Source organism: Vipera berus (genome assembly GCF_964194415.1).
Source record: "Vipera berus genome assembly, chromosome: 2".
Classification (NCBI taxonomy): Eukaryota; Metazoa; Chordata; class Lepidosauria; order Squamata; family Viperidae; genus Vipera; species Vipera berus.
The window spans coordinates 31778254-32006342 of NC_138203.1; the positions used below are offsets into that span (position 1 = coordinate 31778254).

At 38.5% G+C, this 228089-nt stretch overlaps 5 protein-coding genes across 11 annotated transcripts in view; 2 read left to right on the forward strand and 3 right to left on the reverse strand.

Annotated features, from left to right (window-relative positions):
• Positions 1 to 3609: 3609 nt before the first annotated feature.
• Positions 3610 to 41931, reverse strand: TENT2 (terminal nucleotidyltransferase 2). 6 transcript variants are annotated; one of them, XM_081316500.1, is made up of 17 exons: positions 41637 to 41931; positions 41144 to 41259; positions 38411 to 38575; positions 37409 to 37525; positions 34249 to 34498; positions 33328 to 33442; positions 33135 to 33226; positions 31684 to 31750; positions 29871 to 29940; positions 24956 to 25032; positions 23693 to 23821; positions 19727 to 19770; positions 16819 to 16899; positions 10390 to 10526; positions 7057 to 7148; positions 5573 to 5652; positions 3610 to 3932 (listed from the first exon to the last, which is right to left on the reverse strand). In XM_081316500.1, the coding sequence occupies exons 3-17, from the start codon at positions 38536 to 38538 to the stop codon at positions 3858 to 3860; spliced, it is 1554 nt and encodes a 517-aa protein (XP_081172626.1). In that variant the 5' UTR covers positions 38539 to 38575; positions 41144 to 41259; positions 41637 to 41931; the 3' UTR covers positions 3610 to 3857. The 6 variants fall into 6 exon arrangements, 5 of the variants coding, with proteins under 5 accessions (XP_081172626.1, XP_081172628.1, XP_081172627.1 ...); XM_081316502.1 differs by having other exon boundaries at positions 38411 to 38596; XM_081316501.1 differs by lacking the exon at positions 41144 to 41259.
• A 17876-nt stretch (positions 41932 to 59807) lies between these two features.
• Positions 59808 to 129732, forward strand: HOMER1 (homer scaffold protein 1; the record flags this gene model as incomplete). Of its 2 annotated transcripts, XM_081316225.1 has the most annotated exons (9): positions 59808 to 60049; positions 81046 to 81202; positions 84599 to 84730; positions 95202 to 95294; positions 98864 to 99003; positions 113973 to 114129; positions 117943 to 118053; positions 124091 to 124171; positions 126860 to 129732. In XM_081316225.1, the coding sequence occupies 9 exons, from the start codon at positions 60045 to 60047 to the stop codon at positions 127046 to 127048; spliced, it is 1065 nt and encodes a 354-aa protein (XP_081172351.1). In that variant the 3' UTR covers positions 127049 to 129732. The 2 variants fall into 2 exon arrangements, with proteins under 2 accessions (XP_081172351.1, XP_081172350.1); XM_081316224.1 differs by lacking the exon at positions 59808 to 60049 and having other exon boundaries at positions 80936 to 81202.
• A 1682-nt stretch (positions 129733 to 131414) lies between these two features.
• Positions 131415 to 179754, reverse strand: JMY (junction mediating and regulatory protein, p53 cofactor). Its single transcript, XM_081317504.1, has 11 exons — positions 178447 to 179754; positions 167535 to 167708; positions 164452 to 164602; positions 163513 to 163682; positions 161194 to 161359; positions 160336 to 160523; positions 156422 to 156502; positions 153278 to 153373; positions 150428 to 150962; positions 148548 to 148857; positions 131415 to 138227 (listed from the first exon to the last, which is right to left on the reverse strand). The coding sequence occupies exons 1-10, from the start codon at positions 179428 to 179430 to the stop codon at positions 148550 to 148552; spliced, it is 2853 nt and encodes a 950-aa protein (XP_081173630.1). The 5' UTR covers positions 179431 to 179754; the 3' UTR covers positions 131415 to 138227; positions 148548 to 148549.
• A 26929-nt stretch (positions 179755 to 206683) lies between these two features.
• On the reverse strand, positions 206684 to 226136 carry LOC308662504 (betaine--homocysteine S-methyltransferase 1). Its single transcript, XM_081318393.1, has 8 exons — positions 225995 to 226136; positions 221980 to 222112; positions 220441 to 220559; positions 218437 to 218628; positions 217282 to 217429; positions 215692 to 215874; positions 213061 to 213289; positions 206684 to 208046 (listed from the first exon to the last, which is right to left on the reverse strand). Exons 1-8 carry the CDS (start codon positions 226028 to 226030, stop codon positions 207860 to 207862), a joined length of 1227 nt encoding a protein of 408 aa, XP_081174519.1. The 5' UTR covers positions 226031 to 226136; the 3' UTR covers positions 206684 to 207859.
• Positions 226137 to 227240: 1104 nt separating this feature from the next.
• DMGDH (dimethylglycine dehydrogenase) overlaps positions 227241 to 228089 on the forward strand; it is a gene marked incomplete at its 3' end in the record, with an annotated part of 43812 nt that continues 42963 nt past the window's right edge. Inside the window, exon 1 of the mRNA XM_081319740.1 lies at positions 227241 to 227348. Coding sequence (XP_081175866.1) covers positions 227242 to 227348 — 107 coding nt within the window. The 5' untranslated portion in view covers position 227241. The remainder of the gene's footprint in view (positions 227349 to 228089) is intronic.

Sequence of the window (228089 nt, forward strand, 5' to 3'; positions counted from 1 at the left end):
TCAACAACCTACTGAAACTGGCCACTCTTCATAGGTGCTTGCTAGCTGTTTCACATTTTCCCATGTCCTATTTGGTTGTAGCTAAGCAATATGAAAGTCACTTGAAGCTGCTGTTAATGATGGTGAAATTCTGCATTATTGAGGAAAAGCCTTGTTATTGATCACCTTCTTCAGTTAGGAAGCTAATGGTGTTCTTTCCTCAGGTGAGGTACATTTGGGTATTCAACTGAAAATTATTTATTCTTTCTTCCTAGGTTTCTCTCTGGTTCTTTAAACATGAATCAATACGGAATCTGGGAGTTTCAAGTTGGTTGTTCCTTCTAGCTTATATCCAGCTAAAACATCCCATCATTTTGATGGCTAAAGCTACTGCTGAATGTTCCCATCTCTTATTCCTTCTGGAAAACGAAAAGATGCAGAAATAGAACAGTAAATAATGAACTGCAACAAAGTCTGCCCATCCAAGTCTAGCTTTGTTAATTAGGTAATCAACCAGGTTAAACATTAAGGACCATCATATGTCTTACTATCTGAATTTACTGCTTCATTGAGGAATTGTACATAACACATGAAATGGCAACAATTTCCAACTTTCCACCAGGCATGAGCATGACGCTATACAATGAAAAGAGAGTGGGACACAAAGATCCAGTGTCTCCACAACCTTGTGTACAGCTTCTCGAGTCCTTCAAAAAAAGCTACCAATATATTTTTATGTGACAGAAGGGAGAGGAATTACTCATATGGGGGAATAACTGGATTCACTATATTTATATATTTTAATCATTGGTCCTGAAGGTGTGGGGGTGTGGTGGGGGTTGGTGAATATGTCATTTGATACACTAAGTATCATTTGTGGGGGGGAAATTAAAAAAACTGCATTTTTTTAAAAAAATTCACAAATGATACTGAGTAGTGTATCAAATGACATATTGGTGTAGAGTCTGTTCCAAAACAGATCACCAATCAGGGTGGACACTTAGGTTGCAATTCTTTCCCTAAGATCGGTCCAAAAAACTACTTGTTTTTAAGAGAATGTTTTTTAGGCTCTTGGTTTTTGAAGTAGGTTGGTGGAGCCCAGGTCATGTGATCAATTTAAATACACAATCAATATTTTCCCTTTGCATATATCTTCTATCTAAAACAAACTGCATGTTGTAATTCAAATTGTCTTTCCAAATCATTAACTATAAAAGTTGTTTCTGGGCTGAGCCCAAGCCTATGACTACATTATGAAAGGCACTCTTTGCTTCTTACTCTTGGAAATGTATTTTTTCTGCAAAACTGAGAGACTGAATAGGTAGCGCAATGTTGTATAAATTCAGCAACCTTTCTTACTGGTTTGTAAGGACATAAGTCTGAAATTAAAAAATCCCTTACTTGCAGAAAATGGTAACTCTTACAAGAGAACACTCTGGCAGGTCTTTTTTTTCCTAGATACAAATATCCAGATGTACTGGACTATAAGGAAAGTCGGCTTCTATGCATTATGGCTTATCAGTGATTGCTAATCTAGAAAACTGACAATATTGGATCTAAATTCACTAGTATAACAAATGTTAATTGGATTTCCAAGCATCAACCGTGCAATTTGCCTGGACCATTTGGCAATAGTACTACCTCTGTTGCCTCTTTCACACAAATTCCTTTACTTTCAGCAGCTAGATGCCCTCAGAGAGAAACTAGTATGCTCTGTGTGACTGATGAATCCAGAACCTAAAATGAGGCAGGAAATAGAGAGCCAAATTCAAAAGTGGAGCCATAATATGGAAGGAGAGAAACATAGCTCTTTTTCTTCCAAGAAGTAGGCTACCAGGGAAATCACTCTTGGCAGAGCTCTAAACCAATTTGCCCAGAGTTATGGAATTGCTCTAAGGGTTTGTGAAATTAGCTAAAGCTGCAGGTTGCTTATCCTACATTCACAATACAAAGTGGAACTTCAGTACCAAGATGTTGCACTTAGGTTGTGCATTAAGGCCGTGTAGCACTTTGGATGCAGAAGGATGTAAATTTAACATCTGTGTGCAACTCCTTAAAACCATCACCCAAAACTGAGAGAAAGTCACAACTGCTTTTGCATAGAGGTAGTAAGTTTGTGCCATTGGGCACACTAAACTCCAAGGACTGCACAAATCTAAAGTGTAATGTTCTAATATAATAAGGTCAAAAATGGCAAAATTGTGCAAGGCTAAATACAAATATTTTAGTAGCTTAACTAGGGAAAGAAAAGGAAAAAGAAATTAAACAGCTGACTGAAAGAAAACAAGCGCATATAACAAAACTACTTTATTTTCAACAGAAACTTTATTCCACTTAACACAATAAAACGTTTAAACTTAAAGAGAAAAAATGCAAGGTTGACACCAATGAAAAGTAATTTTTAACATATTACTTGGTCTGCAATAAATATAAGAGGCACAAATTGTGCTACAGCAGATCTAAAAGAAGTCCTAAACTTTTTAGAAAAAAAGTTAAAATTTAAGATTTGTTTTAAATCCCAAATTATATAGGGGTTCTAATATTTACATCGAAACAAAAAATTTTTAAAAAAATGTTAGTGTAGCAGTTACGATTAGCAATCATCAGTACATTATTGATACAGAAAGAAAATGTTGAGAACCTGACTCAGGGCAGATCCACATCCTGGAGCAAAGCATGAGGAAGTGCAGAGTACACTTCTTACATTTATTGTGATGCAAGGATTTTATATAGCTAGGATGTACAGGCAGCAGTACAACCTTTGCAGGTTTTCATTTTTAAATATTATATCAAAAGTGCAATTAAGGGGACCATCACTTTTGATTGTGCTTGCTTTCCATCTGCTTCATAATAGTTTAAAGCTATCACCGGTCTGAAAGGAGTATCAAACTCTTGCTGCTTCATTTTGTAAAAAGAAAAGGAAAGGACAAAAAATTCAGATCTGCAGTACCTAGACTTGTTTTATTTTTACTCCCTCAGGAAGGCACTACTGTACATGATCACTAGAATATAGTAATCTCACACTACAGCCTAAATATTAGCAAACTCCTAGTTATAAAATTTCAACTAAGGTTCCATAGACAGAAATTCTTCAAAAAGGCAATAATTGCACATTTGGGATGTACTAATTCAGACATCAGCTAGGGCCTCCTGTTACTCAATGTTACCTGTGATAAAATTCTGCATATCTGGGAAATATCAAATCAAATCAAAATAATATATATATATTTCTCAATATTTACATTTCTTTGTGAAGATTTTCATTCTTGTACACAGCAACATCTAATCAAATAGATTCTTGTATGCAATTATCATAGGCCAGATACAAGTCATGACTTCAATGAGAATCAGCCTGGATCAATAGGAATAAAGACTAAGTTGTTAATATTGCTTAAAAGCTGGTGTTTATTACTATGGTATTAAAACTGGAATGAGCTAAAGTGCATATTATAATTAGTTGTAAAGCAGGGCGTACTTACTCTTATGGAAAAGTACATCATTATATTTTTTATTATCACTGCTGGCTGTCATACATTCATCTTTCTGTTTCAGTATTTAGTGTGGATGCATAAACTACTACAATACATAATAACAGGAAATCAAACTGCAACAGATTTTGCAAAATTCGTATTACAGCAGTAGTTTCTTTATTGGTCACTGATTGAATAACTCCAGAAGCCAGTGTTCAAATTGATTTAATGTTATAAAGGTTGCAATCTTCTTTGAATTCTTACAAAAAATTTTCCTACCAAAAACCTGAAAGAAAAATCTCTTCTTAAAAAAAGTGCAGCAGGGAAGGGAGAAAAATCACATCCCGGGCATTTCGTGTATTTATATGCTGTATTTCAGAAAAGTCCAGTTAATGAGACGGAGGCCAATCATCTTTTTTGTATAATTCCTCTTACAGGCAATATACAGTTCAAATCCTTCCTGTCTCTCAGCCTCTGCCATGACTACGGGATAGAGAACAGATCATACAATTACTTTAGTATAGCATAGCCATACTTTTAAAATCATACAACATCCTCAAAAGAATATTAGTAGTCATAACAATAACAAAGACATATAAAACTGCATTAAATGTTTCCATTAATAAAAACTCTTATGGTTCCTGAGCAGCAGAACTTCATTATATATTAAAATACTTTTAGAAGGGGGAGGAAAGGAATTTTTAATATATTATAGCCTTTACCTGTCCTAATCTTCCCAAAATGGATTAGAAGTCAATCAAAAAGATACAAAATGTAATTTTGTACCTGTGTTTCCCTGAAAACAAGACCCAGTCTTTTTTTTTTTTTGTTCCAGGTCTTATTTTCAGGGGATGTCTTATTCACCTCCGGCACTGACAGCCCTGCTCAGCAGGTCCACTTCTTCTGGGGCCGAAGGAGAAGCTTCATTCTTCAGGGGCATTCCGACCTGCATTTTGCAGTCAGGCCTTTCTGGAAGGCCTCTGCCTTCCAGAATTCTCAGCTGCAGAGGTCTTGCAGAACCGAGTTATGGACTGAATCCATAGCTCGGTTCTTGGCTACACAGGCCTTTTGGAAAGGTTTGTGACTGCGAAATGCAGGCCTGGCTGCAGAAGAAGCCGCAGAAGAAATGGGCCGGTGAGGAGAGGGCTGGCTGCAAGGTAAATGGGTGCGTGACACATGGGATAAGTCCACATCTCCACCCCCGCCCTAGCTTGATTTTTAAGTCTGTGCCTCGCCCCAAAACTAGGGCTTATTTTGGGGGTTGGCCTTATATTAGGCCCATCCCCAAAAATCAAGCTAGGGCTTATTTTCGGGGTAGGCCTTACTTTCAGGGAAACACGGTAATTAAATTGTAACTGTAATGCAATTCAAAAACAAAGAACTTTTCAGTTCTATGGATTCAGAACTGCACAGTAAAATTACTTCAATTTAGAAATTCAGATTTTAAGGGGTGATATCACTTATTTCCCAACCCTAACCCTGGCATTAGGAAGATTCAGCTTCAAGTTCAAACGTAAGGTGTCTTGGGTGAGTTGAGCCAGTCATTTTTTCTCAGCCCAATGAACACAGGAGAAAAGAGGGACATGAACAAAAGGCAAGATTTTGACTGACTAAATGATTACTGACAGAATGAATTCCTCATTGTCAACCCTTCACACATTTCTTTGCTTTGTAAATAAAAATCAATCTATGGTCAAACAAGATACCATAATAATTACTTAAGCAATTCTTAAGAGTCAATCTAAGGAAAAACAAGCATTTTAAAGAAGAATTTACTGTGACATGCCTATAACTGAAATAATGATGCCACAATCCAGAGAATTTGGGGCTACTTTTGGCTTGATTGTCATGATTTTTTTTGTCCTCTGAAGAGAACTGTTTATCATAAAACTACCATATTGAAAGAAAATTGCAACACTGAAAGGCATTTGTCAGGTATATTGGAGTAACTGTTTGGGAAATGGAAGTTGTGTCATTGTCAGCAACATACAGAAAAGCAGTCTTAAAAATTGAAGAGAATAGATATATACATTGTGTCTATTACAGACAAATCTTTTTCTGGAACAATTGTTACATGCAATTAACTTAAATAAAATGTTTTATTAGATTGTATATACGTTTACCTTTTGAAATTCATCTATGATAACTTCAAACTTCTGTTTTTCATGAACTGCTCTAGCAGTATTTGTTCTATCAAAAGGTTCTGGAAAAATTGAATTATGTATAATTTTACTCATATTTACATAACAATTTATCTATCTTATCTATGTGTATGTTCTCTAACTATACACTTATGAAAAATTGTTGGAATCATTGACACTATTTGAAACTATTTTCATAATGCTGTTTTTAAATTATATCCCTTGATTACATCTACTGTATCCCTAAAGACAGATTTTTAATTAATATTTAGAATGTTTTAAATTTTTTTGCTAGTTTATTATTAAAAAGACATTTCTAGCAAAAAAACAACAACCCCACTTCAACAGTTGAAAGTAGAACAAAAATGTAACCATATTTAAAGAGTGTTGTACATATATAGTGGCCACCCATAAGGCCTTCTATAAATAGGTGAAAACATGACTTTCCAGGAAGGTCTTCAGAAATTATTTATAACCAGCAGTGCCATTCAATTTAATATCCCTTGGGATAATGCTGAACCTCTTCCTATTCTGTGTTTTCTGGGAATGGCTTGGTGTGATTTCAAGAAGTAAATCCTATGAAGTCGGAACAATTCAGGGTGTTCTGAACCTGCCTCTGATTTGGACGATTAACTTCCACCCCTGGAACTGCAAGTTGATTCAATATTGTCCGGAGGAAAGGGGGGCATTCCAAAGTTTTCCAGAATGTTCTCTGGAACATTAAAATTCGGCATGTGATATATATATTGCTTCTAACTTTCTTCAGTGGAGTGCTGTTTTTATTTTGGATAAATACATTATTATTATCATTTAAAACAAATTAACAGAGAGGAATATAGTTAGCCTGTTTAATGAAAGGGTAAACAGCGGTTTCCACAAATCAAAATATTAAATTGCTAACCACACAGAGGGAAAGAATATATAAGCCTGAGGTTCCTCTTACCCTGTCCATGTAATATAGAAGTAGGCAGCCTAGGGCCTATATATTACTCTCAGCACCTGTCTCCAAACATCGCCAATTTTTCCTATTTTGGGCAGTTTAAATCAAGCAAATTAAAGTACAACAAAGGTACAAAGGAGCCAGTTGGTCTGGAGATAAAGGCATCAGGCTAGAAATTGGGAGTCTGTGAGTTCTAATCCTGCCTTAAGCATAAAACCAGCTGCGGCCCGTCACTCTATCTTAGTCCTAGGAAGGAGGCAATGGCAAACCACTTTTGAAATAAAACCATGCCAAGAAAACTTTAAGGACTAGTCCAGGCAGTTGCCTACAATCAAAACTGACTTGAAGGGACCAAAAAGAAAAAAAGAACTCTTGATGTAATGCCCATGAGTCCGAGAGCTACACTCACCCAGAAGCAAAAATAAAAATTCTAAAAAAATTAAATAAAAACTAAAAACTTACTTTATATCAGCAGACAATTTACAATTCTAGAAAACATAAATTATGACAAGGATGTAGAATTTACCTTCTATGCAAATGAATTTGTTTCTCCATTCAATACCATCCGGTCTTGGAATAGCTTTGCCTTCACGAACTGAAATCATCTGATTGTTCCAACTAGCAAACAGAAAGGGAAAACAGTTGTCTAAAATTTTTGAATAAAATGTAATAAGTTGTCATGTCAAAGCCATTGGGAAATTATTTTTAAATATCAGAGTGGACTACCATCCTAGAAAAGTTAAGACTTTAACACAAGTTCCTATCTATGTCCCTTAGAAATAGAAATACAATTGCTGCATCCAGAAAGAAGAAATAAATCGTTTAAAAGGCTGCTGAATTCAAATTACATTGGACTATGAGGAGGGGAGAACTGTCCCTTAATCCTGAATATAAATTTCTCAGAAGGAAAATGAGATATTTTGAGATTCCCTTTTTTCTAAGTACAGTCCACAGCTTATGATTGAATCAAAGTCCTCTATATAATCAATTAAGCATGCTATTTTCTTTAACTGAAGTGGTCAGTGGGTCACACTGAGGTGGCTGGACTGGATGACCTGGTTGCAGGTACAACAGTTTCGGAATGTGACAAGTTGTCCCTCAAGAAGTCCTCTAATGGTAGGCAGATAAAAATTTCTTCCCACTAACATACAGAAGATCTCTAGAGCATTCCCTCCCATTCTAATCTAAGCCCACAAGTTCGAAATAAAAACAACATTTGTATATGCAAGCCTCTATTATCTTTGCTAAACAAGTTTAGAGATGTTTAGAAAATAGAAAAAAAAATATGCCCATGCCTGTTTGTACAAGGCACAGGACAATACTTTTGTTTTAAAAATAAAAAATATAAACCCCAAAGGTAGATGTCCAGAGGTCTTAGAAACCCTCTGAATCTTCACATGGGAAACCTGTTTCGGAGTAGTGCAACATGGCAGATCCTGCTGCCATCATGTAACTTCCAACAAGTACCCCACCAGACATCTACTCCCTTATCCTGGTGTGTTAACTAGATTGGGCTCTGACATCATTCTGGTAAATGAATGGTGAAAATGAAGCAAAGAAAAGAAACGTTTCCAATAATGCAACTTCCTGTCCATATAAAATTGAGTATAAAAAGTGCTTCGGCCCTTCCTTGGGAGATGGCCCAATTTCATAAGAGGTACAATGCTCCAAGCAGAGCACAATCTGATGTATTACAAATTAAAAACTAATTTAAAAAAAATAGAGTGAAATTTCAAATTATTATTTTAAAATCACAAAAGGTACCTATTTCCTCAAGCACAACCCAAGATGTCTATAATATATCGAAATATACATGACTGGTATACTTGCAGACAGAAATGAAACACCAATATCTAATACAAATTCCTCCCTAAACTTGTTATGAATTCCTTTAAAAGCATTTGTTCTAGTTTTTATGAGTTAAGTGTTTTCCTGGAAATTCCAGATTTTAATCCATGGGTCTGAAAGTTATTGCCAGTTTCCTGTTTTCTTTCTGGATCAGTTTTAAAAGGATGAAAACTTTGCTATCCCACTAACACAGGGAGGGTTTGGGGTATCGCTTTGTGTACAAGGTACAGAAGCATTTTCTCCTGTAAAGATGTGGCATCAGTAACTGTCCTGTCTGGGCTGTAGGCTGGCTAGCCGTCAGGCCTGAAGTGGCCAAGCATGTCTGCTAATTTTACCAGCAGCTAACACAAAGTAATGAGCTTGGCTCTGCTCTCATCCCAACTCTGAAAAATGTACCGTCGGGGCCTGGGCACTTTCTGTTAGCCTCATGTAGCACATGCTCTACCCTCCTGACTTCTCCAGAAACTTGAGCAGTGCAAAGACTGTGTTTTCCTGCCTATACTTCAACATATCTGTCTCCCTCAAATCTGATCAAAATCCTTGTAGAGGACAGAACTCATAGTTTTCCTGTCACCTATGCAAAGCACAGATGAATGTTGCAAATTCCAAGGAGTTTATAAACTTAAAACTAGCTCTGAAAATTCTGGTCACTTCCCACACTATTCTCCAGAATTTATTTACAGGCAATAAAAGAATGGCAGTGAACTAGAAACATTTTTTGTTCCAGACACCCACATGTAACTCAGCAGAAACAGAGCTCGTGTAACTTGATTCGAATGCAACAAGAGAGCAAAATTAAATCATCATGCTTCAATGTTTTACTTTGTATTTAACGGATGCCACTGTACAATTAATTCCAGTTCTGCTATGATGTTATTTTTAATCCTGCCAAACAGTTCAGGCTTACATACTGCAAACTTAACGAAAAGGCCAAATCACCATGAAGAAATCACAATTAACTAAATGCATAGCAACATCAGGCAGCAACTTCATTCTGAAACAGCATTGCTTAATCTAAGTCAGACATGTCAAACACAAGGCCCGGGGGCCAGATCCGGCCCGCGAAGTGGTTTCATGCGGCCCGCGAAGCCATCCTGGAAACAGTGAGGGAATGGCCCCCACTGCCTTGTCCCACTCCTGCCCAGGCCCCCATAGGCACCCTTGATGCAAACGATGTAGAGCTGGCCACACCCACCCAGTAGGCCATACGCACTCTAGCCACGCCCACCCAGCAGGCCACGCCCACCCAGGCCACACCCATCCGGCCCCCTGAGGGCAACCGCAATGCTGATGTGGCCCTCCGTGAAATTGAGTTTGACACCCCTGATCTAAGTGCTCTCAACATGTATGAACTATCTCCTGGGATTCTTAACAATGGCCATACTGACCAGGGAATCTTGGGAGCTGAAATCCACATATATAGTGGAGAAGACTCCTATGAATCCTTTCACTGAAACCTGCCTTGTGAATTAAGAAACGGCACTTGGTGCTGAATAGCAGTGAAAAGCACAGAGCACCAAAACAAAATAAGGTACCCTTAAAGGAACAAACAAACAAACTCCAGCATCACAGTGCCAGAGAGAATGATCCGGATCAGAATGAGTCCATCTTAAACTCTTCAAGAGAAGATATAGTACCTCTCTAGATATAGAAAAGCAAGATAAAATAGCAATGCAGATAATACCAAATAATTGTGTCACCATCATTACCATCTGCCTGAATAGGTGTTGATGTGTAACAGAGCTCCTTTAAATATGGCTTGTACCCATTTGAACAACTGTGAACTAGATTCAACTAGTAGATTATGTCATACATTTTAAGCCTGTCTCTACATGTAAGCATTTAACTTATCTCTATCCAGCTTTCTTTTTCCATTACAAACAAGCTACTAAAAAGGAATCCTTTGCTCCTTAAATGATAACAGAGAAGAATTGGAACACATCTATAAACTGCAACCAGAGCAGAACAAAGCAACCAGAGAAGTTGTTAAAATGAAAAGTTGATCACTCACTCGAATTCTGTAGCATAGTATTTCAGGAAACCTAGCAATAGCTCTCCAAGTGTAGATTGGTTTTTTGAAACGTAAGGAGGGATGGTGCATGGTGCTCGATGTACAAGATGTAGCTGCATAGTAGGATCAAAAGATTCCTGTAAAGACAAAGAAACAAAAACAGAGGTTAAAGTCCTATTTATGGACCAGAATGTGATGCTGTATATAACCTGTTCAGCTACTTTCAAAAGTAAATACTCATCTGACAGACAGACAGGTTCTTTTCACATATAGAACTCCTACTTTAACTAAAAATTCAATGTGCAAGCCTCTCGTCTACAAAATAAGTAATATTAATAGTGCTGAGCAGGTTATTGCCTGCTTCTTTTCAAATCTTCATATTACACAACACTGTAGAAAAAAGTACGAAGTCTATGCAAGAGAGAAGTTGAAAAATTTCTGAAAGCTTTGGTATATCAGCTTTTAGTTGGTTTGGCTTATCATTCTACCATTCATAAATTTCCTAAATCTTCAGGCATTTGACCATTATCTGCCAACCTAAATTACTTCTTTTTTTAATGCAAAGAAAATTGTACACATTTAATCTGATTCTTTTGCTGATTTATAGCAAGTAAGGAAAAGGTTTGTCATGCTGCCAGATAATTAAAAATGTCCCGTAAAATGGAACAGGAGAACAAAGGGCTGGAATACAACCAGCCTCCCGAAAAAGAAATCTTCATATATGCGCATCTGAGTTTCTCTGCAGAGCAGTAGGATACAAGCGATATATATTTATAGAAAGTGATGATGGCTTGTTTATTGGTTTTGCTTCAGTTAATTCTTTTTGACAAACTGCATTAAAATCAAAACTTTAATATCCTGTTTTCTGATTTGAATAAAACTAAATAACATGCTTAAAACATGGATAAGAAAAATAGAGGAAAGGGATAGTTTAAGAATCTCTTGCAATATTTAGTTTCTGTATTGGGTAGCTAAAGCTTCAATATTTATTTGAAACATTTATGTAGCCGCCCATCTTATATCAAACTCTGGGTGGCTCCCAATCAATAATTAAAACAACATCAATAATAAAAACAAATTATATGTATGAAAACAATACACATTAAAAATCTAGCACCAAAGTTAAGCTTCCACTTGCAATTCCTTGTTAAATCCCCTCTTCTGCTTCACCCTATTCCAGCGCTTGGGGAAAAAGTAAAATCTTAAGTGCTTTTTGGAAGGCTTGGAAGGAAGAGGCCTGCCAAACTTCAGGGGGAATGATGTTCCACAGGGCAGGGACTGCCATGGAAAAGGGCTACTTCCCATAAGATGACAATGTTTAAAGGAAGGAGTAGGATCATGATCTTCCTATCTGATCTGGTAGGACAGGTAGGTGTTCTTATAGAGACGTGGTCCTGCTCAGAGTCTCTTGGTTGAGTTGGGTGGCTATAGAAATTAAATACATAAACAAAATAAAATAAATAAAAACCTGGTCCTGTGCCATATAGTTACCCGTATAGTTATCCCAGGCAATAAATGCATTTTTATTTTCATTGAGCAATCTAATATTTCTTACACATATAAGCTTTTCTGAAAAAGGTAGTGACAGGAAGGATCAATTCTACACTTTTACCATTCTAGTCCATTTGCATGTAACAAATCAAAGTTGTTATCAAATGTTCATAACAATTGTTCCAGCTGAACTGAAAAATTAAGCAATTACTTGAATAATGTTATTAATCAATTACACAGCATTCTAGATGTAAAGCCTTTACATCTTCTGACACCTCTGAAAGATTCTTCACTAGTCTCAATGTACTACAGCAAAGAGTGACAAAGCCAAGACCAACAAAGAAAGAAGGTAACTAAATCTGAAAACAGATTTTTTGCTTTCATATAAACATCTTTGCTCTACTTTAGAGCTATACCTTTCACTATGCCATTCCATTCTGAGGTAAGAATACAACACCAAATTGTTGACCTTGTGATGATCCATAAGTTATTAGTTCCCACTTGGCAATTAACATAAAATTATCTATAATATGGTAGCTTAACAACTGATCATTTTGGCATCAGCCATTTATTTATGTTATTCTGCCAAGTGGTGAAAAGATATACCAGGTCACCAATTACTGTTTTATGAACCCATAAATTTAAAAAATCATAGTTCTGGTCAATCACTTTAGAAAAAACATCATGAACTTCAGAAAGATACAATGAAGAAAAATATATAAGGCAAAGTATCCAAGCAATTTCAATAGGAGAAATGGACATTAATATCTGTCTGATGTACAGAATGCATGGGTTTATTTTTCTCTCTCAAGAAGGAAGTACACATGATGCTAAATGCATCTCAATATATATGTTTTAAACAATGGAAACAGCAGTTGTTCTTGAAGCTGATAATTATCAAGATAAGTAAAGCTGAACAGTTTCTTCTACTGTACTGGAAAAATAAATTTCCTTTAATACATATAGGAAATCTCTACATATATACAGGAAACCTCCATGAGTCTCCTAACATTTTGTGCCAGTTTGCATTCTAAAAAAATGCAAATAATCCCATTTCTAAGTTTCCACACAAAATAGTGTAACTGAGGTCCCTCAGGGAAAACTGATAGAACAGTGTATAAAAAACTCCCTATTCACTTAGATTATGTAAGTCAGAGACACAGATTCTGTCAGTTTCAGAAGGATTAAGACCATTTTGTGAATCTCGAAATATATAAACGATCCAGGTTGCTATGTGGTAGTGCAGACATGTCAAACACAAGGCCCGGGGGCCGGATGCAGCCTGCGAAGTGGTTTCATGCGGCCTGCAAAGCCATCCTGGAAACAGTGAGGGAACGGCCCCCACTGCTTTGGCCCTGGCCCAGAGACCCTCCTTCTGCCAGAGATCCTCAGATATGTCCCACTCCTGCCCAGGCCCCCATAGGCACCCATGATGCGAACGATGTAGAGCTGGCCATGCCCACCCAGTAGGCCATACGCACTCTAGCCATTCCCACCCAGTAGGCCACGCCCACCCTGGCCATACCCACCCGGCCCCCTGAGGGCAACCACAATGCTGATGCGGCCCTCAATGAAATTGAGTTTGACACCCCTGTGGTAGTGAGAGGGATATTTTCATTTAAACACTTCTGATGGGATTCAGAAGGATTTACCTCGCCATTTTTAGAAATGGGCGTTCTTTAGATGCTGAAGGTTGTTAGAAAATACAAATCAAGAAAGGGGTGGGGAAATTGTAAATTTTTTGCATTATATTGCACTGTATCTCTTCAAAACCTAAGGCTTGTATAAATGCAGCTACCACCTTTTATCTCTATAATAAAACAATAAAATGGGCTCCACAGAGGGAATTACTACCCAAACCCACCTTGTGAGTTCTGACATAGCACTAATCATGACAGCAATTAGCCATGCCAGAATGCAAATTTGCCTTCATTTGTAAATTTCTAAAACGCAAATGCATTTAGTTAAATGTCTATCCAAAGGAGGCATACAATACAGTCAAATTAAGAACATTTCAGCTGATAAGGTTGGGGGTGGGGGCGGTAGTTATAACATAAAGCCCTAGCCTCAATGGAGTCATAATTTTTGTTAACTGCTAAAAATGCACTTGTGCAAAACAGGGGAAGAGATAATTTGTGTGACAATTCATAGAACCTAATCAGAAAATTCATGTGATAGAAATAGCTCATGTTTTACACTCAGATCTGCAATTCATTTTTCTCCAGATTTAACACAACAAAACAAATCTGATCCAATACAAATCTAGGAGTCCCAGAAGTTTACAAATAAGTATATATGCATGTCCGGTTAACTAGTACTTGAGATAAACCCACGATTACTATAAAAACCTGGTCTCTCTTGGATCCAATCCCCAATATATGAAACCTGGAATTGGACGAGGGGTTAGATGGGGAACTCATCAAATTTGCAGACGACACCAAGCTGGCAGGAACAGCCAATACTCCAGAAGATAGGCTTAAGATACAGGAGTCCTAGTGGGCAATCACTTAAATATGAGCCAGCAGTGTGCTGCAGCTGCCAAAAAAGCCAACACAGTGTTAAGCTGTATTAACAGAGGGATAGAATCAAGATCACGTGAAGTATTAATACCACTTTACAATGACTTGGTAAGGCCACACTTGGAATACTGCATCCAGTTTTGGTCACCACGATGTAAAAAAGATGTTGAGAGTAGAAAGAGTACAGAGAAGAGCAACAAAGATGATTAGGGGACCGGAGGCTAAAACATATAAGGAACAGTTGCTGGAATTGGGTATGTCTAGTTTAACGAAGAGAAGGGTGAGGGGTGACATGATAGCAATGTTCCAATATCTCAGGAGCTGCCACAAAGAAGAGGGAGTCAAGCTATTCTCCAAAGAACCTGAAGGCAGGACAAGAAGCAACGGATGGAAACTAGTCAAGGAAAGAAGCAACCTAGAACTAAGGAGAAACTTCCTGACAGTTAGAACAATTAACCAGTGGAACAACCTGCCTCCAGAAGCGGTGAATACTTCAACACTGGAAGTTTTTAAGAAGAGACTGGACAGCCATTGGCTTGAAATGGTATAGGGTTTCCTGCCTGAGCAGGGGGTTGGACTAGATGACCTCCAAGGTCCCTTCCAATTTTATTATTATTATTATCCAGCAGTAACAGGTAAGAGAACTCCAAACCCAGTCTTGGCATCCAGTCCAGAGCCTAGGAAGCTATCCCAGATAGCAAGGTAATCAGCATAACAGCATAATCCCTAGACTGTCCCATTGCCTAAATCAGGGGTGTCAAACTGCCGGCCCATGGGCCGAATGCATCATAGCGAAACTGCGCCCACCCCATTGCCAGCAATGGAAAAAAAGTCACGATATGCCACGACACGTCATGTGACGTTGCAAACTTGACACCCCTGGCCTAAATTAACATATATGCATCCTAAATTAAATCTAAATTAACATATAGACTAACCCTATATAGCTCAGTTTAGCTATATGTAGATAAAGTAAATTAAAATAAAAATAAACTAAACCCTAAATTACCGGTAACATAAAGTCATGGCTAAATTAAACATATATGTCTACTATTTCAGCAGAGGAGTCCCTAGCTACAAATGTCTTTGAAGGTCAACCACAGCATCTCCACTTCCCAGCCTGGTACTGAAATTGCTATTAATCTGAAATCCAGGAGGGCAGTTCTTAACAATATTAGCTGTCCAAATCATGTCCTGGTAACACAAACCAGGTCCACCTACTCATCCCCTCCAAGTCATAGCTAAACATGGACTTGTCCATATAAATTTGGTGTTTACCAACAGTTTAGCCAAGATTCCCCAGACCAAAAGTTGAAACTAACACTAGCAACCTTTTCCCTGAAATAGCCCGCCCAGTATCCTGACATTTCTTTATCCTAGTGCAGTAAATATAATCTAATTAAATGTATCTAAATCCCTCCTCCTTAAACCATCTTACCCTTATACTAAAGCACTGCACTTGTTCATCAAACTGCATCAAACAGAAATTCATCCTGAAGACACCAGAAACCAGAAATATGTAGCTCTATTCAGTTTTCAGGTGACTGACTTCCATGTGAGCAAGAACCATAACACAAGCCTGCCCTCTGCTTAAGAAACCTATCTTATGTACTGTATGCAGATGGAAAGTTAATGTAATTTGAGTAATATTGATGTGGGGAAGGGAAGAGGTATTCCTGGGAATACTCATAGGGAAATCTCATTTTGAATGCCCAAATTGAGCATATCCAAACAAATACCTTCAAGTTGGTTGAATGGATCATTTCAATCTTGCTTGCAGTACCTAACTGTTTTTAAAAGACCCTTGTAGTACATAACAGCACAGTAGCCAAAAAAACCCTCTCCAAATTGCTATTATGCCTATGTAATTCTGAGTATGTAAAAATGCCATTTTGTTAAAAAAAAAAAGCAATATCCATCCCTTGGCAGAAAGATAATTTCTGCTTTTTGTTGCTGAAAACACCAGATATTCTAAACTAGTTATGTTGACTAACATAGGAGCATACAGTGAGTATGACAGAGACAACAGGAATTTCTATACTTATTAATGCAAAATGGTTGTCAAATTTTATTTATTTATTCTTTAATTTATTGGCCACCCATCTTACCACAGGGTAACTCTGGGCGGCTTACAATGTTAAAGCTTAAAAAAAAAACACCCTGTATTTTTTGTCCTCAAAAATGGAGCAATAGGAAAACTATCCGAGGAAATGCCAATGACCACATTAAGGAGAAAACATAAATGAAGAAAGCATATACAAGGCCAAATCATTTAAATAAACACTGATTATTCAGTAATCTTGCCAGATTATGGACAAAACTAAATTATCCAATGGGTTAAAGTATCCCAGTCTTTACCTAATCTGGCATTTGCAATTCCCAGTGTCCCACATAGCATCTGATGCAGCAAGTCCCTTACCTTTGATTCTGCTTCCTCTGTGGTTTGCTCCCAAGTGCTCTGGCATCTGGTCATTTCCAGGCACCTTGCAACAAAAAAGTCCTTGGGAACATTTGCTTACTTCAAGGTGCTATCATGATTTCTGCAACTAAGCAATATTTTCACACTACTTTACCCCTTGATAAATATACAAAATATACTGGATGTTAAGCTCCTTTACTTCTACCTGGGTCAACTTGTTGTACATTTTACTCCAAAAGGGCTGTTCTTCTGAATTTTAAAATGTACTTCTCAGCAGATGTGTATAATATTACAGTCACAAATTGCTTCTCAAATAGAGCTATACTAGCAATTGCTGCTTAATTTCTGGTTAAACATGCCTATGGAAGTAGTTTTCAAGAAGTGCTCCTTCCTGAGATTTTGAACAGAATTCTAAACTCAGTTCTAAGTAGACCTAAATGCTGATTTAAACACAATGGTGCATTAGCAATTAATGCCTCTGAGATATTTTCTTGAGGCCATACACTATTTGGATTTTATCCAACATTGAAAAATGCCCAGTAGGATAGCATCCAATTTTAACTGGTGTTTGTACTGAAAAAAACTCTCCGTCCTTTGGGTAGAATTAATTTTGGGTAGAATTAAGTCCTATTCTATCAGCAGACTGATCCAAGTTAAATATCCAAAATAAACTATATTTAAAGCAGTCCAGTTATTACGGCTGTGCAGTGCTTTGGCTGTGCAATGCTTTGGTTCAAAACCATGGAAACACAAACCCAACATCGTATGAAGGCAGCCACATTTGATTTCTGTAATGTGCAGCTTCTGCAGCAGCTATGTAAGTCTGGAAAATGACATGGTTGTTTTAGTAATTCAAAGGTGCCATTTTCATACTTCTGCATGATCCAAAGAATCTATTCTGAACTATATCCAAAGCCCTGTAATCCTTACATATTAATAAGCAGTGTTAATTGATAAACAGGTGACATAATACCATTTCAAATATATTGCAATATGAAAATATTTATATAGAAAGACATGTATAACTGCAAATTGCAATTGTTAAATCAAATAATGTTTTATTGACCTTAAATATTACTTTTAAGACTTGGTATTCTCACATCTCAGCTAAAACTACTTGTTTAAAATGCTGCTATGTCAAAAAATTATCCACTGATCTTTAGTCTTTTAATAATGTGCAGTTACTTGTTTTAGATACATAACTGTGCATGTCCAGCATTTTAAAAAGCATTTTTTCCACTGAGATTATAAACATATATAGTGTGGATCTTTTAATGATTCAACATAATTGAAAACAGAAATATTCCAATAGGATGAACCTTAATAATTAAGTATTTAAATATCAAAAGCCTTTATACTACACATTAATTTCAATGAAAAATTTTGTTCAACTTTTTACTTCAATAACCATTTTATAAAATAAAATTGAGTGACCTTACTATGTTACTTTACCAAGCATGATCCTGAAATCAGGAACTTTTAATTAGTTATTTTGATATATGAGGAGCAGTGTTAGTTTTAAATTGCTTCTACATTTTCTATGCAACTGCCATACCGTAATCACCCCCTTTGTTCTTAGTGTCCTGCAAGCTACGGTAGTTTATGTCTTTCTATTATGTCAATGTTTTGATGTATTTTGGCATCAAAATGTATCATTACCATCAGTCACAAGAATGTTTAAAAAACAGTTGGGCAGAAGCAAAGAATCATTATGTAAATAAGTTCAAAGTGAATATATTACAGGTAGTACTCAACCTACGACTACAATTGAGCCCAATTTTTTGGTGAAATATTTGTTAAGTGAATTTTGCCTTATTTTACGACATTTTGTGCCACAGTTGTTAAGTGAATGACTGGAGTTGTTAAGTTAATGACATAGTTGTTAAGTGAATCTGGCTTTCCCATTGACTTTGCTTGTAAGAAGGTCACAAAAGATGATCATCTGACCCTAGGACATTGCAACCATCATAAATATAAGTCAGTTGCCAAGCATCTTAATTCTGATCAAGTGACCATGGGGATACTGCAACAGTTGTAAGTGTGAAAAATGGTCATAAGTCACTTTATCCCTTTGTCTGAACGGTCACTAAACAAACTGTTGTAAGTCAAGGCCTACCTGTAAAACATTAAAAGGTAGATTACCATCAGGACAAGGTGAGATAACACAGTATTGCCATGCAGAATGGATCTTCTCTATGTGTATTTACCCATGTAGTAGGCTGTAGTATTATTATTTATCTTTCTTATTATCTTCTTTACTTCCCCCCCTTATTGGTATTATTATAATTATCATTATTCTGTTGCCTTGCACGTATACTGAGAGCATCTGCACTGTAGACAAATTCCTTGTGTGTCTAATAAAGTATTCAATTCAAAATTCATGAGATAATATGCTGCAGTTCTAAACACAAAATACAATCCAGATTCATGGGTTTACATCCAATTCCTCTTCTCCCAACATATGCCTCCCAAATCTTCTCATGGAGATTCCCCAAACCTCTGGAACAGATCTAATTCTGCATAAGACATTGAAGGAAGAGAAACTGTAGGTTCTGCCTTTTCCACAGCTAACAAAAAAAGGCATGCACACAACTTATAGAAATAAATGTTGTTAGTTGCGAAGTCGTGTCTGACCCATCACCCCATTTATAGAAATAAATACTGTAATTCTTATTTCTCAGCCAAATGTGATAATCAGAATTGGCTTTTGAAATTTTATTTGTATTTAAAAAGGATGAATGAGTCAGTCTGCAGGAGAACTTTCCATACACATGTTGGAGCATTGTGGAGTTCTAACAAACATGGTCTAAGGCATATTTTGTCATTATCCCAAGGTAACAGCAACATTCATGTGGAAGGTAATCATTTTAATAAACATATTATGTAGTAATTTATAAGAAGCACTTACTGGGTAATTTTTTTGGAGGGTTGGAAGGATAGGTTCAGGTAGGGCTATAAAAAAAAAGTTTAAAGTCACTGTGATTCATATATTTCACAGAAAACAACATACCAGCTACACTAGTATTGTGAACTGAAAGTTTAGGATCAAATGCTTATCCCAAAACTCAAATTTCTAGCTTTTTAAATTAAACATATTACCTACATAAATATGTGAGAAAACTGATTAAACATTAGAGAATATGACACTCATTTAAGCCAAAGTTGCAATATAAATTTATCCAGGGACATGTGAAATTTTCAACACTGAAGACATTTTATTTAATTATAAACATTATTTTTTTAGTTTTTGCAGATTATGTAATTCTAATTTATCAACATTGGATTAAGGTATAAAATTACGTTCTCAATAGTATCTGGAATAATATCTAGCTTTCAATGAATGGAAAATGTAATTTATTTAAAAATAGCCACTATCAATATTAACAATGAATAAAAAACTTGTGTTCTAATTATTGACAGGCATTCTTCAACTCATAACTATAATTGAGCCTGTCCATTAAAGTTGCAAATTGTGGTTGTCACTAAGCAAAGTGACCATATGATCACATCATTTAACATTCTTCACCCCAATTCTCTGTGATACGGTCATTAGATCACCACACAAGTTGTAAGGCAGGGAACCGGGTACCACTAGGGAGAGGTCCTATGAAGCATAGTATAGGCCAGGGGTGGGCATCTTCGGCTCTTTTATGACTCGTGGACTTCAACTCCCAGCATAGCTGACTCAGGAATTCTGGGAGTTGAAGTCCACGAGTCATAAAAGAGCCGAGGTTGCCTACCCCTGGTATAGGCCAAACCCACCTGCACTGGGCCTCCCAGGGCCTCCTCTCCCCTCCGAGACACATGTTCCTCCCTCTCAGGACCCCACAGACCAGGGGCCTATTTCTCACCCACTGGACCCTATATCCTTTTTTCCACCCGGCCCCCACCCCCCCACCCATCACCCATTATGCACTTAGCTTTTGAGGATCTCTGGAGCTCCAGAGCTTGCATTGGGGACAGGGAGGGGGGAAACAGGGCACTCTGTTCTCAGGGTCCCTGGGACAAATGCTTCATCCCAGAAGCAGATGCCATTTGTGGAGCAGCCCAATGAATTGTTCCAGAGCTTGTGTTAGAGAAGGAGGGGTGCATGGCTTCATCACAGAAGCAACTGCAATGAATTCTGGCCACTCTGAAAATGGCAGCCCCTTTTGGAACCACACTACATGGGTCAGGGACACCAAGGGATGCAGCAGCTTGCCTTCCTTCCCCAACATGAGTCCTGGAGCCTCAGAGATCTTTGAAAGGTTACCTGTACATCTTTTTTTAAAAATAAAATCATGAGGGCATGCAATGGGCAGCATTTCCTTACTCCCAAGTTGAAAATGCTCATGAAAGAATTTTATATGCAATTTTACAACTCTTTGACTAAAAGGCCAATCTGTCCAAATTGTTCCTCTTCTAGAATGTATCCGTGAATCTTTCTCTCTCTCTCTCTCTCTCATCTGCAAAACTCTTGAGTGAACTATATAATTCCACTAGGTCAGAGAATTTATGATTTGGAGCATCAACATATTTAATTGGTCTCAAAGGAAAATGAACAAAGTATGTCTATAGAAGGCTCAGTTTCCCATCAATGTCTTACTTCAATGCGCAAATTTATACTTAAAGAAAAAACATAATTAATTAGATTAAAGGTGGAAAATTGTGATATATTATGGTAGCAAAAACTCAGGAGTGTTATAGTAATCTTTTCTGGTTAATGATTTAATTACAAGGCAAAGACTTTTGTGAACTTCATCAGATAGATGAATTGGCTGGACTGATACCTGTATGATAACAAATACATGCTTTATAATTACTATATCACAGATAGTTCTCAAGCTATGGCTATAATGGAGCCTGCCCATTACAGTCACAAGTGCTGATGGCCATTAAGTGAGATAGTATCACTCAATGACCCCATTCCTTCCTCTCCCTGACACAACCGTTAACAAATGTGCAGGTTAAGCAGAGCACAGAGTGCTTTAGGAGTGCAGGAGCCCCAGTTCTACTTAGAACGGGGCCCCAGGTCCGTCTGCTCCAGACATCCCCCATCCCTGAGACACCCCATACTCTTGTTTCCTATTGGCCCCTGCAGGCCTTTCCCTCTCCCACCAGGTTTCTGCAGGCCTTCCTCTTTCACACTGGGTCTCTGACGCCTTTTCACCCTTTCACCAGTTCCCTGCAGACCTTAGGCCTGATTCCCACCCCACTGGGCCGCACACTTTCTCCCTAATTTACCTTTTGAAAATCTCCAGAGTCATTTGGGAATGCAGGGCAGGCCACACATCCCTGGCTGTGTGGCTGCCTTCTTGGAAGCAACCATAATTTTCAGCGCACCCACAATTCCTTGCGGGTGTGCCCAAACGGCATCCACTTCTGGGTCACTGCCGTGTAGGTGAGGGCCAGGTAATTGCGGAGATGCGGAAAATGACTGAGAGGTGGCCACATGGTCCAGGTAGAGTCTAGGTCAACTCGCCATGGCTGATTTGCCCCAGCCATCTTGACCTGGCCAATTAGCCCTGGCTGACTCACCACAGCTGACTCACTGTGGGACAACTCATTGCGGAACAATTCAACATAGGATAACTCAAGAAAGGGACAATTACAGTGGGTCTTGTCTTGCTTTAGGGTTTGAACCTTCTCAAGTTAAAAGTATTCAAGGCTGGGGTGAGTTGCAATTCTACTTGGCCTTCTCTTGAGTTATCCCACATTGAATTGTCGTGGGGCAAGTTGTCCTCCAGTCCTGTGGCAAACCAGATGTAGAGAGTCAGCCATGGTGAGACAGCTGAGGCAAATCAGCCCCATTCTGCCCAGGAATGAGTGGCCTGACCTCCTTCCCCATCATGAAGTCTGGAGATCTTCAAAAGGTAAATGTGCATTGGCTAACAGGCTTGTGGGGAATAGGCCCAAGGCCTGCAGGGACCCAGCAGTGTGGGATGGGAGAGGGAAGACGGGGGTGCTACACATCCCTGTAGTCAATTGTAAGGGTGACTGTAGGGACACTGCAGCAGCCGTAACTTCAAAGCAGAATTGTAGGTAGCTTTTGGAGGATTTGTTATAATTTTAAACAGCCGTTAAGTGACCATTCATTATCTTGAGGACTACTTGTATACTATTATAAAGTATGGCTTAAAGTTAATGGTAATAACTTACCACATTATAATCTCTAAGAGAAGTTTCTACAGTAATATAAATACAGCTTTTTAAAAAAGAATCCCCATTTTTATTTCCCTAATGCCTAATTATAATTATCATCGCTAAAAGACACAACAACAAACAGAATCTGAGAATGATTAGCATAATTTCATCTTATCCCTTTTTGCAATGAGCTCAGGATCTGTGCACATATATCTCTCTTGAAATAATTTACACATAAGATCAAGCTTTTCTTGTCTGTAATAAACGTTTAATGATGGTTATACTGTATATCCTCATGCATTCAGTTTTTGTTCATCATAGAATTCCTGATAAACAAAGCTTGAAACAGAAAATTACAATAATTTGTGGCAGCAATTGTTTTTTAAATATTCAAGTCCATTTAAAATATAATCAGAAGAACGTTAAAATAGTTCATGTTAATGTTTAACAGTTAACATTGTTAGCAGCTAATAAAACAATGTTAATGACTGATTTTTTACATTTGTTTTCTACTGTATTTAAGAAACAGCAAGAACTCTAGTAATTATATTACATACTGTTTCAGTATTTTTCATAAATATGCATGTTTCCCAGAGAACTTTCATACATCAAAAACATGGCACAAGTGAAGGAACTAAAAGCAAAAGAAAGTATTTTATCTAGAGACATTGCTAGCAGTTTCTTAAGAAGAGAATTTGACAAGTGTTATATTCAGGGCAAAAGTCATTCGAAAAGTTCACCAAGTACTTACTTTGTAAATAGTGCAAAACCATCAACACAAGACTATAGCTGTTTAAAGTGCCTCGGCTGGCATCATTTATACCATGAAAGCTTGCCCATTTTTTTACAACCAGCGCTAATGGACGTACTCGGTTCTCAACTATAAACAAGACATAAAATGTTGACAGACAGAACACATACATGGTTATTCAATGGACATATACAGTGTAATTCAAGACTGACATCTCAACTAGAGCACATATTCATGTATCATTACTAGGGTTATATACTAATATACTAATAGATATTTTGCTTTTAAAATAGTTTTGCCCTTCTTTATTTTATTACACTTGAAATTCTTCCTATTTATGAGAATCTATTCTTTTTACCATTAACATTTTTCATAGCTTCACTCTAAATATTCCTTAATTAAAGTGTTAGTTGTTGTTCCGTCACTATCATGTCCGACTCTTTGCAACCTCATGGACCATAGCATGCCAGACCCCTCCCCGTCTTCCACTGCCTCCCCAAGTCTGCTCAAACTCATGCCCCCATCTAATCATCTCATTGTCTGCTGTCCCCTTCTCCTTTTGCCTTCAATCTTTCCCAACATCAGTGTCTTTTCCAATGAATCCTCTCTTCTCATTTGGCGGCCAAAGTATTTGAGCTTCTTAAGTAAAGTAAATACAGCTAAAACCCCAAATCTCTCTCAGGCAATTTTACTTATCCAGAAACAAACCATTCTCTTTTTGACATCCCAATACTACTTAAATTTAGGAATTATGAGCATTTTGGGACAAATTTTTTTTTATTATATTACCTGCCACATTCTGCTATTCTAGTCCTTACAACCATTCATTTAGCAACCGTTCAGTTACAATGGTAGTGAAAAGTGACATACAACAGTCTCACACTTATGATTGCCACAGCGTCCCTACAGTTACATGATCAAAATTTGGGCACTTGGTAATTGCCATGTATTTATGAGGGGTGCAACTTCCTGGGGTCATGTGATCACCATTTGTGATCTTCCTGGGGGAATTCCAACAAGCAAAGTCAATGGGAGAAGTCATGATTTACTAAACGAATGGTTGTAAGTTTGAGGACTTCCTGTATCAGAATTCTGACATGGTCTTTACAACCACCACGTTTGCTTGGTTTTTCAGTAGAATGGTTTCTGTCAAGTTTGCATGTATGGCCCCCAACATCTTAGGTACTGAGTATCCTCAGTTTTCAAAGAAAGTAAGGATACCAAAAGGAACCCAATCCATGATACAATGAGTAAACTACTTACTGTATGCATAGGTTCTCAGAAGGAATGTATTTCTTATTCCTGCAACATTGTTTACATTCAAGTCAAAATCTACACAGCTAGGAGAAAAATCAAATTTAATTTGCACCAGTACTTATACAAACAATCCAAATTATATCGCCTTAAAAACATTGATGGGAAAAACCTCATTTTCAAGGTAATTCTCTGTAGTAGAATAACAATACCTTTTGTGTGTGTGTACATATACACAAAATAGATAGTCTTTTCAACATTTGGCAACCCTAAAACCCTCTAATTTTTGGCAATGCTCCCTGTACTGCCTATTTGGAGTTAGGCAACAACTTCCATATATTTATTAGGATGATAGATTTTCCCACTTCACTAGGAATGAAGTTTTCTTTCAAGCACTTGGACAGGGAGTGCCCCCATGTTGGAAAAAGCATAGTATTAGAAAGCCTGGCATTCCAAAGGCAAATTTTTAAAAAATCAGTGTTTTGTCCACTTAAGTGTATCTTTGCATTCCCTTTTTGGTCAACATCATTGTTTGATTATGTACATTTATTTATTTATTTATTTAATACTATTTCTATACCGCCCTTCTCCCGAAGGACTCAGGGCGGTGAACAGGGCAAGAATAAAAATACAAATTACAAAAGTTAAAACAAGATTAAATAGATGCCCACATACTAAAATACATCTTTAAAACCTAATAAAATAACAATAGCAGACCCCCCCCCATCCCCTCATCAGGCCAGGCCAGCTTGTTCAAAAAAGTATGTTTTTAGCTCGCGGCGAAAGGAGCGAAGGTCGGGCGCCGTCCGGAGCTCAACCGGTAGCTGGTTCCATAGCTCCGGGGCGCCCACAGAGAAGGATCTCCCCCTGGGGGCCACCAGTCGACATTCTCTGACCGGTGGCACCCTGAGGAGGCCCTCTCTGTGGGAACGCACAGGGCGGAGGGAAGTCGATGCCTGCAGCAGGTGTTCCCTCAGGTACTCCGGACCCCTGCCATGTAGGGCTTTGAATACCATTACTAGTACCTTGAATCTCACCCGGAAGGCAACCGGTAACCAATGCAGCTCACGGAGCAGAGGTGTAACGTGGGAGTATCGGGAGACTCCCAACACAACTCTCGCGGCTGCATTCTGTACCAGTTGGAGCTTCCGGGTGGTCCTCAAGGGCAGCCCCATGTAGAGAGCGTTGCAGTAGTCTAGTCGAGAGGTCACGAGCGCATGAGTGACCGTGCATAGATCATCCCGGCTTAGATAGGGCCGCAACTGGCGCACCAGGCGAACCTGGGCGAAAGCCACCCTAGTCACAGCTCCTATATGATCTTCCAGGGTGAGCCGTGAATCTAGGAGGACTCCCAAGTTGCGAGCCCTATCTACGGGGGGTAATAGTTCACCCCCCATAGCGAGAGGTGGAATGTCCGAATAAACCCGGGATGAAGGTATGCAAAGCCACTCGGTCTTGTCGGGGTTGAGTTGAAGTCTGTTCCTCCCCATCCAGACCCGAACCGCCTCCAGGCAACGGGACATCACGTTGAGGGCATCACTGGGGTGGTTTGGGGTCGAAAGGAAAAGCTGGGTATCATCAGCATACTGATGATACCCAACTCCAAAACCATGAATGATCTCACCCAGCGGTTTCATATAGATGTTGAACAGGAGAGGCGAGAGGACCGACCCCTGAGGAACTCCACAAATGAGAGACCTCGCGGTCGACCTCTGCCCTCCTGCCAACACCGACTGCGAACGTCCCTGGAGATAGGAGGAGAACCACTGTAAAACCGTGCCTCCCACTCCCAATCCCCTGAGACGCCACAGCAAGATACCATGGTCGATGGTATCGAAAGCCGCTGAGAGGTCTAATAGGACCAGAACAGAGGAATGCCCCCTGTCCCGAGCCCTCCAGAGATCATTCACCAGCGCGACCAATGCCGTCTCCATGCTGTACCCGGGCCTGAAACCCGATTGGTACGGGTCTAGATAATCCGCTTCATCCAGGACCAGAGGGAGCTGATGTGCCACCACACTCTCAACAACCTTCGCAAGAAAGCGAAGGTTGGAGACAGGACGAAAGTTGTTCAATACAGCTGGGTCCAGGGCAGGCTTCTTGAGGAGAGGCCTCACCACCGCCTCTTTCAAGACGGTGGGGAAGCTACCCTCGCTCAGAGAAGCCGATATAACTGCCTGGAACCAGCTGCGTGTCCTCTCCCGGGCTGCATAGACCAGCCAGGAAGGGCACGGGTCCAATAAACATGTGGTGGTGCTCAGCCTCCCCATGATCCTGTCCACTTCCTCCGGAGTCACAGAATCAAACTCCTCCCAGGTGATATCGACAAGACCGCCCGCGTCCTGCTCGACAGACTCTGCCCAGTCAGAGTCCAGACCGGTCCGAATCCGAGCGATTTTATCCGACAGATGCTGGTTAAACTCCTCGGCACGACCCTGCAAGGGTTCCTCCCTCACCTCCTGATTCAGGAGGGAGCGAGTCACCCTAAACAGGGCGGCCGGGCGATTGTCTGCGGACGCGATAAGGGTGGCGAAGTGGTTAGACCTCGCCTCCCTTATCGCAGCGAGATAAGACCTAGTATAGGTTCTTAGTCGCAATCGGTCGGATTCGGATCGGCTGGATCTCCAACCGCTCTCTAGGCCCCGTCTCCGACGCTTCATCTCCCGGAGCTCCGCGGAGAACCATGGAGCTCGACGGGATCTGCACCGGGTCAGGGGCCGCAGGGGTACAACTCGGTCAAGAGCCTCAGTGGCTGCCCTTTCCCAGGCTTCCACTAAGGCGTCTGCCGAGCTGTGAGCAAGGATCTGGGGATCCATTAAGCGTCTGGGGCGGTACCATTTAATTGGTTCCACACACCCACGGCGGGGGGTGGCAAAATGGAAGACCAGCCGCAGGAGATGATGATCGGTCCATGACAGGGGCATAACAATTGGGGAGCCCCCACCAAGATCATCCAACCACCGTCCAGATAAGAAAACTAAGTCAAGAGTGTGGCCTCCCTCATGAGTCGGTCCCAAAATTACTTGCGTCAGGTCCATGGCCGTCATGGAAGCCATGAACTCCCGAGCCAACTCAGATGATCCTCCCAGCGATGGTAGATTGAAGTCCCTCAAAACTATAAGTTTCGGGAACTCAATCACCAACCCAGAGAGGACATCGAGAAGCTCAGGCAGGGCTGCTGCTATGTGACTAGGCGAAAGGTACACCAGCAGCAAGCCCAACTGCGCACCAGGGCCGCATCTCAAGAAGATCATAATGGAGAAAAAATATATCGTGAAGTCCTCCATTCATGTTCAGTTGCAAAACACTGCATTTTAGGTACTGAAGTGAGTGACTATTTCTGTAAGCACATGGGGTCTATAGTAAAATTAGCATGTGTAGCAGCTTACCTTAGACACTCTTTGTTCTGCTTATGAATTTTAGACTGCACAATTGGACCATTGATACTGAGTGGTAAACAAAATGCACTTGGCTTTTGCTCAAAGGCACTACAGCTTTAAATGTGCTACTGCTGAGAACAGGCAACAATTAAGTGTTGCTCCTTAAGAAGCCATTTATTTAAGCAGACACACCATTTATCAAGGTCTTGGGAAAACAGATTCTAATGAATTGTAGAGGAGCTTGAACAACTGAATATAATTAAAGTGAGTGCAATGCATTGATCGTAGTTACTAACCAAACCTTTAGAGAAATAGCAAGTTATAAGAAAGATACAAAATCTGCTAGTGAGACACTCAGGAAATCCTGCAAACTCTGAACGCTCAGTGTATTGTTCTGCTGATAATTTGGCCAAGCCTGTAAACTCCTGAGCCTTGGTGGAGCAGTGGGCTAATGCCTCCTTAAGTAACACCAGCTGCCTGAAATTAGTGCAGGTGCGAGTCCCACCAGGCTCAAGGTTGACTCAGCCTTCCATCCTTCCGAGGTAGGTAAAATGAGGACCCAGATTGTTGGGGGCAATTAAGCTGATTTTGTAAAAATGCTGCTTGGGGGGGGGGTGAAAGCCCTAATAAGCAGGCATATACATAGAATGAAGGCTATTGCTAAGCACATTGATTTGTGCTTCTTAGATTGTAAGCCGCCCTGAGTCTTCGGAGAAGGGTGGGATATAAATGGGATTTTTAAAAAAAAAAACAGCAGGAAAAACATTTAATTGGTAAAATGATCATAGACACAGATATACTGGGGAATAGGTGTGGTAGCGCAATCTCTTCTTTATTCACACAAGCAGCCAGGACTCACCAAATATAAATATATGTTATTAAAATAATTGATAATGGAAAGACATATACCAATCCTTTGCTTTCCAAAACCGAAATGGTGACCTTTCAAGTCATTTTCTATAGTCCCACATCAATACTCCACTACCCAGAAGACCAAGGCGCTGACTGCCACATACAGGCTGAGATACAGAAAAGAGCAGCCTAGCAACAATGGTCTCATCTCAGGGACTGGCTGACCAGGTTATGCATCCAGCACCCTAAAGCTTTCTTCCTACATAGTTCCCCTCTCTAGTCTGCTCTCACTGTACAGGACAGCGTGTTTCTGGGCTTGATACTCAGCTAGTGGGAGTTAGTAGTAGGTGGAAGGCCACAAGTTCCCCCTTTTTTCTTTTGAATTCTGTTAAAATAGTAAATGGAATTAGCTTTATGGTTTGAACCGGATCAATCCTTACAACTTTAGCCACTTCTCTACTAATAAAAGCATGCAGAGACAAAATATCAGAAAAAAAGTATATTTAAACTTCACTGAAATAATGGAAGAGTGCTATTCACTATAATATTTGCAACTGTCGCCATTACTGTGCCAATGATAAAACAAATGGCAGATGGATAAGAAAACTCTAAGAAACATGTCCCATACTAGTAAGCCCACCCTGTCTAAATGGTAATATATGAAAAAAATAATGGTAATTGCAGTTACTTGCCTGACTTTATCCCTGAACTTTACTATTGGCACTTTTGCTCGGATCAGTTGAGGTCTCTCAATGTAGCTTGCTGTAAAGAAAACAAAAAACTCCTGTAATATCTAATATAAATGCTATTTAGCAGCAGGAAATTCATCAGAACATATTTCCTATACAGTTTCATGTTGCTCAGATGTAATTAAATAAATAGATAAAATCTAATTAGTGATTTTATTGTACAGAACTTCTTAGGCTGTGCTTCATCATTTCTGGCAGGATTTTTATTCAATTTGTAGAGATTTTTTATATGAACAGATGACCCCCCCTTTCAGCTGACATTCGGTTTGATTGCTGGATTATGTGTCATCAAATCACTGAATCTCAGTGACCAAATAGATATTTTTCATGACTGAGTATCAAAAGGAAACTTGAAATTATATTCTGTTGCTAGACCTTTGTATCTTTAGGTATTTGTGGGTTGCTGCTATTGTATTTTACTGACTAGTGTTCTTAACTTAATCATTATTGTAATTGTTATAATTGTATGCTTTTTGATTATCAAAGTATATATCATTGAAGCAGGATAGAAATATCAATAAATAAATACAACAAATAAACTTTGCAGAATTGGATTGCACATATTTTGAAAATTATTCAGAAGTGCTTCAGACTATCCATCCACCATCCATCTAATTTAGAAACTTCCAATTTCCCTCAGAGACTCTGTACAGTGTACAAATGTGTGTGTGTGTGTGTGTGTGTGTGTGTGTGTGTGCACGCACAGACACAAATAACTTAGTGAGAGCTCAGTGCATTCCTGCTATTCATAAAAACATGATTTTGTACAGGGTTCTGCCTTAAGAGTGTGTAAACACATGTTGCTTTAATGACTCAATTCATTAAGACAGCATCACCTTCTCTCTGGAACTGACATAAAAAGAGATTGTCTGCTTTAATGAACAGAAAAAAGGTGGTGAAATTATGTAAGCTCCAAAACATATTTTTGGGATTTTATCTGAAATGTGCAGAGTTTAAAAACTTGTTTTAGCTTGAAATTTCATTTACTAAAATGCCAGAAAATTTATCTGCATAACATCCCATCATAATATCTACCACTTACTTTGGCTGTAAGGCATTGTATTTTACTTCCCTAGAAATATAACATACAAGATGTTGAGACTCTGGAAAGAGTACAGAGAAAAGCAACAAAGATGATTAGAGGTCTGGAGGCTAAAACATATAAGGAACGGCTGCTGGAATTGGATATGTCTAGTTTAATGAAGAGAAGGACTAGGAGTGACACGATAGCAGTGTTCCAATATCTCAGGGGCTGCCACAAAGAAGAGGGAGTCAAGCTATTCTCCAAAGCGCCCAAAGGCAGGACAAGAAGCAACGGATGGAAACTAGTCAAGGAGAGAAGCAACCTAGAACTAAGGAGAAACTTCCTGACAGTTAGAACAATTAACCGGTGGAACAACCTTCCTCCAGAAGCTGTGAATGCTCCAACACTGGAAGCTTTTAAGAAGAGACTGGACAGCCATTTGTCTGAAATGGTATAGGGTTTCCTGCCTGAGCAAGGGGTTGGACTAGATGACCTTTCCAACTTTACTATTATGATTATGAAATCTTCATCAAAAATGTTTTCTTGAAATGTTCTAAAATGGTAAAATACATGCTACTGTCAACATACACACACACACACACACAAAAGAAATATATTTCGAATTCAAATAAGGCTCATTAACTCAAGAATGCATTGAGTGTGTATTTCTGTTAGTGAAAACTATAAACAAATTAACAATATTCATTTCACTAAACATAGTCTAGAACTTACAAAGCTTCCTACAGAAGTGTTTTTGGAGTACGCTGAGTATGTGTCTTGCTTCAGTCTTCTGATTCATCTGAAATAAATTAATCACTAACGTTTTAATGATGTTTAATAATGTTTGAAGATGGAAATATTTGGATATGTATAGACCACTCTGAAGTGGAAACATTTTATCAAATGAATGCATAAAAGGAGAAAGAAAAGGAGTAAACCCACAAGAAGAAAGCCCTTTGTTCATTACAGGATAGCAGGAACAAGCTCAGATGTCCAACGCTTGTAGCAGCCCACGTGCTAAAGCTCAACTACTATAGCAGAGGTATTTCTTCTATCACGTGAAGTCCCAAGGAAATTTAGAACTATGGGCAATACATTTAGAATTCCCAACACACACACACTATAATTTCATTTATCAAAATATAGGAGCTTGTAAAAGTGAGTCATTCAAGAAAGGTAATTTCTGCCACATTCAATTGTATTGGGATTATAGCAATTGTTTGGAGCAATAGTAAATAGAGAATAGGGCTCAATTCCTCCTGATCTCTTTTACAACTATCAAAGAATTTCATTTTGTTAATAATAGTATCAATGTGTCCGTAAAAATAAGGCTAATGACTATATAAATCATTTAAGTGGTATTTCATGGTCTCCTCCCAAATTTGCTTCAAGCTATTTGTCACACTCACGTGCTATTTCAAAAATCCAAACAACAAAACAGACAAATGGAATTAAATCAGAACCAGTAGTTAGGCAGTAGTTCTCAGCATATAAACTGAATTCTCTATATGATGTGTATTTGCATAATTATTGTTTCAGAAGTCACTTATTAGTGGCTTTTACTACTGATGTTAATGCCTTCTAAAAATGTTATTAAAACTAATGTAGCATGTAATGCTGCAAGCCACCCTTGTAACTTAAAGTGATTCAAATTATCTGGTGGGGTTTTATTTTCCATTTTTGCAAGGACACAGCTTCTTTAAAATTGCAGAGCTCACCCCACTAATTGTCTTATTTTTGTTACAGAAAAAGCAGCATGAAGGATGTGTCCTTGTGATCTTAAAAAAGTTGTGGCTGCAATAGGAAGTTCTCTATTTTTCTTAGATGGAAAAGTATTTCCATTATGTAAACAAGAACATTTATACAAATCATGCAACCATCGCTATGGAGAATTCTTATACTGTATATCCAACAAAGACAGGGTAATACATTACATTATACTATATTAACATTGCTTTTATTTTTCTAATTTATTGCCTGAAATGTTACATGGAAATCATTAGAATATTCTTTTGAATGAATAGCTATTTTCAATGAATAATTTATACATGCTCAACCTGCACCTTACTGCTAAATTTGATTTTTTAAAAACTAGTTTTACTTGTTGTTCTATATTTATCTCCCTTTCAGTACTCTCTTAAAAAAATATGGATATTGAGATTTAATATTTTTCCTATACTTACTGGCTCCTCTTTAACCACTAGGCACAAATCACCATCACTGCTACGAGTACCAAATCCATTCAGTGAAGATCCAACCAAAAATAGCCTACTATCTGCAAGGCAAAAATAATTTAAAAATTGTGTTCTTCTTTGAAAGAACTCAAATACCAAAAGTCTAAATATTGAAAAATAAATATACAGAATTATAACATACTTGGAAAGATCTGCTGAATTTCCCTTTGGAGTTGAGTACGGCAAAGCTCTTTTTTGTTCAAGTCATAGGCTTGTTGTTGACATGCTTGAAATAACTCCAGTACTTGCTGACTTAACTTTATGAATAAAAAATATAAAACGTATATTTAATATACAAATATTAATCCACTCTTTTAATTCTTACTGAACGTAGACCTTTTTAGGATAAACAGTCATCAATCCTACATTGTTCTTTATCTAGTTCATACTAGATCTGTCTGCAAATAACAAATTATCTAGATCCTGATGAGTAAGATTGATTATTTCAGGTCTATGAAGTTAAGCAGCACATCAATCACAAGACCAAGAAACAATTATTCTTGGAAGTTGAAGACAATCAAAAACAAATTGGGTTTTGTTTTAACTGAATACTCATTTTGGATAATCTGGTAGATTTACCTTTAAAATTGCTGCTATATTATTGACCAACTCAGCCACCACATTGCTTTTCAAATATTTAAAAGTAAAACTAGAAAATCAATAAAATTTTCTTTAAAAAAATAAAAATAAAATTGCTGTTATACAGCAATAAGTAGTGAAAAACCTTTCCTACTGTAATAGTTCTTAGGCTGAATGACAAGATTAATGCAGCATGAAATACAGCCTCCTTCCACCCACTTTGATAAGGACTGGAGGCAGTGTTTAATCTACTGCAGGGGACAAAAAGCTTTTGTAGGAAGGGAATATATATATATATATTATTTAAGTTTCTAATTTAAAGAAAATGTAATTCTTTATCTGTATTTTCTCTTCTACATCTATAGAAATATGGAGTTTCTATAAACTGATTCATAATTGTAAGAAGTACATCGAGCCAAACTGAGACTTTGTGCTTCTAACACTTATTTTGTAATATTATAAACAATATACTTTTCAATCTTACCTTATCTTTGGCTACAGGAAGTGTAGCTTCTATAGCATTATTAAAGGAAGGTTCTCGTAATGGTGGCACACATCCTGTTAAATCTGAGATGTAATGTGCTTGAAATAACGGCGAAGAAATTGATCCAGGGAATGAATATCTATGATCTTCTATTAAAGGCACTAGGTGGTTAGCTGAAGTTAATTCACGATGAGGTGAATGAAATCTCTGACGCTTTACTTCATAAGGAACATCCTCTTCTTTCAACCTCCTAAAAACATAAAAGATTTGATTATTCCAGTTTTTCACTTAAAATATGCAACACAAACCTCAATTGTAAATACTTCTGATTAACGTGAATATTCCAACAAAACTGTGCATTATGCTTTATAAGGATTTGCCAAATTCTTTTAAACAAAAAACCCAATTGTGCCCCACAGAAAACAGTGCTAGATTAAATACATAAAAGTTTAATCCGATGAAAACAATCTTACACAAACCAAACTGTTTTTGAAATAATCCCTATCCAAGAGAATAAGTTCACATTCTATAAAGTGTACTTTAGTGAGAAATTGTGTCCAATGTGTACCCAGTGATAAGGCTGATAAGAAGGATAGAACAGATGGAAAAACTTACCACAACAGCCATTCAAAATGTAGAAAGTGTCTGTGTAGGTTTAGATTGTACAGACAGTAAAGTGTTTGATCTGGGCAAAAAAGAACCTCTATTTCATTTCACAATATTTATATATGAAAGCAACAATTGTGTATTACAAAACACCTTGCTTTCAACAGCCTCAGTAAGCTTGACATGATTTTATTATTTTTAGACTACAATATTCACAATAAACAACACACTTGTTTAATACTAATCAAGCAAGTATCTTGTTAATTATGAATGCTGTGGTCTGAAAATAAAGATTCACACACTTTCAATTCCAGAAATACTGAGAAATGTTCTTGCCACTCATACAGGATAACTTGCCATTACTTTTTAAACAAAGCGGCAGTCACCGCATACAAGATAAATTTTATGCCCATACAAAGATTTCAGTAGTCCACAAATAAATCATAATAACCATTAGGCCTCTAGTGAGATTACAAGGATTACTTATCAGAAAAAGTGAAAATGCACCAACATTATGTAAAAGGAATACTCCCCTGAAAATAGATGATCAGTAACTTAAGGTGATCTTTAGTGAAATTTCAGAGCAAGAATATTATGGATCATATCTATTTAGTAGCAGATAAAAATGCTAGTGCTCTACAATCCCTGATACAAATCAAAGAACAGATATGCAGCCAAGTGAATTTTCAGGCATTTGGCTTTCTTGGCATTCAAATGGCCAATTAAAAGCTAAACGAATTCTTGGGAAAAATATTCTGGATATCTAAGTGGTAAAAATCAATTCAGTTACTTAAGCTGAACACCATGTACATGTAGCTAATAATGTAACAGATAAAGCACAAGCATTTGAGAAACATAAAGATACTTTTTAAACACTGTGGCAAGAATAATATTTATTTTTAATTAGCTACATTTTGAATACAAGCTGATAAATCTAAGCCAGCTTTCTTTTCTCAGCTTTTTGATGAAAGTATCAAGTTCAGATACAAACTGCACTTTAAACTACATTATGTTCTAAATCCCGAGTGCCGCATAACAGAGTGAGCGCCTGTTACTCGTCCCAGCTTCTGCCAACCTAGCAGTTTGAAAGCACGTAAAAAATGCAAGTAGAAAAATAGGGACCACAACGGTGGGAAGGTAACAGCGTTCCGTGCGCCTTTGGCGTCTAGTCATGCTGGCCACATGACCATGGAGACGTCCTCAGACAAGCGCTGGCTCTTCGGCTTTGAAACGGAGATGAGCACCGGCCCCTAGAGTTGGAAACGACTAGCACGCATGTGCGGGGGAACCTTTACCTTTATGTTCTAAATATTTCCATTGGCTATTACCATCATCCAAATTATACAAAATATAGGCTGTATTATATAATTTGAAGCTGTTATCTTTTGACACAGTTTGGCTGATATATTTCTCACGGCATAATAAGTGATAAACCACTTTTGACTTGTGTTTCTGGGAAGTTGATACTCTTTTCCTGACATTTTTGATATTGTAAGTAGAAAGACAAGAAACACAAAGCAAGCCACACATATGCAGCCATTTGAAAAATAAATCCTATTCAGACGGAGGCATATAACAATAAGAACATATCCAAATTTTGAATATGAGAGACCTCCATTATCCAGTAAGGTAAGCACAAAGTTAAAAATAAAGTGTTTGTTTTCTAAAAATGGAAGGGCTTTCTATTCGGAAATAGCCCCGGAGCTATCAAAACTTTCTCACAAATGGAATGGAAAAATGTTTAATCAATTTACCACCACTCTTCCCTGTAACTAACTTAGATTCCCTATGTGCTTTAAATATCTGAGAACACATTCAGAACAGTGAGGATGTAAGTTCCACGGAATGCAGGGGAAGAAAAAAATTCTCACTGCAGAATCTTTCTGAATAAACTCCATTTACACTGGATCTAGTTCAGTAACATCATATCTAAGTCCCAGTATGCGCTGAGCCTCTAAACTTTCCTAAACTTTTTTCTGAACTCTTTTTAGCTCAGTAGTGGACAATTCAGAAAATTTCCATTGCTATTTGTATTCAAACATTTTAAAATTTAGGACAGGAACAGAATAAAGCTAGAACTAAATTTGTTCTCATTTCAAAGTAACTCATATTTAATGTTTCCCTTCTGTTGTATTAAAAATGATAATTCAGTGGCAATTTTTGGAAAGAGATTGGGATGGGTAGCCTCCAATCTTTGGAGATGGTGGAAACTCTGCAGCTTCAGGTTGTTCAACTTTAACCTAGTGTCACATGAAATGTGTGGCTCATCTTATGATATCTGCTAGTTTCAAACTTACTGGGCAATATTAATTATTTGTTCATTTCATATGACACACGCTATCATTAATCTAACTGGAAACTTAAAATTGTCAAACTCATCACTGCCCAGCACATTTTCATACATTAAGCTGTTGATCTGATTTCCAAAAGGGATCTATGCAAACAATACGAATACAATAATTTAAGTTAAAAGCAAGTATAGAACAAGCCATTGGTTCCACAACTTCTATAAATATAATAAATTCTTCCTGTCACATTTATATATCTTACTTACTTTCTGCGCCGGAATAACAAAGGTGTAGGTGATCCATGCGATGGATTACCATTTTGACAGGCAAAGTGTGGCGGTGAAACAGGTGGGATGGTTGAAAGAGTATCATTCACTAGAGTTCTAAGGATATTAAAGTGCAATATTACTGCTTATGAAACTTACCAAGGTCTTAACACCAGAACTGTATTAAAGTTGCTCTAATAATTTCTTTTAATTTATTCAGTTTTATTATGCTTCTAAATCTCTAATCTATTTATTTCATGCTTTTTCTTCTTCTTCTTTTGCTTTCTTTTCCATTATAGGTAGTCCTCAGCTTATGACCAGTTGCTTATTGATCATTCACATTTACAATAGCCACAGAACAGGTGCATTACAGCCCATGAAGCACTCCCTGCTGTTGATTATGGTCACGCTACCCTCCCCCCATGATCACATGATTTCATGTGTGGTACTTGGCAACTGGTTACCTTTATGACCAATTGTGGCATTACACAATCATGTGACCACGATTCACAATGGTTTTTTGCCAGCAAAAAATACCCTTTTAAAAAGATTTGCACTTATGACTGCAATGTTCACTTAATGGCCACCGCAAAAAAGATCATAATATCACTTCCAGTGATGTGGACACCTCGACTTACAACTCTAGTGACTTACAACTGGATTTCCCTACTTGTAAAATGCTTGCTAGATAGACAAACATTATTTGCACACACACATTCAGTGAAACTGTTATTTAAATAATTAACGCATCAGTATCTACCCTAGAATTACAAGTATTAACTATTTTATAAAAGAATCATAAACTATTTAAACTGATTACCGGTACACAACTTTATCTTCTAATGCAGTCTTATAATACATACAAATATACACATATATATATATATAATTACTTCTCTATAATGATTTGCATTTTCAACATTTCAAGATTTGCTACCCCACATGATTTGTTCTGAAAATGTACATCTGATAAACTTTATATTAAAATGATACCAAACTTACGCTGTACTCCGAAGTGGCTGAGGAAAGACAACCGGAGGTACATTTACTGGAAGATTAATGAAGAGATTATATCGTTGGTGTTCTAGTGGAAAAGGTGGACGACTCAAAGTGGAAGAAGTTGGGAACATGCTCTTCTGTGCTATAAGTGAACATGTATTCTTCTACCTATATAAATTTTAAATGAAACTGAAGTAAAAAAAAACCTATTCACAATTACTATAAAGTGATGATTTTTGACAAATATATTCTCAAAACATTTACATTAATATTTAGCAAGAAAAGTGTACATATTTAGCATTTTTGGTATTAATACTTTTATTAACATGTTTGGTATAATATTGTATTAAATAATTATACAGTTATATAATATCACATAATATTTTATAATGTATTAATATTGATATACTTTTTGTATTATATTTGTATGGTCAAAGCAGACCTTTATTATAGTTTATATACAATCCCTTCAGTTATGATATCCCTTTAGTAAGCTGTATTTCCACTACTCCATTCTATTTTTCATAGAAATCCAGAATAATAATACCAAAAATAGAAGTACTACTTAAAGAGCTGCAACTATAGTAGTTTCTAATTGATTACAAAATACACATCAAAATACTATAGGAATTGAAAAAATAGCATATGGTAACCAATATGATCAAGCAAGATCTTAAATGTATTTTCATTCTGCTCTTTAGCACATGCATGTATCAGAAACACAATCAAAACATAATCTGCTCTGCATACAAAAGAAATCTGTAATGAAGTTGATATTATTTATTTATTCTACCAATTTATATGGCCGTCCATTTACTATATAGCTCAGGGCAGCTGCCAAAAAATTAAAAACAAGCAATAAACCAGTTAAAATATACTGCATTGAAGAAAGTTCATATAAACAATATATGTCACCCAGAACTTTGTTTTAATAGACTACAGGTAATCTTCGATGTAGCACAACTGGGATCAGAATTTCTGTTGCTAAGAAAGGTAGTTTTATGTGAATTGTTCCCAATTTTATGATCTTTTTTGCCACAGTTAAATGAAGCACTGCAATTGTTAAGCAAATTCAGCTCTCCCCCCTTCGTTATCAGACATCGGTTGGGAAGGTTGCAAATGATAACCATATGACCCAAGGATGCTGCAACCATTGTAAATACATGCTGGTTGCCAAGCATCTGAATTTTGGTTACGTGACGATGGAGACGCTGCGACAATCATCAAATACATGACTGTGGGGATGCTGTGAACAGCCATAAGTCACTTTTTTCAGTGTCAATATAACTTTATAAAACTAATATTTGAAAGTCAAGGACTGCTCACAAAAACTCAAACGTGGCAGAGAAGCAAGAGCCTTTCCTATTGCTTGTCTTCCAGCAGCCTGGCAATTTCAGCATTGCATTGAAGAACCATTAACAGGACTGCCTTCATGGATCTGTCTTGTTCTGAGATACAACTCCCAACAGCCTAATCTAGCATGGCCAATAGCAGGGATACCAGGTGTAAAACAAGATGGCCATATGCTATATGTCATTGATTTAATCTCTTTGAACTTTTAACAGCTGATTATAATTTCTACCATGATGAGGGAAAGGAGATATGTATTTATTTTCACTACCTTTTGTGGAACTTGTACTGCTAACAGCTTTGCAAATAATTTGCATTTGCATGCTTGCTGACCCAGTCACCGTACACAAACGGTTAAATGAAGTAATACTTCCCTTTCTAACTGTTCTCATTTGATTCATCTTCAATAAAGCTTATTCTAAGAAAGGGGTGTCAAACTGCCAACCCATGGGCCGGTTGCATAATGCGGAGGCCTTGCCCACCCAGCTCTAGCAATGCAAAAAAAAAATAATGTACATCGCGACACATCACGTGACGTTGCAAGTTTGACACCCGTGTTCAAAGATGATGGACATTAAGGCCATTAGTTTGGCAATTTGCTAGCTCAAGAAAGGTTAGAAATGACTTCCAATATATTTCTGATCATAGCATCTCAAAATAATCAAAATTATCAAGGGGTTGCAGCAATTATGCAGGAACTTCAATTATTTTGTAAGTTTAAAAATGGCAAAGGAAATGTGATGAGATTTATATATTTGTATATACTAGTGTTATCCAACCCATGTTCTCAAGGTGTCCTGACTTCAATTTCCATAATCCCAGATTAGCACAACAAATAGTCAAACTGTTAGGGAATTACAGGAACTGAATCCCCTGAAGTTTGCTACTTTGATGGACAATGGAGAGCATATTTTTCTCCTCTTTTATAGTATTTGAAGTTTATCAATTGTCAGACAAAAAGAAATATTTAGTTACATAACACATACTGAAATTATTGAATTTGTTATAAATTTGTTTATAGTTAACAGTTCAGAAAACTTTAAAATCAAATTTTATAAACTGATAGGAGATGCACTATGGAGAAGTTCATAAGCGTAAAGCCTTCTTATGCAGTTGCGTACAGCTGAGGTTAAAAACAATAAATACACTAATACTCTTCTTTACCAGATATCACTATTGTAAATTACTCTTCCTAAATCACTTTGATTTCATTTTACTGACACTTACTGTCGGGATATATCAACAGTATTTTTTAAAATTTTCTTAAGTAAAAATTGCTTATATTTTCTTATAGATTTCCATTAACATCCAGAAGAACCAAATCTTTCCAAATGAGACATCCCCACAAATAAACAAACCAAAAAGGCAGGAGAAGCTAGTAGATACCCTTTTTGCACTAATTCATCAAAGATGCGGCACACCAACTTTCAGGAGTTTCCAATTATTGGCTTGGCAAAGCATTCACCTTCACCTTCCAATCTTTCTTGGATTAAAGAATCAATCTGCAAAGTTAGAAAGAGTTTCTTCAGGTGAGGTTGAAATATACCTCCATCCCCTTTTAAGACAATTCAGAAGTAATTGCCAAACTGTAAAGACGACATAACCTACGTATAGGATACTGTACCTGAAAGGAAAGTATCGTTTATACCCAAACCACCATGAATTGACGCGTGACTTGTTATTTCTAATAATAACAATAAGTGGTGTAGGGCACCGAGAATTGCCAAGGCATCATAACCCTCGACTCTCGTGAAGATCCCCGCTTCTGAGGCTGGTTTTCTCCAGATTTCTGTCTTCCCAGATGCCCCGCCGAAAGCTACTCGCCTTGCCAGGGACCCTAGGGCATCCTAACCAACGGCCCAGAAACAAGCTCTCTTGCCTTCTCTCAAAAGCCCTCCAGGCCCAAGAGTCCGCTCGCTTGAAAAGGAAGACTCCGCAGGATCCCCGCTCGGCCAAGAAGAAGCCCAAGAGGCGCTCTCTTCATCTCTTCCGCTCCGGGCTACAACCTGCGCGAAGGTTGTTTTCACTTACTCCGGCGAGGGCGTAAAATTCAGGAGGGCGAAAGGAGCGGCTGAGGGTCGAGGCCCACCGCTTTCCAAGGCCAGCCGCCTATTCTGTTTTCTTTCCTTCCTTTCTGGAGAGAAAGAGAAAGGCAGGTAGAATTCTCCGGAAGTAAACCGGAAATTTCTTCAACGGGACCATCTCTATGGCTGAGTTTTTGGTTTAACCCGGATCCAAAGCGGTCCGACCGGAAGCGCTCCAAGGGCCCCCACGCTTATGCTCAGCTTCGATAACCTCCCTCCCCGCTCTTCGCAACTCCTTGACATCCCATTCTACGCATGCGCCTTTGGTCGCTTGTTTCAAGCACTGGGATCGGACTGCTGGGGAGGTTGTGTGCTTCTGGTTCTTGGGGGATGATTTCTTTTGACTGGTCTTACAAAAGATTAGCATGAGTTTCCATATAAATAACTATCGTTTGGGGGCGATATAAAGGCCCACTACTTTGATAGAATAAACTAATTCTTGAAGATACAGATTACAATTGTCATTGGGCAGAAAATTCCACTCATTTCAAAATGGCATGATTGCTGAACTTCAGTCCAATTTTAGGCAAACGTTATTCAGAAATAGGTTCCACGTGTTCGGAGATCTGATAACGTCTACAACGATTGATATATTTTTTTTCTGATATCTGTTTCATCAACTGTTTTGAAATGTGTCACATGGTTAAGTAAGTAAGTGAATGATGAGTAGGAACACTATAAAGCTGTTCAGAAAGTGCCAATATCCTGTTGAAAGAAAAATCTTCATCAGGGTCCAGTCCAAGCCGGGAATAAACAAAATGGAGACTGCTTTAGAAAGAAGGTTGGAGTTTATTGAAGAGCAAAGCCAGACAAAAGCGTAGCTCTGGGAAAGCTGACCACGCGTAGCTGGGAGTGGTGGATTTTTGTACCCTCTTGGGTTTTTGAAGTGATTCCTGTTTCTCTTTGAGGCTTTGTATTTCCTGTGTCGTGTACTTTGACCTGAGTCTGAGTGTGCCCTTTTGGTATTGGTGGATTAATAATCCTATTGTGTCCTCAAAGGTCATGTCTTTAAGAGTTTGGGTGGGGTATGTAGATTTTAGGGGTCTTTGTCTTCCTAATATCATTAGCTTCTAGCTTCCTGGCTCCAACCTTCTTGAATGGATTATTACATCTGCATTTCTAAAAGCTGGTTTCTGCTGAGTTTTCTGGCTGGGGGAAAGGGGAGGTTTCTGCCTTTTTAAAGATCTTCTCCATTATTCCTTTGGAGAAATATATTTTGCCTTTTTAATATTTCCCAAAATATTTCTTTCTCTGGATTCTTCCCACAATCCCTTGGCAACATTTCTATTCTGTGTCCCTGTTGCTTTGCCTTCATCTTAGCCCCAATATGAGAGGGCCTTGAATCACCTTCTACTAATGTTGAAATAATGTATTTCCCATAAATTACAGTAATTAGCAACACTTTTAACTTAAGTTAAATATGTTGGCACCCTTGGCAAACGACAACAAACTACCATAGCTAAATGCATTTACGATGAACAACAGGAGTAATGAGCGACTTAGAAATAAACATGTTAAGATCAAATCATACAGTATTGTAAATTCTAAGATACCGTTACTGAATACAGTAGTTGTCTTAGTGGGATGAAATAAATAGGAAGTAGTTTAACAGAAAGAAATATTGAATCAATGTTATCTTGGGGGAATCCAAGAAGCATGTTTTCTCTGTCACAGTGCCTGTAGTCTAGAATGATACTCCCTGGAGAATTGGATGGCCCAAACTGATGTTCAGGAAGCTAGTGAAAGCTTTGGGACAGGATGAAGGTTGTGCCCCTGATGGATGGGTGGAGTTATATGTTGAAATACTGTGTTCTGAGCATCAGTTCAAAACTGATGGAGCAAGAGGAGGTTCAGAGCAGGTCTATCAAGATGGTGAAGGGCCTGGAAATCAAGTCCTGTGAGGAACAATTAAAAGAACCTATTATGTTTAGCCTTCAGGGAAAAAAGGGGAGATACAATAGCAGTTTTAAATATCTGAAGGTGTCACACAGAAGATGGAAAATATCCAAACCAGTGATGGTAAAACTACATGCTAGGTATAGGGAAGTGCTTCCTATATAATGTGAACTGATAGTGGATTGAGTTCTTGGCTAGAACTTTTCAAACAGATGGAGGTCGTTTGCTAGAGATGCTCTAGTACCGGGATAGGCAATCTGGCTCTTTTATGACTCATGGACTTCAACTCCCAGAATTCCTGAGTTGAAGTCCATGAGTCATAAAAGAGCCGAGGTTGCCTACCCCTGCTCTAGTAGAACCTTAACTGATAAACAGCATTAGACCCAATGACATTTAAGATCTCTTCCAATTCTATAATTCCAAAACACTCTTTTGCCTTTTGGTTTACTGAAGATCAGCAAACAGGGAGAGGTTGTTCAGGAACAATCTTCTAAGGAGCTATTGTGAATCATTTATTTCAGAGGTCAGCTAAGCACTCTACAGAATCACCCATAAACACTCCAGGAATTTCCCTTTGGAAATTCTTTTAATCCATTAAGTCCCTGGGATGGATAGATTGAATAGGTCTCTCCTCCTTGCATAGGAAAATTCTATAAAAACTGGACAATGATGTAACCATGAAAAAAGGATTTCTATTACTAAGCAAAAAATTAACCCAGACAACACATTGTTCATTAAGCGCTAATGAATTGTAATGACAGAAAACTAATAAAGTACTTTAAAAAAAAGACTGATGCTAATAACCTCCACTTTCAGATTTCATTTCAACTGCTTTAAGGCAGGAATGATGGATAATCCCCTTAAAACAAGTTCCTTAAAGCAAGTGCCCAAGAATAAATATTTATTTATTTATTTATTTATTTATTTATTTATTTATTTATTTATTTATTTATTTATTTATTTATTTAAATTTCTACACAGCCCTATTCCCGAAGGACTCAGGGCGGTTTACAGGGCAGCATAAAATACAATATAAAAGATAATATAAAATAAAATAAATTAATTAAGCCCAACAATTAAAACAATGTTTAAAAAGCTAAAACCCCTTCAGTCCAGGCCAGATAGATCGAAAAGCCAGGTTTTCAGGTCCCAGTGAAATGAACACAGATCGGGGGCGGTCCAGAGTTCCGCAGGTAAATCATTCCAAAGGGCAGGCGCGCCCACAGAGAACGCTCTTCCCCTGGGAATAACCCACCGGCATTCCTTAACCGGCGGTATCCTGAGAAGGCCCTCCCTGTGGGAGCGCACGGGATGAAGGGAGCTTGATGCCAGCAGCAGGTGTTCCCTCAGATAACCCGGACCCAAGCCATTAAGGGCTTTATAGGTCATCACCAGCACCTTGAATCTCACCCGAAGGGCAACCGGAAGCCAATGCAGCTCGCGGAGTAGAGGTGTTACATGGGAGTATCGGGAAGCCCCCATCACAACTCGCGCGGCCACGTGATGTGTTCTTCCTAGGAAAGATAAGTTGAACTCCCCAAGCAACAAAAGACTGGGACACCCAACATCACCTTTCCAATGAGGCCCAGCAATTTATTTTATTTTAATCTCACCTTTATTATTTCTCCATAACTCAAGGTGGCAAACATATACAACATAACTTCATCTTCCTATTTTTCCCACAGCAGCAACCCTGTGAGGTGAGCTAAGAAACAGTGACTGACCCAAAGCCATCCCACTGGCTTTCATGGTTAAGGGAGGGCTTGAATTTGAGTTTGGATAGTGATGCCACTGTGCAACAGGGAAACTAGTACAGCAACAGCAACCCCAGCTTTTATTCTTTCCTAGACTGAACAGTCACACTACTGTAATCTAAGATGAAACTAGTCTGATGTTGATTTTGCAAATAAAAAAGCAGACAGAATGTATTTGCATATACACTTCAGGGGAAACACAGGGAAGACAAGATCTTGTATGGTAGCTAGGGTACAGTGCTCATAGAGCCAATATAGGTTAAAGCTAAGAGTACAAGAATCCAAAGCCAAGAGTCCAAAGACCCCAGTCCAGTCCTGTAGGTATAATTGACAAGAGGCAGGGTTAGGATGTGGAAAACAAATGGTGTGTAGGTTCAGAAAAATGGGGCAAGATAAAGAAAGAAGAGAAACAGAGAAACAGGTAGTTTTATTTCAATTCAGGATTCAACACTAGAAAGTTCCAAAGTTAGTCTGAGTTGTAGAGCCTAGACTCCACAAGTAAAGCAAGGATAAGTAATACAGGGCTAATGCTTGAGAATTTTTTCCAATAGAGAATCAGGTCTTGGCAATTCCTTCTATGTAGCCACATCTGCGAGCACAGCTCATTTACAAGCATCGCCATTGCTTTTGTAGTTAGCTAAGCCAATCACCATCACTCTGTTCTTTGAAGCTGCAAGATGTCTTAGGGCCAAGCACCCTGCAAGGAACTGGCCTTTCACCATCTAACTCTGCCTTCACCTACTCATGCCCATTGTGTGCTCACTCTACCTGAGTTGAGTGACTGCCTGTCAGCATTTGAAGCTGACAACTTATTTCACCAGTCCCCTCGGTAACCGTAAAAACTGAACCTCACAAATAAGGCCTCACAGCCAGCATCTGACTACCTGCAGAGTTTCTTGCATGATTTTCCCTATTTCTTTTCTCCTGCTTTGGGGTCATTCTAGTGCAAAACCTAAAATCCAAATCGGCACATCTCCATAAAAGGCACACACACATTCCTTTCCCACCGAGATCATATGTACCAGGTTTGCTTCTTGTTCTTATTCAAATTGTGAATGAAGAAAGATTTATTATGGGCAGATCTGACATTTAGAAACACCAGCTGGAGCCCAGGGCTTTCCGTGCTCTCGTATCTGGCACACAAGAAGACAACAGAAGGCTAGACGTGAGGACTAGTTTGAAAGGTTTATTTAGTCTCATTTAGCATATTGGGTGTTCTTAGCCTTCTGCTTTCTCACCTAATCAATTACGGCTCATTACGTTACATAAACTCATATGCTATGCTGTAAACTACGATTTACAAGCACAATGACTGGATATAGATAAATAAAGGCATCCACTTTAATTCTTACAACCAAAGAATGATGAAACAAATATCATAATACCACAATGCAAACACCAGCTCTTTGTATTTGCATCCTGATGTCACAATACGTGTTCTGTCACTTGCCTTGGCTATAAGCCAAAATCAAGCAAACCACATTATGATTTAGTATGTATGAACCTGTATGAACATAGTCATCTCTTGGCATTTGTTGTAATATTTTCAGCACAATCATAAACATGCATATTCAGAAACACTTCCATCTGTTGTTCTATGTAGTGTATTTACCTATAGCCTTTGATTAGTGATTAATGAGTTTTAGGAATTGCAGCCATGCAGCCAAGTCGTATGCGTATATAATAAGGAACGTACTGGACCTTCCACTCCAGAATTTGTGTAGGTCCCATTCTGTTACATCTGTCTTTTTAGTTTGCCAGAAAACATATTTGCAAATAGCTTTATAGATTAATTCATTTACTGATCAGCTGGGAGAGAAAAATATTTAAAATTATATTTAGAAGTTGGACTTCGAAGACGCATGATTGAAAGACTGTTGACCCTTCTGAACTTTGATATTGGGGAAAAATCCTGAAAATACCATGGACAAGCAAGACAAAAAATGAAACACTGAACAAATCAATCCAGAATTCTCACTTGAGGCACAAATGACAAGGTTCAACGTATAGTACTAGGAGAGCATTAGGCAAAGATTTAGCTCCCTGGGAGAGGTTGAAAGAAAGAGAAGAAGAGGATGATCAGCAGCAAGGTGGGTAGTTTCAGTTACAGTAGCAATAGGTGCATAGTTAATAGATTGAAGGACCATATTAGTGGCAATTTATCATGGAGAAAGATCTATGTGGTTGTTAAGAGTCAACATCAACTTGATGCACATAATAAATTTTAAAAAATACTTTGAACTATGGAATGGACTCCAAAAGATCAGTTTAGCTTTAAACAAAACATTATTTAAAAAGCAGGAAACTTTTCTGTAATAATATAATGCAAACCATCATTCTATAATTAATTTTAAGAGGTTAGGAACAGAACTTTACATGAAAAAATGAAAGCTATGAAAGGCAGTCTAATGTTAGAACATTTCTAAGAGGTAGAGGCTGAAACAATAATTGTAATATCTAATTGTATATTGCACAAAATATAGGATCAGATTAAAATATTTCAGAATAACTAAAAAAGACAAACCGGAATATTCCTTTACGAAAAAAAATACAGGAATGCAGGTAGTCCTTGGCTTATCACCACAATTGAGCCCAAACTTTCTCTTGCTAAGTGAGACAGTTGTTAAGTGAGTTTTGCCCCATTTCACCATCTTTCTTGCCACAGTTGTTAAGTGAATCACTGCAGTTGTTAAATTAGTAACGCAGTTGTTAAGTGAATCTGGCTTCCCCATTGCTTTTCTTGTAAGAAGGTCGTAAAAGGTGATCACATGACTCTGGGACACAACAACCGTCAGAAATATGAGTCAGTTGCCAAGTGTCTGAATTTTGAACACCTAACCATGGGGATGCTGCAGCAGGCGTAAGCGTGAAAAAAAGGTCATAAATCACTTTTCAGTATCATAGTAACTTTGAACAGTCACTAAATGAAGTATTGTAAATCAAGGACTACCTGTTTCCAAGTTTGTCTGTGTTTGACTGATCTGGGATTATGCTGTAACTGCAGACAAAGAAACTGATTGAACCACAATGATAGCACGACAAGGCTAGATTGTGCCAAAAATGTTCCTTATAAAATAAGAAAGACATGGTATTCTGGTGACTATATAGGACTCTTTAACAGCAATCTAAGTATGTGAACTCAGAAGTAAATGCCAGTGTGCTTATTGGGTATCCTCAATAGGAAGTATGCTTTTTCTTCTATTTCCTGGGTGGTCACTAGTGCCAGATAACAGTAATAACTTTAGAGGTTATAATATAATCATAATAATCATAATAGTAAAGTTGGAAGGGACCTTGGAGGTCATCTAGCCCAACCCCCTGCTCAGGCAGGAAACCCTATACCATTTCAGACAAATGGATGGAAGGGGTTTCTGTGGGAACGAACATTTTAAAAGGCACAATGGCAGTCACAATTATGCAATCAAAGCCCCGTCCTTTTGTATAAGTGCTGAGACCATACTAAAATCAAGAGCTCCACTTAAAACTTATCTGGCCACCTCTTATGGCTAGCAAAACCTGAACCTTCTTATCTTCAGATTCAGTTTTGGATATCGATTTAGAGTAGACAGATCCCACACTATACGTCATCCTTCTTGCATAATGATCCTTATGCAAATTCCTCTTTGAAAGTTTTAAGCCATTTTGGAACCCGTACCTCATTAGCTGCCTGAGACTCACCAATTTCTCCTTAGTTTACTAACTGTTCTTTCTCTCCCTCAGTACACTACTTCACATCATTTTTGTTTAACCTCTTCAACTTCCCACCTCCCTGCTTTAGAGTCTCTTTGTGTATGAAAACTGTTATCTGATTCATTTCCTTAAAAGGCTATCATCCACGAGTACAGTTTATATGTCAAAGAGCTCATATCATAGGATAGCAGGGCGTGTTAACCTTTTCCATTCTGTCATGAGTGTCTGGCTAATTACAATATGCTAGGCTAAACTGTGGTTCTTGTAAGAAAAGGTATGGCAGAACCTGAGGGTGGAGTGAAAAGGGGCTTGAGCCTAGAATCCCTATGTAGCCACAAGAGGACTAAGTCCAACCCTCTTGTTTGCCATTGACTTTTATCTAATTCTAAGCAAGTGCCAACTGTTGAGAAGTTTCCTTTATTGGAAAGTGTTTGTGCATTTACTGGAGTTATAGTCCATTATGGTGCATTAATTTTCTGCTTTATTTCTATCTCTATTTATTTTAAGCTTATACACTTCCTCCATAAAGTTGCAGATGGATATGAAGGAAGAACCTTCTTGAAGTTGGTGTGACAGAAAGCTTAAAGTGGCTACCATCTTAAAGATACATCATCTTGGGCATTTTATTTGAGGATTAATATTTCTATTTTTTAAAATTTGCAGTGTTGCTGGGGAGATTAATTATAGCATTATCCACATCAGAAATGTCAAGCTCCTAAATACTCCTTTGTTGGCAAAAACAATACCAGTGCAAAAAAAATGTTAAGGAGTGCTAAATTTTAAACGAGAAAACAGAAGATGACTTAAAATCAAAGTTTCTATAGCAACAACATAACAATATTGTATGGTTTATAATAATTCTTGGGTAATAAATTTAATTACTCAAGAAACTTACAATCAATAAAGAGTAATTACATTAACTAAATAGTCTGTTAATTTTGAAGTTGGTACCTTGTTCCATTACTTTCTTAGGGGAGATGGTGTCATCCTCCAAACATGGTTATTTTTCATCATTGACCATGCTGACTATACTCTACACTGGCAGCCTGATAGAGCCTTAAAAAGGAGAACACAACAGTATCTTTTAGTGTGTTGCTTCTTGATGGTCAATTGCAGGAAATTGCACCAGAAGGCTTTTGGTTTATTGGATACTGCAGAGTCCCATCCTCTTTCCAATTTCATTAATGTCTATATGAAGCTACGGAAAGAAGTCATCGAGAGAATTTGGCTCACAGCTTTAACATCTGACTTCAATATTATACCTAGGCTTTCTTCTCAAGCCAATTCTAAGGTAAAATTCTTGAGATGTCATATTTCATTTTGGGATAGTTTGGGAAGCAAACTGCTTATCAAGCAGGCCTAAGAGCCATGTTTTGATATCTTTTTGGAAGAACAGGAAAGGGGCCCTGCCTCAACTCCATAGGGCAGGGCCAACGGCCAAGAAGGCTCTCTTCCTAGACCCAGAGAGTCAGAGTTCTTTAACTGATGGGAGTTTGCAACATACCTCCCCTGCCTGACCAGGTGAGATAGGCCAATGTAATAGGATGAAGATAGTTCTGAAGCTAGTTTTATATATACATTACTGCCTAAATTTATAGTAATGGTTCCACTGTACTTTTGAAAGAAATTCTGAAAGAAATTCTGCCTAAGCCTCTTTCATCTTTGTTTTGATATTTTGTGATAGTTCTGCTATTATCTATTAAAATGTTTATTGAAAGACTGTAAACTATTAAGATGGACTTTTAGCAGAATTTTACATATGAATAGATTTCTTGATAGCATAAAGCTGAGATCTTTAAAATGTACTAGAACTAGAATTCTCAACAATGCCAAACCCTATGACTAACAATAATAGAGGAAGTTAGGGATTGCATTTCAAGAAAGTTGGAATTTCACAGGTGGACATTCACCTTTGAAACTTTGGCTGCAACATTCATATTTTAATAATGTGAAAGACAGTTTTGATTTCTGTAATGACAGAATATTAAAATTATCACTCACCGAGTGGTAATATAAGGTACCATTCCTTCAATTTCAGAACAATTTTAACCAGCACTGTTGCAGACATGCAAATATTATATAACTTCTGCTGGTATAAGTAACACATTTTGTTAAAAATCTACACAAGCATTTGTTTGATGTACAGAATTTGGGTTACTATGTATGCTGGACTTACTCTCTTGGATTAATTGTTTAGATGAGTTGCTAAAGCACGTTGCAGTGCATGTAGTAACATCAAGTTCACCTCTCAATGCATTTAAATTCTTAGTAACTAAATAGACATGGACACATAATTTTCTTGGAATGAGACAGGTATTATTGATAAGTGCCTGGGAATTTTTTTGAACCTGTCAATCTAGCCAACAGCTTTAAATATCCAAGATAGCTTCCATTCAACTATTAATCTGGATCAGCTCTGCTTAGCTTTTTAAATAGCTATGGTCTATTACAACATGGCTGAATTACAACTTCCAACAGCTATCTTAGTCAATCCAGTGAGGGATGCTGAATGTTGTAGTTCAGCTTCCCTGGAAAACCACAAGATCTGCCACTGATGTAAGGAGTGAAGGAATGTGCTATGAACCATGGTAGAAGAGGACAATAAAAAGCAAAAGCAAAAATCACAGAGAATGTTTTCTTGCATCATATCTAAGAAATCAGCTTAAATATAAATAATAAAATATATAATGTCTAAACATATGACAGTGCTGCCAGTGCTGCTTTTTAAGTGGGATAGGACATACAGGTAGCCCTCGATTTACAATACTTTGTTTAGTGAATGTTTGAAGTTACAACAGCAGTGAAAAAAGTGACTTATGACCATTTTTCATATGACCATTGCAGCATCCCCATGGTTACCTGATCAAAATTCAGCTTGGCAACTGGAATGTACTTATGACTGTCATAGAGTCCTGGGGTCATGTGATCACTTTTTGCAACCTTCTGACAAGCAAAACTAATGGGGAAGTCAGATTCACTTAACAACCTTATGGGAGCACCTACTGCCGGCGTCAACTTCCCTTCGTCCAGTGCGCTCCCACAGAGAGGGCCTCCGCAGGGTGCCGTCGGTCAGAGAGTGTCGGCTTGCGGCCCCCAGGGGGAGGGCGTTCTCTGTGGGCGCGCCAGACCTTTGGAACCGTTTACCGGTTGAGCTCCGGATGGCTCCTGACCTTCGCTCTTTCCGCCATGACCTGAAAACTCACCTATTTGAACAAGCCGGCCTGGTCTAATGGGTTTGGGATATTTTAATTTGTAATTTGTAATTAATTATTTATTGTAATGGGCTAGTCTATTTAATCTCATTTCTAACTTTTGTATATTGTACTTTTATTGCATTTTATTGCCCTGTACACCTCCCTGAGTCCCTCGGGAGAAGGGCGGTATAGAAATTAAATTAATAATAAATAAATAAATAAATAAACCCATGCTTCTAATTTAACATCTGCAGTGATTCCCTTAAAACTGTGGCAAGAAAGGTCATAAATGGGTAAAGATCACTTAAAACTGTCTTGCTTTAGCAATGGAAATTTGGGGCTCAGTTGTCATAAGAGAAGGATGACTGTATCTATGAAATCTTTAACGAATTTTTCCCCCAAGAATTTTGTAACAGTCACTATCATTTTATTATTTTTATTATTTTTCCTTAAGAATGTTTAATATTTGTTTGTAGCTTTACCAGTATTTTATTATGCTAATTTATAACATAATATCCAAATAGGCTTTGAGTCTTGAGTGACAAAGATTTTAAAACAATTTTCCAAGCAATATGCATATGACAGTAAGGATCTGCAGATCAGACTTGGAGAGTTAGAAGAGGCACAATTTCTTAATGGGCATGTCCCAAACAGGAATAAACCTGCAAAAGATGGAGTCTCAACTTGGCTGTAAAATAAAAAGGAGTGGAAGGAGCTTTTAGCTATGTGAGAGATCAACTGCAGAGGTTTCAAAAGAGATCAGTCATAGAGACTGCAGATAACATGTTTACTAACTTAAGAAGTAATAATCATCAATATTTATCTGCTACAATTTTTATAACTTCTCCTAAAGATTTTTCTTTCCTGGCCTCACTTGGATGAAATACAACAAATTGCAACATAAATTATCAGTAAAGAGAAAGAGTAAAACCTACAGTATTTAACATCAGAAATAATACTGTGTAATAGTAATTTGTTTTATGATTAAAATTAATATTTGTTTCTACCTGTGTTACAAGTATTGGACTACACTTATTCAACGTGGTTGCTTGAAATACGACCTCAGCATATTTTTGGTTATGTAAGTGAGATCCAGACACTTTTTTGGATTTGAATGCCTAATGAAAGTCAAGAAGCATATATCACCTGCAATTCAATGGCATCATTAAATCAAATTGTGCTGAAACTTAAAAGCTAAATTCCCACTTTATTGTTTTTGAAACACTTCAGAGAATGAAGGTTTAAAAATAGTGATGTAAATGACTCCTACGAGATGTGGTTTTGAGAAGTAATCAGAATTTTAAAAAGAATAACCTGAATTCTACTTCCCATTTGGATGGATGGCATTTATAAGAATAATGTAGCCTTTTCCCTACCACATCAGGAATGTGTGGTTCTTAAATCTGAAATAACATGAGTTCTGGATATTGCTGAAAAGATTTCCATTGAATAGCCTTGAGACTGACTATTGAATTTTCAAGAAATCTGAAGAAAGAATAAATTCCACATTATTATGCTGTTATAGCAGTGTGTGAATTCTTGATGAACAACAATAACAATTTATTTTTAGATGTATAGTTCTTTGGAATAATAAGACAAATAAAACATTAGATGTAGGAATACTGCATCATCACCATTAATGTCTAAAGATGAAGAAAAATGAAAGCAATTCCTATCTATACAGTAGACCTAAGATAAAGAGCACAAGCATCTTTAGACATTGTCTCAGAAATGTTAAACGACGTACTAGAATATCCACTAAAGAAAACATTTTTGGAGAAAGAAAAGGGGGGAAAAAGGCAGTAGACAAAGAAAGCCTATCAATTCCTCTGTTGGAATCAGATAGAACAACTAGTTACAAATAACTAGTTACTAGTTATTTTTGGAACAAAAGGGCATTTGGCTCCATGCAAATTAATGGGTGGACCTTGATAATAATCCACAGGGCAATAATTTTATGCCATTTATTTGGAGTTTAAATAATTTCAGAATTGCCTGAATATCACCTGCCATTGTTTCAGAGTAGAACTGCCATTGCCTGAGGGATAGATCATAATTGTTAAAATGGACACACAGGATTCCAAGTTTAAGACTTACGTAGGCTGAACAGTTCAACTTTTCCTGAAGGTCTTCACTCTTCTGGAAAGCAAAGTACAATCACAGTACAAAGTACAAATAGGTGTATTGGCTGTTCTCAAAGTAGGTAAAAAAACAGAAATAGAAAGCAGCTCCAACTGAGAATGTGGAGGAAGGAGGAGGAAGGTTAGAATGATCAAGATTCTAAAATAATATGAAATATAAAATTAACTAACTACATAGGGTCTAAATTCTAATAAAAAGTAAATGACATAACTGTCAAAGGAAAGCACTTGGGATTTTGCAAAATAGCTTATTTTGGCTTCTTTATCAGAGGCTCAGAGACAAAGAAGATTATGCAAGGAAAGGCATGTATCTAGAAACTGGGCAAATTCCAGGATTTTTGCTATTGTCCTTATTGTTGTTTGTGCTTTCAAGTCAGGGTTGACTTGTCTCAGAAATGTTAAACCCGACATACTAGAATATGCACTAAAGAAAACATGTTTGGAGAAAGAAAAGGGGAAAAAAAGGCAGTAGACAAAGAAAGCCTATCAATTCCTCTGCTGGAATCAGATAGAACAACTAGTTACAAATAACTAGTTACTAGTTATTTTTGGAACAAAAGGGCATTTGGCTCCATGCAAATTAATGGGTAGACCTTGATAATAATCCACAGGGCAATAATTTTATGTCATTTATTTGGAGTTTAAATAACTTCAGAATTGCCTGAATATCACTAGTCCCTGCAGTATGTTGCCACTGTATCCTTCCAAAAGCTGCCAGAGAGTGACTGTCCTAAGGTCACCCTGTATGGAAGACTAGAAGTCAAAGTCTCCTAATTTCTAACTTGATGCCTTGACACTACACCAAACTGGCTCTCTTCTGGTTAAAGACTGGAAATTCAAACTCATTTCTCAGTAGCCCAATACAGTCTGTTCTTCTGCCCTACAGATAATTCTTCGTAAGAATGAAAAGTATGGCAGAGAAGAAACAGTCTTAAATATGTAGTAATACATATTTTAAATAAGGCTTTTTCCACAATGAAGTCTCAAGCTTCTGACTCCTGCATGTAAATCTGCTGGAAAGGAAGCCAATTCTCCCCAAATTTCAAACCCTTCCTTTGCTTCGTACCCCATGGTGGCCTGATGTTCTGCCAGGGCTGCATTTTTCCCACAGCTGCTGGTTGGCGAATTCACCTTCTTTAACCCTCCTGGGATATACCCTGGAATAGATACCGATACATAGGTATCTATTCCTGGATTAGTAAATCAAGAAAAGAAAGGAAACATACCTGGTTCATCTTTTTCCTGTCACCTGAGTAGAATGAGAAAAGGGCAGAACTGTTGCCAATTTCATCTAACTTGTTTTTTAAAAAACAAAACAAAACACTCAGCTTTTCATTATTTTACAAGTGAAGTTCTACAAAAAAAATTGCCATGGAGGGCAGGGTCCAGTAGCAGAGGAGAGCAAACGTCTTGCAACATTATATAGGAGCCAAGCAGAATGCAAACATTTTGCCTACTATAAAATGTAGTGAAGCAACACTTGAGCTGCCAAGGCAGAAAAAACAACTTTTAGTGGGTGATGTTGCCTTCCAAAGTGGGCTATGGTGGATACAGGACAATGCCAAGCACTCCACACTTACGAAATGGTCAGTAGAGCAGTTGTATCAAAGTGTTCATGTGGATAAGCTATAACTATAGATGTCTGGTCATTTATGAGTTACTTCTGAAGTAGAGTAACTGGTTTCTAATATTTCATTAAGCTGTGTATGGTGAAGTCAAAATCAATCAGACCATATTTGGGCTTATTGCAATGTGCAGAAGATGAAGGGCAGAAAGTTGAGTTAGTCAAATATTTTCTCAGTAGAAAAGTTCTATAACTATTTCTATTATATTACTCAAAACCTACAGCTGGCACAAATCACAGCCGCCTACTTGGTGCTGGGCCTTAATGGGTTTACAAAAATAACATCTGTTCTTCAGGAATTGCATTGGTATCAGACCTACGAGGTAGACTAGAACTCTGTAGGAAGACTTTATTAATTGAGAAAGACTATAGTAACACAATCTTGCAAATTTATTCCACGATGAATCAGAGAGGAATCAGTCTGAGTCACTTCTTAATGCGATCTACTTTGCCAGGATTTAAGGAATGCTTCTGACCCCAGTCGAGTGTTGTTCTATAGGCCACACAGTATTCTACAGTATTAACTCTAATCCTTTTCAGATATTTTAGAATATATTTTCCCTTTATAATAATTAATTGCAACTCTTGTGTTTTATTTGCTGGTCTAGGAACAAAGATTGATTTGATTTGATTTGAATGCTTCTGTCCTTTTTGTTTACCATGCATGATAGCTTCTGAATATTTACCTCATGGCCATCTCTGTGACTTTCTACAATGGTGGCCAAGAAGTTTTGGGGTCCGATACAAGGTGCTGGTGATCACCTATAATGTCCTGTATAGCTTGGGTTCTTGTCTTTGGGACAGTCTTCTTCATGTAAGACCTATCTAAGCTATACAATGTAGTTGGAAAAGGATACTCCAGGTACCCATCCTGAAAGCAATCAGACAATGGATTTTCTTAGGTTTTCTGGAAGAGTTCAAGACCACAACAGTGGTTTACCCTAACCAAAATATTGGTGAAGCTCTATCATCCCACCTTTCTCTGAAAGGATACTTGTATGTGGTGGGCTGTGAAAGGATACTTGCAGGGCTTTTTTTGTCATAGAACGCTCAGAACGGAGTTCCAGCACCTTTTTGGGATGGAACCTTGTAGGGTAGGCAAGGTGGGTTGTGTGACATGTGTGAGTTCCAGCACCTTTTTCTTTTACAAAAAAAGCACTGGATACTTGTATGTGGTGAGCTCAAACCACTGGCTTCCATAGACTGGATTCACACACTGCAGTGAGCCCTAATGTACCGTATTTTCCGGCGTATAAGACGACTGGGCGTATAAGACGACCCCCTACATTTCCTGTTAAATTATAGGGTTTGGGCTATTTTCAGCACCCGGCGTATAAGACGACCCCTGACTTTTGAGAAGATTTTTATGGGTTAAAAAGTAGTCTTATACGCCAGAAAATACAGTAGTTTGTTTAGTTCTGAATGTTGAACCACTGTAGTTTGTATTTCTACTCAATATACGAACTGATGGAATTAGAGTACAGCAGAATAAGAGAACTAAAACCAAGAGATTTGAGAGATATGTACAGTGCTCCAACCCAAAAACAAATTTCAAAATGAGTCAGTGTTGACTCCTGACAACTACCTGGATGAGTTTTCTTGGAAAAAAAATCTTAACTACAAAGACTTAAATGGATTGATATTTTTACTTTAAATATTTGTTTGTTACAAGTATCAGTGTCATTGATAATGTATTTCTAAATTACTTTTAATTGTGATTTCACATTTTCTCCTCCAGACTCACTGAATCTCCTTACTCTTCAGTTATTCTCATTGAATGACTTAAAATTTCTCATGTTAACTATATATGAATTAATTTTCTTTCAAATTTGCAAAGTGGCATAAAACGGTTAAGATTTCAATAGTGGGTTTCACAGTGGGTATACCAGTAAGCATCTAAGTTGATAGAGCTCGAGTTTAGCTTACTTCTAGCAATTGCTCTCTTTTTTTTGTATATTTTCGGGAATTTTACATAAAAAACAAAATAAGTCTCATCGTTCTTAGCACACACAGTTTTTAAGGACAGTTACGGAAGTGGCAGACGGACGAATTGCAGGAGCTTATCCAATTCCTGGAGGTGTGTTGTAGAACACGGACCAAACCCCTCTGTTTTGGCTCCCCGCATTCTTCTTTTCTATTCCTTATTATAGAAGCGCTTCCGGCGGCGTGTAGCATTCTGACATCACCCCCCCCCGCACCCCAATGACGTCAGCCCCGGGAGCAGTGTGTGTGACGACAGTGCGTAGGGGAACGTGGTGACGTATCCTATTTAAAGGTCCCGAAGTAGAGGATGGAGGCAGAATCAGCAAATGCTGCTACCGCGTGGGGGTCCGTGGCTGCGGAGTAGCAGAGGGAGACTGCACCGTGCACCCTCGCCGGGAGTCCTGGGCCTGAGTGGGGCAATAAGCGGAGATCGTTCGCTCCATTCTCCCTCCTTTCTCCCTCCCGTTCGTCCCCTTTTTTGGTGGCTGCGGGGGCCGGTGGGAGGGTCGGAGTGAGGCAAAGCGAGAGCGGGCGCCTTCCGCTCCGCCTTCCGCTCCTCCTGCCCTCTCAGGCCCCGAGCGTGGGGGGAGTAGGACGCGCTCTCCTCAGTGCCCTGCGCAGGGAGCCTGGAAAGGGAGCGAGCGGCCGCTTAGCCGAGCGCGGTGGCTTGTGCGCGGGCACGGGGAGGAGGTGTGAGGAGGAGCAGGAGAACCTGAGCCGCCTGGTGCGCCTCGGCCCTGGACTGGGAAGCTCCGCGTCGGAGGTGCTGGAGAAGCAACCCCCTCCTCCTCCTCTCCTCCTCCTCCTCCTCCTCCTGCCGCTGCAGCCCGCGCTTTGGCCCCGCTGCTGCAGCGAGGGGCTAGAGGGGCGCTGCTGCTGTCGGCGCCAACGCCGCTGCTGCCACTCCTCCCGCTTGGCTGCTGCTGAGCATGATTGATCTGCCGGACACGAGACGGAGGAAGAGGCTGCCCCGCTGCAGAAGCGGGCGGGATTGATTGAAGGGGGACCTGCCCTGCCTTGCCGTGGGAAGGACCGCGGCTCTTTGGCCGCCTCCCGCCTTGTATCCGCTGCCTTCCCGTTTCGTCTTCTGCCCGCATCCGCTCCCGCCCTTAAAAGGGGATGCGTGGCCCGTGCCCTGCCTCAGCTGCCGGTCTACCGGAGCCCGATGTCAGCGCCGGCAAGGGGGCTTCTGCCGGCTGCTGCTACCGCTTGGAAAAATGAAGCGACGCCCCCCGTGCTCTCGCTGCTGCTGCTGCTGCTGCCGCCGCCGCTGCTGCTACCGACCGGGGTGTTAGAAGGAAGGGCGCCGCGGAGCGCTGCGCACACCGCGAGCCTGCTCTGTACCTGAGGCGGACCGTGGTTCTCGGGCATTTCAATAAACTGCTTAGGCATCCGCGCTGCTGTGGATTTTTTTTTTTAAATCCTGCTAGAGGCGGGCGAGTGCCTCCCCTTCTCCCCGCAGAAGGAGGATTGGCTTGGTGCTGCCTCTGCTGCTACTACCTCCTTCTTGTCCGCCTCCTCCTGACAGGGAGCTGGAGCTCTCCCTGGCCCCCCTTCGTGCAGGGGGCTCGGTGAAGAAGACGGGCTCTTGGAGGCTACCGGGAGGGTCTCTTCATGTTGATGCCCTAGGTCGATTCTCCTCCTCCCCCTCGAAAGGGTTGCGATTTTCCCCTCCTCCCGCCCGCCCCTCGATCTCTTCTTCTACATTCCCAAATGCCTGCAGACTTCTGTGTTTAAAATCCGGCCGAAGAAGGCACGTTAAGATCACCCTGGAAAGGCAGAAAATTGGCTGGAGAGACCTGCCAGGATTAATCCTGTAACTGGTCGGGGTGCGCTCGCAGCGTAGGAAACGGGGGGGGGAAAATCCTTTTTAAGAATTGATCTGCTAAGCAACGCGCCCGGCACGTCTTCATCGGTCATCATGGGGTAAGGATTTCATACTAAATCGTGGAACTGTTAACAGGAAAATCGAGTATTCGGTTTCTAGGGGTTGTTTTTTTTTAAAATCTTTAAGAGGCAGAGCAAAAGCATCGTCTGGGAGAGTGCTAGAATTAAAAACTCAACTTCTGAATGGCAGTTAGGTAGCTTGCTTGGTCAGCAGCCCTGTGAATTGTCCATTCAATGATCTATTCAGATCTGAATGTAGGGAACCTAACGTTTTCCTGGGTCTTTTAGCCAGGAACCAGAAAACGTGTTCCTCTGATTTTTGTCATGAAGGTAGGACGCACTGTTGATTGGAGAGAGTGCTTGTTCTAGGTATAGGACTCACTACCTACAAGCTCTGAGATCCTCTGCTGAAAGCAAACTTAGAAGGCTGGTTCTTGGCCGCCATGGGGGGTGATTTTCAAAACTGAAGGAAATTGTGAATTGGGTGAACAGCTTCTGCAGTTCTCTTAACTATATCCTCTACTGTTATTGTCATTTTTGAAATCTCAAACAGTTCTCTGACCTCAGCTCTGAACTTCAGAATCTGCAGTCTTTATTTTTTGTTGCAACATTTTAAATAATTTGTTATTGTTTTAAAAATAGGATTTTTTTGGAAAAAGCATTGGGTAAGAAAGATGTTTTTCTTTCTGTATGAATATGGGTAATGATGAAGTTTCTTTGTGAATTGCTACTCTTAGGTAGCAAAAGGCAATAACAGATCTGTTACTGCATGACTCTTCTACTCATTAACTTGTTCTCCTAGAGGAGTGCTTCTCAGAGCTGTTGAAGTGTAGAGAATCAGCAGGTTGAACTGCCCTGCTTACAAGTTCTTTTTTGACAAATATAACTTACCGGTATACTTTGTTTCTTGGATTTAGGCTAGGGATAATAGGTAGTATTTTGAAGACATGAACCTTCAGTTAGAGGTTCCAGAATTAATGGATCCTCCTCCTTTGTACTTAAAGAACTTGCATGCTACATCTACTAAACCTGATTGTAGCCAATGGCAACTGTCGTACATGTCATTTGTAGGCTACTGAATAATTTACACATTGTTTATAATGTTTCAGTAATTGTATTGGCTTGCAGGTTGCCCAGGATGAGATAGGCCTCATTAGAGAACTAAACACAAAGGAGATAAATGTGTTTCATCTGCTTCTTCTGGGATTCAAATTCTAAGATGCTATTAGATACCCTCTTCTGTCCTAACCAGAAAAGGAATCCAAGTACTGTAGAAGAAGAAAAAATACAAGAGGACAGTCCTAATTTTTCAACCATGAATAGAGGGAAGTGTAGGTGAAATACAGGATAGTCAGGGATCCAACAAAAACTGCTCAGAGAGTGGATGATAATTTGGTGTAGTGATTAAGGCAAGAAGCTAGAAGTCAGGAGACTGTGAATTCTAGTTCTGCTTTAGGCATGAAAGGCAGCTGATGACTTGAGCCAATCCATCTCTCTCAGCTCAACCCACTTCATAGGATTAGTGTTGTGGGACAAATGAGAGGAGGAAGGAGTATTATGTATGTTTGCCACCTTGAGTTACTTATAAAGTAATAAAGGTGGGATAAAAATCTAATAAACAACTAGGGAGCTAGGACTTAGAAATAAATACCAGAATTATCATGGGCAGCAGGGCTGGTATTTAAAACATCTAGTTCTACAGATCTTGGAGTTTTCAGCGATAGTTCCATTTTTGGTGTTGCATTTATCCTATCAATTCCAAGCATATGAGCTTATGGTTATTGTGAAAATGAACATTATTACTAATTGCAAGATGTTTCATGGCTCAGTTAAATTATACTTTACAGAAATGCAGGACTCTCATTTTTGCATCAAATACAGAAGTTGAATGAAAATTGTTTTGGGGAAATTGCTACTTTTCCTAAAGTGATTTATCTCTTCATAATTTTAAATGTGCAAATTTTTCAATTTTGAGCTTGAAATTTCAAGAAATTATGTGCTCCAAACACAAAACTGCTATAACTATATCTCAAGGCCATGATGGGTCACTTAGAACTTAACAACCATTTGTCTTGAGTTCAGAACACACCAATGTGGTCAGAACAATGCTATTTCACAACATTTGGGACTCAAATGGTTCAAAATTACATATTTTGCATACTTCAAATATAAAACTGTTTATGATATACTGTGCTATCCAATATTTCCTACATAGTAAAAGCCTTAGAGGTGATTATCTCAATGGTGGGAGTCTGATTTCAAACATAACCTTTCTCTGGCATTCCATAGAAATCTCTACCAATAAAGACATTGTTGGGCTGTGCTTAAATCTTGGCTATATCACTTCCCTAGTCATGTCTCAGCCAGATATCAAAGCTGAAAGAAGAGTATTGAAGAGGGACACAAAAATGAGAGTTTGGCAGATTCCCTGGACCATCCTTTTTGCTCTTTAAATCCTTTCCCCCTTTATTGTATTTACTCTGCTTACACATGAAGAAGTAGCATCCTCACATACTTCCCGACTTGGCAGATTTTCACAAGTTGAGGCCCAGGCTTTTAAAACATAAGATGTATTCTCGAGGACCTCTTTAAAAATTGTTACGGAATTGAAATTTTAACTGAAGTTTAAAATTGTTAAGTATATGGGAGTGTGTTTAATTCAGTGAACTTTAAATCAGAGTTCATGCAGCATTTGCTCTGATATCAACCCTTCTTTGTTTCAGCCCAACTGATCTTTTAAAGAGTGTTTCTCAACATTAACTATTTTAAGATGTGTGGAGTTCCACTCCCAGAATACCCCAGTGAGCATTCTGGGTGTTTAAGGCCATACATTTTAAAATGAATAAAAATAAGAAACACTGTTCTAGAGAGTGGTTCCTGACATGTCACTCAGAACTAATTATGACCTTTCTCTTTTAAAAAGCTGCCCATGATGTTAGAAATATACATTTAGAACCATAGAATTATAGGGCTGGAGGGGACCTTGGAGGTATTCTAGGGCAGGAGTCCCCAACCTCTGGTCTGTGGACCAGTACTGGGCCGCGGCATGCCAACAACCGGGCCCTGCAGACAAGCAAAGCCCCATCCGTGGGTTGCAGGCACACACAAAACCACGCACTCTCCAGTCCGCAGAAAAACCTTTCTCCACGGAACCAGTCCCTGATGTCCAAAAGGTTGGGGACCTCTGTTCTAGGGAACAGTCCTTATATCATCCTGGACAAAATGTCCAATCTTTTCTTGAAAAGCTCCAGCGAGGGAGTACCCAAAAGCTGTTCCATTGGGTAATTGCTATCACTGTCAGGAAATATCTCCTTAGTTCCAGGTAGGATCTCTCTTTAAAGAGCTTCCATGCATTGCTTCTTGTCCTTCCTTCAAGTGTTTTGGAGGATAAGTCAACCCTGTCATCTCTGTGACTACCCTCAAGTACTGGAGGACAGCTATCATATCATCTCTAATCCTTTTCTTCATTAGGCTACATACTTATTTCCCTTAACTTTCATCTTATGATTTAGTCTCCATATCTCTTATTATGTTTGTTGCTCTTTTCTATTCTCTTTCTAGGAATTCAGCATCATTTTTGTATTGTGGTGATAAGAACTGGGCACAGTATTTCAAACATGGCCTCACTAGTGCAGTATAGACTGGTACTATCACTTCCTGTGGTCTTGATGCAATCTCTCAGTTGATGCAGCCTAGAACCGCATTGGCTTTTTTGTCAATTGCAGCACTCTCATACTTGTAATGGTTCACTAGGACACCTAGATCCTTCTCACAGTTATTAATATTGAGCCAGGTACTGCTTATTCTATACCTGTGCATTTAGTTTTTCCTGCCTCAGTGCAGGACCTTATTTTTCTCACCACTGAACTGCATCTTATTTCTCTAGTCTGTCAAGATCCTTCTGAATCTTGAATCTTTTTTCCAAAGTGTTAGCAATTCCCCCCAGCTTGGTACAGTTTACAAATTTGATGAGCTCCCTTCTATCCCCTCATCTAGTTCATTTATGAAGATGTTGAAGAGTGCTGGACCCAAGACAGAACCTTGAGGCTCCCCACTGCATGCTTCTCTGCATGTATATGTAGTTCTGTGGAACACTACATGTTGAGTCTATCCCACATTGTTTCAATAGAATGTGATCTATTTTGTCAAATGCCTTACTGAAGCCCAAGTATACCATATCCAGAGTATTTCCTTGAACCACTGATTTAGTCACTTTATCAAAGAAGGCAATGATTTGTTTGGTACAATCTGTTTTTAAGAAACCCATGTTAGCTCTATTAATCACCTTGTTCATTTCTAGGTGCTCACAAATCCCCTGCTTGATGACCTTTTCAAGGATTTCTCCAAATATTGATGTCAAGCTGATTGGCTTATAGTTTCCTGGTTTCACTTTTTTCCCTTTTTTGAAAATTGGAACCATATCAACTCCTTTCCAGTCGTCTGGCACTTCCCCTGTGGTCCAGGAGTTCTGAAACATTTTGTTCAGTGGTTTTGAGATTACATCTGCCAACTTTTTCAGTATTCTGGGATGTAAACCATCTGGTCCTGGCGATTTGAATTCATTTAAAATGGAAAGGAGTTTTCTTACTATCTTTTTGCCTATTTTGACCTGCTTTCCTGTTCTGTTTCCCACAGTGCTGTTTTTGATAGGTTGGACTATTTTTTTCTTTTTGTGTGAAAATAGATGCAAAGAAGAAATTAAACAGTTCTGCTTTTTCCTGCTGGCCCATCATTGTCTTGCCATCTTCTTTCATTAGTGGATCTATAAATATCTTTGACTTTGTTAGTATTCCCTATATATTGGAAGAAATTTTTTTTGTTAATTTTGGCATTTGTTGCAAGTCTTAGTTCATCCTGAACCTTAGCTTTTCTGACTCCATCCTTGGCAGATTCGAGCTATTTGCTGGTTTTCTGTCCTCATTATAAAGCCCTCTTTCCATCTTTTATACTTGTCCTTTTTAGCCTTCAGTTTGTCATAGAGCTATTTATGCAACCATGTTTGCTTTGTCTGGGTTCTCTTTTCTTTCTTTCACTGTGGTATTGTGTTTGATTGGGCTTTAATATCTTGTTTTTCACAGTTTCCCAAGCATCTTGAGTGATTTGGTGAACTGTCCTAATTCAGGAAATGTTGAAAAAAAATCCTCCTGAATGTCATTTTTAAAAATACTCCCATTCACATTACATTAAGAACAGATTCAGTGCCACTTTAAAAACATAATATTTTATTGCAAATTTTAATGAGCTATCTTCTGTTCAACCAGATGACCGGTCTCAGATTTTTATCATAGTACTTCATAAAATGCTGACATTTTAAATTATTTGATTATCATACTACAAAATAATTTGTTGGCAAGCAATTTTACTGCTTTTACTGAAAAATAAAGTTTAATCATCATGTTTTCTAGAGAAGTCTTTATAGAGTCTTGGTTAAATGTGCTAGACACACATACACATACACTGTCTGTATAAATTAATTTGTTTTCTGCAACAAATTATGGTTTGTGTTTTGGTTGTTTTTCTTTGTGTGTATGTGTGTCATCTGGCTGGATTCCCATCTGTCATTGGGTTGCTCTAATTTTGACTTAGGTACACATGATAGCCAGCTGCTTCTGATGTCACTTGTAGCTAAAGTTTCATGTTGTACAGGATAGACAGATCAAACATATTATCAAACAGGCCAAAATACTTATGATGATCATTCCGTACAGTTAAAATACAAGCTAATAGTATGGTCAGATTGAAATAAGGTAGTTTGTAAATGGCTAGTTTTAAAAAATAATAATAAAATAAAATTGTGATTATTTGATGAATGTATACAGATGAAGTAAGATCTTCATGTGCTCCCTATTTATCTTCTGCAGTAGCTCTTCTCCAGTTACAACAGTTGGAAATGGCACACTATTAGACAAAAATATTTTACCATGAGCATCTGGAATCTTGCCTAGATGGTTCTATTTGCTATTAAAATTCTTTGGTGCATCTGTAGCAGTTTTGTGTCACTATCATAACAAGCTTAGCCTCTTGCAATATGAGGACAAAAATATATACCTAAGAGAATGGGGTTGTCTACATTTCTTTGTGGTAAAATTGTTTTCTTTCCTCCATTCATCACTGAGAAGTTAATTGGTAAGATAAATGACAATGAAATTATAGTTTATATATGGCTTCCCAATCTTTATGTAATTTATGCAGAAATAAACCTCTTAAAAATATTTCTCCTGACATATGCATATCACATTAGCAGCAAAGAATATAACTAACTTTCTTGCATATATTTTCCGTGATCTGTACATTTATTTACTTTCAATACCATTTCAAAGTAAATAAATGTACAGATCATGTAGCAATTTTGCAATTTTATAGAAACTTGAAAAATAAAAAAAAATCATGCACAGAGAAGGTAGAAGATTTTCTTAAAGCAAACATGACCCCCTTCCTTTTGCAACGTTTCATATTCTAAATAGGTGGGTACAGTTTGTTTCTATTTGTGCCTTTAAAATTCGTAAACATTCTTTCCCCAATTATAATGCAACATTTGACAATTTTGTTGGTGCAATTTTGGGTGTAACTTCAGACTTTTTTCAGGATTTAGGGGGAGAGGTTAAAAATGATGGGTGGAATATGTTGTAACCCAGCAATCTCCTTTTCCTTTTCATCCTTGAAAAACTCCCATAACTGGGTAAAATTAGCGACTACCATATTACTAGAAAGCCTTCTGCAGCCTTGCAGAGTTCCCAACCCATCAGAAGTCTTCTGACAAAGTCTTCATTTGTCAGAAGCTTCCTCTTTTTATTATTCTGTCTGTCAGTGCATATCTTTATGTTACCAGTTATCCAGCTGGCACTCCATGGATGCAGAACCTTTGCCAATAGTATTTTCTTTTACCTGGCTCTCACTTTCAAATTTATTTGCCCATCTCACATACATGATTCTGGATAACTTCCCACTTTCTGTGTTGGTTATGGTCTAACAAACAAACTCACTAGGTGGGCAGAGGGGAGACAACCAGAGCCATGAGAGGGTTGAAAAGTTTAGCAAATGCAGTGGCAGGAACCTGAGTCTTTCTTGAAGCTGTAGAGCAGTGGTGGTGAACCTATGACATGTGTATCAAAGCTGACATGCCACAACATCTTGGGTGACATACCAGTGTTTACAGAGGCTGCAGAAGCCAAGTGGGAATGAGGTATGCTCTCATACAACTCCTGGAGTTTGTGAAAATTGTGCAAGAACAGGGTGTATTTTTGCATGGCTTGCAGAAGCCATAGAAGAGCATTCTCCAAAGCCTCTTCAAGAACAAAGTTCTCAGATGATCTGGAACAGCTTTGGGTAAGCCTGTTAGTAGTATGGGCCTATAGACAGAAAAAACGCCAACTGAAGGTAAATGGTCCATGGCAGATCCTGAGGATCATTGTGCCTCTGGGACAATTGTGCTGTTCCCTAAAGCTTGTGCATCTTGGCAATGACCCAAGATGGCCTTTTTGAGTGGCAGTGGTGGCCTTAGGGCTGAAATTAAAGCCCAGGCCTCTACTTCAGGCCCTGCCTCACTGCTGCCCCCTAACACCACAGTTCAGGGTGGAATTATAGAAATAATAATAATAATAATAATAATAATAATAATAATAATAATAATAATAATAATAATAATAATAATAATAATAATAATAATAATATCTGCAAGAAATATCATTTGCCAGTAAGCAAGAACTGGTGGGATCATAAAATAGAGAAAGTCATAGAAAATGATAAAGTTAAACTGCTGTGGGACTTCAGAATTCAAACAGACAAGCACCTGCAACATAACACCCCGGACTTAACAATTGTCGATAAGAAAGACAAAAAAGTCTGGATAGTGGATGTGGCAGTGCCTGGAGACAGCAGAATAGACGAGCAAGAACTGGAGAAGATAACAAAATACAAAGACCTACAAATAGAAATAGAAAGACTGTGGCAAAGGCAAGCAAGGGTAGTACCAATAGTAATAGGCGCGTTGGGTGCAATCCCAAAACAACTGGAGCACCACTTGAACACCATTGGCATTGACAAATTCGCCATTAGTCAATTGCAAAAGGCGGCCTTACTAGGAACTGCTTCCATCCTGCGACGATATCTGTAATACCATCCAACATCCACATCTGCCTATCCCAGGTACTTGGTAAGGACTCGATAGGTAGACAAAAATGCCAAATCCAGTCTGAACGTCTGGCTGACTGTGCGATGATCAAATAACAACAACAACAACAACAACAATAATAATTTCTTTTTTATTTGTGTGTCAGAGAGATATTGACACATGCAGCTCAAGTTAGGCATTTTCCAAATTTTTCACAGACCAAGTCCTAAAATGTTCGTCGTCACTGATCTAGAGTAAGCTTTGGCTTCATGGAATAAGTGGCTTAAAGGATGCGGCACAAATGTCTATGGATGGAATTCTGGACACAAACAAACAGCTACAAGAGTGCTGGAGTTTCTTGAGAAGAATCTTTTCCAAATTCCTGCTCGGCTCTAAAGTTCTTTGGCCAATATTGGAACGGTCCTGGTCTGCAGTTGACAGAACTATAAATTGCTGTGAAAATTAAGTGGGATAATTCTAGTATACATTATCCTGAAATCATTGAACAGAAGGAACACTATCCACTTGTTAACAACAATAATAGGAAAATATGAGAGCAGAAAGTATAACCCAATTTAAGGTGAAAGGTATATTTTTTACAACAAAGTTAAAACAATGGTTTTAAATCAGATTTCATTTGCTTCATATAGCAAGCATTTTGGTTCAGAAATAATTGATCAATATAACACTACAATATAATGGTAATTTAGAGCCTTTTGTTATTTGATTTTATTGTGCCTTTGAGTAAGGCTTGATTTCTGTTGACAGCCTGGACATGTCCCTGTGGTTTTTATTTCAGATTTCAGAAGTGATGCGCCTTTGTCTTTCAACTAGGGCTGATAAAGAATAACTAGCCAAAGTTACACAGCTGCCTTTGTGCCTAAGGCTGTACTAGAACTCACAATCTCCCTGTTTCTAGCCCGATGCCTTAACCACTACACTACACTGGTGCCTAGAGTCCTAGACTATATTTTAAATAAGTGTAGTAAACTGCTTGGATTGATACCAAACTGTGATGATGAATTGCTTATTATCCATTGTTGTGTCCAGTTACATTAGAAAAGTGTTTCTCAATCTCAGCATGCTGATTTGGGAATTTTGGAAGTTGAAGTCCATTTTAAAGTTGCCAAGTTTGAAAAATATTGACCTATCTTATGCCTTCCCTTCCTGATATGGTTGAATTCATTACTTAACTTAAAAGTCCAGATATTTAGCTTTTTCTGAAAGGAAAAGTTCTCTATTCCTTGGTTACTTGGTCTTTTTTTTTCTTCACCCATATTTCTTGATATGCTTTTTTATATATACAAAAGGACCAAAACCTTACACAACCTTATGCATGTAACCTGTAATACAGAATTATTTATTTGTCAATTTATCTAACCATTCTTAAAAACTGCTAACTTCAAAAGACCTCTGACAGTTCACAACATTTCTGTTGAAACAATAGGCCAGTATATAAACCCAAAATGAATGAAATCCATTAATATAAATCTTGCTCTGTTATTTATTTAATAACCACTAGCATTTGGCTCTTTTCATAGTGGCTGTACATTGAGTTGGTATTTTCATGGAGTTTTTTTTTTAATCACGGTTCCTTTTTATTACATTCCTGACTATTCCTCTAAAAACTTGCCCCAGTGTTGGTCGCTTTATATCTACTCTGTTTGAATTGTGAATATTCCCAGTAATCAGAGATATCATTATTAACATGACTAGCTTATTGCTGACACCTGGCTGGGTAGTTTATGAGAAATGAAATAGGGCCAATTTAATAATTTCTTGCTTCCCTAAACTGGGGAGAAATTGTAGTTTATTTCCATCAGTGGCTGGTTGATTGCTAACTAACGATTGATTGCTAATTTTATGAAGAAACATCTTTTGATCTGTTTTTTCCTGGGCCTTTAAAAATCCCCTGCAGCATGACTGCTAGAAAGTTGCTTTAGAATGGGTGGTTCAGCATCTGGAAGGAGCTTTTGGAAAGACTTGATTTATTTACCCTGTTAAAGAACTTCAAAAGTTGGTAAGAAGAAATCCTTTTGATAGAAGCTATATACCTAAAAATCACTATCCTTCCACCCTACTGTTACGATATTAAACTGGCAATATATAGACAAGTATGTGGAACAAAGTATGCTATGGCACCATTTATCTCAGACTCTTTTGTTTGCCATTTACTAACTGCTGCTGTGGTATTAAGGAGATGATGGACTGGAAAATATTCCACTTGGCAAGGTAGAATGAAGAGGAAGAAAGGGATTATAACAGGAAATATGGATTGGCGGGATCTAAGAGATTACTGGAACACTCTTGGAAGAATTATCAGTAATTTTTGATGGAACAAACCAAGGCAGCTAGCATTTGCCATGCAGTTGTCAAGTGTCAAAATTAAATCTGTGACACCAAACTGCCTTAGTTAAAAGTTATTCGAATGGAAATTAAACTGGAAGAAAGAAGCAAAAGATAATTTTAGATAAAATTCCTGTTACATTGGTGCCTTGTCTTAATCACATTTTAGAAGAAGTGCATGCCCGTGTTTTCTCATCATGGGTAGAGTTTCTGTCTTACCAAATAAAATCCTAGTTTCCCAGTGTCTCCAAATGGTTAGTGTAGGAGTACCTATTTTGTATTACTACAGAAATTCACATACTGTTGCACAGCATTTCTTAGCCTCAGCATCTTTAAAATGTATGGAGTTCAGCTCCCAGAATTCCCCAGAAGTCCACGCATCCCGAGGTTGCTGCAATTAAGAAATAATGATATAGAGTAAGGTTGTCACACTGGTTTAATTCAGGGAGGCAAAGCATGTAATATTATTACCATTGCTACCATGAAGTAATTTAGTTTGGATGTTTAGTAAATTTGACATTCTTCATTAAATACTATTATAAGTGCCACGAAAGGCCATGTGCTGATAAAGTATATCAGATGGATGTACCTATGCAGACAGAGAAAAACAGGATAGTAAAAGAAAGGCTGTTGAAGCAAGGAGAGCATTTTAATTCAATCGTAACAAGACTTTATTGTACATCTTACCTGAAATAAACATTTGCATGCATCAAGGCCACCATTGGCTTATCAAATGGCTTCTCATTTACTCAATTTTGTTGTGCAACTCAGCCAAGATATCCAGTTGGCAATGGCAATTGCTGGGCATTATTGCAGTATTAGTTGCCAGGTTCCATGACACTTCACTCCTGATTTAAAATGTATTAGTTCTATTAAGGGCTTCCTTCTGCTCATAATAAATATAGTACAATTATTAAATGCAGCAATGGTGTATTTAAAAGGAGAAAGTTACTGTCAGGCATCCTTAAATATACATCTACACTAATTCTAGCTAATTGTTTATATATGAGGGGATTCTCTTTATATGCATTCATTTATGTAGGACTCTACTTTGTACACTCAAAGAGGTTTCATTTTTTTTCTTTATGGAGAGTTCATGAATGTTGAATTCATGGAATTGTGAACAATTAGATAAATGAGTAGGGTATGTGTTGCATTTAAATATTTGCAACTTAGAAATAAAATAAGAATACTTAGGTCAATATTATGATTGTTTGCATTTTGACTGCTTAAACCTTTATGGGCAGTTCAGACAAGTATTTTTCTATCTGTTATTTTCCATTGCTATTTTTAGATTTCTTTTTCTTTCTGGGAAAAATAGATTTAAGAGAGAAGTATATTCCAAAATTTGGGTTCTCTAATCTATGGAATTAAATCTTAATTTGATCTATTGTATAAGCTTCAAGATTGATCTAATGTATTGTTTACTATATTGTTTTACTACTACTTTATTATTACTAATGCTACCACTATTGTTTACTAAAATGATTTGTACAGTACTGTATTAACCAAGTATGTTCAATTTAAAATTCTGTGAGTATCATTATCTGTATGAGAGCCTGTTTAGCTAGTGATTGAAATAACAGACTAAAAACCAGGACACTATGATTTCTAATGGCCAATCACTCTGTCAGGCTAGTGGAGAAGTCATTGACAAATCTGGCTCAAAAACTGCAGGTTCTATATAATTCAGGCAGTCACCAGGAAGCAACAGTGACTCTGTTAGATCGCAGGTCGCAGGAAGAACGAAGGCAGCCGGGTTTGTGTAGCAGACCTTTATTAAGCTTGGTGGTGTTTCGGCTTGGGGAAAGGGTTTACCTGGCGTGTTTATATACCTGCCCAGGTGAATGCCAGCCAATGGATTCAAACTTGAGCTTCCTGCCACTGCAGGTAACCAATCACTTTAAACCTCGGCTTCCCGCCGGTACAGTTATAGCCTGGAGCTGTCAAACCTCTTTGAACCAGGGTTTCCCGCCAATTGCGGTTATAGCCTGGAGCTGTCCAGCTCCGAGCCTCCTGCTGTGCTGACAGCTCGTGTATGCTAGCTGCATACACTACACCCCTTCCCCCCTAGGTGAGGATGCTACTATTTTTCCCTTTCCCCCCCTTGTAACTATATACATTTATTTACACATTTTTATTTCTCTCCCCCTGCCTTCCCTCTCAAGACTGCACGTAGTCTGAGAGGTAAGCTGGGGCCTTGTGTGTCCTGTTGGATCTCCTCAGGTTTGCCCCTTCAGTTGGAGTGATGCTGGGGCTTAAGTCCATTCTGTTGTCATCAGTCCTCTTATGCTGGTTTGGGGGGTGCTGCATGTAGATACTGGTGATTCAGTCTCAGGGGAGCTTAAAGGTCCGTCAATGCGGGGCCGGCTGAGTTGTGGGCTTACTGGTGTTATTGGGTCAGCAGTTGCCCTGATTCCACTGTCCTGTCCCAGCCTAAGCCAGGCTTGAACCGGTGACCCCACATTGTCACTTCTGCTTTTTTGAGTTGGCCCCTGTTCTCCTGACTCCTCCTGATTCTTATCACCCAGAATTCTCTCCGGTGCCCTTGGCCTCAGCTGGTCTAGATGTCTTCTCCACTGGAGCCCCCCCTCTACCCTTACGACGTAAGAGAGAGGCCCAGTTTTGTCCACCACCTCTCCAGGTACCCATGGGTGGCCTGTGCTGTAGTTCCTTGCCCATATGGCATCCCCCAGGTTGAAACTTCTGTTAATAGTTGGGGTTCCTACGTCTGCTGCCACTCTATCTGGGTGCAGTCTGTCCAGAGTGGTGATGAGATCCCTCCCCCAATGCAGTTCGGCTGGGCTCTTGCCGGTTGTGGTACAAGGTGTGGAGTGTTGATGGAACAGGAATGTGGCCAGCCGTTGCTTCCAGTCCCCCTGGATGTTGCATTTGAGGGCGTCCTTCGTGGTGCGCACAAAACGTTCTGCCAACCCATTACTGGCCGGGTGAAATGGAGCAGAAGTGACATGCCTAATCCCCAAGGTCCTCAGGAACACCTGGAAATCCGATGAGGTAAATTGTGTCCCGTTATCGGATACTATTACATCAGGGAGACCATGAGTTGCAAAAAGCCCTCTTAGCACCTGGATGGTCCCCGTCATTGTCATGTTCCCCACAGGCACCACCTCTAGCCATTTAGAGTGACTATCTACCACCACTAGAAATGAATAGCCCTGGAAAGGTCCGGCATAGTCAATATGCACTCTGGACCAGGGTGTATGTGTCTCTTCCCATTTGTGGACTGGAGCGTGGGGTTGCTCAGGTCGTGACCTCTGGCAAGTGTAGCACCCTGCCACTAACCCTTCTATTTCTTTATCTAGGCCTGGCCATCATAGATAGCTCCTGGCCAGAGCCTTCATCCTTACGATCCCTGGGTGGCCCTCATGCAGGGAGTCCAAAACCTTTTCCCTTAACCCCTGGGGTATGATTACGCGTGCCCCCCACAATAGGCAGCCACAATAGACAGTTCATGTCTTCTAGTGAAATATGCTGAGAACTCTTGACCAAGTGATTTGTCCTGCCACCCCGTGCTTACCCATGAGTGGACCCGGCTCAGTACCTTGTCTTTGGGTGTCTCTGCTGCCACGTCCCTGGCACTGAGGGGACATTCTGGCAGCCCGTTTCCTTGCCTGGCCTATGCACTAATTTGCAAGAGTATGCTGCTAGGAAAATGGACCAACGCAGCATTCTGGGTGACAGAATGCTTGTCAGTGGTGAACAGACCAAGCAATGGCTTGTGGTCTGTGAAAATCGTGAAATCCCTTCCATATAGATAGTCATGGAATTTCTTAACTCCCACGACTATTGCCAGAGCCTCCTTGTCTATTTGTGCATAGTTCCTTTCAGCTGCTGACAAGGTTCTGGAGTAGTATGCAATGGGGGCTTGAGTTCCATCCTTTTCTAGGTGACTAAGCACAGCCCCTACTCCATATGGGGATGCATTGCACGCAGTGCAGACAGGCTTGGTCTCCACAAAATGTGTGATTGTGGCATTGCTAGCCAATAGGTCCTTCAGTGCCTTGAACACAGTTGTATGAGCCTGCGTCCAGTTCCATGTTGCCTGTTTGTCTAATAGTCTATGTAGAGGCTCAGCAATTGATGCCTTATTGGGCAAGAAGGCATGATAGAAGTTGAGCAGACCCAGGAAAGCCTGCAATTCTTCCTTATTTTGGGGAGGTGGAGCTTCCTTAATTGCTCTTACCTTGGATGCCGCTGGGTGCACCCCTTTAGCATCAATTTTGAACCCCAGGAATTCAGTTTCAGTCACCCCAATTCTGCATTTGTCCTGCTTTAATTTTAACCCAGCAGCCCTGAACCTGCCTAGGACAGCCTGCAGCCGATCTGCCAGAACGTCCTCAGAGTCTCCTGCGATGAGGATGTCGTTGAAATATGGGCAAACCCCTGGTATACCCTTAAGGGTTCGCTCCATCACCTCATGGAAAATCCCAGGAGCCACACTAATGCCAAATTGCAGCCTTGTGAGTAACAATGGTTTGTGCCTCTGCGGTCTGTGGGTCGACTGGTAGTTGCTGATAAGCCTGAGCTAAATCCAACTTCACGAATACAGAGCTGCCCTGCAGGGAGGCGAGGATGCTGCTGACTGTGGGTACCGGGTAAGTGTGTGCGCTTAATGCTTTATTGATGGTCCCCTTATAGTCCGCACAGATCCTGACTTCCCCATTAGCCTTGAGGGGTGTGACAATGGGGGTTTCCCACCGGCCTCCCTCCACCGGGGCTAATACCCCCTGGTCTACCAGCTTGTCCAGTTCCCATTCTATTTTATGTTTAAGTGCGAACGGGACCCGCCGGGGTTTGATTCGAATGGGTTGCACCTGAGGATCCAGCTTAAAGATTATGGGAGGCCCCGTGCACCTACCTAGCTTCCTATCAAAAACATCTACGAACTCCTCACAAACTGCTAATTTTCGGCCAACCTGGGTTTGATGTATCCCGACGATTTGAATGCCCAGTGCCTTGAACCAGCCTAGCCCCAGGAGGCTGGTGCATTGCCCCTCTACCACCAGGACATCCAGAAACCCCCAGAACCCCTTGTACTGCACCTCTACTGTGGCTTCCCCCCGGATGTTTATTGGTGTGTTCTGGAAATCCGTGAGGGTCAGTCTGGATGCCCTCAAGAGAACCCGCCAGCCGCTCCAACTGCAAACCGCTTTGAACGTTTCGCTGGAGATAATGGATACGGCTGAGCCGGAGTCCAGTTCCATTCTACACGGAACTCCTTGCAACCTCACCAACAGCTTTATTTTGGGTGTGATGGCTTGCTGACCCCTCGTTTGGCAGATGACTGCCCTGCCCTCTGTGTGGCTGATGGAAATTGCTCGGTGTGGTCCCACAGTACCTGTTGCTGCCTGGAACTCCGCCTCCACCTCGTGTAGGTTGTCCCAGTTCTTGTTCCGGCAAATGGACGCGATGTGTCCAGTCTTGCCACACGCCCGGCACTTAGCTGACTTGAAACAGCAGGTAGACCGGGGGTGATGTCCTCCACAGCTCATGCACTGGGTAGACCAGGGGTTGCTGGCTCTGCAGCCGGAATACTGGGTAGACCGGGATGACTGGATCCGCAGCCGCCGTGCTGGGTAGACCGGGGTGGGTTGGCTCTGCAGCCGGAATACTGGGTAGACCAGGGGTTGCTGGCTCCGCACCTGCAGTCCGGGCATCTTTGCTCCACCATTGTCGGCCGATGGCCCCTCGGGGTGCCTTGCTTAGCGTTAGCTGGCATCACTCTGCAGTGGATCGCGTTGACCTCCATCGCTGCTCCCTCGTCCCCGCTGTAACCGCTCATCTGGTGCAGGGCTCCATTTGGGCTGCTGCTGCTGTGAGTCTCCGTCTGCTCCTGCCCTTCTGCGATGTCCCAGGCTAGGAACTCTTCCTGGACCTCCCGTAACGTTAGCTTTGTTCTGGCAAACAGCTTTTGCCGCAGCTTCTTGTCTCGCAGCTCACAAACGATGCGGTCCCTCAGCCTCACCTCAAGGTTCTCAAAATTGCACTGGCGAGCTGCCTGCCGGAGTGCCACTATGTACCTTTTGGCTGACTCGCCCGGTCGCTGGTCCCTTTTTTTGAATTTGTACCGCCACGCGATCTTTGATATGTTCGATCGGAAGTGTTGATTTAGGGTGTCCAGCAGGTCTTTGTAGGAGACAGACTCGATGTCCTCCAGTGAACACAACCCGACTGCCAGCTGGTAAGTGTCCCTACCGCAGCTACATAGCAGCGCTGCCGCTTTCTGGCTGTTGTCCCCAACCTTGTTTGCCCGTAAGTAGAATTCTAGCTGCCCCACGAACGCTTCCCAATCTTCTGGTTGCTCGCTGTCGAACCGGGGAAGCTGGCCGAGCTGAGCCATGCTGGGTCCTGGGTGGTCCTGCTCCGATGCCAATGAATTTCGGTGCACGTGGCTGATCGCGGATTCTTCCGATGCCCTTTGTCTCTCGGATCAGGATCCCACCCTTGTCGCCAGTGTTAGATCGCAGGTCGCAGGAAGAACGAAGGCAGCCGGGTTTGTGTAGCAGACCTTTATTAAGCTTGGTGGTGTTTCGGCTTGGGGAAAGGGTTTACCTGGCGTGTTTATATACCTGCCCAGGTGAATGCCAGCCAATGGATTCAAACCTGAGCTTCCCGCCACTGCAGGTAACCAATCACTTTAAACCTCGGCTTCCCGCCGGTACGGTTATAGCCCGGAGCTGTCAAACCTGTTTGAACCAGGCTTTCCCGCCAATTGCAGTTATAGCCTGGAGCTGTCCAGCTCCGAGCCTCCTGCTGTGCTGACAGCTCGTGTATGCTAGCTACATGACTCAAAGACACAAAAATATAGGTATAATTATCTATATATCAGTTTATAGTTTTTATATCTTTTCTTATGTGTTTAACATTTTTCTTTCTTATATCAATTTCATTCGTACACTTAAAAAAATAAAAATATTATTTTAAAGAGAATGAAGGAATAGCTGCCATATATCAGTTGGTAGTGCTAACAGCCATTATCTGTTCACATAGTACATTTTTCCTACAATTAGGTTGCATGGCTTATATGTGAATAAAGCAATTCAGTACTCCTACAGAAACTCCTACCTTAGTTTTTGTACTTGGCAAATTAAATGTATTGAAAGATCTTAGTATCTAGCTGCTGGTTTCTTAACAAAAGTGTCAATCTTTGGGTTTTAGACCACTTCAAATGAATTAAAAGTAGGAAGTAAAGTTCTAGGACCTTTATTTTGACATTAAAAAAACTGATCCTTAGCTCAGATGTTTTCAGTATCAAGAATTGACAAGAGTCTATGTTGTAGTTTCAACATGCCTGTACTCTTCTGACAGACAGTATTAAGCAATCTTGCCAACATATCTAGAATACTTTGCCTTTGTGCAGACATTGACAGACAACAATTCCTGATCACACTGAGGACAAAATAATAGAGTATCATGGTCACATTGGAAGCACAGCTCTTTTATCCTTGCATCCAGTGCTTTTTTTGTAAAAGAAAATGGTGCCGGAACTCACACATGTCATACAATCTGCCTTGCCTACAAGGTTCCATCCAAAAAAGGTGCTGGAACTCCGTTCTGAGCGTTCTATGAGAAAAAAAGCCCTGCTTGCATCACATAATTGCATGCAACTATGCAAAGGAATAAATTTGCATGATGACATGTTTTCCTCATCTACCCTGCAGATACTTATGTATACTGAGTTAATCTATTTGACTGCCTTTAGTCAAGAGCACAGTGGCTGTGGCGCTGTTCCTCTATGGTCTGGATCAGGGATCTTCAAACCTGGCCCTTTTATGACTTGTGGACTTCAACTCCTAGAATTCCTCAGCCAGGCACACGTCATAAAAGGGCCATGTTTGAAGACTCCTGGTCTGGATGGAGCTCTGCTTTATTAGGAATACAATGGATCTGAGACTTTTATGCAATTCAAGTATATCATTTACCACTTAGCCAGAGACTTCCTAGGCTTTTATCAAATAATTAATATTAAAGCTGTGCATTTTGCCTTTTGGCTCCAAATTATCCTGTACAATAAACTAAAAGTAGTTCTCAAGATGGGTGCACATATCCAGATAGGTTCTGAAATTTTCTTGGCTTGTCATCTGTGAATAGGCTAACTTCAGTAATTTATTTAGCAGTCCTAAAGAAGTAGAAGAACAGAGATATATGGCTTTGTTAATTGTAACTATGAAATTCATCAAAGACTGGTGTAAAATTAGTTGAATGAAATCAAATGGCTTCCCCCATGACTTCAATTATAGTAACATCTAAGTTAACAATATGTCATCTTATAATACACCATCTAATAATCTTTATCTAGGGCCCCTTTATACCCAAATTTTTACTAATGCGCGCACACACACACACACACACACACACATATCACCCAGTTTCAAGCACGCTGTAAACTGTTGTGCTGGTTAGTGCCTTTGGACTTCGGCTGCAAGTAGCTTGGGCTGGTCAACAAAGTGTGACCAACCTTTCTCCTGTCGGGTTAGAAGGCTTTCCTCAAATTGACGAAATGACTGCTGTCATTCCAGAATTGTTGGGGCACTCTTCGTTTCTTCACCACCTCTCCAGGGTGACTTAGACATATTTAGAGTCCCCTGGCAGGGCGAAACTAGCCACGGGGTGTGGAGGTCTGTGATCCCGCAACCAGGCAGTACGGTGCAAAACTGGAGGTCTCCTCAAAATTATTTCTTATAAGCTAGAACAGAAGTGTCAAACTGCCGGCCTGCAGGCCGAATGCGTCATGGCAAAACTGTGCCCACCCCATTGCCGGCAATGGAAAAAAAGTTGTGATATGTTGCAACACATCACGTGACGTTGCAAGTTTGACACCCCTGAGCTAGAACATCTGAAAGGCAATAGTTTGCCTGTTTTGTTTTAAAATAAGCATCTGTGTTGAGGTGCAGATCTACTTTATATTTTGCTGAACTCCTGGCAATTTCATGGACATGTGTATGCCACAATAAAAAGTGGCTTGATATTGGGTTTTTTTTCCCCAAGGTATCTTTTTTTCCTTCTAAGTCTAGCTTACAGAGCTGATATTCTCTCATTGTCCCCATCCAAGGATTATTGGGCCTAATCTACTTCATTTCCAAGGATGGCTATCTGCTATCTCATGAAGCTCTAAAAGAATGTAGTAACTCTCTAAGTTAATTTAATGGATCTTTGTTGTAATTCATAATTGGTTACCACTTAATAAACCACCAGCTTTGAAATCTCTGTGCACAAATTCAATACCAAAGTGATTAAGTTAGATGAAAGCAAATATGCAGTTGGTCATTAGCTACACTTTGTATTTGGATCAAACTGTGAGTATTAATGAAGATTGTCCCTTTGTAAAAAAGAGCTCTTTAGCTTTGTATGGTCTAGCTCACAGGTCTGCAACCCGCGCCTCCGGAGCCGCATGCGGCTCTTTCAGCCGTCTCCTGTGGCTCCCAGTCCTCTGCTATGTGTAGTCCAAAAAAAAGTGGGACTAAAAAAGTTCAACCAGTCAATTCAAATATGCAGGGTAGGTGCATATCTCGCCTTGGCTCCAGTCTTCAGTCAAACCCTGTTCTGCGCATTTTTTGCGGCTCCCAGTTTTTCCTTTTGTGAGGGAACCGGTTCCGAGTGGCTCTTTCACTGTTTCAGGTTGCTGACCTCTGGTCTAGCTACTCCTACAGGTTCTCCAGATCTTTAAGCCAGTAAGTTCAGAAATAAGCCTGAGAAGGATAGCATGAACTAAGGAGAGATGTCAATGGACTACTGGCCATCCTACACTCCATGCTGCAGTAGGAGAAGCTATAGGCCAAGCCCTTTTAGTTTTCCTAAACATATTTGGGGTTTTAAATTCATTCTGCTCTGATCTGTGTATTTCTTCATTTGTGTTTCTGTTTTCTGTTGATGGCGTTTCCAGCTTTTATTGCTGAAATCATATTTTTGATATTTGAAAATGGATTAGTGTGAAAATATTGAAGGGTTCTTTATCAGACGTCATTCAGATACTTTTAAAAATTCCCCAACTCTCTGGGTGACCCCAAATCTTTACAACACAGGGAGCATAGCAAAGGGAATGTGTTCTATTAACAGATCAGGAATTGATATTATTGGATTCTTTCCCCCCACTATCAGCATGATCAGTCCTTGTAAGCATATTTCACCAATAAGATTGATAATGATCAGAAATAGCATATTATTTTTAATAATAATAAATTAAATAAACCAGAATAAGTCATATAATTAGGTGACCTTTAATTGAAAAAAACTTGCAATATTGACAGCCCATATTTAAAGAAGCTGACAGATGGAGGAGGGTAGAGGAGGAGGTGGTATACCAGTAATGCCTCTATATTTAGATACGTCTCCTTTATTTGACTGTACAGCTGGCCACTCAATTTATTTTAATGGACTTGCAGTTCTCTGAATACTTTTCATGTGCTACACTGAAATCATATAGACTTAGGAAGGCAAGTTTATTACTGATGCAAAGTGAAGTCATTAGTAGGATCCAATGGATGAAATATTCCAATGACCCATGTACAGTCATACTACGTCCAAACCAGATCCATCACTTTTACTTTCTGCCCTACAGGGAGCAGCCCATCTACAGCACCCGAGCTCATGTCTTCCAAATTGACCCAAATACAAAGAAGAACTGGGTTCCCACCAGCAAGCATGCTGTTACTGTGTCCTATTTCTATGACAGCACAAGAAACGTCTATAGGATTATCAGCTTGGATGGCTCAAAGGTAAGCTCCTTGATTTTTTAAGCCAAAATAAACTAGAATTGCATTAACTTTGAAGCATAGATGCCTTCCTTTCAACATACTTCAAGGTATTTCACTGATATGTGATCCAGAATGATGCAACAATTGTTGGAAGTTGGCTTACAAAATCATAATTTATTAAAAATGCTTCTATCTGTGCCGATAAACCATTGACAGATGTTCAAAAAGGCGTGGCTTGCTTGTTTTTTTGTACGAGTTCAGCTTAAAAAGAGAAGAAGCTAAAAGCTGCTGTTTGAAATGATAATGTATATCTGTATCCAAGTAGTCATATTTTTGTTCACTTAATTCTTAACGTAAAATAATTTATAACAATAGCCAAACGTTTCTGATAGGAACTTGGAAATGTGATATTACACCATATGGAGAGAGATATAATTTGTAGCTTCATTATACAAATGTGTGTAAATGTTTAGTTGTAATTAGAGGTGTGGTCCCTTGCAGGAAAAGAAGACTTGTATTTTAAAAAAGGCATTTATGAAAAAAGTAACAATTTGTATGAGCATTTGGGATAGCAAGTCAAGTGAATAATGACATTATATTCTACCCATTCATTTCTTCCCCATTCAGTGTTCTTGGATTGTAATCTACGTAAATAGGTTGTATGTAGATACATGTACAGCTCTCCAAAATTCATCCTTTTTCGCTAGAACATGGAACGATAGGAACAAATTCCATCTTCCTGTCCATTTGAATATTTTAAAACATTAGCCATGGCTATGATGTACAATTATAATTTTAAAATGGAATCTCCTGTTTCAAATATTTTACAATTATAATAATTTAAAATTTAACACAAGACAAGAGTAACAATATGCAAAATGTTGTATCTGTCAATACCCATAAGGGGCAAATGTAAAGGACCAGTGATTGTTGTTTAACATCCTTATTTAGGTCATTTGCCTGTAGTGGAGAATTGGCTTTGGACCTGATCTTCTTAAAAATGAGGTTGATTTTTTTTTATTTGCATAAAAAATTAAGTTGCTGGACTCTCAATATTATGGGAGACCAGTGTTCTTACAGTATACCAGTTCAATTAAAGAAATTTTCACTGAAGCTTGTTAGTATGGGAAAAGCAGTATTTTAAGGATATTGATACTAATATACAATTTCATTGATGTATATGAAAACTTAAATAATTGGACAAAAATGCAGTGTTTCATACAAAAATTAGTTTGTGCAATTATTATAGCACCAACTACTGAATGACAAAATGTAAAAAGCAAAAAGTATGCCTTCCTTCCTTTCCCCAAAAATGATAGCAGCTCCTCATTTGGACAAAGAAAGCTACTTTCATTGTGAAAAATACCAATACATGTTCATTAAAGTTTCAGGGTGTCAGTGATATTTATCCCACTTGAAAAGCCATTCCTTGTAATAAGTTGCATTTTTTGAGTTAGAATGCACTGAAAATATCCAGTTCTGCTGAATAGTCATGTTTATGTTTCTGGGATAAGCATGATTCTAATACTATGGAAGGTGACCTTCGGATTAAGAAACTGATCTGCCTATAGGTATCAACTTCCCACAACTCTGGTGTAATGGCAGACTCATTATTGCTTTAAAATTAGCCTTCTTTAATTGCTGCATTTTATTTGTGGTACATTTTGGACCATTAAATATATAAAACCTTCAAATAACTACAGAAAAGTTTCACAGTTAATGGTTCTGGGTGAAGTCTTTTTAGCCATAAACCTGTTCCCTAAACTGTTGTTAGCCTTGTTAAAGAAAAAATTATAACTTCTCCCCTATGGGATAAAAGTCACATGAAGCCAGAGCCTATAAGATATACAAACAGCTAAAAGGTCTAGACAAATAGTGTGAGAGAATAAGATTGATTTCAGAATCAGATAACATTAATAAAGCTGTTTTTAGGTCACTATTTGTGGATTTAGATGGAAAAAGCTTAGACCTAACGTTCAAGAGTTAATCAAAAAAGTCTCCTTAGTGCCATAATTGTACTATGTGTTTCTTTTTCTCCCTGGGCAAAAATATAGCAACTCATTTGGGCTACTAGAGCGCCTTTAAAACTATCTAAGAAGCTGTAGATGGAACAATGTATTGAATTCAAGCTGGCAGCTTAGACAAAACACAGTATCTTGCGACTTCTGAAAAAAAAAATCCTTAGTTCTTTCTGTGCCATAGCACTAGTCAAAATGTTGTTCAAAGACAGTTACTTCCATATGCAAGTCTGGTTCTTACCAGAATCGTGTGTGTGTGTGTGTGTGTGTGTGTGTGTGTGTGTGAATTCAGAATAGTTTACAGTTAATTCATCTTTGAGGTTAACATTCCTCCCTATCAAAAGATATCATGTTACATATTTTTGAACTATGGTGTACAATAATGAATAAATCAAAATCTGGAATAACAAGACATCATATCCAGAATTAGAAAGGAGTAAGAAATAGTCAAGCATCTGCACAGCCAAATTTTCACTTACCATCCTTTTCCATTTAGTAGCTTTTCCCATGGAATTAAACTATTATCATACAGTATCCATTATGTAGCGTGAAACAATACACTGGAAATTCTTTTCAAATGAGAGGTACAATTCTTCAATTCCAATGCCAACACTATATTTACAGTTTGCAAACATATTTTAGTAAGTCTAGTAAGTTTCTTTTAAATGTTAACATAAAACACTAAATATAGTATACTTTAGAATGATGATACATACTGGCAGAAAGATGAAACCTCTATTAATATACCTATTTGCTAAGTTGGCATTAGATACAGGAATATCCTGGGGGGAAAAAGAATGAGCATAAGAATCAGATCAGACCAAAGGTGCAGTACTCAGTTATGTTTCACACTGTAGTCAATCATATATTTTGAATAAAAAGAACTCTTCTCTAAAGTATTCAGTTGTTCTTCATGCAGTTATAAACATATGAAGAAAATAATACCTATCTCTTGATCTTTGTTGTCATCTACTCCCCTACTGTTCACATTTTGAAAGTATCTAATAGAAAGTCTGTGGTACCAACATTCTTACTATGATCACATAAATTTTGAAACATTTGGTCACTCTCCAGATAATGAAAGGGACAAGATGCAACCCCAGATTCTTTTCATGTAATAACAACATAATGACAAATTGAAAAGAGTTTATATAATATAGAATCAATTATCTTTGCTGACTGCAGTTGATCACAAATTTCCCACCATCCATTGGCAGATTCTATTTCAACTTGCTAATGGAGCAGAGTATGTCTGTGAATATGTCAGTTAAGTTTTTAGAAGGTGATTCTTTGAATGGCAAAATAGTCTGAAACTTACTCTATTCTGCAGCAGCCAATTAACACTCCCCAAATGGCTTTATGATTATGTTTTATTTATAATATTTTTTTCTGTGTACAGGCAATAATAAATAGTACCATCACTCCCAACATGACATTCACAAAAACATCACAAAAGTTTGGTCAATGGGCAGATAGCAGAGCAAATACTGTTTATGGCTTGGGATTTTCCTCTGAGCATCATCTCTCAAAGGTAGGTATTTCCACCAGGTATGTGATTGCTTGGAGCTAGGAAGCAACAGGTCAGAGTTATGCAAAAAGAAAGATAATTTTTTTATAACACTCTTAAAAAGTTAATGCAGTTTACTTTTGAAAATATATTATCTAATAAGCAGAGACCTCTTAAATAAACCTTGAAGTTGCATGTCTTCCTCCAATTCATATAAACAAAATTTAATTATGGTTTGGGAATAATAATTCCAAACATTTCTCTGATATATGCTTCTCAACTTTTAAAAAAATGCTCCTTCTTGACTGTGTTCCAAAAATGAACTTGATTGCTAAAACAAACAGCCATATATAAAATGATCATTGGCTATTAACATCCCAGATTAAATTTAGAATTCTTAAAGGTTTCAGAGCTTTGTGTTTGGATCTAGGCTGTTTTCCTCCATGTGAATGTTTTTATGCTTGACATTTCAGAGTTTTGGATAGCCATTTGGGATGTTTGTGTAGATGAAAGCACCGTCACATCTTATTAGCATGATGATAATAATTTGGAAAAACTGCCCTTGTGTGTGTGGAATGGATGTTCTTACAAATTTTTGTAAACCAGTGCCTTGTTTGTTTGTATCACTGCATTCATGGGATCTGAAGCTTACTGTTTTAGTTATGTATACCTGCTTTAATCACTTGCTATATTCAGTTTTCTGCCATGGCTGAACAGAACATAACACTCAATACTCAATGAAAAGTTCAGATTGGCTTGGGAGTTGAGACTAATGTTATCCTTTAATTTTCCATGTAATCTTGTTTCTGAAAATTTGTAGGCACTTATAATGTATCAGATATGGACAGGTATACGTTTATTCCCTGAGAAAGAATACTTAAATGTCCAAATGAATATTTGCTTACTTTCATTTCAGAAACTCCCATATATAGACCAAAGTAATGGTAAAGAGAAGATTTTAGCTGTATTTGCAAGAGAGCTTTTACAGGAAGCACTTACTAAGCTAGAATTCAGACTCATAGCTTACTCTACAATTATAGTATGTTATACAATTATAATCCAAGATCTAGAAATATAGGGAAAAATTATAGTAGATCAAACCGCTTGTACATTATAAAAGTATTATTAGACTGGCATTTTATTTTTCCTCATGGATTTGTTTTGTTTCAACTGTTTTTCAGTTAGCTTTTCTATACGGTAATGATCATTCGCTGCTGTTTCAGATCCTAACAGCATTTATAGCACTGTACTACTGTATATATGAATTTGGGGGAGGCAGTTGCCTTGTTTTTCATTTTATGCTTGTTTATATTTAACTCCTCTTCATTATATTTAACTGCCTCTTTATTAGATGTCCTTACAGCTTTGAGAGACCCTTTCAAAATGCTTTGCTGTTTCATATCCTAATTATTTATGAACTTAAAAAGCATTAGTCACAATACTGATTCTAAATGGATCCAATTATTCCCACACCTCGATTCTGAAAACTAATTACTTTTACTGATTATTTTAAAATCTTTAATCAGATAATGTTGTTGATCCATAGAATCTATAGCCATTTAATGATCCATACTGATCTCTTTATCCCCTAAATTGGCTCAGGAGCATTTAATGAGAAACTGGTTGAAAGCTTTTTATAAAGCTGACCATACAGTGTTCTTGTTCACATTATCAAAGAAAGATTAGTGACACAGAATTTAAATTTGAGCAAGCTAGGTTGATTCTTCTTCAGTTTTGTTTTGTTTTTAATAATATTATTCAACAAATTATCAAGAGCTGATGTTGAACAAATTGGTCTATATAATTTAAGCAAGATGGACAAAATTAATTGATTTTCTTGTAATAATCTAAATAAAATTTTAGTATTCCCTATTTTACTGTGTTATTCAGTGGCCTAACTCCATCTCTTTATTGTTTCCCTCTTTTAAACCATTTAAAGAGTTTTGATTGTTGCTCCATTCTTTTGGCATTCCTTATCTGATTGTTTTAGTTTTATAGAAATATATGTTCTCTTTGAAGTTTTTAGTTCTTTGAAATGAGTGTTTTTGCATAAACAGTTTGCTTGTTATAATGTCTTTGACTAAAATTTATCTTTCTTGACTTAATATATAACTTCACTGAGCTTTCTATGGTAATTTGAATGAGATTTTCAGAAGATTTGTAATGATACAGGTGAAACTCGAAAAATTAGAATATCGTGCAAAAGTTCATTTATTTCAGTAATGCAACTTAAAAGGGGAAACTAATATATGAGATAGACTCATTACATGCAAAGCAAGATAGTTCAAGCCGTGATTTGTCATAATTGTGATGATTATGGCTTACAGCTCATGAAAACCCCAAATCCACAATCTCAGAAAATTAGAATATTGTGAAAAGGTGCAATATTCTAGGCTCAAAGTGTCCCACTCTAATCAGCTAATTAAGCCGTAACACCTTCAAAGGGTTCCTGAGCCTTTAAATGGTCTCTCAGTCTGGTTCAGTAGGAATCACAATCATGGGGAAGACTGCTGACCTGACAGTTGTGCAGAAAACCATCGTTGACACCCTCCATAAGGAGGGAAAGCCTCAAAAGGTAATTGCAAAAGAAGTTGGATGTTCTCAAAGTGCTGTATCAAAGCACATTAATAGAAAGTTATGTGGAAGGGAAAAGTGTGGAAGAAAAAGGTGCACAAGCAGCAGGGATGACCACAGCCTGGAGAGGATTGTCAGGAAAAGGCCATTCAAAAGTGTTGGGGACTTTCACAAGGAGTGGACTGAGGCTGGAGTCAGTGCATCAAGAGCCACCACATACAGACAGATCCTGGACATGGGCTTCAAATGTCGTATTCCTCTTATCAAGCCGCTCCTGAACAACAAACGTCAGAAGCATCTTACCTGGGCTAAAGAAAAACAGACCTGGTCTGTTGCTCAGTGGTCCAAAGTCCTCTTTTCTGATGAGAGCAACTTTTGCATCTCATTTGGAAACCAAGGACCCAGAGTCTGGAGGAAGAATGGAGAGGCACACACTGCAAGATGCTTGAAGTCCAGTGTGAAGTTTCCACAGTCTGTGTTGATTTGGGGAGCCATGTCATCTGCTGATGTTGGTCCACTTTGCTTCATTAAGTCCAGGGTCAACGCAGCCGTCTACCAGGAGATTTTGGAGCACTTCATGCTTCCTTCCACAGACGAGCTTTATGGGGATGCTGACTTCATTTTCCAGCAGGACTTGGCACCTGCCCACACTGCCAAAAGCACCAAAACCTGGTTCAATGACCGTGGGATTACTGTGCTTGATTGGCCAGCAAACTCGCCTGACCTGAACCCCATAGAGAATCTATGGGGTATTGCCAAGAGAAACTTGAGAGACATGAGACCGAACAATGCAGAAAAGCTGAAGGCCGCTATTGAAGCATCCTGGTCTTCCATAACACCTCAGCAATGCCACAGGCTGATAGCTTCCATGCCACGCCGCATTGAGGCAGTAATTGCTGCAAAAGGAGCCCAAACTGAGTACATATGCATGCTTATACTTTTCAGAGGTCCAATATTGTTCTATGTACACTCCTTGTTTTATTGATTGCATGTAATATTCTAATTTTCTGAGATTGTGGATTTTGGGTTTTCATGAGCTGTACGCCATAATCATCACAATTATGACAAATCACGGCTTGAACTATCTTGCTTTGCATGTAATGAGTCTATCTCATATATTAGTTTCCCCTTTTAAGTTGCATTACTGAAATAAATGAACTTTTGCACGATATTCTAATTTTTCGAGTTTCACCTGTATGCTTCAGGTCCTGCAAAGTCATTATAAGAATTGATCCTTCTTATATTTTCTTTCAATGATAATATTTGAAAAAGAGTTGAAATTGAATCTGCTTATTTGGAATCCTTCTTTCTTTTAATTAGTATATACAATACATTTATTATAATGGTGGTCTAAATCTCACTGTATTCAATAAGATTCCATTTTGTATTAGTTCCTAAAAGTATCTATTAAGAAAATGCACTCATCTGTGGCTCCCTGATTTTATTCTCCATCTCAGAGTATATTGAGAAGTTTACTATTAGCATTAGAATTACTAATGGGATCCAGTATTATTTATTCACACTAATTATGTAGAGGAGTTTGTCTTTTTGAAATTTCTAATTAGTTTGATCTTTATGCCCTCTTGGACCTCATTCATAAGTTATCACGTCTTGCTGTATTCTTGTAACTTAATTCCATCATGCTTCTTGTTAGGACTATCAGTAACATTTTCACTCTCCTAAGCATAATTTTTTTCTGAACCAAATATTCCACAGTTCTCTGCTTTCTCCTAGGTATCTGTGTAAAATCATTGTTAGGATCTTGGACAAGCAGCAGGACAAATCTTAGTTGTGAATTGTTTAGAATTCAATAGAAGAGAATATATCAAAGCCAGCCTAAAAATGCTAGGAGTTCTTAGCCTTGATATGAATTCTAGGAGGGATTTAGATTAGAGAACCCTGAATTACCTTGACTAACAATGTACAATTTTTATTTGGAAGAAAATTAAATATTTTTGCATATTTTAAAATATGATTGGAAGTAAATTTGGGAACAAGTTAATTTAAAAGAGTATATTGAATACAAATGCAGGTAGTCCAAGCTTAGCCACCATTCAAACTTAAGATGGATCTTCCCAGAGCTATAGCCAGTTTTCAAAGTTCCAACTCACATCATGTGATTGTATTTTGAGCACGTGACAACCATCAGTCACAACTATGGCCATTTTCAGCATACCCATGTGACCACAATTTTTGGTGGGTTTTTTTGCTGGTTTTGGACTTTTACTTTGCTTGGGGAAAACGGGTTTGCTTAGGGACCACAGTGTTCACTTAACAATTGTGTCATATATTTAACAACCACAGCAAAAAAAGATCCTAAAACGAGGCACAGTCACGTGGTGACCTTCTTGACAACCACTATGAATTATGACTGTAATTCTGGGTTCAATTACAATCATAAGTCAAGGATTACCTGTAAGAATCTTGTGGCACCTTAAATATTAATTAATTGATCAGGCATACTGTAGGTTAACTGTTATGTTTGATATACATGCATTTTTAAGGTATCACAAAATGCTACAAGCTATTTATATACCTTGTATTTACTGATTAGGTATTCCCTTCACTACCTAAAATATGTTTGTAATATAATGCACAAATCAGATTGCACTAACCACAACTTACTTATGGAGGCATTTCTGAATGTTGGAAGAGTAGCTGCCATACTTTCTGAATATATCTTGAAATGGTTAAGGCATGTAGCCTTTCCAGAGAGAGGTATGAATTTTACAGGTGTGACTTGATGTTAAGCTTTCAGTTCCAAAGAAAGTATTATACCTGGGGTTTATTTACATATTTATCTGAGTTGCCATGATAAATAGTTCCATAGTTTCATGCAGTTCCAAATAATTTTATAGTGTCACAAAGGCAGTCCTTGATTAACAACTACTTGTTCAGAGTTAACAAGTCAACTACTTGTTGAGAGTTAGCAATGGTTCTGCACAAGGAGATTGAAAACTGATCCTCGTAGTTGCAGTGTTTGCCACGTGATTGTGATTGGGCACATGGCAACTGGCTCACAATTATAACAGACACAGTATACCGCGGTCAGATAGTTGCCATTTGCAACCTTCACTGCCAACTTCTGCAAACAAAGGCAAAGGGAACACATTACAATGGTGATCATATGACCCTGGGATTTGCTTAACAAATGGAACTGCTGCAACTGCCTTCATAAGTTGATGTGGTCGTGTGATATGCTGTGTAACTGCATTGCTTAGCAACGGAGTTGTTGGTCCCAATTACTGCCTTTAAGCAAGAATTCCAAAAACTTCCACACAGGCCACTGTAAAGAGTATTTCATAAAAGTGTAAGGATGATAATGACTATGTATCCTTTGTTGTCCTGTGCTCTCCTTCTCTGTTCCCCCGTCACTAAGTGTAAATAATATATAAGAATTATTAACAGCCAGAGATATGTAATTAGGAGTACTGACAGGCATATATATTAGACCATGAATTCCGAAAAAATATCTTCCCACCATCCATAATAATTAGAATCAAAGATTCTGTTTCTCCTAAGGAGCCTTTCTCCAAATAAGAAAGAGAAGCTTCAGATTCAGCACAAAGGATTGTGATTTATATCCTCTGAGTCAAAACGATTTTAAACATACTGTGTACAGGAATGTCAATAACATTCAGAATGCTGTGCTCAAAATAAATGATAAGAAAGCTGAAGTTTGAAAATGAATGGTTAACATTGTAAAGATGAAGAAAAATCATGAACATTCAGCAAAGTACAAGAAAGTGTTCTTATTAATTTCTGGGTCCTGCAGAAATTGCTGAATTAAGACCAACTTAGCCAGTGTGAGATATGTGGAAAGAAGTCCAATATACCAGTAACTGAACCGAATAGGTAATTTTTGGCAACAAAGCATATTCCAAAATAAATACAGATGGTTGTCAACTTACAGCCATTTATTTATGAGCGTTTGACATTACAACAAACTGAAAGTTTTCACACTTACAACTGTTGCAGCATCAAAATTTGACCGCTTGGCAACTGGCATGTATTTATGATAGTTGCATTTTCCTGGGATCATGTGATCACCATTTGAAAGGGCTTCCGACAAGCAAAGTCAATGGGGGGAGCCAGATTTGCTTAATGACCACACGGTTCATTTAACAACTGCAGTGATTCATTTAGTAACCATGTCAAAAAGATCATAAAATGGGGGAAACTCACTTAACAACTGCCTTGCTTAGGAACAGAAATTTGGGGCTCAACTGTGGTTGTCAAGGACTACCTGTACTGGGTATGTCTGGCTGACTTCAGTCTGGTATATCAATCTAAATAGAAATATAAAGCTTTATCACACAGAGATTGATAATAGAATAGCAACATTTAGTTGAAACCTCTATTTCTTTGTCACCTGAAATAGCCTCTACATTTGCAACAAACAATCAGCACATAAAGTAGAATTTGTTTTATTCTCTGAGACCAAGGTATTATACTAAGGATGCTTTACTCAGAAAAAGTGCTACGCAATGCATATTGTGTTAGCAAAAGGTAACCTTCACCCATACACATGTGAGCTGCAGTCACTACCAAACCTATGAGGTGCATGGTTACACATGAGAACTACTTAAAGTGCCCTGGTAAGAAAACATTCACAGCAAATGAATTGACCTAAGTGGGAAGAGGGGAAAGAACCTGTTAAATAGCGGGTTCTTTGGCGCAGGAATGAAGATGCGAAGCTGAGTAAAAGGTGTTGTGATTCAGGGTCAGCCTGTGGGTTCGGCAGTGGGGTCGGACGACTCAGAGGAGGAGGAGGGGGGTGTTGAAGAGCTTGCTGATGATGGCCTTGAGGCTCCGCAGAGCCCTCAGCCAGGCCCCTCCCACCTGGTCACGACGGAGACCCAGCTGTGTGAGCCTGGATGAAGATGACCCACAGCTGGCCCTGTTCAAGGACGCCCGACGCAGGAGGCAGTCAATCAGGAGTAAACAGAGGAAGGCAATGGGGCACCTCGGAAGGAGGCAGAGAGAGGCCACGCCCTGAACTGTATTTAAGGGGAATGTGTGGGAGGGCTGGTTTGCTGAAGGCAACCGCTTGGATAGTTCCTGTTTCATAGCTCCTGTTTCATGGTTGGTGTCTTGTCTTGCTCTGTTTTATGTTAATAAATTTGGCAGGCTTTATTCCAGCCTCTTGCCGTTTGTAAAGGGGTTGTCCCTGCTTTTGCTGCAGGGCCGGTAGCAGGCTAGTACAGAACACAAGGTAACTCATAGTTTATTTCATGCAGAAACTGTATGTGGTATTCTTTAATAGCCCAGTACATAACAGAACCAACTAGGAACCTTGTGGCCTAGTAAACCATTTCTAGTCAGAACTACATCTCAAAGATAGTAGAGCTACCATGCTGACCTAAGAAGAACAGATAAATTATTCCAGCCTCATGCTGTATCTGCCCTTTTCTTTGTCTTATCTTTGAAATGTGGTGGACCAAAGTTATATCAGCTGTGGTTCTGCTTTTGCTCTCAGGACTGTTCAGAAAGGTGCCAATGCTTTGCTGGAAGTCCCAGGATACGTTTTTGTTGTTTGCATGCCTCATAAAATTATGTTGTATCTTCAAAGTGATTTGGTTGCTTTAGATTTTGGCCACAACAATATTCATTCCAATGGCTTGATTTGCTCTGGCTAATTTTACAAAAGAACAAAAAGGGGAGGGAGAAGTCCAAAATATAAACAAAAATGATCTTATTGGATCCAAACATGTTTCAGAAATGAATTTCGTTCTCAAATAAAAACAATGCAGAAGAAAACACTAATACATAAAATGGCTCATCGCATACATATAACAGGTTTCTGTGAACTTCCCAGAACTTTTTGGAGTCCAGTAGCATCAAATTAATTAAAATTAAAAATTTACTAAAATGGGTTATTTTCCTTAGGTCCACCAGAACTGATTCTCTCTCTTTCTCTCCCTCTCCTCTCCCTCTCCCCCCCCTCTCTCTCTCTCCCTCTCCCTCTCCCTCCTCCTCCTCTCTCTCTCTCTCTCGTTTATATATTTGTTCATAGATGTTACTCTAATAAGCACCAAATGTGTAACCTCAAGAACTTAACATTCCTAAATGTTCAATATCGCATATGTGTACTACTGATGTAGATAAAAAGTAAAACAAAAAGATTCTCTTCCAAAGAGAAAACGAAACACAGAAATTATTGTATTTAAAATGTTGGTAAATTAGTCATCTGGAATAGTAGCTAAGAGGAGCTGTTGTGATTTATACTGCCAAAGGATATTGGTGACTGCTAGGGCAAAACTCTGAAAGGGAAAGCTATGTTCCAGATCAAAGATAGTTGCTGGATGTCTCCATTTTCAGCCTGTTAAAAGTGAAACTATTCAATAGTAAAATCTACTTAATTTCTTTCTTTTTTTTCTTTTAGTAAAGCTGTCTTATTTTTTGCCCCATACAGTAGTATTCTATGGCCATAAATCTGAGACGGAATATTTCTTAATCTGGAAAGTGTTTCAATGCAGGATATTCCTGTTCTGTTTTGTTATATTGTCTAAATGTTTTCTATTTCTGATCCTAAGAGCCCAAATCAATTTTAGACAGGATACTATATGGCATACAAGCATGACACTGTGGCACATCTTTTTAGCCAATGTCTCTTAATTGTCTATAGATTTGGTGAAAATAAAGTTTTGTGTGTATTTTTTGCAATTAGTGCAATGGTCATAAGGGAGATGACCCTGAGATGACCTTGCAATGATTGTAGTTTGTAGGTAACTAACCCTAACACTTTGAATTACTTTACTTTTAATCCTTCTGTACTGTCTGTGAAGCAAGGGATTGTCTGATAATGTAGAATTTCTTGAGTAATTCTCAATTTCTTTTTATTATAGCCCAAACTACAATAGACAGCAGGTGACCTTTGTGGAGTGATCAGTAAACAGTTTTATTTCAGTACAGCCCAAATCAGTCAGTAGACAGAGATGGGTGACAGCCATACTTGGCCATTCCTGACTATCTTTGTTATAGTTTTCTAATTCAAAAGTCTGGGCCAATGAGACTGTAAGGCAATGACCAATCATATGTCCTTCCCATCTACGCTTTCTAAGCATAGATCTTCCCTGTGTAGATTCTTATCTGTGACTAGCTACAATGGCAAGAGTTCCAAAGGTGCTTTTTCAAAAAGCAACTGGACTTCATTTTTTCCACTCCAGTTGAAAAAGCATCTTTAGGACAACCATGATCTGGATGACTGAGAATCTCCATAGACAATGGCTACAGAGGCAATGCCTGCACAGCAACACCTAAGTGTTTAATCTTTCACTCAACCCTTGCAACATTTATCCACAACAGAGCTAGCCTTCCCTTGTAATGAACACTGCTGCTCATTACAACTTTTTAGCTTCTTTTAGTTTTCTTCCCCCTTTGCTTTTTCAAAATTTAGCAACTATCACTGATCTTAGATACCATCTTATAAGAAATAGTCATTAAAAAATTGTGAAGCACAGCAAGAAAACTGATTCCAACAAGCAGTTGCATTTAACTTTGATCTAGAACATTATTTCTGATTTTCTCATAGGTGAGAGCTGTCATTCTTAAGGAGTGATTTATATCTGTAGCCTTTGTGGAGAGTGGTTCTTGTTGGTAGGGCAAGATTAAGTAATCTTTAAATGATTATTGTTGTTCATAGTCTTATCCAAAAGGTTGATCTGGCTATTGTCATAATGGATCACAAATATTCTATTTTGTTGTCCCATTTTTTCAGCTAATTGAGAAATCTTTGTATGGACTATAAGTCTTCTTCTCAAATAGCAATTATGTCTTGATATACCTCCAACCAATGGCTTTATTATATTGGTTACTTTTTCATATTTTTGCTACTTTTTCATGATTTTGTTGAGACCCTGTGCTGTATGTTGTAAATTTGATAAATAAATAAATGTAATTAGCCAACCTTTGTTTTCAGTTTGCAGAAAAATTTCAGGAATTTAAAGAAGCTGCACGATTAGCTAAAGAAAAATCCCAAGAAAAGATGGAATTAACAAGTACACCATCACAGGTATGTTTGTCCTAGTTTATGATTAAAAATGGGTATAATTTATTTGGAATGTAGTTTTAATTTACCCATTAAATATCACTTTTTGGGCATTCATCTGCATAGTTTCATGCAGGCTGCTTCAGTCCTATGCCTGTTGTACCAGGTACTGTATGTCTGTTATAGATAAAGAGATAATAGCTTTTCACTCTGCAAAAGTTGTAGCAATTTATACAATGGAATAAGCCATTCCTCCTAAACCTTATGGAGATTAGAAGGATCCTTGAATGAATATAGGATGCAAAGAAAAATATTCTGCTTCAGCCTGAATATATAGCCATTATGGGATGCAAGGCCTTATTTTCTTAGTTTGCTTCCATGGTGTCCATTATGTGTTTCCACAGGGGGGGAATTTGCATGATGACAGACACTTGAAAATTCCATTTGTGTGTGCATGCTATTAATGTACAACATATTAATTTAATATTTTTGGCTGTTTGGTTTTTTTCCAGTTTTGTATGCTGCTCAAGGTCCACTGGAGTGGGGTGGCCAATACATTTCAATAAACCAATAATAATAATAATAATAATAATAATAATAATAATAATAATAATAATAATAATAATAATAATAATAATAATAATAATAATAATAATAGAATGGGACTATATTGTGACTCTGCACCTGCCATCTTCCTGAGGTTTTAACATTTCCCTGTGCTATTTACTTTATACAAATGTTTCCTTCCTGACTCACTTCCTCTTGTTTTGATGTTCATGTTACAATGGCTTGCTTTCTTCATTTGTTTTTGTCTTCCTTATGACCTTGTAAACTAGCAGCTTCTTCTTCCTGTAATTCTTCCTTTTTCAGTATCCTTATTTCCTCTTACTTCTGATTACTGTCTCATTCTTCCTGTGGATCTTGTTTGGACCACGTGCAAATTGATATTCACATTTCAACATCCTTTTCTGATCTTGAAAAGTCAAGGCAGATCAATCTTATAGCTGTTGGCTAGATTGGGAATTTGTGGAAAAAAATATGGAAGAAGGCAACCCATATATTGTTAAGCGGAGCTGAATTTGGTTCCTTCTATTTAATAAAATGTGAGAACTAATCACTGGGGTTGCAAAGCATGCAAAGCATTTGAAAGAGGGTACTTTGCAAAGCAAGTTAGCAGAAATAGAGCACCTGCGTTGAAGGAATAAAGGAGCTACATGATTTGCACAGTTCATAAAGCTGCTTTGAAAGCTTTACCCTGGTTCTCTATACTTATACCTACACGCCGAGATAACCTTTCTGTTAGGATCTCCTGCAGCTGAACATGCTCAGCCTGGGAGAAAGCTGTGGCTGCTTTAATGCTTTGTAGAAGAAAGGTTTTGTATAGCCACACTAATCATTTTATTGAGACATTTGCTTGAGCAATCACTTTCTTACTAAGTACTATAACCCCAAAGGTGGGTCAATTAATGCAGTAGTCTAGGCAATATGTAAACTGTAAGTGCCCTGAGCTTTAATGGATAGCAAATGCCTCAGGCTATTTCTCTTGTTAAAGTTCTAAAAATGACCGGACTGAGAAGAACACAGTATGCCAATTGATTGTAATGGTTTTTTTATTTATTTATCTAAAACCATCTTGCACTTACTGTGAAAGGTGTTATCAAGCATTGTTTTTTAATTTCATTATACTCCATCTGTTTTACTCTATACGTATACTCTAATCCCTAAATACCTCTCAGATCGTAGCTGGGACATAGGTAGGTAACTGTTGGCTGAGTATGTGGTGCCATAAATATTGGCCATTATTTTATATCATAATGGATTTTGAGCTGATGAGCTTTTCCCTACAAAAGTGCAGCACTGCTTGATTTAAACATTGTCTTGATTGTCTTGCTCATATAGTATGTTAAATGTACTGTAATTAGACCTTTTTAAGCTATTTTGATATTTATTCATACAATAGATATTTTTGTCACTCTTATTAACACAAGACTAGACTTTAAAAGCATTAAGTTAGTTAAGCGCACTGCGTATATTGCATAAATGTGTCAATGTGAATATTCTGAAGAGCAAGAACTCTGTTTTAAAAGGCTGAAAAAATGGATATTTATAGAATTTTCTTACAAGAGAAATGATAATCTATACTCAGATATTTGAAATATGTTCCTCAAGGTTGAAATTTGGAATATTCATGGCCCAAGTACCTTGCTAATTAGAGAAATCTGAATGCTGAGTATTTCTGTTTTCTTCAGAAAGAAGAAATAAATATTTTCTCCACATTATTTTTAAAGGTTGAAATTCAGTGCATATGTACTGTAAATTTGACTGATAATTAGTAAATTCTGAAATACTGTATATTTTCATCTGAACTCATAATTTAAATTGTGACATTTTCTGATCATGGAAATTACCACAAAGATAGATGAGAGTGCCATTAAACTGAAATTGAATTTTATTTATATTTTAATTTATTAATTTTAAATTAAATTTAAGAGCTCTTTTAGGGCTGTCCACTAAAAATCTGCTTCCAAAGACTGAATTCAAAAAGATGCTTCCAAATATTGGAGGATGCAAATGTAAGCAGCTCTTCTCCCAGGATTGCAGTTTTTCCTTCCATCTGCCATGTGATCACCATGTGAGCATCCATCCAACCACTTTAAAAAATGAAAAGAAAGACTATGCTATACCTGCACATTTTAGAGGACAGAACTATTTTGGATTCCAATATGACGACCACTGCACAGTTCTAAATTTTATAGGAACATAAGTAGAAACCCGGTATATCCTCTAGCCCAGTTTTTCTCAACCTTGGCCACTTGAAGATAGGGGGACATAGCTGGCTGGAGAATTCTGGGAGCTGAAGTCTCTCCATCTTCAAGCAGCCATGGTTGAGAAACACTGCTGTAACTCAGTTCATGAGGATGTAACCATCTATCTGTCCATCCATCTAGAATTGTTTTGAAAGTGCCACATGGAAACAGCAGACGAAAAATTTTAGAACAGGAAAATCCTGAAATTGTTCCTACTCTTAGACACCTGAGCTAAAAGTGAAGGTAAATGAATTCATTCATCTCTGAGTTTCAGTTGGGAGAACATGAATGCAGATAGTATATTGGTAGAATATTCCTTTTTACTACATTGTAAGATTTTTACTATTGCTGTCAAAAATTAGAAGAGAAAGAGATAGCACCTTCACGTTCTTAGGCCCTCAGAATGAGGAACTCAGCACTGTGATGTTGTGCCACAAATTCTGCCCTTTTAGGCTTAGTATGCTCATCATCACAATGCACATAGAAAAGGGAACAGCCTTGAATCACAACACCACAACACTGTTGGAATTGCTCTGACCCTCAGATGCTGCTACATGAAACAGAACATATTTTGGCATAATTAGTTGATTGAAATAATAGATGGGAGATTATTTGATGTGCACACAAATAACTTCCTTTTGTATTCTGCTTAAAGGTTCAGTAGCTTACTAAATACTGATATTTTCTAAGACCTACAATATATTTGATAACTGTAGCATTTTATTTTATATATTGGAACTATATTGTGTAGAAATGAAATATGTAACCATTCCTCTTCTTTTAAAGGAATCTGCAGGTGATATTCAATCTCCTCTTACACCGGAGAGCATTAATGGGACAGATGATGAAAGAACAATGCCAGAAGTGACACAAAATTCAGAACCAAGGGCTGAACCAACTCAGAATGCATTGCCATTTGCGCATAGGTACAGATTCCATTCCCACATCCTTATTAAGTAATATGTACGTGTGCTTTTTTGTTAAAGTTGCCTCTTTTTTATTTGGTGAATTTAAAGATCTTGCATGATTGGTAGGCCTACAGCCATGAATACAACTTGTTTTATTTGCTGTTTCTCTACTAAAATGACATGATTTGATATAGAAAAGAAGCTGATCTCTTCAGTGATGAGAACTACAACAGAAAGAAGAATCATAACTCTGCCAGTGTGGGTATTTTTCCCTCCTGTCTGCATTTCTTCTCCTCTATGCATCTTGGCCATGGACTATATTTAAACTAAGGCTCAAGTGATTTTTTTTAGGGGGTGGTGGTGAAATACATCAGTAAAAGCACTTTATTTCTACTCTTCACATAGGAAGCAATATTTGAATGCCTGGAATTTTAATACCATAGCTTTAAAAGGGCTTCCTCTGATATTTTATTCAATGTCAGATTCTTAAAATGCAAATAATACTTGCAACAAATCATAGCAGAGTGCAGTGTTCTTATTCCAAGTACTAGTTAGTCATCCTCTTTTCAAGTATGAACCATTTCTCTTTCTCTTTCTCCAATTCTGGTGTTCCATGAATGTGCACTGACCTTTTAGGTACTTGAGAATGCTCCTAAACTCTTTTTACAAATATATATTTCTTCAAATCTTAAGATGTCCCCAAACAGCTATATATCTCTCACATATACATGGTATCGATAACATCCACATTGGCTATATCAATACATTGCATGTACCTCCTATTTAGTGGGATGTGAACAGCGATATTTTGGCTTGGAATGTAGTTTTTAGAGATTCTGGTTTGTATAGAATAGTCTGAGAATGCTTAGTGTGAAATTGGTTTTTGGTTGTGCTTTTGGCAGATTGACCAAAATGTGTCTCATAACTAATAGATGCTGTCATTATTAGAGAACATTGCAAGTGGCAAAGATATGATTAGGTTTGGTAACCTACTCTACACCTTTTCTGTCACTCTAAAGAGCACTACAGGTAGTCCTCAACGTGCAAGCATTTGTTTAGCTACTGTTTGAAGTTACAGTGGCACTGAAAAAAGTGACTTATGACCAGTCCTTGCACTTATTACTATCACAACATCCCTATGGTCCTGTGATCAAAATTTGGCTGGTTGGCAATTGGTATGTATTTACAATGATTGCAGTGTCCTGTGATGGGGTGGTCATGTGATCTCCATTTGCGACCTTCCCAGTCAGTTTCCAACAAGCAAAATCAACAAGGAAAGTGAGTTTCACTTATTGGCTGTCTGATTTGCTCAACTGCAATGATTCACTTAATAGCTATGGTAAAAAAGGTCATAAAATCAGGCACAACTCACTTAACAACCACTTTGCTGAGCAACAGAAATTTTGGTCCCAATTGTGATCATAAGTTGAGGGCAACCTATATGTGGACCTTGGTTGACCAAATCACTATCTTTAGGAGCATCCATTGATCACAACAGAATGACTAGGAAACAAATTGCAGACCAAATGTATGAAGGATGTGCAGATCAAATGAAAAGAAGGGAGACTATATATAATGTACATGTATATACAGTATGTGCATGTTTATGTACATATATGGATTCAAATGTGCAAATTTTAGTTTTTAGTATATGGTATAAATATTCTGCTGTAGCTTTTTCATGTATGGAATATTGGAAGGAGGTAAAATCATTCATTGTTTCTGGCTATTTGGTTTCCTTCTTTCCAATTTTTTTAAAAAAACCTTTAACAATCAGACATTTGAGTCATGGTTTTTCAATAATGAGAAATGCACACAATTTTTACTATAGTACTGTATCCTGCTATAATATTAACTAATTACAAAGAGTTTATCTTGAATAGCAAATAACCTTTTTGGAGGAAACAAATGTCTTTTTTATAGAAAACCTGGATATTATAAGCCATTGTCTTGAAATAGTTAATATTTTTGTAAATGGATTGAGCTTAAACTTTGAAAAATATTTTTATAATATATAACACAGCACTAAAACATATTTTAAGTGAATCTACTTAGTTAAATTGCTGTGTGCTGCTGTAGTTCTAAAATAGCAAATTTATTCCAAATGGAAAGAAATATTAAGATTCTATAATTTTTTACTATTTCTAAAGATGTGTCCATGCCTGAATATATGCTTTTATAATTACTACCAGTTCACTGCTGAAACAATTTCCCTGAATATCACCTGAATAATTTTTTCATGGGAGAAAATTGAGAGATATTGTAAAATTCTGAGGGGATTTTTTTATAAGAAAAATATCCCTTTCAATTAAAGTCAAAAGATTTTTTTCTATTGTGTATTTTTCTAAGTATATTGAACTCTAATTGGAAACTGAAGTCTGAGAATGTTGTCTTCATATCTTTATCAAATAGGTATAAGTAAGAACTATGTGTCTCATTCCATTCCTTTCTGCTTTGGTCTGTTAAAGGCATATGCACCAGAAAGGCAGGCTATACATATAACATATAAAAATAAAAACTATCTAGTGCATATATAACTTGGAAAAAAAATGAGCTTAACAGTTTGGAGGAGGGTGAGACTACATATGTATAATTCCCCAAGCTACTACCCCTCTTGCTTAAATACATTCTCTTTGATTTTTTGATTCTCGGTTTGAATCTGAATTCCATTTGGAAAAAGCAATGAATAAGGGATGTGTGTCATATTGCTATATATTTCTAATTTCATAATGCCAGATTGCAGAACCTGTAGTTGAAGTCCTGATTCATTATAATCATTATATCCTGAATTAAAACAATTACTTTGAGTTTGAAATAATTCTTGCAACATGACTAGGACTGGCACTGTTGCTCGGAACATGTCTGTATGGTCAACACTGTTACAAAATTCAAACTTTTTGCACACTTTTAAGTCCAACAACATCAGGAGAGCACCAAAGTCTCCATCCCTGTCCAAAAGTACAGCATTAGGTATAAGAACCGAGCTGAAGAAAGAAAACTATTGAAGTCCAGTTGTGATTGCAGCTGACACATGGCAAATTGCACATGTCCCTTATTGCACTGATGCCTTTCATCTTGTTTCTGTGAAAAGCAGAAGCTAAACTATCTGATGTGGCTTTTTGAAGCTCATAAAGGCAGTGGGGATATTGTTTTAAAGAAAGTAGCAACCTTAATTATGGCAACTTTCTGTCCCTTCTAAAAGAAATTCTCTTGGACTTAAACTACATGTTACTTTTTAATTTTAAATGGACATGAGATGTAATCATGAAAAGTTAGAAGTGTTTTTATAACTATTTATCTTTAGGCTGTAATGGATATCTTCCTGAAGTTGCTGTTTACATCCCAAAACTAACAACACTTTTTAATGGATCAAGTTTGATTACAAAGATGTGATTTACAATAAATTTCTCCCAGGCTTTGTTCCCTATTCTTTAATAGCTTTTATTTCTTTGTTTTTTAAAAAAATCATGCAATATCAAATGATTTATTTAGCTTAACATCTAAGAATGGCTTTTTATTCTGAGAAAGTGATTAGGTTATTACCATACAGATAATGTGTGAATTAGAGAGGAACCATGTAAGATAATTTACATGAAAATAAAAGCTTATACCCTTAAAGACTTAGTTTATTGTGGCACAACTTTTCTGTAGGGTACAATTTGTTTATACAAATGCTTTTGTTTAAATCATACAACAATGCAAAATTCCAAAACGTTTTGTTATTATTGGTAAAACATAGATGATAATCAGAATGTTTTTGTGGGAAAATACCCTAAGCATTATATGAGTGTACAAATCATCTCTGACAATTTATAAATTTTAAATACATATTTTAAATGTTTTAAAAGTGAATTTCCAGTAATATAGTGTTCTTGATTGAAAACTCCAGCAAAAGTTTTAATACAGAGTCCTGATTTAGAAAAACACTACTTATAGAGACACACATTATGTTTGCTTTTGCTTGTGAATTTACCACTCTTTCTTGTACAGAGCTGTGTAAAGATTTTGTTTGAATGCCAACCAAGGATTTATACTTCTAAAATATTTTAAATGTATTATTCTCACTGCAAGAAAACTACATTCGGCTAGCATTCTGATTGAAAAGTCTTTCTATCCTGAAAATTAATAAGTACATGGAAAGCAGCTTCTTGGAGTTTGGGGAAGTTCTTTGGAAGTTGTTGATGAATTGAAGACGTTGCTGAATGTGTTTTACAAATGCATCTGTACATATAAAGATTTTATAATTACAACAGTGTACTCTGGATTGGATCTACCAGAAAATGCCTACAGGAGGAAAGATCTCTTTTATGACCAGGAGGCTTTGATCTATATTTTTTCTATTGGCTGGAAAAAGACCATCTATACTCACTCTACCTGCGCTGTACTTTTGGGTAATATTCTGACAAGGGATATTTCAGGATCCTACTGTCAACAAAATTAATCTTTGGATAAAATTGGATGCATTTAGAAAATACACAAAATACAATTAAATTTATAGTGATAGAATTATTTGGTTCTTGAAGTGATTGTTCTTTTTTGTACTTAGTTTTGGTATAATATCTAGAAAGAAGGCCATTTCAGCTTTCTTCTCTGTACAGCAACCTTTTAATAATGCTGCATATGTATCTCTTGCTGTAAGAACAAATTTGCTGTTCTCATTAAAGGCTTTATGTAGAATATACCTTTTGTGTAGACTGATTTGCATTTTATTATTTATTAGTGTATTAAGTTGTAGATCCCTATAGTCGAACAAGACTCCTTTTAATGAAAAATTTAATATTTGTGTTATTAAATTGGGCTATTGGAAAATAGCCTGAATTCACATACAAATATATTTTGCTTAGATTTTTGTGCGTATAGTTTATCTTTCCCAACCTTTTGGGAACTGAAGCATGCCCAGATATCATAGCCAAAGGCTAAAAACCTTCTACCTAGGAGTTCATGGAATTTTAGTCCAATATATCTCAAAGCAATAGTTTGCAGAGTCTGGTGTAATTTTACTGACTACTAAAAATATTTAAAAGCAAGAGCTTTGCTATAAAATCTCTCAAACTATCTTTTTGATACCGTCTGTCTCATTTCTCCTTCTTTCAACTATATTCCTTTTCTTGAGTCACTTCAAACTCTCAGCTCTTGTTTCACTGCTGCTTCATCAGCTATGTGGGCTCCCAGACAGCATTAATTTTTTTGCTTGATTCCTTTTGTCCTTTTTTGCATAACACTATGAGATTTAGGCAATATATTTCTCTGTAAGCAGAGGCACACATATTCTCACAAGTGTCAGATTTCAATCTTTTAATTGCTGTCCTTTTCTCGGAGGAGAAAAGTTGGTGGCAACTCTCATTTGTGATCAAAGGCATGCAGCTTTTTACAAATTTGACAATTTGTGAAAGATAAAATTCTCCCTGGAATACACCTATGTCCAGATATTCCATATTTCTGTCCCTATTCTTAGTTCTTCAAATGTAGCTTTTATAAGGCAAGAATGAGCAATCCAAACCACTAGGGCTACTCAGAATCCCCAAGGGCCCCTTGGAAGTGTCTGTGACCACGACTGCTAAAAATTAACAACACAAGTACCCCCACTTGGAAGTGGAAAATGTATAACAACTGAGATAAGTCCTGAATAAACTCAAAGAATTCCCCAAATGCTCTCCAAAGCTCTACCTGATATCAATGTGTGGTGAGGCAACTACCATGTTGGAGCCCTCATTTCCCTACCTTCCAATGTTATGCTATCCTTACTTGTCAAAAGGTTCCCCATCTCCTATTTTTAGGCAATATAATTTGCAGTTTCATTATCATCATTACTAGGATCAAAGTATTTTAGTGCATTATTTCTTGTAGCAAGGTAAATAAGAATCAGATGTAAATAAAGTAAATAATAAAATTATTACCATAATTTAACTTCTATTGAATTTAAACTATTAAAGTAATTGAAGTTTAATAATTACTTCATGGAATATTTAATTCATAAATCAAGGTGACATCTGGAAAAAGCAGCTTTCTAGACAACCATAATATAGCTATAAACAGGCTTTGACAGTCTGAAGGAGATGACATAAAACTAATACCTATGCCTACTTCAGATACTTCATGCTAATTTTCTAAACCTCCTTCTGTGTGGAAATGCCTTGACCTTTTTTTCCACACTCTCTTGAACTGTTTGTTGAAATGAGGTTCAACAAAGCTCATTACATTCTCTGCATTTCTGCTCTCAGAATCTCCCTGAGAATCCCTGGTTCCTAACAGAGTCCAGCCCCTCTGCCTGAGCCAGAAAGATGAGCCTTTGACAGCAAGAACACTTTTAAGAAAGCATCTCTTGCCAGTCTTAATAACTGGATAGTTTTGTAAGAGGAGACCCAATCCCTTAGATAACCAGATCACTAAGCCATTTAATTTTAAATTGTGCTTGATAAGCAGTTGGCAACCAGCACAGATCTTTTAATACAGGCAATGTTAGCAATCTAGCTGCATATTTGCACCTGTTCCAACTTCTAACTAGTTTTCAAGGGTAATCCCATGTAGAAGATATTGTAGTAATCAAGCCTGGATGATATTATGCTGTGGATCAACACTACCAAATCAGGAAAGGTAATAAAGCACATGTTGCAAAGCCATTCCTTGTTAAAGCTGTCACCTGCAAATACAGTGACAACTGAGGGTCAAGGAGCACAGTCACATTATCACCCTGCACTCTCAAGGAGAATGCAGTCTATCTGAAACAGGCTGAGTTCCAATATTCAAACCCAGATTCTTCATTACTAGCAGCACTTTTATTCTGAAATCTAGGTAACCTTTGACTTGTTCTTTCTCATTCACTGTACAATTGACTTAGACAAGGTTCAAGGGTTCCTGAAATTGGATGAGATATCATCAGTATATGGATGACACTCCATTCAGTTGAGATAGCCTCTTCCATCAGTTTCATTCAATTGTTGAGCATCATGGAGGGACAGGACCGAACCATATGATGGATTGTAAATCAATAGCCTAGATGTCAGACAATAATTCCATAGCTCCATCTATATCTACACATGCATTTTGTCTCCTCTGCATGACACATTTAGAATTAGGTCTATGTTATTAATTCTATTAGTTCTATATTATTAGTTTTATCAGTTTAATTCTGCGGTTCTTGGGTAATCTGGTTGTGACTCACACCAGAATTAAAAGATAAATAAATATAAATTTTGTTTATCTTCTAAAAAAGCAGAAGTGCATTTATCACAATATTTTAAGTATTTATTTTTTAAATGTCATATGTCTAATAAAATATATAGCACCACAGCAACAATATACTTAAACTCGTTCTATTATCTGTTCACAGACTGCTCTTACATGTCAAAATTCCATACATTAAGCCATCCTGACATGCTTGATTGATACATAAGCAAACTAAAGTATTTCTCATTCATTTCTGCACATATATTTTATGCATTTATGCCTCAATGATTTTCATTATCAAGCTGTTTATAAACAGATGTTGACTTTAGACATTTGTTCATTACAAATATGTTCTAAATACTTTGTGAAAAAGAAGTTTCTTAGACTTGCTGCCTCTCTATCACAAATAATATAGATCTCCATTGTATGGTCCATTAACATATCAGGAACATTTTTAAGGTTCCCCAAACAATATCCCAGCAAAATAGATCTAGGAGACTGTAGGTATTGGCTTCTTTTAATTCGCCAGAAATTTTCTGTTATGAAATATGGAAATTTTAGCAAACTTTTTTTACTGTAGTTTAAATGTAAACTTAGTAAGGGAACATACAAGTATTCCACTTTCTGCAAGATGAATGAAAAGTCCCTTTATTACCAAGAAGGCATCATACAGAATTGGACTTTAAAGAAAATAGAGAACTAGTAAATTGTAAGTGGTTCTAGAAAATATGAGTTGCTTCCAGATAGAGAGGAGTCTTGGGATTACTGTCAAAAGTTAGGAGTCAGCTGTTCCATCTTGTTCTTTTATAACATTGGGAAAGAAAGAAGATGAAGAACTGATGGGAAGTATCTGGAAGGATGGACCTTTCAGAAAAATTTGTGAAGGTGGTAGATTGTCTCTCTGGAACCTAAAATAGTTTAGAATAAGTAATAAGCTGGACCAAAAAACGGTCCTATACAGAAGAAACAGCAGTTGTAAAACAGAAAGGAGAAAAATGCTACTCATTCCCTGATTAAATTAACTTAGAGCAATAATCAATATCCAGTAATAGTTTAGTTGGGAAAAAGAGTTTTAACCTAGATACACTTCAGAGACAGTATAATGTAGTTGCTTACAGACTAGTTCAATGGACATAATCAAGGTCCATAGGTTTGAAGCCTCAGAAACTATATACAAATCAGAAGCCTCACATTTTAATTATATACCTATTGTGACAGACCCCTCTTTTCCTCAGCATCCTCCCAATTTGTAATATAGAGGAAGTAATCTTACAGGATTATAGTTAAATCAGAATTATCTTTGACTTCATACTCCTCCCCCCCAAAAAGTAGTGAACTGACTCTTTAGTCATAAAGACAATAGTTACTGTATTCTATTAGCCAAACTCAAGAAGAGAGTATATGAGGATGAGTCAAAAATCCTGGACAAGCATAAAGAAAAATAATGTAGAGGGGAAAAGGTTAAACAACGAGGCTTAAAAAGATTGAAAGAGGGAGAGCAAGAACTGGAGGGGAGTAGCATAAAGGAAAAGATCCTGATATCAGAGTGGGAAAGGACTGAGATGCAATGAAGTCAAAGAGGTAGCAGCTTTAGAAAAAAGCTTTGCACAAGGACACGGAAAAAATCTTTGAAGCCCCTTGCAGATAAAAATGAGTATTAAATTCATGAGATAAGGAAAAGAATGTAGCCAAATGTAATTTACACCAACCCCCAGCCTCCAATATTTGTTGATGGGGAACATTTTGCTTTCTAAGGCAAATGGTACAGATTAACTTTTTAAGAGGAATTGCTAAAAATTAAGAGAAGCCATTCATATACACATTCCTTCATTTTCTGCACTTTGCAGAATGTTGATTATCCTGGAAGGGTCTGGTGTGGTGAGTATGTACAACATTGTATTCATATTGTCTGGAGGGATAAGTGTCAATATGGGAATAAAGGAAGAAGAGCCTCATAACATTGCCAGAATCCATCCAACATTTACGGACGCCTCCTTTTCTTTTCATCATCACCACCAGCTCCACCCACTTCAGAATGAGCTACATGAGAAATGTATCCACTTCTCCACATCCACATTCTTCAAAAGCTTTCTGATACATATGGATTTGGAAAGATAGGTTTGTTAGTTTTAAATCCAACCTATGGATTTTGGGTGGTAAGATACAAGCATACATACATAAAATAAAAACGGAACCTAAAGGAATGTATCTCTCCATTACTATATGCTCATTATATTCCTGAATTAGAGGGCATGCAATATTATGCAAATTGCAGAAAAGGAATCAGCATAATATTAAAAGAAAAGTAAATACAACTAAATCTAGTTTACATCACTACCATTAATTGTACCTCTCCATATTTTTTATCCTTGTCAACTACCCTTCTTTCCATCACTTCCTTTCACCAATTTATGTGGCCTTATCCTTAGTCCTAGGTCCATTGTGCCTTTTAAATATCTGAATATTCTTTTTATCCCTAACCTGTATTGTTATTTGGGTACTGAAGTGTGCTGACTCAAAATGCTAACCGCACTGGCTATATCTGGTCTTGACTATTGGGATATATACAATAAGCTACCTATAGCTGATTGGTACACTTCTTGGTCACATTTGTGTCATCTGCTATATCATTCTGGAAGCTTGGTGTTATAGGAGGTAATACACTGTTACAGCCTAGTGTATCATACTTTTCTAAAGCTGTTTTATTTTCCTTGTTTGGCTTAACGCATATCCTCCCTGTTCTGGTTTTCTTATCTCCACACCTAGATAATTCTTTATTTCCCCCAGGCTTTTTAATTGGAACTTCCTTTCAAGTTGCTTGACAAGGGAATCAACCTTGAAGCGATTCTTAGTAATAAAACACAAGTCATCAACATAAGCTAACAGAAAACATTCTGCACCCTTATACTGTGCAGTGTACAAACATGGATCTGTCTTGCTGCTTCTAAAACCTAACTCTTTGAGAGCAGCATCTAAATACTGATTCCAGTTTCTTGCTGACTGTTTTAACCCATATATGGCTTTATTCAATTTATATACATATCCAAGGTGCAGTGGTAATATAGAAATGATATATGTTATAACTGCATGCAGCTGCTAAAGCCAATGCTAGCCTTAAGGTCTCACCTCTTACTGTTGGTGCAAACACTTCATCATAATGAACATTTTAATCTCATAAGGGTAAACACCTGATACACATTCATAGACTCCATTTCTCTGTCCATAGACTCCTTCCATTTATCCTGTTCTGCTTTAGGCATTGATAACATCTCTTGGTAATTACGGGGTTCATACCTTACACTATATGCTCTAACCCCACTTGTTGAGAACCGGTCAGGAGGTACGCCTTTATTGCTACGTTCAGGCCTCCTCAGTATCATCTATTCCTGTGTTTTTGCAACTTCTCTCTTTACCTCAGGTCTATCCTCTTCTATTCCTACTATTTCTGACCTGCTATTCTGTTCTTCCTTCATTGAGCTTTGTGTAGCCTCTCCTTCCTGAGAACTAGCGCTACATGTTGGCATGAACACTTCAGTATTAGCATGCACCCTGTCCCAATTGTTTTGTTCTGCAAAACTAGCAGACCTTGAAATCACAACCTTCTTTGTTCCATCTGTGAATCTATATCCTTTGGAACCTGGCTCATATCCAACAAACCTAGGTTTCCTAGCCTTTTTCTGTCCCTTCCTTCTGGTGCTTTTGGGAATATCCACCCAGGCATAACTGCCAAATGTTCTTAGGTGAGCCAATGAAGGTTTCCTTCCATATAACAGGTAATACGGAATTTCATTGATAGCAACACTCCATACCCTGTTTACTAGATAGTTGGCTGTTTTCATGGCTTTCCCCCAGTATGTTTTACTCATTCCTACATCTGCCAGCAGTGAGTCTTTCATAGTTTGTAGTACAGTATTCCTCCATTCAGCCACTCCATTTTCTGCTGGCGAGTATGGATTCATACATCTATGCCTTATACCTAAGTTCCTGACAATTGGAAATTGTCAGACATGAACTCTGTTCCCTGTCTGTTTGCAGCTGGCATACTTTAGGCCATATCTTTGCTCTACACAGTTCACCCATTGCTTGAACTGTTGTAGAACTTCTGTTTTGCTCTTTAATAAATAACAAAAAACATATCTGGTGTAGTCATCTACTAAGATAGTACATACCTAGCCCCTCCTAGAGAGGGTGCCATAGGAACAATTAAATCAGTATGCACTAACTGCAAAATTCTTTTTGTTTGCCTTGAGCTTTTCTTACTCACAGGATACACTCTGGACTTTGACTCCTTACAAGTAGCGCAATGTAAATATGTGTTGCATCACTTAATGTGTAGTCCTTCAGCTAGTTCTGGCATCCTTTGTAGCACTCTAAAACTTGCATGACCTAACCTCCTGTGTAATAAATGTATGCAATTATCATGCGTGGGAGTGTTTGTAAGTGTTTGTGCACAACCATACTGCTGCTTTCCTAACACATATAAATTATCCAGCTGAATACCTTGTGTACAAATCCTCCTACTTTTCCTGATGGTGTATTGACCATTTGCAAACAGTACTTCATACCCCATATTATCCAAGCTCAAAATACTGAGTAAATTATGGTCTAACTATGGTATATATAATACATTTATCCAATGTTTCTCCAATACAGGTACATAAACTTTACCTTCCCCTTTAACAGCAGACTGTTGTCCATTAGCCAAACTAACAAATATTTGTTTAGCTGGTCTTAGGTTTGAAAACATTTGTGGGTCATTCGCAATATGCTAACTCACCCCACTGTCCAACAGCCAAGTGTATTTTTCAGTTAATGTTGCTGTCAGGGAAAATGTTGGTTGTGTAGCTCTATTACTTTGTTTCACTGCTCCACTGTTTCTCCTCTCAGGGCAGCATCTCTGGAGATGCTCTGTAGAGCCATGCATGAAGCAGCGTTTCACCATGTAAACATTCTCGGCTGCTCTACTGGCATCTTTGAATGTTGCAGTTTTAGGCCTGGCCTGTGCATTGTCACCCCCTCTCTGCTGCCTTTCTAGCCATTTGTGTTCCTCCTCCAGCAACCAGCTAGTCAAATAACTCATGGTTAAGTCCCTCTCTTGCATGGACTCTAAACTGGTCATTAGGACATCCCATAAAGTGTCCAATGAACTGAGCACCACATACACCTTGTGTGCCTCAGTAAAAGTCATTCCTCTTTCTTCTAACTCTAGGAATGTCTTCCTCATGGACTGAAAATGAGCAGACATGCTCTTTCCCAGTTTCAGCTGGGCCTTATATAGCTTTCTTGTCAGCATTACTTTGCTGCTCTTAATCTCTCTCACATACACACTATGCAAAGCTTCCCAGCACTCTTTAGCAGACTGGAGACCCCTCATGTTTATCAGCTGGCTATTATCCAAACTCAGGATTATGCTGGCCAATACTTTCTCATTCTTTCTCCGGTCCCCATTATCCAGAGCTGTAGGTAGATCAGCAACTATCATCCACAACTCCTCCCTTTACAGGTACATCTCCATTTTCAGACACCAGGAGAGGTAGTTTGTCTCATTCAGACAAGATATTCCGAAACCTCCTCCCATTACGCTGATGGAGTCCATGTTGCCTGCTATCACCACAAACCAGAACAAACCACAAGCCTTAATTCCTCTGACTCTGGGTCAAGCTATCACTGGGTTTCTCCTCTCTCTGGACCCATAACCTGTCAGAGCATGCACACTCTTATTGTGCGAGATAACCCAGGAGTAAAAAACAGTAAACAATGGTCTATAGTAAATGGTGGTTTATCTTACACTATCTACAATATCATACACCAGGAACAATACACATACATGAGCTAATATGTCAGGATCCAACAAACCATAGTTACAGCAGGAAATGGAAGAAAGAGAACACATCAGCAGAGCCTTCCCTTTATACAAAGACTCTTAAAGAGACACAGACCCTGCTGAGTCATTCCCATCATTACATCTTATATCTTACATTACATAAGCTGGTTAACTGTTAAATCAATACCTTGACACAATTTTTGCTCCAAATTAAAATTTCCATATACTATTTCTGTCATCAGGTTGGCCTATAGAAATTTGACTTCTTGTTGTTGTGGTTTTTGTTAATGAAGAGAGAAAGTAGAGGCCATGGGTTCTGCCATACAGCAGAAACTTTTAAGTTGCTTGACTCCTGAACTGGAACTGGCTAGAAATGAAACTAACTTAAGAAGTTTCTGTCTGAATTTCAATCTAGTTTTTACTTTGGCAATGATGTCAGCAGATATTCTGCCTGAATGATGGTTACCACATTCCTTGATTGACTTTTTTTTTAATTTCACCCTGCCTGCCTGAGAAAGCAAGAGTGTGATTTCCATACATAGATTTTGGTCCTGCTACAATGACTGTCCTTAACTGGAATGGGATAACTCATCACCCTGGCTCACCATGGCCGACTCACTGCGGGCAACTCACCACAGGACAGTTCACTGTGGAAGAATGCCAGATACTAGGGGAAACTCCTGCTCTTCTTCCTCCTCCCTCCCTCCCTTTTTGATCTGGCTTACTACCACCCCTCCACCAATACTCCTTGAACTCTGTGGTAGAGACTCTTGTGTACTGAAAAGTGTGTGACTCTCTCCCAATTATCTTTTTTCTTGGGGGGAGAGTCCTTCTTTCCCTTCCCGCTTTGTGCTCCCCAATTTTTCCCCCCAGTCTGAGCTAAGAGGAGGAAGAATTGCCTCCAGCATTTTCCCATTATATTACATTAGACTGATATAACTAATAAAAGGAATTGTCCCACAGTGAGTTTTCCACAGTGGCAAGGCTGTGGCAGCAAGCCAGCAGCAGTGAGTTGTCCTAACACCTTAACACCTTTTGGCACATGCACCATAGGACTGATGGGAAAAACAACAAATCATTTTTACCTTTTTTCCTATTAATTGGACTTGTCCAGGCAGTCTTCAAGAATCGGAGATGATTGAATGGATGGCAAAAAATATTTTGTATATGTTGCTCACATTCCACCATCTAGGTCAGGCGTCCCCACTACCGGGCCACAGCCCATTCAGAATTGGCTGCAGAAGCAGTGTGTGAGCGCGCATGCAACTCCACTTGTGCAAGTAGTGGGCGAGTGCGCACACTGCTTCCACAAAACCATCCCTCCTCCCCCCCTCTCTCTTACACACATACACACACACGCACACACAGAGCAAAAAAATATAGCGCTGAGTTAAACTGTAACTATAGGTTCCACTTCAGACACAATTCCACTATTTGCAATTTTATTTTTAGCCAACATTCATTGACTGAAATATTTAAGCTATACATGGATGTATTGAAATAGTTTCACAATACAAATCTTCGTTACTAGGCCTGTGAAATAGCTTTTCAAAGTCTGGTCTCTACTTGAACTGTAAGACAAGGAATATGTTTCGAACAACAAATATATTTGATTCAAATAAATGATATTTCACATTGCAGTGGAGAAAGGAAAGTCTAGAACAACAACTGTAGCAGAGCTCTGATATGAATGTATGATGCAAATACAGACATATGATATACAAAAATGCATTTAGGATCTTTCTGTTGGAAAAATATCTGCATAAATGTCCCTTTCTTTTCCAAAATATTGGTAACATAAGTTTCAAACAGGTAAAAACTTTATAACTTTAACTCTGGGTCTAAAAAATGTCCATACCACCATACTATCTCTTCAGTCTGAAAAGCAATATGATGTAGACGATATTATATTGTATAGTAAAGTCATCCATTAAAAAAGGGATAGACAACATCTGAGGGATGCTTATTAATGTGGCCACTCTAATTTTGTCTTTAGTTCGGCAATCAGCAAGCACTGGGAAGCAGAACTTGCTACACTAAAGGGCAACAATGCCAAGCTGACAGCAGCTCTCCTTGAGTCCACTGCCAATGTGAAACAATGGAAACAGCAGCTTGCTGCGTATCAAGAGGAAGCAGAGCGTCTACATAAACGAGTGAGTTGACATCACTTGTGTAGTGAAACTGTTATAGCTATGACTTGAGGAAAGGTGTCACTAAAATATTATTATAGTAGGTTATCAGTTCATCTAATGACTAACAAAATCCATCCATATGAAGTTTTATTTGCCCTTTTCTGAAATTAAAGACTGTGGAAACTTCAAGTACATCCAGGTGTTCTGTCTCCATACTGATTCCCCATTATTGAAAGAAATGCTTGAGTAATATAATTATTATGTACTAATTATCCCAGAATTTTAATACTTATTATTATGAGCAGTCTCTGATGATGTGTTAGCTACCTTACAACATGATTAACTGATGACTGGACAAGCAAGCCTTTACTAAGCCTGGCAGCACAAAACATACCTTCCAAAACTGATGCCTGCTGATGATTGTCTGTGAATGGGTAATCAGTCATACATTCATGAAACTGTGGCATTGGAAAATCCATAAGGGTAATTTGTTCCAAGTTCCTGAAATTGTTTGAAAAGCCAAATAAATGTTTCTCAGGAGGTGGCTGTGTTGCCTCTTCTTCAAAGTCTACAAAGATGGTAAAATCACTACCTCTGTAAGTAGACTGTTCCACTATTATATAAGCCATACTGTCAGAGAAAGATTCCTTATAATTAAACAAAATCAAGATAGCTGCAATTTGTGCCTATTACTTTGAGCCCTGATTTGTGTAGTAATGGAGAATCATTTCTGCCCATCTTTCCCTTGGCACTCTTTTATGTTTCTGAAGATGGATATCATGTCTTCCTTGAATTTTTTTTTCTCCAGACTGAATCTCCCAAGTTTCTTCAGCCTGTCTTCATAGGATACGTCCACAAGTACCTGTATCATCTTTGTTGCCCTGGCTCTGTTCCAACGTGTCAGCAGTTGTGGCTAGAATTGTACACTGTACTCCACATAGAGTCTCATCAGTGTTGATGGGAATAAGGCCTTCATGCAACTTTGATAAAGTGCTTCTTCTAATGCACTCCATAACTGCATTAATCCTTCCACTAACAAATTACCAAAATCAACAGTTCAAACCAAGCTAATATGGTGTCAAAAATTATCAAAAAGCTTAGTGCCCATCAAACAACAAACCCATTCAAACCCTAAACCTTGAAAATTTAGGGCATATATTTAAAAAGGTAAAGGTTCCCCCGCACATGCGTGCTAGTCGTTTCCAACTCTAGGGGCCGGTGCTCATCTCCGTTTCAAAGCCGAAGAGCCAGCGCTTGTCCGAGGACGTCTCCGTGGTCATGTGGCCGGCATGACTAGACGCCAAAGGCACATGGAACGCTGTTACCTTCCCACCGTAGTGGTCCCTATTTTTCTACTTGCATTTTTAGGTGCTTTCGAACTGCTAGGTTGGCAGAAGCTGGGAAGAGTAACAGGCGCTCACTCTGTTACGCGGCACTCGGGATTCGACCCGCCAAACTGCCGACCTTGTGATCGACAAGCTCAGCGTCCTAACCCACTGAGCCACCGCGTCCCTTAGGGAATATATTTACTGTACCTCTATCTGCAGCTTTGAAAGAATACCAGATCCAGAAATTCAATTCCCAATAGATGCTTGAATCCCATAGAATAACATCTGATTACCCATGTTAGATGAGTTCTAATAGGACAGAAGGGTTATGTGGTACCTCCTGATGGCCAATGAAACTAAAAAAGTTCAATCAAAGCCACCAAACATTTACCTGATCCTCCTTTAATTAAATGCTGAGTTTTATGAAAAACAGGATATTTTGGATCAAGTCCTGAAAGTTCTATTTTTCCCCCCAATGCCAATGCAGTCCTACGCTGCATCAACAGATCATGTCAAGTATTAGTACCACTTTATATTGCCTTAGTAAGACCAACTTTGGAATATTCCATCCAGTTTTGGTCACCACAATAGAAAAAAGATGTCAAGGCTCTAGAACAGGCATGTCAAACTCACAACGTCATGTGACGTTGCACAATGTATCGGGACAGTTTCGCCATTGCCAGCAATGGGATGGGCGTGGCTTCCAGATGATGCGTACGGCAGTTTGACACCCCTGCTCTAGAAATAGTGCAGACAAGAGCAACAAAGGTAATTAAGGGACTGGAGGTTAAACCATACAATGAATGTTTTTGGGAACTGGGAATGTTTAGTCTAACACAGAGACAAGGTAGCAGTCTTCCAGAATTTGAGGGACTGTCACAAAGATGAGGTTTAATCTATGCACCTGAGCAAAACAAGAAGTAAATTAATGGAAGCTAAACAAAGAGAGATCTAATCTAGAATTAAGGAGAAATTTCCTGTCAGCAAGAACAATTAATCAGTAGAACGACTTTCCTCCAGAAATTGTGGGTGCTCTAACACTGGAGGTTTTTAAGAAGGGATTGGACAGCCCTTTGTCTGGAATAGTACTGGTAGTTCTCAAATTACAACCATAATTGAGCCCCAAATTTCTGTTGTTAGATGAATTTATTTGAATTCATTACATGAATTTTGCCCCATTTTATAACATTTCTTGCTTCAGTTATTAACTGAATCACTGCAGTGATACGTTAGTAACATGGTTGTTAAGTAAATCTGGCTTCCCCATTTACTTTGCTTGTCAGAAGGTCGCAAAAGGTGAACACATGGCCTTGGGATACATCAGCATATGAACCAGTTGCCAAGCATCTGAATTTTGATCACACGATCGTGGGGATGCTGCAACGCTCGTAACAGTGAAAAATGGTCATGTCACATTTTTCAGTGTTGTTGTAACTTTGAACAGTCACTAAGAAAACTATTGTCGAGGACTACCTGTATAGTTTCCTACTTGAACAGAAGATCTCTAAGATCCCTTCTAATTCTGTTAGTCTGTATTCTGTGTGCTGTATCCTTTTGGCTGGAGTGAAACTTTTTCCTGCCATTTTTTCCACAAACTGCATATAGTAGTCATTACTTTGCCCTACAAAGCTACAGTAAAAAAAAAAAAAGAGGGGGGAGGGAGCGCCAAACTGTTTTACCACTGCAACGTCATAACTGCTATGATTAAAAAATTTAGTGTGGGAAGTTTTATTTAAAACAGAAACAATGGAAATCCAAGCACAGATTACTCATTTAACTGGACACTTAATTTGTCTCTAACAAAGAGGTGGATCTCTTATCCCTAAGGTTTATGTTCTTCAGTGTTTTCTATTGCTATAAAGTGTAGTGGCTTCCTAGGAATATTTATCAGGAATATTTTCTATTTACTTGTAAGGAATGCCAAGTAGATCATTTAGATGCCTGGGTTTTGTCACCTTAATTTTGCTGCTATTGCCATTTGGTTTGGGGTAGCTCTAAGAACTTGGATGAAGAAAGACAAAACAAAAATGTATCTATTCATTTATTTATGCCTGTCAATGGCAAACTATTTGTACCTCAAATTGGTTAACTTTCAAAATGTACCCAGAATCCAGGATCCATGATTCCCGTGAAATAATACAAAATGTCATAAAACATTTCCTGTGCTCAGCTCCTGATGTTTGAATATACTATACAGTTGGGCTACTTTCAAAGCAGATACAGCTCTGAATATCTCCCTGAATTTTTAAGAACATTTCAAGTACATTAGGAGTTCTGCCATTGTTGAAAGCTTTGAGGAATCTGGTAAGGAAATATATTTGGAATATGACCCCAACATGTCATGTGCTGTCTAGTTATTTTGTTATAAATATCACGTATCACAGTAATTTCCCTCCTCTCTTTATCCAGTAGGCATTGATGCTTTGATCTAGATATTTCAGAAGGAAGAATTTTTTCATATAGTCTTCTAATTACTGAATTATTGTTATATGTATTATTTTTACAGGTGACTGAGCTGGAGTGTGTGAGTAGTCAGGCAAATGCAGTCCAAACTCATAAAACAGAATTAAATCAGACAATACAAGAATTAGAAGCAACACTGAAGAAAAAGGAAGAGGTACTTTGTTGTATTTACTGATTCATGTAGTTACTCTAGGAAAAAAATAAGAATATAATAAGATTAAATGTTTTAGGTTGATGTGACTATACCAGGGGTAATTAATAAAAGATCTATTGGGTTCAGAATGTAAGATAAATTTGTATCAAAGGTATGAACCAAAGCATTACGGAGAACATTCAGCCTGCATTACTTTTTCCTTAGCACAGTCCCCTTTTCATCTAACAACAATTATACTTTAGCAAAAAAAGAAAAAGAAAACCTGAAGAGTTTTTAAACTACAATATTTCTAAAGTCATTGCTTCTCCCGCAAATGTAATCGAACACACATTCATGCAAATGTCCTTGCATAAGTTATTTTTAAAAGGCATCCTTTAATACTAACAGAAGTAACAGAATTTTAAGGGGGAATTCTTTGAGGGAAGGGTTATTTCAGCCTTCTTTTCTATGGGTTTTGTGAGCCATGCATCCCTCACTCCCTAGTCTCTTTCCTGTAGGCATTACACACCCTTGAGTTTAAGTATTGCGGGGAAGAGAAAGGGAGGGTGAAAGAAAACATAGGGAAGGTAGATTTGGCTTCACCAAACTCACTCAGAACTGCAGATATCCTCTAATAGATTTCTATAAAAGTTTCTTATTCCATTGCCCACAGTAGTGTTGAATCTGATGCATGATTGAAGCATACACTGAATGAGATATTAATAATGTATACAATATCTGAGATTAAACATCTTTACAAGTCTACTCAAAAGTACATAAAAATGTATGTCAGTAGTATATATTACTATTATTGCTGCTTCTTATTTTTATTTTGTCAGTTAGGCTTTTCTCTGTGTTGGTTTTTATATTGTTTTGTTTTTATAATATAGTTTTATTTTTCTCATATAACATTTTCAAACTGACTGCATATTACCCAGAGAATTTCTGCTATTAGCATAAAAATACAATATCCTTGAACTGGTACTTAAAAATCAGAACATTTTTGGACTTCTGTTTTTGCACCATAGTGCACGGCTGTGGGATTGTGGAGCTCCACACCCCACAGCTAGTTACGCCCTGCCAGGGGACCCTAAATGGGTCAAAAGTCACCCCGGGGAGGCAACAAAGAAAGAGAGGTGCTCTGACCAACACGAACAATGGCGGTTGATCTGTTCCATCTGGGGAAATCCCTCTAACCCGACAGGAGAAAGGCTAGCTGCACACCAGTGTCTAGCCCAAGCTACTTGCAGCCGAAGTCCAAGAGCACAAACTAGAACAACGGTGAACAGCATGCTTGTAATTGGTAAGAGTATCGATCTTTTCTCTTCTATTTTGTAACTGATTCCTTGGGAAAGATCCCCAAAGTAAGAAATCCTCTGAAAGTGAAGGGAAGGGACTACACCCCCATTCCTCCATTGATGGAAGCGGCAAATTAACTTTTAAGAGGGAAAGAAATATATTGAAATGAAATCTATAATACTACAGTCTGAATAAATCTAGAAAATTGTTAAGATTTTACACCCTAAAGGGTTCTGATGAAATTATATAAAAAAGAAGTTTTTGTTTGAAAAAGCTGGAAAACAAACAACTACTGACATCTAGTGGAGAATTAGAGTATAGAACATCAACAAGACTGATTCAGAAATTGGCAAGATGCCCAGAAACAAAGTATAATCTGTTCCCTTGAACTTTAATAGCTCTCAAGAAGACAGCTGGGAACAAAGAAAGAAAACATACTGAGCCAGCCATAAGATTAAAAAGTGTTTGCAGAAAAAGAAATACTGTGACTGCTGTTTAAGCCCAAGAATTGTTTACAGAAAAAGAAAAACTTTGACTCTTGGCTAATCTTTCAGTGGGAAATTTACAGGAAGGACTCAAGGTGGCTGAATATACTGGATTGCATTTTGACTGGTTAATAACTGACCCCTAAATAGAAGAACTGTGATAAAATACTGCTTTCACTGATGCCTTGACAACTGGAAACACATTGGATTGCAAAAACCATATATAAAGATAAGAACTATATAAGATTGGGTTGTTTGAATTCTGAGATTGGCTGTTTTGACAAGGCTAATCATAGAGACTACGGCATTGATGAAAGACTATTTGGAGGGGGGAGACAATATGGATATTGTATACTTATCAAAAAAAATGTCAGGAAACCACATCTAATATCTATTCCTGAAAGATCTAGCCTAGAATATCAGAGACCTCCAGAAGCAATATTCCAAGACAAGACAAATACCTTTCAGGGAGAAATGTATGCAATGCTATGACAGATACAAATGACAATGGATTCAAACCATGAGGAGATTAAAAACAACTTTGATGATATAAATGAGCACAACTCCAGTCTATACTTCAATCAAAAAACTCGCAGAAAATGACGATAAAGAATGAACAAACGAATCAGATAATAGAACACAAACTTGAAGAAAATGACTTAAACAGCGAAGCTACAAATGAAGAGAATTACAACTTAACACAAACAGGAAAAAAATCTACAGGATTTTGCCATAACAATAAAAATGGAAAAGATACTTTATTTGTCAGGATGTCAAAACAAGCCCGAGGACAAGAAAGAAGATTTAACAAAATGGACCATAGAACTGCCAGGAGAATCATTAGAGTTTGGGAGACAAAAAGCATATATTTGTCTTTCTCACTCCCAACAATACCCACAAAAATACAGGAACTTCCTGGCAAGCGAAATATATTAACTTGGCAAGCTACTTGGCAAAAGAAGAAAAACAGAGTTAGATTCAAAAGGTTTGATTCACCTTACCAGATGGAATATTACATGAGTAAACACCTGTTTGAATATGGTTAAAAGAACAGAAAATTTTGGATATAAAGGGGCTCTATAGTAAGAGGGATAAGAGATTTAAGTACTATAGTATTTTTTATAATATATGAAATGTAAAAATATTGGGATGATATATGTAAATGAAAAGTTTGAAATTTAAAGGTAATTAATTTGAAGAGAACTAGGACTGAGGAATGACCAAAATATTGAGGGGAAATTAAGCTTAAACAAGAATTTTTGAAAACAGGATATATAGTAACTTAACAAGATAACTTTTACAAATATAAGTGAAATATAAGCCGATCAAAAAAGATATTATATGTAGATGTTATAAATGAGTAGTATAGTATCCTTATAACACATGAAATATGAAAATATTGGGATGGTGTATGTAAATGGAAAGCTTGGCTATTTACATAATTAATATTGAGAAAATTATGACTGATAAAAATGGTTTGAATATTAAGGGGAAATTAAGCTTAAATAAGAATTATGAAAATAGAATGCATGATGAACTAATAGGATGGTTTTTATAAATACAATACAAGTTGATTAGAAAAAATGTCATATATGGACATTATTTGTACAAATATGAAAAAATGTCTATATTTAATCATTTATGCATTGAAAATATTAAGAATTATACTTGTTTAAGGTTGATAAACACTATCGGAAGAAGGGAAAATCAAAGAAATATACTGCTAATTAATATACTAATTATGGAATTATAAAAAATAATCATTGTTGACTGTCAATTAATTATTACTGATTATGAACCAAGACCACATGATGTTCACTAGGCACTAGGGATTGTGATTGTAAAAATCAATAAAACATTTTTTTTTTAAAAAAAATGTCTAAAAAAATTTTAGACATATTTTTACAAGTAAAATTATGCCAAGTAAATTAGTTTTAATGAAGACACTTTAATGAGGAAGAAGAAAATAACCTAAAAGATATTTATAATACACATAGACAATACTGCAGATACAGCTATAGAATTAAGCTTCAGGACTGAATTGGGTTCATACATAGCAGCAGAATAGCATAAGCTTTTAGTATTGTTTTTTGGAAAATCTGTTAAACAAGTACAGCTTTCAGGCATGCCTAAGCATGTAATCCTAAACTGTTTGATCAGAGTGCTCTGTTGCTAAATACTTGGCTTTTAAGTAATTCACAATGCCTTACACTGCTCCATTAGAACACATCTTTATTTCCATATGCAACAGAATCAACACATTCTCCTTAGAACAATAAGGCTGCACAAACGAACTGTAACCCACTTCTTAAATGGCTTTTCTATATTACTCTTCCTGAAAAGCTGCTTTATTAGGATTCAAGGTATTCTCTATTGAGACTGTGATATCTGGAATGACCTCTATACTCTGAGGGATGTGCATTGGCAGGAAGTTCAAAGAAAAGCTTTGCTGCCTCTAGCAGAGCTTGCTCACCTCCCCAAAGAATGAATAATGAGTTGGGATTGCCTTTTTATATCACTCCTGAGGTCTTGGCAGTGTATTATATTTTCTATAGCAGTAATTGACACCGTATGTTTCAAAGACGAGTTCATGATAGAAGGAGCCCTCAAATAAAATGTTTTCAGGGAAGTTTCTACTAGATACTTGGCTAGAAGGTTTTTTATTGCATTTCAGAGTTTTGTGAATGTTATCTTTGGTCCTTTTATAAAATCCCATTTACTTTTTTGAAACCTTTTAGTTTATATCTTCAGAAGTCTTTTCATTAGTGTTCTAACTAGCTGGTAATCATTCATGCAGGACCCCCTAATGATTATCATTCATTTAAAATTTGCTTAACAATATTGCATTATGGAGAGAGCTTTTTGCTAGGCATTCTGCAAAACGTAAAACAAAACACCAGGAAAATTCTTCTGCCATTCCTTTATACTAAGAATATGCCATGCCAATCAGCCCAAGGGTTGCACTAGGTTTTGCATGCCACATTGAGAATCACAGTTCAAAAATGGCTAGGGCCAGTATATGAGATTTGATTAAACTTATTTTTTAAAGAGTTAAAGCAATTGCTATAAGCCATTTAGTTCATTAAAAGCCTTCCCAACATACAAATATTTTTTTTAAAAAACATTTTGGACCTCCACCTCTCTGGATTGTTCTGGAGATAGCTAAAAGAATTCTGGAGGCAATAATGGGCTGTAGTTTTATGCCACTAATTTAGACTTTTCTCTATCATCAGTTGTATAATTTGAATTATTCCTCAGTCAGTTTTGTTTTACTTTTGTATCATTAAATTGATTTTGTTCTGCTTTCTAGTAACATGAAATCACTTCCTTGTTCTTGTAATGGGCAGAAGTAATAATTTGAAAAACAGGAGGAAGAGTTCCAACCAAGACAATAGTCAGATAAAAGAATTCTGAGTCTAGGGCAGAAATGCAATTTGAAAAAGCATCTCAGATGGCAGCCTCCCTAGTTTCCACAAAGTTATAGGAAAGGAGGGGAAGCATATTCAGACTTGCAAGATTATGTTACTTTTTATATATAATAAAAGCAATATTAGCATTCGTGACTTTGGTTTTCTAGTCTGGTCTACTTTAGAAAGCTTATTGTATTCGTCATTGGCAAAATGCGCTGAAGACTGACAATTGAATCTTTCTAATGGATGAATATCCAGCAACAGATTCATTTACTTGTGGAAGTTTTTCACCATTTTTATATAATGTGCAATCATTTCACACAATTTTCCCTATCAGCAAATCAACCTTGTTCTTTACTAAATTAATTTTTAGATCCATACTCTTTGAATCATAAAATCTATCTAACATTGCAAATGTTCCAAATCACAAGTTGGGACAGAGGGATGGAGAAATTTTAAGACATAAAATGCTAGTAGAAAAGTAATGAGTGTATGTGGTCCAGAAAAATGAAAGTGGGATATGTGTGACAAGGTGCTCCTATCTGCTTGTTATATATGGTGAGAGTACAGTAAGTCAGGAGAAACATAAAATATAAGGTGAATGTAGTGGAAATGAGCAGATAATGAATTTCACATTTTAAAAAAGTATATTGCAGTAGTATTCCTTCAGTACTCCTAGAAAGTAGTAGTCAGGGATCTGTAAATAACTAATGTGGTTGACATCTGGAAAGCTGACTCCAAGACTTAATGTTTCAATAGCCAGTCCCTCTATATCCATCAATCAATATGGTTGAATCGTCCAAGGCTAAAGTTACTATCTGTGTTTTGATCAGTTTGGGTAATATGCTATTTTATTCTCTTTAGGAAATAGAAAAATTGAGAGAAGAAATTGATAATGCCAGAGAACTTCAGGCACAAAGGGACTCTTTAACTCAGAAATTACAAGTAAGTAACAGTGGTGGGAGAACTGTGTAGTCTAATTTATCTACATACATCACCCACAGGCTAGTAGAATATAACAGATTTTAAAGTACCATTCACCCCTAAATAGCATCTTCAAATCTTCAGTCTTGTACCAGTAGAGCAGCAAGGTGCACAACAGAGCACATTCTTCCATCAGGATACCCAAAAGTTCCATGTGAGACTGCTCCTCACCTGCTCTCTTGCTTATTCTGCAAGTTCTCTGTCAAAATGGAACTTAACCTAATGTCTGTCAGATTTCATATCCAGACTCAGCAGTAAATCACAGCAAACTCCCAGAGATAACTAGCTAGAATCTTTTATTGCAGATAAAGAAGATGCCCTCTGAAATTTAAAGAAGTCAGAGGGGCATGTGAGTGGGCAGGCATGCCAGATATATAAAATCTGTGCTCCTGGGTTTAAACTCAAGGCTTTTTCTTACACTTCCAAGTTAATGGGTACTTGGCTACTCTATTGATGACTTGAGAATTGCCAAACTATTTCCCTCTTGTGTCTGGGAATTACACTGGCGGCTTGAATTACTTGCTGTTCAGTAAGGAGGATGAGGCAGGGAACGGCCGAGAGTATTTGTGAGCATATGGTCAAGAGAATGGAAAGGTTAACACCAGGCATCATTTGATGCTAACAAGAAGATGGCAAAATGGCAAAAAGGTTTTAATCCATGTTTCTCATAAGAACTAAAGAAGGCTTAGCACTCATTGTGTGAAAAGTTTTATGTAAGTGTTTAATAATAGCTGATCTGTTCAGAGGAAAGTAAAGAGATACCAAAGACTTTTTATGCCAAACACAAGTTTATGAAGTCACCATACAATATTATACCTAATAATAAGTCTATGAAATTGAACTTAACTTGAGGGAGATTGACTTTTAATTCATGCTGATTAAAAATTACATGCTTAAACTTGTGAAATGCTGATGTTATTACTCCAAAACTTGCTTTTTTATGGCAGACAACTCAGAGTTCACAGGAAGCTAACATTACTTTTTACTCTTAACTATACTGTCATATGGTGGAATTTTGTTTGCAGATTCTTATATATTACATTCCTTAATGATCTGTAGACATAGGTAGTTTACATCTCTTTGGTTGAAGCTAGATTTTTCCATTTATTCTCACAATTGATGTTTTACAATTGCCTGGACAAGCTACCTATGTAATGAGTGAAGAATTTATGCCCAATTATGAATAGCATGCATATTGCTTAAGTCAGGTGTTGTAGTTGCTTATTTATTTGACATGAGATAAATATCAGTTTATTGTCTTGAAGAATTTAATGCCAAAATTTATAGATGTGAGAAGAAAGGTTTTGCAGAGCTATACTCATTTTGAAAATCAGTTAGTGGGAAATTATTAAAATACATATTTGCTAACTTTTTTAAAAAATAGGATATGCTAAATCTTACTGAGGAAGCAGTTCATACACATTTAGCCTATATGGACCTCTAAATTGTATTAGAAACACTGATAAAGATGGGTCCCCTTCAAACCATGCTCTCTATGATATAACATCCATGGTGCTCTATCTCAGTAGTTATGGGGATATGTGCCTTGTTCCTTAGTAATGACATCATCCCTTAACTATATATTAGGCACTAGAGTTCTCTTCACCTTTGTTGCTACCCAGTTTTGGTGGTAGTACAATTTGTCACCAAAGTTAAATAGAAATCTTCATAAAAATATTGCTAACCTGGACACTAAGTACTTAGAATTACATGATTTTCAGAATGGAATCAAATAATTACAAAATTGAGTGATTTGTTTATGTGTGTTTATGAATCAGATACAAATAATAAACAAATCCAAACAGATATATATACACACAATCTTCAGTTTAAATTTTTTTTTTGTCTCCAATGGTTTAGTTCTAGATCTCTTGGAAGTAACCAGATTGCCATCGCCAGAGGCAAAATATTTACTTATGTGCATAATTTATTATTTTATATCGTACTGTTTGCTTTGGCAATTGCCCATTCCCTTTTGACGAATGAAAGCAAATATATGTGTCCCAGGACAATGTTGCAGGATCCAATCTGGGTCAGTCACTGGGATCAGAGGTTTAATCTTGCAAGCTTTTGGACTCGTACTGGAGCCCATCCTAAGGAAGCTTCTCTCTAGCAGTGTTTGCTTTGGGCTATTCTCTGTGTGGTATTCTGTGTATTCTCTCTGCTAGGCAGAAGTTCCCTGAAGATGGGGGCTCCGGCACAAGTCCGAAAGCTTGGAAGACTAAACCTCTGGTCCCGGTGACCGATCCTGCATTCCTTTTTGCCTCACTGTCTTTTGCTTGCCATATTCATTTTTTGAAATGTACAACAAAGCTAAACATGGTTCTCAGTCCAAAACCAGATGTGATCTTCTGCAATTGGCTTACTTGTAGGCAGATAAAATACAATGTTATGATTATTACACTGTGAGGAAGGTCCTATCCTGGGCCACACTGTAGCATGCCTTATACCAGACATGTCAAACTCGTGACATATCGGGACGGTTTTGCCATTGCCGGCAATGGGGTGGGCGCAGCTTCCAGATGATGCATCCAGCCCGTGGGCCGGCAGTTTGACACCCCTGCCTTATACAATGATATTTCCGTGTAACATTAAGAAGAGAATTTTAAAATAGTATTTTATTTACTTTGCATATTGCATTTTTTTAAGGAAGTGGAAGTTCGAAATAAAGATCTAGAAGGCCAACTGTCCGATCTTGAACAGCGTTTGGAGAAAAGTCAGAATGAACAAGAAGTTTTTCGCAATAACTTGAAAACACTTTTAGAAATTCTTGATGGCAAAATTTTTGAACTTACAGAACTACGAGATAATCTGGCCAAGCTAATAGAATGCAGCTAAAGAACACAGGATCTCAGTGCCAAACTTCTTAAAGATGCACTGTCTCTCTTCATACAGGACTTTGTTGGGATCTGCATCAAAGTTGCACAAAATTAGAAAAATGCTCCTTCAGAAGGGCCTGTTTTAAATTTTCAACAATATACAATATACAGTATTTCAATATGAAATTTCAGAATTCAGCTTGTAGTTAGTTGGAAAAAAAATAACTTGAAGTACAAATTACCTCCTTGTATATAATTGGCCATAGATAACTCGAGGGTATTAACAGAAATTGAATGCAATCCTTTTCTAATTATTAGCCAATGAAATAATAAGAAGTGCTTCAAATGACATCCCTCTTAGTGTTCCACACAATGTAGGTGATCAGTTTTATTTTCTTTGTTAAGGCAACTGTATGCTGTGTTTTGTGCAAGAACTTTGTGATGACAGCCCTCTCTTTTGTTGTAATCTGAATAATTTCTCAGGATATTTTGTACTGTTGAGAAAAACAGTGCATTACCAATTAATTCTTGCCAGGAGTGAGAGAGAGTTGCATCTTTAATTCAGACCTAATGAATTAATGCTTGTATAGAGTTCTTCCCTTTTTTTATACTGGAAGATACTGTCTTTATTTACAATGTTCACTCTGGTGTTCTATAATATTGTCTAGTGTATGGTTTACTTTTTTCCTATTGGGAATTCATGTATGTAGAAATTATGTATTTCATTTTGTTATGCATTTTGAAGCCTATCTATGAAGACAAGCAAGTCCCTGAAAGGTATTTTAAATTTTGCTATGTTCTAATAAGGTTCAATCTATGCTTACTGAATATAATATGGACTTATCTTTTCTTATCAAAATGTGTTTTAATAATTTATTTAGCAAGAATTCTTAAACTGTGGAAATATAGTTATTGCTAGGGCATTGACCTTGCTCAGGCAATTAAAGGTGAAAAAAAGGATTGTATTAGCATAGAGAATTTTTTTTCTGCTGTATTTTCATGAAACATCTTTATTAGAAAGACTAGCCAGGCTACATTCTGAATTTCAAAACAAGACCTGAATTCAGTTATTCTCAGTGAACCTCTTTTTAAGTTGTATTGATGTAATTTACAAATATTTTTGCCAAATATGTATTTCTTTATATATTTTTTATTTTAAAGGAAAAAAGAAAAGCAAACTGAGGGTCAATCTATGTTTCTTGAATGGGAATGAGCCACTCTTGCTGTAGATTGTCTAATATTGCAAAAGATTTTTAAAAATTTAACAAAAAATAATGAGACAACAATGCACTGACCTTTTTATTTACACCAAATTAATTTGGATGTTAAATATAAAATACAGCTTAAATATAAACTCTGTATTTTTTCCACTTAAGGACTGCTATTCAAAACTAGATAATATAAATCGGGTTTTTTATGTGTGTACTGTATGTATATACTGTATAATACAGGCACTCTAATTTATATTTAAAATGGGATAAATATTTGGCTTAATTTATAAAATGACATTTTCTTTATCTGTAATTTAACAAGTGTCTCCTGAAATATCAGGATCACTGTTAATTAAACACTAAATTATGATGTATTATACTATATGTACTGTACACATTATTTGTTTTGTCCATGTTTTAGAGTATTTTATCACTTATTTTATTTATTATTGGGAAATATTTGTTCATTGCATTCATAGATAAATTGCTTTCTATGGTGATTTTTTAAAACTTAATAGCTAAGTGTTGATGATGTGTAATCTTATTGGTCAGAACAGTAGTGATTACCTGATTTTAATTTACCTGAAGAAGTTTGCACCTCATTCTCTTGCTAGATGAGTGTCACTCAGAAACATCTTCAGCAAAGTATAAAATTGGTGTAATTCTGGGACGAATGAAGTAAGTTTTTGCTCGGCATTCTTAATTATAGCAAGTTAGAACAGAAATTTGATGGCAAAAAATGTAACATTGTTTTTAATAAATTTTTAATACAAGGACATTTACACTGGGAAAAAAGTTTACAAAGTATTTCCACTTCAATGCTGTGTATATGTGTTGTACAAGAAAACGTATTTGTATATGTACACACACATATGTATATACAGTATATAAAAAATTAAATGTGCACATTTAGGATATTTTCCTATTGAAATTAAAATTAGTAATCGGAAATCAATATTTGGGAATTTCTTTTCTCATGTATATTTAGATGCTTGACTTTGGGTTCTTTTGTTTGTAAAATAAAATCTAAGAGGGCTGTACCACTGAATTCCCAAATGTCATCTAACATGTATATGGGATAAGGTAAATATAAGTGCACATATAAATTAATTATATTAAAAATCTTTTAATGTTCATTTACATTAGATGGGTGTTAGAAATTGTATGTTAACAATTACACTCAGTTGTTCTTAACTAAATGGCTCTCCTGCACTAGCATATATGTCAGAAAACACTTGATTGTCAAGAGCAAACAAGAATTTACATCGAAGAACAATCACATTGTGTATAACTTGTTATATGACAATTATGGAGTCTTGTTAAAAAATTCTTTTAAAACCCAACAAAATACAGTTTTTATTTTGAAATACAACTGCTGTTCTGGAGAATGTACTTTATTAATTTTTCTTTCTTGAACTCTTTTTAAGAATTATAAACTGTTCATTGAATGGCAGCATTTACCTTAATTCTTCAGGTGCTACTGGATTTTGAATTAGAGTGTCATGTTGTGAAATTATGACTTTGACATAAAAAGGTTTTATAAGTATATCCCTGTCTGGAAGTTGGTTATTGGGGCCTCTTTCTCATAACTCTACTCCAGAGTTTTCCAATAATTTCATTCTTCCATCTAGAATTCCTTGATCTCGGGCCACAAAATTCATCAAATGAAGCTAATAGGCACCAGTTTCATGATTGAACAATATGGGCTTATTCAGAATCAAGTGGCTTTTGTTGCTTAATGACCATTTTAATATAAGCAGGCTGAAAGCTAGACAAATAAAGCACCTATTTAATTGGTCCTGTTTGAAAGATACTCAGATGTAAACTATGGATAATAATGATCAATAATATGATAGTACCTTTGGGAAATCAGTGCCAATTGCATGAACAGAAGATCTTATTTCACTTATAAAAGAGACTGTAATGCAGGAGATCCCACCCAATCATCTCCTGTACTGGAACATTTTTTTGGGTACAATAAAAAGGTTCTTTCACAACAAATGGAGATTCTCCCCCTAAAAAAAACCTGCTTCCACTTTTTAAATTGTTTTGTTTTTAAAACTAGTACACAAAACAAATAGAAAATATTTAAATTGGCTGTGGCTAGTTCCACATATTACATGAAGAGCTGTTTGCATGATTAGCTAGCCCGAGTAGGATTATAGATCCTAAATGATCATTGACCATTTTGCAAGGCCAAGAACATACAGTTGTGTCTTCTGTCTGCCACCAGCCCACCAAAAAACAACTTCCACCCATCTTTATCTGCTATATCCAAAGTAGTATTCTCTAAGTAGGGCCAACCAAGTGATGCTGCCCAGTTCATCTAATGTACTTTATTCCATTGTAGGCAAATCCCTTCACATCAACTGGTTACTGGGTGCTATGACAGGGATCATCCAGTCACTGGCCTTCCCAGCCATTTTTCCCCGCTGGTGAAATAATTAAACAGTGAATCATGATTTTACACATTTGTTGGTGGAACAGTAGAACAATGAAATGATGGACCCTCTCTTGTTTCTTACTAGATGAAATTGAAACAAATTCTGACACTTCCCTGTATTGGCTATAGGAGGAAAAAATGTAGAATGTGGTGTTTTTTTCATGGGACATGGAGGGGTAACAAAACTGTAGTCAAGATCTACAGTAAATGGAAATAAAATCCAAAGAACAGGCTGTCACTGGGACCAAACTGGAAGAATTGAATCTAGAAAGGTATTTCTTAAGCTGATTTCATTTCCTCTGAGTTTATGTACGAAAGCCAAGAACTTTAAGGCTGAAGTATGGCAAAGTTCCCAGCTGTTATCTAATTTGATAGATTTCAATTTAACATTGCATGATCTGCCAACAGATTTGGAATTGCAAAGAGGTATTGGAATCTATTAAGAACTGTGATGATGCAGTGGTTAGAGTGCAGTATTGCAAGCAAACTCTGCTCACAGCCAGGAATTCAGTGCTGACCTGATCAAGGTTGATTCAGCCTTCCATCCTTCTAAGGTCAGTAAAATAAGGACCCAGATTCTTGGGAGCAACAGGCTGACACTGTAAACCACTCAGAGTGTGCTGTAAAGTGTTAGGGAGCAGTATATAAGTGTAAGTGCTATTGCTAATTATTCCATCCCCCAGCAATGTGACAACATCTACCCATGACAGAAACTGTATTCAAATAAATATCTTTTATTTAAGGAAATGAAGGAGCAACTCTTAAGCACCAAAACTTGAAGTATGTTGTTACATTGCATGTTTAAGAGACAGTCATTCAGGGCTTTTGGTACAGGTTTGAATTTTGAAGCCATGATAGTAGAAAACATGAAGTACAAAGCAAAACAACTTAATTACTGAAAGACTGCACTAAAAGAAAAATAAGCAAAAAGAAAGTCTAAACTTTTAAAATTTTCAAAATATTGCTAAGAATGCTCATTTAGTTTATGTATCTTGTTTAATACTTTAGAATACTGAGCATTATAAAGGTATTGCAAAGGTTTGCAGGAATATGCTTTTTTTAGACATGTCCATTAATAGTGTCCATTAAATACAGCTGTGTAAGTACTGCAGTGTGATTTAAATTTTACACTAAATCAATGAATAGTAATTTTTATTTTAGCTTAAAAGTGAAATGTACCATATTTTCTAGTACTTACCTATGCAATTTTGTTGACAAGCCTTTTGCATTTCAGTAAAATATTAACACAGCTGTGATATTGGCAACTCAAAACAATAATTGATAATTAAATAGAAAAACACAAATATAAGAGGCAAGTAAAATGTGTTATTGGGAAACCCATCTGGACATCACTGGTACTTTTAATAGGTGTAAGCAAAGGCTACAGATGACATTAGATAAGGAATAAATTCCACATACTCAATTTAACAAACGTTCACCCATCTGTTGTTTGACTAGATGGGAAAAAGCATTCAGAAATCTGTACTATTTTCCCTGGAAGAAAGTATAAGTATAGAAGGAGGGTAATTTAAATCAGGAAAATAGAATGTTAGGACAGGGAGAAATGTATCTGACAGTTCTATCTGGTGATCTCTGTGGCTATCTTTACCTTTTTTTAAAAATGGAATGACTCAATCCTTGTTCTCAAAATGCCCCGTTTTGGTTTACTTTCAAGAACACACGATGCATGACATCTGAAAGTTGAGTCATGGCAACCGGACTTTTCATTTTTTGTTTGAAACATTTCCCTGCTTATTGAAGCAGCTTCTTCAAACTTAGCAAGTTGGGACCTACCTAAGAGAAACATTTAAAAGCAAAGTCTCTTAACACTTCTCTGCCTACACATCAAATGAGCCTATTCAGAAATGAAACTGCCCTGGAGGACATATTTATTTTTATTTTTTTATTTAATTTAATTTGTATATATATGAGGTCCACCTAACCAACTTGCTTAGACTGAAGAAACTATTTGGATAAGCAGCAAAACATTTCAAACAAAAAAAGAAAAGTCCTGTTCTCATGACTCAATTTCCACACCACTCTACCTGGATGTCAGAATTTTTATCAGTGATGTATAATGGTAATTCCTAAAGCATGACTATAGGAAAACAAGTTTTGATTATTCTTTGTACAAAGTTTTTGCAAAATTCTAGGGTTTTGGAAAAACCCCCACAACTAAACTAACACCTCAGGAACAAAGATTTTATCTTAGTGGCCTCTTTAATTTACTATTATTTTACCTGTATTGAAAGCATGAGACTCAGGCATATAATCTAAAATAGACTAGCTGGGATTGAGATTGGGGGAAGTATTTGTGCATGCTTGACTCAGCGTGGAAAATGATAACGTATATATAAGGTAGATCTCTTTACCAATAAAGGATGGAAATGAGAGAGAGACAAATTAGAAAGGGGAAATAATCTTCTGCTTCTAAAGTGATATCAGAGGCAATGTATAAATGTTACAGAATAAAATGATAAGTATTAAAATTTGCAGTTGATATGACAAATAAATGAATAAATGAGCAATACCCAATAATTACAAAACTACTTATCTCATTATAATTTTACAGTGAAAAATAAACAGTACAAGGACACATTCATAAAAGGGATTGCCTTCATGATTCTGAACTCACGTGATAGTTTGCATTAATATAGCACAATTAAGTAGTAGATTTCATTATCACACTTCCCTTGGGGTTATACAGTTCCCAAATGACAGCAGGGATATAACAGAGCTACAAAAAATAAAGGAATCAAAAGAAAACTCCAAATTTAGGAAGTGCATATTCCCTCTCAGAAAAGGTGAGAACAGCATATATATTTCTGAAACTACTAAATTGCTAAAAGAGCCTGTTCATTCAATTGCAATGCTGTAATTCATGTATACTGTATTCAAGACAAGATCAGGCAGCCTCTTGAACAGAGATACTAGGATATTTTAAATGAACTTAGTATCCAATTACTGTTAGCATACTGGCCCAGAAATGAAAATAGGTAGAGAAGTGGATGTTTGTGGCAGTGACCAAATGGCTCATCAGAGACTGCTAAATTAAAAAAATGACAATTTAATGTTAATTTATTTTAATAAAATATATGTCTAAAGTAAATTTGGTGGCTTTTGGGTGTTCTTTATTGGGAGATGATAGCCTCAGTTGGACAGCCCAAGAAAAATATTTTCTGGTGTTTTTCCTTATAAAAAATCCAAGTCCAGTTTAAATGCTTCTACTTTTAGTGTATATCCTGTCAGAATGGGAGGACATTATGATACAAACTTTGAGCAATTGTGGCCAAGATCCTGAAATTGGTCCAGATCAAATAAACTGTCCAATAGACTATCAAATGAACTATAGCTAATAAGAAATCTCCTTGCAGCCACATCATCCTAACATAATATAGCAAATTATATACTAAATTGTAAGCTAGTGCACTATGATCAAACTAGACCTTGACACATTATTTCTTCAAAAAATATATATATGGTGAAGTATTGGAGATTCTTTATTGCCAGTTACAACAATTGCCCAATGTTGAGTCTCAGTATGAAACAAACATGCCAAACTCAGTTTTATTTCCTGTTTGATTCAAGAAGGTAGAACCAGTTTGCCACTAAGTCTATTTCCTTTACACTTAAGTGTTGGAAAATACATTGTTTTCTCACCTTAGGTACAAGACCAGGGTAAAGAATTTCCTGAAATAGGCCTTTGGCTTTTTTGTTTTTGTAATTAGAGTATGAAAATTTAAAAATTAATTTCTGGCACAAGGCATTTATAAGCCATGATAGATTTTAAAGGGCCCAATAAAAATGGGCTTTTATTTGCTTCTATTTCTGAAGCACTATTTAGGAGTCCCACATAATTGTCTTAAACAACACATAGGGTTGTGCAAAATATTAGGAAATAATTATACAAAAGTTACATGCGAAATGTCCATATAGCTCCAATCCATGAATTATGTAAGATTTTCTTCAGCAACTAACATGTTTGTTTCATTCAAAACTACATTAGCTACATTTTTAGGATAAAAGCAACTAGTGCTTTATTTTTCCAGCTATTAATGTAATAACTGAAAAAATGTGTATTTTTCTTCCAAAGAATAGTTTTAACTCTAAATACAATGAAAATCTGACTGCCCAGGACTATATCAAAGGGTTAGTTTGCTTCAGTTATCATCAGATTGACCAAGAAGCCTACATTCAATCCAAGTATTTCTTCCCATATGTGTTTCTATGAAAAATTGCTGTTGCTTGATTAGTGTCATTACTAGTAAAAATAAGGTGCTTTTAACTGCTGCAAGAAGTTTCCCTAGTATGGCTTTGGAATGTTACACATTCTGCTTCATCTTTTAAAATCATTATGATTACCTTCAGTACCAGGATTATAAAGCATAACAATTAAAATAAATTACGCTCACAAATCCATACAGTTTAAGTTACAATTCACTCTTTAAAGGCAATGTAAATAAAATAAAATAAAATAAAATATTGACAATTATGAAAGTTTCCTCTTCCTCACAGGGCACCATTAGAAAAATGTACCAATACTATGAAAAGCTGTAACTGCCTAAAATGAAGCTCAAGAGCAAAGACTTCTTAGGGTAAAATACATATGCTTCCTATATCCCTGCAAGATGCAAGCTAGTGCCATTAAACTTGTTTCTATGATTACAATTTTGGTATAAGTTGCAGTTTTGAAAAGTTCTGTAAGGAAAAGATTGAAATTAAAAACAAAGGTATATATGCTAAATTACAAAACATGTAAATAATTATAAAACCCCAAGCAATTAATAAGATCATAATTCTTTTAACCATTGTATAGGAGATAAACCAATTTTGTGAATATTACTTCATCTTAAATAAATTTTCAAATGGAAATATTTAAATGACTTGGGCCTCTATCATATATTTCCAAATGATATTACTTATTACTTGGCATTTACCATCCCTTTTTGTCAGCTTTATTTGTACATATGCAGATAATTTACTGATATATAAGTTATAGATTAAAAAACTAACTTAAATTTGTTATTCATTAGCAATAGGAAATAAGAGTTGCATGGCAGCGTGCAACATTTGAATACTGGAATTCATCATTCAAACAATCTTTACTAAGAACTTTCCTTAAATGCCTACATACTTTAAAAAATTATTTTGAGAAATATGCAGACTTGAGCACTACGACTTTTTAGTCTGCCACAACTTTTATATACAATGGGCTTTAAGCAATAAACTTAAGAATTACTTCTAGTCAGAAAACTTTGACTATAACAGCACATGGTGTGGATCAATTATCTACTGCTACTGTACTCTTAACTGACAACTGAACCAATCTTCTCATTCTAACAGGTTATGAACATTTGTACTCTAAAGGGAAAACTCAAGAAATGAGATCAACTATTGTACAGCAGCCAGTGTATATGTTCCTACAAACAAGCCATTTTTATAGACTCACGCCATTTTCATATTCTTGCAATAATTAAACTATTACATTTTTAAAAAACACTCATGCACTTTTCAAGGCAAAAATCTTAATTATAAAAGCCTGAGAGCTTCATATACTTCTCCCATAAATTCAAAATCTGTGGATGCAAAATAATGCAAAGATTTCTGTATCTTTGCACAGGAAGTCTGGAAATTGATTGGTAAGGACCCAGGGACATGTTGCTTGAAACTTCTGCTGCAAATGATTACACAAAGTTTAGCATGATCCACATATCACCTTCGTTGTAGAAGTTCATGTTTTGTGCTGTGGCTAAACATTCAAACACAGTATATTTATTGTGGACACAATTAACCATCAGCGCAGTACGGACATTATGGGGTTTCCTAAACTTTACAGAGTTACATTTTGCAGTTATGAATTATTGCCACAGAACCCTGCATTATCTGGGATTACAACTATGAATAACATATTACAGTATGTTCAGTTTTTCAATGAAACAAATATCTGACGCTAATATAACCAATATTATTTTTCTGCCAAACTGTTTAGTGTTCCTATATTAATCGAACTCATACTATTTTAAGCTTTCCTTTAGAAGACAATATTTTAGTTTATATAAGGCAATAAATATCTGAAGAAATACACCTGCCAAGTATAGAATAGCAGGCATTGCTTTAAAGTATCCAATTTTGTCATTAATAGACAAGGGAACTGCAAGTAAGAACCAGCTGTGTTGGGTTATGATTCATAACATATTTAAATATTTTATGTTTTTTCCCAACTATTTGTTAAAAGAAGAAAGGGCAAAATAGTTCCAAAAAGTAAGTAAAATTACTATATGCACTCCTACCAATATATCCTTGCTACAGGAAAACAGATTAGTATAGTAAATAATTTTAACATGATTTTTTTTCCTTAGATAAGGGATCTTATCCTTTTTCAAGCACATAGCACACTTTAACAGAAAGACCTGGCCAAACTCAAAATTCTCCTGAATTGAGTTTAATCAGTTTTAACAGGACAAGACTAGCCTTGATGCAGGAATAATGTTTAGTATTCTGACAGTATAAAATGAGCTGCCTGCAGCTATTAGTCATGCTGTTTAGGAATACATTTCTTAAAGTATTCACTATATTAAAGGCTTGGTCTCCTTTAGATGATTTAAAAAGAAATTATTTACAATAAGGTAGGGCATTACATAATTCAAATATATTTCTAACAATGAATGGGAATAATGAAAATGGAAAGGGGAGGAAAATGATTATAATTTTACAACTTAGAAGTAAAATCTCATTTCAATTTTGCATTCTCCTTAAATAAAAGTTCCTTAGAGTAATCAAAGAACAGTTAAACAAATAGATAAAAATAATTTTAAGTGTTCTCATTATAAAATATTGCTTCTATAAATAAAATGTATAACTTTATTATAACTCAGCCCTGCAATTAAAATGTTACTATTTGTAAGAGAACAAACACTAATTTAAAAATACAAGGTGTCTACAGTATCCATGACCTTCTAAGGGTTTTGCTATGTATCATTTTAGAATGCAGTAGACTGTAAACAAATTTTTAAATACATGAATTTCATTCTTAGAGCATTTTCCATTAAACGTGTAACCATTTTTAAATTTCAAACTAATTTTTAGTTTGAATTATTAGTAGTTAAAAATGCATTTTCCCTTCAAATCTACCTCCTATGCAAAATGAATTCCTGTTGGTGTAACAAGAAATTAATGTCAATGTAGCAGTACTTATTCTTCAACACTGATGTCTTCAATGGAGTCAGACTTCATACTTGATCTAGTAAATTATGCTGGGAAGAAGCTTGGTTGCAAAAGCTGCTGACATGTTTCACACATATGTATGTAAAAAGTGAAGAATCAGAAAATATTTCGAAAGGTTCTTTCTCCTCAGAATTATGCAAAATGTGCACTTAAAGCAGCTTTTGGTCCAACTGAAATCTTCTACTATGAATTTTAAAAAATGTATTCATGCACATATCAAATAATTTCTCAGAATAAAGTTCTCCTAAAGTGATGACCAAACTGTTGATTATGAATGTTCACAAGTGAAAGAATTATCTTATTCATTGGAATCCTTGGACCTGTTAAAACAAAAACACAGAAATTTGAAAAACTGCTTGCAAACTAGCTTCGAGCTACATTAAAATTGGCTACCAGTGAAAGCATTTATCCTTTCTTCCCTTCTTAATCAATCAGCTTTGTTTTGTAGAACATCTTATTGCCATTTTTTAAAAAAATGTGCTAATGAAAATTGGCTTGTGTCATAAAATTAAAGACACACAACTGAACAATGTACCAATCTGACTGAATGCTGGTTTCTAATTAAAAATATAGTTAAACTGTTCACAAGAAAGAGAAAATGGGAGCAAAATATATAGTATATAAAATTTCAGGAATGCCAATTTCAAATAAAATCCAAATTCAGTCTCATTCAGCTTAGAGAAACACTAAATAGGGGCCCATGGATGGTTATCTTCATGACAAAGAAGTGCAAGAACCTCTGAAAAATAAGATACCAAAAAGACAACTGCAAACCACTCTAATGAGCAAATCACAGACACTTCAGGAAACTACCATGGATGCACAGGCAGGTTTCAACTGAAGCAGTGTCACTTCATAAGACATTGAAAGCAAGCCTTCTCTGTCATTATGCCTCCCTTATGGAACTTCTTCCTCTTGGAAATTTGGATCACCCTGACTTAGTTGGCTTCTTGGAAAACAATGAAAACCTCGGTTTTCTCCTAGGGATAGGATGTTATAGCAGCCAAGGATATGTGTTTGCTATGAAAGTAGCATAATTTTTTATAAGGGTCTCAATTTGGTTTTTTAAATTAATTTTAATTGCATATAAGTGTTTTATCTCTATTTGCCAGCCAAAGTTCCATTGGTCAGATTGGTGATTGTATACATTTGTTTAATGATTAAAATAAGACTTTGGATATATAATTACCATTCTAGCAAGAAAAGAATTGGACAGCTCAGAGAGCTTTCAATTAAATTGACAGTTTAAAATGCTATATACAGATAGTCCTTGAGATATGACTGGTCACTTAACAGCCATTTGAAGTTGCGACAGACTCCCCCAAAGCTACCTACGACCCCATTTTGAAGTTACAGCTGCTGCAGACATTCACCTGTATGACCAACCGCACCTCTCCCTCCTTCATTCCATCCTGCCAGGACACTGCACTCCTTGGACCAACTCCCCACACGCCCGTCATCCAACATCCGCTTACCTTATCTAGACCTCATGTTGGGGAAGAAGGTCAGGCCACACATCCCTGCACCACATGGCTACCTCCCGGAAACAGTGGCATTTTCAGTGCACCTACAATTCCTTGTGGGTACACCAAAATGTCAGTCACTTCCATGAGGCTGCCACACACAGCCCAGGAAAAAACTACTCCACTTTGCTGCAGTGCTGTCTGCACCGTGCACACTGAGTTAAGGCAGCAAAATGGAGCAGTCTGTCCTTGAGCTACATGGCAGCTGCACCACAAGGAATTGTGCAGTGAAAATGTGTACTGAAAATGATGGCCCCTTCCAGAAGGCAGCCAGGCAGCCCTCTTCCCCATCCTGAGCCCGGAGATCTTCAAAAGGTAAATGAGAAGGAAGGTGTGAGGCCTGGTGGGGTCAGAATCAGGCCTAAGGCCTGTGGGCATTTGGTGGGAGAGTAAAATGGTCTGCAGGGACCTGGTGGGTGAGGAAAAGCCCTACAGGAACCCAAGTGATGGGAAGCGGAATATGCGGTGTCTCAGGAAGTGGGAAGGCCTTGGGAGGCCCAGGATGATGGGCCTGGACTAGACCTCCAAGGACCTCCTTGATCATTGAAGCACCTCATGGTTTGTTTAATGACCTACACATTCATTTTATGGCCTCTTTAGGGACAACAGGGGGTGAATGTTGTTAAGCAAAGCTGTCTCAGGTGGCTCCAGTACAGTTGTATCTTGAGGACCACCTGTATAGGAAATAGAAAATGGGTATAATTGCTATCTACATATTAACTAATATCTGCAGAAACGAAAGTAGAAGACAAGTGCAGAAGACACTTGAGCTTTCAAAGAAGATAAAAATATAAAAAGGGTTCCAGGGTTCCTTTAACACAAAAGGAAGGAGGAAAAAAGATAAAAAAGGAAGGGGTAGGCCTATTGTGGCAAGGCAATTACAGGTAATAGGGTGAAGGCTTTAGGTTTCTCCCCCCAAAAAACACTGTGTTCAAAAAGATTTAAACAGAAGAACTGAGTGACAGAATTGGGAAGTCAAGATAACTGAAGAGATAATCAGAGAACAACTAGTTGCTATGAACAAGTTTCTAACACCTTACCAATTACATCTGACAGTCTTAAAAGATCTCACAGAGTATCATCTTAGATATTCTTTCTGTAATCTTTGACAAATCATGGAGGATGGGTATTACTATCAGAGGACTGGGGAAGAGTAACTGTTGTTTCTTTTTCCGTAAAAGGGGAAAAGGAAGACCAGATAACTATGTACCAATCAGACTGCTCCAAATATTAAATCCAGGTCCAGTCACTGTATTTTAAGAAGGTTACTGATAAACTGGAGTACAGATAATCCTTGATTTATGACTACAATTGAGTACCAAATTTCTGTTGCTAAGTGAGACAAATTTTAAGTGAATTTTGCCCCATTTTATGCCTTTTTGCCACAGTTGTTAAGTGAATCACTGTGGTTAAGTTAGTAATGTAGTTATTAAGTGAATCTGGCTTCCCCATTAACTTTGCTTGTCAGAAGGTCACAAAAGGTGATCACATGACTCTAGGACATTGCAATCATTATAAATATAAGTCAGTTGTAAATTCGTGTAAATTCATGGATTGCAAGACAGAGGAAGTTACCCAGAGATGTGGTGGTCTATTTTACAAAGAGAGTAATTAGAGATGAAGTCATTCAAGCTGCTTATGATACTAAATTGGTAGTTGCTGAGCAAGAAGTCCTGGTTTTAAAAGAGATTCCTCCAAAGATTTTAAGGAGAAGGAAAGATTTTGCATTTCTTACACAGGAACTTAAGAAATGTGATATCAAGTTTAGATGGGAGATTCCAGTCGGACTGGTGGTGATGCACGAAGGTAAAAGACATCGTCTGGTTACTGTGGCCCAGGCACGTGATTTTTACAGCAACGTGTTAAAAGCAACCCCCCTATCACTTCTGGAAGCTGCAAAGGGGTATGGTGAGGGAAAGCCTCAAGATGTTGCAGATAGACAGACAGAGGAGAATGGTGTTGGAGGGGATCAAGTTACAGTCTCATCGGATGCTGTTGGAGAGCAGAGGATGTCGCGTGCCGCCCTAAGACGAGTTGGACGAGAGCAGAAGCGAGACCAGCAGAAAGTTATGGAACCTCCAAAGCGTACTTACAGTGAAGCTGTGGGAGGGGCGCGGTCCAAAGAAGTTACAGGGGCCATTTCAGACGTGCTCCAAAAGCTTTGGGGTGTCAAGATTGGTGACTAAATTTCTAATTTAGAATGTCAGTGGATTAAATTTATCATAGAGGAGAAAGAAAGTCTTTCAATATTCAAAACAATTTAAGACTGATGTTATTTGGTTGCAAGGAACGCATATTAGGGTTATGGTCCAAAAGTATTTATTGAATTTAAGATTTGGTACGCAAGCTCCTAATTAACAAGAAGTTGACTTTACTTAATTTACTATATATAAAGGGTACTTAATTGGATTATAAAAATTTTTAAATTTTTTATTTTTTTTTCATTGGAGATTGGAATGGTTTTTTTTTTTTATTTGAACTCAAGGATGATCTGGAATTGTGAGACATTTGGCGTGATATACGCAAGAACTATTTTTGATCATAGTTCCGTTTGGTTGAGATTAATAAGGTTAATAGAGATAGGCGCTTCTGGCGCGTAATTGAGAATTTGTTTAGAAATTAGAGGTAAATAGTAGATGAAAGGTTTTTTTCTTTTTTGAAATTAATATGAATAAGGATTGGGACTAAGAAATTTCATTTAGCATTTGAGTAAAGCTCCTTTTCTGTTTTTCTTCTTTTTTTTAATCTGTAATATTAATATTGTTTGTAATCATTTTACATGAGCTAGAGGGTGATAGAATTAATAGTTTATTGTAGATAGCATATGGATGCTTATGTTTGTCTTTTGTTTCTATACCCTGTATTTAGCTCTGGGAAGTCGGGGGGGGAGGGGGGAATGGGGGAGAGGGATAGGGAGGGTTAGATAGGGGTGGGGGAGGGGGGATTGATAAAGTTAAAATGTACTGTAAAACTTTTTAAATAAAAAAAAGTCAGTTGCAAAGCATCTGAATTATGATCACGTGACCATGGGGATGCCACAACGGTCGTTAAGTGTGAAAAATGGTCATGTCACTTTTTCCAGTGCCGTTGTAACTCTGAATGGTCACTAAGTTGAGGACTACCTGTATGTCCAGCAGAGCAACCAAGATGATTACAGGCCTAGAACGAAAAACTTATGAGGCACAGTTGGAGTATATTTCGCCTGGAGGAGACAAGACTGCAGAGAGATATAATAGCTGAGAATGCTATTGTGATGCAGGAATGGACAAGTGATATCTGAGATCATGTCCAACCATTACATTCTAATGAATCATTCAATACTCTTTCAACTTATATCAGGAAGCCCAGTACTGGGCTTGTACAACTGTACAAAAAGTACTTATGATACAATCAAAGAAATATTATGGAGTCTACGAAATCTATGAACTCTGACTTGTACTGATGATGTTATATAGTTGGATAATAAAATGTCTGCAAGCAAAAAGCCAAGTTCAGACAACACAAAGTATTCCACAGTTCAACTTGAACTATGCATTTTCTCTTCTATTCAAAGGAACACGATCATGCTAAGGGCATCCCCAATGAGCAGATATCTTCACAGGGGGAATTGTGAACACAATCTTGACTTTTTTAAAAAAATTACCCTGCAAATTTCCCTGACAATAACAACTATCAGTCAGAAGTAGTTCCAGATCTCGTGATCCCACAAAATTTATGACACCAAACTTAAATTATTCCTAATTCAGCTGTAATATATTTAAAACTGCAACAAAATTATTTTCTTTTATGCCATTTTGGAATGTTAAACTTGGAGGTCTGTTTTTCTTACTGGCGACAACTCTTGCCTTCCAAATCAATGAAGGAAAAAAATTGTTCTTCCCTCCTCCAACTGCCCTCCAACTTCCAGAGCTTCTTTTTAGAATATAGTTTCTTGGCAACTTATGTTTCAAGCAGTCTCTAGGGGAAAAATCAACTAATAATCTGATGCTTTGCAGCTAGCAAGGCAGAAGAGACATATAGACAAAACATTTGTCAATTACACCTCTGTTCACTCTGAAATATTTTCCATAAGAGAAAGTCGGGAAAGATCTACAGTTTAAAACATCTGAGACAGTTCAAAACATTTGAGATTGTATTTTCCATTTTGGCATCACAATAAATAATGGGTCTAGAACAATTTGCACTGGCAACATCTTGGTGCCCACTTTCAGAGAGCAGGACTAATGAGACTTTGGCTCCCACGAAAGCCGATGGTCTTTAAAATACATGGTGCCAAGGAAGGGATTCAGAATCCAATCTACCTCACATCAAGATGCTACTTTAACTCTTTCTCTCTTGGCCACTGTAGGTATCCTGGTGCTTCTGTTTCACGCTCCTTTCTGGCCACTCTCCCTGATTTGGTCCACATCATACTTCCCGTCACCCCACAACTGGGAAGTGTAAAGATGTCACTGTCTCTGAATCCAGGTTTGCTTGAACATTTAAGCACGAAGGGCACTTAACATTTTATTTTCCTCCACACCGAACCATTTTAGTTTCTTGCACTATACAGTCTGTTTTTATTTTTTTTAGCAAGCCCTTCCTCTCCTGGGACGATTGAGGCACATGCGAAGTCTCCTGGGAAGGGAGAAGTTACCTGCACATGTTCTGCCTGTGGGGCCGCCGAGGCTCTGGTCGCGGATGGGACTCACGTTCCCCTTTTGGCGGGACAAAGGCCAGTGGATAACAGCAGGGCTGGAGTCCTCCCTCAGCTGGGATGTGGCTACAAATGCAGCCTGGTTGCGGTGGGAGCAACCCATGGCTGGGATGCTACTACTGTTGCCACTGCTGCTGGGAGGGGGAGGCTGCGCCAGATGCCCACCCCACCTGGCCACCGCAAGGTTCCAACTGACAAACCCAACCAAGCAAACAACTTTGAGACTTTCCAGTCTCTTAATGTAAAACCTATTGAGCACCACCAGCTGTGGCAAGACTCAGGCCAAACCTCCTATAGTAAAAGGAAAGCACTTCCCCTCCCATCCATGGAAAGAGCACATTGCCCAATTAGGAACAATTATATTGTTACACCTGGCAATTGACCTTGCTTCTCATGATCTTCTTTCGTTATTTTTGAAGTCTGCATTCCAATTCCCCCTCCTCCCCTCAAGCTCGTTTGTAAGCTAAGAAGCAGTAATTGTTGCAACAGCAAAGCAAACTTCAAACTTGACAGGGCATTTAAGTATCCAGCACAGCGAAATGCCTGGGGATAAATGTCCCTCAGTGAATCAGCTGGGAGAAGGGGGTGCGGGGTGGGACAGGAGAGCCCTTGGACCATTGCCAGGGAAGGAGTACTAGTAGAGAGGCTGCCAAGCATAAACACTGATGGTAGGCTGGCTGCAGTGGGGGGGCGGCAATGGAGAAGTGGGTGCGAAAATGTGGCTGGAGCAAATTGTTCAATTCCAAAAATTAATCAATGTTACTTAATGTGAAAAGTTTTTTGGCTGCAAAATGTTGACACAGTCCTTTTGGCTTCAAAGCCCCAGAGGCTTTTAATAGGAATAGAAAGGAACTTTTGCAGGCAGATAACTTCTCACAGCAACCATTTTGGGATTTGAGGTTTCTTAGCAGTGGGACAGAAAAATGCACAATATATGCACAATCATAGTTGTGGGGAGTGAGTGATTTTTGTTCCTCCAGGAGGGGTATTGGAACTTAACTGCCAGTTTTTTCATTTTCCCATCTGTCAACTTGAGTATTTGAGATAAGCAGAAGGATCTGCTTCAAGATAGCTTGGGGGTGAAAATAATGGCAGCATTAAAGTGCAATAAATTCTCATACCTAAAATATATATTTTTATGAAATAACAAAGGCAAAAACTTGTTGCAGAAACTTTGCAATCAATAATTTCTCCATCTTATAAGGGGAAAATCCTTACAAACTTCATGGTGACATGGTAGCAAACAAATTAAATGAATAAATCTATTATTTGAATCCACCTACCGCCCTGATAGTCCCTATATTAGCTGTTATAGAAGTCACGATTTCCCAATGCCCAAAAAGACATTGAAGGTATGAAGGTCTTGTGCAGGAGACAATGACAGAAGCAGCTCTGGAGAGAGGCAGGCTCCTTTATTGCTCTGCTAATTCCATAATAAATGGCCCTACAATGACTGGTAAAGCTCCACCCCAAACTTCCCTGAAGGCAGCCATTCACAGTCCCACTGAATTCGTAAAGGCAGATAGGAAGTCCAAAAACAAGGTGCAAGTCCAGAGGGCTATGTCCGTAAGTCATACACAAGTCCACAAGGCAAAGGGACAGGCAGAAACACGATTCAAAGCAGAGTTTTCCAAGGCCAGGAAAGTGCATGCCAAAGCAAAATAATTGTCCCTGCGAAAGATGCCCTCCCCCAGCCTCTGCTTAAGTCAACCCAAGCTAGGTGTTCCTTATGAGGAGGGGCAGGGCGACCTTCTCGCAAGCAGCCTCACAGACCTCCATTGAGTTTGTCTCCCCTCCATTTTCCATGCCCTCGGATTGAGTGGGGGAAACAGTTGTTCCTCATCAGAAGGGATCTTCTGCCTCTCATCACCACTGCCCATCAGTACCCGATCCTTCCTTGTGTTTGTGGGCAGGCAGCTCCCTGTCCAGTTGATCATCTCCCCCAATGCCTGAGGGGTCTGGGACAGCATCATCGTCAATCCCTTTCCTCTCCAAACATTCCAGGGGAGACCTGCCATCTCCGTCAGCTGGTCCCGGTTCCAATTTTTCCTCCGAACCGGGATCCGATCACTTGACACTAAGAGGCAAATTTTAGGCATAACAGTATAGTGCCAGGGCCTAAGGCATTTGATATAGATTAGGGTGACCCACATTTAACTATGGAGCGCACTGGATGACGTTGAGCACATTCACTCTTGACCCAATCTGTCTTTTGTCAGGCTGAAAGGAGGTGAGATGTTCTGAACTCTCAAGAGAAATGATACAGTACAAAATGTAATGATAAATGATAAAATAACAGACCATTAAGTTTGTCAACACATGAAAATGGTTATTGAAAAAGAAAGCACTTGTAACCCAGTTATTTTTGCAAGTGCATAAGTCCTTGTTTTAAATTCTTCTTACAGAATATTGGCAAAAGACTAAAAATAGCAAACTTAGAATAGTCATTTGGAATAAGATTATTACAAGAAGTCATTGATCATGTTCAGTAGATATGCATAGGAGGCATAGGAAGAAGCCACAATTGAACAGCAATATATCTGGTCTGCATGTCAAATCTTCAGATTCAATTTGTGGTATCTCTAGTTAAATGGGTTTGATGTATCGGAACTGGGAAAAATATCCTTGAGTTGTTATCTATTGGAATCCAGCATCATTAGCATTTCTGGCCCAGATACAGAGCCACTTAATATGCTTAGCTACTGCAGACAGAGCTATAGATGAGACCAACACTTGTATCTATAAACTGCTCATTTAATATATAAATTATTCTGCAGTAAAATTTATACTGAAAATAATACAGTAATTGTATGTTCACTTAGGTTATATTATTAAATGAAAGCTCTGTTAACTGAAAAACTTGCTTTAAAGACCTCAGACATGACCTTCATTTTATTAAATTTACCAGTAATTAGCTACTAGCATGCCAATTCATTTATTAATTTGATAAGGCCATCTTTGTCAAATTGGTAACAACCATGACAGCAAGTTGAATGTAAAACTAACATAGCAAATGCTTGAATTCACTTTACAATCCAGAAATCAGATTAAGACTTAATGCCCTATTTCAGTGTGACTGAACCTTCCACTACATTAATCTGATAAAAGTTAAATTGTAACTTAGAAAAATGTATGTCTTTTAATAAAGTCTGTACATCTGAAAATTCATCACCAAACCTTTTTGGGTGGCATAGGCTACATGGCTTTCTTCTTATATTTAATATGTTTATAAATTCTAATAGAAGAGTTGAATTGTGGAAACTTGGTGCTTTCAAAGTTTATTTGCTTGTAGATGTTTCATCACCCAACTAGGTAATGTGTTAGGTGGTGAGGAAGCATTGGCTGGAGGGGACCAAAGATGACTTTTTTCCACACTGGCCCCTGCTCTATAGAACATTGGATATTAGAATGCCCTACACCCCTTCATAAGGGCCTACAAACCTATCTATGTTTCCATGCCTGGGGTGCTGATGTTAAGAGCCCCATTTCCTGGCTGTATTGCTAACTGGCCAAGTATCTTGCTTCCATGTATATTTAATCTCAATGTTTTTAAGACTCTAGAAAAAATGCAGAGAAGAGCAACAAAGATGATTAGGGGATTGGAGGTTAAAACATACGGAGAACGGTTACAGGAACTGGGCATGGCTAGTCTAGTGAAGAGGAGGACCAGGGGAGACAGGGCCAATATTTGAGGGGTTGTCACAGAGAGGAGGGGATCAACTTCTTTTCCAAAGCACCTGAAGGCCAGACAAGGAATAACAGATGGAAACTGATCAAGGAGACATTCAACCTAGCAATAAGGAGAAATTTTGTGATAGCGAGAACAATCAACCAGTGGAACAGTTTGCCTTCAGATGTTGAGGGAGCTTCATCGCTGGAAGCTTTCAAGAAAAGACTGGACTGCCATCTGTCAAAAATGGTGTAGGGTCTCCTGCTTGGGCGGGGGGGTTGGACTAGATGATCTACAAGATCCCTTCCAACTCTGTTATTCTAATTCTAATGTTTAAAAATGTTTTTAGTAATTTTAATTGTAATATTTTTTAATTGCAAGCTGCCCAGAATCATTGACTGAGATGGACGGCTATAAAATAAACAAACAAGCAAGCAATCAGTGAGAGTGAATGTGGAGTTTGTTCCTATATACAGTAGTTTGCCTTGCCAGTTTTGGTGAAAATGTGGTTTTCTTCTTGGTAATTTGTTACTTGAATTTGAAAAATTATTAGCTTGTAGCAATTGTATTATTGAATGTAATAGCATTTTAGTATAATAACTTAAGAAAATAAGAAAATGTAAATAAGAAAATGTTTACATTGTTTGTTAGTCTTAAGGCATTTTGTCTCCTATGGAGGAAAGCTTACGTTAATTCCTGTAAAGGCTGCACCATCTAAGAGTCTACTACTATATACTTAAGGAAAAATTACCCTTAATTTTCCCAGTCTGTGCATGGTAGATTCTCTTCCTCATCTTCAGACTCTGGTGATGCCTCCTTAATCCGTCGTAATGCTTCATGGATGCTGCGAGTTAAAGGATCATCATCAGGTAAAATTGTGAATGATTCTCTCATAATGTCCTTTTGAACCTTCTTCAGTTTCACGCCTTTTCTGATCTGTGCCAAGATGTTATTGCTGTCATCTTCATCAGGAAATGGGGGTAGATTTCTCTGTTCAACCTTCCTCAGATGGAAGCTGCCACGTTTCAGGGAAGCCAAAACCTCATCCATTGGTGAACTCACTATAGAAAATAGTAAGACTCACTAAATATAAATTTACATACTATAAGTTCTAACTTTATCTTGTGTGCAGCATTCAGATCCAAAGTGAGAAAGGTGCTTGCTTATAAAAGTGTGAAGTATTCAGATCCAAAATGAGAAAGGTGCTTCAAATCTAATGTGGGTGCCCTTGCTGCACTTTTTGAATTTCCTTAAAGAAGCCACATATCCTCTTGGGCTTGCACAACAGCTACAACATAATCTTAGGAAAATCTATGTTTGAATTAAGTAAGAGCTTGACAATAGCCCAGATCACCTAAACGACCTACATAAATAGGATAAACAATCTTATTTATGGCACATTAAACAGTTTCCAGCAACATAACTTTAATATAAGTTTAATATAACTTTTTCTTCATAGAAAGCAAAAATAAAACAAAAAAAAAATAGATCTGAAACAAAATTCACTTATTCCTTCTTTGGATGCAGATTTTTGTAAAGTAATTGTTTCCTATTATAAACAAAACAAAAGAAACTGTTTAGATCATAGAGGATAGGGAAGATTTTTTAAAAAATTAATAAACCTCTACTAATCATTTCTTAAAAGGGATGTAGTGGCTCAGTGGGTTAGGATGCTGAGCTTGTCGATCAGAAGGTCGGCAGTTTGGCGGGTCGAATCCCGAGTGCCGCGTAACAGAGTGAGCGCCCGTTACTCGTCCCAGCTTCTGCCAACCTAGCAGTTCGAAAGCACATAAAAATGCAAGTAGAAAAATAGGGACCACTACGGTGGGAAGGTAACAGCGTTCCATGCGCCTTTGGCATCTAGTCATGCCGGCCACATGACCACGGAGACGCCCTCGGACAAGCACTGGCTCTTCGGCTTTGAAACGGAAATGAGCACCGGCCCCTAGAGTTGGAAACGACTAGCACGCATGTGTGGGGGAACCTTTACCTTTAGCTTACCTAATCATTTCTTGGATACAGTATATCTACTTTTTGAGGCTGCAATTTTTTAAAAATCCTGAAACAAGTATCCTTAATCAACTTACCCCTGAGGGAGAGGCAACAATGGAAAGAGATATATTTAAATAATAGATATAAATCTGATGTTGTACTTTGATTGGTGGAAACAATACTAATACAGTTGGAATCACGCTGTTATTAAGAAAAAGATTCATATGGTAGTAATGCAGTATTCCCAACTAGGGAATTCAGAATTATTGATCATTGATCTTCCCCCACCCTCCCATAATCATTCCAGTTATATTTCAAATGCTTTTGAAAGATCCTTTGTTTCAAATATATGGGCCTAGGCCAGGGGTAGGCAACCTTAGCTCTTTTATGACTTGTGGACTTCAACTCCCAGAATTCCTGAGCCAGCCAGTTGAAGGCCATGAGTCATAAAAGAGTCAAGGTTGCCTACCCCTGGCCTAGGCAGATATTGTTGATGGTATACAATCTCAAAGTTTTATTTAGTGTGACAAGCTAATGATTTGAAACCTGGCTATTATGTTTGATTATTAGCCAAGCAATAGTAAACAATCACTGATTTTACTTTTTGCATAACCCCATTCAAAATAAATCAGAAATTACCTCTTCTTCTTTGCAATCCTTCTATATCACCAGTTTTCTTCAATTTTTTCTTGGCACTGACTAATTCACTGCTATCAAAAAAATGAGCTGATGGTGCAATAGTGATCAACGGGGCTGGCTTCTCTGTATTGCTTTGTTTAACAGGACTAATGCTTTTTTCAGAACACTGAGTATATTCTTCCTTAGTGGGCAAAGGTGGTGGTGGTGGTGGTGGTAGAGGAGGAGGAAATGGTGCCTCACTGATTGTATTGGAATGAAATTCATTATTAATGAGAGCTGGAAGAGAATCAGTTTGAGAAAATTCAGACATAACACCACTAGGAGATTGAAAAATATCTTCAAATTGTCCTAAACTTCTAGACTCCTGTTTTTGTAAAGGCTGGGTTACTTTTTCTTGCTCCACATTATCTGTCTGTGTAGTTACTGGTGAAGATGTGGGATGATCTAGACAAGATACTGAAGTGGCTGTACTTTTTCTTCTCGCATGAGCCAGCCGAAGTCTAGTTGATTTAAAAATTACCTGCCCAGGATAGCGCTTAGAAAGTAAGAAAGAAAAAAAAAGAATTTAAAATGTAGAATTTTACACTTCTATAGCCCAATATGCAAATTTCCTTTTTAAAAAGTTACAGTAAGAAGTAACTTACATATTTCATATTTCAGTGCCAGAAACTTAAATAAAACAAATATGAAAGAAAAACAATATTGAAATCACATTTTCCATAGAGGTGGAATGTAGAAAGTTTAGAAAGCTGTCATAATAATTTATTTTCATCTAAGAAGAAGAAAATTCATTCAAGGTAAATTTTCTATTTCTGCACAATTGATGTATTGTGCAGAACATTACATGAAGAACATTTTAATTCCTCCATATTTTTTCAACAACCTTAGTGATATATACACTGATTACTGGTAACCCCAACAGTCAGCAAGAACTACCGTATTTTTCGGACCATAAGACGCACCTGACCATAAGACGCACCCAGTTTTTAGAGCAGGAAAACAAGAAAAAAAATATTCTGAACCAAATAGTACCGGTATACTAAAACAGGGCTTTTCAACCTTTTCATCCATTGTACCACTTTTAGGACAAGGCAATGTCCGAGTACCACCAGTCGCCCAGCAAGGTGTCAAAAACCTGACACCCCCCCAAAAAGGAAAAAAAAATGATACAGGTAGTCCTCGACTTACAATGATTCACTTAGTGACTGTTCAAAGTTACGACGGCACTGAAAAAAGTGACATGACCATTTTTCACACTTATGACCGTTGCAGCATCCCCAGGGTCATGTGATTTACATTCGGATGCTTGGCAATCGATTCATATTTATGATGGTCACATTGTTCCAGGGTCATGTGATTGCCTTTTGCAACCTTCTGACAAGCAAAGTTAGTGGGGAAACCAGATTCACTTAACAATCATGTTACTAATTTAATTTCTCTCTCTCCTTCTCTTTCTCTCTCTCTCCCTCCCTCTTTCTTTCTCTCTCCTCTGTCTCCCTCTCCATTTCCTTTCTTTCTCCTTCTCTCTCTTTCTCTCCCTATTTTTCTCTTTCCCTCTCTTTCTCCCTTTCTCTCCCTCTATTTCCCTCCCTTTTTTTCTCCTTGTCTCTCTCTCCCTCTTTCTCTCTCTCCCTCTATTTCTCTCCCTTTCTTTCTCCCTCCCTATTTCTTTCTCCTTCTCTCTCTCCCTCCTTGTCTCCCTCCCTATTTCTTTCTCCTTCTCTCTCTCCCTCTCTTTCTCTCCCTTTCTCTCTCTATTTCTCTCCCTCCCTCTCCCATTGTCCCTTCCTTTTTTCCTTCCTTCCTTTCTTCCTTTCCTCTCTCTTTGTCCTTCCCTCTCCGCGTTAGAGCAGTACCCGTGGAGGCGGCCCTGCGGCCTGGCTTTCTCTTGCAGAAAGCAAGCTGAAACGGAGCGAGGGAGATTGCCAGGAATGCGAATCGGCCGATCTCGCGCTCCTGCAATCTCCTTCTCTCGGTTTCAGCTTCCCTTGCTACAAGAGAAAGCAAGCTGAAACGGAGCGAGGGAGATTGCAGCAGCGCGAGATCGGCCAATTCGCATTCCTGGCAATCTCCCTCGCTCCGTTTCAGCCTGCTTTCTCTTGTAGCAAGGGAAGCTGAAATCGAGCGAGGGAGATTGCAGGAGTGCGAGATCGGCGTTTCTCAGCACGTGCCGATTCGCACTCCTGGCAATCTCCCTTGCTTTCCACTTGCGGAGGTTGGACCACCCTCGTTTCCCCCCCACACTTTTGGGGGGGAAAAGTGCGTCTTATGGTCCAAAAAATATGGTATATCGAAAATCATCATAAAGAAGATAAAAAAGATAACAAATATGTGCAACTAAGCTTTAAATCTTCCTATTTTAAAATTGATTTTTAAAAAATCATAGAAGTTTTTTCTTTTTAAACAAAATTTTCAGTCCTTTATAGATCTGAAAGGCTATATAATGCGCTTAACTAAATTGAAAAATCTATTTAGAAGATTTCAAGAATAATTACTCTTTCTAGCTGAGTTGAAATAAAAATGATTTTAAGAATATAGTAATCTTCTTTATTAATTTCCTGTGGTGTATAATTTAATTTAATTTAATTTAATTTAATTTAATTTAATTAATTTAATTTAATTTAATTTAATTTAATTTAATTAATTTAATTTAATTTAATTAATTTAATTTAATTTAATTTAATTTAACATAATTTAACAACCAGTCCACACATCATGTGTAGAGATGATAGGGAGTTCTGGCAAATTCAGACTTCAGAGGGTAAGTTCAAATTGTTATTTAATAATTAGTTTAATAATTTATTAAACTACTATATGTAAATTCAAGTGAAGACAATCTTTTCCAATTACCTGTTTAAATGTTCGAAGTCTGTCCAATGTTTTCTGTCGTTCTTGACAAACCCATGAGTTTTTTCTTTCTACCTCATCTTGTAACCGCTCCCTTTTCTGAGGATAAAAACAAAATGGTAAAATAGAAGAGGAACAGAAATTTGGGAGAAAAGAATAATATGCTTACTTTATTACTTTCTTCTCCAGCGGACAATATAGTGTAGTACTTAATGGAATTACATCTACATGTAAGCAGTGGGGTATCCCAAGGTTTTGTCTTAGGCCCAGTACAAACAATTTGGATGAGTGAATAGAAGGGAAACTCATCAAATCTGGATATGAAATCAAGTTGACGTTAAGGAATCGGCAACACTCCAGAAGATAGGCTCAAGATCCAGAAGGATCTTGACATACTTGAACACTGGGCCCTATCCAATTAAATCAAATTTAGTGGTGAGAAAAGTAAGGTTTTACACTTAGGCAAGAAAAACCAAATATACAGCTATAGAATACGGGGAACTTGGCTCAATAGCAGTAACTGCAAGAGGGATCTTGGAGTCCTAGTGGTCAATCACTTAAATATGAGCCAGCAGTGTGCTGCAACCAATACAATCCTAGGCTATATTAACAAAGGGATAGAATCAAGATCACATAAAGTGTTAATTAATACCACTTTATAATGCCTTGGTGAGTCCACACTTGAAATACTGCATCCAGTTTTAGTCACCACAATATAAAAAAGATGTTGAGACTTGGAAAAGGTGCAGAGAGCAACAAAGATGATTAGAGAGTTGGAAGCTAAAATATATGAAGAAAGGTTGCAGGAATTAGGTATGTCTAGCTTAGTGAAAAGGAGGATCAGGAGTGATATGATAGCTGTGTTTCAATATTTGAGGGGCTGGAATGGATGGAAACTAATTATGGAGAAAACCAACCTAGAACTAAAGAGAAATTTCTTGACAGTGAGAACAATTAACCTGTCAAACCGCTTTGATCTATTGCAAGGTTTGAAGAGATAAACATTACAGACCAAACTGAACAAATAGTCAAAAATGTCCTTGAATCTGCTACATCTATAGCACCACTGGAAAAACACTTAGTACAGTCAAAAATCTCTGATGAGATTTTTACTGATTTAATGAAAAAAAGTGACGGAAAATGAATACCAGAAGTTTCACTAATAAACTGGAGTATGTTGAACTTTGCAAGACCATAAGGTATTCAAGAAGAAACACATCAGTTTAACCTGAAGCTTGTTAAAAAGCCAATTGAAGAAAACAAAGGGATTAATAGAGCAAAATGCAAGCTTATAAATACAAGAAAGAAGGTTTTTGCATTAAAATATGAAGATGGCTCTGTGTGCAGAACAAGACAGGAAATGTTGGAAATAATTGGAAAATTCTATTCAGAGCTATACAAAGATCAAGATCACTCAAAAATAACAACACCCATGAAAGAGGAAATGCTAGATATCCTAATGGAGGAAGGATCAAGTGCCATAAAATCAATGAAAAATGGCAAAGCTTCAGGAAATGACTGTGTTATGGTTGAAATGCTGAAAGCTGGTGGTCACAGTTTACACAAGTTACTAGAAAAACTATACCCGAGATGCCTCAGAGAAGAAAAAATATCAGATGAATAGAAAAATGCTGAAGTTATTCTTATACACAAGAAAGAAGTCCAAGATGATTTAAAGAACTATCGCCCAAAAAGCCTTCTTTCAGTTAAGATATATAGGAATATGTTGTAGCTGTTGTGCAATGCTCTATATCAAGTTTATTTTTCATTCTCATTGCAGTTTTAAGGATTATACTAGTTTAAACAGATAAGCAAATATTGCGTATGTATATATGTTTTCTTCTATCCAAAAAATTGGTGATTATTGGCCTATTTGGCCCTATAATAACATGAAATATTAATGTATTGGTAGCTGCTGCTCAGAAGTATTTTTAATAATAAATTGCTGCCATCCCACTCAAAAATTCTAGAAAAGTAGTCTTGTTAGTCTTTTGCACTAAAAAAAATCCTGAGAGAATATTACTATATCTTTAACCAAGTTAAAAATGAACATGCATCTAATAAATTGATAAGCTGGACTAGATCCACAAAAGGTAATGGGATTCTTTAAAAAAAGGATTAGTCTTTAAAATATAACTATCATAGGATTCTGGATTTTTTTTCATTCTTGTCTCTTAATACATAGTTAGGCACTAAAACTCTACAGATTATTTAGAATCCAATAACTGAGAATTTTTTAGTATTGAGTGCTTTCTGGACTATTTCTTAGTCATTTCTGTAGTCATTTCCAAAATAATCTTGCAAATAGCTTATTCCACAGTCAGGTTCTTTCGCTCCTTAATATTTGTTGCAGTGATATTATCTTTTAAAGTCATGATTACGATAACTCCCTTTGCTTTCTTCTCAGTAAAACAGTCCTTAATCAATTCTTTGACATAAAATTGGCCTGAAGTATAAAGTATTTTCCAAAGAAGCTAGTGGAGGTTCAACTTCTCCCTGCACCATTCTAATTAAAAAGCGTAATACTTCTAACTGAAGATTATCAAACCTTTTAACTAGTTGTACTCACTTTAAGCACCTTTTAATTTATTTTTAAAATGTATCAACTGATGTCAAAGACTGATTTCAGGATTCTCTAATGTTAACTGGGCCAAATCTAACTTCTGAAACATATTATGAACACAAAGCCAACGAGAAAGCAAAATATACAGTAAAGTGCATTTCTTAGGAATAGAAAGCAGTTATATGACTTAACTTCTCATGAACATTTATAAATGGAGATACTAGTTGATGTTAGCAATGTGAATGCATAGACTTGAGATTGATATTCAATTATTTTAGACAAAAATAAGGTAGAGCTTCTTAAGTTAATGAAATGAAAAATACAAACAATAAAATAATATCTATTTTGGTCAACACATACCAAAAAATGGTGGCAAGTTAAAAATAGGGGGGGGGGGAACCTACATATATTAGGTCCTGTAAAATTCTGGAAAAGGGCACTATCAATTGCACCAATACCAATTTCATGTAAAAGCAGCAAAAACACAAATATAGAAGTTTTTTTAAAGAATCTTAACTCAGCAAAGACAATTAGAGCTGGCATATTTAAAGTAAAATTTTAATACTGACAGAAACCAAACTCACATATTTTATAGCATGTTCTGACTCTCCTTCACTCTGAGAATGTTGTGACAATTTTTCATTATGTTTTGCAATGCAGATTTCCTACAAAGAAAGAACATTTTTCATTTAAACATGACTTTATGTATCGATCCTGTCTTAGTAAAGGAACTGTTAAGGACTATACAAAGCAATTTAAATTCTGATTTACAGCGGAAGCTCTGCCACAGACAATTTATTTATACAGTATTCTATCAGTGTTAAGGTATAATATGTGAAAATCTGTGATTGTCCATGGATCAAAAGACCTCTCATTTTTGCAAGACAAAGAATAACACTTTGATTGGTACACTGATTTCTTTGCAATAGAATTAAAAGAAACAGACGGGTGGGGGGGGGTTAGAGTCCTGATCATAGTAAGTTTGCAAAGTAGGATATAGCAGTTAATTTGCCACAGAATCCCACCATCCATAGGATTTACACTACAGAGCACAGGTTGGCAACCCGTGGCTCCGGAGCCGCATGCGGCTCTTTCAAACATCTCCTGCGGCTCCCAGTCCTCCACCATGTGCAGTCTGAAAAAAAAAGTTCAACCAATCAATTCAAATTCCTCACGAAAAAAAAATATTGCGAATTGATTGGTTGAACTTCTTTGGTTTGTGGGACTGCCCACAAACCTCTTCTTCGGACTGCACATGGTGGCAGCAGAAGAAGAGATGGAGGACTGCTGGAAAAAAGGTGTGTGTGTCGGTCAGATGGGGTGTGGGGGGGGATGCGGAGATGCTGCTCGGGGCCGGAGGGGAGGCCGGGCAGATTTCCTCTGCCTTGCCAGGCAAGCAGAGGCTGAAGAAACGCGCACACGAGGCAGAGGTACTGCTTGGGGCCAGAGGGAAGGCTGGGCAGATTGCCCCCGCCCTGCAAGCGGAGCCGCAGCGCTCTTCAGCAGGCACAAGCAGCCCCGATCCCAGCACAGCCCCTCCCCACACTCCTCCTCCTACCCTTGGAAGAGCTAGCAGGGCTTAGGAGTCTCCCCCCATGGCCCGCCACCCATGAGGGAAGAGATGCAGCAACCAGATTGACAGCTCCTCCTCCTCCTAAGGGGCACCTCCTGGCTCCGAGGGACGGAGGCAAGCCGAGAAAGCGAGCTCCACTTTTCCCGTTGGTTACTTTTGCTTTCCAAAGCGGCCTCGGCGTCACCCGGCCAGCACACTTGCTCGCAAGGAGTTCAGCCTGGATCAGCTGGTGGGCAGGTCATGCGTCCTCCTGGCCTGGCTGCTCTCCTCGCTCCCGCTCTTCTCAGGCCCAACCTGCTGCCCCAATTGGCATGCTTGCAGATTCCCCCCCAAACAATAAATAAATAGAAAAGGCCGATTTTACAGGTTGTCCAGATAAAAGGGAGGAAAGAAGCTGGACTGGAGTGCCCTGGAAAGGCGAGCAGGCAGCGCTTCTGCACGGGCTGGTTGGGCTTTCGGCAGGTTTCACCTGCAATTAAGACAGGGCAAGTTTTTTGGCTTAGGGGAGGCTGAGTGGGGGAGCTGCTCATGGGGCATGTGTCTGCTCACATAAGTGCGAATGTGTTTCTTTTGCATGGAGACTGCTTTGCTAAAGGTTATATTTTCCTTCCTTTTCTTCCTGTTTTCTTTCTTTCTCTTTTTTCAATGGCTTCCGAACTTCTGAACGCCCTCCATGTTCTTCGCCTTTCTGCTTTGTTCCGCCTCTGGAGGTGGAGGGAGAAAGACGCATTCTCCAATCGGCTCTTCCTTCCCCTTCTCTGGGCTGGGCTGCAATCTCACCCGCTGCTTTTCCGCCTCCTCCTTCCTCCTCCCCCCCTTGCAGAAAAAAAAGAAGGCAGGGGGTTTCCCTTCCTTGCCCAATCCCAGTGCTTGCAAGAGAGGCAGAAGTGATCGCCCTTTTGCAAGCAGGAAATCTTGTATGGGAATTGCAGCCAGGGATTCCCCCCCCACACACACACACACATACTTTCCCTGGCTTGCCCCCTATCTGGGGTTTCCTTCCTCGCAAGGAGACCCACAAGATTTCCTGCTTGCAAAAGGGCGATCACTTCTGCCTCTCTTGCAAGCACTGCGATTGGGCAAGGAATGGAAACCCCCTGCCTTCTCCTTTTTTTCTGCAAAGTGGGGGGAGGAGGAAGGAGGCGGCGGAGAAGCAGCGGGTGAGATTGCAGCCCAGCTCAGAGAAGGGGGTTGGAGAATGCATCTTTCTCCCTCCACCCCCAGAGGGAGAAGCCCCCTTTGCCTGCCCACACAAAGCTGCCAGCCATGCAACATGCCCGGTTGCAGCGAGTCAAGCGGCCACCGTTTTCTTTCTTTCTCTTTATTTTTTCCTTCTTTCCTTCCTATATTCTCCCTGCCTTCTTCCTTTCTTGTCTTCCTTCCTTCCTTCCCTCCCTCTTTCTTTCTCTCTCTCTCTCAATAAGCAAACAATCTGGGCTCTGACTGGCTGCTCTGCACTTCCTCCTCCTCCTCCCCCGCCAAGTAAACTGCATGCAAAAATCCCACAAACCTCCCCCCCCCAATCCCACAGCAGGCTGAGATAGGCAAGCCCAAGCAGTAGCCTCAGAAGATTTGCCACAGCAGCTCCTTCTCCCCGTTGGCCTCCTCCTCCGCTCCCTCGAAGCAGTCTTTTCCGAGGGGAGGAGAAGCCAGCATGGCGGAGCCATCCATACCAGAGCTGGATGGGGACAGGGCCGGTGCATGTCTCGCCTTAGGTAGGCTCAACTCTTTATGAAGCCCTGTTCTGCGCAAGCGCGCATGTGCATTTTGCGGCTCCCAATTTTTTTTTTGTCAGGGAATCGGTTCCAAGTGGTTCTTTCACCAAATCAGGTTGCCAACCCCTGCTATAGAGTAAACATTATTTAAGAGAATAGAGGATATTACAAACTGAATAAAACAAAGAGGTTTTTTTCTACTGACATAATATATGTGTGTGTGTGAGTGACTTGAGGCTTTTGACTAGTTTTCAAGCATTATGTCTCTCTCTTTCCTGTTTTTTCTATAAACATAACAATAGATAAATCATGCTTAATCCAATTGAGAAAAATGTATAATTTCTTTAGTATCCAACTGAAATTAAAATATACAGTTGTATTATGCATTTGAAGTTAAAGCATAATTTCATTAGTTCCAAACTGGTTGTATAAACCCATTTTGGGTGTATTATTTCTAATGGATTTAAAAAATAATTATTAAATTATTAAAAAATTATTTTTTAAAAAATCTGGGACTATAGATTATTAATCCCTGAATAATGTAACACTAATTAAAGATCTATTTCACACTCTTCAGTCCTACAATGGGTGTTTGAGGAATATGTGTGCAAGTGAATACTATCACCAACCATATTTTGTGCAAATTAGCATTAAGAAAATATTAAATTTATGGCTGACAAAAAATACAGCAACAAGTGATTTTAATTCTGATCATTTAGGACTTTTCTAGGCTATTTATTTATTTATTTTTGGGACTTATATGCCGCCCTATCTCCCGAAGGACTCAGGGCGGCTAACAACAATAAAAACAACAATACAAAAGTTAAAAGAAATTAAATAAACAGCCCCAATAAATAAGTTAAACTAAACAATTAAAATTAAAAACATTTTAAAAAACCCTGTCGTCAGTCCAGGTCAGCCTGATGAAAAAGGAAAGTTTTAAGGCCGCGGCGAAAGGACCGGAGATCCGGGGCTCAAGGGGGAGTTGGTTCCACAGGGCTGGCGCTCCCACAGAGAAGGCCCTTGAGTTGAGCAACCATTTGAAAGTGAGTAAAGATGGCACAGAAATGGCCTAATGCAATCTGCCTTAGCATTAGGGTTGGCTGCTGCATTTCAAACAAATAAAATTGTGTCTTTAAGTTAACATCTCTTGATTTTAGCCCTGCAAAATCTGTTTGCTGAAAAATGGAAAAATGAACAAAAACATTACCTTCTTATTTTTGAGGTAGGCTTTTTTGGCAGAAATGCGACCACGCCTTGCTTCTAGTTGACGGACTTTCTGTTGTAATTTCTGCAACTCTTCTCTTTGCAAATGTATGGATGCGGCCATATCTTCTTTTTCAAGCATGGCTTCCATACTTTCATAAGTATCATAATATACTACTTCATCTCTTTTTTCTGTCACAAAATTCCAAGTCATTTAATAATTTTAAACATATATTCAGGTAAGCAAAACCATAGTACAAAATGTATGCAACAATCTGAAAACTTTTTTAAAAAAAATTATTGTAGATATAATTAAAAGATTAGAACATCTATATCTGCCTATGCCCTAGGAGAGAAACAACCACAAAATCACTTACAAACTAGATTACAGAACAGAGGTTCCCTGACTTTTTAACTGGCTTTTAATTTATACTGTTTTTGATTCTGAATTATTGCTTTGGTGCTACTTAGTTTATGCTGTTTATGCATTTTAATTGAATGGTGTGTGTGTCTGTGTGTGTCTCTCTCTCTGTGTGTGTGTGTGTGTATAAAAATAAATTTGGATTACTGACAAAGAATTAAAGGGAGACTGATATAGCTATTTCAAGCTTCTTTGCTCTCATCAGTCAGCCACACCCTTCTGAGATTCGAACCTAGCCTGCTTTGCATGTTAAGCAGTTGTTTTAAACTCTAGGCCACAGGCTCTTTCTCACTTTGTTAACTGCATTAGGGAAGGAAGAGAAACACTCAAGACACACACACAAACACTACTGAATGAGGTAGTCAGTAAACAAAGACTACCTATCAGTCACACCAGTCAATAGTACTAGTCAATAGTAGATATAAAACAAATATATGTCACCTGAAATAAGTCTTTTAATGCTTTCAAGTTGTGCTGTCAGAAATAGTTCTTCACACTTCAGAATTTCAAACTGCACTTCATACAATTGAAGTTGCAGGTCATAGTAATCAGCTTCGAGTTCATCCAAATGAGCTATAGCTTCTGTGCCCCCTTGCAAGCTCTGCATCTACATTTAAAAAAAAAGATTAATAACTACATCAAAAAGGTTATAAATCTTAATCTTACCACAAAATAACTGCAAAATATTCCATCATGGAGCAGGACATATTAAATTAGAAATCAAAGGAAAGTAAATATTATTATTCATAACCATAACAGGATTATTAATAACCCTATTATTCATGATAATAGCTCAATTTTATATGCATTATCAAAGATCATTTTTTATTTTTGTAGAAAGAAAATCTTTAGATAAATTTTCAAAATTTAACATAATAAAATATCTTACTATGCTTGGAAATAGTTTAATGGCCCAACAAAAGTTTATGGGGGAGAAAGAGACCCACTCTTCTACACATATTCATGTGTCCAATACATATATATTGGATTAATACAGCAGAGTGAATTTTAATAGACTGTTTTAGTATAATCTTTTTTTCTAAAAGTTTTCTTTGCCATATATTCAACGTAGTTACATTTGTCCTCACATGTTGTTAAGATGCTAATTCAGCAAACATAATACCACAAAAATTTGATTTTTAAAAATAAAATAGTAAATTGAAGCAACATTATTTAGTTAGTAAAAACAACAGTGACCCAGTTTCAAAAGGAAATCTTTTCAGAATCTACTTGGAAACAACTCTTTGGGGCCCCTGAACACACCTCATCCCAAACATTAAATTGAAAGTTTAAACTTAATTCCAAGCATTACGTTGAAGGCATGTAAATATATCTGATATATTTGTAATTCTCTAAAGCAGGGGTCCCCAACCCCTGGCCCACCGCCTACTACTGGGCTGTGGTCAATTTGCAACTGGCAATGTGAGCAGCGGTCCGGTGAGCATGCGCACGCACAGCTCGACTGGAGCAAGTGGTGGGCTGGCATGCACATGCACAGCTCAATTAGTTGAACATGTGCATATACACTGGCCTGTTGCTTGCGTGAGTCAAGCTGTGTGCATGTACTGGTCTATTATTCATGCAGTCCAGTTCCCCCCCGCAGCCAGGATGCCAAGCCGCAAAAGTTGGGGACCGCTGCTCAATGATATAGGATTTTTGGTTGTCATCATAATGACAATGGCTGGCAGCAGAACTGTAAGGTAGGATCTCATCTTCCTCCCAGAAAGTTTTCATCTTAATACCACAGATAAATGCCTACCTTTCACATATTTGTGCATAAGTACTTTAAAAAAATAAGCAAGCCTTGTTTAAAGAAAGTAACCACACTGGTCTATTGAAATGTTGCCAGAGAAAAATAATCTGAATGACACTGATGTGAATCAAATAAGAAATTCAGTCTAGTAACCTTCTCTTGCAACATTTAGTTCTCTCTGCTTTAAAAAAAATGAGAAAGACTGAAAATCTGTGGCTCACTAATGAGAAGCTGCAATCCTTTTATTCTTCTTGGCTAAAATTACACTTTTAATAGGTTAGTTCTTATGAAATATTAGCAACTGGTAGAAGATCACTAATCTGGTAGAGGAGAAGGCTTTTTCCTATGTAGTACCCAAGCTATGGAATGTCTCCCTAGAGATGGACATATGTCCTTTGTTCTCCTAATGTTTGAAAAAGGATAGAAACACATAAATGTTAAAATTATATTTTAAAACATGTATTCTGGTTTTAAATGAGGTAGGTTCCCTTGAGTGTTTATACAAATAGAAAGGCTAATTATCATTACCAGCACCAAAAACATCATCTGCCCTGTGCTATATGAATACTTATAGACAGGTTCCCATATGGCCAGTGGTTGCATCTGTTCACACTAGACAATCCTTATCACCTAGTACAGATGCACTTGGAAGAAGGATTATTAATGTATTTATGCATGTAATTCATATTCTTTCAATCACAATGATTTAGTCATTGTTTTAAAGAATATTATTAAATAATATCCATAAAAGAAAAATAAGTACTAGACAAAACAGAAAAAAGAGTGAACTACTAATTACATGACTTTGAATTTATTTATTGAAATTATTTTATCCAGCCTCTCCAATAGCTACACAATAGCTCTTAATTAATTTCTAATCTCTTTTCAAAGCAAATTTTAATCACTAGCCAACAATTTTACTCGTGAAGTTCCTGTCAATTATCCTGAAATTTAGCACTACAAAATAATTTTCAAGTTTCCTTTTAAGTTGAATACTCATCAATTACCTCTTCTTTTAATGCATGCTTCTTCTGTTCTAAACAGATTTCTTTTGCTCTCATCAATTGCAAAGTATCTTTAGACACTGCATACTGAAGTTTTTCCATTCGTTCCACTGCTGCTGCCCAAGCTGCCTTACCAAACTTTTTCTGGTCTGCTCGCATACGATCATATACAGCTGTAAATAAAATTTAATAGCAGGCTTATCATACTTGGAAATAGTTTTATTATAAATCCTATTTAAGTATATCAGCTTCCTCTTTATGCAAATAAATGTTACAAGCTTCAAAGCAGTAGTTATTTTAATAAAATGTTTGGGTTGGTTTTTTTTTTGTAATGTAGTATTTTTATTCTTATTTAATGTGCTCTACAGATTGAAGTTATTAAATGGCCAAATTATTTGTATTATTTAAAGCAACTGGAGAAAACACAGCAAACCAATTAATGGAAAATTAAGGGGGAAATTGTAGAAAAAATTGTTTCTTTAATTATAGTTTTGGTATAATTAAAAAGTTATAAACAGAAAAGAAAGTATTCATAGATTTTAGCTAAGAACCAATAGCTTCTTAACTTATGTAAGTATTGAATTTATAAAGGAAGAAATCTGAAGGGGACAAGAAAAGTGTAAGAGACACTGATTTCAAGAGTGAAACTCAATATAAACTTATTTCTCAAACTTCAATTCCTTGTGTTCAAAGTGGAATGTACCCCACTTCACAGAATGATGCTAATAATCGTATTATAGAACACCTTTTCCATATAATATCACAGACTGAATAAGCCCCTTCAATCAGGGAAAACCATACCAACTGGTGATTTGAGAAGAGAGATTTACATAGAACAATTATGATAATTTGAAAAACTGTAAAGTTGCAAGACTGTTGAACACATAAAAAATTTTTAGACAGACAGCTCTAGCAGCAAATGTAAAATAGCTTGTCCATTACCTTTTTGTGCTTTTGCTGTTATTTCGAAGTACTTTACTGTAAGGTCCTGTATAGATAATACAGCCATATGAGCCTTCCGTTGCCAGTCAGCATCTTCTTTTTGAAGGCTTTCAATTCTTCTAGGTCCTAGGTAATCATTCTCTATGGAAATCTGAAAATAAATCAACTCACTATATCCATCATGAAATAAATGGCAAGGGACAAGCAAGTAAACATATAATCCTGCAAAGATTAAATAAGGAAAATTTCTTAAAATATTATCATGGACTTTCCTGAACAGTAACAAAATATTTGAGAAAAATGCAAAATGAACTAATGGTAATTGGACAAACTCTGTTTAAAATATCATTCAGTCCTCCTTTATAATTTTGCTTATTTGCTTATCAAATCTTATTTTTTTATGTCCTTTTTCCTATTACTGAAAAGGAAAATGATAGAAACAAGACACTGCAATCAGATCTAGGGAATAAAAAAAACTAGAGATGTAAAGGTAAAGGAAACAAAGTAAGCACATAAAGAGACATCTGAAAAAAATCTCTCTACCTTCATCTCTCTAATTACTAAATTTTCAAAGCACATCTTCCTATTCTTTAAAAGTCTTGCAAATGGAGCAAGCTCCAGGGAACTTGTTAGGCATTTAGAAAAAAGAAGCACTCTAGATAGGGGGCAGGCAAAGGATGCTGGAGTACGAAAACAAGAAGAGAACAAACAGCGGAAGGAATTCTCTTAGTAGAAAAATACTTAAAATACTGTATTGAACAGCATTTTTAAAAAGTCTGAAAAGGGTGTTGTGACATCCTTTCCTCTCTTCACATCCTAATTACACTGGAAAGGAAAGCAATTGAGGAAAACTTTACAGATGACACTAAATTAGAAAATAGTCTCTGCCCAATTATCTACTTCCAGGCAACCTAATGTTCCCTGAGCACTTTTACTTGATAAGAATAAACAGTTCCTACCCCTTACTTTTTGTCAAGTAGTTTGCTGAAGATTATTCACCATAGCTAAGCATTGGGGCATGGGATTTATTTTTCGACATATGGTCATTCTTTTCTTTTTTTACCTAAGTATCTCTTTTCTATCATTGGAAGAGACCTGGTAATATGTTAACAGAATAAGACAGCCAGTAGCTGCACTTCAAATTAAAGTTTAGAAGAGTGAATTACTCATGTTTAAGACTGTAAGTCCTAAAGAATCAAAATTCCTATAATAAGTTACCATTTATTGGAAGGATATATTTGGAAGAAAAAGTGCACTGATGGCATAATGGTAAATAGTTAAGATAATAATAATAATAATAATAATAATAATAATAATAATGATGATGATGATGATGATGATGATGATGATGATGTGTGGAAGGGACCTTGGAGGTCATCTAGTCCAACCCCCTGCTCAGGCAGGAAACCCTATACCATTTCAGGCAAATGGCTGTCCAGTTTCTTCTTAAAAACCTCCAGTGTTGGAGCATTCACCACCTCTGGAGACAGGTTGTTCCACTGGTTAATTGTTCTAACTGTCAGGAAGTTTCTCCTTACTTCTAGGTTGCTTCTCTCCTTGTCTAGTTTCGATCCATTGCTTCTTGTCCTGCTTTCAGGTGCTTTGGAGAATAGCTTGACTCCTTCTTCTTTGTGGCAGCCCCTGAGATATTGGAACACTGCTATCATGTCACCCCTCACTCTTCTCTTCGTTAAACTACACATACCCAATTCCAGCAACCGTTCCCTATATGTTTTAGCCTCCAGTCCCCCAATCATCTTTTTTATGTTTTATTATTATGCCATCAGTGCAGTGCAGTATGCATCCCCAAGAAGAAACCATGTGGCCAAGGAACGAACCATTCTGTTTTGTTGCCTTAACACAAACTGCAAAGTTTCTGCAGCACTCTGCAGACATTATTAAGGAAGCAAAATAGAGTGGTTCATCCTTGGATTGTGTGACTGCCTCACGGAAGCAGCCAACATTCTGACATACCTGCAAGGAACTGCAGGCATGCTGAAAATGATGGTCACTTCTGGGAGGCAGCCATGTGGCCCAGGGGCATAACGGCTTGGTCTCTTTCCCCAACATGTCTGGAAATCTTCAAAACATGCATTGTATGCATTGGGTGATGGCCATGTGGGGAATAGGCCTAAGGTTTGTGCAATCCTGGTAGGGCAGGATGGATGGAAAGAGAGGCAGGGGGATGTTGCAATGTCCCTCCAGTTGCTCATAAAGGTGAATGAGTGTATGGGAGCTGCAGTGGCCATAACTTTGAAACGAGGTTATAAGTAGCTTGGGGGGGGGGCTGTCATAACTTCAAATAGCCATTAGGTAAACAGTTGGAATTGAGAACTACCTGTACTGCAATTAAGCTACCTTAAATCTCCTACTATTGTTAACAAAATTCATTATATTTAGAGGTTTGCTACGAAAATATTTAGTTATGGACGTAGAAATAACTGGATGGTTCAGAAGACAGCACAGTTATACAAATGATTTGTAAAATCGGCAGTGTAGTCCATAACAAATGCCACTTTGTATTTTTTTCATCATTCTGTTACAACTTAAAACTGATCATCTAACTGGTAACTCTGACATAACCCTAGAATTTCAAGTTTGTTCAAAAGAAAAACACAACAGTTTTCTTATTCTATCGATTCTATAAAAATATTTCGCAGCTTGGAAGCATTTAACTGCTAAAGGCTCAAAACCCAGAACATATCTGATCCACACAGTTTCAGTAACTGAGTAAGATATTCCTTACTCACTAAAAAGAACAGTTCAATACGTTAGGAAGTTAAACCAAATCCATTGTTGTTCAAAGATCAAACATCTTTTCTCATAGCCAAGTCTTTTATTTGCCTTCTCCACAAATACTTTAACTAAGAAAAGAAATCAGAAGGGACAATAAAGCTTAAAAAGCATGAACAAAAGTCATTCTTGTACTTCTAATTTTGATCTAACCCAAGACACAAACTTTTACAGCTTTCAGAAAGTGTGACAGATATTAAACAAAATGCCCAAAATATCACATGGAATGAAAAGGTTCACTTCTTATGATGTCAAATAATATTTCACATTGTATATTGCTGATTTTGTACCTTTATTTGCTGTCTTCTGAGCATTGCAAGTTCCCTCATATCTCGGAATGGTTGCAATAAATATTGATAGAGTTCTGTGGTGGCTTCAGCAAGACTACCATATGCATCATCTTCCATTTGATATAATTCCAGCAACTCCACCATGCTTTCTGTATTCTTGTGTTTTTCCAGAAGCTGTGAAAAAGTGAAAGAAAATATTAAAGTATTATTAAATTTAAATATGAAACCCTATGAAATCAGGCATAGGAGCTCATAATTTTGGCTACTAACATTCATCCTAGTATCTCAGTGTACGATATTGGTATCTTAATCACACTCCATATTTCTTGTTAAATTATAAAACAAAAATAGCCAAGAAATTTGATCTGCCCCCCTTTTTTATTTGAACACCATGGTATCCAAGTATTAGCTATTGGTTACATTCATTTATTTGTTTACTTATATTGCTGTTCCAATCCAGCGGGCTGTGGACTTATAAAGATAATATATTATTTACTAAAAGCCTTTTCATGTCATAAAGTTTTGATTCCTCCAGTATATTGTCCAGCTATAGAACCTTCTATTTGATGTAGAATTATGCAGTATTTTCTACACTGTCCACAGTTTAAGGATAATATGCACGGAATTCAGGAATTTAATTGCTTATATTGTAAGTCTCACTATCCAGAACAGTAAAAAATACAAAGCATCCGTTCTTGAAAGGTTAACCTACAGATTAATTTTTATCCCATAACATAGACATCCGTGGAGGGAGGAGGGACAAAATTAGCATCATGATGTGTTGGTGCAAAAGTCACAACTTACGTACTTGTGTCAGATTTTGGATGGTGTTTACACCATGATGTCATTGTGGGTATTCTTATTCTGACACAATCTTGGCTTGTTGCAGATACTGCTGACACATAGATAGCTGTGCACAGGCATCTGTGCATAGAAACACACACATGCACAGAACACTCACAGATATCATGCAAGAAGAAAGCCTGGATAAGGTTTAGCAAGCATTTAAGACTCTTCCTTTCCCAGTAATGAATGAAACCATTTTAATATACATAGTAAGCAGGAGAGAGAGAGCAAGTCCTCTATGCTAATCCTGGGTGATTATACTTACTTCATCATCATCACCACCACCACCACCACCACAGTTTTAGCCATTGTCTATCCACTGCAGGATGAATGCTTCTTCTGCATGTTTCCAACCAATATACTAATACTTTGCATGATCTTGATTCTATGCCTCTGTTTATACAACTCAGAATTGTATTAGCTTCTTTGGTTGCTGATGCATACTGCTGGCTTATAGTCAAGTGATCATCCACTAGGATTCCAAGGTCCCTCTCACAGTTACTGTTTTTAAGCCAGGTCTCGCCCAATATGTATTTGTACCTTTGGTTTTTTCCTGCCTAAATGTAAGACTTTGTTTTTCTCCACATTGAAACTCATAATTCGTTGCCATTATTTCAAACTTTTATAAGGGGTGCGAGAATATATCAGAAGCATTGTAGGGTTGTGGGGTATAGAAAAAGTTGGGAACCGCTGATGTAATAGAATCAATATAAAAATAGAATAAAACTAAAGAGTTTTTTTAGTTTTAATATACTGTGTGTGTGTGTGTGTGTGTGTGTGTGTGTACCTACAGAGGAAATCACTATTCTGGACAAGCAGTTAAAGAAGGCAGATTATAGATATAATGCAGCTATAGCCACATCCATTAAAAATGACGTTTAGGGCTAATGGAAATGAAATTCAAGTGCTGCAATTTTTGGAAGCCTGACTTGATTGTGGGGCTGACCAAATACATAAACCCGCCTTCCTTTTCTAAATGCAGTTCCTTAACATTTGCTTGTTTAAAGAATTTACATGGCTGTCCAACTCAAACACTGCAACCTCTGGATGGCATACGATACAGCCCCTCCTCCCCATATACCTTAAAGCAAGATAAAGAATTTCAGCCTTTGTGAAGACCAACAGAGTCAGGTCCAGAGGTATTTTGGGAGGATGGGTAGAAATTGTTCCAGATGACTGGTGTCACAATGGAGAAGACATAAGATCCTTATGGGCAGCTTTGTGACCTAAAACTAATTCTTACCTCAAACCTGGTATCAGAAACTTGGAGAATCCCGGCTGTAAAACATCCTTTTATGAGTACAAATATTCTCTCACTTTTAATGTGAAATATATTTTACCTTTACAGTTTATCTTCATTTAGCTAACATAAATGGGACTTCCGTATTTCCTCAAAAATAAGACCCAGTGTTATTTATTATTTTTTAGCCTTCAAGAGGGGCACCAAATCTTATTTTTGGGGGGGTCTTTTGCACTCACCTCACACTGGCGGCACCGATAACCCTGCCCAGCCAGCCCACTTCTTCTGCAGCTGCAGGAGAAGCTTCATTCTGCATCTGAGAATGAAGCTACGGCCTGCATTTTGTAGTCAGAGGCCTTTCCGGAAGAGAACCGAGAAGTGGATTGAATTTTGGGCTCCATTGTAATCAAAAGTTGAGGACTACCTGTATCTGTTTAGGAAGACTTCCTCTCCCTAAAACTATCTGCCTGTCTCACCAGAACAAGTAGGGTAGGCATGCTTCAGGTTCTTTTCCTTAAACATTGCCTCTTGTGGGTCCTGGAAGCTGCCTTCTCCTTTGCAATCCCCAGACCACCTCCCCCTGGAGATTTAACTTCCAAAGAGCATCAAGACCTGGCTCTCCTCCCAGGCACTGAGATTGGGTGAGGTCATAATGGGAGAAGAAAGTGTTGCGGTGACAGTTTTTTCTGTTTTTCCTACTTTTGTACTGTTCTGGTTTCGGCATTATGCTGTTTTACAGTTTGGTTTTCAAGATGGATGGCTACAGAAATGTTTTAAATAAATCGTTTTAGTGCCAAGTCACAAGACCAAAACTACAGAAAATAATTCTAAGAGCATCTTTTTCCCCCTGTTTGTAGGGTTTTAGAGAGCAAAAGTTCATTCCTGCTTTAATTTTCCTTTATGTAGATGGAAAGAATTCTGTGTGCTCTCACAAACTTCTAATAGTCAGACATATCAACTCGCGACGTCACATGATGTCACACGACATATCAGGCCGATTTTGCCATTGCCCGCAATGGGGTGGGCGTGGCTTCCGCATGATGCATCCAACCTGCAGGCCGGCAGTTTGACAACCCTGAACTAGGTAAAGGCTGATGCTAGATTAATAAATTGGCTGTCTGACTCAATTTCTTAAGAAAGAGGAGAAGAATGTCTAGGCTTTTATAATGTATGCTTTTTCCATTTTAATATGTGTATGAACAATTTAATATGATCTATTTTATGTATTTTATATTATTACAATATTGTAATATTGTAAATATAAGATAAAAATAGTAAATTCCTCTGCCTTTTTTTCTTTTATTATCCTTCAAACAAAGAATAATAGAATATTATAGAATGGACTATTCCTGACATGGAAGCTTTTTGGTGATTATTTAGCAAATCAAGAGATATCAATCTCAAACACATTTTGGTGAGTTTTAAATTGTCTGGAAGAGATGAAACTGACATCAACCTTAGATGACGATGATGATGTCATCCATTCAGTCACATCTGACTCTTGGCCAAGTATGTGATTAGTAAGCTGAAGATTTACTTCCTTTTTAAATACAAATTCTCTTGTCTGCAGTAGACAGACCAGAATGCAAGAATGCCATGCCTCAGACAGAGTTAGCCAATCAGAGTATTACACACAGAATAATCACAGTACTTCCTGGTTATAATCCAATTTAATATAGTTTTAATTAAAGCCTTGGGGAAGAAAAGAGAGAGAATATAAACACTTCCTCCCTAGCAGTGCCCGTGTCTTTTCATACATATCAATTAAACATATCTAATTTTACAAATTTACAGGCTTTCTTCTCTGCCACAGTAAAGATCCAAACTTTTCAAGCAAGTTGGAAAACATGACAACCGCTAAATAATGTATTAAAATTATGAGCAGAGCAATACAAATTAAGTTATATAAAGTGGAAAGCTGCCCTATAAAAAATAAAGATCTAAATTAGCCCTGCCAATCTGAGGTAGAGGAAGAGAACATGGAGGTCATGCAATAAATAAATAAATAAATTAGTGATTCTACATTAAAAAGAATTATAAAACATTAGAGAAAAAAATGACTTATCAAACAAAGCACTGTCAATTCTTATACATACACCTTACAATAGGGAGCATTCTGAATTTGTAATCTTCCCAGATGGCTTCTGAGAACAAAATAAATGAGGGAAGCCAGATATTCTTAATGATTCAGTGATTCACTTAACAACTGCAGTGATCCACTTAACAACTGTGACAAGAAAGATTGTAACATGTTTTGCTTAGCAATGGGAACTTTGGGCTCAACTGTGGATGTAAGTCGAGGACTAACTGAATACAATATTTATTTATTTATTTATTTATTTATTTATTTATTTATTTATTTATTTATTTATTTATTTATTTATTTATTTATTTATTTGGATTTATATACTGCCCCTCTCCCAAGGGACTCGGGGCGGTGTACAGGGCAATTAAAACACTATAAACAACACATAATATACAAAAATTAAAATGAAATTAAATCAAATAGCCCTAAACAATAAACACATTCTAAAATTTAAAATTTTTAAAATTTAAGATCTAAAATCCCAATCCCTCAGTCCAGGCCGGCAAGTTCAAATAGCCAAGTCTTCAGGTCGCGGCGAAAAGAGCGAAGGTCGGGAGCCATCCGGAGCTCAACAGGAAGCTGATTCCAGAGGGCAGCCCGCCCACAGAGAATGCTCTCCCCCTGGGGGCCGCCAGTCGACATTCCCTGACCGACGGCACCCTGAGGAGGCCCTCTCTGTGGGAGCGCACAGGATGGGAAGTTAACGCCGGCAAAAGGTACTCCCGTAAATAACCCGGACCCATGCCATTTAGGGCTTTATAGGTCATCACCAGCACCTTGAATCTCACCCGGAAGACAACCGGAAGCCAATGCAGCTCACGGAGCAGAGGTGTTACATGGGAGTATTGGGAGACCCGCATCACAACTTGCGCGGCCGCATTCTGCACCAGCTGGAGCCTCCGAGTGGTATTCAAGGGCAGCCCCATGTAGAGAGCATTGCAGTAGTCTATCCGAGAGGTCACGAGCGCATGAGTGACTGTGCGTAGGGCATCTCGGTCCAAGTAGGGCCGCAACTGGCGCACCAGGCGAACCTGGGCAAAAGCCCCCCTGGTCACAGCTCCTATATGATCTTCAAAACTGAGCTGTGAATCAAGGAGGACACCCAAGTTGCGAGCCCTATCTATGGGGGGTAACACCTCACCCCCTATATTAACATCATGTATGTGCATATACATACATTAATGCTGGGAGAGAGAAAAAGATTGCAGGGAGATGTTTTCAGGACATATAGGAAGAGGCTGCAGAGCCACAGAATTCATATATATCCTATGTTCCAACCCACTTATATAACAGGTACAGAACTACGGCAACCGTATAAATGATATTACCAAACAGTAACTGATGGCAACAGGAACAAGCCATTTATTTTAAAAAATAAAAACAGTAAAGCTTAAAACAACAACTACATCCTTTCTCTCCCCACCTTCCTCAGTCCATGCTAGTAAAATTTGGGATGCTTCAAGCTCTGATTTCAGAACACTCTATAAGCAATAAAATGTGCTAGATGTCTAAAATATTGTCCAGATAATAGTCAACTAATGAAGGCTATTCTGTTAACCAATGAATTCTCCCAATGATAAGAGACAGCCAAATTAGTTAAAATATATCTTGGATGCTAAACAAGGAGCACTATTAGAATGAATGGGGTTAAAAATAAAAGAAATGATTTTATATGGAACTGAAGTAAGTGGTGAAATGAGTATTTTAAAGATCTGTATGAACACAACAGTGATATCTCAAAGAATGGAAATGAAACAAATGCTATAATGGTTAGTATCCAATTAAAAATGATGAAAGTTATAAATGCAGTGAGAATATTGGGAAATAGTAAAGTTTCCAGTATATTAGTATAACAGCAGAAATGTTAAAATACAGATGTTATTTGATTATGGGGTGTTTAATGTATTTATTGCATATTTGTGCAAATCTGTGCGAGCCCTGCTTGAAAAATGAAAGAACAACATCATGCAAGAAGAGAGTAAGAATGAATGATAAATAGTAACAGAATAAACAATGTCATAAGTGTGTCTGGAAAGGTGTTTGGCAAAATTTAGTAGCCCCAATTTGGAAAATACAGTACAGTTTTATGCAGGGTGAAGTATGTACAGGCCAGACCTTTTCTTTTCAGTAGCTGACTGATAAATGTGAGAAAGTTTATTGTAAATGGATTTAAAGAAAGCATAGACTTAAAATACAGAATAGTTCATGTGAAAATGGAATTGAAAGTTGATAGCTGAATGGGAACAGTAAACGGTAGAAGTAAATCATGAATGCAAATAAACTAAATGCTTAATGAATGATTCAAAACTATGCTAAGAGCATGACAAGGATTTGTGGTATCATCTTGATCAATACATGCATTGACAAACATATTAAGAAATGTTTTTGGTGGTAAGAAGTATATTGGATGTACTTTATATGCAGATTATGAGTTGCTGGCTAAGAACTTAATATTTTGCAACAAATATTAATAATGACACAACCATGATGTGAAAATTAATATATCAAAGGCCAAAGTAGCATTTGACTAAACAATGGAGTGGCCAATTACAATTACAAATTATACGTGAGTGGAGAAAAGTAGATGTAAGATACGCACACACACACTAAGGGATACAAAAATGAAGAAATGCAAAGATATGCAAATGCTAGCGGAAAAGTAGTAAGACCATATGGGCTGTTGCAAGGAGTGAACATTTGAAAAAAATAATGAAATATCTATATATATTTCAATATTACAAGATAAACAATTGTGTCGTGGGAAGCTTGAAAATAATGGCAATGGATTACTTATGAAGCATACAAAGATAGACAAGTAGAAATAGTATCAATAATGAAGTATATTTTTCCCTATTTTGTTATGTGAAAATGAGAATTGATATGTCAGAAGCATAAAAGTTGAATGGAGTTGAAATGGGTTATTAAGAAGTACAGACAGTAAAGAAAGAAGAGATAGGATCAAGACAAAATGGATGCTGAATAAATGTGAATTATATAGAAAAGTTGAATGAGCAGTACAAAAGGAAAGTAATTTGGTTATAGAGAGAATCCAAGAGGACTGCATCATAAAACAAATATATAAAGGAAGAGTGATGGATTGACAGGAAGGAAAAACACTAATGAGACCCTCAAAAAGAGTGTTGAAGAGTTTAAAAAATTAAATGCAATGTATGAATTGGTGTATGGAGGATAGAACCAGGAATAGTTTCCAAGAATGGAAAGATATGGACAATAATTGTGAATGGCACCTATATAAAAGAAAGATGTAGTTATGTTTCTTTTTTAGTCCTCTGCACTCCTTTTACCATTTTTATTCTTTTTCTACACTTAATCTATCTTTTTAATCTGAAAGGATCCATTATATAGAAATAATTAAATATAAACTTTTCTTTAAAAATGTTCATACTGTTTATTAGATGTATATCCTACCTTTTCTCCAGGCGCAAAAGGGAGCCTTATCTTTCTTCACTTTAATTCTACAGCAACTACCCCTTTAAGTGGTTAGGCTGAGGGACAATGACTGGCTCAGAGTTAGCCACTGAATTTCCATGGCTGAGTTTGAGATTAGAAAATAATACAGGTAGTTCTCAATTTACGACTACAATTAGGACCAGAATCTACACCATAAGTGATATAGTTAAGTAAGTCATGCCCATTTTTATAATATTTTTGCTACAGTCTTAAGTGAATTTGGCTTTCCCCACCACCATAAACTTCTCTCAGGCTACCAACAAGTGCTTTGCTTGTTGGCAGCTCTGGGGAAGGTTACTAGTGGTGATCATGTGACCCTGCTCTGGGACACTGCAACTGTTGTAATTACATGCCAATTGCCAAGAACCCAAATTTTGATCATGTGATGGTCATAAATGCAAGGACAGGTCATAAATGACTTTTCTCAGTACCGTAACTTTGAAGGTCATTAAACAAATGGTTGTAAATTGAGGAGTACCCATAGCATGTACCGCTATGAAAGAGACAAATTCTATATGATGAGATTTAAAGTGCCACTTTATCTTTTATATTATCTTTTAAAGTAACTTAGGCTATCAATATTCTTCTACTTTCAATTTTAAGTATTAATATTAAATATTAAAATAATTTTGGCATAGAAGCAATTTTACAATTCCAACCATTATATTTGCAAAATTATTGTAGAAAGTATCAAGTTTTACATTTAATATGAAGTTCTAATAATCAGGTCTAAACTTGAGTTGCATAGCTCAACAGGAATGTGTGACGAAAGAAAACCTTGTCAAAGCTAATTCTAAATAAAAGGAATTTATCAGCACATATGGCTTTTCTTATTTCGTCCAAAGCATGGAGTCATTCAACTGACCATCAGAATAAATCTTAATAAAAGGGCATATTAATATATACTAGGAAATTTTATAACCATATCAAGTTATTGATATTCTCTTTAAAACTGAAACATTTTCCTATGGGTTTTTAATTAGAGATACTGTAAGAATCCAGGATCTTTACTCAATCACTCTAACCCCTTTAAAGTCACTTTCAAACCAAAGGTAAGCCAAAGGAATATAAATGAAATACAGTACATGAACTGAGTTGTCTCATATTTCAGGAGATGATTGAATCTCAATCTGTAGTGTAGAAAACCACTATATTCAGATTACACATTAATATTAAATGTCTGTCATCTGTTGCTTCATTATCATGGAATAATTTCACCAAGTGAGCTTTGAGGTTCTTGTTTCAATTGACAAGCAGTTAATACAGTAGACAGTGGAAACCTGAGAGAGAAAAAGTTATCCTTTCTTAAATATGTACCTTTTAATTAAATATGAGTCAGTCACATAGAAGGTACTAACAGATATACTGACATCAGACAATGCATTTAATTAGCATATACAGTATAGATACAGATTGTTACCAGACAGTCAGCAGAATACTGGAACAGCCAATAGCTCTAGAATCATATTCATATAGAACTGAACCTATTTTAACAAAGTGTATTTTATGCTTCAGTTTCATATAAGAAATATTTTAACTTCTAGGATACTTAAAATACTTGGTAAGTAATTAAATCCATTGCATGTATAATCTCTTCATTTTTAAAATAAACATATCCTGATTAGAATACAGCTACCAAGACTTATATACAATATGACCAAAATCATATACAGACTAAAGAACTTGGATAAAACCTTACAATAGTGCTTTTCTTAAAACGTATGGCACCAAAACACTCTATTTCACACTATTCAATGATTATTAGATGTTTTTATCTAATATTTATTACTTTATAAGTAACTCAAGGTGGCAAATATTCCTAAATATTCCTTCCTCCTATTTTCCTCATCACCATCCCGTGGGGTGAGTTGGGCAGAGACAGATGGACCAGCCCAAAGTCACTCAGCCAGTTTTCATGCCTAAGGCAGGACTAGAACTCAGTCTCCTGGTTTCTAGGCCATACCTTAACCATTACACCAAACTGACTCTCCATCCTCTTTCTAGAATAGAATGTTATCCTCCTATAAGGAAATAACTAAAGCAATAAAGCTTTTTTCTTGCATACTGCTGCTACTATGGTCCTACACAGCTGTTATGTTATATACCTGCCATGAATTATTTATTTATTTATTTATTTATTTATTTTATTGGATTTATATACCGCCCTTTCCCGAAGGACTCAGGGCGGTTTACAGGGTAATTAAAACAGTAATACAAAAATTAAAAACAATTAAAAAGAATTAAATTAACTTATAAACAAGTTAAAAGAATACTGGTCTAAATTTCCCTTCTATTGAAATCTCAGCTTTGATTGTTATAACAATTGACATCCTACTTCTGGGCTAAATTCCTAATCTCACAAATATACCAACTTCAAAATCAAATTTAGCAGAAGACAAATATCACTTATTTGCTTGTTAGATTTATAGTTCCCCTTTCACAGGGAACTCCAAAAAGTCAATATGGCAGCCACAATGAAGTTGTTGATATTATTGTTTTATCTTGTTCTGTTTTACTGATCTTGCTGTGAGGAAACAGGGTTATTGTATATAAGATGATCAATCATGTAAGTCTTGTAAATAATAAAAATGATTACATGATTGAAGCCCCTCCCCTCTTGTGCAGGTATCAAAATACTGCCATCTTCCTTTTTTAAAAAAAACTTATTTTTGGTGTGTTTCCTCCAATCAATATACATTATCCTATTTTCCCCTACCACAATAATTCTGTGAGGTAAGTTGAGGGTGAATAAGTGACCTATAATCACCCAAGCAGCTTCCATGACTAAGAGTGGATTTGAAACTGGGCCCTCCCAGTGCAGCCCAACATATCAACCATGTTTGTGGTTGTGGTTAATGTTTTTACTTGTGAGTCAACTAGAGTCAGAGTTGGGCGGCCTAGAAATGTAATAATAAATAAATAAAACAAAAACATGTACATCCACCTTAAAAAGTTTCATCATAGTTAGTAGTTATAAAGGTATTTGAATCCAGAATTTGCATCTTGGAGGATTTACTAAGAAATACTCCAGCAAATGTTCCAACTTATCAGCTGATATTTTTTTCTGAGTCATTTGTTTTCCCTAAACAAAATTATTGACTTGGAATTACAGTATGTTTAGAGGAAAAAAGAAAACAACTGAAAGTCAAATCTTAGGAAATTTATCCTAAGATTAGGTTGACGAATAACTGGTGCAAGTAAAATGTATTAGCTTGATGAGGGTTTCTCTCCCCCCACTCCCCCTTATCTATACTGAAGGCACCGCTCACCTCCTGAATGCGCTTACGGGCCCTTTGCAAAACCTCCTCGTAGCCCTTCTGCCGTAGCTCGCTCAGACTCTCGTAATATTCCTCCGGGTCGTCGGTTTCGGTAAAGAGTACTTGAGAGAGGATCTTCCAGCCGCAAGTATCGAGGCAGTGGCCCAGGTATACCTGCAGCTGATAGCACAGCGCATCCATCTCTTCCTCGGACAGTTCTGGAGTCCCGAAGAGCACCGTCCACATCCCCGACGGTTCCTCGGGAAGGACGGGCAAACAGGGTTCCAGCTCGGAATTCACCGAGCTCAGCTGCTGATGGACGGTCCGCAGATCCTGGAAAGAGAAGAGGCCGGCCCAGCTGCATTCCTCTCCAGATAGCGCTTCCACCTCGGCGGAGGCCGCAGTGGACGACTCGGTCGCTTGAGGCCCGGCGGGAGGAGAAGGGAGAAGAAAGGCGGCGGCGGCGGCGACGACGACGCCTCCCGAAGGCTCGTCCTTGCCCAGCTCCAGCTCCTCCAGCTCTTCGGCCGCGCAGGCCGCTGGGCTGAGCGGCGCCCTCGGAACAGGCTGAGGCCTCCGGGCCAGGCTGCTCTTCGTTCTCGCCGGGCTCCTCTGCGACGCCTCAACCGCTCGGCTGCCCGGGCTGCGAGGAAGCGACTCGGCCCGGGCAGGCGATGCTGGCGAGCTCCTGGCTTGGACGGGCTCCGCGCCGCGTCCGGCCGAAGGTTTTCGTATAGTGGGGCTGCCGGCCGTTTTACAGGAGCCGCTTAGCTGCTCGGCCGCTCCAGGGCCCACCGCGCCAGCGCGGCGTAGCTCCCGGGAGCCGCTGCGCTGCCTCTGCGCCGTCCGGTTGTGGCAGGTGATGGCGAACTTGCTCTCGATCTCATTCCAGGCCACAATAAAGACAAACTTCTGCTTCTCCCGCTCGTGGAAGGCTTGAGGCCTCACGGCTACCCAGTCCGCCTCCAAAGTCTCTTCCAAGGCGAAGGTGCTCATGGTGAACCGACACGGCGACGTTCCTCGCTTCCCTTTCCTCTCACGGACGTCGCGAAGCGGGGTGGGGGGGTGGGGGTGGTAGGAGAAGTCTCTGTTCCGGTCAAGATTGTCGGGTACCCAGTCACGGCCCAGCCTCAGCCATGTTAAAGGCCGGCATCGGAAACCCAAGCAGGAAGGATGCCAGACGAGCGAGGACCCGGAGAGCCGCGGTGGGAAGGCGGAGGCGCCAGAGACCCGCCGGTGGCTTCAGCGGCCGTTGCTCCAGCTGCTGCTGCTGCTGCTGCTGCTGCAGCGCGCGCGCGCGCGCTTTCCGCGCGCTCTGCTTTGTTGTCAAGAGTCTGGCGGCCGCAGAGTCTCCGGCACAGGTACTTGCAGGCGGTCACGTGGAGACGCCGGATTTGTTTACAAGCCACCGCGAGGCCGCTGTCCCGCCCCCTGCGCCGTTTGCCTTCCCCGCCTCTTCCCTGAGTCCGCAGGACAGGAGGGATAGCGGGACGCTTTTCTCCTTTGTCGGCCTTTTGCCCTCCGCGATTTCAGGAGCGCCTCCGCGTCCCCCTTCTCTTTTTCCTCGAAAAGATTCGGATCCAAGCGCTCCTCGGCGGATTCTCAGGGATGACTCGCACCCTGGACGGTATCTCTTTACTCTCCTACCATCCGGTAGGAGATACAGGAATATAGCCAGCCGTACCAACAGGCTGAAAATAGCTTTTATCCGTGGGCTGTTAGGCTTTTAAATGGGACATAATCTTATGCAGAATTGACTTGGGAAGCCGGTGTGTGGTGTAGTTGGTTCACATAGTGTGGTGGGATGGAGGGTTTGTTGTCACTGTGTGTTGGGGGGAGAGCACGGGGGGGGAGGCTCAGCTAATCTCAATGTACACGTGTTGTACTTTGACAATAAAGGTTTATTATTATTATTATTATTATTATTATTATTATTATTATTATTATTATTATTATTATTATTATTATTATTATTATTATTATTATTATTATTATTATTATTATTATTATTATTATTATTAGGGGAAGGCTGGGATCCTGTCAGAAAGGCGCCTTGAACCCACGCCCAAGTGCCGAGAAGGGCAGCGCTTTAGTGTCCCCCCTGAGAGGTTCGTAAGACCCTCTTACGGACGGTGGCCGCTCATGGCGAGTGTCTGGGGTAGGTGGGTAGATGGGAAGGTAACAAGCTCAGCTTCGTTTGGAAACTGTTTCTTGCCTTTGAAGTGAGTCCACGTGTTTTGCTTTGGTTGTTGCGGAAAGAAAATGAGTATCACTGCAAACCTGTATCAATCGTAGCGGCTTGAGATAGTCGGAAAATACAAACCTGATTCGTGGGAGTCTGCCTTAATTTTGAGCCAGCCTTACCAAAGCTTAGTAGCTTTTAGAAGCTATTTCCAAGGTACAATAGGTAGGTGTCCCATTAGGCTTTCATATTTTTCTCAATTTCATTACTCAATATAGACCAGAAAACATACCCTATATATATCACAGCCAAATATATCGCAATCTGAATACTTGATTCCAATTCCTTTTAATAGAATTTACTTCTATTAAATTTTATTTTTTTCTATTAATTCTATTAATAATTAAAATAATTATAAATAATAGTTAATAAAAGATCCAAAAGGGAGGAAAGAACAACTTGCTTTTTAAATAACTAAATATCTTTTGCCTAATCATTGTCTGATATCTTACTAGGCAACTGGCTATGAACCTGAAAAATGTAGACTAAAGGGGTCTAGGTTGACAGGTTGATGTATGAGTAAGAGTATTTGAAGCTAACATTCCTGACATTATTTGGTCAATAAATAATTATCAGGGATCATTGTGGCTGTAATTAGGATAAAAAAAATACTGAGCTAATGCACCTATGCCTTTCCCTCAAAGTAACAAATTGGTAAGTTACAGATTCTGTCACAGTACAGATACTTTTGGTCCACTTTAAAACCCAAGGACCTTATTAGGAAATAACATATTCAAATCAGGGTTTTCTGATATGAAGGCACCAAAACAACAGCAATAATAATAAAATCCTAATAGTTTTTCCAAGACTATTTTCCTGAAAAATGTACAAGTGAAATGAACCTAAATATAGTTCTTGAGAAAATAAAGGGTATTAGTCTCTCTACAATTAAAATAACTGATGGTAAAATAATGGACTCTCCTGTACTGTGCGTGTGTTTGGATGTCGTGATGTTATCTTGGTAGTTTTAAAAATATGAATTATTTAAAAAATATCCAAAAACAAATGTTTTCTGATATTCTTATTGGCTAGTTAATATTTAGATTGATTTTTCCAAGTTCCAAAGACAGAACTGGTAGAATTAGTGGCAAGTATTATATGGCAAAATGGTTTGAATAATGAAAGATTCACATCAGATTCCCATTCAGATGATGTTACATTCTGAGTAGGGAATATTTTTGTTGAAGGTTGACTAGGGCCTATGTATCTGTAGTTAGTAAGGCCCAAATGAAATATGAATATGATCATCACTGTATCCTCTCTTTGTCATTTCCTTCATTTATACATTTGTATTCAGTTTTTTATTAGCTGAATATTTCCATATTGTTAAAGCTATATACACTAAAGGTAGTTTCAAAGGAGACTAACATAAAATGAAACAATATAACTATTAAATGAATAGTCGAGTGTCAACCTCAGCAGTTTTAATATGGAGTTTAGGAAGTTGAAGTCCACCCATCTTAAAGTTGCTGAGATTGAGAAACACTGGTACAGGGGTACATTAAGCTATACTTATAGTAAAGAAGAAAACAGAAGAACCTTGAAATTGTGAGGGTCCTTAGTGTAAAACTGAATAGTGCAGTTTATATAATGTCTCATATAAAATGTAATAGAATAGACATACAATATCTATCCCAAAATAGCAAAGAAAAACAAATACTTTAGCTTTGTAACTACAACTAGAACTTAAACCTCAAAACAGTAAATGAGGAACTGTGGGAGAAACCACAAGCCACATAATAGATCAATCTTACATAATAGCTGCTGGGGTATTTTTCAAACAAATACATTTCATTCTTGTTATCTAAGGTGGTAAGTGGGAACATTTTTTTAATATTTAAATTTTGTTGCTTTGCCTTGTTGATCTTTGATTTTAATAGAATTCTAAAAACTGTAGTTTGAATTATGCCTTGCCTGACATATTGCAATTTCCATTGCAAAAGAATTTATATTTATTTCAGAAAAGTAAACAAGGGAGGCTAATGGTAGACCATCGTTCATAGTTTATTAAATCTCACATATTTATTGAATCACATGTGGTAACTCCATAGAACTATGAGGTTATTTGCTTGATGATACATTTGAATCAAGATGACAGCTTAACATGATATAATAGGAAACTGACTAAATAGATTTAATGTGTATTTTACTATATGCTTTCAGAGCAATAAATACATTTAATTATTGCTTTAATTTAAAATGTATAATGCCTAAAGAATTTTAAGGTCATCTATAAAAAACTATGACATATATATTGAACATATTAAACATTTAATATTGCTTCATTTCTGTATTTTTATACCCTAAGGTAGTAATGGAATACTTATTGTTAAAAGTCAAACTGTTTCCTCCCTTCTTTTTTAAAAAAGAAATCTAATTCAATAACATGTTTTGCAATGTCAGAAATTTTGCATTCTTTTTTAATATGAGCTGCCATATAAATGATGTGTGAGTTGTCATATGTTCTTGTTTATGACTTAGAGTTGCTTGATTACAGGGAGCTCTGTAAATCAATTTGCCACCTAAAATTTACATTCTTAGCAGTATGTAACCCAGATGCATGTTATAGCATTTCTTAATTGTAGTTTAGTTTCTTTGTCTTCAAACTGATATAAAATTTTCATTTTATACTGTATATATATGTAGCCTTTTAAAATTGTGTGTTTTCTTTTATAGATAGTCAAATTAGTCATTATGTGTTCTACCGATATACTCATAGAAATTGTTTCTTTGCATTATATAGAACTCCTTTGTATAAGGATTTATAGGCTTTCAGTGGAATCTTCTGTTTGAAAATTAGTTTATAGAATAGAATATATTTATTGTCATTGTGCAACTCATAACGAAATTAAGTGCTGTCCACAGTGCACACTACACTACACACTAAGCACAAGTAAAAATAAAAATAAGAACATACATAATATACACATATCCTTTACATTCTATTCACCATTGCGCTGCCCCTAATATTGCACTTCAATGTTGCACTATACAGTGGTATTTATCATAGCTGCAGCTCTGGAATAAAAACTATTTTTCAGCTTATTTGTCTTTGTTTTTATTATCCTGTGTTGTTGTTGTTAGCTGTGTGTCGTGTCTGACCCATCGCGACCCCATGGACAACATTCCTCCAGGCCTTCCTGCCCTCTACCATCTTCTGGAGTCCATTTATGCTCACGCCTATTGCTTCAGGGACTCCATACAGCCACCTCATTCTCTGTCGTCCCCTTCTTCTCTTGCCCTCAATCTTTCCCAGCATTAGGCTCTTCTCCAGTGAGTCCTTCCTTCTCATTAGGTGGCCAAAGTATTTGAGTTTCAACTTCAGGATCTGGCCTTCTAAAGGGGCGGATGCCATGATCTTGGTTTTCTTAATGTTAAGTTTCTACCCAACTTTTGCACTCTACTTCTTCACCCGCAACAAGAGGTTCTTTATTTCCTCTTCACTTTCTGCCTTTAGAGTGGTATCATCTGCATATCTTAGGTTGTTGATGTTTCTCCTGGCAATCTTAATTTCAACTTTCGATTCATCTAGCCCTGCCTTTCTCATGATTTGCTCTGCAAATAAGTTAAACAGGCAGGGCGACAGTATACAGCCTTGCCGGACACCTTTCCCAATTTTGAACCAATCAGTGGTTCCGTTTCCAGTTCTCACTTTTCCTTCTTGACCCGCATATAGGTTTCTCGAGACAAATGAGATGGTCTGGTACTCCCATCTCTTTAAGAACTTGCCACAGTTTGTTGTGATCCACACAATCAAAGGCTTTAGCATAGTCAATGAAGCAGAAGTAGATGTTTTTCTGGAACTCCCTAGCTTTCTCCATGATCCAGTGTATGTTGGCAATTTGGTCTCTAGTTCCTCTGTCTCTTTGAAATTCTGCCTGTACTTCTGGTAGTTCTCGATCCACATACTGCTGGAGTCTAGCTTGTAGGAATTTAAGCATAACTACTAGCATGTGAAATAAGTGCAATGGTGCGATAGTTTGAACATTCTTTGGCACTGCCTTTCTTTGGAATTGGAATGTAAACTGATCTTTTCCAAACCTGTGGCCACTGTTGAGTTTTCCAAATTTGCTGGCAAATTGAGTGTAGCACTTTTACTGCATCATCTTTTAAGTTTTTGAATAGCTCAGCTGGAATACTGTCACCTCCACTAGCTTTGTTGTTGTTCAGCTTTCCTGAGGCCCACTTCACTTCACATTGGAGGACAGTGATGACGAACCTTTTAGAGACCGAGTGCCCAAACTGCAACCCAAAACCCACTTATGTATCGTTGGGTGCTGGGCGGGCATGGCCCATTGGGTGGGTGTGGCTGCGGTGGTAATAGCAGACTGGGTGGGACTAAAAAGTTCAATCAATCAATTCCAACTTTGCGAGATCTTTTTTTCCCCCCAAGAAACTTTTCTTTCTTTTTTTTTTTTTTGCACACGGTGGCGGAGGCCTAAAGCGAAAAGATTTTATAAAACCTAGCTGAAGGCCTAGGACTGGGGTGACGGCACGCGTGCCCAAAGAGACGGCTCTGCGTGCCACCTGTGGCACGTGTGCCATGGGTTCACAACTACTGTTCTAGGATGTCTGGCTAAAGGTCAGTGACCACCTCATCGTGTTTAAGCTCATTCTTGTATAGTTCTTCTGTGTAATTTTGCCACCTCTTCTTAATCTCTTCTGCCTCTGTTAGGTCCCTGCCATTTTGGTCCTTTATCATGCCCATTTTTGCATGAAACGTTCCCTTCATCTCTCCAATTTTTTTGAAGAGATCTCTGGTCCTCCCTATTCTATTGTTTTCTTCTATTTCTTTGCACTGTTCATTTAAGAAGGCATTCTTATCTCTTCTAGCTATTCTCTGGAATTCTGCATTCAGTTGGGTCTATCTTTCTTTTTCTCCCTTGCTTTTTGCTTCCCTCCTTTCCTCAGCTATTTGCAAAGCTTTGCTTTCTTGCATTTCTTTTTCTTTGGGATGGTTTTAGTTGCTATCTCTTGTACAGTGTTACAATCCTCTGTCTATAGTTCTTCAGGCACTCTGTCTATCAGATCTAATTCCTTAAATCTATTTGTCACCTCTACTGTGTATTCATCAGGGATATGATTTAGTTCCTACCTGAGTGGCCTAGTGCTTTTCCCTACTTTCTTCCATTTAAGCCTAAATTTTGCAATGTGAAAGATTTACTTTCTTGGAAAGTACAGAATGTCCAGGATGAGATGAGTCTTTAAGAATATTTTGAGCTTTCCTAAGACAACGGCAACTGTACAGTTTGTCTGGGGGGTGGGGTGGAGGAGAGGGCAGCCAATAATCCTCTGGGCGATGATATTGACTCTCTGGAGCGCTTTTCTATCTGCTACTGTGCAGCAAACAAACCACACACAAATGCAATAGGTTAGAATGCTCTTTATGGAGCAATGGTAGAAGGTCACCAGCAGTTTTTCATTCAGTTGTTGTCTCAAGAAATATAATCTCTGCTGGGCCTTCTTAACCAATGCTATAACATGAGAACTCCAGGTCAGGTCCTCCTTTATGGTAACACCCAGAAACCTAAAGCTTGCCACCCGCTCCACACAGTCTCTGCTGATGATCTGATCTATTCCTCTTGTAATCTACTATAAGCTCCTTGTTCTTAGTTGTGTTGAGAAGCAAATTATTGTCTCTGCACCACAAGAGCAAGAGAGCAAGAGAGTGTAAAGTAGGGGGCTCAACACACAGCCCTGTGGGGAGCCCATATTAAGAATAAGGGCTGAAGAGATATAGTTGCCTAATCTAACCCTCTGAGAGCAGCCAGAGAGGAAGTTCATAATCCAAAGGCAGATTGAATGTGAAAGTCCGAGATTGACAAGTTTAGACACCAGTGTGTATGGAAGAACTGTGTTATGCAGCGCTAAAATCCACAAACAGCATCCTTACATAGATCCCCCGCTGCTCCATATGAGTCAGACCAGTATGGCTATGGCATCCACTGTGGGTCTTTTTGCTGTGGATGCAAACCAGTGACTATCAAGTGTGTATGGGAGGCAGGACACAATGTGGCTGCAGACCAGTTTTTCAAAACACTTCATGATAATAGCAGTTAGTGCCACTGAGACTGTTAATAAAAGACTTCTTTGGTAATGGAACAATGATGGAGGCCTTGAGGATGGAATAGTGGACTGGGATAGAGACTGATTAAAAATCTTGGTAAAGATGCCAGCCAACTGGTCTGTGCAGTTTTTAAGTACCTGGCCAGAAATGCCGTCAGGTCCAGCTCTCAAGGTACTCCTCAGCTCATGCTTCTCCACAGTGAGGGGAGGGCTATGATGGACTAGTGACTGTAGCACAGCTGCCTCTGATGGCTTGATAGCTTGCTGCCAAGTAAATAGGTATATTTATTTAGTAGTAAGCTCTAAAGCGCCTCAGGTCGGAAGGCGTCCAATATGCTACTGGGGAAGAGCAGAGGGCTAGTACTAGTAGCGCCAGAAAGAATGAAGCGACTGGGCCAAAGCCGAAAGGATGCTCAGCTGTGGATATGTCTGGTGGTGAAAGGAAAGTCCGATGCTGTAAAAATTTTTTCTCCATAGGAACCTGGAATGTAAGATCCATGAATCAAGGAAAGCTGGACGTGGTCAAACAAGAGATGACAAGACTAAACATCGACATCTTAGGTATCAGCGAACTAAAATGGACAGGAATGGGTGAATTTAATTCAGATGACCATCAGGTATACTACTGCGGGCAAGAATCCCTCAGAAGAAATGGAGTAGCCTTCATAGTCAATAAAAAAGTAGGAAAAGCAATACTGGGATACAATCCTCAAAATGACAGAATGATCTCAGTTCGAATCCAAGGCAAACCATTCAATATCACAGTAGTCCAAGTCTATGCCCCAACCACCGGTGCTGAAGAGGATCAAATTGACCGTTCTATGAAGCCCTACAGCACCTTATAGAACTAACACCCCAAAATGATGTCCTTATCGTCATGGGGGATTGGAATGCTAAAGTAGGAAGCCAAAAGATAACTGGAATAACAGGCAAGTTTGGCCTTGGAGTACAAAATGAAGCAGGGCACAGGCTGATAGAATTTTGTCAAGAGAATACGATGGTCATAGCAAACACTCTTTTCCAACAACCCAAGAGACAGCTTTACACATGGACATCACCAGACGGTCAACACAGAAATCAGATTGACTATATGCTCTGCAGCCAAAGATGGAGAAGCTCTATACAGTCAGTAAAAATAAGACCAGGAGCTGACTGTGGCTCAGACCATGAGCTTCTTGTTGCAAAGTTTAGGCTTAAATTAAAGAAAGTAGGGAAAAGCGCTAGGCCAGTCAGGTATGAATTAAATCATATCCCTGTTGAATATACAGTAGAGGTGACAAATAGATTTAAGGAATTAGATCTGATAGACAGAGTGCCTGAAGAACTATGGACAGAGGTTCGCAACATTGTACAACAGGTAGCAACCAAAACCATCCCAAAGAAAAAGAAATGCAAGAAAGCAAAATGGCTGTCTGAGGAAGCTTTGCAAATAGCTGAGGAAAGGAGGGAAGCGAAAGGCAAGGGAGAAAAAGAAAGATATGCCCAATTAAATGCAGAATTCCAAAGAATAGCTAGAAGAGATAAGAATGCCTTCTTGGACTTCCGGTGGTGATGCGACGCTGAAGACAGCCATCTCTGGGCTGTCCGCTCCGCAGCTTTGTTGAATCACTGAAAAACAGCGCCGATCAGCTGTTTTGGTGATTCGGAAGCCCCCTCCCTGGGAGAAGAGGAGGGGGTGAGGCCCCAGGTAGGGGTTGAGCTCTCCGGGGCCGCCTGAGCTTTAAGTTTGGGCGGCTGAAGGATTGAGCCCCCCCGAAGCCTGGGTTTGCTCCGGGCTGTGCAGCGTCTCTGCTCTGTGATTTTTGGAGCAGAGCCAAGCGTTAGCAACCACCCCTGCCAGAAGGAAAGACTCTTGAGTATCAAGACGCAGGCAGAGCGGTACAGGAGGTCAAGGTGAAGTGGACTTTTATCTTTACTCTCTAGCTCAACGGATTTTATGGATTAAAAGTGAAAGTGCGCAACAAGTGAAAGTGGGGGAAGATGGCGACGAAAGCCTCTAAAGTTCTTCGGAGTGCGGGGGCTTCCCCGGTGCAACAGACTTCGTTGCAAGCTTTGCTCCCTCCCACACCTGCTCCGGCACTGACTCTTAAAGATTTACAGGATGCCTTTGAAAAGCAAACACAATTAATGTCAGATATGATGGAAAAGCTGGAGGAGAAATTGGAGGAGAAAATGGAAGAGAAGCTGGAAGAGAAGTTTAGAGCAATGAGGGCAGACATCTTGTCTACAATTGAAAATGTGGTTGTATGTGTGCAAAGCTTGGATGAAAAAGTGGAGGATCTTAGTCAAAAGAACTCTATATTAGAAGTAAAAGTATTAGAGAATGAAAATATAAGGGATAAAATGGATGGAGACTTGAGTCTGGTCCAGTACCATCAGATGGAGTTTGCTATCAGAATCAGGGGCTTAAAAGAGAATCCTAAAGAAGATTTAAAGCAGCTGATCTCCGAGGCTTTGGAAGTGATACTGGGCCAATCAGCAGCTGAAATTGAGGGAAGTATAGATAAAATCTTTCGTGTGAACTCCTGGATTGCAAGGCAGAGGAAGTTACCTAGAGATGTGGTTGTTTACTTTACAAAGAGAGCAATTAGGGATGAAGTTATTCAAGTTGCTTATGATACTAAGTTTGTGGTTGCTGAGCAAGAAGTTTTGGTTTTAAAAGAGATTCCTCCAAAGATTTTAAGGAGAAGGAAAGATTTTGCCTTCCTAGCACAGGAACTTAAGAAATGTGACATCAAGTTTAGATGGGAGATTCCAGTGGGCATGGTGGTGATGCATGAAGGTAAAAGATACCGTTTGGTTACAGTGACTCAGGCACGTGATTTTTACAGCAAAGTTTTAAAAGCAACCCCTCTATCACTTCTGGAAGCTGTAAAGGGATATGGCGAGGGAAAGCCTCAAGATGCTGATGGAACACAGACAGAGGAGAATGGTGCTGGAGGGGATCAAATTACAGTTTTATCGGCAGCTGCTGGAGAGCAGAGGATGACGCGTGCCGCTTTAAGACGAGTGAGACAAGAGCAAGAACAAGATCAGCAGAAAGTTATGGAACCTCCAAAGCGTACTTACAGTGAAGCTGTGGGAGGGGCGCAGCCTAAGGAAGTTAAAGGGGTCCTGGCAGACGTGCTCCAGAAGCTTCGGGACGCCAAGAATGGCGACTAAGTTCCTAACCTGGAATGTTAATGGATTAAATTCACCACAGAAGAGAAAGAAAGTTTTTCAATATTTAAAACAATTTAAGACTGATGTTATTTGCTTGCAAGAAACGCATATTAGGGTTATGGACCAAAAGTACTTGTTGAATTCAAGGTTGGGTACGCAATTTATTGCTTCTGCAATGAATAAGAAAAATGGAGTGGTTATTTATGTTAAGAATACTCTGACAGCGGAACTAATTGAAGTAGATAAGCAAGGAAGATATGTTATGATAGATTTGCTGTTAGAAGGCAAAAAAACGCTTTTAGTTGGACTGTATGCTCCAAATCAACAACAAGCTGACTTTTATAGTTCACTACATACAAAGATTACCCAGTTGGATTATAAATCTTTTATTTTTATGGGAGATTGGAATGGTGTCTTGGATGTACAGCTGGACAAATTGGGGTTTTTTTGAACATGCCCCGAGTCATGCTAGACTGCCTAAATCTTTTTTTGAAATGAAGGATGATCTGGAATTACGAGACATTTGGCGTGAAACGCATTTACATGAAAAGGATTATACTTTTTTTTCTGATAGACACCAATCTTTTTCTAGGATTGATTTTATATTACTGACTAATGATTTTTTTTCTAGGATTAAGAAGATAAAGATCTGTGCAAGAACTATATCTGACCATAGTCCAGTCTGGTTAGAGATCAATAAGGACAATAGAGATAGGCGCTCCTGGCGCGTAAATGAGAATTTGTTTAGCAATCAGAGAAATGTGGAAGAATGTAAAAAGCAGATGAAAGACTTTTTTGAAATTAATATGAACAAGGATACTTCTATGGACATGGTTTGGGATGCTAGCAAAGCTTATATGAGAGGGGTGTTAATATATATGAATAATAAATACAGATGTAATATGGAAATTAGGAGGAAAGAACTGGAGAATGAAATTAGGGAAAAAGAAAAGGCCCTAATTTTGAATCCATCGGATGTGAAGATTAAAGAGGTTATTAACTTGTTAAGAGGACAATTTGATAAGTTGATGGCTGATCAGGTGGCAACTAACTTACGGTTTGCTAGGCATAACACTTTTTGCAATGCCAATAAACCAGGAAGGTGGCTAGCCTACAGGTTAAGGAAAAAACAAAGGGCCTCTAACATAGATAAAATTGAATACAAAGGAAAGGTTGTGTTTCAACAGGATCTTATCAAGGAAGCCTTTGTGGATTTTTATTCTAAACTATATGTTAAGGAGAAGATTAATGAAACAGATATTGATGTATATTTGAAGAATGCTAGCATCCCGGTTCTTACACAGGAACAAAAGGAGGAGATTAATCAATTGATAACAGAAGAAGAAATTTTTATAGCAATTAAGGAATTGAAGTTGGATAAAGCGCCAGGTACGGATGGTCTGACTGCGGTCTACTACAAACATCTACAACTGGAGCTGATAAAGCCATTAAGGGAATTGTTTCAGACAATTCAGAAGGGGGGAAAGGTGCCTCCGTCTTGGAGAACTGCTTTTATTTCTTTGATTCCGAAGGAAGATCAAGATGCTACTCAAGTAAAAAACTACAGACCAATATCACTTTTAAATACAGACTACAAGATATTTGCTAAGGTATTAGCTAATAGATTGATGAGGGTTTTGCAACAGATGATTCATGGGGATCAAACCGGGTTTATTAGTGGTAGACAAATGAAAAATAATGTGAGGCATATAGTTGATGTGGTGGAGTTTTTGGAAAGGAACAACCAGATCCCTGCGGCGCTAATTTTCTTAGATGCTGAAAAAGCTTTTGATCAATTGAATTGGCAATTTTTGATGAAAGTTTTAGATAAAATGAATTTTGGGGATAAATTTTTACAACCAATTAGGGCATTATATCAAAAACAAACTGCCCGAATAATAGTTAACAATAGTCTGACTGAAGTATGCAATATTGAGAAGGGTACAAGACAAGGGTGTCCGTTATCACCTTTATTATTTGTTTTAACATTGGAGATATTATTGATAAAAATACGGAATTCGGAAAAAATTAAGGGTATTCAAATTAGAGATCAGGATTATAGATTGAGGGCATTTGCAGACGATCTGGTTGTTACGGTGACTCAGCCAGAAAGCTTTGTTGTGGACCTGATGGAGATAATAACACAATATGGGAAGGTTTCTGGATTTAAGGTTAATGTACAAAAAACAAAAATTTTGGCCAAAAATATGACAATACCGCAAAAGGCCCTTTTAGAAGGATTAACTGGATTTGAGATTGTTAAAAGGGTTAAATATTTGGGGGTGTATCTGTCACCCTCAAATGCAAAGTTATATAAAAATAATTATGAAAAGTTATGGGGAAAAATTCAAAAAGAATTGGAGAGTTGGGAAAAATTGCAATTGTCTTTACTGGGAAGAATTGCAGCAGTGAAAATGAATGTCCTGCCTAAATTTTTATTTTTATTCCAAATGATACCGATTCTTAAAAAAGATTCTAATTTGGAAGAATGGCAACGGGGTATCAATAAATTTGTGTGGGCAGGGAAAAGGCCACGAATTAAACTTAAGATTATGCAGGATACTCGTGAAAGAGGTGGTCTTAAAATGCCTAATCTTAAATTATATTATGAAGCTGCTGCGTTGTCAGGAATAAGTGATTGGATTAATTTGACACAAGGGAGATTATTAAATCTTGAGGGCCACGACTTGTTATTTGGCTGGCATGCATATTTGTTGTATGATAAGAAGGTAGATAATGTATTTAAAGTGCATACTTTAAGACAGGCATTGTTGAGAGTTTGGAAGAAGTATAGACATAAGTTAGACTGCAAGATGCCGTTGTGGGCAATCCCGAAACATGCAATAGAAAACATAAATGTAGGCTTCAAACATGATGTGACTACGTATAAGGAGATCTTAAGTTTGGAAAGGAACGTCTGGTGTTTGAAGCCGTACAATCTCTTGCGAGATGAGAAGATTGTTCAAACCTGGTTCCAATATACTCAATTACGTGCCAGGTGGAAAGAAGACCAGAAAATTGGTTTCTCAATGACTGATGAAAATTTGATAAAGCAAATTAGAAATCAGGGTCCAGCACATATTAAACGGATTTATCTTGCATTGATAGATATTGACTCAGAAACAGAACTTGTTAAAGACTGTATGATAAAATGGGCCCAGAATATCCAAGAAGTTATTACAATGGATACTTGGGAAAAGATCTGGGTGCGGAACGTAAAATTCACGCAAGCCCAAAACCTAAGAGAGAACTTTTATAAAATGTTTTATAGATGGCATTTAGATCCTAAAAAGCTTGCAAGTATGTATCCGAATTATCAACCTAAATGTTGGAGATGTGGTGGTGAAGATGCAACGTATTTTCATATATGGTGGACCTGCAAAAAGGTTAAGGCTTTTTGGATAAAAATTTGGTGGAATATGCAGAAGATCTTTAAGCAAAGGATAAAGTTTTGTCCGCAATTGTTTTTGCTGGGCATAATTACAGATGCTACTGTTGTGGACATTAAGTTGATGTTGAATTTAATTACAGCAGCAAGACTATTAATAGGTCAATATTGGAAAAAGGAGGAACTGCCGACTATAGAAGAATGGACTCTAAAGGTTTCTGACCTGGCGGAAATGGCAAAGATTTCGGCTTACTTGAAAGATCATTCGCAAGAACGTTATATTATGGAGTGGAAAAAGTGGATTGATTATATTCAGAACAAATATGGGACTAAAAAGTTTCATTTAGCATTTGAATAAGTTTCTTTTTCTTTTTTCTTTTTTTTCTTTTTATATGTAACATTAGTATTGCTTGTAGTCATTTTATATGAGCTAGAGGGCGATAGAGTTAATAGTTTATTGTTTTTAGCATATGGATGTTTATGATTGTTCTTTGTTTTTACACCTTGTACTTAGCTCTGGGAAGTCGGGGGGGGGAGGGGGAATGGGGGGGAGGGATAGGGAAGGTTAGGTAGGGGTGGGGGGAGGGGGGATTGTTAAAGATAAAATGTACTGTAAAACTTTTCAATAAAAAAATGCCTTCTTAAATGAACAATGCAAAGAAATAGAAGAAAACAATAGAATAGGGAGGACCAGAGATCTTTTCAAGAAAATTGGAGAGATGAAAGGAACGTTTAATGCAAAAATGGGCATGATAAAGGACCAAAATGGCAGGGACCTAACAGAGGCAGAAGAGATAAAAAAAGAGGTGGCAAAATTACACAGACGAACTATACAAGAATGAGCTTAACGTCCCTGACAATCACAATGAGGTGGTCGCTGACCTCGAGCCAGACATCCTAGAATGTGAAGTGAAGTGGGCCTTAGAAAAGCTGAGCAACAACAAAGCTAGTGGAGGTGACAGTATTCCAGCTGAGCTATTCAAAATCTTAAAAGACGATGCAGTAAAAGTGCTACACTCAATTTGCCAGCAAATTTGGAAAACTCAACAGTGGCCACAGATTGGAAAAGATCAGTTTACATTCCAATTCCAAAGAAAGGCAGTGCCAAAGAATGTTCAAACTATCGCACCATTGCACTCATTTCTCATGCTAGTAAAGTTATGCTTAAACTTCTACAAGCTAGACTCCAGCAGTATGTGGATCGAGAACTACCAGAAGTACAGGCAGAATTTTGAAGAGGCAGAGGAACTAGAGATCAAATTGCTAACATACGCTGGATCATTGCTAACATACGCTGGATCATGGAGAAAGCTAGAGAGTTCCAGAAAAACATCTACTTCTGCTTCATTGACTATGCTAAAGCCTTTGATTGTGTGGATCATAACAAACTGTGGCAAGTCCTTAAAGAGATGGGCATACCAGACCATCTTATTTGTCTCTTGAGAAACCTATATGCGGGCCAAGAAGCAACAGTGAGAACTGGACACGGAACCACTGATTGGTTCAAAATTGGGAAAGGAGTCCGGCAAGGCTGTATACTGTCGCCTTGCCTATTTAACTTATATGCAGAGCACATCATGAGAAAGGCAGGGCTAGATGAATCAAAAGTTGGAATTAAGATTGCCGGAAGAAACATCAACAACCTAAGATATGCAGATGATACCACTCTAATGGCAGAAAACGAAGAACTAAAGAGCCTCTTGTTGCGAGTGAAGAAGGAGAGTGCAAAACCTGGGTTGAAACTAAACATTAAGAAAACCAAGATCATGGCATCTGGCCCTCTCAATTCCTGGCAAATAGATGGGGAAGAAATGGAGGTAGTGACAGATTTTATTTTCCTGGGCTCCAAGATCACTGCAGATGGGGACTGTAGCCAAGAAATTAAAAGACGCTTGCTCCTTGGGAGGAAAGCCATGGCAAATCTAGACAGCACACTAAAAAGCAGAGACATCACCCTGTCAACAAAAGTGCGTATAGTCAAGGCTATGGTCTTCCCAGTTGCAATGTATGGCAGTGAAAGCTGGACCATAAGAAAGGCTGAGCGCCAAAGAATTGAAGCCTTTGAACTATGGTGCTGGAGAAGACTCCTGCGAGTCCCTTGGACTGCAAGGCGATCAAACTGGTCAGTCCTAGAGGAGATCAATCCTGACTGCTCTTTAGAAGGCCAGATCCTGAAACTAAAACTCAAATACTTTGGCCACCTAATGAGAAGGAAGGACTCACTGGAGAAGAGCCTAATGCTGGGAAAGATTGAGGGCAATAGAAGAAGGGGACGACAGAGAATGAGGTGGCTGGATGGAGTCACTGAACCAGTAGGCGTGAGCTTAAATGGACTCCAGAAGATGGTAGAGGACAGGAAGGCCTGGAGGAACATTGTCCATAGGGTCGCGATGGGTCGGACACGACTTCGCAACTAACAACAACAACAAGCTCTAAAGATATTAGAAATTATTTTTGAGTGGGAACATGCTGGTTCTATTTATTTTGAAGACAGAGATACTCAAACAGCAGCTTCCATCTCTCATGTAAGATTCCAAAGCCTGGAAGGCTGCAGGCAATTTGATGTCGATGATCCTCTCATTTGTTATCCTATGTTTTTTTTATCAATTGTTGTGGCAACTCCAGCCAGTTTTACTAGAAAATCTTCCTGTGTATCCAAGAGATCATAGTGTGAGTTGCAAAATGACAGATATTGCTGGGCTTTATTTTAAAAAAAGCCTTTAGGAAATCCTGCAGGACCTATGTCAGGAGAGGAAGCAAATTGCTTTAATGTTCTGTCTTCAATAATCTTGGCTCTGTCCAGATCACTTGGGAAACAAGGAGACAGTTGTAGATTCTTGTTTCTTCAGGTATGTGTGTATGGGGTTCAACAACACTTACAGGACTCTATGCCTTCCTGTGAGTCTGTCATGAATCTTCACAAGTACCCAAACATTCTGTTCCTTTTGATATTGATTAATAGAAACTGAGAGCATGACAGATAGCTGGGAGGGGAAATTAATAGAAGAAGGGAAAAACAGTTGATACACTGGCAAAGAATTTAAAAAATATATGTTGGAAAGGAGAAGTTTTAAATCTTGAAGAAAGTATGATTGCTGGCAACCTAACATGAAGATAATTGAATTGTTGGTTTTAGTCCTGAAAATTTATTGTTGGTTTTTAATACTGAGAATCATACTGGATAGTGATCTTGAAGTGGACTCATTATGTTACACTGATGAATGATTGTGGATTTGAGTAGAATCTGTTTCTCCTTATGCAACCAGGAGAAGAGTTGGTGAAGACCTGCAGAAAAGGAAATGTGATGGAACATACTAAGTTTTACCAGGCAGAGAGAATGCTTGTATTAGCCTGAAAGAATACTGGCCAGTATGTTTATGTTACTTTAAATAGAAAATGTTACGAAATAAAATATATACATATGTAGATGTTAAGCCAATATTCTAGAACAGGTCCCCAACCCCCAGTCCATGGACCGGCACCAGTCTGCAGCATGCCAGCAATCAGGCCATACAAACAAGCAAAGCCCCATCCGCGGGATGCAGGCAGCACACAAAAGCTGTGTTCCATGGAAAAACCTCTCTCCACGGAACTAGTCCCTGGTGCCCCAAAGGTTGGGGGCCGCTGTTCTAGAATGCACAAATACCTAGGGAGATAATGCATTCAGTAAGGAAAAGGTTACTTCACAATTCTTTTTAAAATTTGTGCCTTAGAGGTTATCTGTCCAGTTAAGAATGGAAAGTGGTTATCTAGCTGTAAATAACTTGTAAAGTCAGGTCACAAATCCCGAATTAACTACTGTTTAGTTTCTTAATAAAAGGTAAAGAAAAAGGAACTTCGTGCTATGTCTTGTTTCAAATCCTATGAAAATACAGAAGCCCCTTTTTATTTTTATGTATCTTGTCTAAAATGGCAGGGTTGCACATACAAGTGTGCATTTCAGTGCATATCTATGTATGCATATGTATTTTGCAACTCACTATCACATATGGGCCACAGAATTGAAAAGTTGCCTACCTCTGTTTTGAGTGACCTCTTTGTGTTTGGTTGTAACAGTAATATGTCTACTTCTCTGGAATCAATCCCACCACTTTACTTCTCTTAAAGCTACAGTATGTTTACTCACTTTAATCAAGAACATTTAATAACTGATCGGCTCCCGGGCGGCAGCGGCGTCTCCGCGGATCAGCTGTGTGGCGGAGGCGCCGGCGGCGAGGACTACAGCGGCGACTACAGCGGCGATGGCGATGACTCCCCAGCTCCAGTTCGGTCGCCTAGTCTGGGAGCCGGCAGCCACGATGGCAGTGGCGGCAGGGCTTCCCCAGGCCCGCCCCCTGGCCCTGGGCACGCATCCAGGAGGGGCCGGAGGCTCTGCTCTGCCCCGGCCCCCTGATCGGCTCCCGGGCGGCAGCGGTGTCTCCGCGGATCAGCTGTGCGGCGGAGGCGCCGGCAGCGAGGATGACAGTGGCGGCGGCGACGACTCTTCTTTCCCAGTCTGGTCGCCTATTCAGGGAACCGGCAGCGACGGTGTCGGTGGCGGCAGGGCCTCTCCAAGCCCGCCCCTGGACCACGACAACCATCGCAGCCATCCAGGGGGGGCCGGAGGCTCTGCTCTGCCCCGGCCCCCTGACCGGCTCCCGGGCGACGGCGGCAACATCTCTGCCCTGCCCCAACCCCCCCACCTGTTTGACTCCGGCGGCGTCCCCAAGCGACCAACGGAGACGCTGCAGACCAGCTGGGTAGCGGAGGCGGCGGCATCGTCGGCAGCGGCGACGGCGAGTACCCCGCGGGGCCCTAGCCTGTCATCTCCCCACGGGCCCGAACACCGGCGGGGGCAGTGGCGATGGGGCGCCTCTAACCCGCCCCCGAGCCGCTGCAACTGCTGCAGCCATCTGGAGTGGGGCCGGTGCCTCCACCCTCGGCTCCCTATTATGCCTCCCTGGGCAACAGCGGCGCCAGGGATGATCAGGAAAGACCCCGCGGATCTAATGGATCAGCTAGGCGGCGGAAGAGACAGCCGCAGCAACCGCCCTGAGCAGGACCGGAGTCGTTGCCCTGCTTCGACCTCCTGGCCTGCTCCTGAACAACGGCGGCATCTCCCTGGGATCAAGGAGATGCCGCAGACCGGCTATGCGGACCCGATCGACCACCACCGAGGGGCCTTTGACAGCGGCGCTAAACTTCTCCAGGCCCCGGTCAACCAACTCACCGAAAACCCCTCGACGGCAGCACCACTAGATGCGGCGTGGCGTTCCCGGCCCGCACCCTAGGTGCCGACGGTATCTCCGTGCCGATCAACACCCCTAAAGACGCCAGGACGCAGCTGACCGTTGGAGATGACGGTGACTAGACCACCGAGGCCATCAACATCTGGCCTCCACCAGCTCCAAACCCCCCTGCCCTCCCTTGCCCCACAGGACATGATGGGCCTGGGTGCAAGCCACGGTGGCAGAGTGGCCTGTCCTACACCTGCAGCCCCATAGAGGTGAGAGCTCTATGGGGTATGCTTCACCCAGAGTGGGTCCTGGACCACCCCCAGAAGCAGAATCACAACCCATCGTGAGAGGATGGGGAGTGGCCTGCTTCTGGGGTTCACCCAACCTAGTGGCAGTGACTGGGTGACGGTCCAGATACCCACCTACCCGACTAGACCCTCCTTCTAATGCTCCACCCAGGGGACCGCCTTCCCAATGCTCCCCAATGCTCCCTATGCGTCTTCAATATTCTTGCATAGATCTACTCGCCCTCAGGAGTTCCCCCCTCTCCTGGGTTCGTCCTGCCTTCAATACATCAAACCTCGATGACGGGCCCGACCATTGGGCCTCTGAGAGATGGCCAGGCAGGGTCAGGGGCCTCCATCACAAGACCAACAAGAGGCCCCTGGTTAAGTTTCTTGTTAAGTTTTTTGTCGGGTTAGGGAGGGGGGCGGGAAAAGAGTATGGCTGCTCAGGGAAGGCAGGCCTTCCGGGTACCATAACGCAGGCCAGGCCTACGACCATTCGCGATGGTGAGAAACGAGGACCAGTCGCCGACAATAACCAATGGCGTACTGACGAACATCCTATTCCCAGGATGGTGGGGAACGGCAGAAGGTGCACAAACAGAGGGCCGTATCGTCACCGGGAGTGTCATCTCGACTCTGTACAAGCGGTGAGACGCTCCGACCCTCTGTACTTCCCCGGAGGACCCGGGAGCGAAGGTGTGCAGCCTCCTATGCTAAGGCTGGTCTACCTGAATGCCAGGTCCGTAGCTAACAAGGCACACCTTGTTCGTGACCTAGTGGAGAGCGAGCACGCGGACCTGGCTTGCATCACGGAAACCTGGCTGGGCCAAGAGGGTGGTGTCCCTCTGGTTGACCTCTGCCCGCCAGGTTTCCAGGTGCTGCACCAGCCTCGGACCCATGGGAGGGGCGGGGGAGTGGCAGTTATCATCAGGGAATCCCTTAGCCCGCGAGAGATCACCGTCCCTCAGATGGTCGGGTGTGAGTCTCTCCTACTGAGATACGGCCCGGGGGCGCAGTTGGGCCTGCTGCTGGCATACCTACCACCTAATCGTGCAGCGGCAGCCCTGCCCGAGCTACTCGATGTCCTCTCAGGGTTGGTGGTTGAATTCCCAAGACTCATGGTCTTGGGCGACTTTAACCTACCGTCCCTGGGAGGATCGTCCGATCTGGCTCGGGAGTTCATGGCTTCCATGGCGGCCATGGACCTGTCGCAAATAATTTCTGGACCGACTCATGAGAGAGGCCACACCCCAGACTTGGTGTTCTTGTCTGGACGGTGGCGCGATGATATCGGTGGGGGTGCCACGACTGTTATGCCCCTGTCATGGACCGATCATCACCTCGTGCGGCTAGACTTCCCCTTTGCCACCCCCCGCCGTGGGTGCACGGTGCCAACCAGATGGTACCGCCCTAGGCGCCTAATGGACCCTGATAGGTTCCAGGCAGCGCTTGGGGACGCACATGCACTCCCTGCTCACAGCTCGGCGGATGCCTTAGTGGAAGCCTGGGAAAAGGCAGCCACGGAGGCTCTGGACCGAGTTGTACCCTTGCGGCCTCTGACCCGGCGCAGATCCCAGCGAGCCCCATGGTTCACCGCGGAGCTCCGGGAGATTAAGCGTCGGAGACGGGGCCTAGAGAGCCGTTGGAGATCCAGTCGATCCGAATCCGACCGATTGCGATTAAGAATCCTCACCAGGTCTTATCTCGCTGCGATAAGGGTGGCAAAATCCAACTACTTTTCCACCCTCATCGCGTCCGCAGATAATCGCCCGGCTGCCTTGTTCAGGGTGACTCGCTCCCTACTGAACCAAGAGGTGAGGGAGGAACCCTTGCAGGGTCGAGCCGAGGAATTCGGTCAATATCTGCTGGATAAAATTGCTCGGATCCGAACCGGCCTGGACTCCAACTGGGCTGAGCTGGAAGAACAAGGCATGGACAGTCTTGTCGACGTCATCTGGGAGGAATTTGATCCTGTGACTCCTAAGGAAGTGGACAGGATTATGAGGAGGTTGAGCTCCTCCACATGCTTACTGGACCCGTGCCCTTCCTGGCTGGCATATGCAGCTCGAGAGGGGACACGAGGCTGGTTCCTGGCGGTCATCTCCGCTTCTCTGAGTGAGGGTCACTTCCCCACCGCCTTGAAGGAGGCGGTGGTGAGACCTCTCCTCAAGAAGCCCACCTTGGACCCATCCTCATTGAATAACCTTCGTCCAGTCTCCAATCTTCGCTTCCTTGCGAAGGTTGTTGAGAGCGTGGTGGTGCACCAACTCCCTCAGATCCTGGATGAAGCGGTTTATCTAGACCCGTACCAATCGGGCTTCAGGCCGGGCTACAGCACGGAGACGGCATTGGTCGCTCTGATAAATGATCTCTGGAGAGCCCGGGACAGGGGCCATTCCTCTGTCCTAGTCTTATTAGACCTCTCGGCGGCTTTCGATACCATCGACCATGGTATCTTACTGCGACGCCTCAGGGGACTGTGAGTGGGAGGCACGGTTCTGCGTTGGTTCTCCTCCTTTCTCCAGGGTCGCTCGCAGTCGGTGTTGGCAGGGGGACAGAGGTCGACCCCGAGGCCTCTCGCTTGCGGAGTCCCTCAGGGGTCGGTCCTCTCGCCTCTCCTGTTCAACATCTACATGAAACCGCTGGGCGAGATCATTCGCAGCTTTGGAGTAGGGTACCATCAGTATGCTGATGACACCCAGCTTTTCATCTCAACTCCAAACAACATCAGTGATGCCCTCGACGTGATGTCCCGCTGCCTGAAAGCGGTCCGGGAATGGATGGGGAGGAACAGGCTTCAACTGAACCCGGACAAGACTGAATGGCTGTACGTACCGGCAAGCCAGGATACTCAGAACATCCCATCCCTTAACATCGGAGACAAGTTACTACCCCCTGTTGATAGGGCCCGCAACCTGGGTGTCCTCCTTGACTCGCAGCTCTCCCTGGAAGATCACATAGGAGCTGTGACCAAGGGGGCCTTCTCCCGGGTTCGACTAGTTCGCCAATTACGGCCTTATCTGGACCTGGATGCCTTACGTACAGTCACCCATGCTCTTGTGACCTCTCGCCTAGACTATTGTAACGCTCTCTACATGGGGCTGCCCTTGAGATCCACTCGGAAGCTTCAACTGGTGCAAAGTGCAGCGGCACGGACACTCTTGGGAGCCTCCCGATACTCCCATATCACACCTCTCCTCCGTGCGCTGCACTGGCTTCCAGTTGCCTTCCGTGTGAAGTTCAAGGTGCTAACAATGACATACAAAGCCCTACATGGCATGGGTCCGGACTACCTACGGGAGCACCTTCTGCCAATGTCAGCACCCCACCGTCCTGTGCGCTCCCACAGAGAGGGCCTCCTCAGGGTGCCACCGCTCAAGGAATGTCGGCTGGTGGCCCCCAGGGGGAGGGCATTCTCAGTGGGTGCGCCAGCCCTCTGGAACAGCTTACCAACCGAAATCCGGATGGCCCCCGACCTCCGCACCTTCCGGCGCAAATTAAAAACTTACCTGTTCCAGCAGTCCGGCCTGGCCTGATAGCTCTAATTGGGGTCCCAGTTTGTATTTTACTATTGTTTTTTTCACTATTGTTCATTCTGTATGCCTACCTTATTCTGTACACCGCCCCGAGTCCCTCGGGAGAAGGGCGGTTTATAAAAACAAATAAATAAATAAATAAATAAATAAACTAAATCATACAAACATCTTCATTTGCTTTGACTATGGTAAATAAATACAAATCTTGCCTCAGGAGGATTTTTTCTTACCAAGATAAAGGCTTGAATTCAGAGGGCACACATCCAGACAACCAGTTTAATGTTCTGTTTTCCTCTCTGGGAACACACAAAATATGCCAGCATAAATTTGCTCTGTCCCCATTCAATTGACACCCCTGCTGGTGGGTAAAACAGTATTTTATATTTTATATTTATTAAATTTTTATACCGCCCTTCTCCCGAAGGACTCAGGGCAGTGTACAGGGCAATAAACATTAAAAAACAAAGTACAAAAGTTAAAAACAATTAAATGATTTATGCCCGATATATACAATAGTTAAAACCATATTAAAACCCAACCCCAAACCCATCAGACCAGGCCGGCTTGCTCAAATAAATAGGTTTTTAGATCCCGCCGGAAGGAGCGAAGGTCGGGGGCAATCCGGAGCTCAACCGGCAAGCGGTTCCACAGGTCTGGCGTGCCCACAGAGAACGCCCTCCCCCTGGGGGCCACCAGTTGACACTCTCTGATCGGAGGCACCAATGATTTTCTCTAATTTGGCTGGGTCTGAGAAAGGAAATGAGTTCTAAATGATACCAGAGTAGTAGCTAACCGTCAGAACCAAGAAGCTCCTATCTACCTCATAAATCAACCTCAGTGCTTTCTCCTATAGTTCAGGTATTGGGGAGAATATTTTTTCAATCATATTATTCCCTAGTATATGAGTGGCCTGTCAGGCATTATCCATGACAGCTGACCAGAGGAGAGGGAAAGCCATCACAGGAGCTGAGTGGATCCCATTCCTTGACCTCTTCTTGCCTACCAGTATGGTACCCAGCTGGAACTGGCCACAGAAAATGGAGGAGAATCACCACAAAACGGTGCCTCTTACTCCCAGTCTCCTGAATCTGTCCAGGAGGAACTATTGAAAGCCACTGAAAGATCCAGGAGACCCAGGACATTTGCACCACCATGTCCTGAGCCTTTCAGAGTTCAGCAGCAAGCATGATCAATGTCATCTTGGTGTTGTACTATGGCTTGAACTCAGACTGAAATGGATCCAAATAATCTGCTTCACCCAGGGCCCCCTGAAGCTGTGTGCCAACTACCGTCTTAACAGTCTTTCCCCAAAAGGGATGGACACAGGACAAAAGTTGCTTAATATAGCTGAGACCATTGATTAGGGCTGCATCATGACCTCCTCCAAGTTAAATGGTACCATCCCCTCCTGCAAAGAAGCATTAACAACCACTTGGTTCCAGCCATATGCCATCTCCCATGACACCTTAACCAACCAGCAGGGTCCAGAACACAGATGGCTTAGCTCACAGCTGCAAGGACCTTGTCCACATCCTCAAGTTCAACCATCTGAAACTCCTCTTGGATAACGGGACTTAGACTGTCTCATGAAATTGGCTGATATTGCGTATGAATTGGGATTAAGAGGAAGATAATGTCATGCAGAGATGTTCGTCAAGAACTGTTAGGTTCAAACTGAAATTAGGAAGACGTGGATATGCTAAAAATACTACTGGTAGAAGGGAATAACAAAACTGGGATAGGCAACCACAAGATGGCAGCAAAGAATTAAAGAAAAGTAAGTTATCAGGATTTTTACAACCCAGCAGCCCTACAAGGTCATTTTCTGGCAACAACTCTATCATCCAATTCCTCCCCGAAATGCTCAGGGAACCTCTTAAGTAAAAAATTGTGGCACAAGGAGATAAAAGGTACAAGTGACAATAAACTATTTTGAAATGTAGCCACCATCTTCATGAGTGTCTACATAGCTCTTTCAACACCAGTAGCAACAAATAGGAAGTAACACTAAAATTAGCTGCAATGTATAAAGCGGGGGTCGGCAACCTGAAAAAGGAAAAGAGCCACTGGGAACCGGTTCCATCACACACAAAAAAAGTGGGAGCCGCGTGCGTGCGTCCATGCACGTGCACGCGCAAAAAACGTTTTGCGCATTGCGCATGTGCGGACGTGCGCGGGTGCCATTTTTTTAATGTATGATGGAACCGGTTACGCGACGGCGACGGCCCATTTGCAGAGCTACCGCCTACAGAGGAAGGCGGCAGCTTTGCAAACGGGCCGCGGCAGCTTCCCCAACAAGCGGCGCCACTGCCCGTTCCGAGAGGTGCGCGCGCACCTCTCGGAACGGGCAGTGGCGCCGCTTGTTGGGAAAGCTGCCGCGGCCCGTTTGCAGGCTGCTGCCTTCCTCTGAAGGCGGCAGCTGTGCAAACGGGCCGCGGCAGCTTTCCCAACGAGCGGCGCCACTGTCTGTTCGGGCGGAGGTGCGCGCGCACCTCTGCCCATTTGGAGAGGTGCGCGTGCACCTCTCCAAACGGGCGGTGCCACTCTCTATTTGGAGAGGTGCGCGCGCACCACTGCCCGTTCGAAGAGGTGCGCACGCACCGGGCGGCTGGGAGCCACAGGAGACGGCTCAAAGAGCCGCATGCGGCTCCGGAGCCGTGGGTTGCCGGTATAAAGGATTCCAAGCACATTTGCTACTGGCCCAATTGAGACAGAGTCATTTTTCTAACATTGATACTCCCATTTTATACCAGAAGTTATCAAATTCTGGACCTCAGATACTCTGTGCATTGAATCATATGTGTATTGAATCATTCTCTGGCTAGCTAATGTAATTATGTAATTCTTATGAACAAACTTTTGAAGATATATTAGGTTGATAAGATGTATTAATGCAATTTCTTCTTCTAATATTTATTTCTCTTTTTACAAGGCATGAAAAAATATCTTCCATGATGGCAGCTTTATAGGAAAACTGGTTTTGGATTCTTGTAGACAAACTGTATTCAAGAACTGTTTAGCTTCTGGTGATTTAGCACAAAGAGCTTTTGTTCTATTTTTGGAAAAGGTTGCCACAATGTGAACATTCAAGTTACTGTATTACATTTCATTGGACAATTGTGCAATAATAATATAAAATATATCTTTAAATTGAAACGCTTAAATTAAAATGCTATTATTTTGTTCGGGGTTGACCAATTTATCCAAGGATTATCTCTCTATCCAAGATACTACATTCTGAATTTTATATATTTTCCTGACTATCCAAAGGTGATTTTAATATATGCGATAAAAAACAAATCTGAGATTACTTGATCTTGAAAACTTTGACAATGTTTCAATAATGCACTGGCTCACCCAAAATGTTAGCTCTCTCCACAAATCTCTAAAAGTACTAGAGGCAATTTGCATCCAGTACTACAACATAACAGTCCTGTAAATTTGAGTTCCTTATGCACCATATTGTTTGTTATAATATAGTATTATGCATAATTCTGCATGGTATTGAAGGATGCCTGTATTATTTCCTTACACCAGGGGTGTCAAACTCAATTTCATTGAGGGCCGCTTCAGCATTGCGGTTGCCCTCAGGGGGCCGGGTGGGTATGGCCAGGGTGGGCGTGGCCTACTGGGTGGGCGTGGCTAGAGTGCGTGTGGCCTACTAGGTGGGCGTGGCCAGCTCTACATCGTTCACATCAAGGGTGCCTATGGGGGCCTGGGCAGGAGTGGGACAGATCTGAGGGTCTCCGGCAGAAGGAGGGTCTCTGGGCCAGGGCCAAGGCAGCGGGGGCCGTCCCCTCACTGTTTCCAAGATGGCTTCGCGGGCCGCATGAAACCACTTCGCGGGCCGGATCTGGCCCCCGGGCCTTGTGTTTGACATGTCTGCCTTACACATATACAGGTATGCATTTCGACTCATTCTTAATTTCCCTTTTTTACTTGGTTTTTTTCCCCACTTATGATCTTTTTTCTTCTTCACATATATGGATTTTTTTTAAAATTGAATGATTTTAGGGTTCATAGTTGATTAGACATTTTATAAATAAGAATTCATATTTGTAGTTAATAGGTTTCTTGGAATTCAATCTCTGCCTCTAGTAAGTTTATTGTTTCCATTAACATGAAAAACAGTACCCAATTTTTAGCTTTTAGCCTAATAAAGATACTGCCATACTTTGAGAGAGAGAGAGAGAGAGAGAGAGAGAGAGAGAGAGAGAGAGAGAGAGAGAGAGAGAGAACCTCTAAAACTCTAGACACATTATAGTTAAAATGCCCAAATGTGGCAAGTTTGATACTTTATATCATGGGTGGGCAATTAAATTTTCCAAGAGGCCACGTGAGAAACTGTGGAATTACAGCATTGTTCTCTGTAGTGTTGTATTACAATTGAGTTACTCAATAAAAGCCTTAACAGAATAGTTAACCATGGTATTAGCAAGTACACATTTTATTTTAGTTTAATTAAATATAAACATTGTTATTTTTGCCCAGAAAAGCTAATAAAGGAGCACAACTGGCAAAAAAAAATGTTTTATTAATTTTATTTGTCTGTCTCAGAAGAGTGAACTGCTTAAACTATAAATTTTAGGAACATATGTTCTAAATCAAGAAGCATATTTGTACATTTGCCCAAAATACAGTATAGGAATCATCTGCCCAAACGAGAAAAAAGCACCAAATCCACCTAAATGTAAAGCAAACAAGTAAGTTTAAAAAACATTATTTTATGAACAGGTTTTCCTGATTGGCTTTCTGAATGGGCAACAGATGTTTAATCTGTCAGGGATGGTTGAGTGAAAACATCAGTGACTCGAAATATAACTGCTTTTTTAAGGGTCTAGTACCTTGGTATTTTGCCAAATATTGCTCCACGTAAAAGACCCCGTCCGCGAAATTATATTAGCAACCCAGATGAAGCTAAATTATATGTAATCTAAAATGCATTCATATTTTGCCTACAATCTTGAAACCCTAGTTGTGGGAAGGAAATGTAACTGCAATGTGACTTAAAAACACAAACCTGGAACTAGCAACTGTTGAAGAAATAACCCTTTTATGTAATGGAATTTTCACAGCTGAAGGTTCCACAAGCATGACTTATCTATTGAACCCCTGGCGGAAATGGCCAAAGCTGGGTACTGGACGGGTATGTTAGAGTAACCGAGAATCTGCAGGACTGTATTATGTTTCTATGGAAATCTCAAAACTGCAACACTGGAAACAAAGGAAAGAAGATCACTATTTGGCCTTATACAGTTTTCAATTGCAGTGAGCCAGCATAGCTTAAAAACACTTTACTAGCTTAGCTACAGAATGTCTACCTGCTTTCTTTCAATTGGATGATCCTATTTAATAAAATTATTACAATACAATCAGAGTTGAGGAATCTTTCTTGTGTGCATATAACCATGCTGGAAAAAAAAGTTATGTCTGAAGTTATATTTTAATGTCTATGAATTACATTTGCCCGTATCATCTCTTCATTTAATATTGATTGTAATTTTTATCGCCGTTAAATTGCTGCTAATTTAAGGTAGAGTTTTGGATTTGAATGACTGTTTCTTGAAAAGCTCTTTCAGCTGTTGTTCAGTTGTTGTTTCTTTCTGCTGTATCAGATCGCCTTTGGTCACGTCCCAATCATCTGGCTTTGACAGTGAGGGACAATATGGTCGACCTGAAGCAGGTAGCATATTCTCCCAGTACTCTTTTCTAGCCCTAAATACAAAACAAACAAAGCCAATTAGTGGATATAAGGAAATGGAAAAATGGTGTATTTATAATCTATTTTGTCATAGCTATCAACAGTCATTATAAAAATCAAGAAAAATAAGAAAAAACCATGAAAACCATTGTAGATGCACAGTGAGCTCTTGAAGAGGCATAATATCCTAGGAAGAGCTCCAAATAGTAGTTAATACCTACCGAAAAAAGTCAAAAAAGTTAAGGTTCAAATATAACCTAGACTCAAAAGGGATGTAAAAAAACCACTTCCCCCCCCCTCAGTTTGATAGCAAGAGGAAGAAAAAAAGGAAAGGGTAAGCCAACTGCTTGGTAAAAAAAGATCTTAAGAGGTAACAAGGGAAAGAAAGAGAAAAAATCTCAACTCCTACTTTGCTTTAAGGGGAACTGTGTTGAAATAGGCCTAAGCAGATCAATTATCCCATTGAGGAAGAGACAATCAAAAGTTAGGCCGCACCTGACTACTATAAATGAGTTTCTAAGTCTTCAGGACCAGTACAGTACATCCATGACATTTGAAAAAGCTTGAGAATATCATCCTGGAACCCTTTTTCTGGTCAGCGAGAAATTATGTAGGATGGCTTTAGTGCCATAGGATTAAAGAGTGAAAAGGGAGGGAAAGGATCTAAGTAACTATTATTTATATTATTTTATTTATTTATTTATTTTTCACAGTTCCTTTAATATACCACAAACTAACCAATGAAATATAAACATTTTTTCAGGTATTTAACATTTGTTATATCAGTAATGCTGTAGGTATTATATATCGCCATACATAAATACATACACGTAAGTTTGGGTGCTGCTCGTCCATTTCCCCTTTCACTGTATCCACCTTCCTTCTCTCTCTTCCCTCTTTTCTACTTTCTTTCTCCCTTTCTCCTTTCTTTCCTACTTGCCTCTTCTTCCTCTCCTCTCCTCTTTTCCTCACCGTTTCTCCCCACTTCTCCTCTTTCCCTCCAACCTTCCTACTTCCTTCCCCCTCCTATACTCTCTTCCCTCTCTCCTCTCCTTTCTTCCCTCCCATTCCTCTTCCGATACAATTCAGGGGTGATGTCCGAGCAGCTCCTCTCCTTGGATTTTCAATATCTATATTAGGTATGATAATATCCGTATCTCCTCATTTTTCTTCCATCTAAATTAGTGTTAGCTGTCTTTTAAGCATATTCTCTTTTTCACCCACTCATAAAATTTTCTCCAAATTTCATAATACTCTGACTCTGTGTTATATTTAATTATCATTGTTAATCTATTCATTTCTGCACATTCCATTATTTTCCTGATCACCTCTTCTTCTGGAGGAGCTTTCAGTGCCTTCCAGTTTTGTGCAAACACAATCCTAGCTGCAGTGGTTATATGAATAATCAAATATGTGTTCTCTTTGCTATATTTCTCTGGTAAAATACCCAACAGGAATACTTCTGGTCTTAATTCTATACGTTGTTGTATCATCTTTTCTATCCATGATTTGATTATGTTCCAATAGGTTTTAGCTTCTGCACACATCCACCACATATGATAGAAAGAGCCTGGTATTTGATGGCATTTCCAACATTTCACAGATCTGTCCTTAAACATTTTAGCTAGTTTTTCTGGAGACATATGCCATCTGTAGAACATCTTGTACATATTTTCTTTATACGCTGTCGCCATTGTCAGTTTATAGTTTCTTTCCCACAATTGCTGCCATCTATCCAATTCAATCGTATATCCAAAATTTCTTGACCATTTTAATATTGACTCCTTAACTTGCTCCTCCTCTAATTCCCTATATAATAAGTAGATAGTATATATTTTTTTAATCCATTTTTCTTCAGTTCCCGTAAGTATTTCATCTAACTCTGTTCTTCCCAAATTAAAACCATCTATTAAAACCATCAATAAAGAATTCCTGATATAATGTCTTTGGAAATAGCTGTGTATTCTATTTTTCCCATACCATATGAACGAATGCCATCCCAACTGTAAATCATGTCCCTCTAATGTCAATAATCTAGTATTCCTCAGTAAAATCAATTCTCTCATCCATGACATTACTGCAGCCTGGTAATATAATTCCCAATTAGGTAAGCTAAACCCACCTCTGAGTCTTGCATCCTGTAACATTTTTAAATTAATCGTTGCCTTTTTCCCCTGCCAAATATATTTCAAAATTATTTTATTTAGCCCCTCAAAATATTTCTTTTCCAATCTTATTGGTATTGTTGAAAACAAAAACAACAATCGTGGTAATATATTCATTTTGATTATTGCAATCCTGCCCATTAATGATAGTTGTACCTTTTTCCATTTATCCAAATCTACTTCGATTTGTCTTTTCAATTTGTAATAGTTATCTTCTTTAATTGTTGTACATCTTGCTGTCAGGTGAATCCCCAGATATTTTACCTTCTTTACAATCTGTATCTCTAACTTTCCCATCAATTCTTTTTTTTTGTTTTTCAGTAATATTTTTCACTAACATTTTTGTTTTATCTTTATTAATCTTCAAACCTGCTACCTCACCAGATTTTTCTATTTGTTCTATTAATACAGGTCCTGTCTCTAGTGGCTCCTCCAAGATAAATACTAAATCATCTGCGAAAGCTTGTAGCTTATATTCTTCTCTCTTAACTTTCATACCTTTTATATCCTTATTCTGTCTTATAGTTCTAGTTGGTATCTCTAGTGTCAATACAAACAATAATGGGGATAAAGGGCATCCCTGCCTTGTTCCCTTCATAATGTTAATCTTTATTTATGTTATTGTACATTATTAAATAATCTGTGAGCATTTAGAAAATAATGCATTGCTTGGCAGAATACAGATAGTCCTCAACTTACAATGACAATTGAGCCCAAAATTTCTGTTGCTAAGTGAGATATTTGTTAAGTGAGTTTTGCCCCATTCTGTGATCTTTCTTTCCACAGTTGTTAAATGAATCACTGCAATTGATAAGTTAGTAACCCATTTATAAAGTGAATCTGGCTCCCCAATTGACTTTGCTTGTCACGAGGGGATCACATGAACCAGGACACTCCAACTGTCATAAATACAAATCAATTGCCAAGCATCTGATTTCTGATCATATGATCATAGGTATGGTACAAAGGTTGTAACTGTGAAAAATGGTCATGTCACTTTCTTCAGTGCTGTTGTAGCTCTGAATGTCACTAAATGAACTGTAAGTCAAAGATTAACTGTATATCATGCCAAACCATCCCAATCTCATTTCTATTGTGATCAGTTTAGCTGACCATAGAAATGTAATAGACATAGTGCAGCTCTGATTTTGCGAAACATTTGATGAAGTTTCCCATGAGATCCTAGCAGAGAAGATGGCAAAATAAGGGCTGTATTTAGTTCTGCATATTACATCTTATGAAAACATATCCAGATGAAAGCACCCATAAAGTAAATGGAAGAACAGAAACTCTTGGAGGCATGTTTAGCCTGGAGAAAAAAGGCTATGCAAAAACATCTCAGCTGTCTTTCAAAGGCCATGATGGAGAAAATGGGCCAGACTTGTTCAATGTGGGTAGAGAAGGCAAAAACAATAGTTTACATGACAAGGAATCAGGTTTTAATTGGACATCCAAATAATTTTTCAACAGGAAGAGTTATTATTTTTATTATTAAAATTATACGCTGCCCAACTTTCCAAGAACTCTAGGTGATTCAATAATAGATCAGACAGGATCTTGACATACTGGACTCTCTTTTGCTAGAAAACATTTAAACAGAGGCTGGGATAGTTTTCTGTGAGGCATCTGTTAATAATGGATTCTGGGATAGAACAGATGACTGGAATAAATGATCTCAGAACCTTCAGTTTTATCAACTGGATGGCAGCAAAGAGATTACCGTACGTTCTGGCTCTTGGGTTTTCAATATCTGAGCTGCAAAAATGCAGGCAACCACTGTGTGGCAGCAGAGAGATAATTATTTGCTAATGTCTATTGGCTGCCTGGATTTCTGCAGCTCAAATGTAGTAGTCCTAAATTCTACCAGTCCAAAAACATAATTTGAATATTTGATTTTGATGTATTAAAAATCCCATTTAAATGAAACACTGAACACTAGAAACTTGAAGGAAACTTATTCTTGACTCTAAAAAGTTAAATCAATACTTAACTGAAGTGAAATTTCAAGAGTACCAATCATTACAGATCTGTGGATTATTTCTATTAACCTGAAGGTTTTCCTATGCTTTGAAAGGGGTAGGATCCCTTAAACAACAAAGAACTACTAGTAAATTGGTTTTCAAATGTCATATTACATGGAAATAACTGTCCTGTAGGGAAACTACTCAGCATATACATTAAGAGGTCAATATTCTGAATGTATTTAATATCACCATCTTTAACTATAAATAAAGGAAGCATGCTAAAGACCTTTATTTCAAATAGTATATCTGTTTTACTTTACAAGTAGTTGATTTTATACTCTTCCTTTGTTTTGTTCTTTGTTCTACACAGTTTCATTTTTAAACCTTTCAGCATACAGAATTTTGATTTTGTATTAGGAAATTATGTTATTTTTAAATCTACTGCCAAGCCTATAAATTTCTAAAATAAATCAGTCCTCAACTTACAACCATTTGTTTAACACCATTCAAAGTCAGAGATGGTACTGAAAAAAGTGACTTTTGACCAGTCTTTGCGCTTATGACCATCGCAGTGTCCTTGTAGTCATGTAATCAAAATTTGGGCATTTGGCAACCAGTACGTATTTATAACAGTTGCAATGTCTCAAAGACAATTGACTGCCATTTATGATGTTCCCAGGGGGCTTTGGACAAATGAAGTTAGTGGGGGAAACCAAATGTTGATTCACTAAACAACCACAATGATTCACTTAATAACCATGGCAAAAAAAGATTGTAGAATTGAGTGCAACTCACTAACCACATCATTTAGTGACAGAATTTCTGATCCCAATTGTAAGTTGAGTAGTAAGTACATTTTAAATCAATTATTTTACTACCAAAATTAAAAGTACACTTACCTTGCTCTAACCCAGGGTTTAGTATGCATACTCAAATCGCTCCCCCAGCTACCATGTTTTTCAGACGCACGGGGTAAAAAACCCTTTTCTGGGGCCAGTTCCTCAGCAATTGCTCTGATATGATACGGTTCAAATCCACAGCATCCTCCAATATATCTGATCCCTAAATTGTAAGCTTCTCTTGCATATTTGTGAACATCCCATCGGGTTAAAATTCTTGGCTCCAAAGCTGTAATGATATGAATTTTTAAATTCAATTAATATTATGTCCAGAGCTGATAAAAATCCAGCATTATCCTCAAGGTATTTCTTTTAACCTGAACAAACCAAGTTAGGTAATTATGCAATTCACTCTACTTTAGCTTCTAAAAAATTTCCAGACATTGGCATGAGGGGCTCCACCTTTGGGAATAGTCTGCTGCCACAAGTTTGACCTAATCTTAAAATGATTTAAAATCATTCTTGGAGGAGTAGTCTTCCATTTGCAAACTGACATTTTTTCCACTCAGCTTTCAGTTTCTCCAAGTTTGATGCTGCACCACCCCTTACCAATTTAACAGCATTTTTTTACTCTTCTCAATCAATCCCTATATTTATTAAATACAGTTCCAACATCCCCAAGAAAATATGCAAAATATACTGTTGTGCTAATTGCTAATTCAACTGCTTTCTGCCCTTGGGAAAATTCAAACAATGTAAAGTCCCTCATTTTTCCCTACTACCATCCTGAGCAAACAGAAGTATAGGACCAAATGTAAACCTTTCCAAACTCTGCTTCCAATTGATAGATTCAGTTCCATTCATTTTGACATATTGGCTCTCAGGTTTCAATTACATGCCACTCCAATGTAATTTGTTCTCAGGATCTTTTAACAAAATAACAACAACATGTTGTGAAAAAGGTTTTGCAATTTTAATGCAGAATAGGTATCTGGAGAAATTTCAAAGAGCTCAGCCTCAGTATCACTTAAATTATGGCACCTGAAATTTTATTTTAAAAGAAAAACATATTTCAGGAAGGTGAATCAAGGAAGGGGTTGGAAGACCAAAAACAGATATATCGTGTATTTTTAAAAACTTTTTCAGAGCATTCACAAGAAATAGCTGTTACTCTATATTTATGGATTAGTATGAGAAATCCAAAGATAAAAAATGGTATAAAAACTGAACCCCACTCCTTCAGTAGACTACCATCTTGCTCATGTCTGTTGGAATAGACAAAGGTCTTGAAAATTAAAGCACTATACCAGAAATTGCTCGATAGTGCCAATACTGTCAAACAGAACTAGCTTGGATCAATCTCTATAACAGAAATAAATCTTTACAGTCAAAACCTTTCAGAAAGTTATGACAAACTGTAGTTTTTGCTTCCTAGATTTGCTTCCTTCACCTACCTAGTTTCCTTCTTTGGATTTTTTTGGGGGGAGGGGTGTATCTTTTTGATCAAATATTTAAATATGAGATTCAGGAAAACATCACTGAATTTGAGATCTACTGGAGCCATCTAAATCTGGAGTCCCCAAACCCCAGGCCGCAGCCCACTATCGGGCCATCAGCCTTCGGAACTGGACCACAGAAATGGTGGGCAAGCATGCCTATGCATCCCCATTTGTGCAAGCAGTGGGCAAGCACATGTGCGCATAGTACATTTGCAGAGCTGCATGCACACACATGCTTGCCTGCTGCTCATGTGGAACCATCCTCTCAGCCTACCACCACTGCCAGTCTGCAAAGCCAAAAAGATTGGGGAACTCTGGTCTAAATCACAGTGCTTCCAATTTTTTCATTTTCCCTGGAGACCTAGAACCAAGAAACACTTCCCGATTCTGAAAAGTTTCCCCCGATGCATCTTCTTTACTCTTATTTTTTAGAGGAAATAAATACTGTGCTCCAGTCAGTCTGCATTTCACAGCATCTTTTGTTTCCATATTTTCTTCAAGCATTTCTTTTAAGTATTTTTTAAAAAACTTGAGTCTGCCCTATTACATTTAACCCAATCAATAGCTTACCTAAGTATGGTGTCTTTTGAATATTTTGAATTTCAATTCAAATAATGCCAAGGCGAATATCTAAAAGTTTAAATCAACTGAGTATACATCCCTGAGTGAATAGCATCTTCACTTTTCCTATTCAGTAATTTTTCCAGTCAGAATTGCCTGTTCTCCCTTTAAAGGGATAATCAGAGAATATATGGATTGCAACTTTCTGCATTATACAATATTTTGTAAAATAAAAAATACCGTAACTAGATCCCAGCTTACACTTTGCATTTCAGGATATAACAAGTTTTATTTTAAAAAAGACACACATTTTAATGTACCTGTGCCTGTTCTAGTTAAAAGTATCTGTGAAGAAATCATCACAATCTAATCTGAATTATATACTCTTGTACCTTACTCTTGAAAAATTCCTATTTTGGGTTTAAGTTATCCAATATTTACTTGCATTTTAAGCAAGATAGTGTAGATTTCATTTCAGACCAACCATAAGCATGTCTTCTCTAAAATTATGTGTGCAGTTTTAATCCCAGCATGTAGGTGATTTTAATGTTTTTGCACTCTTTTTCTCCCACCTTAATAACTACTAACCCCCCCCCCCCAAAAAAAAAAAAAACCAGCAGTGAAATCTTACCAAAAGGAAACTCTGGTAGATCAATGAAACCTTGCTTCCCACAATCAGGGGTATGAAAAGCAAGTGGCTGTGACATCAGATGTGCTTTTAGTTTAGCAGCTGCCAAACCCTCCTTCATGAGTTTTATAGTTCTTAGACAAGTAGCTGGATCAAAATGGCAATTTACTCCAACAATAGAAGCCCCTAAGAAACAAGAAACAACATTTTCAGTAATACTTTTCAAGGTCAATATTTTTAAACATAATGCCCAGCATTCACTTCTTTTAATATTTTGTAAAACTAACTGCATTTTAAAGATGCATGAATGGAATCATCTTAAAAATGATGAGAAGTTATATTTTTGTCTTGATGAAAATGGTAGGACTCAGCAATGTATTTTATGAGCTGCAAAGTAAATAAATTACTTTGACATTACTGCTATGAATTATTTCTGGATACTTCTTTACCAAATGTTAACATACAAGGAAAAAGAAATAATGGTCAAAATAAATTTTATGTCATGTGTGAATATCCATGAAGTATTATTTCAACACGATATTAAGCTGAACAGGGAAACTTAGCAACTTTTCAGGCTGAAGAGATGCAGGAAATTTTTAATCACTAAAAAAGCCACAAAAAAATGAGGAATAGAAGCATAATATCTTTCTTTAACTCTTATTAAATCTTGGATATGAATATCAGAACTCTAGGCCAGGGCTTTTGAACTTTTTCACCCATTGTACCACTTTTAGGATATGGCAACATCCGAGTACCACCTAGCAAGGTGTCAAAAACATGATGACCAAAAAAAAAAAAGGAAAAAAGTGATGAAGTACAGGTAGTCCTCGACTTACAACAGTTCGCTTAGTGTTTGTTTGAAGTTACAATGGCACTGAAAAAAGTGCCCCCCAAGCCACAGCCGAGCAAGACACCTGCCTGCCTGCCCGGTGGCACTCTTCCTCCTATCTGAGTTTTTCATTGTTGTGAGCATTTCTGTTGAAGATTGGGAGTGGGGGTGGGGTGGGGAGTGCTTGGTTTTTATTCCTCCTGTCTGCTGGGTGGTTGTAGCAGGTTTTGGTCACTTCACATGACCCTGGGACACTGTGACCATCATAAATATGAATCAGTTGCCAAGCATCTGAATGTAAATCACGAGACCCTGGAGATGCTGCAACATTCCAGCTGATCGGTGCTTCTTCTGGGCTCAGAAGCGCCAGGATCAGCGCCGAGCTCCAGCTGGAGCCTGGCGCTGATCCTGGCGCTTCCACTGAGCCTTGACAGGCCCAAAGAAGCGCTGATCCTGGCGCTTCCGCTGATCCCTGACAACCTTGCAGCTCCAGCCATCTCTCGCTCAGGCTTGTGCGGTGCTGCCACCAGTTCAGCTCATTCCCCTCCCCTGGTACCATTTTTCTAGGATGGTCGCAAACCACCTGCTAGGTGCTAATGTACCACAGGTGGTACCCGTACCACTGGTTGAAAAGCCCTGCTCTAGGCTATCCTGGAAAGTGGAAAAAGTATCACTTCTATATTATTGCCAATAAAATTGTATGGACACATCCATGAAATTGCCAAGAATGAAGCTTGAATTAAAATTAATAATAAAAATATTACCAGCATTAACTAGTTGAACAGCACATTCTCCTGGTGGTATACCATTCATGTCTCCTTCTGGGCCAATGCACAGAGTAACTGCAACTGGCAACCCAGATTCTTTTAAAGTTTCAACTGCCCATATGGCTTCTTCAACATGTTCAAAATACTGTCAACAATTTACAAAAAGAATTTACAAAACAAGTTGAGGAACATTTGTTTGCTTTTATTGAAAAAATGCCAAAATAAATGTCAAAGTAAAAATAAGCCAGGCTGTTTCTAAACAACAGCTCCAAATATTTACAAGTAATCCTTGACTTACGATCACAGTTGGGCCCAACATTTCCATTACTAAGAGAGATAGTTAAGTTTTGTCCCATATTACATTTCTTGCCACAGGTGTTAAATGAATTACTGCAGCTGTTACGTTAGTAACATGGTTGTAAAGTGAATCTGGCTTCCCCATTGACTTTCCTTGTCAGAAAGGCGCAAAAGGTGATCACAGGATGCTGGGACACTGCGACTGGGTTATAAATATGAGCAAGTTGCCAAATGTCCAAATTTTGATCATGTGACCATGGAGATGCTTCATTGGTCATTTAAGCGTAAAAAGGTCATGTCACTTTTTTCAGTGCCGTTGTAATTTCAAACGGTCACCTAATGAATGGTTGTAAGTCAAGGGCTACCTGTACTACCAAAGGTATCTTTAACCATACAGTAACTTACTTTAAATCTTAGAATTAGTCGTAGTGATTATTTTTAATTCAATGTGAGAGCTTCCTAACCACTTGGACTCAATGCTTTAGTTTGAGGCCTGTGTTACAATGCCAAAGGAAGGATATAAATATAAATATATCCACGTAAATATGTGGGTTCATGCATCTGTGTATGTATCATATTATCGAGAAAGGTACAATCTGAAGTACAATTGAGGTAGAATACAATTTAACTAGGAAATGTACACAGACTTTGCACAAATTAAAGCTTTCTTGTGCAATAGAGCTTTGCCAAGTCTCTTCTTCACTGCAATCCCATTTGCCTCTTCTGTCCTTATGTCATTAAGAGTAAACGTAAAGATAATAATAGATTCTGATGGTCCAAAGCATTGATATTTCCATTATAAAGCAACACTTCGTCCCCAGATAAACCATATTTAGTGTCAGTGAATACATTTACCTCTGCAATCAAGAAATCCACATCTTTTTTGATAAAAACTTGCAACTGTTTTCGAAAGATTGCTTTCACTTCAGTTTCACTCTTGCTGCTTAAGTATGAAGGTGTTTGACTAACACCTCCAGCCACCAAAGCATCACCTTCTTGAGCAACTTCTTTTGCAATATCACACGCAGCTTCATTTATTCTCTGGCCCTAATGGTATGAAAAGAATGAAGTGCTGATTTTTTATTATCATTATTTAAATGTGCATGCTGCCCAATTCCCAGTGACTGTTAGTTTTACGAGTGATTTAAAACATGGAAAACAAGGCATTAAAAACAAGAAACAAAAAAGAGCAGAAGGCAGAATTACAAACCTTGTGGAAACAAACAAACAACCTAGATTAAAAGAAGGCTTCAATTATCCTTATCAAAGGTCTGGGTAAAGAGCTAAGTCCTCAGGTCTCTTCAAAACAGAGTATTAAATAATATACATAATATTGTAAGAAAAAAATAAAAAGTCACATAATTATACAGTTAAGGTATTGTGCATTTTATCAGTCAGCAATTCCATAAAGCAAACAATGGTTGTCGAGTGTTAACTGGCAAACTTTTGATATATCTGTGAGAATGGAGCAACACTTTGATCATCTCCATTTTCAGTAGCCTACAGAAACAGAGCATATACAGTATTGGAAAAATACAGCTTACCCTTTAAACTTCACCTTTGCCCGATTTGATTAATTACACATAACCAAAAGAAACTGATCAAAAGGATACAGAAATTGTGTAAGCCTTATTAAGAGAGAAGATGACTCTGACCAATTTAATGTAACTAGTAATACCCCATTTTGGGATAAGGAGTTTGAGCCCAGGGTGACAGATCAGCATGAGTCCAGACATGACTTCAGACTAGACCTGGGCATTTTATGGCCTGCAGGCCACATTTGGCCCTTTGCCTGTCCCTGTCCAGTCTGTACCGGTAATGAGGGGAAGCAAGGGGGTGGCAGTCCTTCATAACAGTTCCTCATTTGCTCCCTTTCCCTGATTCAGACATACATGGATCTCAGTATATATCCTAATTTCCATGAACGTTCCTTTCATCAGTTCCTCCTACGTCAGAGATCAATAAACTTCTGCTTGAATGGGAGACAGCATTTTAAAAAACACAATAAAGAACATGGCTGAAAAGCCATATTCCTTCTTGAGATCTTAAGAATTTCGGGCCATTTTAATTTTATGTTTTTTAAGGCACTCACTCATTCAAAATCTTTAACAATATGAATTCAAATATAATTAACAGTCAATTCAAAATCTTTGGAAAACAGAAGGGGGCCAAGACAATGTTAGTGTGGCTGCCAGTCAAGCCTCTTTGGGGAGGGAGTTCCATAAGTGGAGGGTCACCACAAAAAAGCCCTTGTAAGAGACCCAACGTACCCTCTTTTGGTGAGGGCACCTGGAGGAGAACTTATTCAATTTTTAAAATCTAGGTAAATATATAAAGGACAAGGGATTATTTCAGGTAAACTGTCCTTAAGCTCTTTGAGGTATTAAAGGTCAAAAACAGTACTCTGAATTAGATCCAGAAAATGATCGTTTTTTGCACCTTGCACTTAAAACCCCATGATGATGTGATCAAAATTTGGGTGCTTGGCAAGTGGCATGCATTTATGAGCACTTGTAGTGTCTTGTGGTCATTTGATTGCCATTTGTTACCTGCAAAAGAGGGCTTCCAACAAGCAGTCAGTGGAGGAAGCCAGATTCATTTAATAACTGTATGGTTTGCTTAATGACCACAATGGTTCACTGAATGACCATGACTAAAAAGGTTGTAAAATTGGGTGAGATTCATTTAACAACTGCATTGCTTCGAGATGAAAGTTCTGGTTCCAATTGTGGTCCTAAGTCAAAGACTACCTGAATACTTTTACTTAAACTATAGCAACACAAAAGTATCAAGATACACAATTTTTAAACTCTGCTTACTCGTCAAAATTACTAATAAAAAGTGATTGAAAGTACTTACAGAAAATTTATCAGCTGCATAGTTTCCTCTGTTCTCTAATTTATCATCACTGGCATAAAAGCTGAATGTTTGTAAAACATTTGCTCCAGCCCTGAGGAATTCTCGATGAAGCTGACGAACTACAAAATATTTAAGCAAAGTAAAGTTAAACATGCTGTTAGCACTATACCAGCAACATCTTTTAACAAACATATTGCCTCTATGATTCTATGTCCTGTTTTGTATCCAAAGTATCTTGATTTAATGTTTGTTAATGCCTCAATATTATTCTGTTACTATGTTTAAAAAGTCATAATTGACTTGTTTAGAAAAACTATTACAGTACTTTAGCTGATAGAAATCCTGCACATCACAGATTGTAATTGGTACATGATGAATTATTATTAAATTATTCCACACAGATAAACAAGACATTTAAATTAGGAGGACCACTAGGCTCACTTCACAGATGTTGATTTGGGCAAACACAAAACTAACAATGTTTCTAACTTTCGTTTCCCTGCTTGAAAAAAATAGTAATGTGATTTACGTCAATCTGAAAAACTTCTATATGCACAAGGTTAAAAGATAATATCTAATTAAAAGCCTTCATAGAGCCTCCATTAACTCATAGAAGGAAAGGGCCAGATTAACACCTTAAAAAATGATTGCAGAGTACAAAGGTTTGCTGGTGTGCCAATCAGCTGCATGATGGGTGGCACCAGCAATGCAGCTGGCAGTGTCCGTGAGACAGTGTATCTTTGGGGTAGAAATGACTGAAAATCCGTGCAACGACTGCAGATCCTTCCTGGTGACAGCAATGTTTGGCAATAGCAGGTTGGTTATTTTTTAAAAATGCCAGCACGCTGTCTAAGGCTGTTGGGTAGGCTCATAAAGCTCATAGGCTGGATGTTACGCAGGCCATTTTTTTTGTTTAACTATAATCACAAAGTTAGCTATAAATAAGAACAGGAAATATTGATAGAACTATTTTCAGTAGAACCCACAGAACAACAGTGTCTACCTAATTGTGATTGATAACTCAAAGAAGTTAAGCTGGATATGGTTAATTCTTTAGCAAATGAAATAAGGAACCTTAGTAATAGAGGTAGTCCTCAATTTATGGCCACAACTGAGCCCAGAATTTATGTTGCTAAGTGAGAAATTTATTAAGTTGTGTCCCATTTTACAACTTTTCTTGTCAGAATCGCTGCAGTTGTTAAATTAGTAACCTGGTTATTAAAGGAATCTGGCTTCTCCATTGACTTTGCTTGTCAGAAGGTCGCGAAAGATGGTCACGCTGCAACCATCATAAATATGAGTTAGTTGTCAAGCATCGAAATGTAAATAACGTGACCATGGATATGCTGCAACGGTCATGAAAAATAGTCATAAGTCACTTTTTTCAGTGTTGTGGTAATTTCGAACAGTCACTAAACGAACTGTTGTAAGTCGAGAACTACCTGTAACAAATTTAACTGGACTGGAGCAATATGTTTATAATTGGGTCACAATCCAGTTCAGAATATTTGATTTGATAAATACATAAATATACTTTACCTGCTTCAGGGTGTTCTACAGTAGCTTCAGGAGTCCAAGGTCCAGCTTTTACATAACCTCTCTTTTCAAGAGCAATGACAAATCCTCCATCACCAATCACAATTTCTCCAGCATCTAGCCGTTCTAAAATACCCTAAAATGACAACAATGCATCCCTGTAAACTTAAAAAAGAATGTGAACCTGATGATAGCACTGAAATACAGGTAGCTTAACAACTATTCAAAGTTATGATGGACCTTTCAAAGCAAGTGGCTTTAAAAGAAAGAATCTGCTTTGCCGAGTTACTCCACAAAGCACAAATGTTTCCTCCTCATGCTGGATAAAAAAGCCTGAGTTTTGTAATCTGACCTGGCTCTGCTGACAATGAAGTTAGTTTGTCCAGGATCTGCTCAGGTTTCAAAATATGTGGCCTGTTCCTTCCCAGCCTCCTGAATTTTGCTTATCATCAGTAGGTAAGCAATTAATTTTGAGGGGTGGAAGAGGACCATTTGGAATCAGAGGGGGGGGCGCAAAGCAGGCCCAATGCTTTGGGGACCCAGCAGGTGGGAGGAGAATAGATAGGTGGGCATGCTGCTGCAGCTCTGCAAAGTTAAGAATTCTACGTAAGGGCAAATGACCGGGTAGCTTTTGTAGACTTAACTTTGAAACAGGGATTTATATATAGCTTTAGGGAGAGGGTCTGTTGTAATTTTGAATGGTCATCAAATGACCTGTCATACCTTGAAGATTACCTGTATAGTCACAACTCAAGGACTACCTGTGTTATCAAACAATAGTAAACATTTGCTATATAGACAAATTAATTAATATAATAACTAATATATGAAAGCCAATTTGGTGTAGTGGTTAAGGTGTATGCCTAGAAAACAGGAGACAGTGAGTTCTAATCCTACCTTAGGCATGAAAAACAAACTAGGTGACTTTCGGCCAGTCACAGCCCAATTCACCTTGTTGTTATGCTTTGCTGCTTTGAGTTGTATATTAAAAGAAAAGGCAGAATAAAAATCTAAAGAAACTCATATTCCTCTCCAACCAGCCCTTGGATTATTATAACCAAAGCAGAGGTTATCAGATACTAATAATTATTAAATATTGGCATTCAATATTCTGACATATTTAGGATTTTTATGAACAAGCTTGTTAAATAGAAAATATCTAATAATATATTTCCAACATATCCATTTAAATTTCTGTTTGCGCTTTAGCCACTTATTGGGTAACAACTGCTATCAGCATGGTGTTTGTACTATTTCAAAGGCATTTTGGAAGAGTAAATTACTACTCTATACCAAAACTAAAAGAACTATAGGAAAATTGTCTTTTTAATGTAAACTTTGTACTTCGTTTTGCAATGCACAATTCCAGAATATTTAGAGAATTTAACAGCCAACACATAGAGTCAGAATTTAAACTTGTTCTGGACTTAAAACCGCTGTAGCATTCAGTGTGACTGTAGGAAATATTTATCATGTCTGCAAAAATGTAAGGGTGGAATTAGATATAAAAGGAAGTGGAATCAGACTGAAAACAACTGAGCATGTATTTCAGAGTTTATCCCAACTATGGTAGTTTAAAGTGGTATTGTCTTCTTAACAACAGAAAGTGGGTGGTACAGAAAAAAATAACTTTGCCTAATAGGATTACTGGAACTCTGGTAAGTGTTAACGTCTTGTATTATATTTATAATAAAGATTCTTGGAATTTTCCCAATCGGAATTTGAGGAACCATTCCAGCACAAACATACTTACTACCCCGTGAGCGAATCATTATCATTCTAAAGGGAGAAACAGTTTCTTTTGTGCCAGAAAGAGACCAGAATAGATGGCTTGTTTACAGGTTTTAACTACAGATGTAAAAAGGCAGAAGAACTTATCCGAAGCTATATACTGAATCAGAACGGGTACACGCAGGTCAAAAATATCAATGGATTTCATGCTAGGAATGGAGTACAAAAATCTACGAGCAAAATGATCATGATCACTGGTAGGCTGAAATTGCTTCTTGGTGCTTTTCCTATGCTTCAGTAAGGGAAGTATCTGATCTATTTTCTGAAGTTGTTGTTGTTAGTTGCGAAGTCGTGTCCAACCCATCACGACCCCATGGACAACGTTCCTCTAGGCCTTCCTGTCCTCTACCATCTTCTGTAGTCCATTTAAGCTCACACCTAATGCTTCAGTGACTCCATTCAGCCACCTCATTCTCTGTCGTCCCCTTCTCTTGCCCTCAAACTTTCCCAGCATTAGGCTCTTCTCCAGTGAGTCCTTCCTTCTCATTAGGTGGCCAAAGTTATATTTTCCTAAAATGTTTTATACTGATTTAGTCTCAAAAGAACAGCAAAATACCATTGGGATTATTTAGCCCTCTATATCAGGGGTCTCCAACCTTTCTCAGTTGACGGACTGGAGGGAAAGGGAGGGGGAAGCTTTTTACATGCACAAACGGGACCGCAAGCACGTGCAACGCAAATGGGGCAGTGCAAGCGCCCACGTGACACTTGCTTGCACTGTTTTTGCCGTGTGGCACCCTATTTTTGTAGCAGTGGCAGCACTAGCACAAGTGGGAGTGAGTGCACACACATACGTGCACGCACTGGTCAGCCTATTCTGTGGCCCAGTGGCCAGCAGGCCATGGCCTGGTAGTGGGCTGCGGCCCACAGGTTGGGGACCCCTGCTCTATATCATATTCATAAGGTATGACAGCTGCCCTGTTACTTGTTCTTGAATGTTTCTCCCCCCCTACACACACTTTTTAGCTTCTTCTCCAAAAGATTACTTGATCAGATCAAACTTATAGAACTGATTCCCAAATGAAAACAATATGAATTGGACCTCATCCTAACACCATTGAAATACATTAATCAAAAAGTGACCAAATAATTTTAATATATATTAATAAATTAATTATAATTAATATTAATATTAATAACATAATATTTAATATATATTTGATATAACTATTCTGATGAACGAAGAATCACTTGGAAAACTCGTGAAGCAACAGGATTTCTCATGAAGAATCTCTTTTAATTAATACTAATTGTTAACCCTCTGGTTTTATTAACTTTCAAGTTACATAATTTTTACTAATTATTCCCAATACTGTTACAAAAATTTGTTTTTTGTACTATTAATTTAAAAAGTTGTATTGATTATATCAAATAATCCTAGGTTTCAATTTAAATTTTTCATTTAAATTTTTCATTTCACAAAGAGTTACTATGAGTCATTTCTGATAATAGCTTATATAACTTTTCTTTTTGTAAGTTCTATTCATCATAGAAAAATATTAGTTTTTAGTTAGATATCGTGGTATTTTAAAGCTGTCAACAATGCGTCTCCTGGTGAAGCTCTCTAAAAGGACAAAAATTCCTATTTTTGCATTTACAAATCTGTATTTCAGTATATGGAAATTGTGACTCAGCTGTCAGTCTTGACTGAACCAGCTTTATCCGGAATCCTGATTGTCCCAGAATGGGACTACTGTCTATATTTGTCTGTGGATGCATAAGTTAGAAATATGGAAAGTGTGTATAACTCTTTTTCCAAATACAATTGGGCAGCTATTTCTGCCATCAATTAAATCAGCCCACATTAATTTATACACACACACACACACACACACACAAGAAAACGTTATGTGCATCACAGAATAAATAATATAAAAATAATCACAATAATATCACAACAAGGTTTACGTTCCCAGGTTGTTTTACACTACAGATCCAACCTTAAAAGAGCCAAGTGAGAAAAGATTTGTTGGCATTAATTTGCCTCAACTCGTGGTTCGTACTTTCCTCTTCTTACCAGCCGAAACCATTCCTCTCCACCGCTTCTACTCTTCTAATTTCAAGAAGTTTGTAAGAGCCTCCCAACAGGCCTCTCAGGAGAGGAATACTGTACTTGGTGTTTATTAACAGGGAACCTCGCCAACCAAAAGGGGCGCTTTCCTTGCTTTTGCTTTCCTGCAAGAGAGAATAGAGAAATGCGCCCCGAACGGCCACTTCTTCTGTTTACCTTCTTTGCTTTAGAGCTTCCTCCAATAGGTGCCATGTCGAACTATTCCCGCTGGCCGCACTTTTCGCCCGCCGCCAGGGCACAGCTCTCCTCTAACAAAGCAGGGCAACCACAACCCGCAAACCTCGTATTTTATAGGCTGGAGGCTGAGGTGGGCGGATTTGAAGCCGGGGGTGGATTGGGAGAAGCCTGAAGGTTCGTTGCCGACCAGGCCATTTCTGGACCCTCCTTCTGATCTCCTGCCGCCAAGATCGTCCACAGCGCGACTGCGAGGCGCCCCTCTCGAAGAACTGAATAAAAGCCGCTTATTTGCACAGCATACCCAGAATGCGTAACTAAGAAATAAGCAAAAATGGAAGGGCCGTTTTGGGGCAGTCTTTCCTAAATCTAAGATTTTTGGAACGTGTGGAGCTCAGCTCCCATCATTCGCGACTACCACCCCCTCGTCCCCATACGATGTAAGGGGCCTTGGGAATCATACTTCAAACTTGATGCCAGATGGGGAAAAGGCGTGTCAAGGCATTTTTTTCCACTGAGGGACCATGATGTAATGTGCTGTGATTTCCACCACTGACCCGCACATCGACACGCGTGCATGTGTGTACGTTTTGGTGGAGATACAGATACCGCTAGCGCTCTATGCTTCTCTGTACCCTACAAAGCAGCTCACGTGTACCATTACGGGAAATTAAAACAGTGCTCCTAATTAATAAAAAAAAGACTGAAGATTTAGTTAGTCTTGATTGGCTGCAACCGTGTTTCTCTAAACTTTCATGGAAAGCCAAGTTAAAAGATTATTCTAATCCAGCCAGTCACCTACGAATCGGGCTCCCAATGACAAACCTAATCAGCGTAAATATCAGACGATTCCCAACATTCCCGCACCGTTTCTGCTTCCCGAACCAGCCGCTCTTCCTCGGCCCCTAAGGTCACTCTAGCCATATTTCCTCTCGCCGTCCCTCCTCCTCCTCCTCCCCGTGATTTCCCACTGTTACCACTTGGACGGAGCCCCGGGAGTGCCGCGGGGTGAGACGGTTCAGGCACGGTCTCCTCCCTCAAGAGGGTCACCAAAGAGGCTGAATCCGCCAATCGCCTGCGACGGGTGGTTCCGCCTATAATCCCCTCCGCTTAGGCTGCCAACTAAGGGAACTCGAAGTTTACTCAATTGCTTGGTTTGGAAGGGAGACAGGAAGATCTTTGTGCCCACTGCTGCCCATTACTGTACTAGCGCCTTCGAGGGGGAAGCCATGCTGCAGGGAACGCGGAGATTGCTGTCCGTAAAACTGCGAGCTAAACAGCCCGCCTTTCCCGTATCTTCTCGAGGTTTTGCTTGCAGCCCGACCACTGACAGGTGGTGAGTCCGGCTTCAGCTCTCCCTTTGTTGGTGGGGTATTTTTTGCGTCTCTTTTTTCAGACAGCACAAGGGCGAGGGTGGTCCACAAATATAGCCTCTGCATAGGCACTGTAGCGCGCGGCGTGGTTTGCGCAGATACCTACCACGCCCCACTCCTCTAGTCTGCCCATAGAGTGAGGCGATATACATCTCTTAAATCCCCCATTCCTAGATATTACAGCACACTAAAATAACTTCAATGTTACAATATTGATAGACACAGGAAGGGGGATTGCATATGGGTTATTTTTGCCCAGAGTCTAGATAAGGGCGAGCCCAATATTTATTTATTTGCATTTTATTCTACCCTTCTTCCAAAAATCTTGGAGGGGCATACTGCATTCTTCTTTAATCTTCAAAAACAAAAAAGTGAGATAGAATAGTGCAAAGCCACTCAAAAGGCTTTGTGGCCAAGCACAATGGTGAACTAAGCTGTCCTTGATCTAATAACAGGATTGCTCATGCCATAGTCTTTAGGCCTGTGTATATTTCATTCCTAATGCATGCATGGTTGAATTCTTCAAAAAAAAGTGTGACTAATGCTGCCAGTCAAAGACGTAAGGCAGTTATTTCACCTTTTATTTTTTAGTGGATTTTTGTTATTGTAGAAAAAAAATGGAGAAGCAGAAAATATAGATCATGAGTTGAGTATGATGAAAACTAGATATTCAGTTAGATGACAAAATAATTGCACAATAAATG

Excerpts from the sequence above, each read along its gene's own strand:
- TENT2 (XM_081316501.1), bottom strand. The coding sequence starts at position 38,538 with ATGTTCCCAACTTCTTCCACTTTGAGTCGTCCACCTTTTCCACTAGAA. Across the intron at positions 19,771-23,692 it reads GGTTTTGCACTATTTACAAA|CCCTACCTGAACCTATCCTT; the intron begins GTAAGTACTTGG and ends TTTTTTTTATAG. Across the intron at positions 10,527-16,818 it reads CAGAGGAAGCAGAATCAAAG|GAATCTTTTGATCCTACTAT; the intron begins GTAAGGGACTTG and ends TTGTCTTTACAG.
- JMY (XM_081317504.1), bottom strand. The coding sequence starts at position 179,430 with ATGAGCACCTTCGCCTTGGAAGAGACTTTGGAGGCGGACTGGGTAGCC. Across the intron at positions 167,709-178,446 it reads CCCGTAAGCGCATTCAGGAG|CTTCTGGAAAAACACAAGAA; the intron begins GTGAGCGGTGCC and ends ACTTTTTCACAG. Across the intron at positions 156,503-160,335 it reads CCTACCTCAAAAATAAGAAG|GAAATCTGCATTGCAAAACA; the intron begins GTAATGTTTTTG and ends CTTTCTTTGTAG.
- LOC308662504 (XM_081318393.1), bottom strand. The coding sequence starts at position 226,030 with ATGGCACCTATTGGAGGAAGCTCTAAAGCAAAGAAG. Across the intron at positions 217,430-218,436 it reads TGGATTTCTTGATTGCAGAG|TATTTTGAACATGTTGAAGA; the intron begins GTAAATGTATTC and ends AATTGTTGACAG. Across the intron at positions 215,875-217,281 it reads TGTTCAACTAGTTAATGCTG|GGGCTTCTATTGTTGGAGTA; the intron begins GTAATATTTTTA and ends CTTGTTTCTTAG.